The sequence below is a fragment of the Ostrinia furnacalis genome, unplaced genomic scaffold (genome assembly GCF_004193835.3).
Source record: "Ostrinia furnacalis isolate ACB-3 unplaced genomic scaffold, ASM419383v2 OfSCF5444, whole genome shotgun sequence".
In the NCBI taxonomy this organism is placed as follows: domain Eukaryota; kingdom Metazoa; phylum Arthropoda; class Insecta; order Lepidoptera; family Crambidae; genus Ostrinia; species Ostrinia furnacalis.
The window spans coordinates 760-289117 of NW_021135683.1; the positions used below are offsets into that span (position 1 = coordinate 760).

Consider the following 288358-nt stretch of genomic DNA (forward strand, 5'->3'; position numbering starts at 1 on the left):
CATACGCGTTTAGGCGAGATACTAGGAGCCAATACATTGCGTCCACACGACACGTGCGAGTTGACGCAACATACGCTCGTGTTGGAAAACGTAGCGTGGGCAGGCCTCCTACTAGGTGGACCGACGATCTGGTAAAGGTCGCGGGAAGAGCCTGGATGCGGGCAGCGCAGGACCGTTCATTGTGGAAAACCTTGGGGGAGGCCTTTGTCCAGCAGTGGACGTCATATGGCTGAAACGAACGAACGAACGACGCTCGTGTTCGCGCGTAGGATTCGCGGTAAATTCGCCCTCCTGGACAAGGCCTAAGTGGCAGTGCACCACATACTTTGAAAGGAAAAGTTCTCGAGTGACGGTCTGACCAGGGTCTTGGGAAGAACCGGGATGCGGGCAGCGTAAAACCGGTCGTTGCAGAAATCCTCGGTGGACACCTTTGTTCAGGATTGAACGTCCTTTGGAAACTATCGAACGCAAATGCATAATAATCTACATTTTGGATTTGTAAGTGTGCTTATTAATATCCCAGTTGACTGTAAGACTGTCACCCTCTCTTAGCACCAGCTCATAATATGTTGCCCCGAAGTGGTGGTTGGGCAAGCTATTGGGACGTGTATAAGCGCCCTGGAAAGGGTCTAAGTACTGAATCGCACCACCAGCTCGCACTAAGCGTTTCGATTACTCGTTTATGATGCGAACAGCTAGGGACTGGAATTCGCTGCCTGCTGTTGTCTTTCATGAACACTATAATCCGGCCTTTTCAAGGCGAGAGTGAATAAGCACTTACATGGCGGATATCTACCATCGTAGACTGCATCTCACTTACAAGTGCGATTGCGGTCAAATACCTTCCTTGTGTTACATAAAAAAAAAACTTTAACTTTGACTTCTTCAGATGGAATGCTGCGGCATCAACGGCCCCGACAACTACGGCGCTCAAGAGCCCCGCGTCAACCCTCCCTACAGCTGTTGCCCTCCCGACTCGTCCGACCGCGCTGAGGAGATTAAGCGCTCCGACTGCCTCTCTGGAACCAACTACTACAAGGAGGGGTGTGAGGACAAAGTGCTGACCACCATCCATAGCGCGGGGTTGACTGTGATCGTCTGCGGCATTCTCTTCTGCTTCTTGGAGGTTAGTAGTTTGATATTTCCTCGTAGTTTTGGCTTCGTAACTCCAATTTCAGTCTGAAGCGCTTCTCTGGAAGCACTTACTACAAGGAGGGGTGTGAGGACAAAGTGCTGACCACCATCCATAGCGCGGGGTTGACTGTGATCGTCTGTGGCATTCTTTTCTGCTTCTTAGAGGTTAGTAGTTTGACAGTTCCTCGTAATTTTGGCTTCGTATCTCCAATTTAAGTCTTGAAGCGCTTCTCTGGAAGCAACTACTACAAGGAGGGGTGTGAAGACAAAGTGCTGACCACCATCCATAGCGCAGGGTTGACTGTGATCGTCTGCGGCATTCTTTTCTGCTTCTTGGAGGCTAGTACTTTGACAAAATGTTGGTTTACCAGTTCTATTAACTGAATCAAACTCTTCATTCACCTCTCTGGAAGCACCTATTACAAAGAAAGGTGTGAGGACAAAGTGCTGACAACGATCCATAGCACAGAGATGACTGTAATAGTCAATGGAACTCTCTTCTGTTTCTTGGAGGTCGGTACTCTATAGCTTGGCATAGTTTTAGATTCTCAGCTCTACTGACGAACTCAAGTTCTTCAAGTGTTTCTCTGGATGCTAATAATACAAGGGGTATTGAGGACAAAGTTCTGACCACCATCCATAGCGCGGGGTTGACTGTGATCGTCTGTGCTGGCATTATCATTCTGCTTCTTGAAGTCTTTCTCTCTTTAGTTTTACAGTTAAAAGTTTCTTTTGCATTCTTAACTCTGTAAAAGAAATCAAGCTCTTCATTCGGCTCTCTAGAAATACCTACTACAAGGAAGGGTATGAAGAAAAAGAAAAAGGTTCTTAACCGGTGGTCCGCGGACCACTGGTGGTCCCTGGAGGCATTCCAAGTGGTCCGCGAAGACATCGTAATAAACAAGTGACGTGACGTGATGTGTTGAGTCAACACAACGCAAAGGCGCAAAAGTGGTCCCTCACAAGACAGAAATTTGGTAAAATGGTCCCTCGTGACTTAAAAAGGTTAAGAACCACTGCATTACAGTTTTAGCTGTTCTTTAGAGCATTATTTTTATAGGTGTACCAGAATCTCATGGCAAACACAAATATTGGAAAAGTGTGTTTTTCATATGGCAATTGTCTCTGGTTTAACTGTCTCCTGTCAAAGAAAATTATGAAATGTGTCAGCCGCTGCAAAATTTTTGTAATCTCTTCTTGACTATTTGTTATTTTTCTGAAAAAGTCGAAAAAGTTCAAGCAAAGCATATTGTTTTCAATGTGAATTGTAAAATAAGGCATAATTCAAAGTCAATCTTTGATTCTAAAGCGCGTCGTCGAGTTGACAGTAAGTTGGACTGAAATGTTTTGATACATTTAGTTTATTACCCAACTGCGTCAGAAGGAGGGTTGGGTTTTTTTATATTATTCTTACTTAATAGCTGCTTTATCGGGGTTTTCAGGTATATCTCACAAATTGGTGCAGATGTTATGACCATGTAAAGAAAATTGAAAAAGATTTCATCAAAGCAAGATTGAATAATGAAGAAGTTTCCAATTTTTTTCTTTTAAATAAACTTGAAATAAATATAAGTAAAACTAATAATAATTGTAAAATAATCATGAAAATATCTCTACAAATAAATAAGTTACAGGGCCCTAAAGTTGCGCATAACTATTCACGCCATTTTGATCGGTGTATTCACGACAGTCATTCGGAGTACAAACAGTAAATCACCCCTGATCCAGCCAGTGCTGTTGACAGGTTTAATAACTTTTAAACTAAGCGGTATATCCTGATAAAATAAAAACAGTAATAATGATAAATAACGGGCGATACTAAAAAAATACATAAAATACACAAAACAGGCCAACAAATAATAAAAAATGATACTTTTTGAAAAAAATCTGCTTAAAAATTCGTGTTTTTTTGGTTATTTGATAAATTTCTCCAAAAAATGCCCCTATAACCGGTGGTTTTTATTACTTTGTATTGTTCTCTATCGTATTGTCTTTGTAAAACCAAAAATCGCATGTCTCTATCCCTATCACAACATTTGCTATGATCGTTTGAACAAAGGCCTGCCACAACATTATTCTCCGCTGCAGGTAGAGACAATTTTAATTTGAACTAAAATGCTTATTTTACATCGAAATCTTTTGTTTTTATTTGAAATCTAACTTGTCTTTATCAAAATTACAAATCTAGAGCCATTTTCAGTTTTGTTGTTAACAAAGCGTTGAATGGCGCGCCCGGAGAGGCTTAGTTCAAACGATCATTGCAAACGTTGTGATAGGGATAGAGACATGCGATTTTTGGTTTTACGAAGGTAATACGATAGAGAATAATACAAAGAAATAAAAACCAACGGTTATAGGGGCATTTTTTGGAGAAATTTATCAAATAACCAAAAAAACACGAATTTTTAAGCAGATTTTTTTCAAAAAGTATCATTTTTTATTATTTGTTGGCCTGTTTTGTGTATTTTATGTATTTTTTTAGTATCGCCCGTTATTTATCATTATTACTGTTTTTATTTTATCAGGATATACCGCTTAGTTTAAAAGTTATTATGTTTTCTTTACAATAAGTAATTGGAAGAAAAAAAATTCTATAAAAAATTAAAAAAAAAATCTCAAAAAATTTTTGACCTCTTTTTTGTCGATAAAAATAGGTCTAGTTTCATCTTTTTTCATATGTACACTTTAACGTGACTCACACTGTATTTTAATCCCATTCAGAGAAATATAGTGTTTTAACATCAGGAACTTCTCCATTGAAATGCTGGAAGAGCAATTTATTTACAGTACCTCTTTATCTTGATCATCTGTTTATTGAAAAACAAGAAATGCAAGTGGAGTTTTAAGAATCGTTTTCTAGTTCTGAATGAAGTGATAAGTTAGAAGTATGATGCATAATAAAATTAGTTACTTAAAGTAATATACGATTTATTCAATTTCCAAAACATTTACCTATGTTAAAAATCTGATGTCTAACAACATTCTTCATACACATACCCACCTAAAATGTATATTCGTACTTCATGTTCATTAATATTAAAGTAATAAAAGTAAAAAATTAAATAGTATCAAGATCGTTTATTCCAATTTCCCCAGTATTGCTCTCAACAAAGTTTATTTTCCCTATTTGCCATGAGATTCTGGTACACCTATAGTACGAGTACAAAGACAGTCTTTATCTCAATGTAGTTAGTGATTTGCATCTTCAATAATTCAACCTTGAATAATATTTTGAGAACTCTATAGCGTCATTGCTCAGAATACAGATCTGTATTCAGAGCGTCATTATTGAATCTGTAACGTATTTTTAACATCAGCTGAATACCGCATCGATACACATGCATTATTTAATTAGTGGGCCTGTATGTCCACTTCGCTACCACCATCTTACTTAAGCCTGTCGCCGTAACAACAATGTCAACATCATTGTTGTGTTCAGGCAGTTGGAGGAAAGATAGCCAGTTCCTCTGTGTTGAGGATTCTGAGTGAATTTCGCTTCGATTTTCGGAGATCATTACCTACTTAACCTACTTTCCATCGGATCAAGAGCTTATTATTATTATTGGTTTTTTGGGCCTTCATTTGCGCCAGCTCGACCAGGTTTGATCTATTGTGGCAGCCCTTGTCTTTAGAGTTCACTGCTTAGTCCCGTTGAGTCTATAAAAAGCCAAGAGCTTCCTCATTTGTGAAAAAAAGTACACATTTGCGTCTCTTATTTATGCTTCTACAATGGTGACTAAATAACCTGATGATTATGATGGTTTAGGCATGTTGAGGTACAAAAAAAAAATAAAAAAAAAAAAAATAATAAAAAAATAAAAAACTTACCTACTATTTTTTCTTCGTAATCTGATACGGGTTAAATATTCGAGTCGTAAAGCCTAGCTTGGCACGTCTAGCCGTTAAAGATAACGAAATCACGCCACACTTATTTCAGACGTAGGTAGTAAGTTTCATGCCACAGTATCGTTTGGTTCGCGTGAATACCTTTAAACGGACTGCACGAAGGTGTTTGATAGATGGCGCAGTTTGACTGAGTAGGTTTGAACCCCGCTAGAGTAGGATGCGATGTCTTATAGAAATCAAATAAATAATTACAAATTGACCTACCGATACCATGATAATTTCAGAGGATAACACCTGTATACTTATGTATTAATTACGGTGCGTAATTGGCGTAATAACCCCCATGTTGGTACCCGCTGAAAACCAGCTGCGTGACTTGACGACTTGCGTCATGACGATTTTCGCTGAGCGGGCGCCTTTTCAGCATGGCTCAGTACCTCTAGTAGGAAAAACTTTCGAGTTCGTTTCGTTGCGTATTCAAAGTGTCATCGAAAAATTTTGTATGAAAAATTAAACAGCGCCCCCTATATTATAGCCGCCCTAGGGGGCGCTGTTTCATTTTTCATACAAAATTTTTCGATGACACTTTGAATACGCAACGAAACGAACTCGAAAGTTTTTCCTACTAGAGGTACTGTAATGTTAACCTCTGTACATGTATGCACATAAATGTTAATGCTGAATAAAGGTATTCTATTCTATTCTGTATAGAAGAAGTAAGGAGGGACATGTCACACTAAGTAGAAGATATAGAATGAAATTATTGCATAATAAAGATGATGCCCCCCTACCAAAGCAAAACCAACCCTGTTTGTCTTTATTTTCACGCGTATGGACAACTGAATCAATTTTCATGCAGAGATATATTGAAAGTAAAAGAATTAATAGCTTAATACTACCTTTTAATGCAAAAATCAATACTAAAAAGACTGAATCCCATATGGATAGCAATTTGTATAATTAAATAAGTGATATGATTCACAATTTACTACTGCTTCTATTAAGCTTCTGGCAAGGATTTTGACTGTGTAAAGCAATCTCGAGTTCTCGAGAGGCGACCACGGGCTGGAAGACGTAGCGTGGGCACTGGGCAGGCCTCCTACTAGGTGGACCGACGATCTGGTAAAGGTCGCGGGAAGAGCCTGGATGCGGGCAGCGCAGGACCGTGCATTGTGGAAAACCTTGGAGGAGGCCTTTGTCCAGCAGTGGACGTCATTTGGCTGAAACGAACGAACGAACGAAAGCTAGGGGTACTGCTTTCGTTCGTTCGTTCGTTTCAGCCAAATGACGCCAAATTTTCGGATAACACTGCAAGCCGGAGTCAGGTAGTAAAAAACTTAAAAAATCATACTTTTTTTCAGGTCGCCGGTATCGTGCTAGCTCTATGGCTGGCCCACGCCATCAAGACGCAAGGCAAGAGTCGAGAGACAGCCTAGACGCACCAACTCCACCATTCTGCACTAGCTTTAAGGTATTTTTACTTACTGAACTCTGAACCGACGCATTTGTACTTTTATTTTAAGGTCAACTACCTCGACATCAAATAAAGCGCACCTCCCGCGACAAGCACTTTCAAACGTATGCATCCCCATTTCCCACCAATATTGGCACCATTTAAAAGCCCAGTTCTAAACTTCATTTCATTAAAGGAAAGGTTTTTACCCCAAAAATGTGTCTTTAGAAGGATCCAGTCACTTCTTCAAAAAATAGTTACACTTAAAACTGTTAAGTTGGGATTAATCGCTATCTGTTAAAGAGGACACGTGAGGTCATTATTTGGTTTTATAACCATAAAAATTGGTCTAATTAAAACACAATAAAACAGAAGTGAGCCCAAAGTGAGGTCTTTTTTTCAAGTCACATTTTTGGTATATATTAATAATTTATTATGAAATTAAATGTGTTTTTCTATAGGGATATTTATTGGGCTTTTAAATAACACCAGTATTGTTGGGGCACCATGATTGTGTCAGAAGAAAATCTTTAAAGTTCGCGTCGCGGAAGGTGCGGTTTATTTGATGTTGAGTATAGTTTTGCATGCACATTGATTCCAAGGTTGTCTGATGATATACGTTGCAAATATTTAGAACATGAAATCAGACTGTTTTAAGTGCTTTAAAACGGTGGTCATTATTCTGTGTTTATTACCTAACTATTATTACATTGGGATGTAAGATTTGTCATCACGTAAAAAGATGTGATATCAGTGAGACGTCGTGCTTTTCAATGAGTCGTAATTTTCAATTGGTAGTTTTCTAACTAAAAAGATACAAAATTCTTCTGTAAACGTTACTTATTAATATTATTATAAGTAAAATAAATTAATGACTCCATTTGAATGGAGATTATATTGATGATGAAAACGTAATTATTGTAACCTACTTTGCCCAACTTGAAAAAGGGTGATAATGTTTTTTTCTTAAATAAATGAAACGTACTACTTGTACCTGACAATACAAACACGATACATTAATTAATGTATGCTCGACAAAGTTTATCTCCTTACTGAAATACTGAAAAATAATAAGGTTTTATAGTTTATTTTTAAACTTTTTGTGTAATTTTCTGATGTAACAATTCGTAAAAGGTTTCGTCTTTCCTAGTACCTACTTAAGTATTTATTATTAGATATAAAAAAATACGTTGATATAATATTCTCCCACCTCATAAATATAATGACAATACATAAAAACCTTATTTTTAGTTATTTGTTAGTGTAACATGCTACATTTATAATTTGAGTAGTATAAGAATCTCACAGGCTCAAAACCGATAAAATTCATCACATTATCATCATGTTTTTAGCACTAAGACAATAGAAAGAAATTAAAGAACTAGTTAAAAAACATGAATATTATTACAATCACCATCTAATATTTGATTTGTTTTGGTGCTATTATACTTAATTTTATTACGCGCCTTGGCATTAAATTTTTTGCCATATCTAATAATTTATTATGTATTTTGAAGGTTAAGTTTAGTTAATATTTTAATATTAAATAATAAGATTTAGGCTAAGTGATGACAGGGGTGTGGCTAACACATTATGTATGTATGGGGCTGTGCCTTTTCAAGGCGAAAGTAAATAAGTACTTGCAGGGCAGATATGTACCATCCTAGACTGCATCTCACTTAACACCAGGTGCGATTGCGGCCAAATACCTGCCTTGTTATGCATAAAAAAGTAACTTTGAAAAAATACATACACCACACTTAAACAAAGTATTAAATCTCCCTAAACTTTTTCAAAACCAAAAAAGTATTAAAATTTTATAAAAGTTTTAAATGAAAAGCCATGCCGCGGTCAAAAGCTAGTCATAGATTAATTAATATTATTGTGAAGCTTTTAAGTCAACTGTAAGTTTAGACTCATTCCTTTCAAATTAACAAACGTTAATTTATTAATTAAATCGATCAAGTAATGTTAAGTAAGTAATAAGGTTTTCATTGTAAAGTTTAACAGTGTTACATTATAGAAGTTGTAATAGAGTTTCTCAAATAAAATATCTGTGTTCCGTAATGTTTGTTTTATTCACAACTATAGCGGCCAGACAACACATAATTAAAATCTGGAAATCATTGCTGTAACATTAAATCGAGCTTTGCTACATATCATTATACTTAATTAAAGCTCTCTCGCCGTGAACATTACGATACAGTGAACAGCATCGAGCTTTCGTAGTATCGTTTCGTAGTTCCTAGTATACATGCAACAAAATAAAAGCTTTTAAAAGAGCTTTTTCTTGTATTTTATTCAGTAAAAAATAGTAAACTCTAGCTTACCTTGCAGTAGGTATATCTATTCAAAATTCTTGGAATTGTGACTCTTTTGATTGGATTACCTGCCATAACGTTTACATTCTACCTAATTTCACATTTTAAATTTGGTTCATGAAATAAAACATCATATTTTTGAGCAAACTTATTTATTTCTACGAACACATTGACAATAATTAAATATTGAAGTTAAAAATACATTTTATTAACTTAGGTATAGGTAATATTAAACTAAAACCTATCATACGGTAATGTGAATCGCATGTGCTCATTATTTATGAGTAAATTATTTTTATCAAACATCTAAAAGTCAGTAAAATATTTTATTATTATTACTTAATATTTAAAGTGATAATTAGCTTACTTAAATTCAATTTGTATTGGCGTGCTTTTAGAAGTGATAGTATAATATTTTAACTGTAGGTACCTAATTTATAACGATATTGTTAATTTGACTATTTTATATTGTACTTGTCTTCGCTCAATGTTATTGTTTACAATACTTAAAATTAAAATGACCATTATTATGATAAAATGACGTTAGTTTTTGCAATGTGATACGATTTATTGTGTGAACGGATCATGATTGAAATACAATGTGTATCCTTAAAAAACATCACCAAATATCAAGCAAACAAACAAGTCCATCACACATAAATTAGTACATATTCGATAAAAATCTGGCAAGTGTACCTAATAATAGGCTAATATAGAACTTTTTTAGACTTCACATCTTAAGCACACTATATTTTAAATTATTCACACACAAGTGAACTGTCACAATATTCCAAGAGATACAAACTAAATTCTATGAATGTGTAGAGCCTATAAAATTTTTGGTCTAGCATAGTTTAATTGCTCTTTTTACATTTTCACGATTACCAGATTAGAGTGAAATAAACAAAAAAACTTATGCCTATTTCAACTCTGCCATGATGTCAACTAAAACACAATAATTTATGTTTCTCGCGCACAAGCAAATACGTATAGAAAAGTGAATAGAATGTGTATGTCTTTAGCATGCGTAATATTAAGATAGGTGTTTTAAATGATAATTTATAACTTAAATAATAACAAGTGAATGAAATTATAAATAAACTATGGATAAAGACATATATTTCGTCTGTTTCCACCTAAAATATCAGAATTGGTCCCATCCAGCTTCCAGCTGTTTATTTTAGAGCTACGAATTATCACAGGTCAGCTAATGACAAATTCTTAAAATTACAGAATTTATTGAAACATTAATTAAAACCTCAATGTGTTCGAATCTACTGAAAATGGTGTGGGATTAATAAAATCTTAACTAACATTTGAAAAAGTTTAAACACTGTAATTTTCCATAAAGTAGCTTTTGGTAATCAATTTTAAAAGTCCAATAGGTCTAAAATGTTATTTTCTCAAAAATATTTTCCAAAATTGTAGCTATATTATTTTATTATACCCAGTATTTAATTATACTGCTAATTAATTCTATGCATTCCTGTGCGCAATACTGATTTCTATACCGTGAATAAGAAAATATACGTGATTTTTTTATAATTAACTTTCAAAGTGAGCTTGCAAGTTTTGCTGAAGCTTTCGACGTTCCACTCTTATAGTACGAGCCATCCATAACGCCAAAACGATGCAGAGAATCTGAAAAATAAATGAACTAATAATACTGAGTCATAAAAACAAATATCACCTTTTATTTGCAGGTGTTTTTTTTTCAGGATCTCGTTTTGAACATCCCGTTTATAGTGTCCCAAAAATCCGATTCATTCGCAATTGGAATTCTAATTTCAAACACGCACTTTTGTGTTCACACGACAGTCCAGTTTTGCATTACTGGATTGCCGTTCAAAAGGGTCCTTCATAAACGTACCTCGAGTAGCGCAAATATAATGCCGGTCGATATAAAAATGTTGCCTTTCAACGCCTTCTTCTGCCTTAAGGCCTCTTCGCAGCCCCTATCGTAATACGTCTTGTCCGTAAGACAGGCGGCGTGGATCTGACGACGCGCCCCTCCATCGCGCAATGGATATGCGCGGGCGCAGCAAGAGGGAGGGATCTCGCGGTGAAGGATTGAGTAGTCTTGAGGGCCGTCTACGCCGCAGCATTGGTTCTGTAATATGAAGGTAGTTAGATACTGATATTGAAGAAATAATAGTTAAGTATTGATTTTCAGAGAACTCAAATAAAAACTCTGGAAAAGCTTTTACTAGCTTCGCGATTCCGATCAAAAAAAGTGTAATTGATGATGCCCTTCTGATGTAGTAGGGGAGACCGAGGTGAGTTGTAAATCTATAGATGCGCTGATGTGAGGATGCTCAACGTTCTTCCCCACTGTAGAGTTTAACAAAATCCATCCAGTAGTTATTGCGAGAATGAATAACAACCTCTACTCTCTCAAGCTTTCACGATAGCTGAAAATGATTAAACTATACCTCATACAGTGTCTGATGCCCATTTTCATCATCAATCCCTAATTTTTAAGTGTCCCCTATTGTAACACATAACAGGATTTTTTTTTATAGAGGTCACTGAAAAATTAGGGATTTATAGTGTAAAAATTTAGCTCAGATGGAAGAGCAAGAAGCAAGCGAAAGGTCATGAGTTCGATTCCCGCCTTAGGCATTTCAATTTTTTCAAGTTGTTTATTTAAATTTAGTTTGAGAAGCGACTCTAATCGCTAAGAAATTTTAGTAAACTACCTCAGATTGTAATGGATCCCAAAACGCTTGGTGTGTGGACAGCTCATCTTCAATGGTCAGGTTCCTGAAGAACTGGTGCCTCAGCTCGCTGCTTCCCCCCACCCAGGCGCTCAGAACCGCCCCCCCAACCCCCACCACCACTTCGATCGACACCAGGAATATGAAGAAGCAGGCGTGCTGGAACAATCGAGTTTGTGAAGTTAATTTATTAATCATACCTAATTGATAAGTACAAAAGTAATTACAAAGTACTTACTCGCAGTTAAACTTTTAAATCGTTTGATGACATTATGGAAAGTTATGGATGAATCGATACTTGTGTGTTCTGTTGCTATTTTTCTTCTGCGTACCATTTTAAATTGTTATGGTTTAAATAATATTAAAATGCCTTATTTAAAATTGAACGGTGATTTGAATTGCAATTGAACGGTTAACGTTGGCATTTTAATAAGCCTATGTTATGCCTTACCATAGTCAACTTCATCTTGAGTTTGCAAGGTTATGGGTTTAGAAGCCATCTCCCTTAAAAGATAGTAGTGAATTAAAAGCTATAATTTTTTTCTTAGAGGCCACCCTATTGGTAGTAGTGTCCAGTTGAAAAATACTCATACTTTACCATTATCTGAGGGCCATCCAGGCTTCGCACAAGACCCTAATAATCCTTTTCTCTCTTCTTGATAACCCTTATAAATATAACCGAAAGGCACCATCATACAATCGAGCGAACTGCGCACCTCGATGGAATACGACTCTCCCTCCCACTTATCCGCACACCTCCCCGCGTTCGTCTCGCATTCGCCCCGCGTACCAGAGCGTGTCGATGTGACGTCAGAGCTGCTAGGTGCGCAGTCAACTCGACTGGATTGTACAATATGTCCAATACTTACCACGTAAAGTATCCTAACGTGTTCCCTCAATGCTCCGATGCAGCCGAGTATAGCGGTGACCACGAGGCAGAGGCCGAGAGTGAGCAGGAAAGAGAGCACGCCGCGGGAAAGAGCCGACTATAATCTGACAGATTTTTTTCACAATTTTACGGTGACCTAATATCTATGACTTACCACGTAAAGTATCCTGACGTGCTCCCTCAGAGCTCCGATGCAGCCGAGTATAGCGGTGACCACGAGGCAGAGACCAAGAGTGAGCAGGAAAGAGAGCACGCCGCGGGAAAGAGCCGACTATAATCTGACAGATTTTTTTCACAATTTTACGGTGACCTAATATCTAATACTTACCACGTAAAGTATCCTAACGTGTTCCCTCAATGCTCCAATGCAGCCGAGTATAGCTGTGACCACGAGGCAGAGACCAAGAGTGAGCAGGAAAGAGAGCACGCCGCGGGAAAGAGCCGACTGCGGCTCGGGCCGGGACTTGCGCTCGCGCAGGTTCATCACGCAGATCGCCATTAGGACTAGGCCGAAGAGCTGGGTGGAGAAAAAAAGAATAAAAAAAAATAATATAACCTTATTTGAGTGATTTATATTAAAAAACGAAAAAAAATAAAAAGTTAATAATGTTTTTTATGTATGGTACCTACAGTAAATATTGAGTAGCCAGTTATGAATGCTTTAAACTTCTACTATTGACCTATATTGCTCTATAATTTGTTACGATAAGGTCAACAGTAACTCTATTATTGGAAAACATCCACAAGCTCTGTATTTATGACTTTCTTCTTTTCCTAATGATTATGTTATCTTTTTACTTACGAAAAATTAAAAGGAATTATTCAATCGCTAGACAGACTCTTGTAGATTTTTTTGCCTTAACGAACGCTTCTTCTTATAAAAATAAACATATTTAAGTTGGTGGTTAACTACACTTGAATATCGATAAATGAAAGTTAAGGTTAAGAAAATTCGCATCGCATTTTGTTTGTTAACTTTGCGCAAGTTCACTCAGTTTTCCCGCCAACATTTTCCACGGCGCTTTCCAAAGCACCCCTCTAAAACAATTCATAACCTACGCCAATTTACTTGTAAAACCACTAGTTATTACTTGATCTTATCAAGGCCTAACGACGGCAATCAATAAACGTACGTCCAATCCGATCGATCCATTAAAAAGTACTTACTATGCATATTATATTGAAGAGGGTGAGAAAAAACTTCATGCAGCGTATGCTTCTCGGCTTCATCGTCACGGATTGCGTCACAAAGTACTGAAATAGTTTTGTCACAACGTAAATTACTGTTACGCGTGACACAGGTCCGACTGGTCAGAACAAGTCGTCGGAAATGAAGGCTTATGGGCTTGTATCGATCATTGCATTTGACGACCCGATGGTGTTATTAGAGCAGATACCATGGGTATAGGAGGAGCGGGGGCGGTTTTGTGGTGGTACGATTCCTTTGTTTGATTGTAAGAGCCACGTTGTTGGTCATAGAAACACAACGAATATCTTCAGTATATTTTCAGCGTCGTGCTCGTTTCATTCGTAACGTTAACGTTCATTCGTATTCTTATACTACGGTGCTACGAATTCGATTATCGTAGCAAAATTGTAGTGAAATGTTATTAAATGTTTTTATATGCTTTTATCTCTATTTCTTGACCATTCTTAACTCTTTGTTGAATATAGTGTAATACTATTTTTGTGACCTTTTCCATGTTTATTTCTAACAACTCTAATAACATTTTATCACCATAAGTTCTAGAATCTTTACCATGTACAATATTAGCTTGATTTTCATGTAAATAATGCACGAGTGTTATTCAAAAAACGCTTTATAGATTAGACTTGCAAAAATTACCCATTTTACCCCAGCCCGCTGCGCTCGCCCGCGAATCGCATTATTTGGACCGTGGGAAATCATGTGTCCATTTCCCCACAGTCCAGGGACTGTCTTGAGTCTTTGTTTCAGTATCCAATTAACTTTAAATCGATATAGCCTTTACGACGTTCGCAATACGACTTTAATTAATACGTGTGTCCCTTCGGCCCTGTCCACTTTGATATTTACTATTATGTAGGTACAGCAAGCAAAGAAAATTGCAACATGAATTTTTCATAACACTGGTCATAATTTTTTGATTATTTATCATCAATTGATATTGAGAATGGCATAATAAAACAATCAGAAATAGAAGCGTAGGTAGTAAAGTTTTGGAACTTTGATAAAAATATCAATAGACACACAATGGTTCGAATAATGTGATAACTTGGAATAAGTGTTCTTTCGTCCACTGCTGGACAAAGGCCTCCCCCAAGGATTTCCACAAAGACCGGTCCTGGGCCGCCCGCATCCAGGCACCTCTCGCGACCTTCACTAGATCGTCGGTCCACGTAGTGGGAGGCTTCATCATCATCACAATATACAAGGTGCTTTTACTTTGAAAATAAATCTTCTGTTACATGAGAGCCTAGCGATATTCAACGTGGATACTAAATCGCGTTTTTATGTTTGACTGTACTTCTGTTTCATATTACAGCCCTCAAGTTTTAATGCCCCGTAATAAAGGCTACTTTCTATTAAATATAATGAAGGACGAGCGCTGTAGAGAATCAATAGGTTTTGCAAAATTAAACGATAAATGTATGTCACTTTCGTACCTTCGCGATGACCCATTTAACAATCAAAGAACCACTTTAACCCTTTGTTCCGAGTTTATTCTAGATATATATTAAAAAGTAGCCCTTAAAGCAACCCTACTTTAAAAAAAACTGTACTACTGAAAGGCATTCTGAAAAAGATGGTTGGTACTGTGCTCCTGTTCCTAAATGATAATTATTAAAACCTTTTTTTAAATAATGAATAACTTTTAAATCCTTACTACAAAGCTTACCATAAAACTGTTCGTTAATAAAATTGTTTTCCACCCTTGAGCTTATTCTGCTACACAAAAGGGTGAAAGCTAAGTCACTATTTTTAATTACCTGCACACACTTTTCCTACAAAGTGAATATAAAGCAAGGTGTTAAATAGTTTTAAAACAAAACAGTAAGTTCGCTCACAATGAAATGCCAGGATACAGCAAGACGTTAATTTTTCTACCCAAGTAGGTAAAACCAGTTTATTATGTATAAGCATGTCTTAAATATTCATGTACAATAATAATGTCCATAATCTTTTCATGTTAAAAAATCAAGTCAGTCCTTAAATACAGCAGCGCCTATTGTAATAATAATATGTATTGCAAATCCGTCCGCAATCCGTGTCAAAAATTCAAAGTTTATGGAAGAAAATGGAGTAATAATACAAAAATTATCCATACAAAGTTGATTTTGAATTGTTTTATTCTCTTTTCTTCATAATGTGATTATTATTTTTAAATTCATTTTTCAAAAAACACACAAAAATAGTTATGAAAAGGAGTATAGCAGAAAATATGAGAAGTTTGAAGAAACTTTGTATGGATAATTTTCGTATTATTACTCCATTTTCTTCCATAAACTTTGAATTTTTAATAAATTTCAATATCTAATTACTACGTGTGATATATCATTGGAAAGAAGAGAAAGTAGAGATTTTTTTAAGATCATTGGCAATCCATTATCAGTATTAGTTTTTTTTTCAAATCGAATTCGAACTTTAATTTTTTAACGTTGTTTGTACTTTTGTTGAACTTTGGCGGCTCGTAACTAGTTATTCAATCATTATCTGGATCTGAAATTTATTTTATTTGACTAAAGGTTTATTCGATATTAGTGTCAGATTAAAAAAATCGGTTAAAATCATGCGAGAAAAAAAAATTAAGCAGTTTTTAGGTCCAATTTCGGAAAAAACTGAAAAATTTATAAAAATTGACATATCTTCTAAACTATAAAACTTTAGCCATCGAAAGTAAGGTTCAATAAGTAGCAAATGACCTCCTCTATACGCGTATTAGCTATGGCGGGTTCAGTTCCAGTCACCCTGTATAATCGACAACTTCCATCATTTTGTGGTGGGATTTCCCTAATGTATCTTCATAAACCTACTGCATCTACCTACAATATGGTTCCGGTCGTTACTATGAAAAGCGTTATAGTCATTGTCACGCAAACCGGCAAGTGTGTATGTGTAATTAACAGTAAATTGTCGTTTTTTTCAAATCACGCTGAATACTATGTCCATTTATTTATAAAGAAACTACAAATATACGTTACCTACCCGGGGTAAGGGGGTAGTAAGCTACCCCCTTTGTGATTGCGGATAGATAGATAGATAAGACTGGCTTAATATAATCTGACTCCTGTATTTTATTGAGCAACGAAGAATAAGTTCAATTATTATTAAATAAAGTTCTTAAACATCAACTAGGTACTAGTCCAATGAACATCATATTAGTCCAAAAAGAAATGGTGTTTCTCACACACAACACGAAGGAATAGGCTAGCTAGATGACAAAATTTCAATTATTTGTCCGTCAGACAGATAATTAGAAAATATTAGACTCATATTTTTTATTTTCTTTCATAATTAATAATAACAGTCCTACATCGAGTTGAAATGGTGAGGTACGTCACGCTTGAGTAGAATTTTTACTCAAAAGTGACGTCACGCGACATTTCAACTCAATATAATACTGTAATTTATTCGATTATGGAAAAAAATAAAAAATAATATGAGTCTAATCTGACGTAGGTACTAAATAGAATTTCGATTTCATTACCCAGTCATCATCCCCATTGTAGAGATAGACGTCTTAATAATTTTGTAATATGAAATGAAACGAACATAATTATATTAAAATAAATGTATATTTGTGTAATAGAACCAACAAATTAAATGCTATGCGCCCAATGCCTCAGTATCGGACGGTTTCCTTGTAGATGTGCACGGAGTTTTTGATGTTATTCACCAGCCAAGACGTTAGCAGCATTCCTGCACCCTGAAAATAAAAAAAAACTATTTTTAGGAAACTTTCAGTATAGTAGAGAATGACTTACTTCATTCTCTGTGCCTGAATTTGAGGCACCACCACTAGGAAATACAAAACATTTCTAGTTCACCTTTAAAAACTGAATTCCGTAAATAGCGTATCTAAATATTCTTAGTAAAACGTAAAGTAATTATAATAATATGTATGTACGAGTGTCGAGTATAGTCATCATCATCATCATCATTTCAGCCATAGGACGTCCACTGCTGAATATAGGCCTCCCCCAATGATTTCCACAACGGCCGGTTGCCCCTTTCCTACCTATTATGAGGTCGTTGGTCCACCTGTGGTTGGACGTCCTACGCTGCGCTTTCCGGTACGTGACCTTCTAAAACCTTGCTGCCCCATCGACCGTCAGTTCTGCGTCAGTTCAGTTCAATAATATAGAAGCTTGGAAAAGCTGTCTATTTATTTAGGATCTGGGAAGATACAGAATGGATGAGGAATTTTCACATCTCATCTCGTCTCAGAGGCATTGCTGATAGCTTAGTTTAGAGACGCCAAATAAGGTCTCCCTCTGATCGTACCTCAACCCAGAAGCTGAATACTGCAGCCCCGAGCAGCCAGTCAGCGTCAGAGCGGAGGATGTCCAGGATCTCGTCTTCGCAGCCCTGCTTGTAATAGTCACCCGTTCTGGAAAATAACAGAAATATGTTATTAAAAAAACTAAACAATCATCCCAATAGATTTGATTACTGATAACATATTTAAAAGTAAAGCCAAAGTTAATTGTTAGTCTTTTTTACCCAAAAAGCCTGTTTTATGTCTCCATGGAGCCTTCACAAAGGACGATCTCCCATTAATTTAATCTAGTCGCCACCTCGAGTAAGTGTTCATCCTAAACTTTGATGGCGTTTTCCGAATTGTGTGGTCAGATATAGCTGAACTTTTCTTTATTTAACTTTTGGTTTTCTGCGGGATTTCCTCATTTCGTATTTTAACTAATTAAATAAAGAAATGGAAATGACATTGGGAACTTTTTGCCCCACTTTTCGAAAAGTAGCGGACACAAACGAAACCTATCACAGATGATACATACTAATATCCAATGAATTTCCGTGCATTTTTTTTTCTCTCTTATATGGGAATATTGAGAAAATGAAGTTTTAATATTTTATTTTATTTGACATTTAGGTAACATTTTTGACGACCTCCATGGCGGAGAGGCGCACACACCGGTTTTCAAGGTGTGCCGGGCCAATCCTGAGGTCCCGGGTTCGATTCCCGGCCGGGACAATATAGAAAACGATCTTTTCACATTGTCTCTGGTTTGGGTGTGTTGTGNATCTTTGTCCGCCATGGGGCATTTTCTCATATTAAAGTTCCCAATGTCCAGTAGCTAATATTTAGGTAGTAATGGTTGATGGGAATTTTAATAATATCACAGATAATATAATACTATAATATGTAAGTAAGTACTCCTAAATAAAACTTACGCCATGCACACCCGGTACAGCTCTTGCTGCGCGAACGGCGTCCTAGCGCGGAAGGCGCGCGCGCAGCACGACACGCTCACCGGCTTCTTGATGGCTAGGTAGTCTTCGGGGCCGTTCAGGCCACAGCATTTGTACTGGAATTTAAATAAAAACAAATAAAATATTTTTACCCAAAATTGTGCAAAAAAATATTTGAATTTAAATAAATATTCTTACACATTTTACATTATCTAGTCACAAACTTTTTAAACTATAGCTCTCCCAAGGAATCTACTGAAGTCTTTGTAAAGTGCCACAACTTTACTGTTTCAGTAAAGTACCTATCATATTTTTTATCATTCATCTACTTTATTTTAAGGTTTTAATCACGTGAAGGTGAAATCATTGCACTTGGGACTGGCTGAATGTACCGCACGCCATAATCCCAAAAAAAGTAAAAACTTAGTTCCAATTTTGAATAACGCGCCAATGACTTTATTTACTCGTAGTTGAGATTTCAAAACTGTGTTGTTTTGGTTTTGCGCTGCATAAAAATGTAATAAAGTGAGAAATAGTAAGTGGATATTAAGTAATTTGCTGTTAGAACCTAATCTGACTCATAGCCTGACCCATCCTTGTGATAGTAAGGCGCCCCGCCGGTTAGATTTTTTAAATACACATGGATAACGTCAAGACTTAACAAAGGACTGTCTATGTATATGGTAAATTTTTTTTAATGTATTTTTAACTATTTCATTTGGTTTTATGAATTTAAACAAGTAGTCCAGTCAATGAATGCCTTAACGACGGTGTAGAGAGAAATCCGTGGAACACAATTTCTGACCTCGGGACTTTATTTAGCCTAGTTAGGTGGAGAACATAGCAAAAGTCCCCGCCCTTAGCCCTTGAGCCGACGGGGAGAGGGGGGTTTAAAGGTACCACTTTTCGGTTTTTCGCTTAATCCTCGGAAACTATGCGTCCTAGTGACATGACTACTATGAACCAAAAAAAGCCTATTCAATTTGCTACAGGTGAGACCGTCAAGTTTTTCTATATCTTGTATAGTTTTTGCGGCATCTGCTCTAGAAAGTCTGTAAAATTGGAAATTTTATTGTTGTCTTACATGTTCCTTTCAGGAGAAAATCGACTAAATCAACATTGAGCAAACACTATAGACATGCGGGAGCATGTTAAGCCTAGTTCCATGGAGGGGACTGCACCGTGCGTATATTTAGACGAACCAATTAGAGCCATTTTTGACTCCTCATCATTCAAAAACTACTGTGCATTAACACTTTAAATTTGGCTCATGTATTGAGACTTACAAGATGTACATCAGCTTCAAATTTCATAAATATACCTCAAACGGTTATTTAGGTATTGACGTTCAAAAATCGATATTTAGAGCACTACTATCTATCTATCACATGTGAAATGTTAAAATTTACTGGTTTTTTATTTGTTCCTTTGTATTTACATAACTACCTTTCTGGATGCCAAATTTGAACCTTCGAGGTCATCTGGAAGTGGTTAGAATTTGGTCTATAGGTCAGACATGTAGATTTTTGGACGTCAATATCTAAAGAACCGTTTGAGGCATATTTATGAAATTTGAAACTGATGTATATCTTGTAAGTCTCAACACATGAGCCAAATTTGAAGTGTTAATGCACAGTAGTTTTTGAGTGATGAGGATTCAAAAGTGGCTCAAAGTGATTCGTCTAAATATACGCACGGTGTAGTCCCCTCGCTGGAACTAGGCTTAACATGCTCCCGCATGTCTAGAATGATTGCTCAATGTTGATTTAGTCGATTTTCTCCTGATGGGAACATGTAAGACAAAAATAAAATTTCCAATATTACAGACCTTCTAGAGCAGATGCCGCGAAAACTATACAATTTATAGAAAAACTTGTCTATCTCATCTGTAGCAAATTGAATATGCTTTTTTTGGTTCAAAGTAGTCATGTCACTAGGACGCATAGTTTCCGAGGATTAAGCGAAAAACCGAAAAGTGGCACCTTTAAACCCCCCTCTCCCCGCCGGCTCAAGGGCTAAGGGCGGGGACTTTTGCTATGTTCACCTCCTAACTAGTCTTAATAAAGTCCTGAAGTCAGAAATTGTGTTCTACAGTTTTCCATCTATAATGCTTTATTGACTGGACTAAAGTAGATGATAGGTGTTTTAGTTTTATTCAGACAAATGTAGAAATTAGAAAAGTAATTCAGACATGTTCCTTACATTACACATAGTAGGCACAAGCTTTGTTTAGTTTGTAAAATGTCCAAGGATTTATTTTTATTATTTTTATTTATTAAACATATGAAGATTCATTCTTCCATGGGCATATTAGCCTATAATCGATTACAGTAGTAGGTAATTAGATCCATGCAAAATAACATAATAATTAGTTATATTGACGGGATTGCCAACATGTAGGTACCTTAATTTCGAGTTTCCGATATTTAGGCATTGTTTCCGATTATAATTCTAATGACCATGAAGGTTTAATGCCCGTTTTCACCATCAATTCTTCATTTTTAAGTGATCCCTATGGTAACATATAATATGAATTTTGTTTTCATAGGGGTCACTTAAACATTAGGGATTGATGGTGAAAACGGGCAATAATCATTAACATATTCTCACGTTAGTCTGCAGCTCATCCCACAGCGTCTCGTGGTACACCTGGCTGCCCTCGGTGACGTTTCGGAAGAAGTCTTCCCGCATCCACTCCGTGATCCTAAACTGCAGCCCGTACCTCTGCAGCGCTACGAAGATGGAGATCAGCATCTCCAGCAGCACTATGATCATGAGGAGGCCGAGGTACTGTAAGTAAAAAAACATAAGTACATACTTTAAACTTTACGTCTATTTGATCGAAAATACGCATTAAGTATCTATTGATCGAAAGATCTTGGCATGATCTGTTCACCGTGATTCTGGATGTGTTTGTACATTTGATTAGATACTATGATGCCGCTGGCCATAGCAGTTGACATTGTTGTCTTTACTAAGATCTACCAGGTACTTAACTCCTGGTTGATAGTTCTAAAGAAACTAAATAGGTAACTCATGCGATTATTCTTCGCACAATAACTATTTTATTATTCTTTCAGTTATTAATTCTTTATGTAATTTCAATAGCAATTTGATCACCATCGCTAAAATATCTAGTTAACTACTATATCTATTTAAGGTTTCTCATTTACGCCTTTCCCTTTCCATAAAGCTACCATAGACCTACCATATAAAGAGCCTTCAAGTTCTCCTTCACCACTCCGTAGCAACCCACCACGGCCACGGCAACCAGCATCACACTGGCGGTCATGATGACCACGTCGCCCGCAGACGTCCCTGCGGCTTGGTCCTCGCCATATTGCTAGAGCAGACTCCTCATTTCCATAAATCTACAAAGACTTACCATATACAAAGCCTTCAAGTTCTCCTTAACTACTCCGTAGCAGCCGACCAAAGCCACGGCAATCAGCATCACACTGGCCGACATGATGACCACGTCGCCCGCTGATGTCCCTGCTGCCTGGTCTTCACCGTACTGCTTGAGGAGACGGATGTCTACGATGGCGAAGCCGAAGATGCATAGCGCTAGGAACTGTGAGTAGAATATTTGAATTTCTTAATTAACTACTTCATGTAGTAGGTGGATATACCTACTTAGTTTTAAAGAAAATGTTTATTGAATGGCACAAGGCACTGCATTTTTATCTATACAGATAAACAACTTCCTTCGGCTTAGTTGATAGCTTTAAGTATGAATGGTTTACCACCGTTAAAACTTAATACAGTAGATCCTACTCCTATAATCGTACTATAGCCAGGGATTACACTTTTAGAAGACTTCACCTCCTACTAACACATTCTTCTTAAACCCACTCACTACCACTATTTTTGTTAATTCCAAAACAGGCATAGTTCCTAACGAACTGAGGCTGAGTTGCAATAACTTACTATAACCGTAACTATAAAAATAACCGAGGTTTTCGGTATGGAGCTTGACATATCTTTGACAGTTGTTAAAGTAAGATAATGCAACTCAGCCTAAGTGAGATTGTAGGTCTTTTCAGATGCTAAATAAATTCATTCCAAGACTTACACAAAGAAGACTAATTACTTACGATAGATATCCCATTCAGCACCAACAGCAAACTTTTTGCGATTCCCTTGCTCAGCTCCCTCAAATTCAGCATTTTGGTCATTTTACCTATCTTTATCAAGTTCAATGTCTGTTCCGAGTGCTGCTTGTGTCATTAATAGAGCTTTGTTTTGGAAAGCTCCACATGACGTAGGAACTGCCAGCCATCTATGGAATGTTCTACTGGGAACCGCCAGATGCGTCATGCATTGTTAATCGAGGCTTGCTTCAAAGGAAAACGTTAGGACCATCACTGACGAATCACAATAGAAAATAGATTGGGAAGTGTCCTTGCTGCTTACTTTACCTAGGTACTTATGTGTTCATCTCATTATTCGAGAGTCTAATGTGGTGAAGTTACCTAGGTGATGGAAATAACCATCTGCACATAATGAAAAAAATACTGACATCCATCGTTTTCTTCGTATGTCTTGTTTTCCCGAGACCTTTGTCCCATTATTTGAGCTCAGCTCTCCTTGTTCTAAGGCGCCAAGACAGTCTGTCCTAGGTTGTGTCAAAATATTAGTGTGGGAACGCTCTAAGTCCTTGGTCACCGTGGACCGCCACGTGGCCAGTGGGCGTCCTCTACCTTTTTTATTATCTGGCAGTACTAAGGCCTATTTTACGACATGGTCTTCGGAGCGTCTTATGACATGACCGAAGCATCGTTTTCTACATTTTCTTTTAATTGTATACGTCTGGTAATGAGGACTATTATCGCACTGTGTGAAATGCACTATGATGAAATCTCAAAATCCTTATTACAGTTTGGTTTTCAACTAATTAAGTTATCCGTTAATTAAAACTCTAAAGATCCGAATAACAGCCGTCATTGCCTCTTTACTTCACGCCTAGGTAATTTAGATAAGAAATTTTTAAATAATAAACCTACAACGTGAGTGACGACCATTATAAATATTGATCCACACAAACTGCATTATTTTCACAAAACTGATAGCATAGACAACCTAGATATACTTTTGCTAGTATTATAAGTAGGTGTATGAAAGTTAGTACCTAAAGTAATTACTTCATAAAACTTGTGGATAGTCATTAAAGATGTGACGTCATAGCTTTATTTATTAAATAATGTATGAGCACCTATATTACGAATCCTCGCAACAAGTTAGTAGTTGAAACTGATAATAATATTTATTTAGGTGTAGGTTAGTTTTACTAAATAAACTTGTAACTCAAATCATAAAATATTTTGAACAATCACAATGTTAAATATAAAACACTTCTTGAGACTCCAAATTACAATAAAAAACTATTCAATAATTATAGAAAATAAAGCTACACTTATTTCAGTAATAAGAAAAATAAGTAACAATCTAATCTTATTTCAATAGACTTTTAAAGTAGGTACAATACAAATAACTAGTTCAAAAATACAATTTAAGTACAATAAGGCACAATAACACTTAAAGATAGAAAAACTAAAATAAAAATTAGCAGATCTAAATAAATAAAACACTTAATTAAAATATGCACTGGAAAATCCCTCACATTTGAAATTGTTCTTAAAAACTAATAAAATACATTTAAAAGTAAATGCATCAATGTTACAGTCGTAACAACTGCTGTAACACCTTGAATGGTGTTGGCGTTACTGCGTTTCTGGGGGTAGAGCGGTTCCCTGAAAAGGAAAGAGAAAGAGTGTTAGTTTTCTATTTGATTTTGTAGTTTTCGGTCCTGAAATTTGGAAATTGGGATTCCACTTGTTGGTATTACCACAGAATAATAATAAGTACTACGTACAGAAGTTTTACTTCGCGAAGGTATTTAAAAAAATGTATGCTCAATGTCATTAACAATATGGTGTAATTTAGCCTGTCTCAAGAGTCAACCACCATTTTGTTGACAAACGTCAGTGATCGGCACTGCGCCGAAGCTCTACCTATAGATGAGATTCTACCTGTAAGTTATTAAACTCGTAGAGAGATGTGTTCGTTCGTTCGTTCGTTTCAGCCAAATGACATCCACTGCTGGACAAAGGCTTCCCCCAAAAGAAGTATGTGTAATATAGAGTCTAATCCGAGACTAAGCGAATATATATATTATAGTTTTTGATCCCAGAAAAAATAATGAAAGCCGCGAAGTACATGGACTCCATAGAATTTTTAATTTAATAAGGTGCGAAACGCTTGCGCATGTCTAGGGCAATGTAGACTTCTTTCAGTTACTATTTGAGATTAAAAGTGTCAAGCTGTATTTAAATAATATTGCTGCGCAATATAAAATCGAATTGTGGGTGATTTAGAATAATATAAATCAAAATTCGCTCGTCGTCATTTATTTTAAATCATTACATGTGAAATTTTAATTAATAGTTGACAATAAGAGGTGTCAATGTAATTATTATTTTTGTAATTATTTACTTGTTTTTATTTCATGTCATTATATTTCTCTGTTTATTAACTCACTATACCATCTTAAACGTTTACCTTGCCTTCATAAAAACATGCGTAAAAACAATTCGTTTCCTCATTGCAGATGCCTTTTTCGAATTACATGTTTCTATAAAAAGCTTTAGTACTAATTATACGATCACGAGCTCAATGCACTGCGTAATTACCTACTCGAATGAATACAAAAACTATGTATTTATAAATCTAGTATGAGATAAGTATTAATAACTATGTATTTATAAATCTAATATGAGATAAGGATAATAATAAACGGGGATCTTTTTGGAAAGGTTAAACATGAGACTGCATCTTATTTATCGGTTCTTTATTTACATAGAATTTAGAATTAATAGGTGATTATGCCAACGAGAAGCGATACAAAAGGTCGATTCGACTTTCGAATTGACAATCTATTCTGTCTCTTTCCATCTTGTGTATTTGTCGTAACATCTCGTTCTCCCGCCAAAATATGTCAAAGTCAAACCCGTAGGCTGGGTTGCACCATCTTACTTTAACTTTGACAAACGTCAAAAATCTGTCAAATTCCATACAAAAAACACCGGTTATCGTCATAGTTACCGTTAAAGATAGGTGGTGCAACCCACCCCTACTTTTGGTATCGCTTCTCGTTGGCCGTACTTTAGATTCTAAATATTGTAGGTATTTTACAATCACATCCTTAGAATGGACCTAATGTACGAACTTGAGGTCAAGTGAAAAAGAAAATTGTACGTACTTTTATTACATTACATTATCCTTACATTTTCATTACTGTGAGGCTTCTGAAGGATTGGTACATAACTCAGCTCCTTTCCCTAATATGGATCAGTGACCTAACGTGTGTGTAAAGATTTTGGCTGATTCTGGTGTAAAGGGTACTACGATCTGAACTTTGAACTCGTAGTATATCTTATAGTTTCCTGTATTCTAGCCCAGCATAGGTAACCCTCAATATGTTTTATCAATATATTTTCAGTGATTGGATTGGATGGATCGTTGTAATAATTATATTGTACTAAGACCCGAAGATGGTAGACTTTTTATGAAGACATGGATAGTTCATTCTGTACTTAACATGAATATTTTTTGGAACCTTTATTTTATAAGACTTTATTTTCAACCACAAAACAAAAGAAAAACAACTTGTACACAAAACTTTTATTTACTTTGGCGATACAAAACTAGTTCTGATATAAATCATACTAAACAAGACCAACTGGTTACTGGCTCATTGCGAAATCATCACAGTAAACCAGTCAAGTCACTAACATTTGACATCGTCTCTACATTATAAAAACTATGTTTAAATTGTACTCGATTAGGAAGGTACTTACACTAATAATATCATACTGAATCATCCAAAAGAAAAAAAGGTTTATCACATAAATTTTTGACATATTATTTTCTATATTGATTCATTCTAGTGTGTTAGTAATAAAGGAATGTAAAATAAGAAAAAATATACTTTAACACAAGCTTGTGATTAAATATTTTGACGTAAATATCTATTTTATAATCTCGTGTCATGGGTAATAAAAATTAATAATAATAAAAAGCATTTAAGACTAATAAAACTCAATTTGACCACACGGTTAATTTTAAGACTCATCTTGCAGTTGTTCACTTTGAGTTTTCGTGGAATACAGAGTACTACGGGGTTATGTTCTACGAATTTGTAGCTTATTCCACAAAGGACTTAATGCTTTCCAAAAAGGTACTACAGAATAAGGTTAGAATATGGCAAAAGGGTAGGCAGTTCAAATTAAAAATAAAAGAGGGAAGGCTCCTACAAGATTCCGATGACGCCGCACGCCACCCGACCGCCTGCGTTGCCAGTCTTCCTCGAGTCGGGGTGGTCGCTCCTTCCGAAGTCGTCAGCCTTCTCGTGGAGTACCACGGCGCGGCCGATGATGCTGTGTGCCCCTCGGAGGGATATCTGGCTGTCCACGAAGTCGATGTCGGCGACGCCTTGCTCGTTGAACCGCACGTTGCCGAGGTCGCCCACGTGGCGAACTTTGTCGTTGGGGTGGCCGTGGTCAACCTAAAAAGGGTTACATAAAATCATGAGGTTCGTCTTCACTGCTGAAACTTGATGTTTAAGATAACAGAAGTAAGTGGAGGATGATATAATGGCCTATAGCACCACGCTGGGTGTTGTTCACACATAATACTTGTTTATTACTATGAGTTACTGTATAAATTACATTTGGCAATGAAGGTTAATTGAAAAATGAGGAAGTCAATACTGGTCAAAAAGAATAATGAGATTCAAACAGTGATTATATGTACTGGAAGAATTTACTGATGTGTCAATTCCTTGTCATCAGGTTCTGCTGAATAATTCAAGATAATAATAATAATAATAGTTCAGCGGTAGTCGAGGATCGAACTAGCACCCTGGCCGACAGTGTAACACCGAAATGTTGAACTATTACTGCCTCAATTAGGTAAGTTTATGTCTAAATAAAATTACTATAAAACATTATCTGTTGTGAAAGGATAAGAAAGGCTCTTTCCACGCCTTGTTATCCGAAGAATAACGCCCGTATTCACAAACATTACTATGCATATGAGGTCTCACAGTGCGCGTGGACGCATAGTGTGACCTACGAACCACTCACAGAGCTCTATTCAACGCTGTGCGTTCCATTTGCTGCTTCACTTAAGCAAGCATCGTTTGTGAATACGGGCATAAGAGAGCAAAACTTTAATCGTCAAACTGACTCACGCCCTTATTCACAAAAATTACATTGAGGTCTCACAGTGTGCGTGAACGCACAGTAAGATACACGAATAAATCACAGAGCTCTATTCAACGCTGTGCTATGGCTGTGCGTTTGATTTGCTGCGTCACTTAAGCAAGCATCGTTTGTGAATACGGGCGTCAAAATCTAACCTTTAGATGTCAATCAAATCTGTGGGCAACGGTAATCATTCATCATGAGGTGATCCATCAGCTCATTTGCCTCCTGTCCCATGAAAAAGTCAATTCCCTCCTTACCTTCTCGGGGTTAAAGTGCGCTCCAGCGGTTGCACAGCCTCCACTAACATCTCCCTTCTCATGAACATGGAAGCCGTACTCGCCAGCGGGCATGCCGGTGATGGTGCCCTGCACCCTGACTTTCCCACCCTCCACCTCGTTGAAGTTGATGGTCCCGTGCACATCGGTGCCTAACAGGAACACCGTGGCGGAGTGTTTCTCGTCCTGAAAGGTTAGTGCCCAAATTGGAATTTAACATGATTGAAATCCAGTTCTGACACCTATCCCACCACAGACGAAAGCGATCCAAAATTAACACTATACAGAGTGTTGATTTCAATTGCTTATCATATCGGATTGCCTACTGAAGGAAGCCACGTAAAGTAGGTAATGTAAATAGGTATTTTTCTTTAACTAACTAAAGTTAAAGTTCGTTATTTTTTCGAATTCAATTTTTTTACTGATTCGTGATCAGAATAACCTACTTAATCAACTCCCTAAATATGGCGAGGATTGAAATCAACACCCTGTATGTAGGTGATCGCGGAATTCTCACAATGCTGGAGAGAGAGCTAATGGAGAGGCCATTAGCTTGTCACATCGACAATAATGATGGTCAATATTACGCCTAGAGTTTTGCCATCATTCTACTCTACAGTGCCAATTACCCACCGCATTCACATAGCCTACCAAGAGAACTATCAAACCAAAATTACAATAGGTTTTTACTCGGTTTTGTAATCTCTAGCTCTACTCACTTCTCATCAATCGTTAGTCTACTTTTTTAAATTCAATGTGGTTTCAATAATAACTAATTGGGACCGAAAATATAGCAAATACACACGTTGAAAGTTTTTGAATCACAAACTTACCACATCGTGGTGGGCTGCCACGATCGCCACAGACACCAAAGCTACTGCAAGTTTCAACATGTTGAACTGGATAGTCTGAAACATAAAACACTTATTTTACAACAAAAATCCAAGTGGCAAGTTTTTACGGTAACAAATACTTTAAAGATACAGAAAACAAAGGAAAGCTCATGGATGCACGAGTGAACGTTTTTAACTAAGGCCCAGAACAGACGGTGAAACGCAACTGCAACGAAACTGCAACTGCTAGTTACTTTTGAGTTGCATCTAAGTTTCTGCCATAGCGTCCGTTGAGAGATCACACATGACGCGACCAGTTTGAAACTTTCATTCATCAGAATCATCAGAAAGTTGCAGTTTCGTTGCAGTTGCGTTTCACCGTCTGTTCTGGGCCTTAGTCTTATCAATACCTACTTAGTTGCACACGTAATTAAGATAATAAAACACAATCCCAAGCAATAATAAAGGTCACGGGTGAAACACAATGTTTTTCTCGATACGAAAACATGTGACTAATCATTATATTTTTATTACGAGCATGACTTTTCCCGCGGTTTTGTTTACGTGAATTTCGCAGGTGCCTAGGTTTATGTTACCTTTATGTCATCTATCAATTTCCGATCGAGAAACTAGAGTAAAGGCATTTTTTATTTTATTTATCTGCCTGTTTTTCTGAAAGGTTTTCACGCATGCACCGCTGAAGCTACTTTCATGAATTTAGATATAAATTTGAATTAGAAATAGACTATACACTTTCTATTCTTTTCACTGTTCTGTAAATAAACTACTTGAAAAAATTGAGAAGCGGTTCTATTTGCTAAGAAATTTTAATAACTATAGGTACGCTTCATTGCAAAAAGGGGTGAAATAATATAATATACATACATTAATGCTATACAAAATTTAGATGGGGAATCCCTAACAAATGTACCTACACGTAAATCACTAATAATATTAGATGACGATAAGACAATCCACTAATGTCAGTTTAATACTTTGTGGTCACTGAGTTATCGTCAGTTAATAAATAAACTTAATGATAATGACAGTTATTCAATTGTTTACAAACGTTGCGCAACAGGCGTGAAATTATTTAAGAAGAACTACTTATTTTAATAACTTTAAGTTAAAATTAAGACTAGGATAGACTGCTATTACAATATTTTACTGCTATAAAACTTAAGCACTCATGTTTAGTATTATACATACATGTAGTAAGAAATTGATTTACGTAAGTTTTACTGGCTATCTATTTAAATAAAATAAATTCTAGATTAAACTCGATTCAATTCTAATATCTAATAACATTATATATAAAAAGTATCTACTTATAGACTAAAAAATAAACAAAAATTGGAATTGAATAAGTATTATTTGTATGCATCTTTTCTTTAAATATTAACTAGCTGACCCGGCGAACTTTGTTCCGCCTTAATGGCAATAAATAACGGGATAAAAAGTATCCTATGTCCTTCTCCTGGCTCTAAACTACCTCCCTGACAATTTTCAGCTAAATCGGTTCAGCCGTTCTTGAGTTATAAGCGAAGTAACTAACACGACTTTCTTTTATATATATAGATGAATGCATAGCTTTTTTGCATCTTACTTCATCCGACTGACCATGTCCATGATTTAATACCGAATATAATTAAATTGCTTGAGATAACAGGAAAACGAACAAGACAAACAATGAAACAATCAAATAAGCAAATAAACAATGGAAGTTTCTTGTACTTGATGGTCATGATACATCAATCATCATGATCATCATCATCATCACTTGAACTTGAACTTGTCACATTAAATAATGTAAGTATCGATCGAATAAAATACATTGTTTGATTTTCAAATACTACGATCGGAATTTTCTTAGACAATGCAATTCTAAGATTCATACGCCTATTTTTTTGTTTTTGCAAAATAAGAATGTATTTTAGGGGTCCAGAATGCCTAGTTTCAGGCTCTATTTGAGTACGTGTTACATGGATAGGGTGGGTAAAGTGTGTATTTATTATGACATTTATTCAGACTGATAATAAAGTTTATCTCCAGCTGATTATTTCAAAGATCCGCGACAATATCGATTAATCTAGAATTTATGATCCCATTCGCACAAAAAATCTACTGCAACTTGTTTATTGTATTACAATTCAAGATATATTATTTACCTACCTACTTACGAGATTACTAATGTTAAGATGAATTTCAGGAATCATTTACAGTTAGGTAAATATTTATAAAAAATAAATTCAGATTTTAATTTGTGCTTACAAAATAGGCAGGTACTTTGGACTAAATGACCGAACGAAAGACTAAAAACCTACCTCTTATTTTAAACCTGCTTCTTATTTTATTTTATCACCGACTTCTAATATTAAAAAAACAATATACAAAGACGACTCACCTCTCCGGCTTCTTCTAGAGAATGGTTGCGCGCGCATACGATCCGTAATAGTGTTGCAATTACTGGCCACTCTACTCTGACCCCTCACAGCACACAACCAGTTACTATTTTATTCTAAAATCGTTTCAAAGTCGCACTTAGAGGAGGTCTAGCTTTCTGGTCAGAGGGACCGCGACCGGTCCGCCAAGCCGGCTAATCAAAATAAACGAGTACACACCTCGTATAAGGCTAACATAGTACGCTAACACCGTCAGTAATCTCAATCAACATAATGTAATAATAACTTGTTTATGAGGTCTGAAAAATAGCCTTAAAGCCTTTTCACCTGGAAAAACACTGTGAATAACGGCATAACTAGCTCAAATCTACATAGAAGCAAATTGCAAAACATAGTAAATGGTACTACGGGACCATTCCCGCCTCTCGTTACCACCGCTGCAACTCCTGTGTAGCCAGATCACAGTTTGACCGTTAAAAACTAACCAGTGAAGGTCAAGTTTGTCCTAGGGGTAAATGGTACCACGTTAATCTGTGACCATCACCATAATACGTAAGTACTTATGTACTCGTAAGATAGGAGCTAGGAAATGTGTTAAATGGATAATACACTTACACACCAATACTGGATTTAATGTGCCTTGTTAAGCACATGTCGAATTGTGCGTACAATAGTGACGGACAAAAATTAGTTCGTGAGCAGAATTAGTTACACAGTCCGAATACAATGGAATAAAAATGGTTGTACGCATGTGTGAGTACTGAAGCGAGGACTCTATTTGTTAGTAAGTACTCGTGGTAAGTACTTGTCTATTAAAAAAATTGGCCTTTCTACATAGTAAAGTGTGGCATAAGTTTATCAACACAAGTTGCCTGCGTAAAACATGTTAATTAGGTTTACAAATTACTTTTCCTTAATTGATAGTAATCTAGAGTAAACCACAAAGTAAACCGTACCGAGTTTAAACCGTACCGAATACAGAATTTAAAAACCTATATAAAAATGTTCATTTTATTACACTAAACTACCTTGATTGAAGGTTCTTCATCCATCGATAAATTAAAACAGTTTTATTTCAGCCTCTCGTCCTTTTGATCCAATGTCACGATTTATGCATAAACGGTGTCATTTCGTAACCATTACCTACTCGTTTGACTGATCTATAGATCATGCTGTATTATGTGCTCATTCGCAATTGATCAACATCAACATCAACAACGGTTCAGCCGGTCGCACTTGACACAGTTTGGAACACGTACGATTATGTATGTAATATCGATCTACATTCTCTTTCCAGATGATCTACGTGTGTAACAGATTTAATTAATAAATTAATTAAGCAGAGGTAAAAATGGTTTTAATTGTACCAACTCTACTAAATCATTTATGATAATTAATTCTTCGAAAGATCAATAACATCGCTAAAAATATATTTTCCTCTTTCATGACATGACAATGACGAATTAAGGAGGAAAGAAAATTAAATTGGATTTCTTTATAAATCAAAATCACCGAATGAATATGAGATTGGTTATTTATAAATAAAGTTGGTCTTTTTTGTGTTAACATTGGTTTAAGATCAATAAATCATTCGATTATATAAATAACTTGAACCAAACCGGTTTATAGTCATCAATATTCGAGTCAAAATTAGTTAATTCCATACATATGTAAGTAGAGTCTATTTTCGTTTCTCAAAACGTTTAAAAAACCTAAAAAAATATGTCTCAAAATCATCACATAACTATTATTTTGACGCAGACGGGTAAAACATAGCATTATAAACCTCCTCTCTTTCGCTCACCACAACAACGCTGGGTTTGAACAAAAAACTCACGATTGAACTTTCTCAGAAAGAGTCTTTAACTTTTCTTTAATTAAAGAGTTTAAAAAAGCATTCAAAACTTACCAAACACAACCTTTTTGCTCTTAAAATCACAGAAAAATCACGAGTTTTCACTGAAAACTATCACTACCTGCGCGCGCGCCTTCCCAACGTGACTGAGCGCACTGGCGATAGGTGCGACTCAACACAGCATGGGGGTCAACAAACAGCAATCAAGGCGAAGGATGATGGGTGCAGCATCGGTACCACTATTATAGCGTTTCACAGGTTTTTATGGCATAAAACATGTGATCAAAGTTACCATAGTAGGTACTTTTTGCAATATCAAAATCACAGTCGAAAAATTTTGAATATGATAATGTTTTGTAGGCGACCTTTTACTTGCTTTTACTCATTTCTTTCCTCCTTATTCAAGCACAGAGCTGCAGACTAAGATTATTGTAGGCTCTGACGATCTCTACATGAGAAATTATGTCATGTTGTATTATTTTTGAAAAGGATGAATTAATACTCTACCATTATGACTTTAGTGTATTATACTAATTTAGTCCCTTTTTGAACCGACTTCTTACGATGTAGGTAAGATTTCAAGGTATTAGCATAAAAGTAATGGAAGTCGTCAACGATGACTTTTATTATCACTTTTATTGATATTCCACAGAAATCAACCTGCGTCACAAATATAAAGTAAATCGTGACATAATCTTGGGTCGGTTCGAGATGAATAATACATCTACCTGATAAAAATCGAGGGCAAAGTATGATACAGATCATCGTCAAGGTCAAGGATGATAATAATAAGTATTGAAGTGCATTTTTTACTTCAGTTTCCTCATAGTTCTGGGCTCTATACCTACATTAACTGCTGTATGATGAAGATCACTAGTTTAATTTATCAATTAAATACATGGATTGAATTAGGGATATTCGATATACATCGATGTATTGAAAACATCGATGTTTACAATGCGATACATCGAATGGATCCGATGTTTTGAAAAGCTATTGAAATACTCGATGTATCGATGTTTTTTAAGTTTTCAGTGTTAAAACATCGAATCGATGATAACACATTAAAATTTCATAAAACTCAAGTCTAACCACTAAAATTTTACTTTTACGGACAACCCAACTTGTATTTTTAAAATGTTGGCACAACTGCGTACGATTGCAGTGAGTAGTGTCCATGAAGCTAAAGATTAAATGGAGGCCACACTTCAAATACCTACTTGAAGCACAAGCTATGTATCACTATCTCGCTCTCTGTGGGCAGACAATAAGTGTAAATACTGGTAAAACGTTTTAGGAAGAAATTACTGTGAAAATACAAAGAAATAATTATGTTTACAATGATCCAATGTCGGAAATCACGAAATAAACACTTACGCGTGGAATCTTAAGTCACTTCCCGGACACCACGTACTACCGCAACCACGCACTACAAAATTTTGCACCATTTCTTGTGATAAAACAATGATTAGGTCCTGTAAAAAATCTCAAAAGAAATTAACTGCATAGTAAACAAAATAGTAAACAACCGCCACGATGGGCCGGATTGGGCTGATGTTGCCACATGGTACCGATTTCCCAGGAATTGGGATTGTAATTACCTGATTCGCCAACACATTTAGCCTAAACGGCCGACAATTTTGTGATTTTTAATTTAACTAGGTAATCGTAGTTCAAATATTTAATTATTTATTTGTTTAACTTCTGATTTGGTTAGTGAATTGGCTATTTCGAAGAATTTAATAGGACATTTAATTAAGGAGATAGCAATACTACAGTCCACACTAAAAAGAGAGGTCGGCCCACAGAGAGCGAGATAGAGATAAGTAGGTATTTGACTGAAGTTTTTGTTCCAAGTGTGGCCTCCTTTTTTATCTAAGCTTCATGGGTAGTGTCTCTAGTGACAATAAAAAAAAAGTTATGTCAATGTCGCGTCACGCGTGTCGGTTGGCGAGTTTGTTTGTGTCAATCAACAAAGAAATAGGCTGAAAGGCAAACGTTTAAATAAACTGTTGTTTTTGCAAAGTCTTCCAAAAGAACACTGGAAATAGTTACTTAGGATATAACAAACTTATAAAAATAAATGCGGATGTTTTTTTTTTGTTCTTACTTTAATATAATATGAAGGTTTTTCTCATGTATGGCTTTTACTGTTTTTAGGGTTCCGTAGCCAAATGGCAAAAAGTCCGTCCGTCCGTATGTCACAGCCATTTTTTTCCGAAACTATAAGAGCTATACTGTTGAAACTTGGTAAGTAGATGTATTCTGTGAACCGCATTAAGATTTTGATGCAAAAATAAAAAAAAAAAATAAATATTGGGGGCTCCCCATACTTAAAACTGAAACTCAAAAATTTTGGTACATATCTATGGATAGGTCTTCAAAAATGATATCGAGGTTTCTAAAATACTTTTTTTCTAAACCGAATAGTTTGCGTGACAGACGCTTCCAAAGTGGAAAAAAGTTGCCCCCCCCCCCCCTTCTAACTTCTAAAATAGGAAAATGAAAAATCTAAAAAAAAACATTTGATGTACATTACTATAAAAACTACCAACGAAAATGTTTTGAATGAGATCTAGTAAATANAAAATAGGAAAATGAAAAATCTAAAAAAAAACATTTGATGTACATTACTATAAAAACTACCAACGAAAATGTTTTGAATGAGATCTAGTAAATAGTTTTTTTTAATACCTCGTAAATCGTAAACCGCTTATTACCGCGTAATCTGTCATACTAATAACTTAAATTAAAAAAAAAAAAAATTCATAAATCAATGGTACGGAACCCTTTGTGCGTGAGTCCGACACGCACTTGGCCGGTTTTTTAATAATACAATGCTTAAATTAGTGGATTATAAAAAATGTTTAAAAAGTACTCGATTTATACAAAACATCGATGTTTTCTTCCAATACATCGAAAGAAATCGATGTACAGTTTCAATATATCGAATCGAAAAAAACATCGATGTTTTTTCAAAGTGGACACCCCTAGATTGAATTAGAATTTTTGCAATTCATTTGTCAGCATCGCTATTAAAAGTTACGCTACCAATAAGTTGGACTCTACATAAAAAATATTAGATTTGCGCCATCTACCGGGGTGGAGTAGAACTTATTGCGCGCCGCACATTCATTGTATAGAACCAGCTCCCATGACCATCACTAAGCACTAATAGCACCTACTGTGAAATGTTTTTATAACTGAAAAAGCCAGATGTCGTTTATTATAAAAAACCATTTGTTGCCACAAAAAATTTAATGTAAAGTGATTTCACTAACCCTTCATTTAGCGCTGGTTTGTGTACAAAAAAAACAAACAATATTAACATCCTAGCAGGTCAAATACCGTAACCTAGTATTATAACCGGCAGCTTTACCCTACCTGAATACCTACATGAAAAACCTTTATTTCAAATCCTTTTTGGACATCCCCACTTGACACCACAAAAAGTCCTGGCCACGCCGAAAAAAAAACTTTTACTGACAATCGCCGTCACAACTGTCAAATCAGCCACCGCGAATCCACGATGGAGTAGCTGTAATGAATCGCGACTTCGTCTTCAACCACGACCAGGACCGACCGAGCGTGTGGTCGAGGGCTGGGACCACCCTGCATAGGTGGATGTGGGGGGCACTGTGCTGTGGGGTCCCGGGGGTCCCCTGCTACTTCTGCAACTGCTGCGAGAGGCTGGACGATGCTAATGCTGATCGGGACAGGCCTAGGGTCAATCGTGAGTGGCTTTCATGATATTAGTTTCTTAGGCATTGTGCTAACAAAGGTCAGGCTTCGAGATATTATGAAAGCTGATAACCTTTCTTAAGTACACCTTTTTCTAATGTTCCTTAGGCAAATGTGACTTATTTCAAATAAATAGTGATCAAATCTAATATAGCTTCATGGAAATTTCGTAGAAAGCCAAACGAAAAACTTGATGTACCTAGTACTTTGTCAATGTCCACCTGTTGTTGTCAAGGTTGATAAGGAACCAACATAAGTACGAAAAAGTCTACAAATGTTAATTTCGGTAAATAGCGAAAAGCAAGCACCAATGATGAAAGCAAGATTGTCTAGTAGAGACACTTATTCTGACAAGTGTTCCGTTAAGTTAAACGTTGTGAATTACTTACCGTATGGACAGCCTAGGCTTCGTTTTAAAATCCTTTTCACCTCCAACAAGAAAAACGTGGTCTTTTCCAGAAGCTACAGCGACTGCCGAGCGCATATCCCGGCCGCACAGACCTCACGCTCCCAGGGGAAGAAAGTCAACTCCTGAGATGCTGTCAGCCGTCCGCTGCGCCCTCAGCCAGCTCCAAGGAGAGCCAGCACCGCCCCTCCCTCATGCCGCCTCGGTGGGGCCCACGCCTGAACCCGGGTGAGGGGAAAAAAGGTCACGTAACTGTGGATGCGACACCAGAAACGTTTTAGTAGACATAGGATTAACCCGCGCAATCTTATTTGTCCTAGCTAGCCATTTCCCATTATTCGGGGTCGGCATTCCTAGTTCTGTCGCACCAGGACAGTCTTCAAAGTAACCAAAATATTTTAAGCTTTGTTTCCCTGTCTTAGGGGTAAAAACTTAGAAAAGCTTTGGAGCTTTTCTCACACTTATGACATATATTTTAATTGGCGTCTCTACAAAAGACTTCAACGAATCAGTCCTTTGAAATAATTTTGAATTAAAGTTATTATTACCAAATATTTTTAACTAATCATGTTATGTTAGAAAAATATAGCGTGGAATAACATTTGTTTCATAAACGTAAGGAATACTTAGATTTCGTAATTCTAGATGCTTCTAGCTCGTACACGTGAGCAACTTAAATAGTACCTTTAGTTCTGTCTATAGGATACCTCGTGGTGATAATCATTGTACAGTGTTCTTTATTATTTAGACGATGTTATTATTATGTTATTTTAATGCGTACCTTTATGTTTAATTAAAAGCTTTACCGTTAATAGTTTTTGTTCTCTAAATAACTTCCTACTTAATTTCTTATTAACTGGTATTTTTTGTTGGAAGTTGGATCGCGAATAACAATCATTTATGAGGATAAATGATATGGAAATCGTTTTATTACCTGAACTAAATACTTAAGATTAAACACCTACGTGCAAAAACACCAATAACTGATCCACTCCATCACCACACCTTGTACAGTCGGCCTTGGATAAAAGCCTTCACTGATTACAATGAGACATACCCTGTCTTTCAGGGATTCTCTTTCTTGCTGTCACTGCTAAACAATCTTGTATTTTATTGCTTATTGTAAATTAGTACTCATTAATTTTGATGCTGAAACTTTTTCAAAAAAATCTTTAAGATATAACAAGGTTTTTTTTTATAAAATAATTAAATCTTGTTCGACCTCATGCAAAACCATAACATACACAAGTTCAGATGTTCAATTTAAATTCAAATGTTCGATTAATTACAAATATTTTTGATTTATTTGAGCCGACTGTAAATTAAATTGTCTTAATTGAGCAAAAACAATTTAATGCAAACTCACGATTCGATCCGTTCGATGGATCATAACACTAAATAAGGCAGTAAATAATACGAAGGCAAAACATATTTAGGACTGTGGAAAATTCGACAATATATTTTTCAGGGTTCAATGGCCAGCATTTACATAAATCATTTCAAATCAATATTGATATTTTTCGTCATCCGTAAGGTTTTAGTTATGTCTAAATTGATTTAAGTATTTGGGTAACTAAAAAAATTCACATTGACACTAGGAAGGTATTATCTCTGATATTTTTTTCTGTACAATTTTGCATCATACACATTTGAAATTATCCAGTGTTTTTTTAAAATAGCATTGAACACATCTCCGGCCAGTCCTATTCGGAAGTGCGTGACTCTATAATGTGTTGTTTATTGCTTTATCATCGCCGAAACGTGGTGAAACATCTCCTAAACGAAAACCGCCTATTAATCAGCTGGCAGTACACAGCAATTATGCGCTTGAAGGCTGTTAATAACGGCCTGTACACGACAGCTGACTTCCAGCTTCCACCCAATACACTAAACAATGCCGTGTCTAAGTTATCATTACGTCATACGGCTCGATTACAGCCTTCTGCTTCGCGGCATCTCACGAAGAACACATAATCACAACGGCCTGAGCAGACGTCCTAGCACACCCATTAAGAAAAAAACATCCGACCCGATCATTGGATGCCAGTTGCTTGAGAAGTAAACACGCATCACGTTCCATTCTTGAATTTGAACTCGTTCCACACTTTTTCTAGTCGCGCAAAAAGTTTTCCTCATGAACCTCAGGCTGCACGTGTTTTTCGGCCAGTTCTTGTGGCTTGTCTCTGCCCTCAATGGGAAGAGCTTTCAAGGAGTTCCAGGGTACGGTCGCAACCTCGTCATCAAGGCGCTGCCGGCGATTGAAGACTACCAGAGCAATGTCTACGAAGTGTTCATGGAACCGTATCTATATGTAAGTAACTTTTGATTTTATTCATGTTGTGTGCTAAGAATCCTTCGATTTACTGATTGTCAATTGTTACCTTACCTTGTAATGACAATGCGCTCATTATGTGACCCGAGCACGTATTACAAATGTTTGGTTAGACACATTTGGTTTTACTCGTAAATAATGTCTGGGAAAGGTTAACTGCATTATCAACACGTATTCAGATGAGATTAAAAATCTGCTTAAAAATAAGATATTTTAAAATTTACGTTCAAATCATTCAAAAATGCTCAGGTATAAAAACTAACTAAGCAATTAGGCAAAAAAGAAAGAAGATTTACCAGATAGTTTTTAAACTAATTAAAATTCATCGCAAAATTGATGTAATTACCGGTCGCGTTTGAAACCAACGACACGGCCTTGTTAAAAATTCAAAGACTATCCAAGAAAATTCAGATTTATAAAAATCTCCTTATCCTGGGTTAGAAAAAGCTACCAATTAATCAAGGTATACCTACCTACTTACTAATAATTCGTTTAAGATATAATTTCATGTCGCCTTTTTTCTGCAATGTCAATAGCCTAATCCGTATAATATTAATTAATTAATTAGCTATCCGGATTAGCACTGACAACTTTAAGACCTGTAGCTGTCAACTTTTTACCGCTACGGCAGTTTGTTGAACCGCAGTCGCCAATTCGATTCTGTGTTCGAGCAATTACTTTTTTCTTGCTTTCCGGTCCGTGAACTTGAATGGTTCTGCGATTTGACATAAAAAGTTTGCCAAATTAAAGTATTTTAGAGAGAAAATTGCGCGAATGACCGGCAGTCATTGTCAATTTAAAGCAATTTGTAACTACAATAGAAACATACAATAATACTTTCCCTCGACAAAAAAAAAACAAATACAGTTAAATGAATATTCTATGGATTCATTTCATACCATAGCTCTACTTCAAAGCTAAAAAAACTAGATAAAAAATTGGCGGGAAAACTCTACGATAATTATTTTTAATTAATTTTGTAAACTGTATGCTGTCCGAAAACTAAAGGTTACCGACAAACTAGCTTAACTACCCTAAATAGGTTAACTAATTAAAAAAACTGCATACAAATAAAATAAAATATAAAATAAATCCTCCATGTATTGAAATGTCATTGCTCTACTTCAATCACAAAATTGTTGAAAAATTGGCGGGAAAACTCCACCCACGATCAACGATTCTTGCGCTATATTTAATATTATTCTAAAATGCATAACATGACTATTACAATGACAAAGGAATGGTAATTTTATTATCATAGTGAAAAACTGATTTCAGGCTGGAGAAAAGAGAACTAAAGGCGTATTTATTTACAGGACCTTAGCCGACCGGCGTTCCCCCTAACGGGCAGCCGGGCCGAGAAACAAATCGACCTGGCTTTTGTAAGTACTCGATTAAATTAATCGATTAATAATCGATAACCACCCTGCAATCTGGGTGTGTCTCTTACTTCTTTGAGATTTACCTCTTTCTTCCTATTTTACATCTTTTGTGTGAAACGCATGTAAAAACCTACTTTACTTTTTAACTGACGGCATGTAACTTTAAATGAATACTTCAACAAATTAACTCTAGGTCTGCATGAAAACAATTAACTTTCAGTCTTATCTATAATAATGAAATAAATAACAACCTCCTAATGTACATGATACAGTGTGCTGTGCACTTAAATTGCAGCCAAGGAGTTAAATTAATAAGACTAATCCAAAAATCTATTCATGTTCTAGGACTTACCTAGTCCTACCTTATACCTATTCTCTACTAGACGATGAAGGGAAATCAAATTTTCTTGTACTTATAAGATCTATCAAAAGATGTTCTACATTTCTTTATTTTAGTTCTCTTTTCTCTACATACTTACCTTCTTATAACCAAAATTTCTAACATACCTAATAAGTCTTGTTCTTTACATTATTTTTAATCTCTTTTAACGCAAGTCGATAGTAAATAAGAAGTTATGTAAAATTAATTGCATAGCCTTTGAAATAGTTTTTCCTGTAAAACAGAAGTTGATTGAGGTCAGAAATAATTACAACTATGATATTGATTTTATTTTCTTTACAATTCACAATGAAACTAATTACTGTAACCCTTCAAGGTCTTTTGTAACTAAAACTGCTATTAATTTGCGATCATGCTGTGACGTCATTGATTAGTTTTTAATAATCTTACCGTAATTATTATCTTTATTAACTTCCTCCTCATTCATACTAGCTTCCTTGATTCCTATGCATGACAAAATCTCTATGATCGCTATGACAATGGCCAATTTAATGGCAAAATTTTCAAATGCCGTGTTAAATGACCAAGACTTATGAAACAAAACATGAATTTAAATTTTATTAATTGCGTGCTATGAATATCTTTCCCATCGCACTTCATTAATTAAAAATCCGAAGCGTTTTTGTTTTGAACGTTTTTAATTAACGCCGTCATACAGGAAGACCGTTAATTTTTTTTTGTTTTTCAAAACAAATCTATCTAGCCTGTGCCTAACACTGAAGTCACTAAACGTTTTTGTGGGGTCTTTAAAAACTTAGAAAATCTTTCATTAGAGTCCATTTTATTTACGACTGTAGATATAATATGTAACTATCTAGTTTTTAGAGTGTTAACATCGGTAGCCGCATTCATCAGCTTAAATCCTAATCCCTAATCAAATTAAAAGTCTGTTTACCCGCCTGAAGAATCGAACCTAAGGTATTCTGATGAAACACTCACTCTTCGCTAACCACTAGGCATATTGGATCTATAGTTTTGCCATTTATTTTTGTTGTGCCATTTAATATAATTATGCTATTATTTGTTATGCAAGTCGATCCCTACGGCTTATAATGATCACAATAATGTCAATATTAATTTATTATCATTTGAGATGACTAACACCTTGAGCTGATGTGTCTGGGTTATGTCACAGGTCCCGTGTTAATGCCGTTGCGTGCGGGTAAACGCTGATGATAAACCGGCCTGACGAGACCAAGGACGCGTAATTGACGAATCTAATAGACCAAGGGTTATTTTATGGGGAAATAGCACAGATGTTCAATCGTTATTTATAAAGCAAAAAAAACTAATCCGTATATTAGCAAATATCAAGCCCAAAGACAGTTGTAAACCTTATTTTCAAAAGTACAAAATTCTAACCTTGCCTTGTATCTACATTTTAAATATTTGTAAATTTGTCCGCTCCCACTTTGAGTTTTTTACCAAACGCGAAGAATCATGTCCACAATATAATTTGAGAAATAAAAATAAATTAAAAATACCAACCATCCGCCTAAATTTATCTTCTTCAAGCACATACAATATGGCCATAAAAATATATAACAAATTGCCCGATCATTTATTAAAAGAAAATAATAATAGTAAATTCATAACAGGACTAAAAAAGCTACTAACTACAAAATGCTATTACACCATAAAAGAATATTTAGACGATAAAATTCATTAGCGATGTACCTAAACTATAATTTTCTATCTATGATAAAAAGAAGCCTCCTCTCTTATACATTTTTAGTTTGCAGCGCCCAACAGGGTCCTTAATGATCTCCAAATATAACTATGTAACACCTAAATGTACTATTAAGGAAGCAATAAACTTATTGAGTATTGAGTATATACGTCTATAATGTTTATTACTTTAACCTGAAACTCGATAATTGTACTCAAAGCTTAAAACGATGCTCGAAAATTAATACCTATAAACCTTTACAAATTATGGTCAAGTAATCCCTTATCCCGCAGCAATGTGCGATTAGCGAACCCCAATTGGCGATTCGGGCTATCTGCATGTTATACCGGTTTCTCTTTCTTAAAATACAATTTTACCAGTCGTGATTATAGTATTACAGACTAATAAATTGCTCTAGCATGACACTAAACAATCTTCAATGCTAAAATTAAATATCAGAAAAACGCTCAAAAGGTTTTAATACGCAGTAGGTTTACGAAGTTTTTGACGCCTACATAAATATTTATAGCAATCTCTTACACTTTACAGTAATGAGCCATGTTTTACTTTTGACTTAAAAACAAGCATTATTTTGTAATCCAATCATAGTTTAAACATTTTGTAAGTTTAGTTTTAATGTACCTACATTAATTTGCAGATTAAAGATATCAAATAATTATGCACAAACAAAAAAGTTTCGTAATATAATTTTTAAACTTGTAAGTAACTTTGCCGTTGTATAATTTTCAGGCGCCACGCTCGGCTCCTGGGCTACAAGCGATCGTCCACCTGCGCCCTGACGCGGAATCTGGCGTCGAAGGGACTCTCATATTCACTCAAATCGTGCCCAATGGTCCGGTGACCGTGGAAGGCAACGTGACGGGGTTGGCCCCCGGCTTGCATGGGGTCCACGTCCACCAGACTGGCGCCATCGATGATAATTGCAACGATATAGGCCCGCACTTCATTGCTTACTACGTGAGTATGACTTTAAAATACTTGACAGACTGCAGAACAATATGAATCTGGCACAGCCAGCAAATAAGTTTGCTTATTTTACCTAGCTGCCTAAGTAGGTACGTCGTGACCATTATAATATCATTAAGGCCAAAGTAACTGTAACACCCTTAACATCAACAAAAGTAAGTAGGTAGGTAGTTATTCTAAGATTGCTTTAGCTGTTATTTGCACATTTTTCTCCAACTAAAGGGTTTTATTTAATGCTTCTGAAATCACATTTTTATTTACGCCACATTAAGATTTATCAACCTCGCGAGAACATTTAAGATTATACTTAAATTTTTACTTGATTACCAGCAGTACCAGTACTTATCAAGCAATTAAAAACAAATTGCGACGATGGCATATGAAGGTGATCACTGTGGCGCCTTACCTACTTAATTGGTTGCATTTTTGCTAACAAATCTATAGTCTAATGTACTGTTAACTACAGGAACTTTAAAAAAATTTCGTCTCATGAGTGGGTAGGTAGATACCTAATATACGGTTATAAAATGTTAATTACTCATTTTCATCGCCAGGGCCGTCACGGAGGGCCGCGCGACCACATCCGTCATGTCGGAGACCTTGGCAACATAAAAGCCGAGGAAGGCCCAGTCACCGTGAAAATCGTTGACCACCTGATCTCCCTAGCTGGCCCGCGGTCCATCGTGGGCCGGTCGCTGGCCATCTCCAAAGATGAAGACGACTACGGCCGGTCCAGCACTGAAGATAGCACGATGACTGGTACATCAGGCCCTGCTGTGGCTTGTGGGGTCATTGGGTACCTGAACTAGATTAAGTGATGCTGTGTTTGATTGGTGATGATGAATTAAATGACGAATTTGTATTAATTTAATGACTTTGTTAAGAGCCTTCTAATGTTTTGTAGGCAATTCCCAATATAAATGAATTTGCTAATAGTTTTTTCCTTAACATAGAGGAATTCTTCATTCAACTTTTGTTTATTTGACCTCCAAGTACAGTCGCGGAATGAAAAGGTTCGTCAGTTTTCAAATTGATTCCTTCAACGAATCGCGAGCACATATTACCTTTTGAAACTATGTTACTGAATAATCTCGAGTTAGAGAAAATAATCTTTAGCTGTTCGTCAGTAAAGTTCAAAATTATTCAGATCAAAGTTGTTTGACGATTTATCTTGTCAAGGAGATTATTATGATTGATAAACTTAAACCTTCTTGTTGGTTGAAACTGCCATTATTATTTCTATTAAAAAAAAACTACATTTTGTAACATTGCACTGATGGGATAGAAAAATAAACAAGCAAAACCTTATTCGTTAGCAAACGTCATTTATTTATTTAAATGTTAGCAGCACTGTTTCTTGCACGGTTATGTTGGCAAGTTTGACTCTTACAATATCTAGTGCAAGCGAAAACCGACACTAAGGTGACAAACCTTTTCATTCCGCGACTGTACATAATAGGTACATACAGGGTGGAATTTTGTAATGACACCTGGAGGGAAAGTACTCTTAATATTGTAGAAAGAATTTTTTTCTCAAAAAAAACATTCCTTTATTTTTGAAAAGAAATAGAACTGCATACCTCTTTAATTGAACATTTCAGAGATTTGATTTGAAATTCTATTGCAACATCTGTGTATAAAATGTTTCCATAAAGGCAATGGACATAGTGTAGGTACCTAGTAAAGAAAATGAGAGTATTGTTTATAATATGCGATAATTTGGTTACGTATCACATCTAATTAAATTAATTTTGTTCTTGTACTAATTGGACAAAGTGACATGAAAAATACTTGCCCCGAAAACGGCAGTTAATTTATCAATTGCTTTGCAATTTTCCAATTATGAAATAAACGAATTTTATGATTAAAATTTTAATGTGCGTGAAGCTACATGCTAACAATTAATTGTGGACTATTGTATGATACTAAAATGATAATACAATCATCACGCGTAACTAAGTTAGTCCTTTGATAAGATTGATCTTGCAGTTTAATGTGAGTTTAATCATGATTTTATCAGTTATAGGCGCCATTTGGCAGATAACCAATCATTCTAATAATTTATAACTAATAAATCCTTTCGTCCCTATCTACACCAGCCTATAGGCAAGTTAATATAAAATATTATCAAGGACTGCATTAAAATAAAATCATAAAAATAAAGTAAATTGATTTATTTCAAAGAATATACAAAACTGTAACAAAAAATGATAAAAGTTCGACTTTGGAGCACCAAGATTGTGATTTCAAAAAAAGCAATAACAAAAGTTGTCCTTACATAATTATTGTGATTTCGTATAAATAACCTAGTTGTGCCTATACCAGCAATATAATAAATTACTTATTTTAATGAGACGGACGGCCGATTCCAGTTCATAGTATATTTTGACAAACTTGCAAGGCTTTCAGTGTTAACCCCTTGAGGTCCGCCCATTATGAACTAAGGCTAATTTAGTTATTTACTGGAGACCGATGGAAGCGACTAAGCCGTCCACTTTAGCGATGTAGGCCTTCTGGGCATCCTCCTTGCCAGTGCCCTTCTTGTTGGACCACGCCTCGAACTTGGCCTTGCCTTTGAAGTCTAGCATGCCGGGTTTGTCTGGAAAGAAAAACATAATATGAAGTCACGATTCTGTAACGTCAGTTAGCAAAAAACGGAACTAATAACCCAGCATTGATAGTAGCGCCCTCCTGTAAATGTCATAGCTGGGACGGTTCAGTGTTGCCAACACACTGTGTTGGACATCTATGATTATACTCGTACTCTGTGTAGCGATTTGAATAGATTGAGACTGGACAAATATTTCCAGTTTCTTAGAAAGTTATTGTGTAATGGAATAATTGACCAGTTGGACAAAATGTCATTAAAAACACATGCCCCGAAAACTCCACATAATTAGTTATGTATTACATGTGTTATTTGTGAGTAAGTGTCCAGTTACAGTTAAGTAATTTAATGACTAACAATTTTATTGTAACTTATGTTCGTAAAAGCTACATGGTAACAATTTATTTGTTGGACCATTATGATAATTATGATTATGCAATCATCACTGACTGAGTAACTAAGTTTCCTCATTTGATAAGATTGATCTACCTACTCGTAGCATAATCAAGAATTAAAAGATCTCGCTAGTATTAATTACAATTAAATCGTTTCATCTAAATCTACTTCGAATTTCGTACCGCCTAGGTGTGTTCATCAGAAATAATGTAGGATAATAGGATTCTAATGGTTAAAGAATTTTTTATATCGGTCCAGTAGTTTCGGAGCCTATTCGATACAGAAAATCAAATCTTTCCTCCTTATAATATTAGTGTAGAATAGGTGTAGATAAAGGAAACTGCATTAAAATAAAACCATAAAAATAAAGTAAATAATTTATTTCAAAGAATAATACAAAACTGTAACAAAGAAATGCAGAAAGTATGACTTTAAAGCACCAAGATTGTGATTTCAAAAAAAGAAATAACAAAAGTTGTCCTTACATAATTATTGTGATTTCGTATAAATAACTTAATGTGCCTATACCAGCAATATAATAAATTACTTATTTTAATGAGACGGACTTCCAATTCCTGTTCAAAGTTGTTTAAAAATAACAAACTTGCAAGGCTTTAGTGTTAACCCTTTGCGGTCCGCCCATTAAAAACTAAAGCTAATTTTGCACCCGACAAGAATGTTGTGAAACCGGTTATGGGCAGTTAGGTCGCGAAGAACGCCCGGGAAAAGTGTTCCGTCGCAGTTGGCTGGTCCCGTCGAGTCGATTACTAGTGTACGGTTACTGGAGGCCGATGGAAGCGACCAGACTCTCTACTTTCGCGATGTAGGCTTTCTGAGCGTCATCCTTGGAAGTGCCACTCTTCTTCGACCACGCTTCGAACTTGGCCTTGCCCTTCAGGTCGAGGAAACCGGGCTTGTCTGGAAAGACAGATATTCATGAGGATTATAGATAACCTGTGCAACGATTTGAATAGATTGAGACTCGATACTATACTACTGTCTGAGATTGGTAAAAGTTTTAAGACTTGCCAGGCTTTTACCGTTGTTGAGTAGGTTGTACAAATATCACCGGCTATCGTATAGGTAACTGTTACGAAATTCCAATGTGACGCACAGGACATCTGTTTAGTTGCATGTAAATTCAAAAGGCAATTTATGTAAATGTGAAAATTATTTTTAGATATAGACAAAGACAACTTTTTTAGCAAACCAATCAGTTACTTACATCTTTTTCTTATAAATAAAAATTAATTGATATTTGATTGTCTCGCTAAAACTCGTTCGGCTGGACCGATTTGGCAAATTTTTGTCTTGAAATATTTGTGAAAGTTCAGGGAAGGTTATAACAATGAAAAAACACATATTTTCTATATAAAAAAATGAGGCAATACAAAGTTCGCTGGGACAGCTAGTATAAACATATTTTTTATTGAAACGTATTCTTTCATCTATGACAACAATCTGAGTTACAAGTTCATCAGACTGTTCTCAAATTTTCACTGTTACAATCTCAGCAACTTCAGCAATGCCTGACGCTTGGGCATGTTGTCGGAACGGAAACGATACACATTCCACGCGTGATGCAACGCACTGATCGAGATGATCCAGTGAATCGAGTATTTAGTGGTTAATAGACTTTCTTTTCTTCTTTGATCGTTAGCTACGTCACGGTAACGTGGCTACGTGATATGATATGATATTCAAAAGAATATAACTAAATAAACAGTGGAAACACACCACTTATCAATTCAGACTTAGTTTAAGTTAAAAAAGTAAAGACATGCTAATAAAATAATAAGGATGATGTTTGAAATCCAATGTATACCTACCTAGGTCTTTACATTTTGTACCTATACCACATTTTATTTATTCCAATAGTAATATTCCACATTCGTTGATAAGGGGTGACCTAAAAATCATCGATCAATTTATATCACAATCCGATAGCAAAAAATACTTTTCTATCACTTTTAATCGTAATTCTTTTGAAAATACTCGTGATTAGAAACTTAATAGTATTATTAGATAATTTCTGATTAACCCGATATGCTCACTAATTACTTTAATTACTAATAGAAACCGGCGTCTAATATTTTCTTTGAAAACAAATACCTAAATGTAATTAGCTAGAAAATATTACATCAGATTAGGCTAAAATTTTTATCAAAATACGCGCGAGAGAAGCCGCGGGCAAATGCTAGTAAAGTCCGTTATTTCTTTTAATCCTTTCCTATAGTTTTGATTTAATCCTCAAGATAAGCACTACCAACACGTAGGTATTTGCATACGTACAAAAGGAGTGACTTTTCCTGCCAACTTAAAGTGCCACGTTTCCTTGACCTTGCCGGGCGACAATACTCCATTATTAAACGAAACAATGGATGAACTTTTGGCACTGTTATGAAACATTACTCAATAATTTCCAAATATAAATTCGGGTACACGTTTGCGATCAAAGTTCTTCAATTGGTTTTCTATATGCATTTTATTGCTCTGAAAAGGGGAATATTTCTTTAGCTGCTAAAGGAATATTAAACCTACTCAATCTTCATTCATTGGAGGCCAAGCTGTAGATCCTGGATATACAGGAGTTGCAGTGGTGACAAAGTGTGTATAAAGTCTTTTTTTCTATGGGAATATTCCCCCCTTTAGCTAGTATCTAAGCTAGTTCCCTCTACTACAATTAATGCGCCAAGTAGAAATTAGCAACAGTATTTTTAGTATTCCTATGGCTAATGGTTGTACTGTGTACAGCCATTATTGATGACGATTTCGTCATATTGAAAACGATTTTAATGGGCGTTGACTCATATCAAATTAGAGTGTAGTCATCCTGCAGTGCAGATTAAAATGATCTGATGATTATGATGGATAAGGACTTAAATGACGTGGCTACACTGGCTAGTTGGCTACATTGGTGCGGTCTGCGTCACCTGCGTAGTTCCAAGAGTCAGTGTCTCTGAATCTTCAGATCTGGATTGTATCCTTGTCTACTGGTAATAAGGTTTAAAGTAGCGTGAATATTCACTGGCAGGTTTGACGATGGTGGCTTGCTTAAACAGACCATACAGCCCCAAGAGGTCTCAGGTCATCTCTGAACTTCAGATCTGGATTGTATCCTTGTCTACAGGTAATAGGGTAGAAAATGGAGTAGCTTCGCACTGGCTGGGTCAGTGTCGCCGACGGTGGCCTGCTTGAACATTGGGCCAACATGTACCTACAGTTCCAAGAGCTTTGGTCTTTAACTGGAGGTCAATCCCTGTACTGTAACGCTTTGTCTACTGGTGATAAGATCTAAAATGGCGTGGCTACTCACTGGCGGGGTCAGCGTCGCCGACAGTGGCTTGCTTGAACAGAGCATACAGCTCCAAGAGGTCAGCATCACTGGGCAGGGACTTTAGGTTCTTGACCTTGGCGGCGGCGGCATCGAATTGCTGGAATCAGAAATCGTTACGCACTGTTACAAGAAAAACTATAATCTAAGATAAGGTGCTCATAACGACTCTGGTTGTATTGTAAGTACCAGCACTTCCAAATAAAAATTAAGTCTTGATACAGTACAGAATAGGGTTAAAATTTCAAAAAAGTTTACACTGTACCAGGCACAAACTACATAATTTTCATTCGCTGAGCTTTAAGACATCGCTCATCGGATCAAAGGTATACCTACGTATCCTCTGAATCACGGGATTATATTTCTTTTCTAACAATTCTATTGTTTCTTTCTTTCTTTCTTTCTATTGGGACATCTATTCTATTCTACCTCATTGAGGTGAAACTGTCAAAATCTCTAACTACTAGACAACAGAGCTTCCGATATTAATTTCATATGCAAACAACACGCAAACGATTCACAAGAACGTGGCGCTTCAAAACTTATTATAAGACGAATCAACAAACTATCATCATACTCGTATTATGTCATACAAGCTATGACGCGAATGAAACCTCTTAAAGTCTGCATAAAAATACATAATTGCCTTAAGTACTTGAAGGTCAGACAGGTTTATGGTAAATTACAAAAAACGTTTGCTGCCTGCGTACAAAGTTCAAGTTTAGCTGTTTTCTTAGAAGTAAAACACTACTTGTAACTTGTTCCAGCTAACATCCTAATTATGCTACACCTAAATAATATTTCTTTATTCAATTCAAAAGAGAGTAATGGCCGTTTTCACCATCAATCCCTAATTTTTAAGTGATCCCTATGAAAACAAAATTCCTGTTATGTGTTACCATAGGGGCCACTTAAAAAGATCACACGTCTATCAGATCTGGACCAAAAATAAATGTGCCAGTTTTAAATTAATTAATTATGTCATGTTACAATCACATGCTACTTCATCACAGTTTTTATTACCTACAATTTAATAAAACCAATCAGAATTCTGTTATCAATTTTAATTTATCTTTCCTGTTTTATAATAACCACCTTTTGCAACAACAAACTACTTTAGGGAATTTTTTTTAAAGCATTTCATATTAAAACATATTTAAAATTTACGTTTGGTTACTTTTGACTCTTAATTAGTCCCAATACCTGACCAATGTCTAGTGAGAACTACATTTACTATAAAATTACTAATTTAGCTTAAAGATGGAAAATACATATTGATTAATTTGTTGCTATTGCTAAGTCAAAATGTGCAAGTGCACAGTGAAAGTCACTCTTATTTCTTGGGCAATAATAGTGACTTCAAAGTAAATAGTTACACCTGATGAGCAGTGTGAAATTATATTATTTGCTCATAGTGCCTTACCTCGTAAGCAACAGAAAATAACAAAAGTAAAATATTTATATGGCAATAAAATATTTATTGCGCTTAGCATGTTTCATACAAAGATTGGGTAAGTATGAGATTTGAAAACATACATTATTTTGTAAAAGTTAAAAAGTAATCAATTTAAATCATCAATCCTTACTAATGTCTTCTGATAAAGGAATTAATACCTATTATCGTGGGACAAAGGTTGATGTCTGCTTAATTTTTTTCCACCTGGCAGTTATCCTCGTAGCGCCCACGCGCCTTTTGATAACCCAAAATAAACATGGCGACTACAGCCCAGAACTTTTTTCAACTAACTTTCAATTACCGCCCATGCGCCTTTCAGAAGGCCATATTATTAAACTTTGTCTAGATTTTTGAAATTTCGCGGCTTAAAGAAATAATTTAATTCGATTTCTGAACGAAATATTAGGGAACAGTTTCCGGTATGCTACCATTGGCTGTCACAATTGACAGATGGGATTTTTTGAAAAATGGCCGGCGGTATGGACGGCTCACTAACACGTACTTAGTAAATCGCATTTTTTTATGATAATCCGTGGTTGTCGAGTATGTTTTTATGCAAAAAGTTGCTAACGAATAGGTATTACTTAAATAGAGATAATTACTTTGCATTTTTAGGGCAGAAATTCTGCGAAATCTTGGTTTGAAATAATATGTACTTTGTGAAGGCGGTTGGGTCGAAGCAAGTACTAAAAATATCATNGGAATATTACTAATATAAAAATGCAACTTATCTTTCACTAATAATTAATTTAATTAATTAATTATTTGTCGGCCGTTTGGTGTAGTAGTTCTAAAAGGGACTACTATGCCGAGAGGTCCCGGGTTCGATTCCCAGCCGGGCAGAAATTGAAATGATGAATTTTAATTTCTGTGATGGGTCTGGGTGTTACTAGTATAATATGTATGTATTTAAAACGTATATAATGTAGTATATCCGTTAAGCGAGCACCCATAACACAAGCATATTAATTGCTTACTATGGGGCTAGATAGCGTTATGTGTGAAATTGTTTAAAAATATTTATTATATTTATTATTATTATTAATTTAATACTCTTTACACTACTAATTTTTTGTATTATTTAATTTTACATCACTTAATACTTCCTTTTAATCTAGAATTAGTGGCCCAATGGCCTTTGTAAAGAACAAAAGGTAGACAAATAATTGAATTTAAAAACTCATATCATAATTATACCCTGAAAGTTTCACTTCAAACCGGTAACTCTAACACATACGAATTTCAACTCAAAATCTTGGGCTGATAGGACTATAACTATAAGTCCTATAAGAAGGACGGTCGGGTCGTAGTTAAAGAGGATCCAAAAAATCCGTGGGCGCTACGAGGTTATTAGATGAATCATTGAAAGATTCCATGAATTTAGTGCAGTGAGTCACTAATGCTAATAGTTGAACAGATTTTGATACAATACATAACATTAACATACATAATTATTATTAATCTCAAAAATAGAAACTGCAATAAGTAAACACAATGTAATCAGAAATTAAATTGATTGAATAAATAATGTAGGTAAGTATCAAAAGTTACTAACAAATAGATACAAATTCCAGAAATGAAATTTCATTTTTCAAATACACAGCTTTATCAGGTCAATGTCAAATCAATAACTTATCTTATATAAATGACTCATAGAATAATGGCACTGAAACAAAATTTAACAGAAACTAGACATGATAATCTAACCCTGGTAACTTGGTTTCTGTGTTGTTTATAAATAGTTATCAGGTCTAAAAATGATTGATAAAAACTTGTTTTAAACTTATCTGTTTCTTATTATGCAGTTATTTCAATTACTTTTAAAAATATATTTTATTACTCACCTCCTGGAGAGACATGATGTGTGGTCTTGGAAAAGGTGGGGTACCTATAAAATGCAAATTATAACTTTACACAATGTACAGGTCAAACTTTTCGTTGAATTATCTTAGGAGAAAAAACTTTCGCAAAATAACCTCTAAAAAGTGCCGACAACTGATGGCCACATAACACATAAAATCGATTTACAATGACTATGCAAAGGTATTTTAATCAAAGATGAACTATTGTTGAACAGTGAAATACAATTAAAAAGCGATTATGATGAACACGTCACAACTTACTGAAGTAGAAATGAACACGACTGCACGACCCGGTAACCCGTTAGGAACTAAATAAAACTACTTCGCGTCGCGCTGTACAGAGATTATTCAACAAACGGCCTTTATCGTTGCGTTTCATGTAGCACCGTAAAATATAAACGGAGGGTAAAATCGAGCGAATAATTGTAAAACTGGCTTTGTAAAATTTTTTGAGAGACCGTCTCAGACTGAAATATGACGTAAATGACGTTGATGACAGATGACAGAAGTCATTTACAGAACTGTGAAATCGTATTGGTCTCTATTGTACTGAAAATAGATGTCAATATTCATCGATGAATTGGAGGGTTCATGTTTATGAGAAATGTTCTGAAATCGTTTGAAATCCAAAAAAAATCTTTAAAAAAAATTGGAGATAAGTTCAAAAAAGGAGACGAAGTCCAATGTCCATTGTCCTGTCCTACAAGCGGTACCCTGCACAGATGGGTACCTACTTATTTAAAACACTTGAATACTGAAGGGCCATTGCAAATTGCAATGTGTGAAAAAGAAAATACAAAATGAAGAAGACATGCCGTTTTATGGCTAATATGGCTAACTACTTACCCACAGTAACAGGTAAGAATGTGTAAGTACATAATGTGTTTTAACCAAGTACTTAATTAATGATATTGTGATCTGATAGTTTGTCGAAATCTAACTTTATTCTTAGTTATCAGTTCTATTCAAACCATAACTTACTTATTTAAGTAAGTAAGTACCTATTACTTTTATTACCGATTCTGGGCCATAAACCTGTACCATAAGACTGTGAATGAATGCGGTAGAAAGAAAATGCATTTCCTACCTACATCAAGTAAAATTAGCAAGCGAAGACTTTACGGGTAATCAAACTCACCAAGAGACCTCTTGCATCATTGCAGTGACTAAGATTTTGTGAAATGAACATAAATTACAATGAACAATGGATGGATTTCCCTTGATCCTTTGCCCTTGCGTGATTACTTGTTAGTTTGTAAAACTTTCCTCAATAATTACCTGAAAACTCTAAAATCATTGTTTTTAAATATTTAATTACTTACCCTATTCACATAATTGTGAAAAGGTTATTTTTTCATGCGAATCCGGCGATGCACGATGTAACATACCTACTTAGCGTACATAAAGTAGCTTAGGTACTTAAGTAAGCTCAGATCATAGATATGATCTGAGGTACGACGAGTAGGTACCTAGGCACTTGGTAGTTTCTCCAAATTCCTCCTTTCAGAGATATGAGTAGGTATCATTTTTTGCATCCATTTTTATACCTATTAGGCTACCATACTATAAGTACCCTAGGTCTAATATAGGTCTAGGTTTAACTCTCACTACTGAGTTACTGTATTATCGTTGGTCAGATAGTAGAGTCATCATCATCATCACTTCAGCCATAGGACGTCCACTGCTGAACATAGGCCTTCCCCAATGATTTCCATGTGCACAAGGTGGACCGACGACATCATAAAAGTAGCAGGGAAGCGCTGGACGCAGGGCGCTACCAATCGATCAACATGGAAAGATAGGACTCGGACTATAGAGTACCTAAGACTGTTATTTATTTTGTGATAGCAGTTGTATTTTTTTTTCTAGAAAAGTGGCATGGCCCCTGGACAATGTCCCCCCATTGACATCCACAATGTCATAGGAGTTCCAACTAAAGCGCAGCTTACCAAGGTATCGTGAATTTGCTGAGTAGGTAAGTATGTTCTCTCACTTTAAATAAGTTTTGGTCTTCCCGATGTATCAGACTTTTGAGCTACTTACTCTACAACTAAGAAGTTGCTGAACACTAATTTGGATGTTTTTCGAAGCCCACATCATAGTGATCAAAGACTAAAAAATAAGTAAAACAAAGTTTTCGGTGAGAAAGTATTTAATTAATAAATATATTTTTTAGAAAACTTAACAATAAAGTCTAATTTCTAAGTTACTCTTCAGTTGCATTAGATAGAATAACATTTGACAGCCCGAAAAAAGAATTACGTTATGTGCAGCCAAAAGAGCAACTAAGAAATCAGTGGCAGTTTAATAAATAGGTAAAGTTTTATTCTAGAATTTAGGCGTATTTGGACTGCCACTGTTGGGAAAGGTTGATGTACTCCTTCTTGGCGTCTTCCTGGGACATGCCCTTGCGGCCTTTCCATGCGTTGAACTTGGCCTTCTCTACCAGACCGCTGGGCTCGCCTGCAAAAAAAATGTTTTTATTTGAATCTTTCCAGATGATTTATCAGAAGGCTAAGGGAGCTTGTCACTTGTTGTAATGTATTTTTCGAAAATGTTGAGTGAGATGTTACTAAGCCGATTTGGAAAATCTAAGGACATCAATGTAAGTACGATTAAATGTAGCGATCTTGATAGAATAGATGAACTGCTTCCCTTGTGCTGCTTGAAGATCAAGAGCCAAGCTAAGTTAGTTTCTTTAGATTAGCTCGAATAGCTAATTCAGTTTCCATGGTGTATTGAATAGTTTGCAGTCTGCACAATACTATGGGAAACTGCGTTAGCTATAGAATTTGGCTGAACTAACTTAGATTAGTTCTTTGGGCTGCAACTGGCATAAGCCTCGTTGCGAAAATTTTGAGCTTGAATTTCAAGCTTTTCAAGCCTTGTTTGCCCGGTCACTGATGATAGTGAACGCAGCCTGGGACGTCCACCCACAAGGTAGACAATCAGAAATTAACCAATAATATCATAACAAGAGGACATTTAAATTAAAGTACGTCTTTGTTACACTTTTTCTAGTTGCATAAATGTCTAAGAACGTTTGCATAAAATAAAATGTTATTTTATAACCTCAAATTTTTCTTTATACAATACAGTTTCGTAATATTTTATTGATCTTATTAGGTTTTTTTCAAGGCCCTCTTGTTTTCTAACATTACTAGCTTTCCGCCCGCGGCTTCGCCCGCGTGGAATTTTGTCTGTCACAGAAAATTTTTATCGCGCGCGTCCCTGTTTCAAAAACCGGGATAAAAACTATCCTATGTTCTTTCCCGGGACTCAAACTATCTCTATGCCAAATTTCATCAAAATCGGTTGCGAGGTTTAAGCGGGAAAGCGTAACAGACAGACAGACAGACAGACAGACAGACAGACAGACAGACAGACAGAGTTACTTTCGCATTTATAATATTAGTTGGGATCTATTGATTTTACACGAGAAACCACACTGCGTTTTATATTTCTTATGCAAAAATTACATTCAAGGTCTTTTCTAGACATAATATAAATTAGTTATTAAAATAATTTAAACGCCATTTTCATTTACCATTATCTAAAGTTGATTTAGTGTTAAAGATCATAATGTTTTCTAAATTAAGTTCCTCTTTAATAAAAAGTGTCTTACATAGATCTTCATGAAGTTAAATAAACCTTAGCTGTAAAAATAATTATTAGTCTTAAATAAGTAGTCAAGATATCTTCAACTCTATTTCCTTGTCTACAGTCATACTACAAGATATACAGTGTGTCCGGGCTTGTAGTGATCAAACTTTAATGGCGTAATCTATGGACAATTTTATCGATGAAAATACTTCATTAACACTAGAGTACACGCGCGGACTACTATAGTAGACCAGGGTAACATTTTACGCTATAACTTTTTGAAAACTTTCGCCAGAGAGCTGGCATTCCAGGAAAGCCTAGTTTACTAAATTTGTCAGTAAGCCAGTAAAGCTTGGGTTGCTAGAGTCTGCGCACTTTTCTAAAATTGGCCGTCAAAACTGCGGGTCTACTCAAAAGCCCGAAATCACTCGACAAAAAAATTATAAAAGACTTGCAACAAATGGATTTACACCGTGTACCAGGCCGTAGAAAGTCATGAATACTATGACAGATAAAAAACTAATCATATTTTTTCAGTAAATTTTTTTTTGTTAGCATTGGTCTCAGAGTGCAATTTTGGTCCAAAAAATTTACAACTTTTAAATCTGTTTATAATGTTTGATCCCAAATAGTTATATAAAGAAACTTTGATAATAAAATAACTATAATAAACACTTTTATCATTTACATAATTATTCTATTCATAAATTGCTTACAAACTGATTTACAGTGATTTTAAATTGGCTTACCAGAGTAGGCCGCGCGTGTATTCGTGTAAAAAAAGGGGCGCGTGTACTGCAGTGTTAATGTTAAGTTGGGTACGTTTTCACTTGTTTTTGAAGGAAGAGGTGAAAACTAAAAATTAAAAACTTAAATCCTCGTAATTTTGCGAAAAATGGGTCAAGCCCCAAATTTGAAGTATTTTCATCGATAAAATTGTCTATAGATTACGCCATTAAAGTTTGATCACTACAAGCCCGGACACACTGTATTATAGTACTTGTTTAGAAATTCTTAAAACTACACTCTTTATTAGAGTTTAAGTCTGCCTTAAGCGTTGTCTTAACTCTGTCTCAGTGATCTCCAAAGGATTGTGCCCTTTTTTGCTTACCATTGTCTTGGGGCATAACTTCAAGATTTCTTGAGTGCGACTATTGTCTTGGCCAAGACAACGGCTAGAATTAGGCTACTAGTCTTCAAGATATCTTCAATGTCTTATGAAGATAATCTGTTGCTACTTGGGTGAAATGATAATGATGATGATGACGAGTGATCTTACCAATGTTGACGTCACCGACGGTGGCTTGCTTGTACAGAGAGTACAGGGCGAGGTTCTCGTTGTCAGAGGGCTTGGTCTTCCAGTTCCTGACGGAGGTGGCGACGGATTGGAATTGCTGGAATCGAAAGAAATCAGTTATTTAGATGACTGTTACGTAAGTAGCTAGGTAGGTAGGGAAATTTCAAAAGTAACCACAATTAGGTGGCTGTAGAAAGTGAAATTCATGACGCTGATTGTTCTTCATTGATTGATTTACCAGAGTTGTTCATAATTATAGCCAATATTATACCAAATGAGATTTCAGATGGATTTAGTCCGGAATAAGAGTATTTTGGTTAAAATTGCAAAAGTAGATCATTGAAGTAAAAGTAGATTTACTAACCTCATCGAGAGACATTTTGGGTTAGGTTGATGAGATCTGAAACAAATCGAAAATCTAGAATTAGGTAGGTTATGAGACTGAGTTGTACCCTGAGCACGAATAACTCTCGTAATCTCTAATGGGGATGTTGCCTGGGTCAAAAAGCAAGAGTTTTAATTAGTCCGTCAGTTAACTTATCAAAAAATACTCTACGCGTATTTTTCACTTTTTCAAACTAATGAAAATTTAAAGAGATAAAGCGCCCCAAAGTTCATGAGAAGAGGCCCGTGACGTCAACGCTTGCTTAAAAATGCCGCACGTTGTGACGTCGTGCGCAACTTCAACGCACCATAACTATGTAATTATTTGTTAGATTGACAAATAAAAATATATGTGTCCAATATTTTTTGATATTAAACATTACGGACTAAAAAAATTTTTTTAGGCAACTAGCCTATTGTATTCCTTAAACAACAGTAGCGTCGCTGTTTTGTTTAAAAAAAAACGAGAGTAAATTAACGAGCACGATATTTATTCGTGCTCCAGGATTAGGATTAGTTCTAGTTCAATGCTGGTCAAACTATTTTCCCCAATGGCGTGTAGGTAGTCAAAGCATTATGTTCTGTGGTCCAAAGTGACTCTACATTATAGGTAAAACATTTCGCAACGAAATTCGCAAGGTACCCTCGGCCCCCATTCAAAAATCGTTCGTAAATGAACGCGTCCGCTAGTCGCACGCGCATTCCGCGGGGTCAGCGACCGGCGCGCAACTTAACTGGAGTAATAGCTTTCCAACGCGCGCCGCAACTATACTATCCAATTACAGGGGTTCGACTTGGAAAAACAATACCAAATCGTATGACTCTATCCTTTTCCCTCTCCCCAGCAATTCAGATTAAGCAGCAGAGACAGATAGAGCTGAGTTTTAAGAAATCAATCTGCAGAGTAGGACCTCAGGGCAATGCTCTACGATCGGTAGCAATGAATACCATGATTTGGTATAATATGGATTTAAAGTAGGGTAGGTAGAGTCTTGCATTCCCCAGTGTTATTGAGTCGAATGGCCTATTGGTGCCCTCTACCAAAATATAGCACCAATGATTATGCTGAGTAAAAGAGCACCAATGATTGATGCTGATATAAACTGAGAACTATTTACTGTGTCTTGTGGGCAGCAGGCCAACTTATACTTAAAACGACAATGTGCAGAGAAATACGTATGAGAGAAGTTCCTGATTCTTCCTAAATCACACTCCAATTTATGTCAATGAGTATACTTATATGCCCCACCCCCACCAGGAGTATGTCTCTAGAAGCAGAAAATATTAACATATCTCTATGAATTCTAACTCATGCAGAGCTTTACGTAACCAATGTAACGGAAAGCCACAAATAGACATCAAAACCAGTTTCAAAAATTCTTAAAATAAGAGTTCATCTGATTTTATGAGACCGCATAATGACTAATAACTGTTAAAACCGGGAAATGATGCCGTTTCTTCTGACAATCTCGATGCTTAAAGATACAAAGCATCTTCTGTCTTTACGCTTTCATTATTTTGTAAATTGGGACAAACAAACGGGCCTAAAAAGGCCAAATGAAAGATCTCAGACTGCCTAGTTTTTCGTACCTAATTAACTAACTACTAAGGGTAATACCCGTATCAATGATATGCGATTCTCTATCACAATACTACATATCATAAAATAACTTATCCTACACGCCAGTCGAATAAAAATGTTAAAAGAAGATAAGAAAGCGCCAGAGCCACTTCCTAGAGGTCAAAAAATATCCACCACAACACATAGAGTATACAAAATAGTCGCTGTGGGTCAAAGATTTCGACGCATTCTTTATCGAGTTCAAAATTAAGGTCAGCATGTCTGCGCACACGGCGAAATGCTGACCGCAATCATCGTAACCGTGACCTACGCGGTCAAACTAGCTAGCATCAACAAAATTATGTAATAAATTACTAATAACGAAAACAAATAGATGTTATCTTTCATTTCATGACTGATATGATGACAGTGTGTAAAGAGCTTTCACCCTAATTACTTCTTACTTAACTAGCTGACCCGGCGAACTTTGTTCCGCCTTAATGGCAATAAATAAGCAGACTTTTTTTTTTTTAATTTCGAACGGTATAAAAAGTATCCTATGTCCTTCTCCTGGCTCTAAACTACCTCCCTGACAATTTTCAGCTAAATCGGTTCAGCCGTTCTTGAGTTATAAGTGGAGTAACTAACACGACTTTCTTTTATATATACTTATAGATTCATCGACAAGTAAATTGGTACTTCGGTAGAGTCGAATTATTTTCTTCCCGCGTCATCAGATTTCGAATCACCGGTGGTCACAGTGCCATTTCCCTACCATAGAGATTTATATATGTGATCGTGAACTTAAAATTTCAGGATAGATAGACCCACTATCGATAGATGCCAAGTAATACCAATGGAACCTAAGGTTTACCTACATTTTACATCTAATTGTATTTGATTGTGAGGAGAGTTTTTTTAGGGTTTTGTACGAAACCCTAAAGGAATAAGTACCGAAACACATCCGATATTGAATACTTTTACTATCACCACGTGGGGAAAATATCCATCTTAGCTTAAGTATACCTACACTACGAGGAATCAAGCGTATAAGTAACACCAAAAATGTGCACAAAACCACCAGAATATCTGTTTCAAAAGTGGCAAACACTACTGACTTGATTGAGAAGAAACATGCTCACTTTAGTGCAAATTTCAAAAACTCTACATGTGCTAAACTACATTCAAATGCAATACATGCACTTCCACTTCGTGTCACAGAACAAAAACTTGCTTTTCACAAGAAGTATAATATTTTAGGTAAAGTTTGAGGGACTCACCAGGTCACTGAAAGAAGATAGAGATCGCCGGAGTCCGGGAGTGATACTAAATGCTATCGAGCGCGCTCTCGGGTTAAATTTCTGAAGGCACGGGCGGATTTTCAGGTATTATGCTAGGGTTGGCACTACTAAAAATTGGAAAGTGTCTCGATTATAATTAATTTCGCGATGAATTCTAATATTTTTGGACTCTTCTAGCCTATATTGTTTTTCCAAGTCAAATTATTGTACAAAACAATTGATATTTATAGAGTGAATATTCTTACAACTACCAATCCGTGCACAAAACAAGCAGTAGGTATCTGAGTCAACCGGGTTACTTACTCCGAAAAACTTTATCCGAAGTTTTGAATGTTGCCATCCCTCTCACACAAAGCGAGATGCCAATATGAGCGACACGGTGATAGATAGACCCGAAACTACGTAAACAGCGTTTCGTAGTAGCCCTGAAGGTTTCATCATTATAGGGACTGAAGTAGTTTTGACTAAAGCGTCGTATAAGAGTCAAATCACAACACAAAATGTTTTTGAGATGTAAAGAGAGATATCTACCAGTAGACTGTCGTGGTGATCTATTTCCTTTATAATGTAGGTACTATTTTGACTCTACTTATGTGTCCAAATCATTTACTTGCAAACTACAGACAGTATTCCAAAGAGCAAAAATACTAAAATTATATCATACCTACCTCCCGATTTGCCCAACAGATCATGGTCACCGTCAATAGACATCAAAATAATAATTTTAGTAAGAACCGTAAAGAGTCTACTAGAATCTTATTTTTTAAAAGGGATACTCTCATAATATTTATCAATAGAAAAGCGCCAACCCTGTCGCCAATCTTGAAGTAAATAAACTCGATAGCTTAGGCTATAAATTGACCACCTTATCGTGTCTGCTAATCTTATGTTTTCTGATAAAACATAATATAATTTGTTTATGACAAATTATTTAAAAAAATGTACCACAAGGAAGAATCTAGTTAATATTCTAGGAACTAAGTTTGTGCTCTTTACTTACTTGATCCTTCGAAAGTTCTAGGATACCAATTCACATACAAGATGCCATCAAGTATTTCTGGCGATTATTGTTCCTTCAATGTTGGTTAAACAGGTCTACGGTCTACCACTGTATGCTTTTTATGAAACGAATCTATGTAGAGTCTTCCGTAGTTAAAAAAAAAACCGTACATTAAATTTTTTTTTAAATAAGCTAGAATACCTTTCATGCATAATTTTATTTTAATTCTGAAATCTTTCAGGGGCGATTTACTCGCTAACTACCATATAAAACTTAAAATTCTAGTATTAAACTACCTAGTTCTAAATTTTTTAGATATTCACCATCATTTCAGCCACAGGACCTCCACTGCTGAACTTGGGCCTCCCCCAATGACTTCCATAATGACCGGTTGGTAGCGTTTAGATAATAAACAGTGGAAAATTTTACATATCCTGCCTATTCTATATCCTAGTAACACGATTATCAAGTCAACTGTTGCAAAGTAAATCCCTTGACATAAGTAATGAATTACATTTTCGATAAACGGACATGTTGTCTAGAGGTATGTAATGTAATCCTGATGCAAAAGATAAATAAATTAATCAAAAGACCTGTATGTATGTATTGAATCAATACTGTAGTAGCTGTACCTAATAGATTCATAATAAGAACAAACAAGAGCCACGAGTTATGAAGATTTTTGACGACGATTAAGTAATTACGCAACCAAGGAATCGAACCAGCGTAGACCAGCGCTTCGACCGGTCTTTAGATGGGTTGTTTAAAAAATGCAACCAATCTCTAGAAATTTGCAGTTTGATTCCTGAACTTTATCAGGTAAAAGCCTGCGACTTGAGAAATTATGAATGTTTGCTAAAACAGTGTAACCTACTTCTTTATTGTTACCGCCATACCTAAAGCCAAATTCTATCACCAATTATTTTGTTCAGTCTCTCTTATCTTTCGCGAAATAAGTGTGTGACACCTAGATAGATAAGTATAACTATATAGTTAACGTCGCCGCACCGGGGGGCACACCTTTTGCGATAATTTTCGCAACAATTCTATGAAGATTGGAAAATTCCCGACACACCCGCCTAAATATAAGGTCCCTGTCACTTGTAGATTAGCAGGATAAGCTGGACTAGTTGCTGATCAGTCACCACTATCAGTAGATTGTGTTATCAATTAGGTACAGTTGAATTGCACTTTTTGCACACGATAAGAATGTCTTAAGGAATGCATGTTAACAGCATATTATTATCTTACTAGCTTTTGCCCGCGGTTTCACCCGCGTGAAATTTAGTATGTCACAGATCGTCATAAATTATAGCCTATATGTTAATCTGGGTTATAAACAGTAATACTGTAAAGTTTCAACAAAATCCGTTCAGTAGTTTTTGCGTGAAAGAGTAACAAACATCCAGACATCCAAACATCCAGACATCATGATATCCAAACTTTCGCATTTATAATATTAGTAGGATTACAAAGGATGATGTACACCGCATTAAGCACTGTCCTAGCCATTTTGAAAGTTAGATAAACACCTGATACCTACACTCGGCTAAACGTTAATTAATACCATCGTATCAATGATTTGAATCATGTTTATCACATCAATGACGTTAATATAATTTAAAAGCAATTAGAACAGAAAGAAATAAGATAAAATAATTCACTCGATTTCAGAAATAACTCCTTTAGGCCCGATTTCCACCGAGGAGATGAACCGGAGAAATGTTCTGAACAAACAATCAGATGACATTCAGATTTAGGCTGAGTTGCACGACCTAACATTAACCGTAACTGATAACGGGTGCTTTTTGTATAGTTTGACAGATTTTAACATTTGCTAAAGCTAAAGTAAGATGGTGCAACCCAGCCTTATTGAAATTGACAGTATGAAATCTGACTGGTTACTTATCCCAACTAATATTATAAATGCGAAAGTAACTCTGTCTGTCTGTCTGTCTGTCTGTCTGTCTGTCTGTCTGTCTGTCTGTCTGTTACGCTTTCCCGCTTAAACCTCGCAACCGATTTTGATGAAATTTGGCATAGAGATAGTTTGAGTCCCGGGAAAGAACATAGGATAGTTTTTATCCCGGTTTTTGAAACAGGGACGCGCGCGATAAAGTTTTTCTGTGACAGACAAAATTCCACGCGGGCGAAGCCGCGGGCGGAAAGCTAGTTCAAAATATTTCTCCGCTCGCGCTCCGCTCCGCGTTGGTGAAAACCGAAACTTAAGCGATGCCTACTAATAGGCATAAGAAATAAATGTAACTTAGTCACTTCTATGTACCTACGTACGCGTATATACCAGTGCTAATAAGTAGCGCTAAACATTTTTAACACCCGATGCGGACATCCGTGTTTTAAAACCATTGAAGTGAAATCGCTGATGCTTACTAAGCCGACATGGCAACTCGATGCGCAGGCGCCGGTCAGCGACATCAGTATCATGTCTGATCGTAAATCTTCATTCTGTTTATGGAATCATAATATTTTATTTTATTTATTTATTTATTATTCATTATTGAGCAATTACATATTTGATCCAAATAGCGTCCTAAATCCTTTTTAGGTATATGCACGCCTAACTTATCTAACATCATTAAAATGAGGTTTTAGCTCATCTAGAGCTAAAACCGCGTAGCTGATCTTTGAATAAATTTGGAAAATATTAGGAACTTCTGGCCTCTCCCTAGGTTGTCTGGTAGAGATCGCTTCATATGTATTTCTTTTTTTTTCTTGTTTTGTGTGGCGTAATCATTCTCATACTTTTGCATTATCATTATTATCAAACGCTACAAACTAGTAAAGTAGGTATCCGTTATCATTATACTTAAAGTTATTCATACTGCGTGTGCGACCATTTTCCAATGTCAAGATATTGTTTAACCTTTCAGAGTGTCAATGACATAAATGTAATAAGCATACCGTATTTTCTCAACCAAAGTGTTGAAAATTAAAATGAAAATATTTATTGCCAGAATCCAACAATACAATAACTAAAAGACAGACCTCCACACTAGGCATTTGCCTGTCCACTTACTTACCACTTATCAGATAACTTAAAGGAGTGTTTTTCAAAAAACGATTTGCAACAAACATGTAAGTACAGGTAGGTTTTTTTTTAACTTGAAAAAATTGTTTTAGGAGAGATTTTAATCCAGGAGGACCTTTCACTTGTCGGGTATATGCTCATTTCTGGGTTTTGCTGGGTACAATTCACAGATGAGAGTGTTCAATTCTCACTTGAGATACAAGATTATTCAAGTTCTGAAAAATTAGTTTTGCGATACATCACTTGAATGAAAAAATCCTAATATTCGTTATAGTACTTGTGCTGTACCAAGTATTGACTAGGAAAACGTTGTTAGAGACCTTGGCAGGCTCTACAAATAGCAAAAAATAAATACTCTTAGCTTATCCAGGAAAAAATATCTTATTTCTTGCGTTATGCAGGTACATAAGTATCTTCAACTTTAGTGTTGTTCAAATATCAATACCATGCCGCTTTACAGTTTTTCCCTAGGTATTATAGAGTTAAAATTTTTGAAATTCAGTAAATCCTGAATTCATGCTTGACACACCTGTGCGATTGAAACTTGAAGTGACGTTCGTATCGTATCGTAAATGGGCCTTTAATAGCCATGATTCTAAAGGGCTGATCAGCCATGAAACGTCCATGACTGTGGGTGTAAATCGGTCTTAAATGGACCTAAGGTTGGTCAATAGCCAATACATCGGTCTATATCACTTTGATCACCTGGATTTGATCACCTCCAAGCGACACTTTGGTGTCCTTTGATCACCCATGGATAAGAAGTCCACTCTGGGTGATCAAAGTGGAATAGACCAATACATCGCGGCCTCGTGTACATCATATACACGTACTAAAGTTTAATACTTATAACGGCCCGATAAAACAGTCCGGGTACAATCGTAATCTGCCGGCGCGCTATCAGATTAGGATACGGAACATGACTTCGGTTATCGTAGTTTTGCAATTTTAACATTTGGACACGTCAGTTACTTCGAGTGATTATGGTATTTATAATCTAAATTCAAAATCATTTTTTCCAAGTAAGTTTTTTATTTAGGTAGAGTTAAAGTTAACTTGCTATGACATCATCTAACTCTGTACATCTTAACAAAACTTTTATTATTTATCTAATTATATTCTTGAAGGTGGACTTTTTTAATCGTCAGCAAGCATCGGCCACAGACCACACTGTCAAGAGTGAACTACACTTCGCCTTACAAAAGAAGTTTCACTCTTAAGCTGGGTTGCACCACGTAACTTTAACCGTAACTATGACGATAACCAGTGTTTTTGTATGGAGTTTGACAGATTTTTGACGTTTGTTAAAGTTAAAGTAAGATGGTGCAACCCAGCCTTAATGAAGTCCGCCGTAGCTTAACATAAGCCTTTTCACCATATCTTCTATCCAGACTGCAGTTTCTCGTCCCCAAATCCGCTAGACTGCATCTTGTCCACAGGAATCATCATAGGGTCAGTTGGGGGCATCATGACAGTCGCAGCCAAAGCCGGGCTGTGTCTCCCCGCCTTGAGGAGCAGGATTTTCACCAGCGCTCTTTGCCCGCCCTCCCCTGTCACAGTCCGGAAGAGGACATCGGGACTTACGTCATCGTCGAATACCTCCTCCACTTTGGTTGGAAAGTTCAGCTTTCCATTCGGAGGGAGCAAGGGCACCTTTAAAAGAAATGTTTTCACCATAAATTGGCAGCTAATTTATTTATTTAACTGGAATATAGTCGAACGATTCCGAACTGTCAAATGGCAAAAATCGGAACTAATAACCCAGTATTGTTGACAGTACCGCCCTCCTAACAATGTCATAGCTGGGACGGTTGTCTTTTGCCCGTTTTCTAGTGACCTGATTTTTTAGTGACCCTTATGGTAACACATAACAGGCATTTAGTTTTCATAGGGGTCACATAAAAATTAGGGAATGATGGTGAAAGCGGGCATTAGACAACTTTAAATACCTATTATTTTTTCTATTTGTGGTCAATGAGAAATGAATGAAGAATTAAAGATACTTTTACCACATCTTAAAGTGATTTTACACGCTTTCTCAAACCATCTTTGGAATGGACACTACTTAATTTTATGCTATGTTCGATATATTGTTCGATAGCTCAATAGTTTGACCGCATAGGCCTCGCGGCTTGAAATTCCAATGTTGATATTATTTCAAACCCTTGTCTATTTCAAGGTAGACAAATAAATCCGAGTAAATCATGATTTTTTAACGGATTAGGCCTCAGCTATGAATGTTAACGTGTGCTTGTTAGATTTTTTACTGCAATGGAGTTGTGAATAGATATGACGCACATGCACGAAGGTACTATCGGGGACTCTTCCGCCTGACCACTTTGTAGAAATTTTTGCGTAAGCGCATCGCTCCGGTCACGTGCTCACCCCGTCTCTAATTGGTTACGCATTTTACTATATTTTTACTACGACCAATAAGAGACAATCAGGTCTTAGGTTGCAATACGAAATACCATTGTGCACTTTATTGTCATACGGTTAAGGTTTAAAACGAAATGTTTCTTTTTCTTCAATCTTTCTTAGTTTTAGGCTGAGTTGCACCACCTAACTTTGACCGTAGCTATAACGGTAACCGGTGCTTTTTGTATGGAGTTTAACAGATTTTTGACGTTTGTCAAAGTTAAAGTAAGATGGTGCAACTCAGCTTTAGAATTTTAATAATAGAATTTGGTTACAAACAAATAGATAATATGTATTTTTTTAATATTGTATTTTTATACGAGGTCTGTCTGCTTTTTGCTTTGGCGAACTGTCGACATATTCTCTCCGTTGCCAAACGAGCGCTACGGATGCGGGTAAGCTAAGCAATACTCAATCCTAAACGCTTTACATAGAGCTTGGTTTGCTAGGGCAAACATCTACAGTGGTGCGCCGACGCTGCTTAGACCCGAAACATGAATGAATGGGGGCGTAGCTTAATCGAGCGTGTGTGTGCAAACAATTTAGGCCCTTAAGGTGTCAAGGCGTCCGAGTCCCCGATAGTACCTATTTACTGCGCCATAAAAGCCCAGTGGAACGAAAAAATCAAGTATTTCTTAACACAAATGACACAATGAACTGTGCATGACTATGTTTCATAGTGTCTATTAATATTAAAATTAAAATGTTAGGTGTAATAAATTTACCGTCATCATGTTTAATATTAATTGACGCAAGTACATTTTGTTTCTTATTATCATAGAATAGTGGAAGATACGAGAAATTGCAAGTGGTTGTGTTTTTTAAATACATTTCCACAACATTCAAAACACACGAGCATGACGTAAATGCAATATAGGTAAATCAAAAGTTCCAGTTCAAGTAATGTTCGCCTATTTATATGTAAACACAGCGTTCATTGTTATGTGGTTTCAGAGGTGTTAATTTGTGTGTGACAGCGGCACGGGGAGGGTGTTTTTGTGACGGTCAAACGTCAGCGAGACTTCATATCTTCAGATTTGTAAGATCGCGTCATAAATGTCAATGTCACCTCTCGTGCCGCTTCTATACCTCAGGAACTGACTTAGTAAGCACTATACCAGAGTAAATACAAATGAGTAGGTCATCTTCATAGAAATGGTTTGTATGTGAGAGCGCCAATATACGTATGCGGCGCGCACGCACACACTGACAAAATTCGGTGCAACTCACCGCTAATCCACGCTAAATTTTTTATAACTTGGCAGCTAATTTATTTATCCAACTGGAATATAGTAGAACGATTCTGAACTGTCAAGTGGCAAAAATCGGAACTAATAACCCTGTATTGTTGACAGTACCGCCCTCCTGACAATGTCATAGCTGGGACGGTTGTCTTATGCCCGTTTTCACCATCAATCCCTGATTTTTTAGTGACCCTTTTGTGGATTAGCGGTGAGTTGCCCCGAATTTTGTCAGTGTGTGCGTGCGCGCCGCATACGTATATTGGCGCGCTCACATACAAACCGCGCTCGGTGCGTTTCTATGAAGATGACCTACTGATTTGTATTTACTGTGACTATACCTATAGTTTGTATACATACCTTGATATGTGGGTTGGAAACCTTGTAGTTGGTGGTGTGGACGTGAAACAATATGGACAGCCCGATGACGGCTTTATCGGGCGACGTGTTCTCAACTATCAGGCTCACGCAGAACACGGGACCCAGACCTTCCACCTACGGAATAAGGATCAAATTACCCTAGAATCTTTCTACCAAAGCGAAAGAATCAAAGGGATATGGATTCTGAATAACTAAACTGATTTCCAAACCTAGTTGACCCACAAAGTAGACCGACGACCTCATAAAGGTAGCAGGAAGGCGCTGGATGCAAGCCGCTACCAACCGGTCATCATGGAAATCATTGGGGGAGGCCTATATTCAGTAGTGGACGTCCTATGGCTGAGATGATAGTGATGATTGTTTCCTCCCCTTTCCGCTTTAGTGGAAACCGGGTCTTGTAAATCTTTATGCGACTCTTAATTATTAATATTAATAAGTAGATCATGAGGGGTATATTTTTAAGTCCCAACCGGTCATAAATATAAAGATATAGGTATTAGATAAGATAATTTATTAGTTCGTGCGTTAAATACACTTATCATTTTATAGATAAGTTCGCAAAACTCATCCTAATCCCGACTTTGATAAGACAGAATACACGTGGCGCTATCTGTCGTCTTTATTTGAACTGATTGACATCAATCGATTATGATGGAAGATCTCAACAAAAGATGGCGCTAAACGTGAAAAATGAAGACCTATTCTGCGAATTTATCGCACCAGGTGAATCCAATCGTTGTCAGCAGCATACATTTTGTTGAAAATTTTAAACAACTTCTGGGTTTTCTTCTCACTTCCAATATCCAGTGTTCGGTACCAGGCTGTTCTAATCGTAGAACCCATTACTAATGCTGACACTAGATGGCGCTAGATATACCATTGTGCCTCGTCTGCGGACCAATTTATAGACCCAATACACTGAACTGTCCATCAATAGTTATAAGATCTATCAGTGATCAACATACCTCAGCAGACAACCGCACAGACTCCATAGCGCCCACTCCGATGGAGTTATCAGACCTAACGTGAGCATCCAGTAGAGTCTTGGCGGCTTGAAGTCGCAGGCGGTTCAGCTCGTGTTGAAAGTTCTCGTGCATGGCTGGACAGAGAATATAGGACTTTGTATTTAATGTTGTAACGTAGCTTTTACTTCGCTAGATGGCAGCACTTTTATAGTATCGTTATTATTATTTGCCCATACAACTATTCTTGGAACCTTACTCCATATTAATATCATGAATCATCCGACTAGTTGCATAATGGTCTACCCACTGACTTAGGCTGAAATTCAAAAGTCACAAACAAGGAGCTCAAGGCAGAGATAAGGGTCTGAAAAGAAGAGGGAAAAAACTGACTTATTATCTCTAGCCTTCTTATGCTAAAGAGAAATGGGCTCTTGTCCAGATTTAAACTTCTGCTACATCACTTACTTACCAACAGCATTCTCTCGCTCCCTCAGCGACTGCTCCAGAAACAGCTTGGACTTCTTGGGGATGAGCCAGGGCTTCTGTTACATTTGGAACTTTGTCTAGGTTGTGAGAGGAGGGGGGTGGGGGGCAGATATTTGCAAGGGTATGGGGGGGCAAACAGACTAGTGGAAGAACCAAAAGCTTGCTTTTTGAATTCTGCTACGTCACTCACCAATAGCGTTCTCCCGCTCTCTCAGCGACTGTTCCAAAAACAGTTTGGACTTCTTGGGGATGAGCCAGGGCTTCTGTCACGTTTGTAACTTGGTCTAGGCAGATATTTACAAGGGTAGGCGGCTAAACAGGCTAGAGACTAGTGGTAGCCTGATTGTTTCCGCCCTAAGAACCCGAACCCTCCCGAGTTTGCTAAGTCGCTTACCGACAGCATTCTCCCGTTTTCTCAGAGATTGCTCCAGAAACAGCTTGGACTTCTTGAGGATGAGCCAGGGCTTCTGTTACATTTGGAACTTTGTCTAGGTCATGAAAGGAGGGGGGTGGGGGGCAGGGATAGGGAGCCAAACATACTAGTGGTAGGTCAATTGTCTCAAAAGCTTTTTAATTTCTGTTCGTGACTTACCGACAGCATTCTCTCGCTCCCTTAGCGACTGTTCCAGAAACAGTTTGGACTTCTTGGGGATGAGCCAGGGCATCTGCCCCGCGGCCGAATTCACGCCCGCCGACTGTCCCGCGAAGTCCAACATCCAAAGCTCCCTAAGTTTGCTACGTCACTCGTTCGTTTCAGATGACGTCCACTACTAGTCAAAGGCCTCCCCCTAGAATTTCCATAACGAGCGGTTCTGCGCTGCCCGTATCCAGGAACTTCTCACGATCTTTACCAGATCGTCAGTCCACCTAAGGAAGGCCCACACTACGCTACGTCCTCGGCCCGTGATGTTCGCCACTTACACACACAACTTTTTTTACCAACGACCATCACGCCCCGCCCACTACGCTACGTCACTTACCAACAGCATTCTCTCGCTCCCTTAGCGACTGTTCTAGAAACAGCTTGGACTTCTTGGGGATGAGCCAGGGCTTCTGCCCCGTGGCCGGCAGCGCGTCGACACCCGCCGAGTGGCCTGCGAAGTCCGCCGTGCGTTTCAGGATCTTCAGCATGAGGTTACCACCTAAAGGCAATGATTTTAAGAGCTGAATTAGAATGGCAATGCAACACAGTCTTTTATTTACCCTTGGTACTACAAGTGCTGAGTTTAAGAGCTATATCACAATGGTCACGCCCGCCGAGTAACCCGCTAAATTCGCCGATCGCCGTGCGTTTCAGGATCTTCATCATGAGGTTACCACCTAGAGGTGATGATTTTAAAGGCTATAATTACAATGACAATGTGCTAAGAATAGCCTGACTGTAAAATCAGTTTAATTGTAGTTTCATTACTGAGTAAAACAATTTTTAGTAAGTGTCATTCTAACCCTGAAAGTACTCGCTTAGCAAATTTTCTTTTGGAGCATTCGTTGCTGGAATTAGAACACATTATTTGGTAATTTTGCAATATTGCATAACGACTAGTAATTTTGAGTGAAAGATATTTCTGAGATTAAGGGATTTTTTTACTTACCAACAGTAACTATGATGAATACGTGTTCTTCTTGTCCCAACTGTCCAAACTTCATTACAGAAACGACATCTGAAATTAAATATGAAATAAGCACAAGATTTCACCAACATCATTCACTAAAATCAGTGTTGAAACAATTGAAATCAATTAATTAAAATCAAAATAGGTTTCCAGGGCATCAGTACTTTACGAGAAGATGCCCCGGTGTCATTACCTCTGACGAACATGTTGTCTCGCCGCGCCTTCCCATCGTATAGGAGCACGTGACCTGACGCTAGCGCTACGGCTGCGAGAGTCACCCCTAGGTGCAGCACAGGGACTAGTGTCATGGCCACCGGCCGGTGCTCTAGGTTGATTGACCATTGCTTCTTGCCCTAGGAAAGAGAAAGAGTGATTGGGGCGATGATGACTGATATTAAGGCCGGGTAACAGAGAAAATGGCGAAAATGAGGTTTTCATTTTTCATTTTTGAGGTACTAAACAGTAAAATAAAAGGCTAAAATTTTTTTTGGGCATAGTTGAGGATATTTTCTAGGGCTATTAACGGATGGAAACACGATTTGATGAAGTTGACTCGATAGAATAAATTCCCAAAGTTACCTCTATTCGTTGTCTAATTATGGTTTTATTTTTAAAATAAGCGATTTGAGATTCTGAATCTTTTACTAAACTAAAGTTCAGAAATAACTTGAGGGCTTTTAACGGATGAAATTTTTATATTGCGTCTTATTTAGTTACTATGTTAAAAAATGTGGAAAAAATCGCCCATGACGGCTTGGACAATCTCAATCAGTCGCGCGGTGGCGCTTACGGAGGACGGACGCGTGCCAGTTTTTTGGCCGTGACAGTTCTCGATTTGTCAATATTTTTGACAATGATGACTTTGATGAGTCACAGTATAATAATACCAGTGTTACTGGAGAAAGCTAAAATTTTTGATAATTAAGAATTCTGAATTTTGTCTACCTATTGAAATTTAAATCGTTGGCATCCTTTTAAACTAAGACTCTACTCATGATACATTCCTCAAATATGAGACAAAACCAATGAGTTAAAATTACATTTTAATAGTACCTACATACAATCGTCTTCACTCTTTAGAAGAGCACACTGACACAAATAAATAATAAAAAATTAGGTCAGTGGGTCAAATATAGGGGCAGCTGCACGTCACTGAAAGACGATTCTGTTTACTCGGCATCTGGGCTGGAGAACATGAATCCTTGCTTACAGATGCAGATTTAAATAGAGTTATAATTGGACAAATTTTACATGAAATGTTTAACAGAACTCAGTTAAAAGACACATGGAATACCAATAAGGTTGCGGAGGGAAAGCTACCTATTATAAACTAGCGGCCGCCCGCGACTTCGTTCGCGTGGACCTCGTTTTACCCCCGTTAGATAATATGATGTTTTACCTCATTTTACCCATGTTGATAGATGGCGTTTCACGGTTTCCCCCGAATGAATATTTACGAACGTCATACCGTAGTTTGTCCAGTGCTGTAGATTTTAACCAATGACGATAGATGGCGCTTTTAGACACGTCTTATTTATTTATTGAAAGAAGAACGGTCACGCCCCATACAAAAAAAACCCAGATCCGACAGAAACGAGTCATACATCAGTTTTTTTGTCATGTCTCAATTAGTTAAATTATATATTTTTTATATTCGAAATCTATGTATAACACCAAAATATTACCTTTTGTTTTTGTTCAGGCGTTATACAAAAACTAATACAAAATGCCTATTTATCACCAAAATTGGTAAATGTATGTACCTAAATGTCTATTACAGCTGCTAAGGAATGTATCTAGGTGACCTGGAGATACAGCCGGATTATACAGGGTGGTTATACATATGGAACGATAAGTGATCTCACTCGATTATTTCTAAACTATACAAGATATCGAAAAACAAGTTACTGATTTTGAAAGTGCTTCACGAGCTCTTTGAAATGGTACCAATAATAGGTTACAGATTATGGAAGCAGGTAACATTGAATTTTTGGATTTTGTAACTTCTCGTTTCCACCCTGTATAATCCGGCTGTATCTCCAGGTCACCTAGATACATTCCATAGCAGCTGTAATAGACATTTAGGTACATACATTTACCAATTTTGGTGATAAATAAGCATTTTGTATTAGTTTTTGTATAACGCCTGAACAAAAACAAAGGGTAATATTTTGGTGTTATACATAGATTTCGAATATAAATGATATATAATTTAACTAATTAAGATATGACAAAAAAAATTAGGTATGTCTCGTTTCTGTCGGGCCTGGGTCACAGATGACCGTTCTTCTTTATTTGCCACATATCGTCATAATGTTAATCTGGGTTATAAACAATAATACTGTAAAGTTCAAAATCCGTTCAGTAGTTTTTGCGTGAAAGAGTAACAAACATCCAGACATCATGACATCCAGACATCCAAACTTTCGCCTTTATAATATTAGTAGGAAGTAGGATATTTCACAATCCAAACTAATATTTACTATTTAGCATTTACTTACAGTAAATATTAGTTTGGATCGTGAAATATTTAAAATAAAAAAAAGAATAAAACAAAATAGGGTTTCAAATTACCTATTTATAATCTAATATTATAAAGAGGTAAAGTTTGTGTGTTTGTATATTTGTTAGCTCCTTATCAAAAATTGGTGGCACACTGCTGTCTAGACGCTGCTTCTGACAACTGCCCTTGCCCCCAACTTCAAACGGTAACTAAAATTACTTACCTTGGCGTAATAGTCGATGATCAACTTAATTTTCAAGCTCATATCAGCCATTTGACTTCTAGAACCCGAAAATTAATTTACATATTTAGGAATCTTCGCCACATCTTTAATAATAAGGTTTTTAAAGTCACATATGCCGCTCTGTGCCAATCAATTTATTTTTTATTTTTACAAGTGTTTGAAAACTCCATTTCAGATTGTGTTCAATGTCAAGTGAAATCTCAAATTGAAATGTCTCAATCTCAATGAGGAGACTCTGTATTTATTCCTAGAATTCCCCAAACACCGTCAAATTACCCTTTCGAATTCAAGACAGTGCAGTTTCCCATCAGTCTGCTTCGTAATGACTATAAACAAAGCTCAAAGTCAAACTCTAGGGACCTCTGCTAAAACTCCCATGAGTGCACAGAGGTACGCAGGTAACCGCGTGTGATGCTCATAGCAATTTTCGATAGGTACAGAACCCTGTACATACGTCATACATATTATAGAAAGAAAACACCCAGACCAATACAAACAAAATTAAATATGTTTCTGCAATTTTAGTATAATATTTTTATTTATTAATAAACAAAGAGACTGAACAAAATTGATGCGTACCTATACTGATTAATGTTATTAACCACATGCAAAGCTTCGTGAATTGCAACAACTATATGTAATTAAATTTATTATCCAAGCTCTAAATAATCGCTACTAAGAGTAACTTATCATAATAAAAAAATCCAATCGCTCAAGCTTCCAAGGGCCTACCGATAGGTCGGGTGACGTAATCTTGAAATTCTTTAAGCCGGCGCAGAACTTCCAGAAGGTCGGGCGACGCCACGGCCACTTTGAACCGTGTTTACTTCTGCAGTTATATTTTATATTTATTCGATTCTAGAATATATTCCCAAAAAGTCTGAAAGGTGTTTTAATTTGTATCACTTGGATATGATTTCTAGTAGAAAGTGTTGTGAGTGTGACGCTTGAAGGGAAGGAAGTAACCTAACCAACTGCGTATTTCTATACTGTGTAGCTGAAAATTGTGGCGGGAGCTCTTTGACGCGCTGTTTTCGACGAAGAATTGCGCGCGCAGATTGTGACAGCGCGAAATACCTATTTTAGAAGAAATACCAAGCCTTAATGTAGGATATGAGTGCGAAACTGTGTCTTTCAAATATTCGAATCGGTAGGTCCAGGGGGGTTCCAGGGGGTGCCTTTGGACTTATGACGCCACTGGTAAGGATGTGCGAAAGAGAAGGAAGAGTGTGTGAGTGTGACGTACGACGACGTGTAGACGAACGACGATTGTTTTGAATTACATTTGGGGGGAATTGAAATGCGGTTCTAATTCCCACGTATTTATTTGCCCAAAATAGAAAATAATAAAAATATTAATTCAAAACAATCGTCGTTCGTCACACTCACACACTCTTCCTTCTCTTTCACACATCCTTACGTTCCGTTTCGCACTCATATCCTACATTAATGCATGGAATATTGCGTTGGAAAAAAAGGCAGTGATTGTTAGATGTTGGGTGTCTGAATCTGATAAGTTCAAATTCAGACTCCTCCTATGACGGACGATGGTCACAATCTTGGTTTCCCCCACCCCATCATGTGAAATCTTATCGCGAAGGAGTGGCTGAATACCTACAGTAGATGCGACATGATCTGGAAGAAATGCTCCTGGATTGATTCAGGTAGCGCAAGTTCAATTGTTATGGAAATCCGTGGAGAAACGTACCTATGGACGTATTTTAATTAACAAATCATTTGTGAGGTGCCTATGAGGATTATAGTAGCAAAATTACTTTAACGTAAATAATGCCTCACCTTCTTACTGTAAGAAGCGAGCGTATTATCCGCGCAGACGAGCATAATACTGAGGTCTGCCGTGAGCACCTCCATGGCGATGATATGCTCCTCTGTCGCCAGTAACTGCCGGCCCTCGGCCCAGTCCCGCTTTATGACGCAGACGGACTTCTCTCTGAAATAGGATTAAGGTTTATGATGTCAAGAGAGCTGTATACATGTATAACTCGGCCTTCACAGATGAAGTTGAAATAAAAAGCAGTACAACACTTAGGCTTGTATTCACAAACATTACTATGAGGTCTCACAGTGCGCGTGGACTAGGGATTGCAACCCGGTATGTTTCTCAACCCGGCCGGGCCCGGTTGCATTCGTCGCCAACCCGGCCGAGTCCGCCGGGCCCGGCCGGGTTGTGTGTTAGCAGTGAAACCTTTACGCTCGCATTCACAAACATTACTATGAGGTCTCACAGTGCGCGTGGACTCACAGGGTGACACACGAACCAATTACAGAGCTCTATTCAACGCTGTGCGTTCGATTTGCTGCTTCACTTAAGCAAGCATCGTTTGTGAATACCGGCATAAGATGTGCTGAAAGTTAAGGTCTGAAATTACATTTTCTTTTTGTTTTCAGCATTTCAGCAGATTTAATAATCAATCAACTTGTTTGTCTTACTACAGAATTCACAAATTCATAAAATAGATGAAAAATCAGCACTATTTTGCTTTATGTACAAGGTGTGAAAAACATTTTGTTTAAATCATAAAACATAAATGCTGGAACAAGCTGGTGCATGGTGCTCAACATTTAGCAATAATGTGTCCAGACAGTTTGTGTTTCATAATGGTTTCACTGAGCACACCTTGTGGCTACTGTGATTCTGTAGTCTACATTGTACAGTCCAGTTGTCACCATTTGGTACGGAGTCCTTTTAACACTGCACAGCTTAGTCTGAGTAAAAAATGATAAGAGATTTATACTGAATTCCAGTCTATTCTATTTCAGAGGTGTGATTTATTTATTCATAGGTGATCAAAAGAAACTAAAATAATAATTAAACTGGAGTCCACTTTGATCACCTGGGTGATCAAAGCCAGGTGATCAAAGTGGAATAGACCTGAATTTCATGCTGTAACTTACCACTGAAACCTGTGTAAACGTCTGTGGATCTAGGATAACCACTTCACCATCTTCAGTACCAACCACAAGGCAGCTAACGGAGTAACGTTCAACGGAGTGCATCTTCAATGTGGTAATACAAGCAACCTCCGGTTGTTTCCGTGATGGAGCTTCCGGTAGTTGTTCTAAGTATTCCAGCCGCTGCTCTGATGTCAATGCAATGAAGGTACGAGACTGTGAGCTGAGTATCTTGTGTGGTATAGCATTTAAGTTTTCAGACAGTCCTGAAATTGCTTCGATGTTGTGATTAGCAGGATCCATTAACTGAAATAGTTTAGTTATACATTTTAGAGCACAAGAATGTCTATTTTTTTAACATTTAATAGAAATTGTTTCCCAGTATGGGTAATGGCATGTAATAAAGCTATACTTGTACATGTGACATCTTTTAGAAATAAATACTTTTTTACTTTACTTAAGTATAACAATTTGTTCCTCCACTGTGTATAGCTGTAGGTACTTACCTGTTTCCACACTTCAGTCTCGCATACGCTCAGATCAATAGACGGCAGATAATATTTGTAGAATAGCTTCATGTTCTTGTAAATGTAGACACAGGAGCTGAAGGCCACAGCTATCATGGGCGCTGATCGTGGTAGCGACTCGTTTGTGTAGAAGCCAACAACTGCCAGAGGGAGGTCTGGTAGCAGCATGTCTGATACTTGCATGGCACCTTTGAACACCTAGAAAAAATAGCCTTTAGTTTAGTTATTCTTTTAAAAAAACTCATCCGACACAACCTCACAAACATGAATCCTTACAACTTTTAAAACTTTGCTTTAACCATGAACTTAACCAACTCAGTAACGTGGAGGAACACATAAACGTACCTTTAACTTAGGTCCTTCCTCTCCTTTACCTAAATCACCGACAACGAGCTTGAATTCATTATCATTGTTCAGGTCTATCAAAGCCAAGTTTGATGGCAGTGTATTAAGTTCGATGTCATCCGTTCCCACTTCCACATCCAGCCAGCGCGTCATAGTACCCATTTTGATAAATAATTAGTTTTCAAACATTCTAAATAACATCAATTTATAAACATTGCGATCGCAGATCACAGCTAGTGTTGTTTTGTAGTATACAGAAAACCGTTGTCATGACTACCAACTGTCAATGTCAAACTAAATAAGCTGCAAGGAAAACTAATATTAAACTTACCATAAATTGCTTAGATCATGTTGTTTATAGTAAACAGGCTGTATATTTTTTTTTCTTTTCGTCTGTTTCTATAAAAAGAAACTTTCTTGTCAATTTGACAGATGACAGAAAGTTGTTTGTTTTTGTTCGAAGCATCGAAGTTTTCGGAAGTTTTGGTTTTCATTGAAGAAAGTTTTAAAGATTTTCTATTTTCAACTTGAAACTTTTATCAACGAAACTTAATTACCTACCTATTTAGCTTTTCAATTTTGAAATAGTTGTGTTAAGTCATAAACAGATACAGTTCAATTTCGTCCTGCACTGCAACTCAACGGCCCAACAGTATTCTGTATTTCTGTAAGTTCGAATGTTGTAATTATTTTTTCCAATTTGAAACAATACTTACCTACCTACATTGTTGTAATTAGTAAGATGCGTCTGTTTTCTGAATCACGAGTCGACTTTCAGATGAAAACATAAATTCCACTGGCTGCTGATCATCCATGAAAATGAAAATGAATAAAATAAAAGAAAAAATGTTGTATATTAGAAGCTTCAAGAAAAGGAATTGGATAACAACGAAAATAAAGTTGGATAGTAAAGTAAAGAAAAAAGAGAAAAGCATTTAAATAATAAGTTATAACTTTCATCCCCTAGATCAGGTCAAAAAGCAATAGTAGGTACTTACTTACTGCACAGATTTAATACTAGTAAAATATTCTAAATAAGCCTAGTTGTTTTGGTGATATGAATGAAACATATTTTCAACTTATTTTTTAAGTTATTAATCTTCAATCAGGTTTGTGAGTTGTGTGATAATAATTTGTTAATTTTGTAAAATTCCAATTAAAATTTCTATGTTGGTTTAGATCCCATTGTATCTACCATGTATCCAGTGTATTACTTGTTTAATTCTCTTAAATTCAAAGTGAAAATAATTTAATTGAAAAATTATTTTGAAATGGAAACAATAAAATAAATAAATTCATTTTATGTTCATGCCATGATAAAACTCAGTTCTTAGAATTCAAAATAATTATCTAATCTGTTTTAAAGAAATATTTTACCTTGTTTGACAATTCTAGCCAATTTTTTTATATTTAATTCTGTGTTTAATATGCAATCTTTCTTTCAATTTATTACTTTTATTAAATGCTCAAGATGTTACTGAGATCCTAAAAACGGTCAGCGCCATCTATCGGCCACGCAAATGTTTGTACAATCATTCTCGAGTATAGGTAACGATCAATAATAATAATAAATAATATGTGCCTATGCTAAGAATTCGAACGACCGCCGCCAAGCCAAACCTATTAACTTATTGATGTTTAAAATTTAGACAGAATATTGTACTTTACTATATTCAAAACTCGTGCGGACATTCCGAAGCGCGATCATTTTTGCGTGCATCTTTCATTTTTATCTCCTAGCAATAAGTATTCGATAGTGAGTCAGCTACCGGGAAACTGCAGCTCGATTACTCCAGACTTGCTCCACCAGTTCCGAAGCCTCCTGCGCCGCGTGCGACGAAAAGGTGACTCACCAACTGGTTTTACTATTTTTGTAAAATACCAAACATGCGGCGAGCAAACAATCATTATAGATTTGTTCAGAGACCGACCATTTAAAACTTTATATGGCAAATCTACAGAATTATAAAGACGTAGTTACGATTAGAGCGTTAACCTCTACACTCCTAAAAAATTCGAGATAGGCACGTGCCAGTAACTATGAAGTTGTGTCTACGTGATTCGCGTGTTAATGGTCGGGTTTCCTACTGCTACACTTGTCAAGGAAGATCCGATTATGTAGCGTAGGTCTATCTAATGAATCACATTAACATTCTTGGAAGAAGCAAATTATAAAGATTCGTTTCCTCTCATTGATACGCTGCTCAATGAACACGTTCCCTACGTTTTTTGAGCGAGCGCAACATCGATTGGAAACAAAATGCATCGCTGTATCGAAATCCGTAGCACGACATTAGCATGCGATCATACAAAAACAAGTAATCATCAATCAAAAGATAATCTAGAGAGAGTTTCATGTTCACGCATTGGGTTTCCTTTCCTTGCACACCACACCAATCAGCATATCTTCATCTTTTAGCTCGACATCAATCATGCGTGTATGAAAATCCAAAGCCCGGGTCGCGGGGCCAGAGACAATAGGAAAGTGGCCTCGTATCTCTCCCGCGTTGTGCAAACCGACCTTGCCCGTGTTTGTTTTTGTTATTTGCATAGATATACATTTTAATGGGCGATAATTACATGTGCGGGAGCTTGAGGTGTAGGATTGCTTATCAAACAACGATTAAATGTTATTATGAGCCCGAAATTGTGACGTGGTAGACTCACGCCTCCCACTCGTTGTGACATCAACGGTTATAGGTTTAAACATTAAACAAATCGGAAGAAAAATAAATAAAAAGTTAGACCTCTACAATTTCGCAACCTAAAATCTATCTAACAATCACCCCTTTAACCTAAAAGTACCTACCTTAGTTCGCTTTTCATTAGCCAGGTATGTAAGATATAGGAAATGTAAGTAAATTGATCAACTGCAGAAGTTATAGTGAATAGAATATCTACTTGCATAATATTACTTGTTCAATAATCTTATTGTAATCCTTTTGAAACAAAAGCATCGTCGATAAATGTTATTTTTTACTATTTATCTGGTAGGTAATATGATTAACGATGGTTGATAAAAACTTGTTTCGCTACGCATGCCCTTGAAGCAAATAATAATATACTTAAACAGACAGGTTGATTCCTAATTTCCTTGACCGCTAAGTATTAAAATAGGTATTATCTTATCTAATGAACTCTCGTTTCATTACCAAACGTCGCGTCGACCAAATACGGAAACAACTAAAAGAAGACGAGCAATTTTAGGTTGTTTCCGCCTATTTAGTCTGTTCCCAAACCATGAAGGTTGCAGGGGTGCCTTCTCCGAAATTCCGTAACCCTTATCTCTCGGTTGCAATTTACAATCTGTAGAATTTTGGAAACTAGCAATTTTCTCGCTAGATTTCTAAACCCAACAATTTTTCGTGCCTATCATCACCCATTTTCATAGAAAGCGTCTCTATGTGTCCTCTGATGCTGATCTGATAGGCGTCCGAATCGCTTTGGTCACCCATCATGGCTGGTCGCGGTCACGCGTTCCCCATTGGCGTCGGTCACTCAACTGGTGCAGTCGATAATCGAGCACTCACCTGAGTGACTGAAGGTTGACAATCCGCGAATCGGCACTTAGCAACAAAGCTGCCACGGTCATTTGGCGAGATTTGAACTCGATTGTTCTTTGCACGTGCAGCATTTTCTTTTAATCGCGAAGGATGACCGCAGTAGATCAAAGAGTTTCTTGACTAAAAGGATTTTTGTTTGAGAATTTGGGCTAGTGAAATAAGTAATCGCCTGGCGGACTACGTATCTGATAGAGATTGTAGTAGATTGAGGTGTAAAATGAGTTTTATAAAGATCATATTGTACCAACGAATAAAAAGCAAGCGTTTTGCGTGTCGCTTAGCATAAGTATCCATCAGTTTACTAATAGTTCATGTCTTGATGCCTCCGAAAACCGCGCTAGCAGTCACTGAACGACCTCGAAATGAGGTAAAAAGGACGACTACTTCGCTTTGATGATACGGATCAGAAGTCACGCAATACGTGTTTCTAAAAAAGTTGCGCTAATTTTTGGTTATATCGTTAAACAACAGAAGAGTAATCTTATTCAAATAGGCAAAAATGTAGGACATTCAATAATAACTTGCATCAGTGCTGCAGCGAATGGCGTAAATGCGACTTCAAGAACCCATGATCTCAGTAGAAAATTCCACGCGCCCGAAGTAGAAGGCAGAAACTAGTATTAGTAGACATTTTCAAGTGGTTTTAAATGTCAGCTGTTTTATTGTGATTCATCTAAAATAAAAAACCGAAATTAACAGTTACCAGACCGATGAATGGTCGACCACCTGCTGAATCAGTTCTGCAAACATTGCCTAATTAAACTGCCTTCCTAACGGATTAATTAACAACTGTGACGATTGTTTTAGACCGATGCACCGTTACTTGAGAAGGAACTATTGGCAAGGTATCATCATCGGATTCCGTCAAGCCACCGGGATGTGAAGTATCCGGTACTGGCACGAGATGTTTTTACACGTTTTCCTCTCTATGGAATGGTTGCTTGATATCTATAGTTATTTTGTTCTCTTAATTACTTGTATATTGTTTTAAACAACAAAAGATAATGCTATGCGATGAATTTTCTACCCATTAGCGACGTGTCTTCTTAGGTAGATTCTACGCGTCCTATGTGATGATCATTATCTCATGTAAGTGTACTCGGAAGAAAGGCATTTAATTAATTTAATAAAGTTTTATTTCCTGACTTTCCTTTACATTGTTTTGTACATTTCTCAAGTAACAACTTAGTTTTTCTTTTAAAAGTGTGCTTTATAAAAACCTTAGGTACTTAATTTAATTAAGAGTTATTTTGGGCCTATTGTTTAGTTCACTTTTTGTTTTCGTGATACGAAATGTTATCAAAATAAAAGTTCCTGTACATTTGCAAATCAATAAATAAGCAATACCAATATTTGATAAGAGACGGAAGTAATTTCCAATGTAAGGAACAATTTCACTTTGTATGACATGACAATCTAATTAGTGTAAAAAGCGTCTTGAACGAGAAATGACATTCCTTGGCTGCTGCGTGGGCGGTTCTAAATTTATTCCACCTTTTATTAGTTGCATTGAAACTTGGAGAGAGCTACCATACATTGTATTTATTGTTTTGCAAATGAAATAATATAAATAATGTAGCTGTATGTAATGTAATGTTGTAATGCACCTGATCAATCTAATTTTAACTGTAATTTATATTATTTAAAATAAAAATTCTATTTTGGACAATTATCTAAACCGCTTAAGATAGACGCTTGTGACATGCAGGCATGCAGGTACCTTAGTAAACTTAAAGCTTAGTTACAACAGGATATTGCAAAATTCCCACGGGAACGGGAGTTAGCGGGAAAAAACATTTGTATGAAAAAAACTAAACCGCGTAAGATAGATGAAGGGGGTAAAACGGGATCCACGCGTACGAAGTCGCGGGCGGTTACTAAGTTACTCAAAAAATGGCTTAGATGTGTTATTTCGATTCCCTCTGTCCCCCATGAAATCATGGGGACAACGGAAATACAGCAATTGATTGGAACTCTACCATATAAATACACGTAGCTGATGATCAGCCTGACTTTCACAACCTTCGGCTATGTTTTAGGTAAGTTCTTTTCGTCACGATAAAGTTTATGACTTTCAGACTGAAAATAAACACTATAAATACCACACTCTGACTGAAACAAAAGAAACAACCCAAAAAAAGCAATGCGTTCATATTCTCTTCACTACCTACTATCATTCATAACCTAATCAATCAATAAGTAGATAAACATCAAATAGCATACCTACTATAAATAAATTCCTAAAACGTGTTTATTGTTGTTAAACCATAACCAGAAAAATGAGTTCGGCAACGCCCAAAACGGACGAGGAAGCGCGGATAACTCCGATCGGATACACGACTAGGTTACCGTATCCGTCTGTACCAGTTAACATTGATTACACCCAGTCATTATGAGAATTGACTTATGTAGCTCAAGTTTAGAGATTAACACTTGTATTAGGTACCGTGATTAGGCTGATTTGCACCAGCCAAGTTTAACTGTAACATTACGATAACCGGTGTTTTTGTATAGAGTCTGAGAGATTTTTAACGTTTGTTAAAGTTAAAGTAAGATGATGCAACCCATCCTTAATTTGGTATTAGAGTGCGTATTTTTACGTTCCAGTTCCAGAAAGTAAAAAAGTTGATTACGATCGAATCGATATCCTAGTAAGTACACCGGATTTTAACCATCATCATCCTGATTATAATGATTATGGTCAAATACTTATATTCTATGATAGACCTCTCAACTGTGGATGTACCGGTTCCGGGACAAAACCTGGGAAAACCGATATAGAAAAAATCTGCCATAGTTGAGAGGATAGAACAGAGATCACGTTTAGCTATGGTGAGTGACTTGGACTTATAGTTAAACTTGGTCCCTTCCCATTTATCATATGAATCTCTCTATTTTGGTGGCTCGTAAATGTAATCAGAACATTGGAGCATAAATTGGATTAAGCTAAGATTCCGCACCATTCGGCCCTGTTAAGACTTATTGCACAGATTACCTAATAGTTATGGCGCTTATAAAGCATTTATTACGCTAGATTTTAAGCCATGATGAGGTGTTAATTGCATCGTGGTAAGCGGTGACAATAATTTTAAGCTGTACAAATACAGACGTTGTAAAACATGCAAAAATGCTAATTACTAAGTTCAAACTTAGACCGTAATTTTACGCTAGGCGTCTTTTTCTCCCGGCCACCTATAAAAACTTGTATTTTCTGCTCGGCTGGCCTTTCTGCGGCAGGTTCATTGTTTTGTCAAAGTTTTTGCGATAATCTCGGGGTGTATTGCACCTAGATCGTTGTCCTAAGACAAAGCCAGCTGCTTTGAGAGATTAGTTACGGTTGGTAAGCATTATTTGGTGGAAGACATTACTGTTAGTACAAAATTAGATAAAAGACACTAAAAATACGAATCTAAACCTAATAAAAATAGATAAAAGCAGATCGGTTCAAATGTTGAAATTCAATCACATACTGACTGACTTGTATCTTTGCATACCTAAATGGCTAGGCTCTAGCTAGAGCTTAGCTTAGCTGGACACATAACGATCCGAAAAAGTTTACGGAAGTAGGTTTCTTCTTACAAAGCACTGCTACTGAGTAGTAATCACCACAATAAGTATTTAATCGAATTACTCTATTTCTCTGCTTGGCTGGTACAGAATATCCTATTGATATTAAGGCATTTGTATACAACTTTAAGTTTAAAATGTAAATAAATACATTCTAAATTCATGTAATGTAACAAAACATAATATTTTTAAAACCAGTCAAATCTCGGTGGCATTGACTAGCCCACGAGAAGTTGAAATCTTTATTACCTACCTCAGATACGATTGCATCTTCATGGCTTAAAATCTCCATTTACGCTTATGATATTTCAAGATATACAACATGATTTTACCATGTTATTGTAAATTCACGGTTTTTAGCTAAATTTCAATGGAATCATCCTTGACCTGGTTTCCTTGTTTATTATTAATCATTCGATGTGTTATCAACTCTTCCGTTCTTGTTAATTTATGGATTTTTAATATTTGATTTTGCACAGCTAATTAAATATGAAGTAGATATAATAATTAAATTTGAATAGATGTAACATAACGTCTAACTTCAAGGAGATGAGGCAGAGACGTCTTTGTATAATCAGCTTAATAAAAATTATTTAAATTACATTACACGATTTAGTTTCTGAATTGAGATTGTTGAGGATATTAAAAAAAAACATGATTTTAAAGAAATCAAACACCTCACTGATTTTGATTATAAATGAATTTAAATCATGGCCTAAGTGAAATAGAGTTACACCCGTATTCACAAACGATACTTACCTATGCAAAGCAGCAACGCTATGCGAAATGAGACATTTCTCAATGCGTTCCATATGACAAGCCTTTCAATTCATAAACAATACTTAAACGACCCTTGACTATGCAAAATCAGAGTGTTGAATAGAGTTCTGTGATTGGTTCGCTTATGTTACGCACTTCACTCCGCTAACTGACATGACATTCCTGTCATTCAAAAGGTGCAACGGTTTTTATGTGTCGTTATTTTGTGGATTTGTGAATTAAATAAATATGGATAAAACTACAACTATCAGGTTAGTATGAATACTTCGATTAATAATAATAGTGAAAATCATGTTTCAATCATTATTTTTCAGATAAAAAAGCTGCCGTTTTCTTCTTCCGAAAGAGAGCTGCTGATTGTAGCTTATAATAAGAGAAAGGCCTATTATTGAAGACAAGCATAATTATTATTATCCTCTCTAAAATATCGAGTTGACGAAGCAGGCCTGGGAAAGTCAGTGGCTTACAATTCTGAACCATATTTTATGTTTCACAAAGGCTCACACATCAACTGAAATGCTGCTGGAATAATTTAAAGACCCAAAGAAAGAAAGAACTTTCTCAGGAATCAATGAAACGTTCTCAACACCCACTAGTAAGTAATGTTTTTAAAATATATAGTAGGTAGGTAGATTTATGAGGAATAATATCTAAGCAGAGTATACTCAAAGGAATTAAATTCATAATTTGCTTTTCATCAACAGCCCTTTACAGTCCACTGCTGGACTATGAGCCTCCTCCACTATAGTGGAGGGTTTTGCCATAATCTCCACGCTTGGCAGGCGGGTTGGAGATCGCAGTTTAAAAGATTGATGTTTTTCAGGTATCAAGAAATTGAGATTAGTAGTAGCAAGAATGAAGATACAAGAATCAGACGCACCACATTGAATAATATACAACAAGACCAGGCTTTGCACGAGTTGGGGCTACAAAGAGAAAAAATATTGATAGAAAGAGAAAATAATTTGTTAGAACATGAAAAAAAGATTTATGATTTACAAATACATAAAATTAAATTAGACATTGAAGATTGATGAAAATAAAACTTCATTAAAAATTTTATGTTTTATTTGCCACTAGCAACTGATACATTATGTAGATGGCACTGGAATATTGATGTGCCGTTCCCGAGAACGCTCTCCCAACTGAGAATATTCTCGGGAGCGCTCCCGGGAGCGTTCTCCTAAGTGAGAAAGGTTGAGAATCATGTTTATCAAATGGAAATAAACAAACTTTCTTAAGTAAATTAGTATTAAATTAAGTCGACAGATAAGTGTATATTAAACAATACACTCTATTTGCAGTAAAAGGCTATATTCCCAGTGTTCCCGAGAATATTCTCGGGAACTTTCCCGGCAATATTCTCGGCAACTGCACCTTTATTATATTTTATTTTTTTCGTCGTGAAATGTCGTTTTAAAGATATGTAAGATGACAGAAATTTCTTTTTACACGTAATTAAATAATGCAACTGTCCATTTTTTCGTTTTTAACACGCTTTTATTAGGTCGTCGTGTATGTACATAGTTAGTATGTAATGGAATCTTAGAATCTGAATTACACGTACTTCTAAGTCTTGTATCATCATGAAACTTGGCAATTATAATGTAGATTAGATGACAATACAATATTGTGGTACCAGCTGGTCTGATGATGGGACTGGAAGGTGGCCAAAGGAATTCCTAAACGAAACGGCGGAATCACATCGAGTTTGGGGTCATTGGATTTGTCTTTTCGAGATCTTTAAGTTCTAGATAATGTCCAGGGTCCTAATGATGGAGTCAGGAGGTGGCCATAGGAACTCCTAAACGAAACGGTGGAAACTCATCGAGTTGGGTTCGTTGGATTTGTCTTTTTGAGCACTTTAATGCTAGATGATGTCCAGGGTCCTGATGATTTTTGGCCTTTTAGTGCTGTTAGTAATTAAAAGCGTGTTTTTAGTTTTTTAAACTATTCTTATTTGACATTAAGGACATATTTCACAAACGCTTAGTAAGGGCCTGTTTCGCCACTTCTGGATAAGTTGTGGATAGCTCCGTCCGATAGATAGATCCGTCAGACAACGGATCATTTGACACATTTTACGTAAATACGTGCTAGCTAGATTGATCCGACACTTACCGAATATATCCCGGACATTAGTCTGTACGAGATTAGAATGGTTCTCAAACAGCTGAAAAACAGCAAGGCACCGTAATCACGGCTGAGCTTCTGAAAGCAGGCGGAACGCCGGCACTAAAGGCTTTTCAGAAGCTGCTCGATTCCGTCATCCTCGAGGGAATAACGCCTACGGCATGGCAATGAAGTATGGTGATACTCATCTTCAAAAAAGGCGACAAGACCTTGTTGAAAAATTATAGACCCATTTCGCTTCTGAGCCATGTCTACAAGCTGTTTTCGATAGTCATTACGAATTGTCACGTTAGCAGGCTCGACGACTTTCAGCCCCCCAAACAAGCCGGTTTCCGAAAAGGCTTTAGTACCATCATCATCATCAACAGCCCTTTACAGTCCACTGCTGGACTATGAGCCTCCTCCACTATAGTGGAGGGTTTTGCCATAATCTCCACGCTTGGCAAGCGGGTTGGAGATCGCAGTTTAAAAGATTGATGTTTTTCAGAGAGCCGCGACACCCGCGGGATGAGTAGGGGTTGGTGACAAATGTATTCTACTCTGCCGTCACCACACGGCTCTAGTACCATAGATAGACCATAATAATATACACTACGGCATGATGGAAGATGAAGGAGTACAATCAGCTGCTTTGTCATCGTCGACGTCATCACCATCGCCCTGGAAGATGTTTTTAAGCTTCTGGGCTAGATCGGATTCAGCATAAATATCAACGGCGAGCACATCACCCAGACAACAGACGATATCGTAGTCATGGCCGAGATCGTGGACGATCTAGGCACAATGCTCGATGGCCTCAATAGAGTCTCTCAACGAGTGGGTCTCAAAATGAACATGGACAAGATTTAAAAATCATGTCTAAAGACCGTGTTGCACCCACTCCTCTAAAAGCTGGAGACTCTACACTCGAAGTTGTTGACAATAATGTATACCTGGGACAAACAGTCCAGTTAGGTAGGTTCAACTTCGAAAAAAGGTCAATCATCGAATCCAGCTCGGCTGAGCAGCCTTCGGGAAGCTTCACGATAATTTCACGCGGCGTCTCCGTCGCGTTGCCGCTCCGCTTTAAATCCGCTTTGAATCCGCTTGCAATCCGCTAGGGTGGCAAGGGCCTTAAAACTCAGAGGCAGACTGATGTTCAAATACCGTAGCCGAGTCCTAAAGCCGCGGTACGCGTTCGCCAAGAAAAGAGTGAGCAAGACAGCAATATCTCACTCACACGTGTCATGCCTTGTTTATAACGACTAGTCTTAACGCCCAGTTTCAAAACATTACAAATAATATCATATAACCAACAAAATTAAAATTAAAACTAAATGTATTCTATCGAGAACACTGAGAATATTCTCGGGAGCGTTCTTGGTTCTCGAGAATATTCTCACTGGGAATATTGCCGGGAACGAGAACTTTCTCAGCGGCACATCTCTACACTGGAAGGCCTCCTCGCAGTTAATTTCCTCAGGTCTTCTTTTATCAGTGGTAAAAGTATGAAAAGTACCCCATCATTGGAAAACCTAAACTAAATTCGTCTGAATTTTATAATCAAAGGGATTTTGGGAATCCCGTATCACTTTTCTGGTACTTATTCTACTTTGCTCATTGATATACCTAATTATCAAATTCTTCTTCACTACTGTAATCCATTGTAAGATAACATTAGATAATCGAATACAACCATAAATAAAGCAAACAAACCTCAAAAACGACAATAACCTAAAAATTTTGACGTAAATAGACACTATGCGTTGCGTAATACAGCTCCCTGGCTACCTTAGCTTTGCGTTCATTCTAAGGGACGCATAGTGCTTGTCACCACTGAAGTATCGTCTATGAATAGGTTTTTGGGGCCCTGTGCATCCACGCGCACTATGAGGCCTCAAAGTAATGTTTGTGAATACGGGTGTTAGTAATTTTAACACGTTGAAGATTCCGTTTATAGAAAACATAAACAGAATTCATTCAATCGTGTATGCCCGCTTTGAAAATCAATAAGTAGGTAGGCAAACCAATATTACTCGTACTTAAGATTAGATCGGAATTTGATTCCCCATAACAGTGAGTGTTACATTATAATGGAGAACCCCTCTGGCGTAGATCTTCATCGCCTAATCAAGTCATGGATGTAATGATAGATATGCATCTTAATCACCATGTTAGCCAAATGCGGTAGGTGAGCATGCGCATCTGGCCTGGTTATGTAATTGCTGGGAATTCGTACGTAGAGTAGTATACTGTGATCAAAAATCTGTCTTAGAATTTGAAAGAATTGGCTAATCATTGGCTGAATTGAAACTTCTGATCAAGTATGAACTTTTCGGTATTTTGGTGTCCTTTGATCACTCATGGATAAGAAGTCCATTTTGATCACCTAGCTAGGTAATCTTATCCAGGTCCCGGATCCACACTCATATGTGGAATAGACCGAATTTTTCATAATAATTATTCAAACCCCGCGAATCGATAAATCAATTGTTACGCGGTCATTAGCGACCGCTTGGGGTTTGATGGATTAAATTCATCCTTGAGTAAAAGATGATCACTCTCAAGCTGAATACCTCAATTCAGAAACCGAGCCTAGGGTGTAATTCCCAGTTAAGGTTTACAAACGACATGATTATCTTGAATTTGTAACAGTTTGTCTCTTGTCACCTACTCTCTAGAACCCATAGTCTATTCGGTGCTCGTAGGTACGGATTCAGTTCTTGGATGAATAGTTGAACATTTGAATGTGGATTCTATTGTCGAACGTACAAATAGTTACTACTAAAATTGTCTATTATAACTTACTAAACAAACACTAAAGGGCACATTATGATGAAAATCAATCCAGGTCTAACTGTAAAGTAAATCATACCGTCATTACATAGGATCATTATTTTAACATGGATAATATGACAAAGCCATGTAAACCGGATCACGGCGACCTACTCGTAGACTCGCACGCATGATAGCATCGGTCACATCCGAGCCGCAGACGTTTATGGGACTAATCTAATTTTATTGTTTTAGTTGACATATTTCTCAATTATCGTGACATCCGCACTCCTGGGATGTCTTTTTGTTCGTTCGTTCGTTCGTTCGTTTCAGCCGAAAGACGTCCACTGCTGGACAAAGGCCTCCCCCAAGGATTTCCACAAAGACCGGTCCTGCGCCGCTTGCATCCAGGTACTTCCCGCGACCTTCACCAGATCGTCGGTCCACCTAGTGGGAGGCCTGCCCACGCTACGTCTTCCAGCTCGTGGTCGCCACTCAAGAACTTTCCTGCCCCAGCGGCCATCAGCTCTTCGAGCTATGTGCCCCGCCCACTGCCACTTGATTTTAGCGATTCTGCGGGCTATGTCAGTCACTCTGGTTCTCCTACGGATCTCCTCATTTCTGATTCGATCACGCAGGGAAACTCCGAGCATAACACGCTCCATCGCTCTTTGGGTGACCTTGAGCCTTCTTATGAGGCCCATAGTAAGCGACCACGTCTCAGAGCCATACACCATCACTGGCAACACACACTGGTCAAATACTTTTGACTTGAGACACTGCGGTATTTCGGACGTGAGAATTTCGCGAAGCTTCCCGAACGCTGCCCAGCCGAGTTGGATTCGACGATTAACCTCTTTCTCGAAGTTGGACCTACCTAACTGGACTGCCCTGGAAGATGTTTTCAAGCTTCTGGACTGGAGCGGATTCGGCATAAATATCAACGGCGAGTATATCACCCACCTTCGTTTCGCGGACGATATCGTAGTCATGGCTGAGACCGTGGAGGACCTAAACACAATGCTCGATGGCCTCAGTAGAGCCTCTCAACAAGTGGGTCTTAAAATGAACATGGACAAGACAAAAATTATGTCAAATGCCCGTGTTGTACCCACTCCTCTGAAGGTTGGAGACACTATACTCGAAGTTGTTGACAATTATGTCTTTTTGTATCTTACGTAAATTATGTCTCGCGTATTATGTCCACTGCTGCACTGTAAGTCAAGCTTCTTCACTTTCTTGACACAGCAAAGTCAGGAGCTACATTATAAATGTGCCAGTGTCAATTAATCTGTAATGTGTATGCTCTTTTCGCAGAGATTTTGTAAAATAAGTAATCTTTACATTATCGCTGCTTTTGAAGACAACCTGAAGTAATTAAGTTCTCAAAACCTGTCCTGAAAACATTCAAAATGACAACCATCCCCGGATTTCGCTGTAAAAGCAGGTTCCTTGAAACTGCCCGCTTCGTCATAACAACTTGCTAGTTCTTATCAAGAGCTTAACTTTTTACTTTATATTTTTATGAGATCTACTCTCTCTAATTTACATACTGAAGTGTTTTACGATCGACACTCACGTAATGTTATTGCCATGCACTCGGTGTAATGGATCGCCCATGGTTTCTCAATTGGGTCCCTTTCGCACCATGGTGCAATCATGGTATGTAACATGTAATTTACCGGTCTATTTGTTATGTAAAACAATTGCTATATAAATCTGTATCAGCGATTGCAATTTACGAGTAGATTTCACACCAATCAGTCACTGAGATAAAATTATTGATACCAATTACTTCTATTTTGATAGCGAGTACAAATGGAAAGTTTGAAAAACGGGCAATTTACTTTTACAGCGTTTTCAATTCCTCAAAAAACTATGAAACGAGAGATTAAGATTAATAAGGCGCGAGTTTTACGGTACTAATTGTATTTTTTCGTGATTTGCTTAAAAAGTCAGAAGTAAGAAGCGTATTGTTTTTTTAACCATAAGTATAAAAAACAGGCAATTTTTCAACTTACTATGAAGCTATAATAAACGAGGAATCTATATAAATAAAAATGAATTGTTGTTTGTTATTTGTTAGTCTGATTAAAACTCGAGAACGGCTGGGCCGATTGAGCTGATTTTGGTTTTAAAATGTTTGTCGTAGTCCAGGGTAGGTCTAAACGGTGAGCAAATAAGGAAAAATTGCGATGACTTATTTATTGCCTTTAAGGCGGAACAGAGTTCGCGGGGTCAGCTAGTTAAAAGAATAAATAATTCGCTAGCTCTACGGTGCTAGTTGGAACTTTTACGTGTATTGCTGAAAAAGTCAAGTAAAAAGCTTAGCTCTCAAATGCTTCTACGAGCTCTGGAAATATTTCTAATACTCCTCAAGTACTTAGTACCATGCATTATGATCTACAGCAGATCAAAGAGCGCATCTAACGCCTGCGCGCGATCGCCTGCAATCGAGCGTCAAATTGCTTGCGCCCGCGCCGGATGTCTGCGAAGACTGCGTAGATGGCTTGCAGCACAGACAATTATTTTAATCGTATTTTTAATAAGATCAAATAAGTACCAACTATTTATTGTAATGAACCAAAAAAATTTTGGCGGTTGTGTGAAGTTCTGATAACTTAGCCTGAAACACTGTACACACCCCAGGTCCAGTCGAGGGAATGCTAGGCTAAATAAAAGCCAACTTCGCAAACAACGGTATATAATTTAATAATAATAATTNGGTTTAGATGGTGTGTGTGGAGCAAAGGCTATAAATTTAGTTTTGGATACATTAAGCGTGAGAAGATTCGCACAAAGCCACTTGATTACCGCTGATAAAGCACTCTCGGCAACGGCACACACCTCTTGCCAGTTGCGGCCATGGACAAGAAGAACAGTATCATCGGCGTAAGTGATAATCTTACAATTTTGTAAGGAAGAGTTGCACAAGTCGTTGACATAAATTAAGAAGAGGGTTGGCCCAAGAACACTGCCCTGAGGCACACCGAAAGTGACATGCTCCTCTTTACTCTTAAATCCATCAACAACAACATACTGCCTACGATCGCTGAGATGGGCCTGTAGTTAGAGACACTGTCCCCGTCACCACTCTTAAAAATGGGATGAACAATTGCCTTTTTAAAAGCGCTCGGGAAAATGCCTGTAGAAAGAGCGAGGTTAAAAATGAAATTAAGTACAGGAATCAGAACATGTCTAGCAGACTTGACTAATGAAGTAGATATGCCGTCCCAGCCAACTGCACATTTATTCTTAAGATTCAAAATGATACGTTCTATCTCACAGTTATCGACGCTAAAAAGCGCCATTGAATTTATAGCTTGTTTCGTGGTTGTATTTAAACTATTGTGAGCAGTATTTGGGCATTGGCAAGTTACGGATGGGATTTGAGCAGCAAGATTCTTCCCGACGTTAGCAAAGTAGCTGTTTACTAGGTCGACAGATGCAGACTGGTCAGAAGATAGATTCAGCAAGTTTTTCGAGCACGACTGTTTTTTCGGAATATTTGCAATTGTCTTAATAATATTCCAAGTTTCTTTTGGGTTATTTTTAGCATTCTGCAGCTCTTTTTGCTTATATTCACGCTTGACTTTTTTCAACAGGTTGTTGCAAAAATTTCGATAACGTGTATATATAGTTTTATTATTTTCATTATCCAAATTATTTTTATGTATTTTATACAATTTGTCACGATGACGTATACATCTCAAGAGACCTGACGTTATCCACGGCTTAATTATACGCTTTTTACTAGGGACCGAAACAGTGTGAGTATGTTTTTTTATGAGAGAGGAAATTATACCAACAAAAATGTCAGCTGCTAGATTTGGATCCGATGCATTTAGTACAGAAGAAAAATCTGTATCAGTTATGGCAGTTATAGTTGAGGTAAAATCCGTACGCAAACATGACCGTTTAGCTGAGTAATTAATTTTTGTATTGCAGCAGAATAAGACAGGATTGTATTTCAAACAACGAGCCAGAAGACGTAGTGTGGGCAGCCCTCCCACAAGGTGGAACGACGATCTGGTGAAGGTCGCGGGAAGTGCCTTGATGCAGTTAGCGCAGGACGGGTCTTTGTGGAAATCCTAAAGGAAGGCCTTTATCTAGCAGTGGACGTTATTCGGCTGAAACGAACGAACGAACGATATTTCAAACAAAGTTGCATTATTACCTCATCACAACATGTAAAACCCAAATCCTAAGCATCCGTCACAAAAGCATAACTCAAAACTTTCTCGTATTTCAAACGTAACTACAAATCATGTCTCGCACGAGCATCGAACCTGCGTCGCCCAATCCTTCACAAATCAACAAGACGCATGCCTTCCGGCGGGACTCGATCCCGCACTAATGGCCGGCCCGATTTATTAACTAACTAACAAACAGGGTAATGTAAGGGAAAAATAACGGGAATTCTTTTACTCGTACTCGGTGATTTGTGTAGGACTATGGTCACCCAAATGTACTTAGTACAACCGAACTCTACATCAGAAATATTTTGGTTCCAATATAGCATCTAATACCACTGTATTAAGTGCATTATCAAGCTTTATGTGTCGTTTGGTAAGATTGAGTGATAGTTTTTCATGAAAATTTATGAAAAATCCCGTACATGAACATAGCATCTGGTAGATACGAGGACTGACAGTCAGCAACTTAGAGCTATTTTTGAGGGTTTAGCATTATATGTCAGATATAAATCAGATCTGGGTCATTACCATGAGTTTACGTTAGGTGTGCTCGCTAGGGACTGCGTAAAAAAATTACATTAAATGTAATATGACATATTGTGCAGCGTCCCTAGCGGCTACTTTCAAGAATTTTTTGACTTATTCGCTAGCGAGCACACCTAACGTAAACTCATGGTAAGCACACTGACCTCAATAATTTTACATTTCGCAAATAAAATTTACATAAATTCAAATACATATATTTATTTTGCAAGTAGGCTTATAAAACAAATCTTTTACACGGCCCAGTAGTTTTAAACCTACCACTGCTTCGGGACAATAAATAGGCCAGTGCTGAGAAGAAGTAGCGCAAGAAAGTCAGTCACTATCACGTACTTTTGTATCAAAAACGTAACTATATTCATGTAAAAGTACCCACATTAAATCCAGATGCAGCAAACCACTTCTGGCCAGCATTAACCTTCCCACTTAAATTTTCACGCCAATTTGCAATAAACACTAACCTCTAGTTCCAATACGAGTCCAATCTACCCTCAGCCCGGACTACCCTCCGTATCCGTCAATGGCTTTATAAATATGCACGTTCTTCCACATCGCGTCTGATTACAGCTGAATAATAAATTCAATTTTCCCGGGCAGCCATCAAATATTTTCCCGGTGATAACGTTCCTATATTCGGCCGGTGGATGCTGGGAATAATGGCGATATTTAGAGTGTTGCAATATGCTAAGATAGTAGGCTGCGGCATTAACAAGTCAAGAGATGGTTGTGCCCCGGCGTGGATATAGGCGGCGTGGAGACGGGTTTGGTTTAGTTTTTTTGACAAAAGTTATGGTGAGAGTGACAAACAAAATATGCTGTTAAGGTTATAGACATGCGTACATGGTTAGACTCATGAAAAAAGAGTGTCACAGCTAACTATTAATCAATACTAATACATAAGAACCTTTAATCCAACTATGGTGAGGGTGACAAACAAAATATGCAATTAAGGTTATAAACATTCGTATATGGGAAGACTCATAAAAATAGAGTGACATAGTTATCTTTTAATCAATACTTAATTAATGGCGTATTTATTTTTATTGTGTATTAAACTAAATGCAAATCTTTTAGGGAACTTTTCTTCTGACGCACAGAGTTTCTTACATTCTCTGCTTCTTAAAAAAAAAGAGTTTTTCTAAGTTCAACTGACTTTATGGCTGGAAAAATGACGCCGTAAACTACATCACTTGAAGACTTTTGTCAATGACATTTTTAAGACAAAATAATAGGAAAGATTAATTTGTTACAAATCATTTGAAAAACAAAACGACTGTGTCATACATTTTAACTAAAAGTGTAGAGTTCGTTAAGTTTTGTAGTTAGAAACTTGGCTACACATACCTGATCACTTTTTCTGATAACGTTTTCACAATGCGAGCCATAAATTATCTCTTCTTGACATACCTACATGAAAATGTTTTTGGTTAAATAATAATAACTTTATCTAACAATAATAGTCGAAGCGACTCCACAGCTTCTCCAGAACAATTTTTACGGCGCCGCTCAGCGCACGCCTCTTACAGTTCCGCGGGCTTCTGGCGCGCGTTAAAAACACAATGAATAATTATTGCCGTTTGTAGAGCCTTGCTAACTAGACGCGCTGTCGTCTGTTGCTTGAGTGATTCCTTTCAATAACAAGATAATTTGGGGAAATTATGTTATTATGTAGGTATTAATATTATTAGAAAAGAGAAGAGAATACAATACATTTTGCTAGTTTGCATTAGTTCAAATCCAAGAAAATAAAGTTTTTTAAAGATTAGTAGGGTAGACCGAGGTGAGTTGTAACAGAGGAGATTTGTGACATTGTCGATTATTCGGAACTTTTAACTAATAGGGAGCTTGTAACAGTGCGTGTTTTTTTATTCCAAGNAGGTAACTGTGGAACATATCAAGAGCAACACCTCTCACGCCAATGAGTTCAAGTTTTGAAAGAAGAATGGGAACAGAGACCGTGTCAAAAGCCTTACAAAGGTCCAAGAAGATGCCAACAGTTTTAAGTTTTTTGTCATAATTTTTTATTATGTTTTCAGAAAGTTCTAAAACAGCATCATCAGTGGATTTACCACTACGGAAACCAAACTGATTTGCGGAGAGCAAAATTGTTCCAAAGATAGTCGATTTCATACAAACAGATTTTACTATATAAAGGGCCCTCCGAATACTTCACTTGCGAGAGCTAAGTAAGCACAGCGCCATCTATTGGTAGTTTTACGAACTTTGTTCTTGTAAACACTTGTACAAACACTGAAATAAATTACTAAAGTACAAAAATTCCTGAAAGCTGCTAATTTTTGTTGATGGGGTCTAAAATATTCCTACTTCATGTTAAACAAGGTGTCAATTTAGTCACCAGCAATATTTATTATCAATCATTGAGGTAGAGCGGTAATTTATATGAATATTAACTAAAGATATTCGCGAATTCAAAGTTTCCATAGAGAATAAATCACTATTCCTTATGTAGAAGATCGATTAACAATGAAAAGATTTCTTATGATCGATCGTCGATGTATTTAAACTATAATAGGTACCTAGTTATGAAATGTTATTGTTAACTAAAGATTTCCATAATTATATGCGGGATCTGTTCACGCGCATACTCTGCGCGCGCAGGGTTAACGCCCAACATGCCACTGTCATGCAACTTGGAATACAGACAACAATCTTCTATACTATGTCAGTTATGCATCATGCCTGCAGGCCCAGTTTAAGGTATTTTACCTTTTGTTGCAGGTAACGGAGTGCGGACTTTGCGAGCATGACAAACATGTTACGTAGTTGGGCCAGCAATCTCAGGTAAGTTTTTAATCCGAAGATTAGAAGGATTCCGTCAGTTTTTAATCCAGCTGATTTAAGTTTGACTAAATTTCGCACTGATCAAAAAAATATTAACCTATTTTTTATACAAAACTGAGTCACTGACGGAGTCTGAAATGCTTTGTAGATATTAGGTAAATTTTGTAAGAAGTGTATTCCGTTGCTTAAATTTTAAAGTTCTATCTAATATAAGCGCTAATAATAAAATAAATTCTTGAAACTCGCCTTTACATAATGTCCTACATACACCTTCAGCGATAGTTATTCGTAAAAAAAACACCCTGGAATCTTGAAAAACAAAAGGGCTCTACATTGTGCTACAGTTTAGACGTTAACGTATTTCCTCGTAGGTAATTTACGTGAAAAATAAGTAAGTTACGTAGGTACTGCTTACTACTAGTTAATCTTACAGACGTCATATATTTAACCTCTGGTTAGTCGCGGAGTTTAACTCTCATGCATGATTATTTAATTATACCAACAAAGGTTAAGATAGTCAAGGTCGAGCGGCGTAAATATTTTTGTCATTTTAACCTCCACTTCTGCATGATTATAAATAATCATAAACGCATAATTTGTCTTCAGTGATTAAATTACAATAACTATCCATACAGCTTACAAACGGCCTTAATAAAAAAAAGTAAGTCATTGATTGAGTAATATGTATTTTCACTCAGATTCATAATTACTGACTCTCCAATAATGCTTCCTTAATTGGTAGTCACAATAAATTAAAGCGTTTTCAACCGGACTAGTCTGTGTATTATATGACAAGATACCGTAATCTTTTTATGTGTATTTGGATGTAGGTTCTATTACTTTACTACGGTATACTTAAACCCACTTTATGTTATTATGTTGGTACCTAACCTCAAAGTAGTTTGTTTACCCGCGAGTGCCGGACGAATATGGCGCGAGACGTGCCCGCGAAAACATTATGAGGTCAACCACCCTGGCGCATTTGAAAACAACATGGTCCTTGTTAAAGGTTCAGGATAATATGAACCAGCTGTAATCTGTGTCCGTTTTGGAAGAAAAGAAAATGTAGACCACGAAATATCCCTACAATTTATATGTATAGGCGTCACTTGTTTTAATTTCAATATGAATGAGATATACCTAATTGTTCTCCAATAAAGAAAAATCACACTTCGTCACACTTTTTATTATCAATTCTACCTATTTAAAATTTCTTTCAGCAATTCTAAATCCAATTAATTTAGGTACAATATGTAATCAATGTTAGCCGATTTTGCTAAAACAAAAAACTGAAATAACTGGATCTGTAACAACACATTCAGTTATCTTACGCAGACATTGTTCTATTAAATGTTCCAGGGTTGCTCAAGAATCGGCTAATTAATAAATATTTAGTTTACGCTTCAGCGCAACTTGATGATTAATTCAAACGTCTCGCAATCACCATCCATCATTGACACAGTACCGTTTAATGTGTCTTAAAACACTCATAGCTAGAACAAATACGGTATGCGCAGGACATCGGGCGTTACGCGCTACGAGCAAGGTATTAACCGTGTTGCAAAATAAAAGCAAGCATTAGCTTTCGGCTCTCGCGCAAGGACATTGCCGTTCGCGATTACCATTCGCGCCGTGTCGCTATCAACAAGCGACAAGCGCTCGCGCATGCTCCAACGCTATTTGGATTAGGCACTATTTTAACTAGTGACCGACCGAATATTCGTTTTCGTTTTCGTTTTCGGCCATTTTCGGCCAAAAAATGGACATTCGGCCATATTTTCGTTTTCGGCCAAAAACCAGCCGAAGCTTCGGCCAAACCGAATATCAAAAATACGTGAATAAGATGGTGACGTTTATCGTTCCGATATCTTCGGGAGTGCATCTGGTGCACTCATGGTTCCAATCAGACTTGAACGGACGCGGTATTGTCACAGTCTTTTGAAGTTGTGAAGTGAGGTTACGTTGTAAAGGGTGTCCAGCAACAATTTCCCAAGTTCAAAATTGAATACAATAAACCCAAAGAGTTTTCATTAAGTTTAATTGTTTCAAAATAATACGCCATGAGTCACTGGTGCCTACAGAGCGTACGCAGTTGAGCAATAAGTATTTGAAATGTATTGTCGAATGATCGATGAATGTCTGATACCACAACTGCAACTGCATCCCGGTCAACTACGTAACTCTATTTCAGCAAGAAGGTGTTTCACCACACACGGAGAGTACCTCGATGGAGACACTGAGGACTATTTTTTTTTTTCAAATGAATGATCAGCAAGTACAGGGACATACCCTAGGCGCCTCGGTCACCAGATCTCACACCATGCGACTTTTTCTTATGGGGATATCTAAAGTCAAAAGTTTACAGCAAACAATCCTTAAATAATTCGGGTTCTGTAAGAAAATATCCGCCGTGAAGTTGCAGGAAAATTATTAGCGCGATTTGCTCTCGCATAGTTGCGAATGTAAGGGTCCGGCTGTGAGAGTGCCTATAGTAAAACGGGCATCATTTAAAAGACATTGCCTATAAAAAATTTAATCCACATTGTTAAACTCCAGTTTGCATTAGTAATAAATAATAAAAAATCATTAATTTATTTGTATTCATTTTTGAAGTTAAAAAATTCCCACTTGACACCCTTTATTTCTTCTTCACTTCCCAATATTTCAATATACACCGGAAATAATATTCTACTAAGAATTCATAATTAATTTTTTTGTGTTTTAATGCCGGTTTTCTTTAATCAATCCTTATCAAAATCAACTGTCAAACGTCATTATGTTTTTGGTCAAAACATTAACGGTTTTCAAAGTTTTTACATAATTTCAGATTGAAATTTGAGAGTTGAAGGTCATTTTCGTTTTCGTTTTCGGCCGAAAATGAGACTGCAGCCGAAGCTTCGTTTTCGTTTCCGTTTTCGGCTGAAAATCCATATTCGGTCGGACACTAATTTTAACTAACACCTTTCCAGCTACGTCAGCCGCTCGCGAATAGCTAAACAGTCGGCCACTTTCGTTTTTTTCGCCTCTGACATCTTCGCAAGTAAAAGGCATAGAGAGGTTTGTACAAGGGTGGTACAGTGAAAGCAACATTGCATAATATTTAACTCCTTAAAAACTGCTCTTGGCTGTCCCGTTCAAACAATTCTCATTTTTGCGGTGCGTTATCACGGGCTTAGCTTATCAACATTCAGCGTCCGTTTGTGCTGAACACACAATGAAGTCACGACACGGGGCAAAACCAATTTGCCTTGTATATTACTTGAGAAGTGTATTAGGTCATCAGCAGATTCAAAAACATCGACAGTGCACTGAGTGAGGAGTCTCTTTATTTCATTTCCCCATGTCTTCTACACTATGAAATAAAAGATTGCAGTGACAAAAGATCATCTTACGCCAGCCAGTGTTTAATTTTCTATGTATATTTAAACTCACGCGCGGCCGTACCAAGTGGTGCCATGGCCTGACGTGTATAAAAACAAAAAGTACAGCTCCCGATCTTGGCCTCTTTCCCGTTAGAAGTTGAATCATTTCTCACTAAATTCGGAAAAAACTCGACGACAACTTACCGTGTACCATTTATTGAAAAAGAAAAGAATTTGTGTTACAAGCTATAACTATTAGCCCCATTTCCAATTTTTATCGCTTTATTGATATCGCAGTAGTTTGCAATCACATGCAATTCCTCAGCAAAATGGGTTCCGCACCGTTGACATTTTGATAAGTGGTCCGACCGCATTGTTGCAGCGTCGACCTTGAGCGTATGTAGATTAGCGATTGTTTAGCACATCTTTAATTAATGCCTTGAAATCATATCACGAAATGGTTCGGTGCTGCTGTTAATCAAAAATCAATAAATTCCTATAGAGACGAATGGTTTCTAATTGTTTCTTGTCTCAAATTAGACCATTTGTTCATCTTTATTCATTTGTTTGTTAATTTCATTAATAATTCACTACCGCACATAACGCATCCAACTAGTAATTTATTGAAAAGGAACAGATTGTTTGTAAGGCTTTTTTTCAGGGTATTATTTTCTGTTTGAGCTACATCCAAAAGCAAAAACTTCTTATGAATGTTAGTGTGTGTTCTTTCCTTTCTCTTGACACTAGATTCTAACAACTGTCTGTAATATCAGTCCATTATGCAATTTACTTAAAGCATGGCTATAGGGTTTGTTAAATATTATGTTACAGTGAACAGGTTCCGTCTAGACCTCAACGTATCGAGATCAATTTACGCGTTTACTTTCATTGGCTTTCCAATAGAGAGGTGCTGCTGCTTTATTATCATAATTACGTTACTTACCACTATGTTTTAACTATACTTAGATGTTGTTACTCGCTTCATTAGTCGTTTGTTTATTTTTACGACTGTTTGTCTTTTAATGACTTGTGATCAATTTGTGGTCTGATTTATGTATTGTAATTTAGCTATTAATAAGCTTGCAATTATGATTATTAATGCAAATTTCTCAAATGCCAAGGATTGTTTAATTTGGAGCATTCCGCTCGAATAGAGCAGTCATTAACACACTTAATTGTTAGTGTGTCAAATTATACAACATTTTTGCTAGCTTATCTCGATCCCGCTAATCTATACCCCATTCCCAAAGGCATTACGCGAGTGTTACGCAATGTAACACTTTCATTGTTTTACTGCATTAGCCGAAATGAGATAACATTTAATTTGTCACGACGGTGGGAACATTTCCTCTCCACTTTCCATCTTGTTTGTTAACAAAGTGCCTTGTAATGTGCCCCATTGTGCTGTCTCTCGAATTAATAAGAGACACATCACCGGATATATGTTTTATTGTCATCTCGGACATATTTTGTACTCTCTAAACTTTTAAGTTATTACCTTCATCGTAAGTTATTATTTAATCATCCGATACGTCTCCTATCTTTTTTTCTGTCTGTGGTTTCTCAAATTGCTTTGTTACATTAGTTATTTTTATCAGAAATTCTTGTTCCAGTATTTCCAGTACAAAGTATGAACTGAACATGTTTTCATAATTACTCAATAAAATGCCAATATAGAAGAAGTGCACAACAATGTGTTATTAATTGTCGCGTACGACGGAAGTGACTTTCACTCCGTCTATTATTACGTTAAACACAATTCTTGGAAATTTGCTGGTGATTTGAACATAAATCAGCGTCGATTGTTTCTGCTGTAGTAATATGATATTGTAGGCTTTTTAAAGCTACATTAATAAAAGATGTAATCAGGTACTATGCTCTGAAATGGCCGCAGTGCCTCTATCGTTTCAATTCTCTTCCATATTAAACGTCACTTTAAGTTTATTAAAACTAATGTTCAACGTTCATGTAACGCAGATTACATACGTAAGGGGGCATGGACTCTTATGTATTAAAAATTCACATGTAGACAGAAAAGATACAGGTAGAGTCGGGGTCCAACGCATGTCATTCACTATCTCGCAAATTATGAGTCGTTCCATTATTTTGACAGAATTTAGGTTGCATGACCAAATTAGGTTTGAAATGTAACAAATTTTAAAATTGAATAAATGCAAAAATTAATAATTACATCAGATTATGATCAAAACAGGAACCCACATCAATCATTAATAAGTAGCGGCTACAATTAGGTAAATGTCCATCATTAGCATAACTATGTACGAGTTTATCAACAAAGGTTTTTGCGTTGTCCCTAGTCTGTTGGAATTACAAGGATTTTTTTAATAAAAGTAATAATACGATACAAAATTATAAAACTAGGTATTAGGACGACATCGTAAAGGTAGCAGGGAAGCGCTGGACGCAGGCCGCTACCAATCGATCGATCAACATGGAAAGCATTGGGGAAGGCTATATGTTCAGCAGTGGGCGTCCTATGGCTGAAATGATGATGATGATGAAATTATAAAGGTACCAGGAAAGCGCTGGATGCAGGCCGCTGCGACCGGGCGATGTGAAAATCATTGGTGGAGGCATAGGCCCATACATAGGTTCAGCAGAGGACGTCCTGTCATCCTGTGGCTGAAATGATGAAGATGATGATGCAAAATTAACCTCGGCCTTTTAACTATACTCAAATTCAAACTACATTTCTTTTCAAAACTATCGAATTCAGTAGGTATGAATAACCACATTGGAACAAGTAAAGTTTGCACACAGTAACTTAAAACAGGTGGTGCAGATGTTCGGGGTGTTTCGTTGATAACGTCAGCGCTATTTCAAGCTGCCAGCGACGTAATGCTTGATCAATCCGTTTAATATTTGATAATACCGACGGTGAAAGGTCAAAGTATCAGAATCAATAGGTAATTATTGCTAAGCTTAAGTCGAGTAACATTTAGTGTCAATTTTTTAAATATGTGGTACCTAATTTAAATTGAAAACACCCGCAATGTAGAGCCAAATAGTGCAAAGCTATGACGGACACAAGGGCTTAAACAAGCGCTAAGCTACCATCACAGATTTTTTTAAAGGCATACACAACAGGTTACAATAAAGCTGATTAGTGAATTAGTGTATATTTGCACAAATAGGTATTCATCATCATCATTTCGGCTATAGTATGTCCACTACTGATAAACTTCCTCCAATGATATCCAGATTGGCCCTTTGGTAGCGGCCTACAGCCAGTTGCAGTGCTTTCCCGCAAGCTTTACATTACTGCCACAAATATTAGTATATCATACAGTGTGAGTCACGTTAAAGTGTACATATGAAAATAGATGAAACTAGACCTATTTTTATCGACAAAAAAGAGGTCAACATTTTTTTGAGATTTTTTTTAAATATTTTATAGAATTTTTTTTCTTCCAATTACTTATTGTAAAGAAAACATAATAACTTTTAAACTAAGCGGTATATCTTGATAAAATAAAAACAATAATAATGCTAAATAACAGGCAATACTAAAAAAATACATAAAATACACAAGAAAGGCCAACAAATAATAAAAAAAATATACTTTTTGAAAAAAATCCGCTTAAAAATTCNAATTTCGGTCGGACACTACTGTATAGCTACTAAAATTCACTGCACCAGCACAATCACTTCTATTATGATTATAATTACTAATTAAAATGATTATTATTAATTATTATATTTTACTGATAAGGATTTAATTAGAGAACGTTAATACAATCATCAGTTACGTACGATGTCAAATTGGTAGCGATTAGCCCCTCTGGACACGTGGTCCGACTGCTTTGTCCGACTAATCGGACCACGTGAACTTTTTTTTCCTGTTGATTCGATTAAGGAGTCGGACTATCAAGACTTTCTGTTCTTAAGGTTACATGGTCCGACATTTAACCGCCCAACCTATTTGAAAGAAAGAAAGAAAGATACATTTATTATTTCATTAACTCAACACTATTTAATTGCATTTTCTTGATTGAAAAACTATAACAGACCTATTCCTTTTAGTTCAAACCAAAGTTTTACTGAGTTGAACTTTCAGGAAAAAAAATCCATAGATTCAATAATTTTTCTAGAAATTTGAAATAAACGGAATATATTTTCCTAAAAATTCAACTATAATAAATCTATTGAATATTTTTGATAGATTTTTAGGCTAGTTTCCTAAAAAAATTTTTTTCGTCCGTCAATTTTAATATAAAAAAATATTGGACTTGAATTATTTAATTGCCAATCAAACAAATAATTTCAAAGTTATAGTGCGTTGAAGTTCCGCGTGACGTCACAAAGTGCAGCACTTTTACGCACTCACTGACGTCACGGGCCTTTTCCTTAGAACTTTGGCACGCTTTATCTCTTTACATTTTCATTAGTTTTAAAAAGTGAAAAATAGGTATCGAGTATTTTTTGATAAGCTAACTGACGGACTAATTAAAACTCTTGCTTTTTACCCAGGAAACATCCCTATTGAAAATTTGGAAAACAAATGAATACCTACCTACATAACCTACTTATCTATAATAATATAAACATTTAGGAAATGTTTATAAAAAAAATCCGTGTATTTCAACTTCCTTGAAAGATTACTGAAGAAAGTTGACTTTACGGTTTTTTTCCTGAAAGTTCAATTCAGTTGAACTTTGAATTGAACTAAAAGGAGGTCGTTTTACATTGAATGAAACAATCTTTAATTAAAAATATTTATACCTTTACAAATTTGTATTAATTTATTCAAATCAATATTGATTTAAATTTATTATTATAAATTTATTTAATAGTGAACCTTTCCATGCCAAGCCGTTCACGAGGTAGCTCTTGTTATTATTATGACCAAAGAGCATCGCATTGCTAGTTAATATGAAATTGACACGAGAAATAGTTTCCATGGATCGATTTTGTTGCATACCACCCTTAATTTATTTCAAGTCCGATTAGTCGGACGAAGTGGAATTGCGATTCCTTGTAGTCCGATTAATCGAACCAACAGGAAAAAAAAGTTCACGTGGTCCGATTGATCGGACAAAGCAGTCGGACCACGTGTCCAGAGGGTAAGAACGAATGATTATGATCGTATCAATACTGTAGTCATTAAATCTGACAGCATATCAGACAGTAAATTTTTGTTGCAAAATCGCTCATAACACAACCACTTAAGGTGCTAGTATTTAGCTTGATATATCGTCGCCCATACCTACTTGTACATTTCTAATAGACCTTCAGGATCGGAACATTGGAAGACATCGATGAATAAATAAAATTCATAATGTAAAATTGAATAATCAATTTCACTGAGTATTATTAAATTATTTATGATCTTACGACAGTGGGTTAACAATATTCTTGAGTTTAGCAAAGAGAGTCAAATGTATGAATAAAACAAGTATTTGTATCCATTCTCTAGTTTCCATAGTTGGTGCGATAATTCCAATAACTTATTTTCTAGATTATCGTTTTGCCAGTAATTCATTTCTTCAGCAGTGTGGGCTGTAATCATCATGACTCTATCGTCAACACAACCACCCATAGACGTTTGTCATGATGACTCTACCAAAAGTAGAACATAGTTAGAAGTAAAAACATCATGCTCTTTACCACAAAAAAACGCGCGTTGCACGCTAGTTTTAATATGTCATTTTTCTACTAAATGTAGAACTATTGTTCAACGCGTTATTAAGTTAAGTGGCAATGTTTCTTATCAAACAATCCATTATCTTGATAAAAATCTTCAAATTCTTAATCACCCTTTAGCAGCAGCCTGTCTACATTCAGTCTAGCATCTCGTAAAGCTTAATTTTCAGATACCTGTTGAAAGCCACCTCTTGTTTTAGAAAGGGCTTAGTATTTTAAACCGTTAATCGTATTCCGTTAATTCAAAATCCGAGTTCGATTGGTTGCGCAAGCGCGTCCGTCACCTCTCGGCCAGACGGAGGCGTGTCAGTGCGCAGTATGTACTTATATCCTGAACCTTCAAATTTCTTACTGTAAATTCAGTCTAGCACCATGTAAAACTTAATTTTCTAACCAGCTCATAATGCAGATCAAGAGCAAAGCTAGTTTAAATTTGTATAGCTCGCAAAGCTAATGCAGTTTTCCAAAGTCAATGGCGATGTCACGCGTTCCCCATTCATATGGCTCATGGCGTAAATAATCAAGTGTTTTTAGTGGGTACCCTTCTGGTAGGGAGAGCCCCACATATCCCACTAGCAGCCCCCGTGGCTGGTGGGTATGTAATTTCCTGACAGTAAAAAAAAGTTTTCCATGGTGTTTGTATAATTTGCAGTGTGCACACAACCATGAATAACAGCGCCAGCTATGTGAGCTAAGCTACTCCTAAACTTACTAAGCTCTTGGTCTACAACCCGCGTTAAAGTCTAAAAAAGGGCTTAGTATTAAACCGTTAATCGTATTCCGTTAATTCAAAATCCGAGTTCGATTGGTTGCGCAAGCGCGTCCGTCATCTCTCGCCAGACGGAGGCGTGTCCGACTCAGTGCGCAGTGCCCAGCCGTCGGTGCGCCCGCGCCAGCCGCGCGACCCGACCCGCGTAGTGCCGTGTTGTGAAGGAACTAACCTCTCTTTATGCTGGACATTAAAGGGAAGTGTGTGATTAGATCCGATTGTTTTGGGATTTTGGTTTACTCTGTGTGGTAAGTGTCAGTTCACTGTTGATCCGGACTGCGTTCTAAGTTTGTAGTTAGGTTTTACATAGGTTGATGACTTGTTGACATCTTCTTCAAAACGTTCGTTTAGCAAGTCTGGTCTTTTTTTTTCTCTTTATTTGGAACAACAAACTATACTGGGCTTAGCTGCTGCAGCTAAGATATTGAATAACAATGAATTGGTCCTGTCTTATTATTTATTTTGTCATGTTTTTTAAATACACCACGTATTAAATACTCTGAGTCATTACAAAACTAACACAGATCCGTGTGATTATAGAAACAATAATGATTACAACTATTCTGATAAGAAATGATTTAGGAAAGATCATCAAAAAGTCAGTTTGTTGGTAGAATTATCTCACCTGCTAATGGTTCTTTAGATTAAAGTGATCTTAGTGCTGTATCATTCTGAACCCACCTATCAGCTTATACTAATATTAATTCAGCTACATATTGTCTTTAATTTATGTGTTATCAATAGAGTAACCACCACCTGCCATCCTGCAACTTTTCTAGGTTAGATAATAATGAAAATTACAATGTGGTGGGTAACTTAATTTTTTACTTTGCTCTACGTTGTATGGAGATATTTCCCTATAACATTAAATCTCATATTTCTTTAATTTGCAAGAACTATTTCTAATTTTCGCATACATTGGATCTGCTTACTTGATTGAGTCCTACCTACGTCCTCTGAGATATCTTTTAAATGTTGACTACAAAAATAAAGGTGCTCTACATCGAAAATTCGTCTTGGCCACCTTTATGTCAGGGTGTCCCAGCTACCTGTACCTATTTGTTACACATTTCCCACGCCAAGCTTTTCTCGCTAATGAGTGCGGATAAAACTTAATTGGATGTGTGTAACGACATAGATTAAATTAATTATGAAAAACATTTTTGATTGGATTGTTTAATTTACAATTACGGTCCAATTAGAGAGATTATTTGCGAAAAACGTGTTAATTATTAGTTTGAGAACAAAAACGCCTGGAAGCTTGTTAGCTATCAATGGGAAATACCCAATTATTTCGAATTGGATTGGTTTTCTACATTCACATTAGTTTTAAAATCAGTAATTTCTCGTTTTTGTGTTTAAATTTTTTGTTTGTTTTCTGAGTCTTATTGAAAATGCATAAAAACCTATATCCGGTAAGAAAGTAGTACATACTGTAATCGTTCTTGCATTACCTTCTCGTCTTATTATTCGTATTGTTTTTCATCTCTGGTAGGCTTTCGTAGCTATATTTTGTTAATTGTTCAGTTTAGCATTGAACTTAAACTCATGCGAGCTCTTGTAGAGTTCTGGGATTTCTTAGTTAAACCTATTTATAAATGGTTAGGAAGCTTTTCATTATAATTGCCACCATCTTGATAAAGAAGTGATCTTGGAAAAGCCTATTTTATTTCACTATAGAGCGCGTTTGATGTCCTATAAATTGGCTGAATACCTATTGCTTAGTCGAGTCTAGACTGGAAATAAGCCGTTAATCGTATTCCGTTAATACAAAATCCGATAATACCTAACTATCACAGGTCTCTTCAGGCTAGCTACTTAATTAGGGCAGTGGAACCGAATGTTGTTCGGTTAGTACTGGGTTTAAAACTACACCCTCCTAGACATGAAGTCAGATCCGAACATGATTACATGACAGATGTAATCCGAAATCGCTTCGCTCCGGCACTTTAACGGTCGCCAATGTCATTTTGTCTAGGCCCTAGCTTTTTATTCATGCCTGGCTGTACCCTAAGAAGCAATCTCCATCAGTCTGTCTTCGTCATATGTCATGACGTATGTTATAAGGTGCTTGCGCAGACATGCGTCATATAGAGACCGAGCAGTTGGAGGAATGTCACAGATTCGTGTTATTTACTCAAGTGTTTTCTTTTCAGGTCTGCTATAATATTGCCTGACATATCAATAGCACGGTGAGTTGTTTTAACGAAATACTTTTTAGTTTAGTCTCGACTCTACATACGTTCTGGTTGGTCGCTGAAAAAAATCGTTAAAACCTGTTCTTTGATTCTGAGTAACAAAATAGAGATGACACAGAATCAAGTTTCCATCCAATTTGACAGTCTTATTGGACTGCAGTAACTAGGTTCTATTTTGTTCTTTGGATCTTAAAAAAAGATACTCGCGGATCTGTGTTTTACTTTAGCAGTTAAAAATCACTTAATTACTTATACGATTTGTCATAAACTTCTGCTTGTCAGCACTATGTTACAATTATAAACTGTTTTATTGCACTTAGGTCCAAAAATGACAGTAGCCATTTAATTGTTTCTTCATTATCATCATCATCATTTCAGTCATAGGACGTCCACTGCTGAACATAGGCCTCCCCCAATGACTTCCATGATGAATTAACTGTTCACAAAGCAACAAAATGAACTATCAAGCCGGTAATCTGTTGTTTTGATTTTGAAACGTAGTAACTCGTTGGTCAAGAAGATGGAAACATCCATTGACACCTACGCGCTTTGCTTTCGTAACGGTTTTTCGGTATTTTACGATTCTCCGGACTTTCAAGGTTGCATGACTAGCAATTGTTTTTAGTAAAAAGTATGCTTAACTTTGCATATTAGGATATAAATATCACAGTGTTATGATCTGAAAAGAGCCAAAAAAACCAAAGTATGTCTTGCTGCTTCATTTTATATTTACTGCTGTTTAAGATGCATAGACCAGAGGCCAAAACGCAAACATCCTGTCGTACCTTTCATGACTCCTCATGAATAAACATAATTATTACGATTGAAAATAGAAAACTGCAATAATATATAGTTAATAAAAATCATAGCAATCCGCACGCATTGCTGTGGAGAAATCCCGCAGTGTGTCAAACAACCGGTCCCAGGTTCGAAGAAGTCAAAAGGGGGTAATGTTTTTCGACCATTATCGATATCGAGTCTACAATTTTATCGATATGTGTTTGTATGTTTATGGAAGAGGTTGGCTCATGAACGTGACGATTGTAAGGTCCATGTATCGGCTTAGGTATTGCTATCTCAAATCTGCTGATTAAGATAAAGAGTGGACTGGCAGGTTTCGTAATATGTCGACTTATTTTAATAGTGATTAATTACGTGATTGAAAAGAAGAAATTAGTAGCCTCCATAGAATCACCTGCTGAACCTTACTGTCAAAATTCAATTGGTGTCATGGAGTGTCATCGATGTCTGACGTAGGTAAAGCTCATATTCATAGTTTATTTAATTTTTAGCGATAAGAGTTGCATCTCAAACTAATTTAAGCGAAAGGTCGTGGGTTCAATTCCCGCCTTAGGCAGTTCAATTTTTCAAGTTATTTATAACTTTTAAAATAAGCTCATATTCAGATGATAGATCCTTCCGAATAACTCCTGGTATAACTGGCACATTGACAGTTTCATTATGGGAAATATGTGAAAACTGACGATTTACTCTGATATTAATATTTACTCTTGTTTGGTCGAATCCACCCTTCATCGGTGTACTGTATCCAGAATTCCTGACTATGCTCTTTTCTTAGCATATAATTTTTAAAATGACTCTAGATGTTAAATCCTACTTAACATAATAAGAAAACAACTTTTTCTTTAAGGATTTAAAGGTCTTCGAATAATTCCGATAACTACTAATTACTACCACAGTGGGTATGCTTAGCGAGCTTTCTAATCACAAGTTATGGTCCGGTATTGACCAGGACCGCTTTTTACCCCCGCGTTTCCTTATAAATTGAAGGCGCAAAAAAGTGTTATGTCACACACACCTGGGTGGAGTGATATAACGCAACTTTTTAAGTTATTTTTATAATTAAAATTATCGCAGGCAATATTTTGAACGCAAAAACAACCTTCCGGCATCGAACTGTGTTAATATTTAATTTAATTTAAAATAGTGACTACACGGCTTCATATTAATTAGGTTGCTGACACCACCAATACATACTTACTTTACTCTTCATATGCTGTCAAAACTAGAGTCCTGTATCATTTAAGCTTTTTCAAAGAAACTGAGTCATAGTTACAATACACATCCCCTTCCACATATGAGCTGGTGCTGTGAAGAAGTGGTCACCTTTGTCAGCCTCTTTATCCTCCTTCATGCTCCTCCTCCATCCTTCTACCTCCATCTCCCCCTGATCATCATCTCTTTCCAAATCTCAAGTACCTAATAGTTCTATTCTGAAATCTGAAAGAGCATTTTACCCTCACCAAAGCAACATCATTTCACACATAACTCATCCATCGGCCCCACGTGGTACCATTAAGCATCCTCAGCCGATTAATGACCAAATCAAATACGTATGAAGGCTGACGCACCATTTAATAAAGTCGTTATCGTAACTTTAATATAACAATACATCATTTTTATTTCTGGTATTAGGTAAAGTAGGAAATTAAAACTAGAAAGTAATACGCTACAAATTTTTATTTTGTGATGGATGAATAATTCACTCACTAAAAATGCAGGTATTCTACGTTCTAGGTTGGTTCATGTAGAACTAATTTCGCAAAATGTTATTATGTAGGATTCTTCCAGCTCTTTGTCATTGCTGCACGTCCTTACCACCTAACATGCGAAAAAAATAAAAACTGATGCGGTACCCTAAAATTATTTCATCATCATCTTCATCATTTCAGCCATAGGACATCCACTGCTGAACATAGGCCTCCCCTAATGCTTTCCATGTTGATCGATTGGTAAAATTATTTATTAGAACATTATTAAGAGTACTTGGAACATAATAGAGACAAGTGGTTGTTGAAGGTGTATTCGCTTCTGTCAAGATATTTTTGCAACTCATCTTGTAAAATTACTATAACAAAGAATAACTATTTCAACAAGATTCATATACTTGAAGTAGGCACTTAAATAACAGAGGCCTTGCAACTTGAGATCAACCAATATTGACTCGATCAGTTTTTGATTTCTCTTTAATAAACATTGAAGATTCTTGACGTGACTGCTTGCCAGAACTATCGGAGGCCAATAAAACTTTCCCTTTAATTTATTTAAATTATCACACTTAGCAAGTTCCAGTCTCTTATCTATCGCCCTAATAGTCAGTTTATTGTGTTCTTAACTTGTATTGCTGTATTTTATGTGTAATTAATTATGTAATAATGATTCATTCTTCCACCAATCGGATCGTGGACGTTCTTCTATCTTTTAGTTTTCTTTCATGTTCATTATTATGCTCTACCTTACACATACCGCTCTGAACTTTTTGAAATATAAAAAAACAAACTTTGGCCTTTTGTCAACGGAACCCTAAAAGTCATAATCTGATGACTGGCCTACCTTCCCTGCACATGTAGTCATGTAAAAAATAGTTCAGTGCCAATTAACATTCTTCAGTTCTGTCGGTCACGCCGGCCTGCAGTGGAATACCTACATACTTATTAATATGAGTGGGTACATTTTTCATATCCAATGTGACTGTGAAAAAGTTTCTTAGTGACCAGGATTAACCAAGGAGTTTCGTATGTGGCTCGTCACAGCTCGAATCTCTCAATGTGTCCTTTTAGACCTTATTTCATTGACAAAAAAAAACATAAATGCCGTGAAATTCTGTTTCCTTTTCACTCAGGATTCTTAAAATTGAAAACTCTACGACAGTCTCTGGTACTATTTCATCCACAAATTAGTATCGACCGGTGTCCGACTACGTATGAACATTGAACATGTTTCGGATGACTGGATAATAAAAAATAAGCTGAACACTATTTATGTGTACTGGTTCGGTAGCATAGAGGCTAAAAAGTATTTCAAGTTTTGACAAGAAAAAAAGAAAATAGGTTTCAATTCGCGAAACAAAAGAATTTTCTAAATTCAAAAAAGTTGTTGACAACTTGAATCAATAAGTTCTGCAAAAGAACATATAAAAAAAAAGAATTTAATCTGGCCGTCCAGTTTTGACGCGCAGTTTGTAAATTGCGGGCACGCATGGAATCCGTGATCGTTGCACCGTATTGGCATGCCGCCGGCTCTCTCTGAAGGATTTGTCCTCTGCTGCCTTTCCTTGTACTAAGCCTTTATGAGTTTTGTATGGCTACACGTTTTAAGGAATGTGAAAGAGATCGTACAATTTGAATTCGGCCTTGCAGCCTCAACCAAACTGTTATTAACATGAGCATGATGCAACATGTTTTGTTATCATTTTCATGTAGTAGTTATGGTTTTATGGTGTTCAAATATTGATGCTAATTGAATTCAAATAAGAATCTTTCTAAATTATCTCTACACCGCATTTACTTGAACGTCAATTTTGTAGAAATTGTAACTTCCTTATCAATTTGCTATTACTTTTTCCTAAACAAATTAAAAGTGCAATTACAGAAAGAAAGCGCAATATAATGGTGAGAGTTAGGGTTCCATTCCATCGTATTGTTCGGTTGATCGAATCATTGTAAAAACTCTATTATCTATTTCTCTTTCGGTAAAAAAAATTCTATGTTTTTTCACGAGAAGTATGTACGGTAGACAAATCTTCCGTGTATAATCACGGAACCCAAAGTTTCTAATGAGCCTGTCTTTATTGGAAGATCTATGCAAATTCGGTTTCCTGTTAGGATTTCCCAACGGGTTTGATGCCCGACCAGTCCTTCACTAGTCTCTTCCTAGTTGCACCCAGTGCTAGTTTGTATACTGCGGTGAAACTAGTAACTATAATGGATAAGGTAGTTATCGAAGCTTCTATTTCGATTAACAAAAATGGCTTTTCGTTTCGAAAATTAGCCTTTTACAGTGACTTACAATGTTGGTACTTAATTAATTTTGACAGTCACGTACAGTTTTTGTACTGGAACCATCGTGGAAAATTCCGTATCGGAATTGATTTAACAGTGCCACTTAATCCAATTAAAATAATGCAGTAAATTGGATTACCTTTACGAAGCGCGTGACCGACTATTCCAATAGGCTAGTTGCCTAAAAAAATTTTTTTAGTCCGTAATGTTTAATATCAAAAAATATTGGACACGTATAATTTTATTTGTCAATCTAACAAATAATTACATAGTTATGGTGCGTTGAAGTTGCGCACGACGTCACAACGTGCGGCATTTTTAAGCAAGCGTTGACGTCACGGGCCTCTTCTTATGAACTTTGGGGCGCTTTATCTCTTTAAATTTTCATTAGTTTGAAAAAGTGAAAAATACGTGTAGAGTATTTTTTGATAAGTTAACTGACGGACTAATTAAAACTCTTGCTTTTTGACCCAGGCAACATCCCCATTTGGGTCCGAAAGTAATCTTTCGGACTAAAAATCAAGGGTAATCCTTTGTTTTTTTTTTTAAATCCTCGTCTGAAAACATCTAAAATTACATGACAACATTTGTATATACAGCATCTTTGTCGTCAATCGAATCCAATCGGTGATTTTGGGTAATTGTCGCACAACTAAAATGCTTATCTAAACTTGCAAGGAACATGTGACCACACTACCACAGACAAAATGCTGTAACCAAGGACTCCGTTCTGTAAACTAGAAAAGGTATGCACCATCCTAGACTGCATCTCACTCAACATCAGGTGTAATTGCGATCAAATGCCTGCCCTGTTCTACATAAACATTCCATATTATTATGTTACTAAACAAAGTAAACATTCCATAGTCTCATTCGCTCGCGTGGGCAAAAGGGTCCGCGTAGAATGCCGGTCACGAGCGAGAAACGCATCGAACTTGCACATTCCTCGCCCAGCGATGCCAACAAACCCGCCTTACGCGATCACCTGCTTCATAAACGGTCAGGTAAAGCTTAAAAGCTTTCTTCCTTGTACGAAGGTGTCATCGTAAAATGCCAAGAACAAACCCAAACTTATAACATTTAACAAAGCGTCAACTTGCTCAAAATGATTTTGGCCGGTTTCTCAAATGAAATTTTTGGCCTGAGCATGTTCATCTTCTAATCAACTAGTTATAACCGTTTTGTAATTGTAAATTCATCCTTGAGTAGAACATGAGCATGCTTAAGCTGTAATTACCTATTATATTATATTATTTAAAATAAAAATGCCAGTGTTTATGGCGTCCAATGTGACGCTCTTTTAAAAATGGCCTCCGCAGAATAACAGCGTCCTGTTCTGGGGTCTACCTCAGAGCAGGACACAATGCTGAGCGGATGCCATTTTGGTTCAAACATGTACAAATACTTTGAACTGTAAAATTGTGTATAAATTGTTTTGGACCAAATAAAAATTTTTCTTTCTTTCTTTCTTTCTTTCTAATTCTCAATTCAGAAATCGAGTCTTTGTATGTTACATTGGTATAGGTACTCCAACAAAATGTACAAAATGTTTAGTATTCATTGACAGATAGGTATTACTGGTATTTTGTCATTATTTTCTTGTTAAAAATCGTGCAAGACAAACGGTTTTCCATTCAACAATTTGCATGTTTCCTTGACCTGAAGAGTATTGAAAAAAAGTCAAAAGTAGCACATACAGTCAATGTTGGGTTTCCCAAAACAATGCTTTGGTAACTTCTGGTAATAAATAGTTAAGTCATCCATCAATCTTATGCATTTAAATTATTTAAATAAACAAGCTTTTGTTAGTCTTGGACTGTTTGAAATTGAGTTTAAAAATAGCACTGCCTAACGGTTTTACTTTATACTCGTGTTAACTGTCTATCTAGGACAAAACACCGTAAGGATTTTCCGACTATATTATAGTAGGTAGTTATGACATTCTATGATTACGTATTTCCAGTTATATGTTGTGTAGTAAGTACAACTCAAAGTATTATATTACTTATTTTAAAGGAACTATTATTAGTTTTTGACGCAGATTCCGATAATCACAATAAAACTATTTAGAATAATTTTGTGTTGTTCTGCCCTTTACCTAGGTGTACGATTCAGGCTCTATTAAACCTCATATTTTCACCACGACAAATCTTGTGCCCATCTCAGTCCTCTGCTGGACATCCTAACTTGACCTTGGCCTCGAATACTAATAATTTCCTTTTCTTGTAATGTTTTTCATTCACGCGGTCTCAGAACTTAATAAACTCTATTATGTATAATGAATTTATATTATTAACAGTCGTTCGTTCAAAGAACACACGTCATATTAGAAACAAAGTGACCGGCATATCAAACGATCTTTCGTCATAAAATCAATATAACTAGACATCCATCCACTACATTAAGTATAATTTATAACATGGCCCGCCTTTGTTTGTGACGAAAGCACGTCAGACTACACATTTTTATTTAAAAATCGTCTCTATCTACAAGCACACAAGAGACCGCAGTGTTGAGCTTAGTTTGCCGTCGTTTGTAAGCTGTGTGGTGTAGTGTGGTGTTTGCGCCATTGTCTTTTGAATCACATTAGGCACAGGCATGGCATGGCGTAAGCGATGGAAAGTGTATAATACAATTACATTGCCCATTGGTTCGCACATCGTAAAAATATTAAGCTTTTATGGTTGAATCTGGAACTGCATACTGCAAACGATTTAAGTTTCACGAGGCATAATGATATACAAAATAAATACCGGTTTAGTAAAAAACGTTTAAAGAAGAAAGAACATGATTTATGTTCAGTTTCTTCAGTTACAGAAAAGCAAGTTTTTGTATTTTCTACCTTTCGACTCTATTATCAAACCACAATGTTGATTTTATTTATTGTCAATGGAAGATTCCATGAATAGAGACAACAGTCCTTTAATAGAGATTAACATGCAAAATTTCAGCACAGACGGAACAAGTGAAGCTGAATAAATAATAAAATATTAATTAATTTAAATTTTAATCAGTTATTTTGATGAGCATAACAACATTATGGCATGACGCCATATTGTTGTAATATCATCTGTGCCAATAGACATTCATTCAAGTTATTCAATCTGAAAAAGGTCGCTAACTGAAAACCAGCGCAGGATTGATCTAGCGTTGTAGAGCTGATGCTGAACTACATACCTCAAATATCTTGTTACTTACGAGTACCTATCAAATACATATTTATTCGATTTGGATGATAAAGGACTAACGTAGTAAACTTTCGTTGTTCTGATCCAATGACAATTAACTATTCCCCGGGACAAACTTGACCCTCACTGGTTGGATTTTTATTGGCGGTCAAGCTGTAGATCCTTGCTACACAGGAGTTGCAGCGGTGGGAACGAGAGATGGGAATACTCCCCTATCATATTAACTCGTATTAAAATGATAATCGTCTGTATTGAATAAAGCATCATGGAAATGTCTTCCATTGAATCATTCAACCAACAAAGTCATCAGTATATTAATACTCGTGATAAATTTAGCCACAATGGCCCAGCCAGCTATCGGCTGTCGCACTAATGACGATCATTGCAAGAACAATAGTACCGGTTTTCATTCATTGACTGTTGTTCGGTTGGTAAAATGATTATAGTCTTTGAAAGATATTGTAATCGCTACTGAAAAGTTATAAAATGAATGGCATTGTAGTTTTATCGCATCCATTATCATTCATATTCCAAGTATTTTTTTTTACAAATTAATTAACGATTATTTGGCACAATCCAGTATTGTGAAACCTTTTAGGTAGGTATATTCTTAAAAATAAACGTACCAAATCAGGCAGTATAATATTATGCCACTGCACACCGGACGACATGTTTATATTTAGCAGGCACATCAAAAAGATAAGTTTACCTAAATGTATGGTTAAGTGCCTTGACGATAAAAATGGAAAGATTAAAAAAAAAATACAAATGCAAATGAAATGGGAATAAGTGCATTTGCTAAAAGCTGTAAGATAAGCTTCATAAGCTTTTTTCATCACATCTAATTACTACGTGAGTGGGTCAGAAGAAGAAGACTGTCAGACTGACAGATCCATAAGTTTGTCTTTCATTCTAGCCAACTATGAACTACCTTAATATGATACAATAATAGTCTAGACGTCAGACGATCGAACAGGGTAGCGAAACGATGTGTGATTAAGGTTTTTTAGTTGTCTTGTAAATGATAGTTTATTTTCTAACATTATTTCTTGTTAATTTACGCTACCTTATAATATAACATTTATGTTGCAATATCGTCTAGCTAGAATAATAATATAGTTTCGTCATCCTTATTCTGACGTTTAATGTCGGACACACTTGTGTACCGGTTTCGGAGTTCGGACGTCATTGGTGGATTTCAGATGACTAATACTATATCTAATCAGAAAATCCCTTCAGAGTTGTATTAAACGAGTAATACCATTAATGCTATTGCAATAAAATTAATAGAAACAAATTACTTGATCAAAACTTGCATTCAATCCACATAATCGAAAGACAGCTTCGTCACCAAATTCTAAAAAGTGGAATAAACGTGAGAAAAGTTTTCTAATTCATATTATCTTATCATTTTTACATGGAATTCATGTTAATTATACTCAAGTCAATATTAATACTCCTAAAGAACTCGTTCAATAAAATTACATCATTTTAGTATTCAATAAATGCTTTAACGAAGCCACGCCTGGTATTCTAATTAAATAATCTCGCTATTCATTGTCGCTTGCGAATTGAAATATTTTGCGTTTTTTTTATCTACGACATATTTGCAACGGAAGTACGTTCACTTTCTTCGGTTACGCCATCTTTGTTGTGGATTTGTGATTGATGATAAGGCGCGGGCGCAGATCGCATCGCGCTTGAGTTACGGCGGCATGCTGCACATACCATAGTCGGTTCACCGCCGATTTTGAATGTTATCGGACATTCCGTTTATTTGACAGATGGCGATGTGCCAAGTACGGTTTGACTCGAGTCAGACTCGATTCCTACTTTGGACTTCCTCCCACCCAATCTGGGGGCACGGTAGTGCGTGCCCCCACCAAGTCGAGCAAAAAAGCGGCACGGCCGTACCATCCTTTTCTCGAAGCAATTCAGGCCATTTTCGACCGCCTGTAACTTCGTTGTGGATAAAACTAGAAGGCTGAATTTTCATTAGCTATGCAGGCATTGTAAAGACACGGTATATTTAAAATTTCATTCAATTTGAACCAGTAGTTTAAGAATTATAAAGGGTCAAAGTTACTTAATTTTGTCACTCACTGACTGACTCACCGATCATCAAAATTCTAAGGCACTTCTAGCAGACCTAGAAGCTTCAAATTTGGTATGAATCAAGGAAAAACTAAAATATTTGGGGGCACGGTAGTGCAACCGCCAAGTCGAGTAAAATTTTTCAATTTCGGTCCAGTTTTCTAGATACATAACTGCTGTCTACAAAATACAAAAAGAAATGAGATTTGGGGGCACGGTAGTGCAACCGCCTAGTCGAGTAAAATTTTTCAATTTCGGTCCAGTTTTCTAGATACATAACTGCTGTCCTACTTTGGACTTCCTCCCACCCAATTTAGTTTTATTCGAGTAAACCGGGCTCAATTCTGGTACTCGAGTCAGGAAAATTCGATTTTGAATTCTCTAAGTAGACTTCATGAATTCAGCAAAAGTGTATGAAGTTTGCTTTTCGAATTTTCCTTTTTCAGTGTCAAAGTCAGTGGGTTGAATTTCTAGACTAACTTCTCGATTTGAATTTCTAGACTCGAGTCAAATTCGGTCTACATATCTCCAAACATAGAACTCGAGTATTGGGCAAGAAAATCGCAATGGTTAGTGACTCGGCCACATAACTACTACATGCCATAATCGGTCCCCCCGCCGATTTTGAGTGTTATCGGGCATGCCGTTTATTTGACAGGGAAAGTACTTGCTTCAACGTTTTGCCACGGCTTCTGACCTTTGCTAATGAACGATAATCGATGTTGAAGCCAATTCGTCTACGATTGCTCTTGACTAATAGCAGCAGGGAATGTGTGAATATTCTCGAGACTTGTCAAGTCGTGTATCAATCTAAGATCGAAGAATGATGATGATGATCTGTTGAAATTTTTTGGAGAAGTCTCATCAGCTTCTTCTTTGAAGAAGTTTCATCAGCTTCTTTGAAGAAGTTTCATCAGCATCAACTGCCTTGAAGTCCACTGCTGCTGCTAGTGTAACGAATCTCCAAGTGCCTCCATAAGCCAGTGAATTGATGACCTGGGAATGGCTGCGAATGAGCTGCTGATAGAAATCGGCCCAATATTTGTAGGAAATTATAACATTGTCTATCAATTTCAATTCGATAAAGTTGCATAAACGTAAACCATTGTTCTGTACCTCTGGCTTTTGCAGAACTGTAATTAAACATGACATTTGTTAAGTACATATTATTATGTTTATAAAACCAGATCAATGCTCATGTTAAAGTATAATGCACTTATTCTTTACAAGTATATACCTGAGTGATGTCGCAATTAATGAATTGTGTGCTCTTTTAAACTTTGCTACATTTAATACTAATTCGTTTTCAATTTAAAATTCTTGCAATAACTTATATTATTATGTATCTTCTTTATGTAACTGGAGTGACGTATTACCTACAGCTTACGTAAATGATACAATAATTGGCCGAGTACGTTTTTACTACGGGATCTAAGTAATTAACTAGTAATGAGAGAATCTGTACCTACGGTTAGTAATGTAACTTTGCTTACTAGCCTATGAAAATGGCAGTTTAATTAAAATTCAAATACTATAGTTATATATAGACATCGGATTATATGCATTTGCATTATTGCATATGCAAACGCATATAATGCTATTTTTATAGCGTTATTGCATATTTTGGTAGTTTTTCATTGACAGTGCTTATTTTAGTATTTATACGTGTTAGACGTGTTGTACTTCGCGCCGTCCCCACACCAAACATCAACACATCGCCCTCGCACGCACTGCGAGAGCGCATTGAGAGCGATCCGTACCAGTGTTGCCAGTCGGGTCTTGTCAGAAATTACCAGAAATATAAAAAAATTTAACCTTTTTGAATAAAAAGTAACCTTCATACGGGGGGGGGGGGGGGGTTGCGGAGCGAAAATGAATGACCATTCCATGAAGACCGAAAAGTGACCGGTCGTATAAAAACGTTTACTGGATTTGCGTTTTATTATCGAAAAACATTCGCTAAAATTCATTTTTTTTTAAGAAACAATAAATCAAATTCATGTTTAAGTGCAGTTTATGACATAATTTTTAAATTGTCACTATTAATATTTTTTAGTAGATAATTTATATTGTCACAAGAATTAATATATTTATATTGTCACAAGAATTACAACCAATAAGTACCTATTTAATTAATTAATTATGTATTGTGAAAATAAAGTTAATTCTAATAATGTTTTTTTGATTGTGCATATTTTGTGCATATTTCGCCCTTTTTTAGTGCATATTTGCATGCATATTTTGGCATTTTGATAGTGCATATAATCCGATGTCTAGATATATAAGGTGTACAATATGTAACGTATTTATGAGGTATTTATATTATTATGTATCATGATTCATAAGAAATTGTTGTGCTCAGTAGTGCTCTCCCTGTTTTGGGTGTCCACGGAAGACCAGCGTCGCGTGGCATTATCTACTGAGATGCTACGACACCATGCTGAGTGGATACCTTTTCAGTATCATTGTAATTACCTTCTCATTAAGGCCGGGTAGCAGAGAAAATGGCGAAAATGAGGTTTTCATTTTTCATTTTTGAGGTACTAAACAGTAAAATTAAAGGCNAAATTAAACATTTGCGACCTGTAAAACCAAAAGATGTAAGTTTATCTACCAGTAAGTAAGTAAGTGAGTAATCATTTATTTGCTGCATACAGTTACATCAATTCCATATTAATATTCATTCATAATCTAGAAAAGGAAAATGTTAAAGTAATAATCTCATAGTGGTGAATGATCCTTTTAATAACTTAACATACTTTACTTCTATTTTGGTTAATTATTAATCTAATTTTGAAACTTCATCCATAATACATAGCAGTTAAGTAAATATTCCGACTGTCAAAAGTATACATATTACTAAAGTTTCAGAAGAATAGTTATTATTATTCTCGTACCTTTCAAATCCCACGGGCGTAAATCCGAAAGTGTAATTATTGCAATTAATTAACGCGGGATGAAATAGAACTAATTTATCAGCAGTATTAATTAATTTCGGAGTCGTTTGTACTATCCCTATCCCCTTTTACCCGGTTTGTGGTGAGCTCGTATGTACGTGTCAAATATAGCACGGGAAGAACAGCCAGCCTATTAAAAATAAGTTTATTATTTTCATTTTTCCTCAAAAAATACACTGCTACATCCGGTGGGGATTGAAATAACGAGCTTTCGCATGGACTGAGCATCACTGAGCTAAGGCACAACTTGTTGCTTTTGAACAAAATGGGTTTTACTATAGAAATGAGATTAATGCCATGTCAATCGCTCAATTGTTATTAGTGCTATTAATATCTTTGTGTGCCTAACTACTTATAGCACCTTCTCAGACAAAAGACGTCCATTGCTGAACAAATGCCAAAACAATTTCAGCAGCGACCGTTCCTACACTGCTCGCATCCAGGCGCTTCCCGCAACCTTCAATAGTTATCAAATGTGCTGTCTGTACTATTTTGTCTGTACCAAAACTACATATAATAATACTATGCGGTTTCGTTTCACGTAACTCGCCTGTTATTAATATCCCATGAGCTCCCTTTGTGATGCCTTTCTTGCTGTAATATTTCTTTGTGCTCACTCTGTATGTAATGAGATATGTAATTACCACCCTGTATTTTCTCAGTACTTTTTGTAGTTTTATTTGTAAGGTAAAGATATTGGTTATCTTTGGAACTACTAAAATCTATAAGTACTAATATTATAAATGCGAAAGTAACTCTGTCTGCCTGTCTTGCTTAGCCACTGAACCGATTTTGATGAAATTTGGCAGATATAGTTTGAGTCCCGGAAAAGGACATAGGATAGTTTTTGTCCCGGTTTTTGAAACAGGGAAGCGCGCGATAAAGTTTTTCTGTGACAGACAAAATTCATTTCAGAAAGCTACTTCGTAATTATTATATTCAACTGAAACTCAGCTTCTTTTCTTACTTATTTTTTTTAAGTTTCAGTTAATACACTAGTGACTTGAAAAGTATTAAGCAGCGAATTTTTTAAGTGACTTTTAACTTTTGTCTTTACATCTTTGAGAAAAAATTCGAAAAAATCGTCAGGGAAGTTCTAACAGTGCGTAAGTCATTTTTTGACGGTTTCAACATTTTGATGCCATTGGATGAAGAAAGACCGTGTGCTTTTTTCCAACCAATCTCCTGTAAAATGCACATTTTTAACTTACGTACTGTTACAATTTCACTGACGAAATGCAAAACTCCTGATAATTAATTTCAGCAGCTCAATACAGAGCTTACACAACTAATCTGTGTTCCTTTCAGCGATTTCAGAGGTATGTGAGATTCGTAATTTGATACATTATCTAGAAACAATGGCCCTAGGCTTAAGAATCTGAAACCTCCGCAAAGACAAAGCCTTACCTATAATACGTCACAACGTGCGTAATTATATTGGGGTTGATGCCTCCGGCAATGACGTCTCTTCCTCCGCCATTGACAGTGAACGCCTTATCATTTGTGAGACGAAATGCGTCACACGTTTTGATATAAAGCCTAGATATAAACTCTGTGCTGTGTCGCGCATTAAATAAATAATAATAATAAATAAAAAAACGTTTATTGCTTTTTACACATAAAAGGAATTACAAGAAACAAAATTACATTATAAGCTTAAAATAACTTATACGCTAAAAGAAAAAGCAAATGGAGATGGCTCAGCATGTGCCGCCAAGGACTACCTGCCCTAGACAGCGCTGGTATTCAGCCACCACCATTTCTCTTGAGGTGTTGGTCGAGAAAATGGTCACGGGGGCTTACAAAAAAAAATGAGTAAAAAAATAAATAAATGACATTTAAATTCACAAAAAAAAAAACACTTTTTCTGTCTGTGTAGTGTAAGTGTGTAGTGTGTGTGTGGTGTGTGTGTGTTTTTGTGTTTTGTACTGTATGCTACGCGAAATAATCTCTTAGGGGCAGAAGTTTCCAGTAACCACGACGAAGATCGTCTGCATCTATCTGTTTTTTAAGTAAGGCAGCTTTATATTTACTTTTGAAACCCTGAATGCTCATTTTTTGTTTCATTAACCAAAGCAGATATTTGTATTTATATTTGTTCAGGTTTTCAATAATGTAACAGGAAGGCGCTCGATGCAGGCCGCTACCAGCCGGCCTTTGTGGAAATCATTGGGGGAGCCCTTTGTTCAGCAGTGGACGTCCTATGGATGAAATTATCACGATGATGATGTAGGTTCAGGATTGAAAAAAATCGACGTTTCTTTTCCCTCATTCATTTAAGATCTCAATATATTATTTTAATACGTAGAAGTTCTTTTTTGTTGTAAAAAAATTATACTAGTCTCTAGACAAGTTACAAAAGATGACGATTGTAATTACCAAATCGTTCGCTCCGCCGTTTTATTAATAAATGTACTTGTAAACTTGAAGGGATTACGAATAATAACTGTCAAGTAACTTGTCTAGAGGGGCAGAAGTTATAAAATGAATTCCGTGTAGACGTAGAATAGTAACTCTTTACTTTAAAAGAAATTCCAAATTAAACCAAGAATCTCAAACGCATTGCTGCACATGTGAGCCATAAAAACATTTTTTTGTAAAGGTTAATTCTGAATAGACATATTGGCAAGTAGTACAACGTAGTGACGTCAGTTCGCGCTGTGCAATTGAAGGCTAAGTGCCCTGTCATTTGCGGCGGATACACGCTATGACGCGGTCCCGAACCTTACAGGGTTGTCACTATCGCATTCACAAACATTACTATGAAGGCCCCAAAGTGCGCGTGGACGCACAGGGTGACACATGAACCAATCATAGAGCTCTTATTCAGCGTTAGTGCTGCTTCACTTAAGCAAGTATCGTTTGTGAATACGGGTGTAATAAGTGGATGTTATAATGATGACACCGTTTGACTTCGAGGTTTGATTTCCGGAGGGGACAAATGTAGATACTCGTATTATAATGAGTAAGAGCGTACCTATATGATCGGTGTGATGGAGACTGAATGATGTGATAATGATGATCCGGGAGCCCATTTTGTTCTATCAGCAAATTTTGCTTTTGCTTTTTGATTTCCTTTTTACCTAGATAATAGTTGGTTTGGGCCAGCACCAAAACTATAAAGGAATAGGTAATCTGTGAATAATCTATACTTATAATATTATAATGCTGAAGAGTTTGTTTGTTTGTTTACTTGAACGCGCTAATCTCCGGAACTACTGGTCCGATTTGAAAAATTCTTTCAGTGTTAGATAGCCCATTTATCGAGGAAGGCTATAGGCTATACAACATCACGCTACAATCAATAGGAGCAGAGCAACAATGAAAAATGTTGCGAAAACGGGTTTTCACTCGTACGAAGTCGCAGGCACAGCTAGTAACTAAATATTTGTCGGCTCATGAATCGGATTTGCCAAGTCACGCGACCTGTCATAGGGCAGAATAATACTCCAGAACTCCAGATAATATTGAGACAATAATATTTCTACAAATTCATAACCACCTAAAACCTCCTCAAAAGGATATAAGAATATAGGTGTGACATAACGTCTTATTCACAATGTCACATTACACATTCAAAGTGATAAAATATGTATCTATTCAGTGTCACTGAAGAATATCCATCGTCATCGTGCGCTACAGAAACTGTTTTTACGTGTAAAAAGCCCATGTTTTTCCTTAACGTTTTTCGCAAGGAATTTAGTAGCAAAGTCGGAAAGCAATTATGGTAGTGACAGCCCTGGCAGCCTTAAATCACAGGCGCTCGAGCCCATTCGGTGGCAACCATGGGAGTATTATTGTATAGCACACTACAATTTTTGCTAGATATATTTGAACTCAGCGGTGTACGGCTTTAGAGCAATTTCATATAAGTCAATATTTATTATATCTATAAAAGCGAAAGGTCATTGACTTACTCACTCATCACGAAATCTCAGAAACTACAAGTGCTAGGAGTCTCAAATTTTGTATGGGGGTACCTTTTAGAACGTAGGTGCTCACTAAGACGGGATTTTACAAAATTCAACAGCTAAGGGGGTAAGATGGGGTCCTCGCGTAGCACGCGTACGTAGTCGCGGGCAGCCGCTACTAATGTACCTATTTTGTTTTTATTTCATGTGACAGGAGGCAAACGAGCAGACGGATCACCTGATGGTAAGTGATTACAGTCGCCCATAGACACCCGCAGACCCAGGGGCGTTACAGGTGCGTTGCCGGCCTTTAAGGTGAAGATACACTTTCCTCTTGAAAGCTTGCAGATGAATAGAAAGCCTTTTTCATACTTTTCTACTTACTACCTACTTTATTTATTGTCACAAGCATTCACGTCACTATGAGATTCATTGGATTTCCACTAAAACCTCCATCTCCTATTTTACAGTCATTCAATTTTTTTCGTGACAAAAGAGAATCCTTTTATAGAACCTATCTCTACGTAACCAACCTCTGTATGTGTATTTTTACCATAAAAAATCCGTGCAGAGACAGGTGATTGGCGCTGCGCTACGCCGTAGCAAGACTACTTACTACTGTACTCTGCTACGGCGTAGCAACTACGTTACTACGTACCTACTGTAAAAACAAGTGATTTTATTTGTATTTGTGTACCTACTCGTATAGTGTTTTTAGTGTTATTTGTACATAATGAAATTGGATAAACCTTGTTCTACCTAATATAAATAAGCTGTTTTCCATTTGGATGAAGTAAATTGAAATCTATCTAAATGGCAATTTTGAGTTACCTCAATGCCCCCAAGAAAGTTCCATCAGAGTTACTGAGTTACGCAAGATATTTTGCCGAGTTACCCGTCTCTAGTCCTAGAAGTTGATTTAAAAGATCGGCACTACGCTGCGCTGAAGCAAAGTAGAAAAAGAAGATTCATATTTATTAGTAAGTATAATATGCAGCTCCATTTTGATGCAGAAGTAAATAAATACAAATCTAATTGTGTTACACTATATGTAGTACAATTTTGAGTTATAGTTGTTGCAATTCACGAAGGCGAGTGAGCTTTACTTACATGTGTGGTGGCTCGCTACTGTTCATTTTCAAAAGTTTTGATAGACATTACACTATTGTTATGTGCATGTACACGTACACACACAAGTAAAGCTCACTCGCCTTCGTGAGTTGCAAGAACTATACCTGAAAGTTCATCAGAGTTACGCAAGAGTTTTTGCCGAGTTACCCGTCTCTAGTCTCTAGAAAAAAGTTGATTTAAGGCCGGGTAACAGAGAAAATGGCGAAAATGAGGTTTTCATTTTTCATTTTTGAGGTACTAAACAGTAAAATAAAAGGCTAAGATTTTTTTTGGGCATAGTTGAGGATATTTTCTAGGGCTATTAACGGATGGAAACACGATTTGATGAAGTTGACTCGATAGAATAAATTCCCAAAGTTACCTCTATTCGTTTTCTAATTATGATTTTATTTTTAAAATAAGCGATTTGAGATTCTGAATCTTTTACTAAACTAAAGTTCAGAAATAACTTGAGGGCTTTTAACGGATGAAATTTTTATATTGCGTCTTATTTAGTTACTATGTTAAAAAATGTGGAAAAAATCGCCCATGACGGCTTGGACAATCTCAATCAGTCGCGCGGTGGCGCTTACGGAGGACGGACGCGTGCCAGTTTTTTGGCCGTGACAGTTCTCGATTTGTCAATATTTTTGACAATGATGACTTTGATGAGTCACAGTATAATAATACCAGTGTTACTGGAGAAAGCTAAAATTTTTGATAATTAAGAATTCTGAATTTTGTCTACCTATTGGGTCCATCGAGCAGATAAATTCTACACTATGTTTGCAGACACGTGCTGTTCTTTCAGGAACTCTACCATTTTTCGATGAGTCAATAACACATCTTGAGCAGTGAACTGAGTTGAGTGACTGAGAGTTACCGTATGTGCATAGTTGGCGCTACTGTAGAGTAAGGTCACAACCTAATGGCTAAGACAGTGCCGCCAACTGGTGAGCGCTGAAGTGGTAGGAAGACGAAGAGTAAGGTCCTGCCAGTTGCCCCTGGTTAATATAGTGGTGAGCCCTGAAGCGGTTGAAGGACTATCACATATGCACAAACCCGGATGGCAGTGATGGCACCAAAGTACTCGTATATTGACGTGCTATAACTCATCAGTAGTAATAATATTTGTGTATGTATATTTTAAATGCAGTTTCGGTTAGTGTCCGTGATTCCGACTCGGCATGGGGCACACGGAAAACTAGCGTCGTGGCCTTCCTCACCGTGGGCCACGGCATATGCTGAGTGGGGTCCCATTGCGATGGGCATCTGTTACGACAGGATGGCAACTTTTTTGAACTTTTGTAAGTAATGTTCATCGCAATAAATGTTTCTTTCTAGCATCAACTGGTCATTGTGCGGCACAATGCAGTACTATCTCTAGGTCACAAGAAGTATTTAGCCGTCATGAAAACCACCGAAAGGATAGAACCATCGGGACCTCTAGAGGCTTAAAGCACAAATGTTTAGACATTCAAACGTGACCCTTGACGTTGTGAAAGTTTTATGTAATCGCGTGGCGCGTTCGTCCGTATTGTTCAAGTTGACTAATAAATTAGAGACTTGCCCTTGTAGCTTGAGACAATTGAGCAGAATAAGGATTACCTTGTTCATGGTGAACAAAGTCAAAAACTAGTGACTGAGGATTTTTTTACTGTTTTTTTTATAATACATAAGACTATGGCATAGTATCAAGATAAACACGTCATTTTTATTTGTGAGAGGTGCGTTCTTGCTACAAAAATGCATGTGAAATATTGATATAATTACACTACCGTTGACTGTACCTACATTTATATTCGAAATAATTATCTTCAAATCATCTTTATTTAATTACTCGACCTTTGCGCGGACGCAAAAGCGTTTCTATTTATAAAAGTAACTTGAAGATCTGGTTCTACCAGTATGTATATTCTCAGGATAAAATAAAATAATTTGTGATACATAATATTGATGAAAACACTTTTAGAATCTAAAAGTGTTTACCTACTGCCGCGGCCGGCCCGAACTGCTAGTAATAATTTTCGCTCGTTTCAGCCAAATGACGTCCACTGCTAGACAAAGGCCTCCCCAAGGATTTCCATAACAACTGGTACTGGCGCGTTACCCGCATCCAGGTTCTTCCCTCAAACTTCACCAGATCGTCGGTTCACCCAGTGGAGGGCCTGCCCACACTACGTCTTCCGGCCCATGGTCGCTCGCTACTTGAGAACTTTTCTGCCCCAGCGGCCATCAGCTCTACGAGCTATGTGCCCCGTCCACTGCCACTTGATTTTAGCGTTTAGTAATAATTTAATTAAAGTAAAAATTAAGTTAGCTTAACTTTTATCTGTTAGGTAGGTAAGGCTCCATTCTGTTATGGTTTCACAATCGTTTAAATTCTGAATTTGTATTTTCGTCGCAAACTTTACGCAGTTACTTATTAAGTAGGGAACAACAGAAATAAGTCCAACTTTTATAAAAGGGTGCCTATTTATTTTTTTAGTTACGCAGTAAACAAAATGTTACTTTTTAATTAGGTACTTACTTCCATTATAAATGTAAGTACAATAAGAACTGTATAAATAAGAATAATTGCTAATACTATGAGTAGGTAGCCCAACCCACTGATAGTTTACAATCTCACGCGTTATGTTATAAACTGACGGAGTTCACAATTTTACTTAGACACTACAATTTGTTGTGTATTCAAACACAACGAATTTTATATGCATCCGACATAGAATATTCGGAAGCTTCTAAATAACCAAGTAAGTGGCAAAGTAGATTTTTTTGAAGATTTCCATGTTTGGCTTTAAAATACGTTGTTAATTTTTATTATCAAAATGGTTTTTGATATGGTGTAAGTTAGAAAAGACAATTCAAGTCCAAAGCACTACTAAAATGTATGCACATAGCCTAGATATTCCAAAATGGCTCTTAATAAATAACTAGCGAAGAGGTTTGTCCAACTTCATCACACTAACACAATCACGAACATAGTACTCGGTGAAACCATTTAACTTGGTCCGATTGTTTAGCCTCTCCTGAGATTGGCTTAAAAGGTAGGTCGATATCTTTTACGGCGTCAAGCAAAACTTTGTTCACTGCCATATAAATGGCTTGTTTGGACAGACCATGTGGTGCAATAGATGCCGTGTTATATAAAGTGTTCTAATGTATAAGATTAGCATAAACTTAGGCCCGATTCGACAATAACTCCTAGTACAACTGGTACATTGACAGTTTCAGGGAAATATGTCAAAATGACAAGTTTATTCTGAGATTAATATTCACTTTTGTTTGGTCGAATCCAGCCATAGTATAATTACTAAGAAGCCGTTTGTGCCTTAAACCTCTACTCGAATTATCAGATTTTAGGGCATTGTGATTACCTATTGTAAAAGGAAACCAAAGGGAGACTTGTTCAAGTATGTATTTCTACACCACTGATTTACACAATAATAATTTCAACATTACTTCTTACTAATAAGTACATCTTGTTTGAAAGCTCAAATCGAACTGCCTGTCCGGTGGCATGCCAGCAAAAAGGTAGCTTCCCCTTCCATTCGTCAAAGTCAAACGACTTATCGACGGCATGCCCCGGAAGTAGTCAATTGCATTACCTAATTATTAATTTAGTTTATTTTTATTTCTAAAATAGCAAACTGTATACAATAAAAATTCTAAAATTAATGTAAATTAAACAATAATTGAGATAATCGAATACAATACAGAATTAATTAAAAAAAATCGTTCTAATATCTGTAACATGTCCAGGAAGTAATCAAACAAAGTATTTTAATTTAATAATGGGTTTCTAAATTCTACTAAAGTTGTTACAATAACTATTTATAAGCATCCAATCGTACCTATAAAATACAATTTACATTCTAAAATCATTACACATGCAGTAAAAAAATGTTTAATACTATCATAATCTTTTGTACGAAATAAAATAATGTTCTTTTTTTAAAAATATATTGCTACATACCTTTGTTTGTGAGCTGAAGATGTGGATCACATTCCCGCTTCCGATTTATAAAAAAAAAGTTACTTGTTGATCAATTACTTATTTATTCAGGATACTAATTTATACATTTCCAACATTATAACACCTTAAAGTTAGTACTTCTTGCTTTAAATGCTCCAATCCAACTGCCTGTCCGGCGGCATGCCCGCGATAAGGCAACTTCCCCTTCCATTCGTCAAAGTCAACCGGCTCGAAACGACTTATCGACAGCATGCCCCGGAAGTAGTCAAAATCAATACTTAAATAACAATTTATTTCTAAATTACTAAAAATTGTATACAATAAAAATTCTAAAATAATTACATTAAATAATAAACATGAAATATGCAATTGAATATAATACAGAATAAATTCTAAAACCATTCTAATATCTGCAACAATGTCAAGTAAAGTATTTAATTTTAATAATGGGTTTTTTAATTCTACCAAAATTATTACAATAACTATTTATAAGCAACTAATAATCGTATAAAATACAATATTAATTCTAAAATCATTACAAAAGCGTCTAACATTTTCTGAGACAATATTAAACCAAGCTCCTACTCCGTGTCTTTATTCAGACACCTTGATTCAGTCAGCTTCAGTATTATGACTGTGATGATTGAATTTTTATAATCATGCTAAGAAAAAATAACAAAATACTAATTCTCAATTTATACTTCATAGAAAGGGAAGAAAGACTCATTCATTATTATGAGTTTGTGGCAGCGTTATCGATTCGTAAAATAATATCGCATCATTTTTTGGTATTATTAAAAAACTAGCTTTCCGCCCGCGGCTTCGCCCGCGTGGAATTTTGTCTGTCACAGAAAAACTTTATCGCGCGCGTCCCTGTTTCATAAACCGGGATAAAAACTATCCTATGTTCTTTCCCGGGACTCAAACTATCTCTATGCCAAATTTCATCAAAATCGGTTGCGAGGTTTAAGCGGGAAAGCGTAACAGACAGACAGACGCAAAGTTTGTATGGGACAAAGTGATTCCTTGGTTCAATCTACTTCAAATTTGAAAAATGAAAAATGAAAATGAAAAAAGTATTTATTTAAATAGGCACAGGTTACATTTTGCATTACAAAATAATAAAGGCAAGATGTGTTAACAATAACAGCAAGAAAGAGAGCAAGATGTATATCAATAACAGTGGGCCCCAAACTAGGCATAGCCTGTATCTTGGTGGCCCAAACAGTGCAGTTTGCAAAATTAAAGTGACTGGCACAGTGCGGTACAGTTCAGCTATACCTAAGTGTAGTGAAACAGTCTATATAAACAAAAAAAAAAAGGAAAAGTTTAACAATACCTTAATATAATTCATGAAAGACGTGTGGAACGGGTAGAAAGTAATTTTGGCAGTCATTTTCTTCGAAGTTGATATCAATACTACTTAGTGCCTTTGATTTAATTACTTTTTATTTTTACAAGTGTTTGAAAACTCCATTTCAGATTGTGTTCAATGTCAAGTGAAACCTCAAATTGAAATGTCTCAATCTCAATGTGGAGACTCTGTATTTATTCCTAGAATTCCCCAAACACCGTCAAATTACCCTTTCGAATTCAAGACAGTGCAGTTTCCCATCAGTCTGCTTCGTAATGACTATAAACAAAGCTCAAAGTCAAACTCTAGGGACCTCTGCTTAAACTCCCATGAGTGCACAGAGGTACGCAGGTAACCGCGTGTGATGCTCATAGCAATTTTCGATAGGTACAGAACCCCGTACATACGTCATACATATTATAGAAAGAAAACACCCAGACCAATACAAACAAATATGTTTCTGCAATTTTAGTATGATATTTTTATTTATTAATAAACAAAGAGACTGAACAAAATTGATGCGTACCTATACTGATTAATGTTATTAACCACATGCAAAGCTTCGTGAATTGCAACAACTATAATTAAATTTATTATCCAAGCTCTAAATAATCGCTACTAAGAGTAACTTATCATAAAAAAAAATTCCAATCGCTCAAGCTCCCAAGGGCCTACCGATAGGTCGGGTGACGTAATCTTGAAATTCTTTAAGCCGGCGCAGAACTTCCAGAAGGTCGGGCGACGCCACGGCCACTTTGAACAGTGTTTACTTCTGCAGTTATATTTTATATTTATTCGATTCTAGAATATATTCCCAAAAAGTCTGAAAGGTGTTTTAATTTGTATCACTTGGATATGATTTCTATTAGAAAGTGTTGTGAGTGTGACGCTTGAAGGGAAGGAAGTCAACCTAACCTAACCAACTGCGTATTTCTATACTGTGTAGCTGGAAATTGTGGCGGGAGCTCTTTGACGCGCTGTTTTCGGCGAAGAATTGCGCGCGCAGATTTTGACAGCGCGAAATACCTACTTTAGAAGAAATACCAAGCCTTAAATAATGTTAAGTATTGCAAGTGTATTGTCGATGATACTGAATAAACATTTTTTCTTTCTTTCTTTCTTTCTTTCTATATTATTGATTTGATCTTCACATAATTTTGGACAGTATAAACTCTGTCGGTACAACTTTACAGGGCATAGCACGAAAACTGATAAGTATGATAACGGCTCAGGTAGTTCCTGAAAAAGTAAAAATAATAATTACATGTCAAGGTTATTGTTAAAAAATGCAGTGCAATTAACTTCTACTTCTAACCATATCAACGGACGATGTGATAGAAGTTGCTGAAGGCATACCGCTTCTAGCTCTTAAATCTAAAGAGGAGGCGCGTAGGCGTACCTATTCATGTTAAATAATGAACATACAGCTTACGGCTAATTTTATTATAATATCTACTGAATGATAATAATCCTACTAATATTATAAATGCGAAAGTTTGGATGTCTGGATGTTTGTTACTCTTTCACGCAAAAATACTGAGCGTATTTTGATGACACTTTACAGTATTATTGTTTAGAACCCAGAATAACATATAGGCTAACATTTATGACGATCTATGAAAAACTAAATTTCACGCGGGTGAAACCGCGGGCAAATGCTATGTTGAAATAAATGAGAAGATTGAGTTGATCCTGTGCATAATATCGCCCGGGCTATCTCCGCTGGAGGGCGGTATCATGTATGTATTTGCAAAAATATAGAGTTCATTGCAGAGGTATGTTCTTCCTACGCAGTTGTTACAAATCTGTATCTCATATTTCTAATGTAATTAACAATCCATTAACGCGTGGGCAATTCCGTAACCCCATGCAATCGTCTTGAAAAATGGCTGTTAAGTGGTATTATTTACACCCGCCAATTACGATAATCAATCACCGGTGAATGTAGCATATTGCCTAAATTCAAATTGCATAATGGCCATCATCAAATCATTCATGTTACAGATTACGAATCCGACTATGGGCTTATTTATAAACAGATCTCACTTGTATAACGTAAGTTACTGGAAGTAATTTATCAATTTTAATTTAAATGATGAGTATTGGGAAAGGGATGCAAATTGAATAATTTGTAAGTGCCAATAATATGATGTAACAACAATAATTTTAAAGTCTAAAACATCTTCATTTGTATTATAATTAATCACCACTATCTATCTATTCTATGTTAATCTATGATCTATGTTATGTTTATCAACTTAAATTCTCTGTTTTGTCTAATTTTCTGGTTAGCTGGAAGAGAATGCCACATGGCATTAAGCTCGCCTGTTGTACCACTGTTTTTTATGTGTGCAATAAAGATTTTAAATAAATAAATAAATATGTTGGCGCCCAGAAAATGTGTAAACTTTAGTGCTAAAAGCTGTGTTGATGTTATTTTCTAATGACGCCGATTATACCTGCATAGGCACCCCAATAATATCTTTTCAAATGAGTCATATTAGTCTATTAGGTAGACTGATGTAGTAATATGAAACTACGTCACAGCGTTGACCTACAAGTTTTGCGCACTGATTCATGCCCAGGCGCATGTCCGAGAGAAAACTTAGGTCAGCAAAAATTACAGTGAAAGTCGACATTGGAATCTGAAACTTGGTGCGTTGTTTTACAGGTCATTTTCGCAAATGCTATTTCTTTCATTCATGTGGATATTGGAGAAATGAATGAATCATTATTGACTTTAAGTTACGCGTGAGTTCTGCGTCAGAGTTACCCCAACAGAAACGCCTTGTGTTATCTCTTTTTAATGATACTGATAATCAAATATCCTGTTTCATTTAAATTGTGCAAACACTTAGCTCTAATTTCTGTTTACTTTTTTTTAACTTTTTGTAAAAACTTTTAATTGATGTTTTTGTATAAGGATGAATTGGTGAAACACGTACCGGAAAACGCAGCGTGGGACGTCCACCCACAAGGTGGACAGACGACCTGATAAAGGTAGCAGAAAGGCGCTGGATGCAGGCCGCTACCAACCGTGCGATGTGGAAGTCATTGGGGGAGGCCTATGTTCAGAAGTGGACGTCCTGTGGCTGAAATGATGATGATGAATTGGTTTTTGGAACGGGGACACGCAAGCGATAAAGATTTTCAGCGACGAATCGAAATTCACGCGAAGTCACGTGCATAGCTTGTATGTAATAAATATGTGTATGTTTACATGTAAATCACAGGGTTCACAGGATGATAAGATGTTTTTGGTCAAAATATGTCCTATTAATTAACTATTCATTTATGGCTATGCAACCGTGCTACTACGCATCACACGCATTAAAATAATGTTTTAAGTTCATTAAGGCTGGTCATCCTATCATATTATGTGTTGTATATTATATTATCTCATGTATACCACGTAATTAAGCATCATTAGTGTAATGTTTTGCAAGCATAACCGCTCTACACCACGAGATGCGGTTTTCGTAAAGCGTATTGAAAAATTCTGGCATTAGGGTTGGTGTGGTGTAATTTTATTAGGTATTTATAATGTAATCCGCCGTATTTATATTGTAATAATACAGTATTTTAATGCATTCTAATATTTTAAGGAGGAAGAGTCTCTAGGATAGGGGTGACCAAACTTTTGACCTGTGAGGTCTACTTATGCTCGAAAATATTTCTTGCGGTCGACTGTAAGGTACAGTGCCTCTACCATGAGTTGCCATCGAAAACTTGTGTTCGTATACTACAGTCGATAGAGTTTAAACGTGGATCGATGAAGTTTGCATTAAAATCATACCATGAGTTCAATTACCGTATACTTTACTCGTCAGCGATAATTCGATGGTTTTTTGATGTCATGTTGGTGAGCATGTTAACGTATCCAACTTCACACTCTATGAATGGATGAATGAAAGAACGAATGCCGCTCCTTTCTAACTATATAGAAAAGACAGAGTAGGAAATAACGAAAATGTCAAAAATAACACTGCAAAATTCAAGTGTCCTAGAACAGTGCTTAAGCTGAATTAATATGATGATTTTAAATTTGTATTGTTTATTTCTTGTCATTGCGACTTTGACGCAGCTGTTGTCATGACAACAGACAACAAAATATGTTTTGTTTAAGAATTATTGATGAATAATTTTCCACAAAAAATTGGATTTTATCCAGGATAGGAAAATGACCTGCGCCTATCCGTTTAAACCGATTGTAGAATTTATGGAAAGGTAAGTTAAGTAAAAACAAACATACTATGTAGTGGAGTAATCTAGAAATGAAACGAATAATTTTGAGCTGGTTTTTTTGGAGAAATACAACCTTTCCAGCATAACTTCCACGTGCCTAGCTAAAATTCAGTAATATGAGTGCTAGATTTATATTTTCTAGATACAATAAAGTTGTTTTTCTATAGATATGGCGATCTCAGTATGCCCACTAAAGGGCCCCAAGAAAGAGCCAACAATAGTCAACGGTGGGTGGAACTAACGGACACGCGAACGTGAAATGCTGATGCCACCGGCGACACCAAAACTACTGAGAAATTGAGAAAAGTGTGTATAATTACCTACTACTTACTATATTCATTTTGATTGCTTTTATCTTATTTCGTCATTATTATTTGTAATGTTTATTTTTTAAGGTGTGGAGTGACTTTAAACAGCAAGAAGAAGGCAACTCGCATACACAGAGCTGCCAAGGGAACACTGGACTGGTGGCGGTCCAGGTTCTTCCCTGAAGCCATAGGATTTAGAGCAGAGTGCTTACCTACTTGTAAATTAAATCCATAATAAAGACCTAGGGTAACTGGATGGATATACCTACCTTATTATTGTAAAACTTAAGATATTATAATTAATTAAATACATTATATTGTTTAATTCTTTCATGGTCACTAAACATACATGGCAGCAATCTCGTCAGTAATAATAATTAAGTAAATACATATCTTACTAATACCTACCTACCTACTTAATATTAAAAATGCGAAAGTTTGGATGTCATTATGTCCAGATGTTTGTTACTCTTTCACGCAAAAAGTACTGAACGGATTTTGATGAAACTTTACCGTATTATTGTTTATAACCCAGATTAACATATAGGCTATAATTATGACGATCTGTCACAAACTAAATTTCACGCGGACGAAGCCGCGGGCAAAAGCTAGTTGAAAATAAAATGATTAATTTTTATTGACGCTTCATTTACCTCGCCTCGGTCAGCACATCTCTGGTAGAAAAGGCTCAGGCTGTACAACACTAATGAGCATTTTCAAATCTCTGCTACACATCCTCGTACGATACATTTTCCTCGCACAGCTTTGGTGGAAACCCGCACACATTTTCACAGCACAGCTAGACATCTTCGCACGACACAATTCCCTCGCATATCTCTGGGAAACGTAGCATCCTCTCCCTCCCCCAAGGATCTCCACAATGTGCCCGCATCCAGGTTCTTCCCGCGACCTTCACCAGATCGTCGGTCCACCTAGTGGGAGGTCTGCCCACATGCTGATAACATGTTCCATCGTAATAAACTTCTTTCCGACATAATTTAATAAAGAAAACACCTAAAATGACCTAAAACCACAATTTTATTTTGCTTTTCACACGTCAATAAGCCAGTGAGTTACGTTACTGTGACAGCTAAGGTATTTTTCGATGACATCTTTGAAAATTGCAACTCATGGTAAGTTATTTGTAATGAAACTTAATAAAAACTTTAGTCGCTATCGTATTTAATTAGATTAGTTTTTTACCTAACGATTTGAGATGAACTCATGGTAGTGTTTTTAGTTTTGCTGTGGTTCAGCTACTAACCGCTAGAGGCGCTGTACAATTTGCCATACATTTTTTTACGCCCTCGATAGCGAGATGCTCGGTAGGTAAACTTATGGTAGAGGCACAGTTTATAAGAGTGAAATGAAACATTTTTAATTTTCAATCATTCTGTTCAGTTTATTTAACTCTCGCGGGCTATCAAAATCATCTTCGCGGTCGACCTCTTGGCCATCACTGGTCTAGGACTCTAGAATTTGTCCGTATAATGAAGTAATCTCTGAAACTACTGAACCGATTTTGAACATTCTTTTACGTTCAAAAAGCTACATAAGGGTAACATAAAATATCTTCAAGCCCTAAAATGTAAGGCAGCTGGTCTTCAATAAATTGATGTGTAATTTTACACCAAAATCACCTGTCTGTATTTCATAGATAACTATAACCACCGTTTTAAAATTGTACCAACCATGGAGTACTGAAAAAACGCACGTAATAATGAGCCTTATTCAAACTGCATATTGGTACTAATGTAGGACGTTTTTTACGTGCGACTAAATCACAGCTCCACAAATATGGGAACTATGCGACTTCCCACACAGCCCATTGTTATCTAAGCCTATTAAGTATATTATGTAAATACGCATTATGATTTAAAATAAAATTGCGTGGATACGCGTATTAACCTATTAACCTTACGTTACTAATTAAGATAGGTAGTAATTTATAAGTATGATATAAAATACAAAGTTAATGTTTTAGTGTGTGATTCCATACACAATTTTATTATAAGTTGTATTCTATGATAGTAAGTTAGTGAGTAGTGACCTCATTATTATGCGAAATTATTTCGACAGATTTTTTTGTCGATCATGTGAGAAAATCATAAATTCCGTGAGTACCTATTATAATCATATACATAGCATATTTTATGAACAAATAGCCAAATTCCTGTAAATCATAATTTTTTTACACTTTTTTGTTTGTTCAACGCAATAATTCCGCAACGTAATTTATTAATTAATTAGAATTCAGTCAGTATTGGCTTCTACTACAAAAAATGCATAAGATATTTTTTGTACGAAATATAAAAATATTCACGTTCCTTTCATTCGCAGGTATACAGCACATATTATATATACAGGTTGATTAATCTATTTATTTAAATACATTTTATTCCTACAGAAACTGGCAATTTGTAGGAGGTTAATTTTATTTTTATTCTGAAAATTTTTCTACTTCGTCGTTCTCTTGGAAAAATTTGATGCATTTGAACTATCACCAATGTTCAACCCTGTATCTACAGTACAGTCAGTCTATCCCCGAAGGGCCCCACCCAAGTATTTGTTCCATTATTGTACTGTCAGGTTACTAGGATAGATCAGGTTAAATAATATTATGATAGCCCGAACAATAATATTACTCAACGCATACATTCATTGTATCCATCGCCCGAAGCTACTTTATTGATAAAACAATTAAAATAACGCATTAGCACTTAGCAGGAGTTATCTTTTCTCTGGAATTAGTGTTATTTGTTATGACTGGTCATTATTATGGTACGTAATAGGTAAAGATTTTTGTGCGATGTAGAGTCAGTATTTCGTCCACAAAAAACCATAATTGTTTACTTTGGGAAGTTAATTTAAATTCTGTAAAATGTAGAGCCGAGTCAAATATAAAAAAAATCGTGAATATAATGACGCGAGAGTTGTTACTGAAGACTACAAAACTTTTTTTATAAATCTAGAAACTGAAGACTTGAAGTTCTGGAGAGACAAAGATACATTAGTTAATACATAATAGTAGTTTTAATTTGGAAATCGCTTCTCTATAGGCGAAGTAACTTCATACAAAACAAGGACGGAGCGAACCGATCACGCAATTCCAACTGTCACTTACTTTGTCTAGCTCTAGGCCCTAGAGTCTAGGGGTTCTGAGTTTCATTATCACACAATATTGTCATCGAACGTATCCAATCGAACTCTTCAGATCGTCTCTCACAACTCACAATCAACCCTGTTCTCACAAAAATAGCAACAAAATACTCGAACGTGTTGTAACAATGGCGCCCGCGCTTCCTGCACCGCACAAAACATTGGTAATACGCTCCCGTACGTAAATTACGCGGTGTTGTGTGCAGTTACGCGGTTTTTCTCGCTCGTTCAATGTTCACTGCTCTGGCGCTTCCTCATTTGGCTTCCTATCATTTAAATGTATCTGTCATTGGTTGCGTACTTCTTCAACCGCCTGTTACATACATCATTCGAACGCTACCTGTTGTAAACCACCATCTTTGTTTCAATGAAAGCCAAACATAAAACAGAAACATTAGGGTTCTGTTATATCCACTTTGTTAATGTTTTTGTTGATGTAACTTCATTCAATAATATTTTATTGCTTTTTGTTTCAGATTTGAAAGTAAACCAAACACATGCTGGTAAGCAATATTAAATGAAATACTTCGTAGCATGATACAAAATGTAATTTAGTTCCAGCTCAAACAATTTGTGTCCAAAAATTTTGTAGAGCTTTAAACACATTCCAGTATATTTTGATATATTTAATTGTATTCATCTTTCGAGATTCGATCGGCCGTTTATCATTACCGCATAGTGACTAACACAATCTTTTCTCAATCCAATAGCACCTATGATGGAAGTTTTGCCCCTAATTTGGTCATAACAATACTTGTACAGTCGACAGCACATCAGTCTATCAATTTTCGTTGCAAAATAGCTCCTTTTCCAGCCACATAAGATGCAACAGTGTTTAGCTGTTGTTTAGTGTTGAGCTGTCTGTACAGTCAACGTCAAATAGTTCGTAAAACCCAAAGTGGCCAAAAATTGACTGCACAACCTTATTCCAGCGGTAACAAAGACGTGTTGCGAACTTAGGGCTATATTTCACCGGGACACCATGGCGGCGCAACCAGTCGCCGGCTACCGGCTACCGGCTAGCTTTGCGCAACCAAACGGACACCAAGTGAGTAACTCTCTATAGAGCTGTATACATTTTGTTGGTAGCCGGCGACTGGTTGTGCTGCCATGGTGTCCCGGTGAAATATAGCCCTTATTGGCTACTTCGGGTGCCACGAACTATTTGACGCTGACTGTACTCATTATGCATATCGTAGTATGTGTGAGAACCGGCCGGGCCAGTTAGCCTTGCGGATCCGCACCAGACGAGCGTTTCGTCAACAAAAACCTGAATACCGGTCTACCATGCCTGACGAAACGAAACAAATCTTAGGAGATAGCGCTTGCGCAGCAATATAATGGCGCTCGAAGGGCTTGCTTTGCTGTGGCAACTTAGAAACGTGACGTAATATTACGGTAAAACTAATTTGACACAAAAATAAAAGATTGTTCTCTGTCTCCGAGTATAGCAAAACTTCGACGGGTTCAATGTTCACCCAATGTCTTAGTAGGTAGCTCATATGAAGCGAGCAGTCGCCCGGCAAGCGAAAGATCGTTGATTCGATTCCCATCTTAGGCAATCAGATTTTAAAATATGTATATCATCAAGACTTTGCGACACATGTAGAGACATAATGTAGACACATTTGTTAACGATACGGCACGCTAACATAGGAAACCGTAGTTATATATCCTGTCCGGTAACGATTATCGGACACAGTCGATTTTTGTTACGGACAGCGCACCCCTCAAAGGAAACCATAAACATTATGTCCGGCAGTAATGAGTAGCGCCGTACAATTATCGGTTTGTAATGTTGCTTGTGTCTTCAACTGAGAGATTTTATTTAGTTAAAACGAAATATCTAAGTTATTCTTCTACTTTTGCCTTCTGCTTTTAGGTTCAAACGACTCTACCATCAACTCTGACGTCACATTCCATAAAACGCTATGAGGTGTCTCAGACATGATTATTAGATTTTATCAATTTCACCCTGATTCAGGGCCGCGCCGCCCCTGTGTGCGATGTGTGCGGCGCACACAGGCGCCAAGACAATAGGGGCGCCGCGCCGCTTCTGCCATCTAATTTTTTTTAAATGGAGTATAGAGTAAGTAGGTACCTACAGTATGCGCAACATAGGCCTTGTACACAACAAAACAAATATTACGCTTATTAAACAAGTCTCTCAATATTTATATTATGTTTATTATGATTCACGTTTATGGTTTCATTTTACGCTTAGGGTTTTAGTTTGATGTAGTCCCTAAGTCGCCTCTTACGACACCCGCGGGAAGAGTAGGGGTTGGTGACAAATGTATTCTACTCTGCCGTCACCACACGGCATCAAACAGAGAATGGGCAGCAGCGCTCTCTGAAAAACATCAATCTTTTAAACTGCGATCTCCAACCCGCCTGCCAAGCGTGGAGATTATGGCAAAACCCTCCACTATAGTGGAGGAGGCTCATAGTCCAGCAGTGGACTGTAAAGGGCTGTTGATGATGATGATGATGTTTTAGTTTACATTACTAAACGTTAAAAAGCGCGGCAGTTCTTTTGAACCTCAGATAAAGTACTAGTTATTTAGAACCGTAGAGGCGCCGAGTTTGTCATACAATTTTTTTATGACTATGAGTGAGTTTATGAACGCAACCCGATGCGATGCGTGCGACACAAGCGAGATGGGGTCACGGGGATTCCCCGCCACGGGGATTTTAACGAACGAGAAAACGAGATAGCCAAGCCAAAACCACAGTATACAGGGTGTTTGGTGAAAGGTTAGACAAACTTCGTGGGTAAAAAAACTGTAAATTCTTAAAATTACCTTCTTACCTATGGGTAAGAATACAACATAGGATTCGATTTAAAAAAAAATTAAAGGTGATAATGGATTGCTAACTTAAAAACATGTCTAACTTCTCTTCTTTTTTTTAATTAGATATTGAAATTCGTCAAAAATTCAAAGTTTAGGGAAAAAAATGGAATAATAATACAAAAATTATAATTATTATAATAGGGTCAAATGGGCGAACTTGTATTCTTATACACCCACGAAGTTTGTCTAACCTTCCGCCAAACACCCTGTATCATTTGATAGAAGGTGTAAGGTGCGCATTGAATTATTATAATTGAGTTTACTTTTTCGTAGTAGGTCTTAATTGGCAAGCAGAACGAACGGGATTTACCTATTTAGTAAGCTAATTCCTAAGTGGTTTCCAGTTTTAATACACTTATGATAATATTATCTAAGTAGGTACTGTAAATTTAAATTCAAATTCATTTATTTGCACAGGAACATGGTACTGGGTGGCGCAAAAGTACTGGCACTAAAGAAAATACTTTCTTTTTTTTTATATGACATTTTCTGTCATTTTTTTGTTGAAAATTGTGTAGTGAACAAATGTAAAATACACTGAAAATAAACATGGACCGTTTTACTCCCCAAGAACGTGGAATAATTGTGTCAATGTTCTTACGGACGCTTTTCCAGGTCGAGTTATCTCTCGTTTTGGCGATTTGCCTTGGCCTGCAAGATCACCCGATCTGACCAGTCCAGACTTCTTTCTTTGGGGTTTTTTGAAATCTCGGGTGTATGTGAACAAGCCACAGACTCTCGCAGCTCTAAAAGAAAACATTCGTCAAGAAATAACGAACATATCGCAGGAAGTGTTACGGCAAGTAATGCAAAATGTCATAAATAGGGCTCAAATGTGTATCTACTCTGGAGGTCACCATTTAAAAGACATCATCTTTAAATCCTAATGGTACGAAATTTAATGGCACAAATATACATTTAAAAAAACCTAAATCTAGTTTTCTAATTTAGAAAAAATGTTATAGCTGAACCAAATAGGGTCTTTACTTTTGCGCCACCCAGTACAATACAGATGTCAGATAAAAACAATCAGGTTCAACATGTTTCGTCTACAAGACATGCAAAAATTTCATAGTCAATTACTTAATACTTAAAACTGGAGAACATCTATTTTAATCAAAATTAATAATTAAAATATTTTTAAAAAATTTAAATTCGTTTTTTTATGACGATTCATTAGAAAAGAGGCGCTTCATAGGTTCCGCACACAGGCGCTGCCGGCGGTTGGCGCGGCCCTGCCCTGATTATAGTAACCAACTTTGTAATAACCAACCAAGACATGGCCTTCGGATGAACATGGACAAAACGAAGCTTATATCGAACGTCCATGTTGCGCCCTACCCGGTGTCGGTTGGGAGCTCGATTATTGAGATTGTTGACAATTTTATTAATGGTCATATAATTAACACAACAAGGCAATATTTCAGTCACCCAATATGCATTGAACTACCAGTTGAGACAGCGTCTGTGATCTCTATCTTACTTGGAGATAACGATGTCAGTGACAACTTTTCCGCACAAATTGGGTACTCCTTTACATTGCAGCTCATCATAAAATTGTCTGCAAATGTCAAAAATAATCACGCGATGTCACATTACGAGTTGGGAAGAAAACTCGACCAACCTGTCTTGTCCAGTTACGCGACTTTTGGGGGAAACTTTTGACTCAATAACCAATTTTAAAGGGTACTTACGTCTCGTGACGTAACTGCATCAGTTTCATTTTCAATTATTGGTCTGGCAATAAACGCGGGTTCCGATTTCTAATTATTTTGATTATGCGTTTTTTTATTATTTATTATTCAAATTAAAGTGCGTCTCTACATAGGAGTGAATGAATAATTTTACTGTTGCGTAACTTTTTATGATTTGCAACAAAAAATAAGTAGACGTCTAATCACAATAAAACCGTTTGTCATAATAAATACTGGTTCGAAAGTAATAAACTGTTAATAAAGACTTATATTTTTGATTGAGTCTTTCGTAAGCTAAACATTTAAAAAGTTTGATTCCCACTAAGTAATACATTGATTGCGTGCACAACAGTATCGAATCGATTTAGATTACTCTGTGATTTGAAATAGAGCATTTAGTAATTTAGTGACTTCGAATAATAATAGATAGGTAACCAGTCGTAGTGATACTGGGACTTCATAGAACCACTCAACAAACTTCGAACAAGTGCCTGCTACTCGTATGAACAAAAAGTCCTTGACGTATTCTAACGAAGGCACCATATAAGTATACTTATGTCTGATTTCAGTGCGTATGCTATCGCCCGTCCAGGCATGAATGTGCGTCATTCATATCAAGGACGTTGACACCCGTGGGTGCACTCTTCACTCTTGCTTTCAATGCATGCAATTTTACAATGCTAATCAATTCGCAGAAATGCGTTCGGTCGGGCTGCGTACAAAGAAACTTTTCCCAGATATTTTGCAAAATACTGGATTAGTCATTTAGATGCTTTTGTTCATTTAGTTTAATCCTATGGGTGCTTTTGTCCTGTGCTGTGATGTGAAATACCCATTTTTGGAAAGTATTTTTTATGCAGAAAAAGGCAGATATTTTCACCGCAATCACTCCTGATGCTATAATATGCGATTTTCAGCAATGTTTTTTTTTTTCGTTTTATTTTTCTTTGCGAATGTGAATAATAGAGTCATTAACACACTTAGTGCTAAAAATAACATTGTAATTAAAAATAGCAATGTGCCTAAGTGACTGTATGGGTTTAAATGGTTTGACGTCAAACGCTAAGTAACGCACTTAGCTTTTGTAATAACTGACCGAGAGCATCCGTCGGTCGTTAAAACACAGAGCATCTTTCATGCAGCTCTAATTGACGATTTAGACTTGCATTACGCAGGCACTAAAGTTATGGATATTGCCTTGAGTGATTTCTTAATGACTGAAGTTAATGCTTCTATCTTTAGAAGGGGTTATTAGATATTCAGCATTAATGGTAATAAAATCCACATCTAAATGAAGAAATTTTATAGTGATTCCTTTGATTCATACAATCATGTTTAATTGAAGGTTTACATCCAAAAAAAAATTATCAATATATGCTTTTGTTTCATTTCGAATTACATTCGTATCTTGTTCTTGCTCCTTTTCAATTTCATCTCGAACACCATTAACTTTCTCTCAATGCTCAGATTCTGTGATATCAATAACCATTGCAAGATTGATTCCCACGCGTGTGGTAGCGACGTGCGAGCAACCTGACGATTCGATTCGATCGATTTACACGTGCTTGTTTACTGAAGTACTTAGTAACCGATTGAGTTGGAATTCTTGATATGACCAAGAAATGTACCTATTTAGCTACGCCCACGATCATTGTGCTACTTGTTAACAACTTAGATACCTTGACACTCCTTATGTTTTATTAAAATAACGCAAACAGCTTTGTTTTCATTGTCTCTGAAGTTGATTCAATTGATAATAACAATTTTGAAGCTTAAAGCTTCTAATAATTTATCAGATAAAACCAATTCGATTACTCGATTCCACTTATCGATATGGCACATCACTAAAAAGGGTGAAACTGCTCGCTGGGTGGCACCGAACCGGCTGGCAAGTGCGATAAACTCGCCTCATTTGTCATACCGGCCTGTCATATTCCCGATCGGCAACTGCAGCCGAATAATAATCACAACTTTCCAGAGCATTATTTGCTGCGCGCGCGCAGTTTCTAACCATAACACCATTTAAACTTGAAGCCTTTCAGCTAGACTTGGAAGCTTTCAACCCATATAAGACTTCCTAAGACGCTATTTCTCTATGTGCAAGTTGAATTACTGAGGTAATTGTATTCTGTAATTATAGAAACAACAGAATTCCTTTTTTATGATCATGATTCTCATAATTTAGGTACTGTTTTTGCCTTATCTCTATGTAGAATGTAGATGCTATCATAATTAGTAAACATCGTCTTGATACAAGTACCTACATCATTATAATAGATTTAAGTGTCGTTTGTCGGTTGTTTTTAAGCCTACTTTGGCTTCACCTAGGCCAATGTATCAACCAGGTCAAGGTGTCACGCTGGGTGCTAATTTCGGGCCACTTTTTCAAGTATTGCACAGAATTAATAAACTTGTTTATCTTTGCTAAAAAGTTGTTTTATCAAAATAAACTGTAACATTTCGTAACGGAATTAATTGACGACCCAATGCCATTTTTTCGCTGAAGTTTACTTTTGATTACACGAATAACTAACTTCATTCATTCTATTTAGGTAGGTATGTTCTGCTCAATTATAATCGTTCTAAGGTTTATTATCCTTTATAAATGGGTCGTCATGTTTTTTTTTTTTTTCAATAAAATAATTGTAGGTAAAATAATAATTTGATGTTTGTCATTCATTTACTCATCAGGTTGTGATGTAACTCTACCTACAGTATTTTAATTAAGATCCTACAATTCAGTGTCGGCTATTTGCCCTATAATTTCAAAGTTCTTGCTCAATCATATTTCATCTTAATTGAACAACCATCGTCTGCATAGTAGACCCATTAACAAAAGCTATGAAACGGAAAACAGGTGGCGCGTGCGTTGACCCGGGCACTTTCCCCATCCTGCAACCTGAGAGGGCAGACGACTTCACGCAATGCAACCTTTTATAGTTGATTGGCTAGACTGAGGGCTACCCTCAGTCAGAATTTGCCTAAACCTGACGAAACATTAATCGGTCGGTTTCAAACTGATCTTTAATCAGACTCTACCTGACTTTTTACTTTTCTGAAAAACCGCCCAAAAAAGGCGCACTCCTCTCCTTCACTTAGTTTTACATTTCGTAAATATGAACAATATATTTTCTCAAATAGACCACGTATAGGATACCAACCTGCTCAATTGACCGACTAGACGAGCTCAAAAAAGCACAAGCTTTTTTCATTCAACCACTGCCAATGGATTCAGTGGAAAAAGGGATTGTGTTTGTGGTGTGGTGCTTCTTGGGGGATGCTGCTAACACCCAGCAGTAGACTGCTATTATTGGCTAAACTAATAAATGATGATACAATCTTCCTGGCTTTATGTGAACTGCTACCTGATTGGATGGTAACCCTATTTCGTCCTACCCAGGCTATCGATTGGCGCGGTTACCGCCTATGTCCAGTTGCCTTGCATTACCCGTTATTAATTTACATTTTACAATCTAAACACGTAAACATGGCTTGTTACAACTTGCTACTTTCCTTAAGTTCCTTGAGATCCTCCCTCTCGTTCGCCTCTATTTCAGCTTATTTAGTAATAGAATTTTGAGAAAGAATTGTAATTAAATGTTTGCCTCGCTTTACCTTTCTGAGCATTTACGAGTTTGTCATCGCTAAATGGCAAATTGTCTATTGTGCTTAAAATATGAATGTTTTAGAAAACACGAATGTTATCTTTTAAACCTTACGTACTGGTTTTACACAAGTATGTGATAATATGTTCTTTGCAAAATTAAATTATCATTTTATCGACACATTCTTATGTTTGATTGTTTGTCATGAAAATGTATAATATAGTTCTAATAAAAGCGATTTTGCAACAAAATGTACAGCTTGATGTGCCGTCTATCGACTAGTACAGTTTAGTATGTTTGCATTTGGTTTGCTATTGCTAATATTATTCACATGCCGTCAATGTCTTACACAGTAGATTCATTACCCGTCATTTTTTAATTAGATAAATGCAGCTCGCGTAATTAACGGCTTTACGTTTTATGCTCTTTTGTAATGTATGTGCCTATTTCTTGAGTAGAGTGAACAGGTGTTGCCCAACTCGTCGAGCAAATAATATTACACAAGACACCAATTTTCTATAGTTTAGAAGTGAGCTCTGTTTTCTGCGATTGTCTCAAATATTGCCCAATGTTACTCTGGTACGAGTAGGCTCGATTCAATATCGTTTTATATTGGTAGATTTTCTTATAAATTTTTGGTGTTTTGATTTTTTACAAATCTATCGGTATGTTTTTTGACTCTACCATGTCCCTAAAATTATCCTAAACTATTTCATAAACTAATAAAGATTGTAGTCCAATCCACGCACGATTGCTCATCTTAGATCACGTTGTAAATGGTGGTTTCTGTTTACCGTTGTGAAATAAAAAACGATTGATATTACTATTGGCAAATCAAATAGAAACTTCGAAAGTGTTCGAAATAACTTGAGAATGCTGATCGATTTCTGGTGACAAGGCAGGAAACCTTAAGGCGAATCGTGCTTGCTTCCTCGCCGGGCTTCCATAGAATGAGTATGTGAAGTAATCGATATAGTGGTATAGGTTACACACCGAAAATTTACAAAGGAAAAGCTTAAGTTAAAAATAATCACAGAATGTAAATGGATTGACAAGCTCTAAATGAATAAAATAATTGATTTTACAAAGAGTAATAGTAAATCTTATATCCCTTCATATAAGATAACCGAATTAAATAACTAAATTTTATTACATTATACACCGAACAAGGTAAAAAACCTAAGTTAAAAAGACACGCAGAACAGAACCGGATTAGCAAACTGTAAACGAATAAAAGAACTGATTTACAGATAATAAATCTCATCCTTTTTCCACACAAGATAACTAATTCTTATTTAATAACGTAATGCTTAAATAACGTCAAGCATTACTGTAGTTAAGTCATCATTGGTAAAGAAATCTTACCGAAGGTCAGCCGCGCCTGTAGTATTTCAAATGATTTCAATGTTAAAATCGTTACACCTGACATTGAGATCATTATTTGTGTATTGGTCAAGAGTCAGCATAATTATGCCGTCATGATGGCACAGCAAAAACGGTAAACTACCGCACAGGGTTCCGTCAACGTTCGCGTTAGGATATTCAAAATTTTAAGCGTTCAAAGTTTAAAAATAGGTTTGTAGTTGATGTCGTGACTGAACAGTCAAACTTTCACCTTCGAGCTTTTGTCTATGATGATAATAATAATAACTCTGCAAAAGCACCAGCTACTAACGATAATTTGAAAATTATAAATAACTTGAAAAAATCGAACTGCCTAAGGCGGGAATTGAACCCACGAGATGCGACTCTTAACGCTAAAAATTAAATAACTACTAACGATGATGTTCGCAAGAAAGTACTTCTCTATTTACTTTAGAATCACGACGGCTTCCTACTAATTTATCGTACACTTAATACTTTCTTTCCACAGATTTGAGTATTTGGTAATTGTCTTTTTGTTATAATTTGTGATCTTCATTCTCCTCCGTTTCATTTCCAATATCTTTTGAAAACATCAAAGAACCTTTCGAAGTTTTTAATTGAAGGTACACAATCATTATATTTACATCAATTCTTCTTCTAATTTATGAAATTGTGTAACTTGTGTATCACATCTCAAGTCACAACCGTGATGTTAGACTTTATAACCCAATAAAATCTGATACAATACCCAAGAATGACAGCCAACAAAGTATTCTTAAATCCAGCATGGATAAGCAAAAACCACGTGAAACTGTAGATCATCTGCAGTCGACTGCGCAGCTTGATCGTCGCCTCATTACAGAGTTATGTGTTGTCTTCATTTTTTACGGTCGTTAGCATAACTTAGCAGCACGTTTATTGGATTAGCTCATAGACCAGCCATCATTTTAAATGGCCATATAACTGTTATAAATGTTTTTGATTCTGTTGCGGTGTTTGCATATTTAAAGTTTTTCTGCAATATCTATAAAGATTTGATTGCTATAACACAATTGTAATAAGTTAGTTAGTACTATTCCTAACAGGAAATTGAATTCTATGTCTTAATTATCTGTGTTTTAAAGCTCTGAAAATAAACTCACTCTCTCGTCAATCTACTCTGCAAAATGTAGAGCTTTGTTGATCGTTCATGACAGCACAACATCCGATATTCCCAGAGTTAAATATGTATAAAGACTTCATTTTGCTAGACATGGTCGATATTTGCCTTTCCATCATCAACAGAACTTATGCTCCATTCGTTAGTCCACAGGCTTAACTACGCGGCGCATGAGTGACCCACATTCCGCGGTAATTGGATGTATCGGAGTCTACCGCGGCCCGGCACGACACAGCCTGCCATTGTCCATTATTCAACGCTGACATGCTCCTTTACAACACTATTTGATCCAATATGGATTTTTTCGGCTTTCACGTAATCCGTTTTGGGAGACCTTGACCAGTTGTCTTCAAAGGTTTTACTTTTTTCAAATAGTAATGAATTAAGTTGTTGTGTCTGTGACAGCTGAACCTTTTAAGATGATAACGTAACTAAACATTTACTAATAGTCAAATATTGTTAAGGCGCACAAACAAAAAGCAGATTTTACACGCGACAACACAAAAACTACTCTACCGTAAAATTTGTCAAAACACAAAAAAAAAACACGCTCAGTTAGAATTAACTGTTAAACAGATAAAGGTTTCTAAAGAATTTACTCAGGTAGCCCATTCCGCTTCACCCAATTTCCACTAGGTCATGTCGGAGACCAGCGCTCGCCGGCAGAACCGCGGCAAGCCTCCCCGCGCGCGCACGCATCGCTCGCTCCGCGGCGCTCGCCGAACAAACCTCCCGCAGAGAACTCTAATAATACACCAACTATAACAATCATAACATGTGCCCATGTGTGTGCAGTGATCTTGTGATGTGATGTGTCTAAACGGATATTGCTATCCCCATTAAAGGTATGTAAATTACTAATTACAAACCAAACATCGCGCCAACATTAAAACTCATAATTATCGCGTGACGATAGAGCGATACTTACAATTCAACGTCAATAATTCTAGAGAAAGTCTCATCTGTATGTAGCGTTTTATCATTTATGCAAGAAAACTTGGCGGCGTCAATATTTCATCTTTTAGAACTTTCGATTCCGTGTGTGGTCTTTGATTTGGCTACATCTGGTAAATAAAAGTCATCACCATCACGAATTCACTACCTCCTCAATTACTCCTAATAACAAACAGAACAACATTGTATTGTTTATGGCTCTTTCTGATTATTCCAAAGTATATCTTCACTGTATTGGTTTAAGATCAGAATGCAATATACAAAATTTTACTATCAATTACTTATCTCGTTTAAGCGCAATCAATTCTCTAGCATGAATTCAAACGATAGTAAATCTGCTAGGCTCTACCTGAATATCGATTACCTAATCAACGAAAGTGTTTCAATTTATAGCCCCTTAGTTATACTTGTTTGTAGTGGATACAATGTGGTGAAAGTGCAGCTCCTTGCACAAACCCACGATATAGTTTAACGCGCTTGGAATGTCGAAAGGTCAAGTAGAAATGATACGCTTTTCTCTTTAGGGCTCAAGTTAAAAACATGCTCTGTTATAATGAGGTATACAAGTTCGTAAAAACCTTGCAGAAATGCGTCATTTTGTCGTGTCTTTTTAACGACCACAATTTTATTGTATGATGTTATTTTCCTTTTGAGCAAATATTTAGGCACGAATATTGTTACTGATAGCAGCTTTAACAACCAATCGATAGGAATATTTAAATAGTGATTAACTGTAATCGGCTACATTATCTCGACTCGAAATTTTTAAGAGTATCAAACGTCCTTGTTGCGTTTCATCACAATTTTATTTTAACAAATATGTATCATGCTTCCGTAAATAATACTATCATCTTGCAAGGCCATTTTCTTTAAGATGATTCATATTAGACGAAGTCATAATAACTTTTTCGAGCTTATCTGATGTTAAATTATATGTCATTTAAATTAATAACATTGCACCTACTGATAAGAGTCAGCATACAGGTTGCACACGATATTACCTGAAAATAAATGGCATTTAGTCGTTGTATAATTTATTGCGTGTTGAATTGAAAATTTTAGTTTTAAACCTAAGTACCTACTACTACTATCACGTAGTATTACATTTGTTAAACTTCATAGTCTTGATAACTTTTAAAAAGCTATTTCTGTTTTATACGAGTATCCGCGGTTATCATCTAAATCTTTGCATGCATGCCCCATAAAAACACCAGTATCTTTCCCGCCATCGCTCAACTAGATTGAATTGTATTTTTGGTATGCAATGGTTATTAGGGTCAGATGCAGTCACGCGCCACTGCCTCCAATCATTACCTGTGTGAAGTAACGCGTCTGTAATCGATGCAATATCTTTCGGATCTCACATGCCTTTGCGTTGCTCGGTTTCTGATTGAGTTGTTTCCAAATCATTAATAGAAATCTTTAAATCATTATTTATTTGAAATACCTAATTAGCATAACAAATTACAATCCTCTTCCAGATATCTTGCCTAATTTGTCGATCTTGTACAACTCAAATGATCCAATTGCCATGTTTGGGTCAGCGTTTAGTCTCTCTTATAGCGCAGCCAATCTATTAACGATAAGTCCTGTCCACTACAATGAATTGTTATTGTTTAAATTGGCAACATTCACCGTTTAATGTTGCAGTTGTAATTTGAAGGACCTTACAACATATCATTGTTCGTTTGTTTAAACGGACATTGTTTTGTCCATTGTTAAGATATCAGCTGGCCGATTTACAACTATTTCATTGTGTTCTTTAAACGAAGTGTCTTTTGGTAAACTTTTACGAATGTCATCATTAGTCGATGAAATTCTGAGTATATTCCGTTTAGTGATCAATGAACCGACCACATCTGCATCCGATGCAATTGCGGATATTAATAGAACTATTGCTTCACTTCCGTTGGTACAAGGATTTTCTGTAATAAAAGTTTCAAAGGCTACTAACTACTGTTTGATCAATTATCTATTTCCAATTGACCATGCATAGACATTTACAATTCGTTTTTTGGCTCTTTCAAGTAGCGATAAGATGGATTATGATTTGTTTTTTGTAAGATCAACATTTTTTTTATAAAATCCAGAACACTTCTGGAGTATCAGAATCCCAAACAAATGAAATTGCTTTTCTAGAATGTAACTTTTTTGACCTTAGATTCCTAAATGTTTCGATAAACAAATCTTTTCCCTGCTAATTTTGTCCGGCACCCATCGCATTGTTATGGCTAACAATGCGTATTGTACAAAACGCAAACATTATCCGGTCCCAGGCAGTAGGTAACCTTGATTCCTTCCCTGTAGTTTTGGGCTTCTTGTCTTAGTTATAATGGTATTCCTCATAATGGAAAGTAATAACGTGTTCATTCAACAATTTTTTACTCTGTTGGTAGTTGAAATAGGTACAGTTGTCACCTTATTCATTTCTCGCAACCAAAAAGGTATAATTTTCATTCGAATTATGGAACTACATAATTGGCGACACATTCGAAGAATGTGTCGCCTGTACAACGAAATCACAGTTTCTAATCACAATAAAATAGATATATTTAATGATAATTTACCTCGATTCAAAAAGTCAACAATTGGCATACTTTTAGAAAATATTAACTGACTGTAACTTTAATTTAACTATATTTTTAATAAAATTGTAATAGTTTTAGGCTTAGATTCATTTGCATGATTTTTACAACAACTGCTTGGCAATATTCCATGTTGTGTATACATGCTTTGGGATAATGTCTGGTTTTGCTTTTTATTTCATATTGTCATTGTATTGCTTAGGACATTGTCCTTTTTTGTATACGTAATAAAATAAATAAATAAATAAATTACTTGCCTTGTTCTCAAACTTTATACGAATTTAACACTATTAAACCGGAATGTGGAATTCCGGATGTAATGATTTCTTAATCGATATTTCTCTACAGGTTGTTAAAAACGTAGGTCAATCGCATTTTTATGACAAACACTTTTTGTTCGTTTTGCAAAAAATACCATGTGGCTCTATCGTAAGGATTTTGTTTCTCTATCTGTTTGCTTATCTATCATCGCTTGAGAAATGCAAATGACGTAGGTCCTTAATGACGTAAGCAAGCATAAAGTCCCTTTACATGGGATTCTCTGTCCCCATCCTACTCACTAAGCTCGAATGCATCGGTATCCGTGGTACTGCCCTGGACATTTTTGCCAGCTACCTTTCGAACAGAACTCAGTGTGTTAAAATTGGTGCGATTACCAGCGATGAAGAGCCAATCTGTTATGGAGTCCCGCAGGGAAGTATTCTGGGGCCTACACTATTCATTATATACATTAATGAGTTGTGTAGTATGTCAATCAACAACTGTAGCATTTTTACGTACGCTGATGACACGGCACTCCTAGTTTATGGCGATAGCTGGACATCTGCTAAAAGCACTGCTTCCAAGGCTCTGAAACTGGTCAAAAATTGGCTGACACGTAATCTTCTGACCCTTAACTTAGACAAAACCCAGGTAATACGCTATGACATTTCTAAATCTTCTAATAATGACAATCTACCTGATGGCCTCACTTTTCATACTTGTCAGAACGAGGATTACGTTGTCACCAGTCCATGTAAATGTAAGCCACTAAAATTGGTAAGTGCTGTGAGGTACTTGGGAGTCTATCTTGACGAGAGACTTGACTGGCATGTCCATATAAGCACAGTAACTACGAGAGTTCGGGCGCCCCCCTAAAAATGGGAGTGCCCCAAGGCTCAATACTGGGACCATTGCTCTTTCTGATTTATATAAATGATCTACCTTTTTATTCAAAGGACCTTTGTGAGATAGTATTATTTGCTGATGACACTTCTTTAATTTTTAAAACTGACAGGCGTCAGGAAATATTTGACGACGTGAATAATGCTCTTTCCAAAGTATTAGACTGGTTTACAACTAATAATTTGCTATTAAACGCAAAAAAAACCAAATGTTTAAAATTCACTATGCCTAATGTCAAACAAGTTAATACTAATATTACAGTAAATAATGAACGCATTGAACTGATAAACTCTACTGTCTTTCTAGGTATTACCCTAGACTGTAAATTACAATGGGGCCCCCATATTGCTGCCTTGGCGGGAAGACTTAGTTCAGCTGCCTTTGCGGTGAGAAAGATCAGAAACTTGACTGATGTTGAAACAGCAAGGCTTGTATATTTTAGTTATTTTCATAGTATTATGTCTTATGGTCTTTTACTGTGGGGCTCAGCAGCAGACATAGAATCAATTTTCATTTTACAGAAAAGAGCTGTTCGGGCAATATACGGTCTTATATTAAACCACGTGACTCGCTTAGAGAAGTTTTTAAAGAAATCAAATTTACTGTGGCTTCGCAATACATATTTGATAACATTAATATTATGTATGTCCGTAAACATATACATTTATTTACTAAGAAAAGTGATGTCCATTCATTTAACACGAGACATAAGAATAAACTTGCTGTTCCATCATTTATGTTGCATAAAATAGGTAATTCATTCTTGGGGAAATGTATTACCATATTTAACAAAATACTACACAACCTTGTCGAATTGCCAATAAACAAATTTAAGATATATATAAAAAATACCCTTATGTCCAAAGGATACTACAAGGTTCGAGACTATATTGATGACAAGGATGCGTGGTCAGTTGAGTCTGCACATATTAAATGTACTTAAATTTGACTATTCTTACCGTTAGATAATTCCTGGCAATAAGTAGTGACTGAGTTTGTTCCGGCGTTTCTTCTCAGCACTTGCCATAATGTTTGTCTCGAAGCGCTGGTAGGGCCCAAAAGATAAGGAGACATGTAAAGTGTGCCCCATAAGGGCTACCTTTTCTTTTTTTATTATTTTCTATTGACGTTCATAAGTGCCACTTGTGGTCTAAACTGAATAAATATTTTTGATTTGATTTGAAATTATAATTAACAGCACAAGTAACAAATAAATCAAGAAGTTTGGTCAGTGATCGCAGTATACGTCTATGTACATACGACGGCACTGGATTTTGTCGTTTAGAAATATCTTCAAAACTAGTACCTGACTTAGCTTTATGAAAGAAAACGTATCGGCAAAACTACGCATTTTTACAATTATTACAAAATAAAAAGCTTGAGTTAGTCTTTATTTTATGAAACTAGGTCAGATACTAGGATATTTAAAAGTATGAAATTAGGTAGGTATAAATTTTTAACAGAATGGAATAACGATCATTACTTTTATATAAATTAAGCACAATAAAAATATTATTTGCAAATTAATAAGAAAATTAATAATATACAGGGTGTTAGGTAAATGGGTATATGAGCCGACACTTGGGCAGGCCTGGCTCACTCCGCGCGGTACATCCGATAATTACCTACAGCGGAGCGCCCCGCCGGCGGGTATTATATTATATCAGTCAAGTGTCACGCGCGCGCCCGTCAGGACGCTGGCGTGCGTTGTAGTATGGTTATAATTCTATGATCGAAGTATTATTTAAAAATGGACATAAAGAGAAAGAAATATTGTGCGGCGTTCGGGTGTTTAAATTCGAAAAGAAATCTACCGGATTTATCTTTTTTTTTCGCTTCCCAAAGATGCTGAAAGGTATGTTGGCCATGTAGGTAATCAATAATTCTTAGGATAGTATAGGAACCTAACCTGCTATGACTACTGCTCAGAATGCGTTCGTTCGTTTCAGCCAAATGACGTCCACTACTGGACAAAGGCCTCTCCCAAGGTTTTCCATAATGAATGCATACTTACCTACATACGTACCTCATTACAAATAAGTAAGATTAATTATTTTTTCACTAGACAGCAACCCTAACAGCGTAAGAAGAGTTCAGAGGCACGCGATAGAAAGAGACAAAACTTGTAGGTGAATAAAATTGTAGGTACGTAGTGCTGTGCGAGCTGAATTCCACTGTATCGCGTCGTAGCAAGACTCGCATTTATTTAAATCGTCTTGCGGAGTAATCCTTCTGTACCTGTACTATTACTTATTCTGTGCAGTCAATAATTTCCTACTGTGTCTCAATATGGGGTGGAGCCCCAAAGACCACACTTTTAAAATTAGAGAGGGCACAGCGAGCTATTCTCAAAGTTATGATTAGGCAAAAAAGAATTTATCCCACAGATAAATTATACTCCGATTGTAATGTGCTCACAGTCAGGCAATTGGGGATTCTTGGTATGCTCCTGAGACGGCACTCATCCTTACCATTTGAACACCAAAGCTCAACGAAGAGACGGGCAGCACCGATCTGTCCTCGGGTTATTGGTCGAACTGCCTGGGCTCTACGTCAGTTCAAGGCCTTAAGTTCTAAAATTTATAACAAAGTGAATAAACGTTTAAGTATTTACCCACTTACCAGATATGAATTCAGGAGAGCAGTTAAATTATTTCTTCTTTCGTTAGACTATAATGAAACCGAATCGCTTCTTACATAGGATCAGGTTATGCAGATGCCACCTTACCACTCAGCACAGACTTGCACACCTCACTCACTTACACACTGATAATTTCACTCACTCACTCTCACTCACTCACTCACTCTCACACACTCACTCTCACACAATAACACGTTCATTCGTTAGTACTCTAATTGTTATGTAACCCTGTTTTACTAAATTTAAGTCTTCTTTTTCTTGTTTTAAAAGTTTTGGTTTTGTTTTAAAAGACTAACCAATCGGACCAAGTCATTGTATTTAAATCTTAGTTGAGGAATCACTGGCTACTAAGATACAGGTTGTAACCTAGTTTAGTAGTCATGGGACCCCCGATTATCATGCCACTTTTTGTAACTTTTGCATAGTAATACATGCATAATGTAACTTTTGGTTCAAATAAACGTTTTTATTTATTTTTATTTTTTTTTTTTATTCACTTTTTACGTTTTGAGTTCTCATGATAGTTTGGTGAACAACAAATTATGATCAGAGATTATTTTGAAGGAAATTGGGTTGTATTGCATTAATTGATCATTTTTATACAGTTGATTAAAATTCTCTATTTTAATCATTGAAAAAAATATTGGATATGTTTCCCAAATAAACACGTTATGATAAAATCTGGCACTATTTTCACTATTCCAAACCTAGTCAATGTCAAAACTTCATCTTTCATTAATGTCGGCTACCATGTTACCCTTTACTCGTATATCAACTGTATTTTTTTTTACAAAGAACATAACTGCTGTTGATATTCTAGCAACTAGTGGTTAATTAGATATTAAAGATGTAAGTAGTTTATGTTTATTATACACTGTACGTTAGCTATTATAGATCGTTACGAACACCTGCCTTATACAACCACCCTATTCAAGCAATACACAAGCATGGTAAAAAATAATATGTATATTAGCAAGTTGTTATGTTAGCTGACGTTACAAGGTTAAGTTTTAACTGACATTTATGTTAATATGCCTGTTTACCCATGTTACTCTTACACTTAATTATTACTCCTATGTAGTTTGCTGTTAGCAGGTTATTCACTCACTAGTAGTATTTTTCAATGTCTTTACAAAAACCTAGTTAAATAGCTCATACCAACACCAAAATTTATCAATCTATAACAAAACACAAGGAAATCTACAGGCCAAGTCAAGTTACTTAAAATTATAATTATGTACTTACGAGTATAATACTTATTTTTGCAAAACCACATGGATGAAGTACCGCCGACTAAACTGAATGAAATAAAGAGTTCATTGGCCTTTTTACCTCCATACATATTTTAAGGATAATAGTTACTAATAACAAAAACTTAACATTCACGTTGGAAAGGTTGTAGCAAATTCTTGATTAGTTAATAAAATTACCTACTTAGATAACACCTTATACATATACCATACCTAAACTAATACAGAAGGTTCTGCATTATAACCATTGTTTACTGTATAACCCATACATGCAGGTGTCAGATTTTTGTGTAATTTGGCATATTTACAGTTTCTTTTATTGGCTCTGTGCACGATTACAGCGCCAACTAGCGTCCACAACTTTGTGGGCTCTGTCACATTGACATTTAGGTCGTATATTTGTGAAAAAATATCGAAATGAAAAAATAACAAATATTTTCAACTAATAAATTGTTGTGATACCACGATTTGGGTGGAAAAAAGGTTTTGAAATAATTTTGGTCATTCAAATCAAATGAGGTAAGTCCAAAAAGTGTGTTTAATTTTGATTGTGTCAGGGTTTGTTTACTTTATTTATAGTTGTAGTTTTACAGTAAAACAAAAAGAAAAAGCTACTTTAACGGTTTCATTATATAACAGTAAATATATTTAAATGTTCCTGTATCACTAGTAATAAATTAAATATCGTTTTCAGATCGAAATGAGTATTGTTTTGAAGACCGGGTTTGTGAGTTTTACAATATCAAATTCCAACCACAAACCGTATTTAAAGGAAAGTTGTTGGTATTGGCTGGACAAGTCCGAGATGTAGAAGAATTAAGAACAAAACAAGGGCAGAGTTCAATAATTTACGCTCTCATCATAAGACAAACATCTGTGCACAACAACTACTGTGACTCATTTTTGTACTACCACGTTGTATAATCTAGTTATTTCCAAATTGTAAACGGCTATTAAACCAACCCTATCGAAAAACAGTCTACTCTTTTATTTAAGTTCCCAGTAGGACCCTATTCATGCGATTAATTAATGATATTAAAATGTATTAAGTAGAATCGCTTTGCCATTGACAGATACATCTGATGACAGAGCTTACATTATTTCTACTTTTGACCACCATGAGCGCTGCGATCGATTATGTTACCCCCACCTAGTACTTCGCACCCAGCGAATAGGCATCGCAAGAGAACATGGGGTTAAGTTGTTTTCGTACCTCTGGGCATATATGGGATAATATACTTTTTTACTAACTATAAGTACTAGGTAATTTCATTTTGATAATTTTATAATTCAAACCATTTAACTCCATAACTACCAGAAACTGTTAGGCTTAAATCGCTGCAGATAAAAAGTAAAACAAAGTAAACAGAAAGCTACTTGTTTCCTGAATATTACTTTGTGCGTTTCGCAGTAATTTTATCATTCCGCGCTGCGCCTGCGCTCTTTGTACGCGCGTTAAAAATAGCGGCGATAACAAAAACTTGATTAAACATCTGCTGCACTTTACTCGCTCCAAGTACCACTATAATAACATGTGGGTTGACCATGTCGGATATTATATTGGTACTTCTACACTGATACATATTAGTGCCCGAATTAGGCTCGATTCGACCAAACTTTTATCTGAGAATAACTCCGGGTATAACTGGTACATTGACGGTTTCAGTATGGGAAATATGTCAAAACTGACGATTTATTCTGAGATTAATATTTACCTTGGACGAATAAACCACTGGACGCGTAACGAGTGACGTTTTCGTCTTTACCCCGCTAGCACTTACCATGGCTAAATTAGCCATGGTAAATGTTGTCAGGTTGTCACTTTGTCAGTATGACGCCAGCTCTCGAAGAGTAAAAATATCACGAAAAATGGGTAAATGCGCCGTACTTTATTGCAAAAATTATTCCTGTCACACAAGAAATGTTTCTTATCACGCGTAAGTACATTTTAAATCTATTATAGTAGCTATTTTTTCGTAAAATAAATAAAATTTGATATGTAAACAAAATATGATTACGTCATTTTAAAAAGTACTCATTGTACATGTAAATGCTTAAAACATGTAGCATATTTAATTTGGTTGGATTATAGGTTTCATTCATTCATTCACATCTCATTTTTTATGACGTAAAGGGCTTGAAAAATGTCGATAAGTTTATCGATATACCAAACAAACTGAAACTGAAATTATTCAAATTAATTTTAGATTTTGATAGATTTTTTTGTTTTGATAATTTTAGTCACATGAAACAAAAGATTATGAGATAGACATAGATGGAACATACAAAACAAGCACACCAGTAAATGTAAGTAATAATTACATTTATCGAATTTTTTTTCTTCCAATTACTTATTGTAAAGAAAACGTAATAACTTTTAAACTAAGCGGTATATCCTGATAAAATAAAAACAGTAATAATGCTAAATAACAGGCGATACTAAAAAAATACATAAAATACACAAAAAAGGCCAACAAATAATAAAAAATGATACTTTTTGAAAAAAATCTGCTTTTAAATTCGTGTTTTTTTGGTTATTTGATAAATTTCTCCAAAAAATGCCCCTATAACCGGTGGTTTTTACTACTTTGTATTATTCTCTATCGTATTACCTTCGTAAAACCAAAAATCGCATGTCTCTATCCCTATCACAACATTTGCAATGATCGTTTGAACTAAGCCTCTCCGGGCGCGCTATTCAACGCTTCGTTAACAACGAAACTGAAAATGGCTCTAGATTTGTAATTTAAATAAAGACAAGTTAAATTTCAAATAAAAACAAAAGATTTCGAAGTAAAATAAGCATTTTAGTTAAAATTAAAATTTTCTCTACCTGCAGCGGAGAATAATGTTGTGGCAGGCATTTGTTCGGACGCTCATAGCAAATGTTGTGATAGGGATAGAGACATGCGATTTTTGGTTTTACAAAGATAATACGATAGAGAATAATACAAAGTAATAAAAATTACCGGTTATAGGGTCATTTTTTGGAGAAATTTATCAAATAACCAAAAAAACACGAATTTAAAAGCAGATTTTTTTCCAAAAGTATAATTTTTTATTATTTGTTGGCATTTTTGGGGTATTTTATGTATTTTTTTAGTATCGCCTGTTATTTAGAATTATTACTGTTTTTATTTTATCAGGATATACCGCTTAGTTTAAAAGTTATTACGTTTTCTTTACAATAAGTAATTGGAAGAAAAAAAATTCGATAAAAAATTAAAAAAAAATCTCAAAAATTTTTTGACCTCTTTTTTGTCGATAAAAATAAGTCTAGTTTCATCTATTTTCATATGTACACTTTAACGTGACTCACACTGTATAATAAAACTTGAGTCTCGTACATTGACTAGAAAACATAATAAAACAATGTAGAGTTTATTTTAGACCCCCACTGGCTATAAATAAAGTTTCTAGAGATTATGTCAGTACGTACTTGTTATCTAACTGCCAAGTGCAGTTTATTTTATTTTCATTCACTGTAAGATTACCTAACTGAAGTCTGGGGCACATTCGTAGATCTTGAGATATAACTTGACCCGTCTACGGGACTTGTCACAGTTGTCACATATTAATATGTCTTATTTAATTAGAAAGGAATGCTATCGTGAATACCAAGTCAGAATCTGATATAAGAATTCCACATGTAAAAATTCGTAGATAAATAAGCCAAGACTATTAACTAATTATAGTTAACATTCCTTTCTAATTAAATAAGACATATTAATATATGACAACTTATTATACTTATTAAAGTACATTATAAAAAGCTGATGTTATTTAACCTTACCAAAAACCGATTTTACGCGATAGGCCTATACATTTGTCGCCATCGATAAGATCATAAGATTTTATCACGGCCCGCACTGAACTCTACATCTCAACAAGTTTGTCTGAGGATAATGTAAATGAAATAACTTGGCAGTAACTTGCCTCAAAGCCACGGGTGTAGTTAACTGCTATCTGGAATGTAAAAAAACAAGAATCCAGGCGAAATAAACTACGCGGTGCAGTTTTATAAGGAAAATCATGCTCTCAACTGAGATCGCATATATCGCAGTATTGTTATATTTACTTACATTGTTTTATTTGATCAACAACATGTGTCATATTTTCGTCATATAGGTACCTATTTCATTGTTTTGCCAATACCAACAACTTGATGTTATAAAAGTTATAAAACCGTACTTATTAAACCCGTATTACCAATTGAAATGACACTCAATATTATAGAGTCGACTATAGATAAGCAATTTTATGGCACACAGCACAAAAAGTATCATCGTCATTATTTTAGCCACAGGACGTCCACTGCTGAACATAAAGCTCCCCCAATGATAATAAACAATAAGTTTAATTTTATCCAATACAAACTATCTCTTTCTCTACATAACAGCTGATAATCCAAATTAATATTCCACATGCAATAACCGAAAATACCACGCCGCCCATATAACGATGGGAAAAGCCCTTATTAGGGTTTTATTTGTTACATAACTGATTGACAACGTTATCAAGGTTTTCCAAGAGAAAGCCAACCTTTCCAAAATGGCCGATCATTTGCATAGTCGAACAGCTGTTTTCCACGCATCTCTATTATTATGGCCCTTTGTATTTGTTGATTTCACTTTAGGAAATTAACTAAGTCTAAAGCAACAGAAACCACGGAAATGTATGTTTACTTGCGTTAATGGTTAAATCTTCCACGGTCTCTTTAAGTTAACAAATATCCTTAATTGTTTGTCGCTAGTCGCCAATTCTCAAGTATCTCAAGACACAAGTATTTGAACAGTGTGTTGCCAGTGATGGTAAATAATTATAATGGATCTGAAAGTTGGTCGCTTTCGCTTACTATGGGGCTCATAGAAGCTTGGCTGAAACGAGCGAGCGACTTGCCAAATTCACTTATAGATTTTTTTAAGATTAGTGAACAAGTTTAAGTTTTATGCTACCAATTCTTGATGCTTGTCGCCATGCTTTACTTACTGAAAGCTTTAGATCTTGGAATGCTAACATTAAAAGAGTTCAGCTTCAAGTAGAGCCTGACTGTATCGACTTATCCGAAAGATTAACTTATTAAACGACATTACATATTTTTATATTTTCTCATAATACGCTGACTTCACTATTACGAAGGGTCTACAATACTAAACTTCAATTTTCTCACAGTAAAAAACAAACAAAGTATGAACAAAACGCTCATTACGACTACTGTATATGTATTGCCTACGTGACAATTCCTAATGACTACACGACTCGTAGAAAGTTATATTTAAAGAAGTTAATGTGTTAATAAATAAAAAAATACACCATAAACCTGAACTATTAACTTTAATTTAGTTATATCAAAATATCTAACGACATATGCCTTAAATAAATATCATTAAATAATGTCAGTTTAATTGATTTAGATATCAAATCGATAAATTGGTTTCATACAATCAATGAAAACCTTTCACTGCGGAGCATTTGCGTCGAATGATTTCATAGTGTAATAAGTTATGTCAGCTATCAAATGTATAGTTTATTGGCTTATTACATGTCGAACGACCATTGCAATAGTTTTATGAAACATGAAATATTATACTTAATTGATTTTATTGTGGAGCTCTCCCATTTGACTTTCTAATGCATGAGAATTGATTATGATTTTAAGCTTAAATTCATCAATATTGTGACAACGAAAGAACCGGTTTGCTAAAATTGTATCTAATAAAAATCATATTTAGCACTCACAGATGAATTTATTGATCATAAAATATCTGATTTTTATTTTTAATCGGAATAATATGTAGATAATATTTAATGCACAATAATCTATCTTTTCTTGGGTTTCAAATTACTGTCTCGGCTAAAATATCATCTAAATCAATTTATTATTTTTAGCATGAAATGTTAACAGACAGACAGCGTTTCTCTTGTATTAGTATGGCTGGAAATGGATTCAGTGTAACGCTTCAGTGGCGATGTGATGGCCCCCTGTGCGCTAATGGCGCTATCTATGCGCATTCCTGAAGTGTTGCGGCATTTCAGCCGTTATGACACACTTCATGAATTCCAAATTTATACCTCCTTTGAACTCGGTTGTAAAACTGACAGTTGGATAGAGTTCTTTTTTTAAAGATTATTAGCAATTTGTATTGCACAAATTACTAATAGTCCCGTTAGCCCCTCGTGTTAAGCTAAATAAGCTTGTGTTACGAGTGGGCTCACCACAATAGTCGAGCGGCGGTGGGATTCGAACCCGCGTTCCTCGGATCTCGAGTCGGCCACTCCGACCCCTTCACCGTTCGGCTATCGTGGCTATAAAGTTATGTGACTTAACCTTAATCCGTGCTGTGAACACGTGACGCTGCAAGCCTGGTAGTTGGTACATGACGGAGTAGGTTGTTGAGCTGTTGTTTCGGGTTTGAATCCCGTGAAGGACAACATTTTAGTGTGATGAGCTCTAGCATCTATGAAAACAGAGTAATGACAGGGAGTTATGGACGGTGTAATAAGGTCGTTAAGAGTACAAGCCATCCTTAATTTTAGAGCTAGATTGTTTAAAGGTCTAATATTTATTTGAATTAATACCTACTACCTACTTAGTTAAATATTAAGAAATACAGTGAATTTTAAACTCTATGTCCAGAAGTTAACTTTGTAACAGTATCTTAATAAATTCAGAAGCAACACATCCTCGTATTACACGACTAATTTACATTCGTCGCACGCCAGATGAGATTATTGTACTTCCTACGTCCTAGTTTCTGTCCAGACAATCACTTAAGTACCATGTTGTTCCCAGCATTAGAAACTATACTGCCTACTAAACGGCTTAGCTTTTCGCTACTGAAAACGATCCATTTTGCAAATGACAAAATTAACATAGGCCGTTTTCATTGTATAGTGAGAAAAACTATTCTACCACTCGATTTCCAATCTCCTTTAGTCTACTAAAATCCCATCAAAAACAATACTTGTCAAAAAAACCAAGTCAATATATTTATGTAAAACGTTAAAGATTTCGTGGCCTGGACTTGGTATTACATGGATCTCACAACTTTTTACCGTAGAACAACTGAGTTGCGAGACTTGGTTTTTTTGACAAGTATTGTTTTTGATGGGATCTCATTTCTTTTTGTATTTTGTAGACAGCAGTTATGTATCTAGAAAACTGGACCGAAATTGAAAAATTTTACTCGACTTGGCGGTTGCACTACCGTGCCCCCAAATATTTTAGTTTTTCCTTGATTCATACACCAAACACTACTTATATTCCAAATTTGAAGCTTCTAGGTCTGCTAGAAGTGCCTTAGAGTTTTGATGATCGGTGAGTCAGTGAGTGAGTCAGTGAGTGAGTCAGTGAGTGACAAAATTAAGTAACTTTGACCCGTTATAATTCTTAAACTACTGGTTCAAATTGAATGAAATTTTAAATATACCGTGTCTTTACAATGCCTGCATAGCTAATGAAAATTCAGCCTTCTAGTTTTATCCACAACGAAGTTACAGGCGGTCGAAAATGGCCTGAATTGCTTCGAGAAAAGGATAGTACGGCCGTGCCGCTTTTTTGCTCGACTTGGTGGGGGCACTGCCGTGCCCCCAGATGTAGTACCTATGAGTAGTTTGTGCCTTATGTTAGCGCCTACAGCTTGTATATCGCAAACTGATCCGGCTGGTTAACATTGACATCGAATTGTCTATGACCCTTGTCATGAGTTTAAAACTAGTTTTGAAGGCGAAGTAAATTATTACTTACTTTATTCATAAATTAACTTAGTATATTATGTTATTTTGGTTGACTAGCAGAATACCTATGTCACTAGGCAGTTTTTGTAATAATAAACCGAATTAAAAAAAGCTTATCTTACCATAGACATGCATTTACAAAAAGTTAGTTTTTAAAAGGTTAAATACGCGTCTTTTATCATGTTAATTTATAATTGCAACAACACTAATTAATTCTAATTAATAATGTTGTTCGTATTAATGATGTCTTTGTAATAATAAACCGAATTAAAAAAAGCTTATCTTACCATAGACATGCATTTACAAAAAGTTAGTTTTTAAAAGGTTAAATACGCGTCTTTTATCATGTTAATTTATAATTGCAACAACACTAATTAATTCTAATTAATAATGTTGTTCGTATTAATGATGTCTACAGATTAGCCTGACTAATTGGCGAATCAATGTAATACTGATTATGAAATTATGTTTAGCCATTGTTTCCCATTTATCAATTAATTAATGGTGAAACCTTCTCAAATAAATTAGTTTCTTCAAACATTCAGTGAGTAAAAACTATTTTATTTGAGACAGATGACGCGCGTCTAACTAGTTTTTTTTCTGTCTGAAAACTATTTACGATATTCTCTAAATGAGATGAATGATGTAGTTATTCTTTAGAAACCGCTTATTTTAGTCATTTCCGATTCATCGAGCACATGTGCCGTTAGCTACAGTTATCCAAACTGGCCGCGAGACTCGTGGGCAAACGAAAAACGTTGCGTTCGCGCGCGTTCGATTTTCAATAATGTGTTCTTTTGTTGCTCAAATAGGTTTCTATGTTACCAGTGTTTATTTTTCTCGTTTTCTTTTTAAAGTTGTGGTTTAAACGAAAGTGTAGCCACTTTTGTTTCGTATTCGCTGGGTGCGAAGTACTAGGTGGGGGTAACATAATCTATCGTAGCGCTCATGGTGGTCAAAAGTAGAAATAATGTAAGCTCTGTCATCAGATGTATCTGTCAATGGCAAAGCTATTCTACATAATACATTTTAATATCATTAATTAATCGCATGAAAAGGGTCCTACTGGGAACTTAAATAAAAGAGTGGACTGTATTTCCATAGGGCTGGTTTAATAGCCGTTTACAATTTGGAAATAACTAGACTATACAATGTGGTAGTTCAAAAATGAGTCACAGTAGTTGTTGTGCACAGATGTTTGCCTTAAGATGAGAGCGTGAAATTATTAACTCTGCCCTTGTTTTGTTCTTAATTCTTCTACATCTCGGACTTGTCCAGCCAATACCAACAACTTTCCTTTTAATACGGTTTGTGGTTGGAATTTGATATTGTAATACTCACAAACCCGGTCTTCAAAACAATCCTCATTTCGATCTGAAAACGATATTTAATTTATTACTAGCGATACAGGAACATTTAAATATATTTACTGTTATATAATGAAACCGTTAAAGTAGCTTTTTCTTTTTGTTTTACTGTAAAACTACAACTATAAATGAAGTAAACAAACCCTGACACAGTCAAAATTAAACACACTTTTTGGACTTACCTCATTTGATTTGAATGACCAAAATGATTTCAAAACCTTTTTTCCATCCAAATCGTTGTATCACAACAATTTATTAGTCGAAAATATTTGTTATTTTTTCATTTCGATATTTTTCCACAAATATACGACCTAAATGTCAATGTGACAGAGCCCACAAAGTTGTGGACGCTAGTTGGCGCTGTAATCGTGCACAGAGCCAATTGAGCCCTACTTTTAAAATTACTTGTGTCCGAAATTGAAACCTCCTTGAAGGAAGTCTCAGACTGGGATCCACGTAAATTGGTCCAAGTCACAGTTTGTGCGTTTACCGCAAAAATGATGACTTTGTTTCGAAAAAAAAATTACTTAACTTGAATGTCTATCTTGTTTTTAAAAAATCTATTTTGTTTTTATGTGTTTTAGAAATCGCTTTTAAAATGACACAACTCTTTAGTGGAAAACGTGCGCCATTTTCCCATCCTGTAGATATCACAGTAAAATGTTTGCACCCAACAAATTACACACTATCGGCATTCGAAAACCGGCCAATAAGCAGCTCTACAGCAACTCTATCATCATAACTTAACCAGGCTCTCGTCTGATAATTAGTTATGGATTATAGAAACTGCATTTCTAGTGTAAACACACAGCTTAGTTAAATAACCACAGTGTTTGGTATGGTGTTGCCGGCGCGTCTTAATATAATCCTTGCAGGGTTGCCAACTTAGTTTTCTGAGAAATGGAAAGGCTAAATTACAGTTATTCATTTGACATACACAGACAACCAGCAAACATGATTTTTTCAATATGAGTATGTTACTTCGCTTGCAATATGAGTATGTTCACTTGCTTGACGATGCTATGTATTTTTACCAATTGAAAAGACTGCTCTTTTGGAGATGATATTGTTGTCTAGGAGTAGAATTCATTTAATACGGACTGGTAGAGACGGAAAACTTTTATTTCTTAAAGAATTTGGGGCTTTAATTATTGATGAATTTTTTTTACCGTCTCAATTTAAAGTCCCGAGTAAAAGAAAATTCCTACTCTTAATTCATAACTGGCAACCCTATCCTTGCCTGAATGGATTTCCGTCACGTATCTGCTTTCTAGAGCTTTGCATGCGCACGCGCCGCGAACACCGAAACAACGCGAGACATTGTGCAACCAACAGCCGTGGCCCATCGGGTAATGGCCGTGGCTGAAAAAATGATGATGTGTGATTGTTAATAGCCTTTTATTCGCCACTCAACATTTAAAGAAAAAAAACATTTGCACGCTAAGGAGATTATAGAGTAGGTAAAGTAGGTATTATAATTACCTAAAACATTTCAGATTGCGTGTCAAAATAGTTTTGATTCTTGCAAGCTTTATTACTCTTAATTTATTAAATAGTGTAATAATCAACAATGTTTTTGAAAAATAATGATCATCGAAGTCATCATATACGTCGTCGCTCTGAAACCCGTCTAGTTTTACGGTGTTTTATGGCTGTAAAAGTAGCCGTTCTTAGCTATAAAATGATCAACATAATGTTGTCATTTTATTATTCACTTTTTCCCTTTGAAGTTAACTCCGTTTTCCCAGAAGTGAGGCAATATTTTCCTCTTCCCAATTTATTTGCTGATAAATCATACTTATTTTAACTGAAAAAGATACCAATAACTCAGCTTCATAATTTTAAAAAATCAAAATATCCCTATCTATGGGCACGAGACGTTACGCAACGTGCGCTTGCTCAATACAACCGTATCCCATCAGATGATGTACCGTGTCTGAGAAGAATCGATGATGTGTCTTTTCTTCGGTAATTAAGAAGATGTAAGTAATGTAATGACTAACCCCTTTTACTTTGTTACGTGTAACTGTCGGTTAGATCATCACCATCTCATGTTCTGTCAACATCCAGCTACTGATGGATGTGAAAATACAAGGTATTGATTTCATTGTGTGCAAAGCCAATAAAAGCAAATGCGTGACGTGAAGACTCTACCCATACACGAACAAATTATTTCTATGGTGATGTAGAAAGAGAAACCATCGGTAATCACTTACCATCAGGTGATCCGTCTGTTCGTTTGCCTCCTGTCACATAAAAAAAAATTGGTCCTTTTGCCTTCCTTTAAGGACATGTGAAATTGGACATTTTGGCGTATTTGTATTATTGATTATTTTATTACTTTATCTTTCTATTCATATTTATTACAACCCACCACGTTGGGCGTCATTAATTTTGCTGTAAAATGCAAAATTTATGATAAAGATTTATCATCTAACTAATAGATGTGCAAGGATATTATAAGGAAATTAATTAATCTTAGCATTAAACCTTTTCACGGTATAGCCATCGCGGATATGATTGGAAATCGTTATATTGGTAAATAGACTTAACTAGACGTTTCTCATTCTGGAATATTTTAGAAACCACTGAAATTCCACACGATTTGACCTTTATTTTACTGCTGTATAAATAATAATTTAGTGGATAGGCACTAACGATTATTGCTGATTGGTTCCGATGTAGTGTTAACCTTTAACGGTTCAGCTTTATTAGAGGTCAATACGTCTTATTGTATCCATATGTATGGTTATTTATGAAACACAGGGTTGTATCGGTTAAACTAAATTTTATTTTTGTAACATAACAGCAATAATAAGTATGCCACATCATCTATCCTATCAAATAAAAATTCGTTCAGAGAAGAAAAATTGCGTGAAACCGAATATACCACGAACGTCTCTCATGAGTTCTCTACTTATAATATCAGCCCTATCTAATGGGCAAGGTAAACCTAGCTATATAATTTTTGTGATTCACAAAGTTTATCCAAACTACCATTATAGAGCTACTGCTGTACTGGTTACATTGCCTACCATCAATTCATGGGAAAACTTAATACATTAGTTTATGTGGTTCATAAATAAACCTTTTGTGCGATATGAACCCCACGTAGCATTTTCCCATGGCGAAAGCACACGACCTGACCTGCTAAGTGTAATCCTGATCGACGCGTACGCACCGCCCTCCGCCATTACAATTGCAATCTGTGAAACTCATCTGAAAACTAATACATAAGTAAGGTCTTAATACCAATTTCATTCATGTCTTCAGAAGTTATGCAAACGCCTTGAAACACTGAGTAAATTCTTAAGAACTTTTCCGAGTATCCATTAAAATTTGAAGCCTCTCGTACTATTGTAACTTATAATGGATATACTCGTAGAACTATCAGCCTTATTTGAATGCTTATTTTATTGATTTTATTTTACTCTTTTAAGAAAATACAATAATAAAACGGTTAAGTATTTGGACGTGTGGTGGAAACAACATAAATTAGGCACCTACTTGTGGATAGATAATAAGGCCTCTAGCGTCATGACAGCGGTCATGCCCCGATTTAGGAAATCGCCAGCGATTTGTTTTGGTTTTCCTTAATTATTTCGCATATTAAACGCAAATATCTAGCAGACGACATCCACTTCTAACATGGCAGGACAATGGCTGCTTTTGTCACCTAAATACCAAGTTATCGGCCGCATTATTGTCTGGCCGCGTAAACTCCATTGTGATTGTAATATGCTGCGAAATTGCACGTCATATTGTTGCAGACAACATCACATCAAGCTAAGCACTTTAGCATCTTATTTACTTGTAATAGGTGCTATATTGCAACAAGAATAGTCTGACGTGCTGTCTACTGAACAACAAGCAGTGTTTAGAGCCGGTGTACACAATGTAAAGGCGCGACCAACGCAACGATTGCGGTTAAATCCCTACACTGACAAATGACATTCGAGGATAAATCATAAGCATAATATGACGTCAGTTACTATTGACTATCGAATCACGAACGACTAATGTAAACGAGTCGATAATAAAGGCAAACAAATGACTTGGTTTTTACTATTGGGTTTTCTCTAATTACATCGCCTTTACAAACCTTTAATTTATTGGGTAAAATGGTGTAAAAATCGTGATTTTTCAAGGCTGAGGAATACGCTCTACATAATACCTATAGACAACCGAAGGTCGAAAAGCACTCCCGAGTCCCGAGAAACTAATCAGTCGTTAGTAAATATGTACTGTGCTTTATGTAGACAATTTGTATGCAATACACGTGGAGCGCTCTCTTTGGCCAGAACAATCGCCATCGTGTCCATACTCAGACGGACGACGTGGGCTTACCCCAAAAGGCCGTGTTTTGGCAAGCTCTTTTAGAATGCAGTGACATAATTTAGTAAAAACCAATTGACAATCGTTTAACATGTATGATAATTAATATTTTATAACAAAAGTATCGCCAAGTTAATAATGCCTATTTATTAACCTGAATGCAATAGTAACACTGGACACATATTAATGACTTGAAAATTACACCATGTCTTGATGTCTTACCGTGCTATATCGTTAGTGCAATCTCATGGGAACGTATTTAGAACCACAATAATACCATTCAATCTAGCAACACGGGAAAATACTGGAAATATAAGGACAATAGAAAACAAGCGCACTTTCGCTGCCTACGCGGTCCACTTCTCAAAGCGAACCAGGTTTATTGATGTAGCAATTAGTTTTTCATTGCTACGTGCTGTAATTTCGTGACGCAATCTTTATAGATTAATTCACTAACCAAAACCCACATTATCTAAGATCAGTTTCGAACATTGCGTAGGTAATAACTTCCTACAATTACTTTAATTTCCGCTTTTGATTGTTACAGATGGCGTAGAAAAACGATCCGAGGTATCCATCACAAATGTTATTAAACAAGCTAATGGAAGGAGAACCGATAACTACGAACAACTTGATTTCATCCATAAAGAGTTTCAACAGTGACGGGAAGGAACACGGTACTTCTATAAAGGCGCTGTTGAAAAACTTTATCTTGCCAGAGGACGAAAAAATGGCAATAAAAGAAAACAAAACTGACAGCAATAATTATGTATACACAATACCCGTAAAACCTCCTACACCAACTCAAAATGATAGGATGAAATCAATAAATGAAGCGAAACTAGCATTTCTGAACTCCACTGTCAGTTCTGTTATGACCTCTCCAAAACAAAACGTAAAAGAACAAGAATCCCAAATACACTACGCTCAAATAGCAATTACTACAGAGAGTGAAGATACGAGAAGTACAGGTGGAGGGAAAAATGTGAAACCACCAGTCACTCCCACAAAACATAAAATATCCGTGAGCAATCTCGTAGATAATAAGAAGAAAATTGAACAACCGCAACATAGAAAAGTAAGCTTTAAAATAAAAAATGCGTCAACTTCATACAGACGACCTCCGCTAGCGACCAAAACTATGACAATAACAAGCAGCAAAGTGTCAGAATTAACGAAAAAGTTCAACAATCTTGTCACTGAATCTCATAACGGATCAATAAAACAATCTAAACTTGCAAAAACTATTGAGGATTTACAAACAGCGACGCGATGTTCCGCAAGCAATAGTTCTACTCCTTCATCAACTCTTAGTTCAAGCCCTAATATCAAAATAGTTCTTCGTCATAAACGAAATTCCAAAAAACGAAACCATAGAAAACGATGTTCAAGTATGGATTCCATAGACAAATTAATTATAACAGATAATACTTCAGCAAAAATTCGTGTCATCCGCTCTAAATCAGATGGTACGAAAATCCCAAAATCTCCAAAGAAGCGTTTAAAATATCAAGATTCTAGTGAACACCAAAGTGGGTCGGACTCAGTGGACGGTACCCCTGTCAAATCAATGGAGGCTGAGAAACCCGAGGAAAAAGCAAAGGCACAGAATGTTGTAAAGAACGTTATTAAAAAGTTTGAATGTGAAATAGCTCAATCAACTTCAAATAATACAATAAAAAGACAAGTAGAGAAAATTAATAAAAGTACAACACCTGTAAAAGAAAAACCTAAAGTACCTGAAAAGAAATCATCATTAGTTTTAACCAAAAATATTGTAGTGAAGGATGGCGTTCCGAAAATTAAAACTATCAGACCGCCTCCTCCCGTAGAAGCACTGCCAAAACCAGATAAAATTACTATCATCGAGCCTAAAAGAAAAGAACCTCTGTATGATAAGAAAAAATATAAAACAAACTACATTCATTCGGAAAAACTGCCTTTAAAGGTAGTCGAAATAATTCAAGAAGATGCAAATGAAGTAACGGTAATGCCAGTCATAACAGAACCGGTACAACCACCCGCGGACATAACAATATCTCAAGGAGAAGAAAAGACATATCAAGACATTAGTTCTAATATTACTCCTAATGACTCATTTCTATGGCGAAGAAAGAGTAGCACTCAGATATACTCAGACAGTGAGAAATCTATTTCGGACAGTCCGTATAGTTTTATTAGTGTCACTATGAATGAAGTAACAATAACTTGCACGGGAAACTCTACAGAAGTAACTGGCTTAGAAGAATCTCAAACTCCTGAAAAGATAGAATCTCAAGCTAATCAAAGTAAAGGCGATACTGACTCTGATTTTGAAAGTAATCTAGTCGAGGCTTACAATAAAGAGGTTTTAGCTGGTTACACGTCTAAACCCAAAAAGGAGCCAGTTATTGAAGATGACTACGAGCCCTTAGAACCAAGAGATGTCGATAACGTTGTGATAATACCCATCAAGCCGATTGATAGGTCATCTAAAATAAATTGCCCGTTACCAGAAATTCCCAAGGAAAACCCTACGCAGACTCCAGAGTCCCCAGTCACTGACCCTAAAGACAATATTTACCAGTGTCTGATGGAAACAAGATCACATCCCGAAGGTGACGAAAGCAGTTTGCATAATTACGAACTATGCGATGAACAGTTAGAGGAGAGAACCCGTGGAGATGGCGACAGTGACGATGGTTATGAGTACTGCAAGTCTCCCATTAAACCCTACTGCTTAACATCGAGCTCGGGCATTCAAATCGCCGAAGACTATCGACCGTACTCTGATAACAATCACAAGAATTACGCGATCTCAAAATCGGTCAGTGGAACCTCCACTGTGAGTTACGAAAAGATTGGTTCCGAAAGGATCTACGAGAAGATTCCACTGCGACCTCCTAAATCCAAAGACAGTAGTCCCAACTACAGTGACAGGCATTCCTTCGTATCGTCCGATTATACAGGATACAATGATACGGAGAATATTTATGATACAATCAAACACAGCGATGGAGCATCATTGTCGCATTGCTATGAAAGCATACCTAACAGCCCAAGTATGGTGAAGCTGAGGAATAATCTGAAGAAACAGTTGGCCTCTGCTGTCCAGAAGCGCCTGTCGTTTGACACTGTGTCAAATATAAGCCAATCGACGATGTCGAGCGAGCAAAAGACTAATAGCATTTACGGGCAGCGATCAGTGCTGAGTTATAATGGGCAGGAGATAGCGTTTCAAGTGCCCAGCAGTGAGACGAGCGTCAGCGATAGAAGCGACAGAAGTGACGACTGGGTCGACGTTTCTGACGAGGAAAAGACTGAAGAACAGAAGATTATCATGTAAGTAATCATACTAGTTAGTATTATTATAATGGCATGCCGTAACTTCTATGTGGTAAAGATCAATATCATTATCTATCACTTTGCATGACCTAATAAATTAGGTGATCCCACATAACTTGTAATAACAGTTTCCTAAGCGAAATGTAAACAGCGTTATCTGTTGAACCCGATATAAATTGTTTGGTTGGAGCTCAGTGCTGAAAATGTGCAGGGTTACGTTAAACGTGTTTTCCTATCTGAATTCAGTTACACTTTTATCATAGTTGTATTATTATGAATATTTTCAATTACAGTGTCCGTGAAAGAAGTAGGGGAAAGAAAAGTCCGGTCAGCTGGTCGCAGAAAGTGAGGCATCAATGGCACAAATCTCCAAAGCAAAAACCAGAGGACAAAGGTTAGTGGCTAGTTAATTATTTGTTTAAATAGACCTATAAAAATCGTCCAAAATCGTGTAATACCAGTGTGAGTCCACCTTTACTCGAGTTGTCAACAACAGCGCCATCTATGAGTGACTGTGGTGCACCGACGCCTACGCAATTCATTGACTCGCGTCGCAGAGGCGATAGTTACCATAGATCACTATAGGTGGCGCTCCATGCGACACTTTGTAAAATAGTAAATAGATTTTTATTTCAAAACTACTATAAATACATACATGATATTAGGTAACTATTTTAATTCAAAAGGTGGGCTAAAAACTTAGGAATGCGGACTCCTAAAATGCAGGATGTAACATAAACTTGGCAAAAACTAGTAACATTCAATTCAGATCACCAAGTTTTTCCAGTATCCAGAATTTAATAAAATATCATATTAAGTAGACCATTATTATTACACTGTCGCAACCCCCATGATTTTCAAGTAAGGAACATGGTCTAATAGACCGCCAATTTTATTTGACCTGTGCCATGGTGCCTATATTCATGTCACGTCTTTGAAATAATTTCTAAATACATTGATATCTTGAAGCTGAAACACAGAATGCTCTTATTTGTAAACGAGCAGCATTAGCATAAAGGCGGTTTGTTGCGATTATTCGCGGGTTGCGCAAGCGCCGGTGACAGGCGTCGTACGCTTGCATTCCGCACCATTAACATTCTAGTACCATTAAAAAGCTATAACGTCTCTTTAATTCTGATTTATTCATTTATTTATTAGTAATAAATCTTGGAAGACCGTAAATCCGAACATGCACCTCTCAGCGCCTCTAGCGGTTACTTAACGAACTACAATCGAATAAAAAAACTACTGTACCTCTAGTAGGAAAAACTTTCGAGTTCGTTTCGTTGCGTATTCAAAGTGTCATCGAAAAATTTTGTATGAAAAATTAAACAGCGCCCCCTATATTATAGCCGCCCTAGGGGGCGCTGTTTAATTTTTCATACAAAATTTTTCGATGACACTTTGAATACGCAACGAAACGAACTCGAAAGTTTTTCGTACTAGAGGTACTGTTTATCTAATGTTGAATCAGTTTCAGTTATTTAATAATACGCATTATTTAATATTATTAAACAACGTTTTTGACCAAATGCACCAAGACAATAATTGACCTGCACAATGAGTTTATCTCATAAAATACAATAATACTGTAGGTCAAGAATGCAACACAGATAAAAGTCATAAAAATGCTTTATTGACGTTTAGATAGGTACATAAATTACGTTATCGCCATAACTTATCGTAGGCCACAATCATAAAACGGCCTATGCACACCTCATAAAGAAAGCTAATGCGTATTATTTTACGAATCCTACGCAACGCAATAAAGCTCACTAACGCCACGACCAAAACTGCCCACAATAGACCTAAGAACAGTACTATAACACGAATCTTTTAGAATTTTCGGAAGTTCATCATCATCATCATTTCAGCCATAGGACGTCCACTGCTGAACATAGGCCTCCCCTAATGCTATCCATGTTGATCGATTGGTAGCGGCCTGCGTCCAGCGCTTCCCTGATACCTTTACGATTTTCGGAAGTTGGCTAGTATTATTTATGGGGTTTATACATATAGTAACATTTAAGGAAACATTTCAGGCTTCGCAAATGTCTGCTCCCGCGTAGAAGCTGGTTCTCAAAGCACTCCGCTTATATGCCACCTCCATAACTTCTCAATAGCTAGGATCAGCATCCTACCAGTAGAGACTGAGCTGTCTATTGTCTTCAGATCTGCAAAAACAAAAACAATAAGAGCACTACTAATCTACCAACATAAAAAAAACTCACTAAGTCCGTCGTCTATGCATGCCAACTCTCGGACGATGCCGATATAGGTTGACCGTGAAGACGTAGCGTGGGCAGGCCTCTTACTAGGTGGACCGACGATCTAGTGAAGGTCGCGGGAAGAGCCTGGATGCGGGCAGCGCAGGACCGTTCATTATGGAAAACCTTGGGGGAGGCTTTTGTACAGCAGTGGACGTCATTTGGCTGAAACGACGACGACGACGACTACTTATTCTGGAAATGCTTCGAGAAATGAGCTGCATCTCCGATCCTCTCTAAGCCTGCTGCACTTACCCACACTACAGTAATGTCGCAACAAGTTCACGGACCTGGCTCAGGCTGCGCCCGAGCCTCTAGCCTGTAGGTGCCCGCTAATTAATTCTAGATTCTTGTACTGCTTTACATAACTTCAAGTCTGAGATAGTTATAAATTTCGTATACCAAAATATTCAGATTCCAATGACCTTTCAATTAAGCTGCAGCTGACAGCAGTTGGCTTATCAAGTTGTAGACCTATAGAGCATTATCTTGTATTGAATACTTATCCCCTAACTTAGGTTTTACTTTGATTCGTTAATTTAACTCATTGCCTTTAATTGTTTTGCATTTCGAACTAGAACACTAGCTACCTAATTATCTAATTGTAATACAAGTTTACTTTGGACATAGACAGTTAGTGTGATAGTTGGAACAATAAGCTAAATATGATTAAAATGGTTATGTTGCAACAAGTTCACGGACCGCGCTGCGCCCGCGCACTTGGTGTAGGCGTTCGCTAATCGCTGCCGGATTCCAGATCGGGTTACGACTTGAGATATGTAATTAAATTAGGAGAATTAAAACATGTTATTTTTTTAATAACTTGCCTAAAGTATGAAACTAATAACTATGTTTTGTACATTCAATTTGTTGCGTTTAATTACAATAACAATAGAAAAAGTGCACTAAATACTTTTTACGTTTAGTTTTAAGAAAATTAACTGGCAATAGCAAAATATCCCTAAAGGACTACCAGCAAAGTTGATTTTATTATAATCCACACTACGCTCAATGTCTTTGACGATGAGGAAAACAATCATGCATGCATGATGTAAGTCTAAGGCTGAGTTGCACCACCTAACTTTGACCGTAACTATAACGATAACCGGTGCTTTTTGTATGGAGTTTGACAGATTTTTGACGTTTGTCAAAATTAAAGTAAGATGGTGCAACCCAGCCTAAGAATAGGTATTACTGCAATCTCAGGACAATCTGAAAAATATAAAAAATAGATAAGTTAACTTTTGAGTGAGTAGAGGACGCTTCTTTTGCATTACGATAAGTAAAAAAGAGTCTGAACAAATTTGATTAATTGAATAATAAACTGGCCTTAGTACGACCTCCAAAGTAAATTGACATTAATGATAGCGCAGATAGTGCCTACTTTTGTATTAATGTTGTTATTTTCAGCGTCACAATAACAGTCGGCCCTCATTCAATGACAATCTACCCTTACACGACTTATCGATTTGCGGGCTGTGAGATCTTTACGATAACGTGACCCACATAGATATTACATTGACTGAAGTATAAGTAAATACGTCGATCAGTCCAATCTTACACCTAGAAGAACAATCATATCCTCAGATTTTTTATTGGAAGAGTTATTTAGAAAATACGCAAAGTTTCAGTGCCAAGAAATGAAACTCTGACGGTCGTTTTGTCGTTGATGACTCGAAAAGAATGGAAGACAGGCCCCTTTGTGTGGTCTAGACTAAGTCTGAATGAAAATAGACTCCAAATAAAAAGTGAAGTGACAAAAGTATCCAGTGGACTGTGAATCTTTTTTGCTGCAATTACTGGTCATTATTACTGTGAGTAGTAGAGAATAGAGTAAAAGGCACTTTCAAAGTTCGCTGTAAGTAATGACATCTGTTTTTATTTTATTTTACCACCTTGTGGTCGTAGTTGTACGGTACTCATACTGTCGAAATTTCGAAAATACTAAATTTTTAGTTTTAGTCCACCATTTCTTTCTAAATATTTTGCAACATAAAATTGCATCGTGTTCGTTTCATTTTCATCATCATTGATCATCTAAATTCTAATGGTAGATAATTTGAGGAAGTGGTTTTCATTTGGATTTGGTGTCAGTTTTAAGTGCAAGATTCCTCTATAGATACGTGAATAGACCAATGTTTTAAGCAAGATTTTCGATTCAAAAGAACTTGCCGGCTTAATCTAGAGACTGCTAAAGTGTTATGGTGGTGACCAACTCCTAAAACAAGCATATTTAGCTTACTTGGGGAAGTTATCCTGAAAAGGATCTTCCAGTTCAAGACACTCTAACTCCAATTGCTAGAACATCATGCAAGTATTGCTGAACCACTCGTCACCTAAATTGTTCTTATACGTTATGGTAACCCAGTTCTAACAGAAGCATATTTTGAGCTTCTTCTTCTTATTTTCCCTTGCTCTTTTCCCATTATTTGGGGTCGGCTCTCCTTTTTCTGAGGCGCCGGGACGGTCTCTCCTGGGTTGTCGAAATACTTGTCTGGTGACCAGTGAGTGTCCTCTACCTCTCTTATTATCTGGCAGTGCTAAGGCCCGTTTAACGACATGGTCTTTGAGGCGTCTCATGACATTATAATTTTAGCTTACCTGTGCCAATGACAGTTTAACTTTCCCCCGGGACAAATTTGACCTTCATTGGTTGGGTTTTTGTGGCGGTCAAGCTGTAGATCCTGGCTACACAGGAGTTGCAGTGGTGGGAACGAGAGGTGGGAACAGTCCCGTTTTAGCTTACCTGGAGATATTAACCTGAAAAGGACCTTTCAGTTCAAGACACACTCTCCAACTGATATAACATAAGCCACATATTGCTGAGCCTTTCCACACCTAAATTGTTCCTGGTAATTTGTCAAGCACACAATGCCATTACTTGTAACAAGGCATTGTGCTCGGCCAGCCGAGTGGACTTCCTCGTTGGGCCCGCGCGCAGCTGACGCCCTGCGCTAGGCACGCGGCGTGACAGCCCAAACACTCCGTAGTATCGATCCATTTCACTGGTCATATCGATCAGTTGAGTTTTTATTGATTTATTTACTCCGAAAAACGAATGAACCAGAAACAGCCTAAAGGTAGCCTTTCGAACTAAGCGTCACAGACGCAGCGTCTTTAGCTTTGGTCTTGTGCCACCAACGCCGCGTCACTAACTCGCTTCGAAAGGCTACCTTTAAAGACCAAAGCTAAATACGCTGCGTCTGTGACGCTTAGTTCGAAAGGCTACCTTAACATAGCTCTATCATTTTCAACCGACTTCAAAAAAGGAGGAGGTTCTCAATTTGACCCGTATGTTTTTTTTTTTCTATGTTTGTTACGCGATAACTCCGCCAATTATGAACCGATTTGAACAAATCTTTTTTCTGCGTATAGGTAATACCTCAAGGGTGGTCCCATTTAAATTTAATAATAGAAAAAACAATCCCCAAGGGTGGAAAATTGGGGATGAACTTTTTTATACGCAATATCTCCGCCGATTATAAATCAATTTGAACGATTATTTTTTTGTTGAATAGGTATTATCAAAAGGGTGGTTTCATGCGAATTTGAAGAAAATATTTCACCCCCAAGGGTGGAAAATTGGGGATGAACTTTTTTATACGCAATATTTTCAATTTTTAGTTTTTTTTGTGTTCACGCATTTGAAGTCGGTTTTATTTTTTTAAAAAGTTAATTATCATATCATTGATGGAGCCTATGAATACGGTTTTGTCAATAGCCGCTAACTCCAAAAACTATTTTAAACATTCATTTCTCCGTGGATACTGAAATAAAGACTTAATAATTCGAGAAAACTTCTACATGTGCCTCTACCAAGTTTTTTATGAAAACGTGCTCAGATTTATAGATCTCGTGGGTATCTCGCGGATCTTACCAATTCCCTTTATCCTCGTATTTCACGTTCTTGCGATAGCTTCGTGTGATAGGTAGATACGGGTAAATACCTGAATTATTTACCAGATTCGCGCTTACGTCATCCATGTCTAGGTCGTGCGTTTCACCGACAAGCCAGATCACACGGTCGCTGTCGAACAAGTACTTAACTTTTAAAGTAGGTACCTACACAGTTTCATTATTGTAAAAAAGTGTTTCGTTAGTTCACCGAGTTACCTCCAGGTGGCGCCACAACGGATTACATACAAATCTGCCTTACGCAGTCTAGCAGTAAAAACTAGCATTAAGCTCTTTAAGACTTCAAGGCCATAAGACTTGTCCAAACATCGATTACTCCATCAACCGTGTAACTACTTACATTTGTAGCTTTGTCTTCTAATTATTGTACATTGCAGTTGGTGTTATTTCATATTTTTAATAATTAACATGAGGAAATTGTTAATGATGAAGTACTGGAGCATTCTGTTTGTGCAGATTCTGCTTCAGATGGGTTCGATAAATTATATTATTTTCTATTTAATTACTCTACTAATAAATTATGCTTTCCAGATCTGTATCTACATAAACTTATTATGCGAGAAATATTGATTTATGAAACATAATTTTCACGCTTTTTAATTTTATATCTTGCATTTATAATATTGCATAATGTAGATCGCCCCGTTCATAGGCATAAGCAAGTAGATACAGCTTTTATAAGACTAATTGCTACTGTTGTCAAAGTGTCTTTCTTTACCATAACGATGCTGCGGGGCTACTCCGAAAAACGTTATCTGAAGCTTCGAAATCGTCAAAAAGGTCGTGCTATAAAATGCTAAGCGAATTCATTACTAATTTAACCTGAAGGTCAAAACTTCTGTGAGAACCTGGCGTATCACCGCTCATTTCGCACGTTTATCTGTAGATATCAGTGGCTAATTATACTTATATCTTAAATATTTACATAACAACTCCACTTTCAAATAAGCTGCACTGCTGCATTCAAGTACGCCTATAAATAAACTGTTAATTTATATGCAATCGCACTGGCAACTTTCAATTTTCAGTTTGTCTTACTAAACTATTATACTGGCATTAAAAAGTTTGGTCAGATTTTGATTTTGGTCAATTCAGTAGTGACCTAATAAGGAAAAGTAAGGCCGTAATAAACAGTAGTGTTCTTGTAGCTTGACATTATTGCACCTTCCCTAGTCCCTTAGTTTGTTTTCATGAAATTACTCAATTTTAGGAACTCTACACGGGTCAGTGACATTTATTTACGGCTCCAATTTGAATAATCCACGGAGATTCTCTGAATTCTTCTATCAATATTGTTTAGTAATATTTTAACAACCTTAAAAATGTCTGCAGTATTTTTCGCTGTGTGGTTAATTACTGCTTTGTATTCAGCTGCAGCTCTTAAACCCGTCTATAGATTAGAATTGAGCGATTTCGTCACGTCATTAAGCAAGGCACAATGTTTCCAATGAGTCACAATCGAATCTATAAAACAAGCGGCCATAATGAGTCCGGCAAGTGCACCAATTCCGGTTCGCCTTCGTGCGTTACGCGGTTTTTCTCTTCCTGCTCTGGCGCAGACATTTCATTTGCAACGAACGCGATTTGCTTGTCTGCTTTTGTTTTCTTTGCGGAAACTAATATTAATTTTCACCTGACTGTTCTAAGTTTTTCTGACTTAAAATTATAATCCGATTAGTTTATTGTTAGTCGAATGTACTAAATTGATTTAGTACCATGTTAGAATCAATAATTTAATCAATACTTTCTAATGTTGATGCCAATTTACAATCAATCAATCAGCAGCAATGTAATATTCAGCACAATATTCCTACTTAATTGTTGATATTCACTCCTCCATTGTCACTATAAGCGTAAACATTTACAATCACAATGTTTACAATCCGTTGAAAACAAAGGAAATCGAATCGAAAATACCTCAACAATAGAATTCCTTCGCACATATCTTCGAGGAGCAAAACATGTCTTCACACGGTGCCTCCGCAACGTTGGTGCTACTCATCCTTGACCGTAAAAGAGTATGGGCTTGCCATTAAAAATATGAGGCGGACCATTAAAAATGAGCTCTTGCGTCAAGCTCTACCGTCGGTATTTCCTTGGCAAACTTCAGAGTAAATGGTGCAACGAAACCACTCGGATCATTAGCGATATGCACATTTGTAAAAATAATGGTTATTATTTTTATCACTGCTTTTGGGAATGTTGTTGATCCATCTTGTAATATTGATCCCATCAAAAACAATACTTGTCAAAAAAACCAAGTTTCGCAACTCAGTTGTTCTACGGTAAAAAGTTGTGAGATCCATGTAATACCAAGTCCAGGCCAGGAAATCTTTAACGTTTTACATNTTAGTTATTAATCATGGAATATGTAGGTATAACCGATGTCCGTTTATGTTCAAGATATAATCAATCTCTATGTATAACATGTTACATCACTAATATTTTCATACAAAATAGTATGTTTATACAATTATCATAGTTAACATACAATATGTAAACGATAAACGATTTCACAAATTAGTTAAAAATTATATATTAATGTCGTTTTTCCACTGGAAAAAAAATATATCAAAACATTCTGTTTCAGAAAATTTAACAAAAGTAGGTAGTTCGAAGCCGTGGCTCGCAGTCGCACGACGCGCGCATTGCTCGATCCCAAAACCGGTTTGCTAAGCGGTCTCGCCCGTGCCGTGCGTCAGTGCAACTATACCTATCGTGCTGTTTTGCATGCGATGTTGTTTATAAATGACTAGCAGCGAAGATAACGCAGTGGACAGCGAGATCTTTGATGTGAATACATATACACAAGAATATAGTGAGATGACATGTAGCAGGGAGTTAATGAGTACGAACATGGAACAAGACGAGGATAGATCGTTAAAGAGAAATCGAGAAATGGATAGAAATGAAAGGGACAATATTATTTGATCCTCTAAAAACTAATTGATCTTTTTTGTATGTGCACTTTTAAAAATAAATGATGTATTTTATTATATTTTATCTTTATATTAATTATTGGGTCTATATTAGTTGATCTACGGATAAATTATGAATGATCTTCATTTAAGGTAACGTAATATTTATGTTTAACATACTCTTTTAATATTTGGTAAGACTTGGCGGTTGCACTACCGTGCCCCCAAATATTTTAGTTTTTCCTTGATTCATACACCAAACACTACTTATATTCCAAATTTGAAGCTTCTAGGTCTGCTAGAAGTGCCTTAGAATTTTGATGATCGGTGAGTCAGTCAGTGAGTGACAAAATTAAGTAACTTTGACCCGTTATAATTCTTAAACTACTGGTTCAAATTGAATGAAATTTTAAATATACCGTGTCTTTACAATGCCTGCATAGCTAATGAAAATTCAGCCTTCTAGTTTTATCCACAACGAAGTTACAGGCGGTCGAAAATGGCCTGAATTGCTTCGAGAAAAGGATGGTACGGCCGTGCCGCTTTTTTGCTCGACTTGGTGGGGGCACTGCCGTGCCCCCAGATATAGTGTCCAAATTGTCCAACCTTTATGATTAATATGAGCTTAAGTCTTAAAGTCTGATATCTCAACTGTGGCAATAATGATTGTTCTATGGATAAAACATAAAATAAATGTCGTACAAAACTTTCTCCGATAGATAAATTAAAGACAATACAGAACATGTTTCTAAAACAAGAGTCTTCGTGAACAATGTAGAGGCAAAAACTATAAATGGCATACAGAAGGCGGGAAATCCATCTCTCGGAGGAAAGCCAGTGCTAATTACCTTCATGCGATAGATATCACACTAACACAATATTGTTCCATGAAAGAAAATATTGTAAAACATAAGAACGCATTTAGAGTAGTTATGAAAATACATAATTGGTAGGAAAAACGAAAATTATTTGACTTTCGCTAAGTAATTTTTATAAATGGCGGATAAAGACATAATTATGAGAAGCCTTTGTAAGGTCCAGCAACAATAGTCAGATTACGTCGACGGCTCTAGGAAGGCTGTTCTTGTCATTGTCTACTCGTGATTGGACTACGATTTAGATATCAAAAACATTTATTTTTGGACGTAATATACGTGCGTAATCATTATAATGCTCTTTAAAATTTTCGATTTCTTTTCCCCAAAAAATTGCTAAACGTGTAAGTATTTGTTTTTAATTAGTCCATCAGGAAGCTGATGCTATCACAGGTTCGGTAACCTTCACTGAAGCAACTCACGGAAGGCCTGCAATTAAACCGGAGCATTAAACCTGAACCAACCAATCTCGATTCAGGAACAGACTGCACTAAATCTCGATAACTTAAATCGCTTGCGCAACTAACGCAGTCAAATTCTAGCCGAAGTCGAACGTGGGATCAATTATTAAGCGACGCTGTCGATCTTATGTCACTGGTCTCGAACGAGAGCACCGCTCCAGATCTCCGGTGCATTACAATTAGCAGGCGTTTAACTCACGTTGTTTATACCGTCGGAATTTTCGCCTTATCCGCCATCTTTATTGCCCCTTCTACTATCTTGTTTTCTGTAATTTACAGCTTAATTGATTACATTTCGGCCTAAATTCCCTGTTGTCTCGCTGGACCAGTTTTGCAAAATGTGGAACTGGTCAAATTGGTTTGTTTCAGAATATCGAGCGTTTCGACATTTGTGATAAGCAAAATCAAAGGCTCAAATTGTTAGCCTCACCTAATTAGTTTTGCTTAATTGACGCAGTATAGTTATGAGTGAGTTAAGTCATCATTTGATTGAGTTAAGCCTAATCCAATTTGTGCTAATCAACCGTTGCAATGTTGATCAAAGATTGTGATATCTAGATGACGTCTGACTATGACGACGTCTCATACCAAACGTGCTAATCTTGCCTTCAGGGGTGATGCCTAAAAGGCAATTCTGGGTGCGCCCACGCGTTCGGAACAGTTGTCGCAAAAGGCTTGGCCCGGAGAGGGAGGCGCGGGCAGCGCGCGCGCGAGTTTGCCCTGCGCCCGCGCACGCGGACGGACGCCTCCGCGCGCGCTCAGTGAAAGTGGCCATCGTGCTAGCTCACTATCTGAACAAAACAATCATGAAAAACCCATCGAAACAATATTCAGTGCTCATTCAGATCGTTCCCAAATGAAATCAACAGCAACTCTCACGAAACGGATATACATTCGTATTGTTGAATTTCGCAAGTGTTTTGACGTTCTTTGTGGTTTGACCGGCCGGTTGCGTTGTGTCCCCCTATCATCTTAACGAAAACTTGCAACTGCTGACTCGTCCATGAAGATATTTGTTTACAGTTACATAAAGTGCTTCAGTTTACTTTCTAACTAGGAGTTTTTATTCACATTATCTTTCGTCACGCTACGCTTCGGTCCATCGAAGTTGGCGATGTATAGTCTTGCTCTGTATACATATATTTTCATTTATTGCTGCTAAAAAGTGTTAATGTGTTTTACAAAAGTGAGCTAAGATGGAAGTAAGATTGGTGTAATTTGTATCTCTGGTTTACATTTTCGCTGACTCTATCATAGCAATTAAAAGTCTTTGTGAAACTATTGTTACGGTGCCTAATTCTGGCACTATTATTAGCCACTACCTAAGTAATGTTTGTGTTGGTTTTGATGACGTAACACACTTCATCAATGTGTTGTGTATCCTACGGTTCAGAGGGTCATTCAGCCGTTACATACCACGACAGCACCGTCTCTTGAAATTTACGATACTACCAATGGTTCCGTCGTGTGATCAAAACACAATCGTGCATTACACGCACCTCGTACTCGAATGCATAAGGCAGCATCTAATATTAGTTGTTCAACCAGTTTGTCTCTCGGCTTATTCAAAATCTGCTTGTTATCTGTATCTACCTACCTGTCATGGCCTCTCAATTATTTACTTACCTTGGACGTTTTCTTGTTGAATTCTAAATAATATCTATTCTAGACACTTAAAATATTTCAATTAAGCCATTGTTGTTTTTCCAATTCGCATCTGCTTTTTTATCATTTGATATATTATTTTCATAACTAATTAAAACTATTTTTATATACGCAATTATTGTTTCCATACTAATAAATGATTCAAAGGTGTTTTTAAACACGCTATTTCTATGGCCATTGTTAAAAATAATTAATGTAAACATTTCTAGTAGTAATCAGCTAATGACATCATTGCCCAATCACGTAAACACTGGTACAATAGCGATTGCACAAAGAGAAAGCCCGCATTTGTCATTTCCAATCAGAATATGAACTAGTTTATTATTGATGTTAACAATAACATCGTTATTGTCGTTGAAAACATCTGCATAGGCCGAGAAATGTTGTGGTAGCCGTTAACTTATCACGTTAACGGGATCGTTTCTTGTCGCAGTCTGATCACCACCACTAGCTTCAATACGGTCTAGTCAATATCATGTACTCACTTTTATTATGGCCATATAAAGATATATAATAAACAGTTACCCCGGAAGATATTTAGTATTTAAAATGAACTGGTGAACGGATACCAGTTTATCTGATCTTTCCGTGATTTGTAATTGAAACGATTTATTGACGGTTTCTAAAAAAAGTTAATAGTAACGCCATTTTTCAGCGATTGGATTTGGATTTTCTGATAAGACATGGTATCGATTGAAAAAGTATTGTTAACATTTTCTAATTTGCTTGGTGCTCTACATCTTTTTGTATCTTAATTTATTTAATGTTAAACAAATTACAATTTCAAGCTACAAGTTTATAGGCAAGTAAATTGATTGTGCAGGCCTCCTTCCGCGGAACAAATTATTCGCTACGCGTTCATTGTTTCGCAAGGCGCATGCTCTGATTGCAACCACACACAAACGCTATCTCGCGTTTTGCAACTCCACCACTGCACCATAAACGATTCCATGCAAACCGTTCTGTTGCACCAAACGGTTATCCACTCTATATCCCATAAAAAAGACACTGAACTAAAAAGTTTCCACAAAGCCTAACTGGTTTCATTGCACAACTTCAGCTAATTGCTATTTGCTGTAATTATTTAATGACAATGTTTTCATTTCATTTGGTCACCTTATATAAGAATGCTGAAGCTATCAGTCATTATTAATATCCAATTACTCAACTTTAGCACATCGTTTCTATAAATTATTACTGGCTCTACTAATCCTTCTGTTGCGAAACGCTAGAAATATCGAACTGCGTTAGCGGAGCATAACTATCTGAAACGTAAACCAGAGTGCATTAACCACAACCAATGTCAACATAATTCTTCGAATTGTGATTATTCGGTACGATTGCAATAACTCGGTTAGCATTGAAACTGTGAAAAATAAGCGCGCACCGGTCGACCCTGAGCCGTCCAGTCTCGCAGCTGCCGGCGACTTCGTTCGTTTTTTTCTGTAACTCGACCGCGTAACTGGCCAAGATTTAATAAGGAAACTGATATCAGATGCCAACGCATCTTGCTGACATTCAACAATACGAAACATATCACTGTGTCTACAGATGGAAGCGAATCCTCGAGTGACGTGCAATCGTGCGAGTGAAGTGAAGTGACAAAGTGAAAATAAGTGATGATGAAAAATGGTATCGGAAAGGCCCCCGGTGAACGGAGGAGTCGGCCCGCCGACGAGGCCGCGGACTATTCGGAGGAATTGTGGCGATCAAGGTAGACCAGGCTTTAGACACCTCACCATCCAAATATGTCACCAAAACTGAGCCAATGTCATATGTCATTATTACGCAAGTTACGTAGCATAATTTTTGTATCAATTCTTTAAAATATGTAGATTTATCTAACTAGGTTAAAAGCTTGTATTCAACAAAATGGCATGCTAATTCGCCGTTGCACAAGTTCTGTTAAAGTTCTTGGTGTAGCGATTTGACGATATTCTTTATGCGAAACTGTAACTTGTCACGCATGGCTCAGAATTGTGAGGTATTTGTGCGACCCGAAGGTCGTGAGAGAGATGGAGTTGTCTTCAGTCTGGATTACCCTGATCGTTTGTTGTAGTGTTCATAACGTCCCCGTCTACTGTGTACATCGACACGAGCGTCAAGTCCTCGTACTACAGCCAGAACGACGAAGATGCGCAGCGCCTCACTCCGAAGAGCAACTTGGAAGATAGGGTGAGGCTGATCGAGGTCCTGGAGCACAAATGCTGGCTCAGCTTCAGGACTGTCCTGCGCGATGGAGAAATCGAAATCCAAGATCTCATTGCATTTATCGGTAATTCTAAAACTCTTTTTACGTAACAGAAAATTGGCAATCAGGGGCGAAATCATCAATCTATCTATATATATAAAAGAAAGTCGTGTTAGTTACTCCACTTATAACTCAAGAACGGCTGAAGTAAGACCCATAGCACTGCTCTCATGCCCTTGTAAGATCCTTCATACTATTATCAATCGAAGACTAGAATGGTTTCTTGAGAGGAATCATTGCTTTTCTGATGAAACAACAGGATTCAGGAAATCGCGTTCATGTGCAGATAATTTATCACGATTAGTTACTCGCATTCAAATGGGATTTACTAAAGGGATGTCAACAATTGGATGTTTTGTAGATATTGATAGTGCATACAATAATGTAAACATAAGTGGCTTGTTACAAAAACTGGACANCCGAACCCTTACATTCGCAACTATGCGAGAGCAAATCGCGCTAATAATTTTCCTGCAACTTCACGGCGGATATTTTCTTACAGAACCTGAATTATTTAAGGATTGTTTGCTGTAAACTTTTGACTTGAGATATCCCCACAAGAAAAAGTCGCATGGTGTGAGATCTGGTGACCGAGGCAGCTAGGGTATGTCCCTGTAGTTGCTGATCATTTATTAAAAAAAAATAGTCCTCAGTGTCTCCATCGAGGTACTCTCCGTCTGTGGTGAGACACCTTCTTGCTGAAATAGAGTTACGTAGTTGACCGGGATGCAGTTGCAGTTGTGGTATCAGACATTCATCGATCATTCGACAATACATTTCAAATACTGCGAACGCTCTGTAGGCTCCCGAGCAGTGACTCATGGCGTATTTCAAATCCGCATTAGACTCTATTTTGAAACAATTAAACTTAATGAAAACTCTTTGGTTTTATTTGTATTCAATTTTGAACTTGGAAAATTCTCGCTGGACACCCTTTACAACGTAACCTCACTTCACAACTTCAAAAGAGTGTGACAATACCGCGTCCGTTTAAGTCTGATTGGAATCATGAGTGCACCAGATTCACTCCCGAAGATATCGGAACGATAAACGTCACCATCTTATTCACGTATTTCTGATATTCGGTTTGGCCGAAGCTTCTGCTGGTTTTTGGCCGAAAACGAAAATATGGCCGAATGTCCATTTTTTGGCCGAAAATGGCCGAAAACGAAAACGAAAACGAATATTCGGTCGGTCACTAATAATATTCATCAATAATCAAATTCAGAACTTGAATATTCAACTGCAATGTCTGCTCATGAACGCTTCAAACTCGGTACTTCTTTCCCAATTCCATAAAATTCAAAACTTAGAAAGTGACTAAAAACTTTAAAATAGGTAGTTGAAAGAGACTACAGCTAATTTTCATAGTGGACTGTACTATACGATAAACATGTCAGTCAATTTGACAACCTTTGTCGGAAACATTATTCAATGAAAATATTGTCCGAACCCTTAGTATTTCTCTTTGACAAATACATTAACACATCGTGAACCACTTTTCTTTCACGACTATAAAAATATTTTAGCAATTTAATTCACAAAATCAATTGCGCACATTTAAAATAAAGTTTGTTTACACTTTGACAACAATAGACTGACATGCAAGGTGACATGTCAATGAAGTTTTCAGTTACTGTTGCCATTAAAAGAAATTAGTACCATTAGTTTTCCGCAACATGGCGAGGGTTTTTATGTTCCTGGTCAGGCTATACCTAACTCTAAACTTAAAGGACATTCCTTTTTAATGTAGGAAGTGAATAATCTGGTAATTTTGTGTAGAAAATACTCCCGCCGTCGCGGTAGGTAGTGGCGGAAAGNACCGAATATATCCATCCCGCACCAACGCATCCAGCACCTAAGGTCAATTCGACCCGATAACGCAGTGTGAACGTGTTAAGTATGCTTTTTTAATAAAAAATAAATCTTTGAACATCAAGTGCCTTTATATAGTTTCCATCCTTTGACTACAAATTAATAAAAATAAGTACCATAACATAATTATTTTGAAGATTATTTGATATAGACAAAAAACAATTTATACAAATCGAATTATTTAAAAAAGTATCACTATATTGAATATTTGGTGCTCATTTCTTTTATTTTTGAGGTCCAACAAGTAACGATCAGATATAATTTTTACATCTCAAAATTTTTTTGCGTAGTTCAAAAGAGGTTAAAATATCGATCGATTTCATTTATTTTATGTCTCAAAGAAAGAGGATCAATCATTAAAATAGATGACCATTTAGATTTTTTTACTTGCCGTTTTTGCTAATTTAAAAAGATCATTTAAATACATGCCGAAATGAAATATGGACGACAGTTATGAGAAAAGGCAAACGCTTTGCACGCGTAGCAGGTGACAATGACTTAGATCGGGTCCCAGAAGATATTATTGAGGTATGCGTCAGTTCTGCCACCGAAAATTTACCGAGACAGTTCAAGTTGGCTAAAATGCTTAAATCAAATAATATACAGGATGTTATCAAAATAAAGTACATACATTAATTTATTCAAGGTATTAATACAATTTAGTAACGAAGATAGTTGCGAAAAGCTGATGAATTGTCAATTACTTAAAGAAAAAGGTTATAAATGCTTTAAAACCTTGGAAATAAATCAGTCTTATGGAGTCATAAAAGATATTGATATGGATTTAACTGAAGAGGAAATTCTGGAAGGTTTGAGCAGTGAAACACAAATTATCGACGTAAGAAGACTTAAACGCCGTAATACTATTACTGGCCAACGAGAACCGTGCGAGGCAATACGTGTATGCTTCAAAGGATCATCTTTACCTAGTTATATACATATGTTTGATACTAGGGTGAATGTTAATCCATATGTATATCCCGTAACTCAATGCTCCCGCTGCTGGCGATTTGGACACAGCTTAAAGATGTGCCCCTCAAGTAGGGTGGTCTGCCCTAAATGCGGTCGCGATCATCCTAATTGCGAAACACTGACTTATAAATGTAACAATTGCTCCGGCAATCATATGGCACTAGCTAGAATCTGTCCAGTCTACAAGAAAGAAAAAAGGATAAGAGAACTAATGGCCGAATTTAATTGTTCCTATAAGAGAGCACTATCTATATACATTCCTCCGGAGCCCCATACACCTAAAGAATCTCCAAAAACCTTAAACCATCCTAGCGCAGACATGTATGACAATAATATGGACAAAAGCACAACACAAACTACTTATGCCGATATAGTTAAGACTAATAATGAACCCTCAACACCTAAAACTACAAAAAAGAAAACAAAGAATCGAAAAAGTAACCAACAAAAAAACAAAACGCAAGATAGTGATTGGTTTGAGCTAACGTCCGAAAGTGAAGAATTAAGTAAACAACCGAGGCAAGTTCAAACTGGGGAAAATTTTAAGAATAAAAAATCATGGAAAGAGTTGCTGAAAATAATGAAGGATAAATTACTAGATAGAGAGATGACATGGCAGGAGAAAGTTAAGGACTGTATTAATATTATTATGGATTGGATTATATCATCGGTCTGTGCATACGCGTCTAATTTTCCTTGTTTTGATGTAATTTCATCATGGTTGAAGACTTCCTAAATATACTCCAATGGAATGCACAAAGCGTTCGCCCTAAGACCGCGGAATTTGAACTTTTATTAAATCAAGAAAAAATTCACATTGCCATTGTCAACGAAACGTGGCTTGATCCAGACAGCAATTTCAGAATAAGTGGATATAACATATACAGAGCCGATCGAGACGACGGATATGGGGGAGTTGCAGTGCTAACACACACTTCAATAAAGTCTCAACAACTCAACATTCAGATTTCGAACTCTTTGATTCAAATACGTTCAAATAATTTGATAAAAATTCTAATGTGAATTAGAATTTTTAATTGCAACAATATCGAAAATATTATATCTATTTACTGCCCGCCTTCAGTCAACACTTATAAAAGGGATTGGGATCAAATATTCTCCATATGCCAACGGAAAACTCTTGTAGCCGGAGACCTTAACGGACACCATACCAACTGGTCTACTAGAACAGACACCAGGGGAGTACAAATCTTTGATTCTGCTTTGGAAAACGATTTTGTTACCCTAAATGATGGTACCTCTACTCGAGTCAAACTTGTTAACGGTGCGTTACAGGAGACAAGTCCAGACTTAACGCTGGCTTCGATAGATGTGGCTTTTATGTTTAAATGGAGAGTCTTGAATGAAAATCTAGGCAGCGACCACCTCGTTATGAAGATTTGCACAGAGAGCTACAGCAATAACACTACAAACAGCAAAAGAAGGAATTTTAAAAAAGCTAAATGGCAAGAATATAAAGAAGAACTAGAAAGGACATTGTTGGATTGGAGAATGGATGAAGACCAGCAACAATCTTATGATAGTTTTATAAATTTAGTGAATCAAGCAGCTGACAAGTTCATCCCTGTTATTATCCCCTGTGTAAATCCTTTAAGACTACAAAAATTCAAGCCCAAACCATATTGGGATCAATCGCTTTCGCGTGTAATAGCTGAAAGACGTTTGGCACTAGCTCAATTTCGAAGAAACCCCACACCCCAGAATCTTATTGTATTGCAAAACAAAACTAAAGCAGCACAAACTTCAATTCGTGCAGCTAAAACTAAGTCTTGGCAAACCTTTTGTGATAGTATAGGGGAAGCTACATCCTCAAGCGATATGTGGGCACGAATGAGATGGTTAAGGGGTTATAATGGATCTAGAACCACGGTAGATTTAGAAAGTGCTAAGTCGTTATTACACAGTCTGACCCCAGATTCTGTCACTCCGCAGTCTCCTGCTTTTTCATCGGAAAACGTGAGTCTTTCCAGACCAGTCACATTACAGGAATTGTCAAACACTATTAAATTTAAAGATACTACTCCAGGGGATGATGGTCCTATTCTATGATTAACAATCTCCCGGAAATAGGTAAGTCCATACTCGTAACACTATATAACAGATTTTTGTTCTCTGGTTTCGTCCCACATCAATGGAAAAATATTAAGATCGTTCCGATTCCAAAACCAGGCCGTGAAGTTCAATCTACGTCAGGAGTAAGACCCATAGCACTGCTCTCATGCCCTTGTAAGATCCTTCATACTATTATCAATCGAAGACTAGAATGGTTTCTTGAGAGGAATCATTGCTTTTCTGATGAAACAACAGGATTCAGGAAATCGCGTTCATGTCACGATTAGTTACTCGCATTCAAATAAGATTTACTAAAGGGATGTCAACAATTGGATGTTTTGTAGATATTGATAGTGCATACAATAATGTAAACATAAGTGGCTTGTTACAAAAACTGGACAAGCTTGGAATAGGTTCAATTTTATGTAAATATTTGTGGGAATTCTTGCATAGTAGACGTTTATTTATTAGATCTGCTGAGAATGACACTGTGATATGCAGGAATACAGGACTAGGTATCCCCCAAGGAGACCCCTTATCACCACTTCTTTTTAATGCAGCTACTTCAGACGTTTGCAAGAATTTATCTGATATTTTTGTTTCGCAATATGCAGACGATTTTATTTTATACACGACGAAAAAATCTATTTCAGATGGCTGTAATGACATACAAAGATCACTAAACATGTTTAAAACTTTAATCAGTGAGATAGGCCTATCTTTATCATATAGAAAAACTAAAATTTGCTTATTTAGTAAAGGATTCAATAGAAATAGTGTTAATATAAATATCGATGACAATAATATTGAGCAGGTAGATACCGTCAAATATTTAGGAGTTTGGTTAGATAGGTCGTTAAGATGGGGTAGACATGTTAAGGAAGTTAGGGAAAAGACAATGCGATTCCTAAATGTTTTTAAGGTTCTTGCTGGGTCGAAATGGGGTGTACATCCTCAACATCTTAGACGTTTATATATTGCTATCATAAGAAGTAGGTTAGAATATTGTAGTTTTTTGTTCCATAATAGTGCTATTAGTCATTTAAGTAAGTTGGATGTAATTCAGAATTTGTCAATGAGAATTATTGGTGGATTTGTTAAAACCACTCCGATTCACGTAATGGAAAATGAGCTGTGCCTACAACCACTACACATTAGGAGACGATATCTTGCTGGCAAATTTTGGCTTAGATCTAAGGCCATTAATAATAATATTAACATTGATGTCATTGATGAATTATCTGGCCTAAGTCAAAATCATCATTACTGGGTAAGGAAAAAAGTCCCACTGTTAGTAGATATACACATTACCTACAAAATGATTCCTATTCAAACTTCCTCGCTAAATATGTTTTCTTTAGACATTTGGCTTAGTAACATAGATTTGTCCAAAACAATAATTAGCAAAATAGATGGAATNTACTCGATTAGTCGATTCAAATTCAAGCGCAGATACAAGTCTGGAGACTGAATAAAGACCCTTTTTGTAATGAAAAAATAAATGTAGGTAATCTTAATAAATATTATATTTTTTCAGAATGGTGAAGCGTATGAAGTGATTCTCCTCGACTACCAGCACGCGTTCTACGGCTGCTCGATAATCGACTTTATCTACTTCATAATAGCTGGCACCGACCAGGACTTCCGAAGGAACCACTTGGAGCACCTCAAAGACGTGTACCACAACACCATGGCGAAGTTCTTGAGTTATTTTGGGATTGATATTGAAAAACACTATCCTAGAAAAGAATTCGAGAGGCTTTTCAAGGAGAGGCTCGACTATGGCTTAATGGTAGCCCTATGGTTGCTGCCACACTTGCTAACATAGGGGAAATTCCCGACGTCACTAAGGTCGATTTGAGCACCTGTGAATTCCAGCTGAGTGACCTGATCAAGAAGAGGGTCAGAGGTATTGTGGACGACTACGTGGAGTGGGGCTACATCAAATAATGCAATGGTAGAAAAAGTATCTATTAGTGCATGTTATTTTCTATTTATTTTAACTTGTCATACCCGTAAAAGTACAAATCTAATTTAAGTAAAGGTACGTATTACTTATCTTAAATTAAAAATGGATTGTGTTCCGCCTTCCGAAATTAATAACCATCTTACCTCATAGGTAATAAGTTTATCTGTGTGACATCCATAATTTACAAAACTATTATTATTAAATTCAAAATGTATTGTTTATGTATTACAACTATACTATATTTATATGTACNTTTGTAAGCTGCAGTCTTTAAATAAATCTGTGAAACTTCAATGGATACCATCTCACGTCGGAATCATGGGTAATGAGAGGGCGGATCTGGCAGCGCGTGAAGCAGCAAGCGACGGCGTAGTATACACGTGTTTACCACTATACACAGACATAATAAGTAAACTCAAGGATGACTGTATTACCAAATGGCGTGAACGATTTCATGAACAATCACAATCAAAAGGGATTTGGTACAGAACGCTTCGAGCAGAGCCCTCACACTACCCATGGTTCGACGGAGTTGACAGGAGTAGACAGGAAATAGTGGCTTTGTTACGATTACGTTCTGGACACATACCGTTAGGCAAATTTGCCCATTTAATGAAGAAAAGAGACTCGCCAAACTGTTCTGAATGTGACGTAGTCGAGGACGTTCAGCATGTCTTAGCGGAGTGTGTCCGGAACGAGTCTCTCCGTCAACAATATTTCGGTAGAACCACGCTTGATATTGGTTTCTACAACAGTATCCTAGCTGTACCTATAAGCGAGGAAGCCCGAAAATTATGCAAATTGTTAACTTCCCTATGTGGAAGAAATAGTTGAATTAGGCACATAACCATAATTATTGTAATAGATTCTAAGAAGGTGATTACGGGGGTGACATAGTCACTTTGACAAAACCCCCTATAAACAATAAAGATTTAAAAAAAAAAAAAAATCAACCATAGAGCGCCTAAACGTTAAAGTCCTACATAACGTCGTCGCCAATATACAATGGCTACATTTTTAACTCCACCAATCAATTGAAGTTAAATTTTGTGTAGCAAAACAAGTAATAAGTAAGTAAGTATTTACCCAACTCTGTTGACTTATTAATTTCAAAGCCAAAAAACTAGCAGTTGATTGTTTAGACACGGTCTATAAAATATGTAGAATGCCAGTGTTTACCTGTGGTTTGTCTGTCCAAGTAAAGTTACTCGACAAATAATAACTCAATACATCTAAGCCGAACAAGAAGTTCCGTTATCGTTTCACAGGAATCCCGGGAAAAACCGACCGCTCCGTCCGGGTCCAATTAGAAAACAAACTTTTTAAAACTCTTCGGGGACGGGTTGTTCTGGTGACTTTCCCAGTTATTCCGGCTGGAATGAGCGAAGGCACATTCTTCCTTTTCGATGGGATTTCATTTTCTATCCCTTAGAATAATGAGGTGGGTAGTTTTTATAGATACGGGAGTATCAGTTAATAAGCAAACTAGATGGGCGCCTGATTTTTATCACTTTTTTGCAACTACACTTAATAACAATAACACTCAACCATTTAATAAAATAATAAGACTTTTTGATCTTTTTGATATAAGAATGTATAGCCTGACCAGGAACATAAAAACCCTGGCATAGAGGCGCGTCAATTGCATTTGATAGTGCAACACTGAGTACAGTCGTACCTGTGTTAAATTAATAGGCTAACTTTATGTATCAGGACTTAGAATTACAGGCTAATTTGATATTTTCATAAATTAACGAAAAAATATTATTATAGGTAAACTGGTTTAAATAAATTAAATGAAACCATCAATGAGCTAGTAGGGTTTATTTTATTATTCATCAATAATCAAATTCAGAACTTGAATATTCAACTGCAATGTCTGCTCATGAACGCTTCAAACTCGGTACTTCTTTCCAAATTCCATAGAATTCAACACTTAGAAAGTGACAAAAAAAAATTAAAAAAGGTAGTTGAAACAAACCACAGCTAATTTTCATAGTGGACTGTATAAACGATAAACATGTCAGTCAATTTGACAACCTTTGTCGGAAACATTGTTTAATGAAAATATTGTCCGAACCCTTAGTATTTCTCTTCGACAAATACTTTAACACATTGTGAACCACTTTTCTTTCACGACTATAAAAAGATATTAGCAATTTAATTCACAAAATCAATTGCGCACATTTAAAATAAAGTTTGTTTACACTTTGACAGCAATAGACTGACATGCAAGGTGACATGTCAATGAAGTTTTCAGTTATTGTTGCCATTAAAAGAAATTAGTACCATTAGTTTTCCGCAACATGGCGAGGTTTTTTATGTTCCTGTGTGCCTACCATGAGTTTACGTTAGGTGAGCTCGCTAGCGAATACGTCAAAAAATTATATGAAGATTTTATTTCTTGAAAGTAGCCGCTAGGGGCGCTGCACAATATGTCATACATTTAAATGTCATTTTTTTACGCAGTCGCTAGCGAGCACACCTAACGTAAACTCATGGTAGGCACACTGGTCAGGCTTTACGCGCGTCGTCGCCCGACCATCTGAACTTATTCGCAAATCAACGTCAAAAACGCTTTATTGAACAAAAATTATCGAGTATAATCAGTAATGAACCTCATTCAACAGATCCTAAAAATCTTTCTACATTCCAGCAAAGTATCGATCAGCGGTTGTTTACGATTTCCAATCGATTTCAAATCGAGTTGAAACTCCATCGATAAAACTTCAGTGCCAGCTGCTAGATGGTTATTTAACGATTTTTGGGCGAAACGGAGCATTGACCCACATTCGCCCAACCAAAGTGTTGTTCTTACGGTTGTTATACAAAATTAGGGGAACATTCTGAAAGTATTTTGTCACGTCCACAATACATAACTGTCGGTGTTCGTTAATAGGTAGGTAATAACTTAATTTGCCCAATAAATGTTGACCTACATGTGTATTTTGTAAATGTGTCTAAGAGTTCATATCATCAATAGAGAAATAGTGGTAAAAAATGTGTGATAATATGAACATTTCCCAGCTCCAATGTATTTTTATTAACCATTGGAAAAGTAGAAAAATGGACGACAGTGACTTGAGTTTCATGCGCTGCTTTTTCAAATGATCACATTTGTATGGTTAAAGACTATTAGCGGAAAATACATTCTTAGGATATTGTGTTCTTTATTCTAGAGGAGGCCTAGATGTTCAAAGGCGAACCCCAAAGGCTACTATAAGAGTTCTTTAGCGTCATAAGTATTTATAAGTACTAAGTTTGTTGGACTTAAAAGAAAAGTAATAAAGTTCATCTGAAAATAAAAAATGCTTTCCTAATTCTGTAAAATATAGGTAACGATGGCGCTTACTTAAGTAATAATTTCGTTCACACGACGCCAAGAAGTAGGTGATTTTCAAACATATCATTACTCAAATCTAATTAGTAGTTGTGACAGATATATTAACTAATAATTAACACGAAATGCTGTAATTTCGTCAGTTCGTTTTTTCACATTTTCCCTTACACATGTAACTTAACTATTAAATATTGTGTACTTATTACTAAACCGTCATTTGTCGAGTAAATAATTGTCAGAAAAAGATTTGATAACATTGTGGCTGACGAAAAAAATGCGTGAAAGTTACTTAATTTAATTGAAATAATTATGATTTTTATTGAAGCTGTAAATTGTCAATTGATATAATCCATTACCGGATAGCTAACATGAATTTTAATTTATTCTTGTTTTAGGAGCAGGAACTAAGAAAACCCAAGTGGTGAAAAATCAACAGTTGCAAATATAATCGCAAACTATCTGTTAGAAGCCACCCAATTAACTATCTCGTCTAGTCGGTAAATAGCAGACTAATTCGGCGAACTAACAATGTAGCTCGCTATGACGGAGTTACTGTTTGCGTCTTGTGAACCACTCCGCTCATTATACTTGACGGGTATTTGATATCTTTGTTGATTTAGTGTGGTTCGAGCTACGTGGGTTAACTATTTTATTCAAATTTAGTTTAAACTCTACTTTTTAGCTCTACAAGTCTATTTCAGTTGTATAGATTATGAGCGTAAAATGATTGACATGAAATTTTAGGTCGTTAACAGCTTTCATTGTAATTCTAGTGACGTCACTAACGCAAACCACAAAGTCTCAAGTATTCAACAAACGACTGCGACTTGTCTGTCACCGTAAAACAAATGACTAACGATCGCGCCGCCGCGAGGCTCGAGTCGAGTATGTAAAACGAATGACGATCAATTTCGGGGCAGCGCAATCAGTGTAAAAACACGTGACAGACGAGCCGCAGGAACAAATGACAGTCTAGCTGCGTGCAAAATAAGGGCGATCACTCACCGGAGGCGTCGACGTGCGAGTTGAGGAACAGGATGCAGGCGATCATCAATGCGGTGCGATGGAGCGCGCGGCGGCTCTCTCGCATCTTACCGGCGCCGCGCCGCGCCTGCGCCAAAAACCACGTGACAACGCACCGCTCGCTGCCCCATCACCGCGCGGCCGCCCGCGCATCCAACCACCACTACTTACGATACAACTTACAGACTATACACATCACAACCCAGTTTTTTGCCACTTAACATTAGCTTAAAAGATTATCACAAAAATACGACAACCGCTTCGATGCTTTAAATTTTCAAAAACTTTTAAAAACACGTAGACGACAGCGACGAGGATTTTTAATTAAATTTAACTATTTATTTACAATAATTTGATTTATTTATTTATAGGAAAGTTAGCGTTTAGTTTTGTTTTTGTTTTATTTAGGCGTTTTCACTGCGCGAGCAAGTTGGGAAGCACAGTTCGTTAGGGACATGTGTTCAACCATATTCCATTGTTCTATGGCGTTGGTGTCTTCTCAACTTTGTAAAGAAACACTACACTGGTGCGTTCTTCCGACTTCACGATACACACAGGTCTTATTCTCGATCAAACACATTTTTTATATTTGACGCCAGTGTCACTGGTATTGTTCGACCTGAAATCAAGGAAACTCGAAGTCAGCATGATCTTCGACCATGCTAATATTCACTGTGCCATTTTAAAACAAGTAATTACATTTCATCTAAGTATTTAGTTGGTTATGTCTAAATACACAAAAGGTTAGTCTAAATGTAATAACTTTTATTACATAGATGCGATGTAATAATAAAATGGCGCAGTGAAATCAAATGTAGAGGTTTTATTCGAACGGAATAGGAATGCGCATTCGAAAGCCGTACGTTCACAAAATATCGCACAGATGTCCATAACGTAGTGGAAACCACATCAAAATAACTGTTCGCATTTTGATGTGGTATCCGGAACGTGGCAGACATTCTTTGCCAAATTACAGAGATTACTCGGTTCACGTATAGAAGCTTCTGGACTATGGTTACTTGATTTGCATCATACATTTTGGTAGTTATTGGCTAATGTAGTTTATATTTCTTTAAACTAAAAATATGTAAGTTGAAGCATAAAAGACATCCCTGGGGTAGCCCTTTGTCCAGCAGTGGACGTCATTTGGCTGAAACGATCTAACGAACAATATTATAAACGCAGAATTCAATCGAATTTTGACATGGCACTGGCCACTTTTATACAAGCCATATTGTAAATAAACAATAACTACATTCGAATATAAATCAACCGCAAAACTCAAATCAACTTTCAGCATGACACTGGCCACTTTTCTACAAGTCATATTACAAAAAAAAACCAATACCAATATCCGAAATTCGAAATTCGAAACTTTCAAAATTCGAACAAATCAAACTAAGAAATTCGCCGACCAGCAAAGGGACGGAACATCGGAACTAAATATTCAATGATAGAGACGCGAAGCCCCGCCAGCAGTTTGCACAACTTATAACTTCAATAAGACCGGACCAGGTGTGGCCGAGATGGAGATATTTGCATGAGCCGGTGCTATTGCGCGGTTGTAAACTCGCCTTTATATTGTCAGGGCTGACTTGTTCTGAAATATTGGATTCGTGTGTGTAGACGTTAGTTTACAATTAGGCAACATTCAAAGTAAATATGATAGTAAACTTTTATTATTAAGTATCATAAAGATTTTAGGTTTACATTTAAGAATACAGATCACATTCTACTTTAAGACCGATTCTCAAGCAGATGTTAGAATATTTTTTAATAATATTTTACCGCTATTTATTTTTGGTTGGTCAACTCCGACCTTAATTGACGTAGAGGGGAAACTTTCTAAAGTCAAAAGTACAATTACAATTGCTTAATTGGTTAAATGGGTTTAAAAATAGAACGTTAATTCGGCTTTAAATTAATGCGTACAAATCACGGAATATACGAATAATTACTTAGACCAGTTCATAATGTCATTTAATGGCAGAGAGCGTGTCACACAACAATAGAGCTTCAAAATTCAGAATTCATCAATGGGAAAACATTTTAAATCATGAATGTCCTTTGTTTAAATAACACAACTAGTTCATAAAGCATGCACCATCAATTGTTAGAAAACTAGTTGGCAGGTTGCATAATTGTTTATTAAATATTTATATTAATTTTGTTAAGTGGCTTTCTCAATAATTTCATTACTTATGTAACTAGTTACTCAGAATATTTGGTAACTAGCCGCCACATCAACTTTAGTAACTGTGTAAACTAAGTACTTGGCTCACAATAGTGAGTTTCTTGCGCTACTTCTTCTCAGCACTGGTCCATTTATGGTCCTGAAGCAGTGGTAGGGTTAATACTGGGACGTGTAAAAGTGCTTTAGTAAAGCCTACTTGCCTTAATTTTATCATCCTGAATAATTAACTATGTACTAATGTAACTAGTTACTCGTATTTGGTACTAGTCGCCAAAAGCGTTTGGAAAACACACCCCGTTTAAAAATTCAACATACGAAGGTGCAATTATACTGGCATCCAGTAACTCAACTTTGCATCGTATAAATATGGTAATCTAGCATTAGCATGACACCAGATGCTGTGAAGTAGGAACTGGAGTCATCAACAGCAATAATCATCTATCACGTCGCATCTCGGAAACGTTTAATCAAGATCTTAATTAAGTTACTAACGATCTCACTGAGACTATTTTTAACTTAAACATGAAAGTTTTAATGCTCAAAATTTATGATGAATTTAATTTGGTTGATTATGAGGCCGATAGCGCAGGGCTTAAAATGAACTTGGGTAACTTATTTAATATGTAATTAAGCGAGGGCTCTTTAAGTTCAACCAAATCGTGGAATCGATTTTGCACGATTTTCTCGTATCGGTGGATATTTTTACAAACGATTACACTCTGTTAAATTTGTAGGATTTAAATGGCTCTCATTTTTGTTTCATTCATAACTATAAATATGTATAGTTAAACTTTTCATACATGACTCCAAAATATTCATCTAGGAAAAACTGTTATTTTTCTATCATATGTTTTGTTTTTTGACTGCATAGTCAAATCAATTATGGCTGAAAGGTTAGTTGTTATGGACAATTTGTTCGTTAAAAATAGTGCTTTTTGAAGATCCGTTTTTAGTTTTTTTTATCATATCAGGTGAAGGCGGCTTTAAGGTGTTGACTTGTGACCTACAATAGCCTTTACCTCGTTTCTATTTCTAATCCAGAAATGCGGGATCCGGTCATGCAGGATCCTACAAAACTTGACCGTCGTGTGACATGCTTCTGTTTGAAATTTGTTTGAAAAAATAATCGAATTATTTTAGTAATCTTTCTAAGTTGCCGAAAATGAGTTTAGATAGAGTGTGGAACAAAAAGTTATTATAGCATATGATTCCATATACACTCGCGAGCAAAAATATGGATTCATTCTATTTGATTCGAACGATCCTAAAAACTAAATAACTAATAGAAGATAATAAAAGTGGTACTATTTTAAAGGTAATATTCCAAACTTTAAATTGATACCATAGAAACTAACATAGTCATTCAGTTCATAAGATCGCTCGAAACAAAACTCAACGAGGTGATTCCATACTTTTGCTCGTTAATATAGATTCAATAAGAGCTTTACACTTTACAAAAAAAATAGACAGGTATATTCTGGTGCCATTGACTGTATAGTGTGTCACTTTGATGCTCCAAAAACACCACCTGCAAAACGCTGTCAGCAGCTTTATCTAAAGTCGCTACGTGTGCATAGCGCATGAAAGCGCTTTTCATTTACACGCCCAATTCGAACGCAATCCGTGTTCCTCTCAATGCCGCGTCATCGAATCATCGCTGCAGGATTGCAACAACGAACTTGTTACGGTACGTTTTATTTCCTTTGCCTTTTGGCGCGAAATTTCATGAAAAACTTGCATTCGTAGCAAGAGAACGATAGTTGCGCATTTGATTAAAAAAAGTTTGGATTATTTTGATAGTACGAACTTAATAACCATTACCATTATTCAAAGCCTCTATCGATCACTATTGTATTTTTAGAGTTGGTGCCGGTAAATTTTGTACGTTCCTTGAGCTAGCATTTGGCAGGCTGGAAACGACACTCCAAGAAAATCAATCATGGTATTTATTTGTCCTACCTAACCTAATTATTTTTCTACATTTTAATAACTTTTTATTTTCTCTAAAAAATCTAATACCTTGTTTCAAACACTAAATTCCATACTTAAAACTTGTCTTTATAATATAGACCACCAAAAAATCTCTACATCTCTACGCTACCAGCATCTCAATATACTTCACTAGTACATTGAATTTGTGCCATCACATCGCTAAACAGGCAGAAACTCAATTCCAGGAGCATCTCGACGAAATGTATTATGTAATAACGTGGACGTGGCCGTGGCTTGGCAATTTTTCATAACTAGCTTAAGACGGTCCAGGTAACTAGTCGAATATTGCACGACTAGTTTTAAAGCCTCAAGAACTACACTGGTCATCATAAAAATCGACCCACCCGCGACAAGCACTTTCAAACGTATGCATCCCCACTTCCCACTAATATTACTATACTATATTACCCTTTAAAAGCTTAGTTCTAAACTTCATTTCATTAAAGGAAAGGTTTTTACCCCAAAAATGTGTCTGTAGAAGAATCCAGAGTCACTTCTTCAAAAAATAGGTAGTTACGCTTGAGCCAACTTTTATGGCTATAAAACTGTTAAGTTGGGATTAATCGCTATCCATCTGTTAAAGAGGACACGTGAGATCATTATTTGGTTTTATAACCATACAAATTGGTCTAATTGATCCCAGAGGTGAGCCCAAAGTGAGGTCTTTTTTCAAGTTTTTCAAGTCACATTTATTGTATATGTTAATCGTTTATTAGGAAATTAAATGTGTTTTTCTTTAGGGATATTTATTGGGCTTTCAAATAACACCAATATTGTTGGGGCACCATGATTGTGTCAGTAGAAAAGAGTTTTCCTGTAAAACGTAGGTGGGCCGATTTTTGTGATGACCAGTGTATATTCGACTGTTATATGTACAATTAGACAAGGCGCAGACCGAGACCGGCTACCCGCCCGATTCTAATTTGTATGAAGAATCGGCCGATACCAAATCGGTGTAATGTGCACACTTTCATACATCTCTATACTGATTAACAGCCCGACCCAACTATCGGCCAACTAAAAGTCGGTGGTCTGCGTCTTAGCTTAGTTGTACACTGAAGATCACATAGATTTAAGATACCTATGTAATCTTCACTTCAAGTACCTACAGGATGAAATTTGTATAAGTAAAGTACGTTCAGTAAAAAGGTAAGCTTAAAAAGGTCTTGAGAGCTATGAGGTACTTTTACTTTATTGTAAAAATATTTCAAGAGACAAATTTTCAAGGAGGGTTTGCAGAAAAAAATATATGAAAAGATTGGACTCTTTTTAGTACCTTTTTTCGATATTTTCTTTAGAGATGTTTGTTCAAACGTAATTTCGTTCATACACTACGTCCATAGGAATTGCAAAACTAGCATTTCTTCGCAATTTCCTACAACATAGTCGCATAATGAACTCGTACAATATTCTTAATGACAAGCTTAGCTTTACAGCAAAATGGCGCCAATAAACTGACTGCCTCAAACTGGCCATTACGGGTAACGACTAAAATCACTAATAGCTTATTACCCTCATGACAAAACGTAACCGTTATAGTTTCAAACAATTAGCGTGGCTAACGACCTCACAGATCACGCGCTGTCTCTATCACACGTAAAGCAAATTAGGTATAAGAGCGAGAGGGGTGAGGTAAAATACCAAGTCATTGGTACAGGAATTTCGGTGTGTTTGCAGCTTGATAGGAGTGACAGGCAAGCCCGGGATTATCCTGGCCCGGTGACAATATACCAACATTTGTTTTGGTACAGTTAACCACATCAGATTTACGTTTTTGTTGCAATATAGCTCGTATTGCAACTGCATAAGATGCTAGTGTTTAGCTTGATGTGACGCTGTACAATGCGGGGATGATAAAATATCGGCGTGTAACATTTCGACGGTATTTGCAGGATTACTAAAAGTCGTAACCAAACCCGTCAACGAAGTATTTATTCCAAAGATATTACAATCAATAGCATAATATCAGAACTATACCTACATTTTTGTAGGAAAAAACTTTTTTGACGCACTACCTAACCTTTTTATGAAAAATGTCTAACCTATCAAATTTGTAAAAATCTATGTCTAATTTGAAGGCTTGTATGCAATAAATTCATTTTTTATTTATTTAAAAGGCGATTAGGTAATTGGCATGTTGATTTTAGTAAAGTTAAATCTAACACACGATTTATAATTAACAGAGTTCAAAATTAGGTATTAAACTCGAGACATAGATTGCCTATTAACAGAATATGCGCGCTAAGTTTCCCCCGCTTCGAAAGTTTGGGGTATAGAGTATACGAGAATTCGGGGAAACGAGTCTAGTGGAAAACTGCGGCTGTTTTAAACAAATACGTTAAAATTTATTCGTAATTAAGTTAAAAAGTAACTCATTAATTATGATCGTGATTTTTATGTCAAGGAAGTTTCTATCCCCTAGGCCAGAGACATCGGAATAATATTCGGGTAACAGCGGAGTTAATATACAAAAATCACCGAAGTATACGCGAATACTTGGCTACACACATCGTGATGTGTATGGCCCCAGGGGTATATGAGATGGTAAAAATATGATGACACCTTCTTGTCAAAAAGTAGCGACATGTCATTTTGGCTACAGCCATCCATCAATGTAGACTTGGACTTGATTTATTAGAAAAAACAGTTACTTCCAGCTAATTAATTTTCAATTTATCGACATTTTGTCTCAATTTCAAACTCGTCATAACCCAAACATAAAAGTATCAAGATTTGTTACCAGGATAAACCAGCGAGTCCCACGGCGAACGAACATATTTCATTGCATTGACAACGAACGCGGCAATATTTTAACGAAGCAAAAGAATGCCGAATCGTGCGAGTGCTTCAAACAATGCTTGCTCAGATTAAAAGTAGATGCATGCAGTAAAGTTTTACAGCTGACTATAAAACTTTACTGTTTCCCGATAACGTTTCGCATTGGTGTTAATTCGAATACCTGCATTAGAGAGAATGTGGTTGGATTTAATACATAGCTTCATTCACATTCTGTGTGGGTTAGTGTTGCCAGATGTTCCGCTTTTTGCGGGATGTCCCGCGTTTTAGCTCTCAGGGTTTGTCCCTCCAACACTAAGAGCGGGACGCAAAAATCCTGCTTTTTAATCTATTTAAAACTTTAACTTTACTGTATAACATGGTATGAAAGGCATTATCTCTTATCAATATTTGACCCGAACAGAATTTAGAGTAGATCCATTAGGTACTTATAAAGTGTTAAATTTCCATTATTGTAGGCATACGGTATGCCTCATACCCCCGGTTTCTTTATTGAGCTTGAAAGTGCTAAAAGGACTAGAATTTTTTTCATCCAATTTTTTTAATGTCCCGACTTTTAGATAACCGCTTCTGGCAACACTAAAGGATAGCTGGCAAGCCTGGTTATTGCATTGGAGCGAATGCTATCTGACACCTCGGTAAGCTCAGATGGAGATACATAATTTGAATAGGTACCAGGTCATTTACCTCTCACTACTTTACTAATTCGCACAACTACATAAAGATACAAGCAAATAAGAATATTTTTTTTTACAAAATAGTGCTAGATTTTATTAACATTAATTTAATGGTTTAATTACAAATTAAAATAGAATTAGGCCACACAAGTTAGTTTCTGACGGTCAATAGAGCACCTCTTCCTTTTACCTAATCAAATTATAAAATGTAAAGCATTGGTAAATCCGTATGTGCCTAAACCAAAAAATGCTCTATCACTTGTTAAAAACTAGTTTCAATTAAAGCCTATAAAGTAGAGCCTTTTTCAAATTCGAATTATCAAATATATTTTAGAGACATTACATACAGCCGGGATATTAAGCTCCAGTCAAAAAAGTCAATGGGGCTGGGTGCTTTGTTCACCATAGACCGAAATGACGAACGATGACGATTGAATCCCAACCTTACAGTTCGTTAATTCAAATTGAATCGGTGCATTAATTTCCTGTCAACAACCGTTTAAAATGTACGACAAATAAAAACGAACTTGCAATAACAAACGAACGCTATGAAAATTCAATATCCGTTCAAGGACTAGGCTATTGCAGTGAAAATCAGTGAATTGAGATGTATTTGCGAATCGGTTCAAGTCGTATTACGGTTTTATATGCGTGCCTGGAGGTTTATAATGCAATTATTGTACTACAGTAATTGTGGTATTGGAAAATATGGAAAATGTTTTTTTTTATCCACAACGAGGAAGCTCTTGTCCTATATCTCACCTGATGGTAAGTGATGATCAGGCCGAAGGTGGAAGCGAGCTTCACCCGGAATCCTCAACCACGGAGGAACTGGCTATCTTACCTCTAACTGCCGGAACACAACAATGCTGTTAACATTGTTGTTATGGCGACAGACTTAGGTAAGATGGTGGTAGCTAGCGAGGCGGACTTAGAACAAGCCCTACCACCAACCAAACCGAACAGAAAAATCTGCCCCCACTGGGAATCGAACCCGGGACCTCAGCGTCTGAAGCAGGTGATCTTACCACTAGACCACAGAGGCGGTTAAATGTTAAATGTTTGGCAACCTATAATAGGTATGACTGTAATGGGAGTTGAAAAAAAAGATTGATAAAATCATGTGAGAATATAAACTTATGCTAAACTTTTTTGATTACTTTGACGAATATTATGGTCTACTCGGCTTTCTATTCCTTTCACTCTGTTTAGAAGGCCCGGGTTTGTACCGCGTCTTACTCACAAACATTACTACTATGAGGTCTCACAGTGCGCGTGGACACACAGGGCCACATACGAATCAATCACAGAGCTCTATTCAACGCTGTGCGTTCGATTTGCTGTTTCATTTAAGCAAGCATCGTTTGTGAATACGGGTGTTGTTAGTCTATACAAATTCTCATTATAATACTTCTCATTTTTGAAAATATTGTTTGAAGACATTTCTATAACCTGTGAAGTGTTAAAACATAATATTTCTTTGTTATTTCATAATTAATTTTCAAGGCTTTTATTCTGAATTTCTTCTTCACATGCAAATCACGAGGCACGGAGCTAGCCTTCGATAGTTTCATTTACCCCTACTTTGGGTTTCTATGGATTTTTCCAGCAACAAAATATAAGCCCTATTTCATAATCATACGACCTACATTTCCTTAACCTAAATCTCCATCGCAGTGACCGAGCAGTCAACTTTGATCACTATATCAATGACCACGTGGCCTAAAATCCCTCAAACTCAACTTCGTCGCAAAGTTGAGTTTTTTGGGAGCTTTAATTGATGATCAACTTCGGTTTAAACTGAGACTTATCTTCGTACCCATCTAAAGCGATTATGTACTAATTAACCGTTAAATGAGTTTAGGAACTAGAACATTTCTTTTTATGGCGTTTTTAGACCTTTAGTTAATTTTTTTATAAGTGCAGAAACAAGACTTATTATATTTATATTCCGTTACTGAAAAAAACCTTTTTTGTTTCAAAGTGTTGGGTCTTATTTTCTATATCTACTTATTTAAGTCAGTTACTTAAAACGTCGCACTCTCAGAAAGATAGATTTAAATAATAGAAAATTATCTAAAAGACAAGACAAGTTATCAATTAAGATTGGGTCTAGATCCGTTCAAAGGCACTTTGAGATTTAGCTACGAGTAGATTGGGCTTAACTCAGATATTATCAAACCTTTAAGCTAACAAAGCTGGTTACTTGTGTCAAAGGCTTAGGCTTAATTATACCGACGTACGATAGAGTCATATCATACACCAATCATCATCATTATTTCAGCCATTGACAGTGACGTTTGAAATGATGAAGAGATTAACAATTTTCTCCCAAAGATGGCTCGAAATTTTTTCATTCATGCACTGTACCTATAGTATCTCCTCGACGTGGTCAGTCTATCAAGTAGGTGACCGTCCTATCCTACGTTTGCTGAGACATGACATCTGTTCAAGAACCCGTTCAAACTACTTTTCGTCACTTCTAAGATAAGATATGAGGTCTCCGATATTCGCCCGTATCTAGACCAGACCATGCGAGTAACTATGATTAAAAAGACTTCTGAAAACGGCGCCAAGTTCAATATCTTTCGGATATGAGAAAAATAAGGTGGACCGACGACCTCATAAAGGTAGGAAGGCGCTGGATGCAGGCCACCACCAACCGGCCATCACCAATCATTGGGGGAGGCCTATGTTCAGCAGTGGACGTACTATGGCTGAAAGATGATGATGACGACAAAAAAATTAAAAAGCTACTCATCGGGACTTCACTGGTTTTGTTTCATTTTCAAAACTGCAGATTCTGGCACAGGAGTTGCATTGGAGGGAAAGCGAGGTGGTATTAGTGCCAGAACACATAAAATGCATTACGTTGTGTGTTGAGCAGCACTCCGAATTCTTGTCGCTAGCAAGTGCATATACTCCTTTGGAATAAAGAAAGGTCATGTTAAAGACTGCAGTAGCTGTAAGTGGAACGGTTACGGACACAAGGATATCTGGTTGCAAGTCGCAACGGGCGATCTTAAGAAATTTTAGAGGAACACGTTTTCTATATACCAGAGCAGAGAGGTGTGTAGAATATGCTGACAAATATTCCCATCTTGTTATGTTCTATCGTAAATGACTCTATTCATTTTTGTTATGAAGAGAAAATTCTTTAGCTTGATTATAAACAAGACGACGGACTTTTTTATGTTGTAATTTAAATTCAAACGACTTTCAGTTTTGTAACAAAAAATCTTATGTACAATCTTGCGTACAAATGGTATAACCATATCATCTAAGTACGCGCATTACCATCTTGTGGAAGCCTCAACCCACCTCACTACGAGAACTCTTTGGAATAATTTAACACTAGAAAGGCCGCCGTCCCATTTTTGTCCCACTCGCGAGTTTGATCATTTCTAAATTTTTTATTTTTCAACGAAAGTCCATGAAACTTTTTGACTTTTTCTGATTTATTGAATTTTATCATGTTTTAATGTTTTTGATAATATAACATTATTAGAAAAAAATTTAAAATCGGTTTTACCTAGAAGCGCCACTGGGTCAATTTTGTCCCACCCTGGTATTTGCCACAATAATTCGATGAAGAGTCCTTTTTTCGAGGAGATACGAAAGTGGAGAGGTGAGGAGAGTTTAGGTGACTCGTGACAATGCAGAAATGTAAATATATTGTACTAGTTTTTGCCTGTGACTTCACCCGTGAGAAATTAAGTTTATCATAGAAAGACCTAATTTCTTGACACTTATCGTTGCTTTTTGACCAAATAACTGAACATTACTCTAAATTATAGCCTATATTATGTTATTCTGAAGTATTAACAGTAAAATTGCAAAGTTTTATTAAGATCGGCTTAGTATTTTATGCGTAAAAGAGTGAAAAAACATCAATCGATCTAACCATGAATCCATACTCACTTAGTTCAAGTTCCAGGCATATATCCACCTATTCATCCATCCTATCCATTCATCAGTCCATCCATCCTTCATCAATATTTATTAACTTTTACATTTATAATATTAGTAGGAAGATGGCCTCTAGACATAAGCCAGTTCATACATTGTATGATTTGATACATTTTTAAAATGTGTGACTTATAAAATTTTGAAGATTAAACGTACATAATTTTCATTGTAATTGGTCAAAAACTTCATTGTTTGTGTACAGATAACAGAAAAATAACCATACCTATAGAAATTCCTAAACACATAGTACACCAGATAGACAAAAAACCATACAAAAAAACTTTGTGCAAAATGTGCACTATTATTTTTAAGATATTTATTTTTTCTTTAAAAATAATAATGACTAGTTAAAGTAGTAATTTCATGATTTTAATACAGTATACCACCACGTAATATGTGACTATTTTTAAATGAAACCAAAAATATCTAAATTTTAATAATTCCAAATTAAAATTGAATACATTCATATTTTAAAAGAAATAAGTACATATTGTTTTAACCACATAGATAAACCTTTTTTTAAGGATACTACAAATAGTTTTATTACTTTAACATTGACATCAAAATTTTGGATGTCAAAAATCTGTCTAACATAAAACACCGGTTATTGTCAGTTAGGGTCAAAGTTAGGTGGTGCATCTCAGCCTTAGTGTATTTTAATTAAATTTAATACAAATAAGGATGACGAAAATAATCGATAAGTGATCTCACTCGAATATCTCTTATAGTAGGTATACAAGATGTCGAACAAATGGTTACTTACTGAAAAAGTGCTTCATGAGACCTAGCAAACGGCATCAATAATAATGTTTAAGAACGAACTGAATCTATTCAAAAAACCTATATTTCCAGCTTTCATACATTTAATACAGTTACAAACAAACACGAAATCAATGGTTTCTGAGAATTCTGAGTGCCTTAATGCCGTCCCCTTTATCTGTTTATTTAGTATTTATAAATTAGTATCTCTTGATGATATTGTAGCAAGTTAAACCTAAAATCATGTTTTCCGTAAATAATTTAAATAAGAATGCAATTTACGAGTTTGTTGTTTGATTATTATAATTACTCAATTATTGATATTTTTGGAGTCGGTGCCAGCCTGCTCAGTGCCAAGCTCAAGAAATGTTGTAAATTTACAGGCACCGACTTCAAAAATATCAATCATGGTATACATTTGTCCTAATAAATAAATAATGTAATTATTTTTACTTTTTAGTGCAGGTTTTTTGGAGTCGGTTTTAATTTTTTTGTTAAAATTAATTTATTTCATGCTTTTTAGTTACTAATTATTACCTTGATATTACCACTGAAGGTAGGCAGTACATTAAGACCATATTCTTCATGTCAAGTGTAAAATAATATTCCCTACAAAATACAGGTTACCATATCGGCAACCTAAAAAAATCCTTAAACCGTCAGCCCACTTTAAAACCATGAAAGAATACAACTGTTGGTCTATTTGTACCTATAATATGTAAAGAATTATCCTCCAACTCCTAAGCGTTAAGGAGTTGTACCTACCATGACCAGTTCATCATGATGAGATGATGACTATCTGATGCAAACACTTGAATAAGTTTAGAAACTATAGATATCTATAAAATTAAAAGAATTATCTTCCAACTCTTAAGCATTAAGGATTTGTACCTTCTATCATCAGCTCATCAATATGAGATGATGATTTCCAGGAGCAAATACTTGAATTACTTAAGAAAAAGTTTGAAAAACGATATACGTGCCTATAAAATTTGAGGGTTGCCCTCGATTTCCCTAGGATTCCATCATCAGATCCTGACTTGGTGACAATGGGACCACCTCAGAAGTGTACCCTTTCGAACAAAAAAAGAATTTTGAAAATCGGTCCACAATTGACGGAGTAATCGGTGAACATACATAGAAAAAAAAAAATACATCATACAGCCGAACATAGAACCTCCTCCTTTTTTGAAGTCGGTTAAAAAATTAACACTTCTAATATGGTAGGTATGGCTGGCGGCATACATTTAGTATGAAATTTATTTATTTATTTATTTATTTAGTTTATTCAGAAACTCAACAGCTATATTACATTTTTAGAATATTTTTTTCTTACAATGGTGGCACTTAAGCTAAAAAAGAGTTCCATGACATGCAATAATGTTCGTACATTATAATATCTATTGTTATTTATTCATTTATACATTTATTACTTTTTATTTACATTATACTTACGCAGGGTGAAACCGAAAGGCACCGCCAAGCTTTAGGAGCGACTAAGGATTAGTAACTTTAATTTAATTTATAGATGTTATTTTAAAACTCGGCAACGCCCTGAAATCCCACCCCGCGCGTTGAAATATTTTTATTGTAATTATTATTTATATTTATTTAAACTAGGTATAGTTACTAAAGCAAAAAGAAGCCCTCATCGAGAAACTGAGGGTTAGTTGATATTTCGTAAATACTCAATTGACCTAAATGTTCAATATGTGATTCTGCAATTGTTTCTTCAATGCACTTTTACTCACGTTAAGAATATCTACGTCTTTATATTTAACATTATAGGTTTTAGGCAAACGAGCCAACACTGCATGTTGGGCATAATTGGTACTGTGCTTAGGTATGCTGAATAACGGTGTGTGTCTAGTGCGGTATCTGGGAGTGCAGAAATTAATCCCCGAAAGAAGGTTAGGTACATCCAAATTACCNACTTCATTGTTTGTGTACAGATAACAGAAAAATAACCATACCTATAGAAATTCCTAAACACATAGTACACCAGATAGACAAAAAACCATACAAAAAAACTTTGTGCAAAATGTGCACTATTATTTTTAAGATATTTATTTTTTCTTTAAAAATAATAATGACTAGTTAAAGTAGTAATTTCATGATTTTAATACAGTATACCACCACGTAATATGTGACTATTTTTAAATGAAACCAAAAATATCTAAATTTTAATAATTCCAAATTAAAATTGAATACATTCATATTTTAAAAGAAATAAGTACATATTGTTTTAACCACATAGATAAACCTTTTTTTAAGGATACTACAAATAGTTTTACCCATAATATTCATGCCTGAAACTTAAAAAATGTTACAAAATACATGCTGGGACAAAATTGACCCAGCGGCGCTTTTAGGGGGGTCGTAATCTTCGGCACTTCTAGTGTTAACTATTCCATCACGATGTAAATTCGCTAACCAAGTAAGTTGTTTGAATGGTGGATGTTAATCAGTAAACACAATGATGAATTAAGTCCGTGGGATCTTTGTCATTATAATGAGACGGATTTGAATGCGAACTTCTTGAGCCGCTAAATGAAAGCGATTCCTGTGACTTAGTGGAGTTCGCGTGTGTTTAAGTGTGGGGTAATGTGGGCGGTATGCTATGGGTGGGTATGGCGAGTTTTGTTTACATTTACGCAGAAGATGGTTCTGTGACTTTACGCTTTTGATTTTTAGTAATAAGGTGATACACATAAACACTCACGTATGTCTTAAAGGAGTATGATCATCACCTTGAAATCACCATGAAACGAAACGAAAAATAAATTTAAAAACGCCAAATTTAAGAATAATGTTCATTAAAGACAATTTAAAGGATGAAGCCTACCACTTAATGAAATGTCTTAAAAGCCTGAGTTCTCTATTTTCAACCGACTTCAAAAAAGGAGGAGGTTCTCAATTCGACCCGTATGTTTTTTTTTTTTTTTTCTATGTTTGTTACGCGATAACTCCGCCAATTATGAACCGATTTGAACAAATTTTTTTTCGGCGTATAGGTAATACCTCAAGGGTGGTCCCATTTAAATTTAATAATAGAAAAAACAACCCCCAAGGGTGGAAAATTGAGGATGAACTTTTTTATACGCAATATCTCCGCTGATTATAAATCAATTTGAACGATTATTTTTTTGTTGAATAGGTATTATCAAAAGGGTGGTTTCATGCGAATTCGAAGAAAATATTTTACCCCCAAGGGTGGAAAATTGGGGATGAACTTTTTTATACGCAATATTTTTAATTTTTAGTTTTTTTTTTGTGTTCACGCATTTGAAGTCGGTTTTATTTTTTTAAAAAGTTAATTATTCTGTATTATATTGTCCATAAAATCTTTACGCAAAAATATACAATGTATCTATTATGTGCAATAATTAAATAAATACGTAGTGTGAGCAACAGACCGCCCAGGCCTTTTAACACAAGCCTTTAAAACTTCAAAACCCTTCTATATTTAGTTATTTAATCACACACGTACACCTGGTTCATGGTTACCAAGTGTGGATCACGCAAACTAATCAAGTAATCCGGTAGCGTGCACAGGCTACACCGAACGAGGTTTGTTGGAAATATAGAATTAGGTTAGTTAAAATAGGCTTCAATTTCTTTTGTAGCTCATAAAAGTAGATAAGGTTTAGTGCAGTTTATTTGTGCACTTGTACAGCGACATCTAGTTTTCAGAATTTGAATTAACTTATACTCTTTAATAGATTCAGGTGTAAGTTCAATACTACTTATACCTACTCCAGAATAGGTTCAGGTGTAAGTTTGGTCTCAATACTAAAATTAAGCAGGCTTGAATTTTTGCTTGACTTCGAACGCAACTTATAGCTCTTTTCAGAATACGAGCATGAATGTGTCTATCAAGCCACATACCATTTGTAAATGCCACCCAAAAATGAGTTTTATTAACTTCAAGATAATGATTAAACTCTTTATCACAATAAAATTAAAACTGCCAATAATTCTTTGAATTTAAAAGGTTTTTTCTGCATTCACAATTATGCCCGAATTTACCTGAATTCAGTCTAGCACTAGCAATGAAAACTTAACTAATCAACGCTTTTGACCGAACGTGTTCTAGCACATAACTTTTCCGTTCAAACTTTTAACTAAATCTCAATAGTTAAACCTGAGCTAATACAAAAGTTTTATCTGGTACGAACTAACGGTGACTAAAAACTTCCCTTATCCGGTTATTTGGAATATATTAGCGTTGTTTGTAACGGTTTCCAATACGAAGTAGTGTGGGACAAGCGATAATTCTGTAAAGTTAATAACACATGGAGATACCGCGGCGGCCCGGGGCACATACGGAACTTCACAATTAATGGGCTAACTGCCGTAAGTTTGACTCGGAATTAGCTATTTGGGCGATTCTTGCTGCAGAGTTAAGAGGTGCTATATTCGACAGGTTTTCTTGAACGATAATGCTAAAACTATATGGCAGAATTCATTCATTTGTTTCTTTTTATTTTGAATGTAGACTCACAATTGCCACACTAAGGTAGATGCGGCGTCTAAATAGACATAGTATTACTAATTTCAGAGTTTTCTGTACGAAAAAGAATCTTGAATAAGCTGGAGACAATTCGAATACTAGAATTCATATTGTAAAAAAAATGTATAACCTTAAGATAAGGTAGGTAAATAACTTGTTGATAAATACTGGAACATTAAAAATGAGTACAAACAAGTGCCATAAATCCAATTTGGCGATTTAAGACTAAAATGACTGAGGAAAAATACTACTCACACATTTCGCGCCCTTGATAAAAATAGGTAAAATAACCCTTAATCGGATAAAAAAGATCATTTCATAAAGTGGTCTGACTGAGGGTTAATAAAGCTTAAGAAACTCACTAGATGAAAATCGAGTTCTTTCAATGGAAAAATGTGCAAGCAATTACGAATTCTAACCGCAGACACATAGAATTTAATATAAATCACCCAAATTGCTCTCTATCATACCACCCGGGCCATATGAATCAAGAACTGCAGATTGCACATACGTGCTTCCCTCAGGGTGCTCAACTTATAGCGAATACGTGTATAAGTGTGAATGAAGTCAGCGTTTCTGTTTATTTAGAACTGCGATATTTTATAGTTGAGGATTGTTTCTATTCTCAACTCTAGGGTTGGGTTGCACCATCTTACTTTGACTGTAACAAACGTCAAAAATCTGTCAAACTCCATACAATAAACACCGGTTATCGTTATAGTTACGGTCAAAGTTAGGTGGTACAACTCAGCCTAGGAGTTTCTGCTTGTAAGGACTTGGGAGGTAGGGACTAGATCTTATTCGATTTTAATCGTTTATAGTTCTTACAACTCCGAAGGCGAGTGAGCTTACAACAACTAAGTAGGTATACTAATGTCAGTATAACTTGATGAAAAGAAAGACATTGCATTCTTGAAATTACTCTTTTCTATCTCGTTTTAGAGAGAAGTGAACAAAGTGTCAAACATAATTAGCATAAATTGCATTAGCATATTTTATGCAATAAGCATTGTAAACGTTAGACTGGAAACATTCCTATTATTCGAAAAGTTCATTAATTATTGATTCAACATATCGTAAATAAAATTATCCTAGCCCTATCCCGTTCTAATTACGTACTAAAAATAGAAATTCAATCCGCTTAAAACATCTTCACGATAATATTACGTGTTACTTAATTATATATCATCTTTAATAATTTAAGTTCCAAAATACACGTCAATCGATATGATCCATTGGAATTTGGATTAACCGTCCCCCACTTTTCGACAGAGTAACGGCTTATTCATATGGTTGTAATTAAACTCATAGAGGTAAGGCCAAAAGGGTAAGTAAAATCGGCAGTGGGAGACGGCTTATGTGACTGCACCAGACAGTCTGCCAACAGAGAGAGATGGCGGGAGATCGTGCGGAGAGTTGTATCCGCCTCTACAACCGATGTGAACAACGCTCCAACGTGACCACGACCGCTCTGCCAAGTGCGAGCACACCTAATGTAAACTGGTAAGCACACTGATTATTTTATTCGATAAAACGTTCGAATCTACACTTAATGCTAAAAAAACAAAAAAAGACCGCAGCCGTACCTGCCATTTTATGGATATCGTAAGTTTTATTGACTCTTACAACTGCATTTAGGTATAAAATAACAGTCAAATTAATAAAAACGATATAATGAGTAGATGCAACACAATATTATCGCTGCAAATGGTAGTATTCGTATGCAACCGGCCTAAAGGTTTCAATCAATCAAAAGTTTGGCTAGTTGGCCAAAATCAAAGTCATGCTACAAAGCAAAAGTGAGCAGAAATTCCTGGCCATGAATTTATGTGGTATATTTACATAATTATTTTGATACACCTACATGTACAAAGGTAACATGAAAAGTATGTAGAGATTAATAAGTAGATACGTCAATTTCTAGCGATTAATCCCAATTTAACAGTCTTATAGCCATAAAAGTTGGCTCAAGCGTAACTACCTGTCGCTTTAAGAAGAGACTCTGGATCCTTCTAATGTCACATTTTTGGGGTAAAAACCTTTCCTATAATAAAATGAAGTTCAGAACTAGGCTTTCAAATGGTACCAATATTGGTGGGAAGTGGGGATGCATACATTTGAAAAGTGCTTGTCGCGGGAGGTGCGATTTATTTGACGCCGAGTGTATAATGTCGACACTGACTTACTGCGACACTCTACACTGTGCCAGTATGTTCCGAACAAAAAGTAATTAAAACAATGATCCCCCGACCCTTATTCAGCAAAATTCAATACCTGTTAACAAACAAGGGGCAACTATAATTGAATTATAAGTTTTTGCACGGACAGAATATTAAGCGTCTCGTTTTAAAGGTACTAAATTAATTTTAGGGATTACAGCTTGTTCTGTGACTGTTGTTCCTGGTTTTTGGCCGGCTGGTTCGAAACGGACTAGTATGTCAAAGGTCGCAAGTTCGATTCCCGCACAGTACAAACATTTGTTTTTAGGTTTACAGTATGATTACAGTTACAGTAGGTATACATACAGTTGTATGAATTCGGGATTCATGTAATTAATGAGCACACATGACAGGTATCATTACTGCTGTAATGACAGTAGATTAGTAGTCCTTTTGACAGTTAATATTAGCTTACTGGAACAATACACAATTAGGAATCTAAACATTCGTTCGTGGGTAATGGGGTCATCATAGGGAACGCCATACTCGTTTGTAAAGACGGCACATCGACTTCAACACTAAGGAATCTTAACAAGTGGTAATAAGAGCGATTTTGAAACAAAAATGTACTGTCTGATGTGCTGTCGATAGTAGGAAAGGGGGAACCAATTATTTATAGGTAAGTATTGCCTTAAAACTTGTTTAAATTGCTAAACTAGAAATATGACGTTTATTCTTTCTTTCTAGCAAAGACTTGTCTTGTTGATGAAGTTTTTTGTATCCATCTGACGTAGGTACTTTCAACTTTCAAGTTAAGCCTTGATAACAGCGAGCTTTACGAGCTTTATACAACTATTAAAAAAACAAGGCATCACTCGAAATAACAAAATTATAGTTCAAGATTTATAGTTTGTCTACGTGACATTGTGAACTCCGTCAGTTTTTAATATAACGCGTGAGATTGTGAGCTAACAATGGGTTAGGTTAGATTAGAAATACGTCACATTATAATCTGACGGAGTTCACAATTTTACGGCCTTGAGAACAGCGAGCTTTAGGTTCAGCTAGCAAAGAAGAAAGTATCCAGGGAAATTGAATTCTGATGTATTGGATAGGCCCACAGACCATCCTAGCACATCTATACTTATAATAAATCTGTAGAGAGGTCAATTCTGTACATGAAATATATTTTCAAAATAACTATCAGGGGGTGATTAGTGATCGATACTGATGCCAAAAAATGCTATCAGTAAAATTTTTGTCTGTCTGTCTGTCTGTCTGTCTGCATGTTCCTTATAGAAACAAAAACTACTTGACGGATTTTAACGAAACTTGGTACAATTATTCTTCATACTCCTGGGCAGGTTATAGTGTACTTAGAAATTCCCACGGAAACGGGAAATAGCGGGAAAATCCTTTTGTATGAAAAATCTAAACCGCTTAAGTTAGACGCTTGAAATTTGGCATGCAGGTACCTTAGTAAACTTAAAGCTTAGTTACAACAAGATATTGCAAAATTCCGACGGGAACGGGAGTTAGCGGGAAAAAACATTTGTATGAAAAAATCTAAACCGCGTAAGATAGATGAAGGGGGTAAAACGGGATCCACGCGTACGAAGTCGCGGGCGGCCGCTAGTCTGAAATATCTAAAATGCTATCCAGTCTGGAAAACCTGGCTCACCGCCATCCCTGACTTCCATTGTGGGTATTGTTAATGAGCACCTGAAGACGCGAAATCCATTTAATATTCCGCCTTTAAAAATCTTCAAAGTATGACTTGAATAAGTTTTTCAACAATGCCTCCCTTGTGAATCTTTGAGTTCGTCTTTTCATAGAAATTTCAGGATTCTCGTTTATATTTTTGAAATTTTGAATGTATTATGATATTGTAGTGGATCTGATTAAATCAGGGTGAGCATGTTTTGTTTTGGAATTGCTGTCGTCGTTTGGTTTAATATAAAGAACTGTGAGAACAGGTAAGCAAATTCAGTTTTTGTCTCCAAACATATTTACTCAATATTATTGTAAAAAATAATATTCCAAAATGTAGGACCTATTTTACTTTTGTTTGTATACATAATTCAGTCTACACATCAAACCCGCCGTCATGAGTCGTCTTGACATAATTATGTTTTTAAAATCATAGAAAGTGCGAGTCTTCGACATGATTCTTTTGAAATAAAACCACCGACACCAAGCCGCCGGGCTTGGTGTGTAGTCCTTTAATTAATCATACATAGGGTATACTAAAACTATTACATAATCACATCAAAGGGAGTAGTTATAATTAGAAAGCTTATTACATTTAGAAGCGAGATGGTAAGTTGGATCGCATAATTCACGAATGAAATAGACCGGACGGTAGAAACGATACCGTATTAAAACTTGTCGTAAAAGTTATCCAGCTGAGATTGTTATTTAGGGTAATGCAGTGAAACATTTGAATACCTACTACACTTTAACCATTTAATTATGATTAGTTAGGAACGCTAGTTGGTCAATTTAGGAACCATATCTACAATTTATTTATTTTTTTAGTGGTTTTTATAAGTGAAAGTGGTTTATTTACCTCGTAAGATTCACATATTTTTCAGGCTCTTGTGCCAAACCATTGCTGTATTGCTTTATTTCGTTTGATTAAATTCTCTGAAACTGTTGCCCACAGTTATTTTACTCATAATATTTTGCGGAAAGACCACAACACTAAGTATTACATATGCATTTCATTAACAATTCAAAATACACGGGAAAAACTATTTTATAAAAAAAAAACATTTATTACAAAACACATTCCGTATCTTTATTGGGACCTAAAACATTAGGTTCTAGTATTTTACTTTAAGTTAAATGAACACCGACATTTATAGTTCGTATAAAATTAGATTTTATTGCGACTTCTTCGCGTATGGCCGAATGTGCTTTTTTTTAGAGCGGGTATTGTTGCTAAGGGCTTACGAATTTATCGATACTTTGAGATATCGAAAAGTCAAGGCGAGAGTGAATAGGCACTTACAGGGCAGATATGTACCATCCCAGACTGCATCTCACTTAACACCAGGTGCGATTGCGGTCAAATACCTGCCTTCTTGCATAAAAAATAATAGTAATAATTAAGTACCTACTAAGTATTGTAAAATCGAATTTCATGAAAAAGGGTTACTGTAAAGTAGAACAAAATGTATAATTATAACTCCACAACATCCCTATTTATAAATATTGTAATCTTTTAAAAAAGGTCGTCAAACAATGAATAAGACTGAATGAATGAATTTGGCGCTACTTCTTTTTTTTCTTTGTTTTCTGCTCTCATTATTGTCATGTCNTGCACAATGTCATTCAAACAATTCAAAGAACTGAACATTGATAAGAAAATATTCAAGACTGACATAAAAATGCGAACTTATATAGGCGAAATTATCAGACCAATTGGAGTTGTTTACGTAAAATGTACATACAAACACCAGATTTTCTACAACAAGTTATACATAATTAGAGAAAACGTAGACTCAATTTTTGGTCGAAGTTGGATGAAGGATATTAAATTGGAACTGGCTGATATTAAACACATACAAACCGACTGCTACCCGAAACTTGATAAATTGTTAGAAAAATATTCAACTACAGTTTTTAGAAATGATTTAGGAAAAATTCCAAATTATCAAGCCCATCTGAACTTACATGAAAATACACAACCGATATTCGTAAAACCTCGAAGAGTACCTTATGCCCTCAAGAGTAAAGTTGACGAAGAAATTGACAGACTTTGTGCCCAAGGGGTAATCACAAAGATAGAACAATCAGAATGGGGAACACCTATTGTACCGGTCGTAAAACCTAATGGAAGTATTCGATTATGTGCCGATTACAAGGTTACACTTAATAAAGTGATCAAAGATGAACAATACCCAATTCCTATTATCGAGGATATATTTGCTGAAATGAATGGCGGTGAACTATTCTGCACGCTTGACATAAGCCAAGCATACCTGCACATGGAGATGGATAATGAAAGCGCTCTTCTTCAGACCCTCAGTACACACAAGGGAACTTTCAAAGTAAACAGACTCATGTTTGGTGTCAAGGTGGCACCAAACCTTTGGCAAAAGTTTATGGACAGAACGCTACAAGGCATCGAGGGAGTAAAATGCTTCTTCGATGATATAATAATACAAGGTTCATGCGAAGAACAGGTACTACAACGCCTACAAGTAGTTTTGGATAGACTTCAAACAAATAGAATCCATATAGACTTTGCTGGCCCTATCCATGGACAACAACTTTTTATTCTTGTGGACTCTTTCTCGAAATGGGTTGAAGTTATACCAACAACAACAACTACAAGTACATGGTGTGTAAATAAGCTAAAAGATATTTTTACTACATTTGGACATCCCAACATTTTGATATCCGATAATGGACGACAGTTTACATCATTGGAATTTGAGAATTTTTTAAAGGAATCTGGAGTAACACACCGAACGTCAGCTCCATACCATCCGGCAACAAATGGACAGGCTGAAAGATTTGTTCAAACTATCAAGAAATCTCTTAGGAGCATGCAAAATAATGGTGGAAATTTACAAGATAAATTGAGAATAATAAAGACACAACTAAGACAAACTCCCAACAGTTCCGGTCAAACCCCGTATAAAATGATGTTTGGGAGAGAGATCCGTACCAAACTACATGTTATGTTTAAAAAAAATACATCACGTGGTCTGCGAGCAGATGAACCCATAATGAAAACCTTTGAACCAGGGGACAAAGTGCAAGTTCGTTCATATGGTACAAATAAATGGGAATTCGGAAGAATATTAAGTCGCATCGGGAGGCTGCACTATGAAGTAGCCACAGAGAATGGAGGGGTGGTGCGGCGTCACGTGGACCAAATGCTCCAGGCACGAGCAGTCACCATTAACTGAAGAATTAACGGGGGAGGACACTGTCATGTCTATGGCCGTGTCGTATGACGTTTCCATGGAAACTGATGGTGTTGACTGTTGACTAATAAAATGATAGAATATCAAAGTACTTTATTATTTAATAATTATTATCCTGTTGCAGAAGCATAGCTGTTGTATTTAATAAACTACGAATACGAATAAACCCCATTGAATGCATTATTTGAAAAAATTACCTAAGTGGATATATTTTATATCCTAGAAGGTGTAAATTCTAATGTGTCTGATTCCGTAGATAGGCTGTGTTATCGATATGTTACCTTCAGTACAACACTACAGTTTTTACGATCTCGTGCTAACATAAAACACAGTACAAGTTCGGTGTCTTCGCCCAACGCTCCAAGGGCCTGCGGTGGATTGACCGCCTGCCGTTAATTATACTGTTCTAGTTACTGACTTCTGATATAATAGTTTTGTAGGTCTATGGGAGAGTCTTGAAAATGAAGGCACTTTGTATGGAGATTGGGACACAAAGTTATTAATAAAAACCCGAGGTTTGAAGAAACACAAAAAAAAAACGTAAAGTAAAGGTTGCAGGAAGGCACTGGACGCAAGCCGCTACCAACCGGTCAACATGGAAAGCATTGGGGGAGGCCTATGTTCAGCAGTGGACGTCCTATGGCTGATATGATGATGATGAAAAAAAAGCCACCTTCCTACCTAGCGTATTATGGCGTGCATTGGAAAAAAGTACACCCGTAGTGGTGAAATATAAACGTTCAATATGTCACAATTATGTTAATTATAAATAAGCCTTGTGTTTTACAAAAACTGAACACTAACAAACTTTACTACAAGTTTCTATGTCACGGTTAGGTTTATGTGGTCGTATTCTGAATCTTCGGATACGTGCTTTGCAAAAGAGGTTCAGTTGCTCATTGCAATAAGTTTCAAAATTCAGAATTCAAGTGACTAAGTTTCCGGGGCATAAACACCAGGGATTATAATGCATAGTCCTGAAAGTGACTAACATTAAGTCATATTACTTAGATTGTCATATTAAGCGGCAGCTGAGCTGAACTTTAGACTTAATTAGTGTTTGGAACTAAAATTGTAGAGATAATTCTACAATATTACCCTGGGAACAAACATTTGCTGTGGTTTTGTGTCGGAATCCAGCCGAAGATATCAACAGAATTAGGCCTTCTTCTTACAGTTGTTGATGATCATCATTATTAAATCATTTAACCTCCAATGCAGGAGAATAGCCTACACTCCCCACTCTGGCCAGTCGGGTTGGGCAGGCGCTGGACTAATGTGGGAAACATTAGTCCAGCGCCCATGTATTTCTCCCTTAGTTGCCTCTTCCGACTTCCACGGGAAGATTGATTGTAGTAAGGGAGGCCTAATATTCGCATATTTGTCCCTTAGTCGCCTCTTACGATATCCACGGTAAGGTTGATTGGAGTAGGAGGCCCGATGTTTGCTTATTTGTCCCTTAGTCACCTCTTACGATATCCACGAGAAGATTGAAGTAGGGGAGGCCAGATGCATATTTCTCCCACAGACGCTTCTTACGACTACCACGGGAAGGTTGGAGTAGGGGAGGCCAAATGCATATTTCTCCCACAGACGCTTCTTACGACTACCACGAGAAGATTGGAGTAAGGGACGCCTGAAGTTTGCTTATTTCTCCCACAGTCGCTTCTTACGATCGCCACGAAACCACAGGGCTAACTGTTGTTGGTACGCCATAAACCCACCATCCTAAACTCCATCAACTAAGTAGATTCAAAATTGATAAACCTAATCCTTATTCCACCAAACCCCGAACAGATCGTGACGATAAATAATAAACTTTGCCAATTTGAGTCCCCGGGACGCCCCGGGCGAAATTATAAACGTCTTAATAATTAAATTAAAATATAAGTTATGGAGTTTAAAAGAAATTGCGATTCGAGCTTAGTGAGCAAGGGGCGTGTCATGGTTCTTGAAGGGGATTTAATTATGGCACACTGCTGACGTTTTAGTATACAAAGCATTTTAGTTGACAATTGACAGCTCGCAAAATCTTACACCGGGCTTTTTGACGGGCATAGAAATTCGCGAAATAATTACGATGTTCTCATAACCTCTCAAGTGTCAATTATATTCATCGCTAGCTTTAGCCCGAGGTTTCGTCCGCGTGAAATTTTGTCTGTCTCAGAAAAAACTTATCGCGCGCGTCCCTGTTTAAAAAATCGTAATAAAAACTATCCTATGTCCTTTCCCGGGACTCAAACCATCTCTATAACAAATTTCATCAAAATTGCTTCAGTGGTTTAGGCGTGAAAGCGTAACAGACATAGTTACTTTTGCATTTATAATATTAAGAATAAACAAATATATGTATTACTTAGTAGGGAAGTAGGGATTAGTAAATAGAAAAGTTGAGTGAATTATTAACGGATTTGCCAATTCCATGAAATCAGTAATACTCGTTGCTTTCGTTGTTATTGGAAAATCTTAACTCAAAGCCAAAGCCTCTGGGCTTTAACTTGGTTAAAAATTCAAATAACGACTGCTGAAAAAGATTGACAATTCCCATGAAATTACAAAATACCTAAGCGTATAAATAGTAGAATTTTAAGATTAAGTCTGGTTTGCACCATCTTACTTTAACTTTGACAAAGGTCAAAAATCTGTCAAACTTCATACAAAAACACCAGTTATGTTAAATTAGGTGGTGCAACTCATTCTTAAAGTAACAAAGTTAATAATATTGTATAAAAAAAGAGTTAGAGGTGGGAACGAAAGACAGGATTAGTCCCTGCCTGTATGCACATATGATGCTTGCTTAAGTGAAGTAGTAAATCGAACGCACAGCGTTGAATAGAGCTCTGTGATTGGTTCGTGTGTCACCCTGTGTGTCAACGTGCACTGTGAGACCTCATAGTAATGTTTGTGAATACGGGCGAAAGAGTTGCAGAGGTGGGAACGAAAGGTGGAATTAGTCCCTGTAAGACTTCTTTATACTAACAAAGTAAGATCTGATGAAAGTAAAATACCTACAGTACAAGATTATTACACTAAAAATATAACTTATATTTTTTACGAAGACTGGATTTTAAGCCTCGAAAAACAAAATATAGCGAAAAACAGAACTAAGTTGTGTTTATTAAAACATTGTCTAATGTTCCACGTGGATGAGCTTATAAAAGCTGGCGGAAAGCTCGGCTAAATTAAAACGTCTACAAACTTTAACTTGCTAATTAAAGAAACATAGGTTTTTGGGTTCCGTATCCAAGCAACGAGAGCTTTACTAAGGCTGATGTTTATCTTTCTATTTGTGACAAGGCCGTATCCCTACCAAAAATACCTACATAGATAGAATATACATACATAAAACATACCACACTACCGTAGTGTACCGTACACTACAGTAGGTGTGGGGACACATATGTGTTATCTACTTCACACTCACCACCACCACACAAAATGTGTGTGTGTAATAGTGATAAAATAAATACTAAATAGGAAAGGCTCAATTTAGGCAATCCTAGAGACCTCTTCCATAATACCCAGGGAGAGAACTTAGCTTTAAACAAAGCACTTAAATTGTTCACAGCGTAAATTTTCAAAAAGTTACAAGAATAAGATGGTCTCCTCAATAAATTATTTTCAAGTATTGTGCAGCGGTACGGAACCCTTAGGTAAAGAGTCTGACTCGTACTTGGCTTGATTATAAACCTTAGACAAAGTAAGCTAGGGCTGTCTTTATTAAAACTAGCTGGTATTTAACAAGAATAACCAGCGCAGTTTATAGAAATAAACTTTCATAATAAGCATTTCAAACAAGTAACTATTCCATAATAAATATTAAAACGTATATAACTATAAAAAAGAAAGAAACAATTTTATTAAAAAAGAATAACTTTAAATTTAGTCATCATGATACGATTTTGAAATCGATTTAGATAGCTGATTTATATCGTGTTAATGACGGTAAGGAAGAGTCATATATTATTATGCTAGCTTTAAGGTGAGTAAGGACTAGAGCATTTACTTCTAACAGAACAACGAGCCACTCTATGAAATTTTCTAGTGTCAGAGTCACACTTTTAAAAGATTCAAACACCGTAAATCTTACATGTATTATATCATTAGTAAGAACGTTACATTACATATAAATGCTCACCTTTCTTCAGCGCGTGTTTTGCCCTACACAATCAACATATCAACATTCATTCAACAAACAGTTGATCTCGACTCGGCCCTAGTTAAACAGACAGACCCGTAAAATGTTGATTCTACAACACATTACAGAGAAAGCCCTCTAAATTACGTCAACAAGGACAGTAGATTTCCCCATTAATTAGGTAAGCGAAAATCTTTTTAGATCCCCAACCTTACTTCAACCAACAGAATCCCTAAAACAAAAGATACGTTTTAACATAAAAGGTACAGAATAAAGGAATATATTAAAGAAGCTCAAACTAAATGTTTTCAGGAACATTTTATTAATCCAATTTCAGTCCCTAATAATAGGTTTAATTATTCACGATTGAAAAGGCTTTTACCGGAGTCTATGCAAAGTTTTCATGGACCTCGTAATGAAAACGAGTAATGCTTAGGTCCGGTCTATAGAAGAGAGAGATAGCAGTAGCCTCGAGTAGTTTTGAAGACATTTTGGAACATGATGATGATGGTGAAGAGTCTAATGTAGAGTTCAGAATGTTATTTTTGATGATGATATCACTTAACATAGGTAGGGTAGACCAAGGAGAATTCAAACAGAAGAATTTGTAACAAAGTAAATATCTGAATATGCGGGAAGAGCCTGGATGCAGGCAGCGCAGGACCGTTCATTGTGGAAAACCTTGGGGAGGCCTTTGTCTAGCAGTGGACGACATTTGGCTGAAACGAACGAACGAAATATCTGTACCTATAACAGTTAGCTAAAATAAAATCTAAAAATTTTACGCAAAATGTGGAGTGTCGAAAGAGCAACGAATTTTCCAAGTCGCTAGCTCAATAAACTGTCATAGAACCTGAGAAATTGTCTTTGTTACAACTCACCCCTGTTACATGTCTTCTCGGCCTCGCCTACGTAAGAAAACTTTCTGAACACTTGGTATGTGACAATAACATAGGGATGTAACGCAGCGTTATGCGTCATAGTGGCCAGTGTCATAGTAACTCATCCATGCTAATATAAATCCAAAAGGTAAAAGCTTTTCGAGGTTATGTAATCAATTTAGTGATGAATAAAATAGTAGTTTGAAGTTTGAAGAAATAGTTCTACTGTGTATATTTTCACTGTAGTTAGGGTCCGGCTCGTGCTAGGGGTATCTCCGACATTACTCATAATACATTTACCGAGCTGTTCCAAGTTTAGCTTAATTATGGATGCAGCTAATGGATTTATTATGATAGGAAGTGATTCGTTTGGAAACGTAATGTTGTAGAAACAAACGGATTACTTGAGAACGCTTATTTAACCTTTGTTAACTTGGATTCGTTGCCGTTTTTAATCAATTGTGACTTGAATTTCTTTACTACTGTTACTTGTGAAAAATCTTAACGTTAAGAGTTAAGTAATGTCAATGTCACTCTAGAAACGTCAAATTAGAGGGACGTGTGCGGACGTCTACACGCACTATTTTCCTAAATAAATACAGAGTATTAAGTTTGAGCACAGTAAGCGAATACCTCTCTATGTATGTTGCTTCCTCCAACTTTAAATTTTAATAAAACAATTCTAAACAAAAGCAAGCGTTTCAGAAATATTTTCCGAGAAAGCGTAAATAACTTAAAATCTCAGTATAAACACCAGACAGACTTACATCCGTACTTCGTGTATGTTACGAAGCAGCGTGTAGAATAAGGATAGTTATGTTCCTGGGAATAGTTGAAATTTTTACTCTATTACACTAGTAATAGAATCTCTTATTACGTGCAAAGTGTATAAAGCTGAAGATTTTAAAAAGTACCAGAATTAAGGCGAGCGATATTAAAATAAGTTTTTGTTAAATTCAATTTAAGAAGTTGTCAAATGAAGCGTACGCTAAGCTATGAACGAAGTTAATTATGTATTCTATTAGGCTGGGTTGCACCATCTTACTTTTATTTTAACAAACGTCAAAAATCTGTCAAATACCATACAAAAACACCGGTTACGGTTATAGTTCCCGCTAAAGTTAGGTGGTGCAATTTTATAGTGGAACAGTGGCTGGGCTTGTTATTTGCGACTATGGGGGTATAGATTCAATGTAAGTCGGGCTCTTCGAGATACGATAATGTCAACTAATATGTTGATTGTTGATAAAATCTTTTCTTTCAATTTTCAGGATACATAATACCCGGTAAGTGAAAGGGTTGTTGCAGAGATCGGGATACTAATCCGGATCTACTAGTTTCAGTGTATTTTTATACATACTTTTACGAGCCTTTCAATTCTATTAGCAACTAGCGGCTGCCCACGACTTCGTATGCGTGAATCCCGTTTTAACCCCTTAGAGGTTGAATTTTGTAAAATTAGGTCTTACCTACGTTCTAAAAGGAACCCCCATGCAAAATTTGAGACTTCTAGCACTTGTAGTTTCTGAGATTTCGTGATGAGTGAGTCAGTGACCTTTTGTTTTTACAGATATAGATGACGACCCAGTTGTTAAAACCGTTCTATTTCAACTCTAGCTAGGTACATTATCTGTTTAACATCGTTAGCGTCATTCCGACTAAACGCGAAAGCTCGTAAAGGCAGTACACGACAAAAGCGCCCCGATAAAGGTTCTTTCAATTGACGCAGCTGCCTCTCCATAGCATATGGACCAAAGCATCTGTTCGCAACTCGCCGACAGATGTTGCATTAGGAGATTAGTCGATGGATATGGCTTGTTTGCTCAAACTGACTAGTCGTGTAGGATAAATAGGCAGTTTTGGCTATGGAAGTTCAAGTGTCAAATCAAATCCAAATGTTTATTTAATTTTGACCAATAGCACTTATGAACGTAGGTGAAAGGCAAGTTTGTAGACGACAAATGTATGGGCTTATCGCGTAAAATCTATAAAAGCTTATTGCGGCGCGCATCCTAGGCTTACTGGTGGAGTTGTATAATTACCTGTAAGTGGCATATTATAGACTAGCTCCCTTAGACAAGTGGCAAAACGTGACAGTTGTAATTTTGCTCCGGCGTTTTTTTGTATGCGATTTTGAAATTACAACTGACACTTTTTGCTACTAGTCTAGGGACATCTGTTCGCAACTCGCCGACAGATGTCGTATTAGGAGATTAGTCGATAGGAGTATTTGCAAAGCAAGCAAACGGACTAGTCATGTGTAGAACAAATAGGTAAGCAGTTTTGGTTATGGAAGTTCAAGAGCGTAGGAATAACGGGACTATTCCAACCTTACCTAAGTCTGTCGCCATAACAACAATGTTAACAGCATTGTTGTGTTCCGGCAGTTAGAGGTAAGATAGCCAGTTCCTCCGTGATTGAGGATTCCGGGTGAAGCTCGCTTCCACCTTCGCGCTTCGGCCTGATCATCACTTACCATCAGGTGAGATACAGGCCAAGAGCTTCCTCGTTGTGGATAAAAAAAGAACTATCTTCCCCATCGTTGCAACTGCTGTGTAGCCAGGATCTACAGCTTGGCTGCTAATAAAAACCCAACCAGTGAAGGTCAAGTTTGTCCCCGGGGAAAGTTGAAAGAAGTGAGAAGGGCGTAGGAATGAAAGATTTGTTTGTATGCAATGGCGCTAGGTAAGATTCATGGTAGATCGAAATTCGAAAATTCTCTCAACGTGGCATAAAGACCAGACAAGATCTATTTAGGTTGATAAATATATTATTAGAGTAAATAATTAAATAAATGTCAAGATTTTTAAAGCATTTTCACCGTAAAAATATACCTCCTAATGTTGACAGCGCTTAATAAGTTATGTGTAAATATTTTATTAAAAGATCTTTAACAGTTCTTTGTTGATTACACATTCATTTACTTACTTATTCCTATGAATGTGATTGCCGTTAAATCGCGAAAACTTTTCTGAAATACAGTAAAACAGAGGTAAAAAGTCAAGTTATACACTTTTCTTAATATACTGGAAAACGTGAATCCCTTGAAAGCACCTAATAAAGGAGAACTTTGAATACGGAAGCTACGAAAAAGCTTTAAGCTTTGCTTTTTCCATACAAAGTTGACTTCTTCTACTATTAAAATCCTTACGAAGAGGCTCCATAACTTTGAGGTTAGACTTACTTTGACGAAGTCAAAGTTGTTTGTTTTTTATCGTTACATCTACTTTCCTATGTTTCAGAATAAAAATTCCATTTGTTTGTTTTTTCCTTTTCATGTATAATGTATTTGAACTACATACAGGGCACTGCGTAAAATGTTCAAGAATTTTTATTTACATAAAATTGGGTATTTTCAATAACCTAATGCAAAATCCCAACTAATATTATAAATGCGAAAGTAACTCTGTCTGTCTGTCTGTCTGTTACGCTTTCCCGCTTAAACCTCGCAACCGATTTTGATGAAATTTGGCATAGAGATAGTTTGAGTCCCGGGAAAGAACATAGGATAGTTTTTATCCCGGTTTTTGAAACAGGGACGCGCGCGATAAAGTTTTTCTGTGACAGACAAAATTCCACGCGGGCGAAGCCGCGGGCGGAAAGCTAGTCTATTATATTTCACAAAGTTTTACTTAAGGCCTTGAGGACAATGGGCGTTTTAGAAATAAAATACTAAAATACCAGTACTTGTCCGAATTCACTCGGGCGTACCAAAGCCCTTTGACGCTGAAGCATCAGATCAGAAGTTTTGATTGTGATGCCTTTTAAACCGAGGGTCCTTTGATATTTTGAATTTGAACTAGGCTTTGCCCGTGGCGTTTATTTTATTTGTGACAGACTTTGTTATGTCATGTATGCAGACCGTCATTCATTTGTTTGGCGAACTTCTCTGACAGTCAACTATTGGTCAAGCAGAGAAAATAAGACCAATAAAGCACAATTATTAACCCTAGAGAATTTTTGGAGCATAAACTGGCTTGCTAATCAGCACACATCTTATTCATCTATCGATTTCATAATACTATAAAGTATTTGGAATAAGTTACCATAATGTGTACCAACTTTACATAAACTTTCCAAAGAAACTTATTCCATATCAATGACACTATGAAATAAAAACAGACTATATACTAAACCAAAAAACAGTGTCACCTTTTTTCAGCCTCCTTTTGATCTCAAAATCCCAATTTGCATGGCATTCTGGAAACGCGGAGACAAAGGGGAAGGGCCAGGAAACGATGTTCAGATGTTCACTCAAAACGCAGAGAGTGTTTTGTTTTAATAATGACGTTGATTGGACAACGGTTTGTTTGGCGGTTTTTTTGGAAATGCTTGAATTTAGAACGCTTTGTGTTGGATTTAGTACTTACGAAGTTATTCTGTTGGGATTTTTGTTCTTATTAGCGTACTCGTAATTCGAAAATGGAATATGGCTTTGGTTTCGTATGTTTGTGTAAGTTTTATTTCTCATGGTGTGCTTGCTAAGGCATAATTTTATTCCAAGTCTAGTAAATTGCGACCTGGACTACAATGCCAGCAAAAGCTGTTAGTTTAAATTCCACTAGGGGAGAATTATAGTGTGATGAGTGCTGTAGTTATGTTTACTAATATGTAACCATTTAATTTGTCCACTACCACTAGTCACATAGTCCAGTCACTACATTTCAAGCTAAACTTTTACTTAGGCTGAGTTGCACCACCTAACTTTGACCGAAACTTTAACCGATGTTTTTTGTATGGAGTTTGACAGATATTTGACGTTTTTCATAATTAAAGTAAGATGGTGCAACCCAGCCTTAATCATTAGTGTCGTTGTTGGAAAATTGCGATTATTTTACGAAAACCCTTTAAGCTGTTTTACACGTTCTATCAAAAATACAAGAGCGCTATAAAACGTTTATAAGAGAAAAACTAACATCTCCGAATCCCCACTTGGCACGGGTTACACAGGCTGACTCCAATAATATAATTGATATCTTCTATTCGAATTCAGTTTATGTTCTCGCTCGCGGCCGAGGGTAGCATGAGGTATTTAAGGAATGCCCACAAAGACCAATTCAATTGGCCTGTGTGTTACGGCCAAGACATGTGAGCAAATGTTGGCCAAGATATGTGAGCAAACGTTGGCCAAACAATAGTTTGTTGGTTTATTACTTAACAGGAGAACACCTACACACTAAGGGCTTTATCCCACGGCAATCCAGTTTTGCAGGATCCAGTAATGCAGGCCATAATGAGTTTGAAATTCGAATTACGAATTCAAACGGATCGATTTTTTGCGGGACTCCCACTCGGCATGGGGGCACACTGAAAACCAGCGTCGTGGCCTTCCTCACCGGGGGCCACGGCATATGCTGAGTGGGGTCCCATTGCGATGGGCATCGCTGTGCGACAGGGTGACTGCTCTTTACTTTCTTTTCCATTGTTTGTTTTATGTCACCTCTGTCTTATTTGCTTTTTTTTGTCTTCTGTCATTTGTGATGTCCATAACAATAAATGTTACTTTCTTTCTTTCTTTCAAACGGGATGTTCGTGTGAACGTCATTATTGAAACACGTATATTCCTAAACGGGAACCTTCAAAAAACGGGATGTCACCGTGGGAACAAGCCCTAATAGTTCCCTTTGCATAGAATAATGCAGTATTGAATTAGCTTAGACCTACATTCTGAGCTGCAAAAAGGACACGTTGAACCGATTGAGTTACGTCAGACGCTTATCACAGCGGCTCATTTACGTCTGACACCATAGTTCTAACCCAAAACGATAGAAAAAGACGAAAACTACCTATAAAATTATAGAATCACACTATGAAATTTATATTAACATTCTTTTGTTTTAAAATATACGATAGCTTAATTTACAAAACAATTTATTGCCAGCATAAAACTTTAGCAGGTACGAATACACTTTATGCCTTTGCCTAAATTTTGACAATATCTCACCGAAAAAAGTTTAAAAGAAATCGCAACTTTCCCACGGTACAAGGTGACCGATCATTTCGGACCGACAAAAGCGGAGTTTCGTGTTTCGAACACAAAAATCATTCTTCAAACGATAACATCGCATCACGGTGACGGGGCGCTCAACAATTTTCCGCCTGCTTTAATTGAAAATAAAACAATGCTTCCAATTTTAAGGTGGTGAATTAATTTTTCCATAGATGGTTTGACATAGATAATGTAAATTAAGTTAAGGAATAGGTAATTATAGTTTCAAAAATTAGTGCTTCAAACCGGTCAAGTAAATTTTCCATTCGAATACAGAATAAAACTACAAGTTATTTCTTTTACTCCCGATTATTTACGGCGTTTTCAACAACTCAAATGGAGTGTTGCTTAATAGGTAAATAGTTGGTACATTTTTACTCATTACCCTTTTTTAGCGTCAGTCAATGCTTTTTTGATATTTTATTTTTTTATATTGTCATCTTTCCATGATTTCTACTGGTCGAATTCAAAATACGAACAGGCTCTATTGAATTCACGGAATGACGTTTTCAAAAATATCGTTTTTAAAAGTCGAATGCGATTTGGAAGTCGCATGTTCCAAAAATACGTTGCCAGAGTTTTTCAGCTAACGCATGAAAAAAGAATAAAAGACGGTTCATACAATATTTTAAATGCAAAACTAACTCTGTCCGTAACGTTCTCACGCTTTGTTCACTGAATAAATACTGTTAAAGTTTTAAGAATTGAAATAAAGGACGTGTCTATTTGTCAACATCATCCTTATCAGGTCTTCATTGCAGGACAACGACCTCTTCTGAAAGACTCAACCGGCCAATCGAGTGTGGGCCAAATCCTCCATTTGCCTCTTGTGCCTAACAGTTTTTTATGCTTTTGATTAATTAGAGATTATTGTATAATCAGAAGACCTCACGGTGCTACATATTTTTTCTAAAACACAGAACACCGGGCAAAGAGAAAAAGCTAGTTTATGATAAACACTCCCATATCAATTTACTTTAACGGTTAACCGGGGGAGATGTGAATAAATCCGACCTTCCCAGTTTAAGTGGTAATTCCGTTAACTACGGCTCCTCGGCGAATTGTACTTTGGTTTCTTTATTTAGGTTTCGTTAGGATACAAATAAATTAGACTACCCGCAGTTTCACCTGGACCGATTTGCGAGAATTTTACCGATGTGTGATTTTCAGAGATTTTATTTAAATAAAATAACTGTATCTCGCAGTTCCCATTCCTCTTTAAAGTCCAAATTTCATTTAATTAAACATTACAACCTAATTTCAGATTACTAGAGACTAAAAGTAGATACGTAATAAAATTAGTTAAGCAAAATGATATGCTAAGTAGATATTTCTAATTAAGAACAACTTGTTACTTTGCTATACAAAAGCATATACCTACACTATTTTAGACTGTATTGTATTGCAATGTTTATTTCATCATTTCTCACCAAAATTATCAACAATTTCAGTCATTTCTTATCTCAACCAGAACATCTATTATAAATTCCAAAACAAAAAAAGTAGCTTGAAATATTAAAAAGGTTGTAAGACCCGAAAGCAGCTTTTTCATAGTCCGTAAGAACAGCGGATTGCTATTAATATTGCAAATCGCTATCCCACTAATCCCTGGGGATCAAGTCAGTGTCTATTTATTTATTTCGACCGCGATTGCAGCGATCCGGGATCCCCGGCGGTCAATTTAGAAAACTGACTTTAGTATTGGTTCGTTTGTTTTATGAGTTTTGGAATGGCTCGGCAAGGAATGGCTGGGAATTTTAGATCGTTTGCTATAATCTGAAGTTTTAGTGTAAATTATGGGCATTTATTTCTATATCTAGATAGATAAAATTTATTGATTTTCTTACTTCAAAAAAATACTTGAAATTATTTGAAACTGGCATTCAGAATTAGTTACTTCTAAATGTAGAAGTTAGAGGGCTGGATGCTCTGAGTCCGGAGGTGCTGAGTAAGATAAAGTTGCACACAAATTGAAAAATATTATTAACCGTTACATTTTACTCATCGCACTGGATCTAATGAGCATCGTCAGACACTTCGTTCGTTTCAGCCAAATGACGTCCACTGCTGGACAAAGGCCTCCCCCAAGACCAGGAACTTTATTTTCAATTTGCTACTGACATAAAGAAACAGAAAGAGGAAGATATTTCTGTAGGTACTTTGATCTTGATTAAGAGTTACATCAAAAACTTCCATAATTACTTTTACTGTCCAACTAAATAATTAAATAGTTCGGAAATTCCCCGGCCATCTGCCAGGACATAAGTCCCCAGTTCCCACATTCAACGCCGAAAGCGCGCGTTCTGATAAAAAGCGCGATAGTCAGCTATTTAGCATATTTGCTTAACCCTTCCCGCGCCGCGGAGTTAAACGGTTCGTTACAACAACGCACACAAAAGAACGGTTTATGCAATATTCATACAGTTATTATTCATGGTATGCACCAAGATAGTGCGGTATTAATGTGTGGGGCAGTCCACTTTGTACGGAGGCTCTTTGAACATGTCTAATTAAGCAGATGCGAGCAATTCGAGTAATTGCGATGGAACAAAATTATATTTACTTTAACCTTTACCTACAGCAAACGTCAAGTCTGTCAAACTCCATACTAAAACACCGGTTATAGTTGTCGCCCGTGGTAGCCTCAAGCAAATTTGGCGGCGCACTGTGGCAGACGAGGCGAAGAAGATCGGCAAGACTTGGAGCGAGATCAAACGCGAAGCTCAAGACCGAACACGATGGAGGACTGTTGTGGACGCCCTCTGCCCCATCTAGGGGACATAGGACCTTAAGTCAATGGTTATAGTTACAGTTAGGGTTAATATGGTGCCACTGTTCTTATTGTTAAAGATTGCAGTAGCAAATGTTAAATAAGAGCATTTTACAAAACCTAGCAAGGAATTAAAGTCTTGACACATAGAGCGATTACTCACTACCTAGCAAGGAATTAAAGTCTTGACACATAGAGCGAATACTCACTCTGTGAAAACCCTATAGAATAATGACACCTACCCAATCTTTTGGAAGTCGTAAAAGGTGACTAGGGACAAAAGAAGGAACATCAGGACATCCCAAACCGTCTGGCTAGCGTGGGAAGTGTAGGAAAAATCCTCCATTTGCCTCTGGTAAATTAGGGAGAGTGGTCCTGCAGCAGTAGACTAAAGATCTGATGATGATGTACATAATCTATCGCTCTTACCGTACAAAGATAGACGTGTCCTTATCAAAATCATTTATACTTTAGTAATTAATAGAAGTTCATTTTAGTATCAAAATCCTGCGAATAGACTATTTGACACCATTTCCCAATAATTCATAACTTTTTGAAAAGACACTTCATTCTGGTCTTTTAAAACTTAATTAATGTTAAATTCCTTGTAAATTAAGATTTTTGGTTGCTATGTAATTGAAAAAAGGAGTTTAATAGAGTTGACAAAATACCTAGTGACGTCACTTGCTTGTATTGCCATACAAAATCTATGGGAGAGTCTCGTTATGACAGTTTTAAAAATAGTGGTGTCAGCATGTCTATTGCTATACAGGTTTATGTCACCATCTGTTGTCTGCCCCTTCAGGCTACCAATTCGGTCGGCGTAGCTCGCAAAGCAATTACTGAATTATAATCAATCGTGCCCACGCATATTGCATCAAAATTAACGCATTGCATCACGTTGCGTGACGTTATCACGCTTAATGTCAGTCAGAATGACATATAGAATTTCGTTATTGCTATAACTGTCATGAGATCAGTTTGGGGTTGAAGTGATAAAAATGTCTGATTAAATAAAGATTAATAAAGGAGAATCGAAAAAAAAAACATAGAAAAAAAACTGTTGTTACCTACTTACGTTCATAAAGCGTGCTTTGCTGAAAAGTGCTTTCAGTACACAAACGCAAAGAAAACGCACAGTATCAATCTCTAACATTGTCATAGTAAAAAAATAGTAGTAAGTTATGTTTGCAGGTGATAGAAACTATAGTACGTACACTCATGGCATCTCACTTCCATTCAGTCAAGCTGCATGGAGCTTTGCATTTTATTTTTTCACAATAATGTGCCAGTGTCATATTATTATTCGGTTTGGTTGGCGGTAGGGCTTGATCTAAGTCCGCCTGGCTAGCTACCACCATCTTACCTAAGTCTGTCTCCATAACAACAATGTTAACAGCATTGTTGTGTTCCGGCAGATAGAGGTAAGATAGCGAGTTCCTCCGTGGTTGAGGACTCCGGGTGAAGCTCGCTTTCACCTTCGGCCTGATCGTCACTTACCATCAGGTCAGGCCAAGAGCTTCTATGTTGTGGATAAAAAAAAATCCGGTCTTTGGTTGCATTGGCTACAATGCAACATTCGATATGAGCTGAGATTCGATGAGAGCTTGAGAGTTTTGTTGCGTTCTTACCTAAATTACCTGATTATGCTTTTTTATGCAGCACAATGCAGGTATTTGATCGCAATCACACCTGATGTTAAGAGTAGGCGCACACCGTTGATTTTTCGTCGGCCGATAGTTTAGTCGGGCAGTTGATCAATATGGGCATGTATGGGAGTGCGCACACTACGCCGATCCGATTTGGCCGATTCTTCATACAATTTTAAATCGGGCACAACTATCGGCCAACTAAAAATCAACGGTGTGCGTCTACTCTAAGCGAGATGCAGTCTAGCTAGGATCATGATTTTCATTTAATATGGTTCGTACTGGTAAACGATCGGAATGTATTACTAGTTGCTTTCCACTATGGCCTCGCCGTGTGCGCGCATAATATTGCACTACATCACATCGTGCGCGTTATCGCTACCTCCGATATATCAACGACAAAGTATTCACAAAGTCACATCATTCCGATTGGATTTCCATATTTTTTGATTAGCGATCGCATGTGATTTATCGACTACGCTTTTAGGTGGGTGTTGTTAATGTTTTGTTTGCGCGAGTTTTTGAATGGGAATTGAGAGGGTTATAGCTTGAATTTGGAACATTGGAACAATTGTTCGAATTTCGTTCATTGCATTGTTGATTGCTGGCTGTATTATGAATTTTGTAAATGGTTTGCTGACGTACGGGTATTTAGAATGAATAGTGAAACCATACTTAGGATTTTGAAAAGGCGAGACACTATCATTCCAAAAATTGAGGACTATGTACTTTATTAAGAACTAGCTTTCGTTTTTGTCTGTCACAGAAAAGCTTTATGTTTCAAAAACCGGGACAAAAACTACCCTATGTCCTTTCCCGGGACTCAAACTATCTCTATGCCAAATTTCATCAAAATCGGTTTAGTGGTTTAGGCGTAATATATTTCATGTACAGAATTGACATCTCTACAGATTTATGATAAGTATAAATGTGTAATTACAATATTTTTCTCTATTCTATTTAAAAAAAAAGTTAGAAGCGCAAATACAGTTGGCTATCTATTTCTATGTAGGTATAGATTCTGTCCGGAACTATATTTTACACCAAATGTTTTTCCGGAATTCATTAAGCAACTCCGGAACCAATTTGCAAACCGTTCCGTAGTCCGCTGTATAAATGACAGCTTTTGCAGACTTTTCATACGAATATAGAGATTTTTGTAGAGTATTCGCCCGGTTATTTGACCAAATGATATTGATAATTATATTTGATGTTATTTTTATACTAATGTCTATTATAACGTCCCGTTATCTAGCCGACGCAGTCAAGCTAGGTTTAGCAATTAGATATTATTATGACATTTTTAATAACACGAAATTGAATTTTAATTTTTATAAAGGACTAATAAATGGTGTCGAAAAATCCTCTAAATGAAATATCTACCTGCCAACGAAAATATTTAATACTAGCTGACCCGGCGAACTTCGTACCGCCTTAGCGTAGAGATTTTCTTAATATTTTTTTCCGTAAGAACCATCCTTGGACTTCCACAAACATTTAAAAAAAAGAATTATCGAAATCGGTTCAGCCGTTCACACGTGATGCCGTGACAACGCGAAACGGGTTTCATTTTTATATATATAGATGTATAAAAGTACAGTCATTAACAAAAATCTATTCTAAAATAAACAGCATTTTTCGCCCTCCAATATTTCACATCCAATGTTTTTCCGTAGTTGCATTCCGGAACTAATTTGCAATACAATGCGGCGTTCCGTCCACAGCGCTAAACGCTCGCTTAGCACGCTCAGCTCCAATCTAACTTCGACGCTGGAGCGCACTCGAGGATGTAGTTTATGTGTGCGACTGTACTTTGAGATGACTTGAGTATGCGGTAACCAAGCATATTTCAATTTAAGACAGAACACGTTATATTACTTACTTTTATTATAATTGACACAAAAGGATGTTTGTGTTAATTTTATTTTGTGAATGATATCCGACTGAAGAACCAACTATGCTTTTTTTAATAGAAGAGAAATTCCTACGCGTCCCTAAATAAATACGAGTAAATTATTGGAATGGAGGCCGCGTACCGGAAAACGCAGCGTGGGACGTCCACCCACAAGGTGGACCGACGACCTGATAAACCGTGCGATGTGGAAATCATTGGAGGAGGCCTATGTTCAGCAGTGGACGTCCTATGGCTGAAATGATGATAAATACGAGTAAAATCTATATAACATAAATCCTAAATAGGATTAATTATAATTTAAGATTATACAAAATCAGTTCCCAAAAAGTATCGAAATCTTAATGAAAAAACAAAACACTGAAATACTTTTCCATCTTAAAAGAAGTTCTGAAATGTAACTCCGAACTAATTAATTAACAAAGTTAAAGCCGCGTTAACGATGATCTAAGCAATACCCGGGTCGGGGCAAGAAAGTTATTAACCTTACTTTATTCTAAAAAAGTTTAAAGTTTACCCCGCAGAATAATAATTATTAAATTACTATTCATAGACTAAAGAGACTATAAGTTTTTAAGTAAAATTTTAGAAGCTTTACATTTAAAGTACAGCTGAAGTAGGGGTTTGGTGGTAACAGTACTTTTAGTAAATCGATTAAATAAGGTTAGACTAAAAGCTAGTTTCATTTGAGTCATAAAATCATACTTATAACCCTTTTTTGAACTTCTTCATTCGTTCTTTACGTAAAGCTCTTTAATAAGTATCTGCTCATGTATAGAATACATTTTATCAACATCAGCTAATAAGTAGGCCGTATTCCATTAATATTTTTAGTAAACAAAATATTATAATAGAAAATAATTACAAGTATTGTACAACTCAACACTTAAGTATTCTGTTCCAAAATAATAACAAGTACATAAAATGCACCACCGTTTAGCTTGTGTCGTCGTGGGTAGGTGCACAATATTTTAAATAAATTTTACACAGACAAAACCGCGTGCGAATGCTTGCAAATTTCATGACAACGTTAGTTAAAATTTTCAGCGTGCAATTTTAGTAAATGTTCTCTTTTGAAAGAAAGAAAGAAAAGCATTTATTTGGTTCCGACTTAAAAAATATAACACACAGAATCAGATAACAAAAAACAAGTATAAGTTAGAACCAAAATTGGCCACCGCTCAGCATGTGTCATGCTCTGGTGTGGTAAATAAAACCAGAAAACGACGCTGTTATTCTCTTATTAATTAACCGACCTTAACCGACCCTTGCTGAAAGAGGTGGAGAGCATTAATAACTGCATGAATTTTTAAAATCCACGTCATCACTGGGTAGTGTATAACATGATTAAGATCGGTATACCCGCTCTCATATTATTTTTACACGTATTTTCTACACAATGATTTTCTACACGATGACTCTTTTATAATGCGAACAGCTAGGGACTGGAATTCGTTGCCTGCTGCTGTCTTTCCCGAAAACTATAATCCGGGCCTCTTCAAGGCGAGAGTGGATAGGCACTAACAGGGCAGATACCATCCTAGACTGCATCCCACTTAACATCAGGTGCGATTGTGGTCAAATACCTGCCTTGTAATGCATAAAAAAAAAAATTTAAACCAACGCGTGCAGATCGCGTTGGCGATGGATATTACTGCGCGTGCATAGGCCAATGACAGGACGCGCGTCCTCTGCACGCGTTGGTTTGGCTGAAGCTTAAGGCGAATAAACGAGGTTTGATTCTATTATTCAAATGAAAAACTTTTTCTTCAAAACATTACGTTCAATAACTAGATAGCCTGTTGCGGTTTAAAATTGTTGTTTTTCTCTAATGTTGCCTGCACTGGCACTGTAATAGACAAATAAGATAATTATAGAGAAAGTCTCTACAATTTTTGTACTTATCTATACAGGGTGTTTCTTGTAAGGTGTCAAGCCGAAGGCAGGTGATAGGTGAGGACTAGACCTATCGATTTCACCCCCATGTATGTTCTACGATTTTTCTTAGTTTAGAAGTTATCGTTAATTTTGTGATTTTTTCAAATTTCAGGACCTAGTGGCTTAATTTTTTTTATCTTTTTTTTGGGTTGACTTTTCTCAGATTTCTTTTTTTTTGACAGATTCCCTATTAAGTGCAGATATTTGAAAAAAATAATCACCTTCCTATCTTTGATGCAAGATACAAAATTTTTGCTAGAAACATAAAAAATATGCTTTTAGCAGAACATTCAAAAATTTTCAATTGAAATGTATGAGAAAAAAAAAGAATTTCCATAGGTCCAAAATAATTTTAAAAACTGCGCAGTTTTCTAAACTTTCATAATAACACAAAAAAACATGTACTTAATAGGCCATTATTTTCTGTAATCGCTCCACTAAAGTGGTAAGTCGGAGATTCCGTTACATGTTTTTGACTTTCTTAGGGCTAAGTAATATTTGCAATCCCCTAAGTTTACGTTATGTAGAACACATTTAGAGACAGTAACTAAAAATATTTTTTTTATCCACAACGTGGAAGCTCTTGCTCTTCATGTGGTATACAAAAGGGAATATGAAAATTTTGATGATAAACCACATTAGAATGCAAGAAGCTTTTGTAAATTTACGAATAATTGTTTTGCGTCGTTGTCGAATGTGCATTCAGGTCAGCGACGGACATTTTGAACATTCACTTTAAATTAAATCATTACACCCTTTTTTGCTCTCTCTCTCTCTCTCTCTCTCACACACACACAGACACACACACACACACACACTTGAAAATTTTAGAATGTTCTGCTAAAAGCATATTTTTTATGTTTCTAGCAAAAATTTTGTATCTTGCATCAAAGATAGGAAGGTGATTATTTTTTTCAAATATCTGCAACTAATAGGGAATCTGTAAAAAAAAAGAAATCTGAGAAAAGTCAACCCAAAAAAAAGATTAAAAAAAAAATAAGCCACTAGGTCATGAAATTTGAAAAAATCACAAAATTAACGATAACTTCTAAACTACGAAAAATCGTAGAACATACATGGGGGTGAAATCGATAGGTCTAACAAACACCCTGTATATACAGGGTGTTTCTTGTAAGGTGTCAAGCCGAAGGCAGGTGATAGGTGAGGACTAGACCTATCGATTTCACCCCCATGTATGTTCTACGATTTTTCATAGTTTAGAAGTTATCGTTAATTTTGTGATTTTTTCAAATTGTATGACCTAGTAGGCTTTAATTTTTTTTATCATAGGGACATGCGATTTTTGGTTTTACGAAGGTAATACGATGGAGAATAATACAAAGTAATAAAAACCATCGGTTATAGGGGCATTTTTTGGAGAAATTTATCAAATAACAAAAAAAACACGAATTTTTAAGCAGTTTTTTTTTCAAAAAGTATCATTTTTTATTATTTCATGGCCTTTTTTGTGTATTTTATGTATTTTTTTAGTATCGCCTGTTATTTAGCATTATGATTGTTTTTATTTTATCAGGATATACCGCTTAGTTTAAAAGTTATTACGTTTTCTTTACAATAGGTAATTGGAAGAAAAAAAATTCGATAAAAAATTTTAAAAAAATCTCAAAAAAAATTTGACCTCTTTTTTGTCGATAAAAATAGGTCTAGTTTCATCTATTTTCATATGTACACTTTAACGTGACTCACACTGTATAAAAATGAAACCCGTTTCGCGTTGTCACGGCATCACGTGTGAACGGCTGAACCGATTTCGATAATTCTTTTTTTTAAATGTTTGTGGAAGTCCAAGGATGGTTCTTACGGAAAAAAATTTTAAGAAAATCTCTACGCTAAGGCGGTACGAAGTTCGCCGGGTCAGCTAGTTCTAGAATAAAAATAAACTGATATCAAAAATTTTACATAGCGTAAAGAATAATAAGTATTTTTTTTTTGTATTTGTGGTACATATTTAGTATCATAGGCCCAGTTAACACCTCTAGTCTAGCAAAGCTAAATATACCTATGCTCTTGTATCTGTAGTGGATTACACCAAAATAGAAGGTACCAGGCTCTCGAATTGAAACCGCTGAACATCAAATTGTTGACTCAAAATATTTCCTATTTAGTTCCCACAGCGCACATAAACGAACTCTCTGCTTTCCTGCCTCGCGCATGCACTGTCCGTAATCAAAAATTTCTTTCCTGAAACTTCCGAACTCAGATGCCCATGAATAACTTACTACGCCTCACTTGTTATGTTTGAAACTTTTTTTATTTTCTTCTCCATTAAAACGCGGGCTGACGATTTAGCGACGGCCCCAATGAATAATTAGGGTGTATTTCTTGCCTGTCACGCCTCTAATGAATATTAGAACAGACTTGTACTTTGGAAATTTCGTGAGAAAAAAGGAAATCTGTGGTTGCTCCCGTGAAAGAATTCCGTTAATTACAAACGCTTGAGGGATAAATAAGTCACTAAGAACGAATTTGTCCATCCGTCCTGTTTTTGCGGGCTCCTTGGAGCTGGTTGGTTATTGGGTAATTTTTTTCTTGGGCCTCGGCCGAGTGAGTTATATTACTCGTTTGTGTGCGTGAATAAAGCCGAAATGGCCTGTTTTGTGCCCTTTGTAGGTACGGCAGCGAAATAAACAAGTTAGTTTTTTCTAGGCTTGATAAATCGAAGCTGTTGGCTCTCATTCTGAGCTATATTTGGACACTAAAAGCAAAAGTCTCGCTCTTTTTTGGTGGAAAATCTCTCTGACACATAATAGCGAGTATAGTCCAACCAAAGTGAGTTGAGGCTAAAATTCGATACATATTATAATTAATCGATTCAAGTGATTAAAACGTCACAGTATCTTCAACATGACTCCACTGTGCAATCAAAGATGGGTTCGCTCAAATCACTAGAGACACAGACAGTTTGGTATCAATGTTAATTACCTTAATGTGTCTGCAAGATTGCTTTCTATTGGCTATTTCCATAATAATCCTTGCATGGAGCAACCACACAAGTAAGTAGGTACATTATAGGTAATCTTACGGTTGACGTATGAAAATTTCGTTTTTACATTAAGTTTTTTACTGTAGACGAAATCTGCCCTAGTTTTAAGCAATAGAGAATGCAATTGAGTTTTCAACACTTCATTGCCTCTGTCAAAGCCGGTGCAAAAAAGGGTCATGTGGGTACAAAAGTACCCATATTTACTCGTCAGGCCTCAACGAACAGACACATTTTGTCGAAAACACAAATTCCCTGTTTATTGTGCTTATAGAAATAAGGGTCACAATAAATTTTCTAATTGTAACAGTTTATTATATTATTAATTGAAAATTGAATCTTAATGCTAAAGAAATAAAAGCTTACGACTGCGACTGCACCTGTCACAAATAAACCTGAGTGGCATTGAATGAGAAAACAAATGAAGGGGTTGTATTGTATGCGTGGAAGGATATATTATATATATATATTGTAATGACATTGTCGTTGTTATTTGCTTGGGGTTAGGGAAATATTTTGTTTGAATAATAGGAACGTTTAACCCTAAGCGTTAGCACCGGTTTTGAAGTCAGTGATAAAAGAAATGAAATTATAAAAGGACCATCAAGAGTGATGAAGAGACTTGTCAACAAAATAAAGATAGATGGCAAGTTATAAATATCAATTACCTATATTAAAACCTTTTAAAGTAACTGAACATATTATGATGCATCGCATTTTAAACAAGGTTGATCAAGCGTCATTAAAGTATTTTTAGTTACTAAAAAATCTTTCCAACATTTTATTTTAAAAGGTTACGGGCATAACTATGCAAAATGGCTTCTGTCCCCCATATATTACTATTACAACGCGGCAATAAAGTGCAACATCCCATGTAATAGGAAAAAAATGCGCTCCACTAAATATAAAAAGCTTAACGGTTAAAAAGGAACGCAGCCATGGCTTGAATAACGAAACAAGTAACGTTATTTTTTTTTGTCATAACGTTATTTTCAGTAAAATTTTTAGAAACTTAATCATATTTAATTGTACCCGAATAGATCCATTCGATTTCATAGAATATTTATTTGTAAACAAGTTCGAATTTTGATGTTATATACTTATTGGTTTTCATTCCAATTCATAATAGAGTGAAAATATACATACGATTCCTGGTAAATGGAATAAAAATTCCGATTTTAAAATTCCCATAAAATATGTTTTGAACGCATATGCGAATGTAAAAATTAATACACAACCAATATTTTACCCTATACAAAGGTCCGTAAAGTTGAAAACCGTCGAGAAATTTGGTTCTGTACGTTAGTAAAGCCCGCAATATCCCTGAAAATTCTAGAAAAATCCCAACCCGGGAACATCGTTTGGATTGGCTTAGTACACTTTAACCCTTCCTGCACTCACCGTTGGCAACCGGTACGTAAGTAGCGGGGTGCACGCGACCGTTAACTTTCAACTAGATGTGACATCCGAAATGTACCAAAATTGTACCGGTAGGTACACCAATAAAAATGCGCGAAACATAACCCTCCCGATTCCAAACGTGCATCGTGTGTCGAATGCAAATTACGTATCGTGAATAGCAACAATAATGGTGGGACGTCGCGGTTCAAAAACGACTGAAAATGAGGTCCAAAATCAAAAGTAAAATTGACAAAAGACAAATGAATTTTTATCACACTGTGAGCAGCTTACAACGTACTGGATCATGTCAATATCGTAAAACTTTTGCGAATGTCCATTAATGTGATTTTCAAAGAATGATATCTCGGGGCGTTTTTATCTTACCGAAGTGATTCTTTCATCAATGTTTCTATTTTAAACAGGTCTTTATTTGAAACGCCAAAATCAATTCAGTTACTAAAGATTTTTGTAACATGTTGACTTGTATTTTTAAGATGCCATATCTAGTACTTTTACTAGGTTTCCGTATTCGCTAATAGAACATAACTATCCCTGAAGATGGAGTATCGGTTGAACCATGTAAGGATTTGCTAAATAACTAAAAGGAAAAAATAAGCTTTTAAAAGCTTTCTAGCAAAGATCAGATTCGGGCACGTGTATGGATTGGGGATCCACAGGGATTTGATTGGAAATTCTAAAATTCTATTTGGATATGGATCTGTTACTTTGTTTTAGTTTTCTGAATTCTGTTTATTTAAATACATATTTTATTTCAATCAATCAGATTCTCTACTGAACAAATACACTTATCGTAGTTAAGTAATGTAAAAATTAAAACAATTTCTACAAACTAATTGCACATCACATAATTTACGTATCCATTGTTGATAAAAACATTCTTAGTAAGTCTTACCATTCACAATAAAGTACGTATGTCGCTCATTCTTTTCGAATTCTAATATTTCAAAGCAATAAAACTTATAATAATCTTTAGCGATCTAGAACTGCGGATAAAGCAAGAACCTATTGCAGTTTCAATTCATCAAAGGAATCAAGACGTAGTTCGAGAATTGACTTCAAAGTGCAAGGATATCAAAGGACTTTAAGGAACGGAGTTCAAGGATCAAATACTACAGAATACTTTATGCATTTGTAACTTCTTTTTGGTGAATGGAAATAATAAAAAAGCACGCTAAAAAGATAAAGGTACGGATAAAATTTTCAGGACAGGTTAGACCAAACATTGAAATTTTAGGGTTGAAAATGAAACGCACAATAATAAAAAATATTATGACAGAGGTTTAACAAATTGTATTACCATAATACGCCATGCATATTTAGCCGTTAAAAATACACGAGTAAAGTGAAAAGAAAACTCTCTGGATTTTGCAATTTGAATTTATAGGCATTGTTTTAGGAATTCCATTGTTCTGTAATTCCTAATTTTGGTGAGAATTTAGTATTATTTTTCTACTACGGCCTTTTATGGCGTTGGAATTTTCTGGAAACAATTTTCATTAATGTTTGGAATTTCAGAGCTTCCAATATCGACACCTAATATTTGATCAAGAATTCCTAGGGCTGATTATGGAAGTTCTCATAAACACTCGAGTTCAAGGTTATCACTATCTCCTTCGTAATTGAGAGAATCTACACGTTCTATCAAGGTTATCTTTAATAGTATCATTATTATCCTTCTTAATTGAAAGTAGATCCCTACAAATACTAATGGAGCTTTCCAGCCTTACACAGAGTATGGAATAATAAACACACAGTTGGAATTTGTTTCCATACTCGGGAACGTATGAAGGATATTCTTTTCTTTGTAAACCGCAGGCTCTTCATAGCAATTGGAATTTTCGCTACTATAATGGAATTTTATACTTACCTAAGTATTAAATTTCAATTAAATTTTTACATCATAATTTCTTAGCCTAATATACCAGTTATTATAGGTAGTGGAATATTCCATAGTATCATATTACATTGGACCGCAAGTAATCTTCGAATACTAACCATTAAGTGACCACATTAAACGATTAACTATAATTGTTATTGTTGTAATTATCATTACGGATAATTGCTGCGACGCCGCCCAATATTTTATAGAGGGTGTTGCTACAATTTGTCAAAAACTGGGACATTTCATTTCAGTTCCATTTTCGTTCCAGGAATGACTATGTAGATATTCGCAAAAGGGAAAAAACCCGTCTCCCCTACACGTCCACTGTTGCGTATAGTGCCGATAGTGGAAAACATCGTATTAGCTAAGCTATTGACTCAGTAATTTGTACCTCTGAAAGCCCTATTCAAACGTGTCATTACTTCTCCAATTACGAAATGTCTTTGAAAACGGGATTACTCTTTGAGTGGTACGAACTGTATAGTAACATCGATACGGTTTACAATCGGATTTTTCCAGTAATTGCGTCGTCGAGGCGAAGTACGAGTAAGTCGCGAGATTGTGTGCCCAATTGCAATGGAAATAGGTTGCCATGGGGCGTTATTATTGAAACGATATTTCCCTGTTGATTTGGAATGAAATACGAGGTACTTACTCATATTTGTAAAACCGAAAAAACATCTAGTGTTCACTTTATGTTCAAATCGTTTTTGTCTTACCAAGAGATAGGCGTCCCTTGATGTCCATAAAACAATATACTCGTAGATATTATCCACTTTAATACTGTTCTTTGACTGGATTAACGAAATACCAAAATCCCAAAATAAAAAGATAAGTCATTAGAAAATCGTGTGCCTTGAATAGGTTCAATCACATGCCATGCAACCCTTCATTAGAAGCGCGGGTCTTTTAATCCCGAGCCCAATTGAAAAGCGTTCTTGAGACGGATCTCATTTGTTTCTCTTCGAGCACTGCCTCGTTACGCTCCTCAGCTGATTGCGTTCGGTTTTATTTTTCGCTCATCCAACTGTAGTGTCCTTGTCTAAATTGTCCAGGTAGAAGGTTCGATTATGTTTCCCGTAGACCTTGTTTCGCCAATTTGTGGCTTCATCATTTTCGCTTGACCGAAAACAGGCATTTGGGTAATCTTGTTTGTTGTAGAGGGCGCTGTTAAAATCTCATTAAAAAGGCAAAGCGGCTTTATTACTTTGCTATTCTGTGTGTAGCGCGTCTTCACGGCACATGATGGCGGACTCGGCGGTAAATGTGGAGGGCTTTGTTCGTGAAAATACATTTAACGAGGTGGCTCTTAGCTCATCACGCGAGAGCGTCTGTTACGCCGTCTAGTCACTGTTGGGAACTAATTCTAAACTGACGCTTGGAATTATTTACAACGGGCAGCGAGCGTGTTACTGAGTGAGTGGGTCATAAGTGTAGATGGATTTTTTACTAAAGGTTAGATACATAAATTTAAATTTTGATTACGTGACCCAAATACGTCAGGATCGTAAAAGCAAATTAAGCGTTTACCTTAAGACAGCTAAGTGCGACATTTGATAACACCAGTTGATAGTAAAAAAGCCATAAAACTGCCATTATTGTCTTCATAGGAACCATTACGGTTCGTGTGTTGTTACATTTTGTGGGCGGGACTATAAATCGTTTTTATAAGTACATTAATAAAAAGATAATGTTGACGATTATGAGAGACGCGTGGCTTTACTGCCTATATCTTGAAAGTATTAACAGATATCGCAGTATATTGTATTATTGTCAAATAAGCACTTGAAAGTGAATTGAATCACTCTGAAACTCCTATTATTTTAAATTTATTTACTTGATTACAACTCAGAGAATTACTACTATATCTTCGATGGAAAGATTGTGTGGGTACTTCAATATTCCTTTATTACCTTAGTGCACTTATACATTTTCCAAGACGATTTTTACTAGACATAAATTTTATGTTTGAAATCCACTTCACGCCTCTCCAAATGACCCTAACTTCAGATGACTGCGATAAAATATTTTACACGAAGGCACTAAGGTTTATTAGACCAGAATATGTAATTGGAGGGTTAATGAACATTGCCGTTTTAGTTCGCGTCATAGTGTTCGGTGCTTAGAGATTAGTGCTTTCTAGCTAAACTTAAGTGCAACGTCATTATACTAGGGCTGCTACTCAAAATTAGAAGTCAACTTGTTTTTTTAACATTGTATTTCTTAAAAATTGTCAGGGACTTTTTAACTGCGCAATATTCGAGGAAGTTAAGAGTGTTTTAATTTAAGGAAGTATTTTCCTCTTAAATATTTTTCGCTGCTGCGACGCCCTAAAATTAAAATGGCATTTTTAAGTGGAAAGCGAAAAGACATTTTAAAGACGAGCATTTTTTATTAAACATCCTCTTAGTAGTAGTTCCGTTTTTTGAGTAGAGATTGTTGCATTATGTGATTTATCTGATATGTACGATTAATATAAATAAGTTATTTATAATAATTATTGATTATGCTGTAATGTAAGAATAGGTATATTAAAACTATAAGTGTCATGTTAAAACCTAAAACCACTGGAAGTTTATTGTTAAAATATAAAAAATATTAATGAATAGCCATGTCGATATTTACAAGTACTTAGATAATTAAACGACATGTTATTTTTAATATGCTATCTTTTCACACTAAGCCCTAACCTTTTTGGCTTTTTAATTAATTATTAATAAAGATATCGCGATAAGTTTCTAATGACTGTTTTCACCATCAGTCCCAAATTTTTAAGTGACCCCTATGGTAACAATTAACAGGAATTTTGTTTATATAAAGGTACATATATGAACTTAAAAATTTGGGATTGATGGTGAAAACGGGCATAAGTAAATCAAATATAACTAAGATTTTTTGCGCGTTATACATACACGTGTGCCTCATTTAAAGTAGATCTGTAAACCTATTTTGGCAGCCCTAAGGGGCGGCTATTACAGCGTACTACTTGTTCTCATGTTGGCTACTAATTACTACAATTCCAGGGATTTTCTTACTTGTTTCCCTTAAGGCGGAATTAGGAAAAGTTCCAGCAATGATTTATGCCATACTTTGGTGGAACTAAGGTTCGACTATCTAAAACTAAGTTTGCGTACAAGTTTCTTGCTCCTAAGTTCGTAATTGTTTTAAGGCGGGCATTTCCATTGGGTACAGTTGGTGTCATATTGGGGATGAGGCATTAAGTATGGACGAGATGATGTAAGTTTTGTATAAAAAATGTTGTTAGAATAGCAGTAAATAAGGCTGAAAGATATTTATGTAACTATGTAAAGGTAATAAGTATTTTAATACAATGAGCCTATTGACGATTTTTTTTCCATATTTCGGCACTTCTTCTCAACACCAGCCGAAATTTATTATTAAATACTAGTGTAGACCTCTTTCAGGGTGCATATAATTCTAAATTAAATTGGAATTAACATAGATATTTGAGTCTAAAATTAGTATAAAACATTTCCTTATCTAATAACGATTAATAATTATAAAATTAGTGAATCTCTATTCCAGTCAGGAAGTTATAATTTATTTCGTAACCAAGTACTTATTCTCTTCATAAATTGCAGCCGCATATGTAGACACTAGCTTTTGCCCGCGGCTTCACCCGTGTGGAATTTAGTTTGTCACAGATCCTCATAAATTATAGCCTATATGTTATTCTGGGTTATAAACAATAATACTGTAAAGTTTCATGAAAATCCGTTCTGTAGTTTTTGCGTGAAAGAGTAACAAACATCCACACAAACTTTCACTTTTATAATATTAGTAGGATATTATATTACTAGGATGTATACCTTCTGTTTTCAGCCACATGAAGGCAGACATTACTTCTTAAATTGTGTACCTTTTTAAAGTAAAAAATCAAACTAATGTTCGTTAATTTAATCGGTTAGAACCAAAAAGATCTAGGAACCACAAACTCATTTAATATAAAGTAATAGCCCTTTTAGATATACCCGTAAAGTCCATTACGGAAATGAACAAACTGAGTGGGAAACTTTTTTTATACTTCACTCCATTTTAAAGCTGCTCAAAGTCACTTAGTTCATCTTTAACATTTACTGAGTTTATATAAAACGAGGGTTCGCTTTTAAGATGTAACGATTTGTTGGAATATAAAGTTTGTTGTATTTATTTAGAGATAGATAGATATCTATATCAAACATGAAAATGTATTTTGAAATATACTATGACATTTAATTTTATTCAAAGTAAGGAATGGTTGAGGTAATTTGTCAAACAACATCTAAGTATTAAAAATCTAACAGCATATCGCACCTACACGGTGCAATAACGTCACTTATGCTTTTTTTTTTTCAAAACTTAACTGATTATGAGAAAATAATCTACTACTAAACTCCAATCTATAGTCTGGTCCGTGAGCACGTAGAATTTTGTCCAATGACCCCAAGCTACCCATCCTTATTTCTCGTGCGTAATTATGTTGCTATCGCGCTCGCACACTCACGGACCGGGCTTTACCTCTTTACTTGGTTTACTTTGATTCAGTTAAGTTTTGAAAAAAATGCATAAGTTACGCTATTGCACCGTAGGTGCGATATGTGTGTTGAACAATAGTGACTGAGTTTCTTGTATTACTTCTTCTCAGCACTGACTCATTCATAGCCCCGAAGCAGTGGTAGGGTTAAAGTAACACTGGAACATCTTGTTTCTTAACAGCCTACTTGTAAAATGAGATTTTTATGAGCTTATAATATGTTTTTCATTTGGTAAGGGGGCGTCCATAAATTACGTGAGACTTTTAGGGGGGGGAGGGGGTCAACAAAAACCTCACTAAATCTCACGTGGGGGAGAGGGATTACTAATGTTTGGCCAAAAAACGTTTCCCAAATTATCACATCGCAAACAACGTTTCGCAAATTTTCATTTGGCAAATTCTCATTTGGCAAAACAACTTATTGCAAACTTTTAATTCGCAAATGTCGTTTTTGGCATATTATTGTTTAGCAAATTATTGTTTGGCAAAGTATGTTTTGCCAAATGTTTCATTTGGCAAAAATATTTCACGATAAACTATTTACAAAATAATTTGATTGTCGCATAGAATGGACTACAAATTAGCTTGTGGTTATTATTTTGTTTAGTGGGTAGATAATATAAAATTTGTTCTAAATTAATTTTCATATTTCATTCTTTTTATCGAAATTTCCAAATGATTCATTAAACAATAGAGGTGATTCTAGCGCTCGGCGGCCGCTGCCGCGGCACGCTTCGCTCGCCTTCGCGCGTTAAGGGTCACTGTTCTAACCTAACCTAACCTACTATTTTCTGCGATACCTACTTTCTGCAACCATACTATTTTCTGCAATCTCTTTGTTTTACATNCCGGGGGAGAGGGGGGGTCTCAGGAAATATCACGTAATTTTTTCCGCAAGAAATAGAGAAATAGAGTTTGCCAGAAAACTGGGTTTAAATCTTAAGTAAAAAAATTGGCCAAGTGCGTGTCGTGCCACCCGCAGTGTAGGGTTCCGTAGTTGTCCGTCGTTAACAAAATATATTTCAGAAGCAAGCAATTACTTCATCTAAAGTCGCTTTTAATATTTTCTTCTAAGGAACTTTTACTAGATATGAAATTTTATAATACATGAGTTAAATGACTATTACTCTTAAACTAACTGACCTACCCAAACCGTTATAGTTTTCTTGAAAGTTCATAAAAAGCAGTATTATTATGAATTTTTCCAGATTTTTCAAGCCAACAGTCTAGTTTTTAGAGGGGGGGACCGCCCTGCTCGAACAAAAATTGGCACTATAAACTTTAATAGTTTGCAAACGGATCCCTAAATCGAAAAATAGTCTTTGAAACCCCCCAGTCATCCAACGATATCCTACAAGATGGTGTAGAAGATGAACAAAAATTCATCCCCACTTTACATGTTGGGGAGCTACCCTAAAAAAACGTTTTTTCAAAATTTTATTCTACCGTTTTGTCTAGTGCCAATAGTTTCCAAGCAAAACCTCGGACAGACAGACATATCGAAACTATAACTACGGGACCCTAAAAAATTATATTTTCTATTGATGATAATGACATTTTATTCTAAACCGTCTAAACAAAAAAATCATAACCCTCCTTTTGCTTTGCCGTAGTCGGGTAATAAAACAAACAATGCTTCCGTCTGCATTTGCGAATACTAAAATGCAAAATAAATGACGAAATTAAGAAAATTATAAAACAAGTTTTTTTTATGAAAATCGATTTTGCTAGATTATGTAGAAAGGAACAATAATTAGACTAGGTACTCCTGTAAAAAAAAACAATGAGACCCTAGTACTAACCGCTGTCACTACACGTGTTTTTCTGGATCTATTCGTAATCAGTGGGCTTAGTGCAACTTTATATGGACGATCGTCATCCGCTAGTGACTGCGTAAAAAATGACATGCATTAAATGTATGATGATTGTACAGCGTCCCTAGCAGATACTTTCAAGAACTAAAATCTTAGCGACAACGGTAAATGAAAACTTTCTCAGTTAAATTACTCCAAAACTATTAAATTTCGGATTTTTTTAAAATATCACGTGAGATTAGGGGGTGGGGGAGGGGGTCAGGCAAAATCTCACCAAATCTCACCAAGGGGGGCGGGGGGGTTAAAAAATAGCCAAAATTGTCTCACGTAATTTATGGACGCCCCCTAATCTATCATTTTTCTAGCCACTATATTCTTTTTCTGATTATATCTGGTAGACTCTTGTTCAAAAAACTAAAACATTGAAACCTTTAATTTAGTCTTACTACGAACAATATTTGCCCCTAAAATGCCAGATTTAAATTAACCTTTTAAACGCCAACTTGCTCCTTTATATTCGTTGTAACTCGAAACACTTGGGGAGCGCCTTGAAATAATTTATTCTTTTAAAAGACATTAGAAAACCAAACAGCTGGGGTGGGTCGCTAATTTGGTGTTAATTATTCCATGGGGCCCTATTGGGCCATTATGGGTTAGTGTTGTCGTAAATTAGGATTGTATCGACATGTCGATATCGATAACTGTTAAAAGTTTATGGTTGAATGACATTTCGCCCCCAACGGGATTTGAATGAGTTACCTGACGTCGTGGTTTATATTAATTACTCAGCTACTAGTTTTAAAGAAGAGTGTGCTATGTACAATTGAATTTATTAATTTTCTTATTAAAGTCTGTCATGGGATTTATACTCAATCCTAACGATATAACAATTCTATAACTGTACCTTTTACTTACATGCGATTTAGAATTTAAGTACAGTTATGAATGATGTCTACCATCAGTTTCTCACTCAGCAACATTTAGCTTTCATCGACAAAATAGATGACGCAATTTGTCAGGTTCTATCGACATCAAAAGCATCGAGCTCAGCACTATGAGGAAGTCTTTGGGACCGGAAATCGATTAGGCTTCATACACAATTCCGACAATTTGCGTGTGTGCCCAATTGATTATGTGTGTGTAATCTCATTATGGATGTGCAAAATTGATTCTGGATCGGTGAGTCTGTGATTTTACGGTTGGTACAGCCAAAACTGTGGCTTATGTGATTTTGATAAAGTTCCATTTTGCAATCAAAAAATGTTTTCGTTCGTCGTTCGTTTCAGTCAAATGACATCCACTGCTGGACAAAGGCCTCCCCCAAGAATTTCCACAATAACCGGTTCTGCGTTGCCCGCATCCAGGCACTTACCACAACCTTCACCAGATTATCGGTCCACCTAGTAGGGGGCCTGTCCACACTACGTCTTCCGACCCATGGTCGTCACTTGAGAACTTTACGGACGACTGTAGACAAAACCCAAAACTGGCATTTAATGTGGTTGCAATAAGGTGCCATTTTACAAAATAAATAATAGTATGGTGATTGTACAAAGTTGGAAATAAATGTTACTGACCATCGCGTGACAATTAATTTCATTGCGTTCGTTTACGCGAATGTTAAAATGATAATTAAATTTTTATGACTTACTTAATTGATAAAAATATACTGTACTTATAATAATTACTTCAATAATATAAAGCGATAACATGCAGTTTCATATTAAGTAGAATTTGGAAAACGTTAAAAACTGGGAGCAGCATTCCAATTCTCATAATTATAAAAAACGTGAACAGGATCGAATGAATTTTTAATTGCGTATGGAATAAAAAGAAAAAGTACAAAGTCTGAAAATACTGATATATGAATTCGGGACATAAAATAAAGAAATAGTATAAAGAAAAATCAATCTTCTGAATTGAAAATGTACACGTCAGAAATTGTTAGAAAAATCACAAGTTAAATGGAAAACCGTTGTAAAGTTAGACAGGGCTTGAAATAACTTCCAAAGAGTATGTACTTTAAGTGCTTAGTTCATGACTTATTGGCTATGCCGTGAGGAAATTACAGTAGCACTGCTCAAAGTCAAAGAAAATTACAAGAAATATTGAAAATTATGTAACATTTCTTTTGTAACTTTTTCAGAACGTACCAAATAAGTTACAAAAGTCCAAAAGTCATACAAATTATGGTTTCGCTTCAATATTTGAGGGAAAATAGGTCTTATGTCCTTTTAAAGAGCTTTACATCTTAAATACTGGCAAGCAAAAAGATGAATATGTCGGCGCCGGACACAGATGCTGCAAATTATTATTTAAAAATATAAATAAATGAAAGAAGATGAAGACACCGTTTTAAATTTGAAAGAGTTTTGTTTTAATGCTGGCTGATTTACGTACATAGTTTTTGCCCACACATTAAAAAAAAGTATAATTTTAAAACTCTAAAACCATTCCTTTTTCAAATTGCGCTTGAACGTCAAACTGATAGACATTGTGAGTAATCGTTTGTCGTTAAAGGAAAGCATTTGCACAACATTGCCGATGCTCTGTCTGCACTTAACAAATGTTACCAAAACGTTGAACTTTGGACTCTAAGGCTGAGTTGCACCACCTAACTTTGACCGTAACTATAACGATAACCGGCGTTTTTTGTATGGAGTTTGACAGATTTTTGACGTTTGTCAAAGTTAAAGTAAGATGGTGCAACCCAGCCAAGTTTATTGGAAAGTGCAGTGCAAAACAAATATTTTATATGCCCTTTAAAATATAGATACCTTAATAAAGACAGACTACATCCATACTATCTATACTTCTATACTTAATATTGTCTGTCTTGCTTTCACGCCTAATCCACTGAACTGATTTTGATGAAATTTGGCACAGAGATAGTTTAAGTCCCGGGAAAGGACATAGGATAGTTTTTATCCCGGTTTTTGAAACAGGGACGCGCACGATAAAGTTTTTCTGTGGCAGACAAAATAATACGCGGGCGAAGCCGCGGGCGGAAAGCTAGTATTTGTTTGTGTAGTTAGTAATAAATAGTGTTATTGTGGATGGACATTTAGGTATACATTTGATAGAAGTGTTTCACTTACCTAATACCTACATTCCATTTGCATTCCATTTAAATATTGAACGCGGTCAACATTTTTCGATACGTGTATAGGAATAGTCGAAAATGGAAATTTATTTTCAAACCAAAATTTTGCGCCGCAAAAATCTATTCAGGTACCAGATTTGTGGATTTTTCAGGGGATTTTCGTGTTTTGTACGGATCGTGTAGTGTTGATTAGCGAACAATGTTGGGTAGACAATGAAACACTGGATAAAGCTACGTCAAAACCATTACTAGGAATACACTGTGTGTGGAGAAAAATCAACCAACTCTGTTCAGGATTTCAGAGAAGTTAAAAATGCGGATGTTTTTATAATTTACAGACTTGTAGATCTTAGAAACTTCAATAGAATAAGTTGGTAAAACTTTTAAAGTTTCAGCGAAAAAAGTGTTTACGTATCTTTAAGTAAATAAATACCTATTTGACCAGTGGAGATTTGTAAGACTTATTTACGATTTTTTTATTGAGTAACTACCTATTAAATCGTTTATATGTGTCAGATTAATTTATAATACACGTTAGAGTTGATAACATCTGTTTGTATCTAAACGATCACATTTTTAATCTTATTCCATTGATGTGAGGTCCAAAACTAAATAAACCTTTTTCTTTATAAATTCTTATTGAAAATGAGTGCAATCTTTTCCTTTGATTGTGCAAAATCGCATCCTGCGACGACGATTCGACATTTTAAACCGTATTTTCACTACACACAGTCCCAATTCCCTTGCCAGTCTACCCTCAACCATTACCTGCCTCTTATTGACTTCACAATAGTCGAATGCACACGGCTGAGGGCAAACTAACATTACCCTGGGCCTGGGGCACTAGACCTCAGTTACGCCCAGACAAACGCATATAATAAACCTCGTTTCTCTCACCAGGCAATGACCACAGTGCAGGTGAATGCAGTAGATCCCTTTATTCATCATTTTTGCTCGGTCTTTCTTTAAGAGATCGAATCAGAAATGAGGAGATCCGTAAACGAACTAAAGTCGCTGACATAGTCCGACGGATTAGCAAGCTGAAGTGGCAATGGGCAAGGCACATAGTACGCAGAACTGACGGCTGATGGGGCAGCAAGGTTCTGTAATGGAAGCCGGGTACCAGAAAACGCAGCGTGGGACCGCCCACCCACAAGGTGGACCGACGACCTGATAAAGGTAGCGCTGGATGCAGGCCGCTACCAACCGTGCGATGTGGAAGTCATTAGGGGAGGCCTATGTTCAACAGTGGACGTCCTATGGCTGAAATGATGATGATGATGATCCTCATCATCAGCAAGATATTTAGTCTACACTGCAGGAGCACGACTTCCTCTCTTTTGCTAGGAGAAAAATATGGATGGATGACAGCCTACTTATACTATTCATTTGGCCTAGCCTATCGTACTATTTTAATTCCCCAAGAGTGACGTGCTATTGCCTGATTTAAAAAGAACCTCCCCATTCAAATTAGTTATTGCTTACTAAATTTTAATATACTTAGAAGTCTTATGTACTTCTGATAGAGGCGGTTTTCATAAAAAAAATATAGTCTGACGTTCTTTTGTTTTTGTACATTACGAGTTTTTTTTTTAATATTATGTATATTTAAGCAGTCAGTAAGAATTTATCTCACTGCACTATATCTGCACTGTGGGGATGCACAGTTCGGTCAGCCACACCTAAATATAGCCTCAGGGCTTCCAGTTTCAGCTCTAATTTGCAAGGCTGAATATGATAGTTAGAAGTTCTTAAGCTACCAAAAGTTTACTAATGTAAACGAGGCTACACAATCGACAGAATTACACACAGTTTGTGAGGGAATTCCCACTGCGAAGCTACAAAAAGCATAATAACACAAGTTTGTGGACTCATTCTCCAGGAAATGGTCCACAAAACTCCTTAAACGTTACATTTGTTCCAAAAAAAATACTACAGCAGTAAATTGTTTTCACATTTTAACCTCAGCGTCTCAAAAACCAAATTCCTTTAATTAAATTCGTCCTTAATCTTTGCCACTAAATAGGATTTCCTCCTTCCCACGACGACCTTTTCTGTAATAACAATAGAGTCCACGATAATCCTTCAGGTCCAGATTTAAAAAGATTACCCAATTTTATTTCGAGAGCGGTCGCGTTTCAGTAATTGCTGTCTAATAACATCTTGCCCAAATAAATCCGTAAAACTCATCAGGGTAACACATCAAACTTTGGGGGACAAACAAATTAAACATGTCCAAACGATTTTTCCCACGGGCCCAACCTGGAACAGATAGGCAATATCCCGGTTCTCCCGAGGCCCACAAATGCCACTGTCAATCAAACGCCGGTCGTCGCTTAGCGCGACAAACTGAGTCTAAACACAGCTCGTTTGGAGCCGGGGCACGTGCGATCATCTGTAACCAACAAAGGGGACAAAGCCAGTGAGTAGGGTTGCCAGGTGTTTAAGCAATTGCTTAGGGCATCACGTGTTGGGGGGCACCAAAAAGTTTGCTACAACTAAAAAAATTTTTTCGCGAATTCCAGAGCGTATAATGCTCATGAATTTCCGGCTTATAGAGTAAAATGCCCGGCCAAATTAAGCACCGAGTCTTGCTTTTGTGTTTTTGGACCTGGCAACCCTGAACCCGAGGCCTGAGGGATGAGCGGGAAGCGTCTCGAACATGCCGAAAGCTTTGCGATCGTTGTGCCATGATTGGGACGGAATTATCGAACGTTTTCATTCTAGTGCTTGCGGAATTTTCATAGGATTCTTTTCACGTTGGATCGGTTTTTCCTATACCTCCATAGACGGTTAGATTCTGTCGACTCGGGAATCTAGATTAAAAGTGAATCACAAAGTAAATTTGATGTATTTTAGGATTATTGGCGACAGTTTTGGTAACACCGGTGCTAGTCATAGTCTTTGGACTCTAGCCTAGCTACGGTGTTAGCCATGCCTAGCAATGGTATTGGAAGATCTGTCACCAACAAGGATTGTCCGAATAAAAATATGTTCATAATGCTTTCAGACGGCATGTTCAGCCTTTCGCTATAGTGACTCATACATTTTCTTCATAAGATGACTTTAAATATCTGATTCCTTCAAATAGCTATGTAAATACATACACGTAGTAAACAATATTCAACATCATGTGATAAAGGTCCTCACTGTCAATACTGACCCTTTATGATGGCATTTTAAGGTAACTTTTAAGTTTAATTTGTTCCTATCGTAAATATTACATTACATAATGGTTTAAACTCGTATTGATGTCGAATTGAGTCCAAAACCAAAGACAAGAGTTCGATTCAAACACAAACAATGGATAATAGATCCTAATAGTGTACTTCGGTTCAAGTCTAACGTACCGGAGCCGAGACATTCATGGGTGATCAATCGTAACAACAATGGTAACAAAAGGCGATCAAGAAATCGGTAAACGACAAGCGATTCAAAGGCTTTTCATCTGAATAAAGCCCATAACAGTGTGTATTTAGCGCCGAAAATCTTTTATCAATCGAATGCTTACACATTTTACGATAGTGCCGACAGTTGAATGTAGTAATGACTGAGGTTTGCAGTAACGAAACAATGACATGCAAATGTGTAAACGTGGTGGGTTAACCACAACCAAAAATTGAACAAACATTGGCCACACAAGCCAAATGCATTTTCATTGAAATTTATTTCACAGTTAAACTCCGTATTTAGTTTTTCATTAGGAAAGATAATCGTGGTGTCATAAGCCCGATTTCTTTGAATGGAGACTTCTTATATCAAATTCATTCGAGTAGAAGATGGCTGGAAATCTCAAATCAGAAATCTTAATTAGAAGTACCAGGTATAGAGGCACTTCTGACATGACTATCAGACAGAACCAATTATCTGAGGAATGACTAATCAAAATCATCTCTCTCTTAGAAATACCTACCAGTCTCTCAAACACTTCAATCAAGAATCTAGGAACGTTTCCAATGTCTAAGCTCTACCCACGCCCTATTATACAGGTTGGAAACGATAAGTGATCTCATTCGATTATTTCTAAACTATACAAACTCTTTCAAACGATATCAGGTTACAGAAAATTCAATGTTTTCAAGATGAACTATCTTCATACCCTCAACGTCTCAACACTCTCAATTCTGTGTTACAACATACCCGCTTGTAACAGTAAAACAGTATGTATTGTTCTAAGCCTACACGCCTGATCTTTCATATTAAACCCTATCTTCATACGTTCAACGTCTCACACTCTTAATTCTGTGTTACAATATACCCGGCTGTAACAGTAACACAGCCAATGGAACGCTAAACAGCGTGAAACAACGATGGTTACGGCTAGTAGCCCGCGCGATCATCCGTAACCCACTAAGTATGGGACAAAAGCTGTCCGTGTGTGGTGCTAGTTATGAGCGCTGCGATTTTTAATAGAATATTAATACACATTTTTAATCAGACTCTAGATCAAAAGGATTTGTGGAGAGATATTGTATATTCACGTGGCTTCCAATGCATTTGCCATACGAGTATGTTAACAAGGTAAGTATAAAGATGACAGACTTTGTCTAAGAAGACAATACATCGACAATTTTTCTTTTTATTACGCAGAACAAGGCGGTTTTTGACCGCAATCACACCTGATAGTGTTCTCATAACATTTTCTAAATGAAGACTCATCATACATCAAATAATTATTTCGATATTTTTCCTCTGACAGTTTATGCCTTATCCACGCAATCCCAGCATTTTTCACATATTGTCCCAAATAAATGTGTTCGTTCTGTAGGACTTGTTAATATTTTAGTCCTTGACTGAACAGGTTCTAATTTTTTCACTAAAAACCTAATACGAGTAGTAAATGATTTTTCGAGATGTACCCCACACGAAAAGAACCCAGCCCCTCTAGACAAGTGCCAAAATGTGACAGTTGTAACGTCGAAAGATGGTCGAAAGGCCCTTTTTTGTATGGACACAACGGATTCGATTTTCAATTCGATCAAAAAGTGACACTTGTCTAGACCTACTGGACCTGTTTAGATCTCAACCAAGTATTTGAGCACTAAATCACACAGACAGAGCTTTATTTTGAGCATTCCAAGCGAAACTCATCCCCACTTAGAAAAGTTTCAGCGCCTATAAATAAGTAATTGCACTGAGAAAATAGAATAACATTTTCGCTTCCAAGAATGGTAAACTAACCTTTTGAGTGTTAATTAAGTCTGTGACAACTACTATTGTATTAGCGCTAAGCAACGCTTTGATGATTATAATACTCAGTTCCCCCTTTGAGGGTCATTGTAAATAGTGTTTCTACAGATTAATTACAAAACAATACGGGCTGATTTAGGGAAAGGAAAGGAAATGTATGAGATGGTACAGCGCCCCTAGCGGCAACTATCAAGAACTAACATTTTCATATACTTTTTTGATTAAAACGTTAACCCCCTTATTAATAAAAGTTACACCCTAGTTGAACTATGGTACAAATTAGCCCTTATTTGTTTATTTATTATAAGTACAATGGAGAAACAACTAAATGTTTTTGATGCATTACGAATTAGGCAAACAATCAATAGTTACAAATGTTACAATGGTCATAATTTAAATTGCATTATTAACTCTAATATGTTATTTAATATTTCCCAAAAGAGAATACAATTCTATGGAATTCATTCACCACAATCACGCAATTATTTTGAAATTGGTTTCTCGTTAGAAGTATTTTAGCTCGTTTATTAGTCATTTTTGAACAGTTATTTACATTTTAGTTACATTGAAATTGCCCTATTTGAACATAAATACTTAGTAATGTGAAAACATACTCCTGTATGCTACATTCAATCGTGATGAAAATTGAAAGATTTTCATGTGAGTGAATACAACAAGACTTTTATAACTTTAGATGGACAGCTGAATGCGAAATATGTCTGAATAAGACTTGGGCATCTTATAGATATCTTAGCGATAATTTTCATAAGTGTATAGTAATATGATCGAACGTATCGATTCTTAAGAGAGACAAAATCGCTATTGAATCGATACAAACGCTTAATATCACATAATGATATGTAGTAACTATTTAAGACACAATCCCAAAAATACTTTCAACATATAAACACTCACAGTACAATCTAACAAAGCACTAAGTATCTATTTCACAGGTACCTACGCAAGACACACCTCTACAGTTTAGTACCCAAGTACTTACAAGGCATGCATATAATGTATTGTCTAAGAGGATCCGACGTACCGTGAGATTTTGCTAAGTAAATGTAAATACATAATATATGAACCACATATACTTGTCTGTAATACGCGGCGCTTTCAGATTATGTAAATACATACAAGCCATCGAGATTCTCATCTCGAAAATATTGATTCACTAGCATTATACCGCGTCTTCGCTCTTGTGGATGATCACGGAAATGTAATCCATTCCTTGAAGGTTTTCTAAGTATTTTCAGGTTTTGGAAAAGCTAGCTATATCACTCGGGAATTGTACAGTCCAGATTTGTATCAGTGAAACACTTTTCAGCATTAGATTTTCTCTAGAGGATTCAGAAACATTATTCTGCCAGGAAAACATTTAGTAGAAACATCGTTTTGTATGCCTTAGCTCAAGATGATTTCAGTGAAACACATTATCATTGTTATGTAAAAGAAGTAAGGGACAGGTTTGCTTGGCTTATTGACTACAGAATAACGCATGTTTGATTGGATTTATTTTTATTGGAAAAGGAATTAAAGCTCTCGAAAAATTCGGTTGAATTTGACTTTTCCAACTCAACCACTGAACGCATGTTTGATTGAGGTTCTTTTTATTGGAAAACGGAATCAAATCTATCATGATTGAGTTGAAATTCGTTTGCTTCTCTTGCAATTGTCTCAGCTGCCCAAAGAAGTGTTCTCTCTAATCTTGAAGCAGGTAAGCCAAGTCAAATCGTTACGTTGGGCCGTTCAAAATAAGTAGTTCCACCATTGAGTTGCGGGGAACGTCGCTAGCAATTCTATTGAAAGGCCGAATGAAGATAAATGGTAGACTTGGGTACATAACGAGCCGGAGTCGACTGTTTTCAATTTGTTCCTGCTCGTTCTGAGCTCGATTTGCTGTAAAATCTTTGGAATGTATTTTTGGATGTCGAAGGTCTGTGAAAGATTTACTTTCAATGTGTGCTTGAATAAATTATTAATTACTAGAGACCGCCCGCGACTTGGTAGGCGTGGATCCCGTTTTATCCCCTTAGGGGTTGAATTTTGCAAAATCCAATCTTAGTGAGCACCTACGTTCTAAAAGAAACTCCCATGCAGAGACTCCTAGCACTTGTAGTTTCTGAGATTTCGTTATGAGTGAGTCAGTCAGTGACCTTTCGCTTTTACGATATGTTCAAATATGAAGTTCAAGTAACGGCTAAAGCCACCCCTCTCACTGTCACTGCTATTACCCATTTCATACGAGTAACACCTGAAGTCTTACTACTACGACTAGGACCCGTTTCATAAGGATATGAACAGATCACAGCTATGGGAAAATTTTCTACTGATCAATCTTCCTTTCTCAGTAGGCTGAAAAGTTGTTACTTAACATCTATATTTAAATTAATTACCTACTAAAACAAATCCCTATTTAAAGTCTTTTAGCCCTATTTTTTCAGGCGGAGTATAATCGACTGCTAAGTGTCATTTAATAAAGTCGATACGAATGTGTAAAGTGGAAAATTATACTTAATACAAGGACTGTGACCTTTCCGAATGACCTGTTGCTTAAAGCGAAGGTCAGCGCGACTTAATTTTAGTGTGGCTAAGATGTCGATATATCGATATAACGCCTAAATTGTTTATCGATACTAAATAAAGTACTACTATAAGTCACTTCTTATATACTATGTTTTATTCGTTTCTATGCATTTTACTACACAAGCATCAGCACCAGCATCTATTTAATAAACAGACTCTTAGACAAAGACTCTTAGAAAAGACTTATGTTGTTGAGTAGTTTCATAGTTGCTCCGTAAAGCAATTTTGAAATAAAAACTATGTATTATGAATATAACGTTGACTAGTTAGTTTGATCCACGTTTACCGATATCGAGAACTTTAAAATCGACTGTTCATCAACCCTAGTGGACGTTTTGTTCGCGAGTGTGGGCTCCATTATGAGATAGTGGGCTCAGTAATAATAACGACAGGCCTTTGATGTGGAAAAGTCAGTCCCTCGTTTGTATTTTACGTGAGTGCTGTGGACAATTTCCTCCGTTCGAGATTTATTTATGTGACCTATAGTCCTGGATACTGCTATTTAGCATACATTATCAGATTGGGTGCAGCCTACGCCCAGAATTGGAGATGAGAGCGTAATGGTGAAATAGTTAAACATTGTTTTTTCACTTTTTGACATTCGACAGGAAAGGACAATGTTTAGTCTCCTTCAATAATATTTTTAGTGACTATAATCTTGATTTATAAATAAAATAATAACTGTATTTTGAAGGATATAAACGGATTTTTTTTTACATAAGTGTTGTAATCGTAGGCACTACGAGTAAATTTAGGCAGGATTATTAATTCCAAGTTAAAAATAAACCTATCCTAAGTACCGAACGCCCTTTGTGCCTTAAATGTATAATCCACAATAAAGTTGGAAACAAATAAATACTGCGGACTACTTAATTAATAAACTATGTACATTGCCAGTTCAAAGGACCCAAGTAAGTGCAGAAGACATAACAAAGAACTGGCCAAACATCCTCATCAAACAGCCTGGTCAAATATATCTGTCCGGCGACCGAAACAAGTGGGTTAGTGCATGGAAATCTTTGTAGTTTTAGTGATGGGACATCTCACTTGTCGATATCGATACACAGTCGACAAAAACAATATCTCTTTTAAAAAGAGATCTAAATAATAAAAATAAGTATGAGAAGATAAAATCAAATCAAAACAATGATAGGAATTATTGCAAGGTTAGTCATCAAGGGAGTGTTACATTTATTGTTTTACCTACACGAGAGCGTAATTTTATCTTTCATAATAAAAAAAAACAAGAGATAAAAGACATCATGTCAATTTAAGAGTCGAAGGCAAGAATTATCTAGATTTCAAGAAATTCTTAAGCAGGTACTCACGGCAAAACATTAATCACCTTCGTAGCTCAGAGAGAAGAAATATAAAAAAACCGTTTTTTAACTAACACGCCAGTAAATCGATGCATGATAGATAGATAAAACGTTTACGTGACGACAAAGATACTTTTCAAACAATTCCCATCACTATTCCGTAAGACAGAAAGGACAAAAACACGTCGCAAGTGGACGAACGAGTAACGGACAGCGCCGGAGTTTTTCTTATGAGCACTCCGCAACGACTGCAAATATATCCTCGGTTATTTGGATAGGACTAGTACCTGTTTAAACAACTGCTGGCTACTCCGATTATTCAGAGGGTAAGTGATTATTAACTGTCTTCCCCCAGGATTAAATAACAGGGATTAAGCAAGGTCCGCTTAAGACAATTTGTTTAAGGTAAATTGATAGCTAAACACGGTAAGCTAATGATTATAATATATAATAGTTACTGAAAAATTCAGCAAATTTTTTTACGGACTTTTTGTTGAAAATACGAGGGAATAAATTATTGAGACTAATAAAAACATTCATTACTTTATGATAAACAGGTATTTTTAAGGATATTTCGTAGTATCCCCCTCTTCGATGAACAGGGAATAGGAAATTCTAAAAGATATTGCGTAAATGAGATCTTATTTCTAAGAAAAGTAAACTCGGTTCGGTGTGGCGATGGCGGTGCTCATTGGATTTTCATGATAATGAAAAGAAACAAGGAAAGAAACTCGAGATCTGTCGCGAATGTTATTTCAACTCAAGTTGGTGCTTTCGTCAACTTCATGAGAAGTTCCATTTATCCACATTTCATGGATGTACAGCGCGCTTCAAACTCTACATTTTTTATGAAAAATAGCCTGTATTAGAAAGAGATAAGACGCCACTTTGTTTAGCTAGATGTGCTATCGTACCATTTGAAAATGTATAGCAAGTCTCCCGAGGTTCAGTAATGAAATGGGTGTCTGGCGAAAAACATTCTGCTGTCAAAAACTTGGATATTGTAGGCTGGAAACGTAATAAAAGCTATCAAATAGCCTTCAAACCCTAGACTAGAAGACGTCACAAAAAAGGTGCCTATCCTTTATATTTCTTGTCCAAAAACTAAGCACATTTCTAAGATACATGTAACAATCATTTGTAGTTTATCGTTATTTCTAAGTATATCAAATCTTTTGTATATTTCTAAAGCTAGGTATAGATTGAATGACACTTTCCGGTATCATTAAGAATTGACGAACATTTTCCTTTTCGTTTCTACTTTCGTTCCAGTGACACGACCAAGTATACCATTTGCGATTAAATATGTACACACGTAGAGGAAACACTAGCTCCTTTTTATATCAAAACTAGCTGACCCGGCGAACTTTGTTCCGCCTTAATGGCAATAAATAAGCAGACTTTTTTTTTATTTCGAACGGGATAAAAAGTATCCTATGTCCTTCTCCTGGCTCTAAACTACCTCAGACTGACAATTTTCAGCTAAATCGGTTCAGCCGTTCTTGAGTTATAAGCGAAGTAACTAACACGACTTTCTTTTATATATAGATCAAGTCACTTAAATGAAATAAGTAAAGTTTATTTTTGAAACGAAAAAAGGTTGTTAATTCAGGCAAATGGAAAATCTTGTAGTAATCCCATGATATTTCGCCGAAATGTTTTAACCAAAAAGGCAATTTCATGATTAAGATTTTTATTGGATTGGTTCTTAAAATAAACTTTTTAGGACAAGTTTGATTATTCTAATGACAGATAGATATCATAGAACTAATTTAATAACTAACGTATAATGTCTGTCCCAACTGTGTTCATTCTAAACCAGCCGCAGACTACCTACTTTTTGTCGGCCGATAGTTGGGTCAGGCTGTTAAGCAGTATGGACATGTATGAAAGAGCGCACATTGGACCTGCCGATTCTTCATACAATTTAGAACCGGGCCCAACTATCAGCCAACTAAAAGTATATAGTTTGCGGGGAGTCTAAGAAAACTGTTCAAAACTTTTTACCGGAGTTCCATCATCAGCAAAAATCAATAGCAAAAGAATTCAAAGCACAGATACGCTAGGCGAAGGCTTTCCGTGTTTCTCCCAACTAGGGAAGTAGGTTATCCAAGGACATCGATATTTTTATACGCCCTCGCGTGATCCATTTTTATTGAGACATAAAGACATTACTGAATATTGTTAGTTACCTATCAATCGTACGCATTTACATCATAGTACACTTTACCTACATACCTACTAATATTATATGAGAAATTAATTTTGTCTGTTTGTCTGTTACACTTTCACGCCTAAACCACTGAACCGATTTTAATGAAATTTGGTGTAGAGATAGTTTAAGTCTCGGGAAAGGACATAGCATAGTTTTTGTCCCGGTTTTTGGAATGGGAATGGGAATTGTGGCGCGATAGTCTTTCTGTGACAGAGAGAATTTGACGCGAGCAAAAGCTAGGTTATTCAAAAACATATTTTTAACGTATTTAACTATGTAAACACAGGAATTATTGATAGTAGTAAGTTCATAAAACCTTTTTGATTGCTCATGACAGGCGTTAGAAAGTTTGTGTAACAATGTCAGGAACTTAGATAATGTTATTATTAGGGAAGTTCGAACGCCCATTATTATGTGGTAATAGTCTGAATAATTATGACATAGGTGTATTCATAACAATTTTAGCTGAACCAACATCTGAAGCCGCTAAACATTTGGCAGATATAATTTTCTATAATTGATTCCCCTGTCCCGCTGGCGTGACATCCATTAAATTGTAAATTTAGTTTAAGGTTCGATGGGGCTGTCGTGTCTTAATAGACAAAAGCCTCCAAATAAATAAAGATTAAAAAAAAAAAAAAAATTATTATGTGGTAAGTAGTTTTCAAAAGAACTTGTTATTGATGGAATGTTTTATTTCGATTTCTATCTACTCGGGGTGTTGCCTAAGTTATTTAATATATACGGTAGGTAGGTACCTACCGTGTGAGTTGAAGGTGGAAAACATAAAAGTTCTAAGCTCGCAGATTTGTACTACGTGTTTCAGGTATAAAGAAATTCGAAGCCACGTATTTTCAGTATTCAAGGAAAATTTTGGGCATTTGAGCCAAGGATTAAGACAGACAAAAGATACAGCACATGAAACCGGTTTAAGTCGCAATTTTGCATCGCCCGCCTCGTATCCAGCTCGGATTTCTGTCTAGCAAAGTCTACTAGATTAATTCAAACATGCTTCGCAAAAACCAGTTTAGTGTATTTATATAGCCACATGCAGAATAGTTACTGAGGAAATACAGCCAACATTTCACGCGTTAGAATTGCGACAGTCGTGGTGCGTGCGTGGTGGAGGCGCAAACAAACACTAAATATATAACGAGGTACATGGGCAATAAAAGCGCATTCCATTTTGAACTCAACTGCTCTGAATACAGAACCTAATATCGAGAGCAAACTGGGAAACCAGTTAAATTTAAACAATCTGAAACGCAGACACGTATTCTTCATTAAATTAAACTAACACTGCGAAAAAGACACGATTGAAACTATCAAAATAATGAAAACATTTGTTTTAGGAAAACAGTACTCGTAGCTTCATGTTAGATACTAAATCTTTATAGCGCATGCACTGTACTCGTAGCGAGTCTGTACGTTCGTAGCGAGGAGCAAACGTCGTAGCATTTTCCGTAGCAGCGATAATCTGACAGTTTACACGCTCGATCGTACATGTAATCCTGGTCGTGCAATGTAAATACCTTTTCGTGTACACGACATAATTCGTATAATGCCATCGTAAAAAATACGGCGCTATTGGGATGGGGTCAATGGTAGGGTGATAACACCGGCACGAAAGTATTGGACCACACGCCATATTAGCTGTAAGGCATGCATGTTGTTTGTGGGCATGCAAAAGGCATTTATTTTCTAATTTATTTCGTGTTTGCGTTCTTAAGAAAGGCTTGCGAAACTTGACGTAAATTATTTGTTGGATGAAGTTTATTAATCTCAAACTCATTCATAACAGTAATCAATGACAGCAATAATTAATTAAATTGTGGCCTTTCGGTATTGTTGTTTAAAGCCTCACAAAAATACAATAAGATTATTTTAAGAAAAAAGCTTAAGCACATGTCTTATTGAATTTCAGAACAGAAAGTTTCGGGTGAGTCCAAAAGGTCAAACCAGACCTCTAAAAGTAAACAGCAAATGAGATGGCCCACAAAGTAATAGACCACAAACAAACTCATAAATCAACTGCAGGTAAATTTATTCAATTCAAAAGCGTAATTCCGAAATCAATGTGGTATTTATGAGCTGACAGTTTATATGAAAAAATCTTGAGATACTTAGGACTACTTGCGACTTCGGCTAGTTTTTGTGGGGTAAATTTTGCGTTATAATGAAACTAATGATACCCATTATTTTAGTCCCAGTCCCAATCCAATAATGAAACTAATGATACCTATTATTTTAATCCAAATCTTCAAAAAAAATTTTGAAGCATCTGTTACATTTCTTATTTTGAAGCCTAATTTAATTAAGACTTAGCTATGACTAAATACAAAGGTAGGGATTATTCAATCAGCGTAGTTCGCGCGGTTGCGGTCAAGTTGGGACGCGCCCTTAGCAAATAATAATTAATGTTTAGCTTGATAATTAACTCACAGGCGGCACGTTGGCAGCCAATAATGTCCTTTTTGGAAATAACTGCGTCAAAGCATTCTCTTTTATTAACACAGTTCTGGGAAATTCAACTTTATTCATACCTTTTTTGTTTGACAGATTCTTATTTGGTTTAATATAGGTAAAATTTGTTATTCAATTTTTGATCCTGATGATCTCATTATACTACATTAAGTGTTTTATTCAGTTTTGTCAATACCTCTTATGAGAATAGTTAAATTAATAAGACAACTGTTGCTAGAAATAGAAAATAAATAGTGATTCTTATTTAAGGAAAGGGAGGTCAAGGTTTTAGCTATAGGTCACATTAATAACTATGTCACTGTGTACTGTTACATCACATGATAATTAAAACTAATTACAGTATAGAGAAAACATAAATACTTCAAGTATTTACAATAACAACGACGTTGCGTGTTCAAGTATCGACCCATTACTAGCCGCTCGCTCATTTCATGTTTCGAAATCAGCCCGTCCTTATCGAATGTCATCGGCTAGAAAAGGACAAACACTCGACCCCGATATCTAAGATGTGATCTGTATTAGTTGTTGTTTTGTAAACGAAAGTTTTTCAATAATACTTTATTATGAACACTCTAAGCTCTATCATACACTGAACAATAAGACTGTTGAAACGCACTTCTCAAGTTAAATTGCTGAAGTTTGTTATTATAGTTACATCGCTCGATACAATACTTTATACTTAAAAGAACCAACATATAATACACGAGCGAGTATCAAACATTTTACAAGAAACGTAGCAAGTTTTAATGATAATTTGAAAGTACATTTAAGGGCAACCATTTTTGTAACTCAAACACAAACAATCCTGGGAGATTGTTTTTGTACAACCGCCAAGTGTTGAAAGCCTTATTAAAAGTTTTGAAGCATGTTCGAAGCAAGCGCCGTAAGACACGATAACTGAATGTAACGAGTAACGTATACTATTCCACGAAATTACGAGGCAGTATAATCGATTCCGTAAAAGAGAGCTCATTAGTAAAAATGGAACTTTATGTTCTACTTTTTACCTTATTTTTTCGTAGCACTGGCATGTTTCGTAGCACTGGTATTTTTCGTAGCACTGCAGTTTTACGACATTGCTCAAAACAGAGTTGTCGAAATAATATTTCAGCTCTTGTCACGCATAAATACTGAAAGTATCATCATGCTTCTAATACTTTTTTTAATTATGATTTGTTTAAAAATAAATCGTTCGGTCTTTCGTTTCAGTCAAATGACTTCGACTGCTGGACAAATAATAAATAAAGATAGACGTAATTACTTCCTTGTAATAAGGATTGTTTCATTATTTCCCAACAATTATAATACAGTTTCGCCGAACCGTCCTGATATTTGCTCGTTACATTGTTTGAGTTAGGACAGTTAATTGAGTCGCATGAATATTCCATACTTCAGTTTCAGATGCCGGGTCTATTTTCCCAGCGATATTGCCCCAAAATGAGATTCGCTTGGGTACATCAATTGAATATGCAGCCATGTCCAATCGGGCACACTCAGAAAGCAATTGTGGTACATATGTGCATTATTAACGGCCTCGACGGTAGATATGGTTTCTGCGCATTGTAAATAAAATTAACATACTTGTACATGAAATGATTATTATTGAAAATCTGGAACGCTTGCCTTTGAAATTGCATATTAATTTTCATTTTACTCAATACACTTTTAAGTATAAATTAAGCAGGAACTTTATAAAGAGATTTCACTATGGACGTTTCTTGTGGTGACGACGGAGAAAACATTTTTCATTCGTACTACATGTCTAACTTAAAATATTTTTGAAAATATTATCCAATTCAATTAAGAAATTATTTTATTAATGAATTCCACTTGATAATTTCGATCCACCAAAATACCTAGCGAAACACACGTTTAAACGAGTAGCACCCACACTGGAAAACTCCATAAACCAATAAAGCATGAAGCTAGTTAAATATGCAAAATAAATAAAACTGGCTGGCGGACTACAAACCTAATCTGGTCGAACGGCTAATTGGTTAGGCCTTGATGTTGATCAACAATTATTATTGGAAATGTTTTTATACTAAACGACGAGACGGAATATTTTCAATTAAATTAACAACTGGTCGGTGAAATCGATGTAATACGTACTCGTATGTTCTGGGTATGTTTATGTATTAATATGAAAGTCAAACTAAGTTCCTAAGCATATTAGAAATGACAGAGAAAAAATTTAATACAAATCTTACTTTTCACTGCGTTTACGACATCATTCCATTTTCGTTTGAAATATTTCATTAACTGGCTCTACCGATATCGTGTTTTGGATTTTGAAACCACAGCCTTCAATGCCAATGGCATGAATATACGTAGAGGTTCTAGTACACTTGGCGAATAGTGTCCCATATACCAACATCAGTAGGATCAAAAATATCTAGGAGTCAATTAACTGCTCTACACGTTTTTAAACCTGCCAATAGGCTAGTTGTCTAAAAAAATTTTTTTAGTCCGTAATGTTTAATATTGGACACATATATTTTTATTTGTCAATCTAACAAATAATCACATAGTTTTGGTGCGTTGAAGTTGCGCACGACGTCACAACGTGCGGCATTTTTAAGCAAGCGTTGACGTCACGGGCCTCTTCTTATGAACTTTGGGGGGCTTTATCTCTTTAAATTTTCATTAGTTTGAAAAAGTGAAAAATACGTGTAGAGTATTTTTTGATAAGTTAACTGACGGACTAATTAAAACTCTTGCTTTTTGACCCAGGCAACATCCCCATTCTTTGAAACAGAAACTGTATATAGCTGAAACTGTATATGGCTGAACGTCTTTGCTATAGATTACCAGGAAAAATATCAGCCATTGCATGGTCTAACATAATACCTTGCAACCAACTAAATTACATTCTAGGACATTTAAAGTAGAGTGCATAAAAAGTTTTTAATGGTACACAGAGTAAAAAGGTTTTTTGGTTAAAAATAGCACAAATTTTTGACATGACATTGACAGATATGTCAAAATCCACCAATAATGCACCATTTGGACCCCGCGTCTACGAATTGCCATCTGGCGGATTTTTCAATCGCAAAAACCCTCATTGTATAAAAGAAAATAAATCTTGTATAATAACAGCGTAACTTTTAATAGTTAGGTCGTTATTTGTTACAGTTATCGATTTTTTTTGTAACACTCATCTCCGAGGTCACTTTTATGTAACCAGTAACTTCAAGTTGGGTAAGCACAAAAAAGTCACTTCTTCACTTCATTTAATTTCGGGAGGGCCTATATTCAGCTCAGCAGTCCTATGGCTGAAATGAAGATGATAATGAACCACCTTTCATTTATTACATTTGACCACAAACACAGTTCGTAGCCTGTGTGCGCCTTTATATTTATTTCTTTTTAAATAATAATAATAAATAAATATCCTTGAACATTTTACCCTGCGCTTATAGTCCCAAACTAAGCAAAGCTCGTACTATGGGTACTAGACAACGGATATAAACATACTTAAATACTTTGTTTTTTTAATCGCTAAATAAAAAGCAGGTCTACTCCTATGTAGCCATACTATACTAATATGAATGAGTGTTGACGTGTAGGGACATCGAGACTTTTTATTGCGGGTAGACACGTAATTCCCAAAGTTTCATTTCGGTTATGTGTGTGAAACTGCCGAAAAATACGGTATCATAACCAAGTGAGTCAGTAAGTGGTAGGGCTGGCAGGATGAACTTTTTTCATACATTTAAATCACAGATCTCACAAACTTGGCATCTTTTTGCCAAGTTGTCAATGCTTTAAACCACAGATTTAAACAATAAGTATTAGCTGTGACATTTTCAAAATCTTATAACTATTTTAAATATTCAGTATTTATGTTCTAGCTAGCTTTTTTGAAAACTTATTGACTCTGTTTTACCGTAGCGGACAAACGGTACGATTTGGTGACAAAATTATCTTGACACAAAATCAGTGAAGGTGAAAATATCGAACAACAAAATCTTCTTATGAAGAGTCAAAACCAAAATATTATCTACGCCATTAAAATTTCAAGCTTTTTCGCGTATGAATAAACATTAAATTTAATATTGGTTCGTCAAACAATCGAAATTTCTGTGAATTCGTTGAAAGCAACTGGGTATGTTTTCCATTAAATACCTAATGGTGAAATCAATAATACATATTACAATGCAATAAGAATACAAATTCAATTAATTATCTTGGATAAACATAATTGAATTGAATTTAAAATTGTTATTGATTATATATCTTCATTTTATTAAAAGTTGATTTATTAAAAGTAGTAAGGTATAATAATAATGTCACCATATCTCCCACAATAATAAAATTTATACTAAAACACATGTAAAAATTTACTAGAATAGACCTCGTGTAATCCTGAAATAACAATGTACGAATAGAGAATTCACGTAACAAAATATTCGTTGTTAAGATTTCGACCTAATTTTGCTCAAATTCAATATGAGGAACAGCTTTCCTGGTAATAAATACATGAAACCCTACAAGCTTTGATTGAACTAGGGCGATGGGTAGGTATATAGGAAACCAGTTTAAAGTATCAAATGACCATAATCATCGATAATTTGTGAACGTATAAATAATTTACTTTTAAGGTTTCCTTTACAACGAAAATGATTGCATTGCTACAACTATGGCTCACGGAAAACGGTTTGGAAACGTTGATTTTTCATAGCTCCGGTTTTCCACACTCGATTCCATAGCGAGCACAAATCTGAAAAAGCGACACCGTCACAAAAATGCGCATTCCAACTCCGTCACACAACACAAACACAGAATTTCACGTTACACTACGCTACGAGATGCGACTACGGCGTAGCGCGCGTGCGGTCTACGCGACCGGCGTCGTAGCACTGGCAGCGGGGCGGCAAACAGCGCGCGCTCAGCGCTCATTTCAATTAACTGCTTTGTTGCTTGTGTCGTAGTCTACGATTTTTTGACGTGTGTCAGATGAGTCTGTGTCGTGTTTGTGACGTGACACAACTCTAGTGCAGGGCAGTCATTTAAATCAACGCCGTAGCATGTTCGTAGCAGTTTTATTACAGTGTATAAATTCTCTTCCGGACTGACTGAATGTAAAACTTTGGGAATGTGATTCGTAGAATATTATAGGTGCTGAATGATTGTTTCACTTTGAATATGCAGCAGTTATACTTTATTTCTACATGTAAACTTGTAATGTAAAGCTTGTTTAAATATTTATTTTAAAAATTATCTATGTTTAATAAAGTTTTTATAAGAGATATTTACTACAAGAGGTTGTTAAACGCTTTCACTGTAAATGGAGGTTACTGTCCCGAACTAGATTTTTGAAAATGTGAGAAAGTCATCAATTTTCCTGAATGAAATCCCACAAGTTAACCTAAGGGAAGTTTTATTTTTGAGGTAATTTCTCTGTTTGAGTTAGTAGTAGTATCTTTACATTACGAATAGTGTCATACCTACTGGGCAATGCTAAATGACTAGTTGGCTCAAAAAAATATTTTCTGATTTTCCGCGACAATTTAAAATTGCGAAGTCACTTTGACATTTTTATAGTTGTTCCACGTGTTATGGGAGCGTGTTTGTGTACACTACGGAATCACAAAGAGCATGATGCACTTACATTTTCGATACAAGAGTGAAACCTCGCGTATAAATATTAGAAGAGCGCAGTTTTCGTATGAGACTCGCGGCGATGCAATATTTATTTTGCAGCCACAGTGTAATTGTGATCAGTAACTTGTAAATTTGATTTCCAGTATTTATTCTCAGCTTTGATGGACTTTGTAGATTTGAGGCAAGGTGATTTACCCAATAAAACGTATGATTTAGAGGGCACATCAAGCTGTGTTAATGAACTCAGACGACTGTGACTGTTCCTTACTTTTAACACTCGAGTTGGGACCTAATGAGTTGGGAATATAGGATAAGATAGAAGAAAGACTTATTACAAATACATTCATGTGTTTTGCTTATTGACTCTAGAACCAAGATGGACGAACATGTAGTTACAACAGTACAGAAATAAGCAACAATCTAATCTTTAATTATTAAGTATACTACATCTATCTGCATTATGTTCCTCCAACCCTTCACAGAGATTACTTGCATTGCAAATAATTTAAAGCATTTTTCCACGTTCCACTAAGCGTATAATAATTATATGAAATGCCACGACTTCGTTATCACTAAGTAGATTTAAAAACAAAGTAAATAATTAAGAAAAGGAAACGTAAAACAGATAGCCCACTCAAAAATATCACTGACGCAGTCGTCAATAACAAAAATGATAATTATGATAAACATCCAATAATAATATAAGTACTATTGGAAACGGAGAAAGCAAAACAATTATCGGAGGAAACAACAGGCCCGTAATCTAAATATCAATACAGCTGAGCCAGCTATTTACGCCGTCAAACCTCCAATCAGCCGATAGGAAAAATAAAACAATAAACGATTTAGCAGTCACGCAGAAAAGATCCGATGCTTAAATTGTCCGAAATGAAATATCTACGCCGTGACAAGTTAAGATCCGAGGAAGGAACGCCACGACACAGTATGGCGAGTTCAGCCAGTCTACTTATTTAGATTTCTATAGATAGCCTTAAAAGTTGTTCGAATGATATTTTTTTAGAAATACTAATGTTGTAGGTTTTCAATAAAACACGTTTTTAAACATACTACGGTTGCAGGTTACTCCTACAAAATATAAAAAGTTACTGTTCGATTATAGAAAAATAAAAAACGATTTGTCAAAAACTATGATAAAAACAAAATATAAGACAAAATCTTCACACAAATTTTTTGTTCCATTTTGAACTAACAAGTTTGATTTGATGATTGACATGATTTCAAGAATTTTTATTTAGCAACGATATTATTTGCTATGAAACCTCATCATTTGTGATTTGTTTGATGAGCGCATATTCATCTACTTCTAACAAGCGATCTTAAACAAGCTCAAAAATGGACTGGCGTTTTTATTTAGCTCGTGTTGTAAGGAAACGCCGAGTCGCTGGGAGCGATAAATTAAAAACCCAATTTGAACGTGGCTGGACCCTTTTTGTGACCGATTGCTTAATCTCAGTGTCAATTAAATACGGATATTGTGGCATATTCTTTGGAATCGAATAAAAAGTGTACGCACTCGATTACACCATCAATCGGTTGACAGAAACTCGACTGATTCGATTTGTTATGGGACTGTTGGAGTGAAAAACCGTTTGGGTTACTTATTTTTGTTATTTTGGTCTTGTAATGCCAGTTCAAAATGTCTCATCAAGCTGAAAGCTCTAGCATCTTACGCAGTTTTAATAAATGCTATTTTTCAACAACTAACATTTAGTGCGCTTTGGACTGTTGTTTTTTTGTCTTATAATTATAGCACAGTAAAAAAGTCAACAATAAACTTGTGGACTTTCTTTTTTAAGTTATATTCCATGTTCAATATCGAACATACTTTCACATTTTAGGTAAGTCTGAAGTCTGTTTTTAGTTATACCAAAAGTTTATCCAGCCATAACCTTTAACTCCCACGCGTTTTTAATACAACTGTTTTACATGCAATTTTACATTTTTCAGCTAAGTATTTCTACGAATGTAGTTTAAAGCAAAAACTTTAATATTCAGAGCAACGACCAGATTTCTTAATTCAAGGCTGTCTGGTTCAATATTAAAGACGGCATTGCACGACATGTAAACATTATATTTAAATTAATGAACTGATTTGGTGATAAAATGCGAAACATATTAATATAGTGGTTTAGGTGAAAATTCCCCGTAGCGATTTTAACCAATCGAGTAAATTAGTACGATTAAAATGAATTTAAAATCACGAACCGTGCGTTTAATTCATCCATGCCAATGTAAACGTTTCGGCCAAACAATTTTTCCGTGTTCTAGCAAACACGCTCATGCCGTGAATTTTATTTTATCCCATGAGGTGTGAAACCCCATATTTTTCCTTTTTTTATAGCACAGATAAACCAAACACGTTCCATTACACAGTGTGTACGCAAACAAACGTAACGAGCTCCCGAAACCGCGAGACTGTACGTCTCGCGAAATCTGATCCGGTCGATTTGAATAATGCTGTTTGTAAAAGAGTTTTTAAGTCATCGATTTAAAGCTGCTTTTGGGAAGGAGCGCTCGGGAAAACAATTGAAACTCGTTTTTTAAGCCATCAAACGGCTCGTTATTATTACGGACTTTTCATCAAGATCGATCTCAAATTAGCTGTGAATTGTGGAGGCATAAGCCGTGAATCGAGATTGAGGTCAACGGGATTGGTGGGTAAATTACTAAGGCAGATCACGGGTTTAGAGACGATATTGTATCGCTATTCGATTGTTAACTCGATTGTATAATAATACTGTATTTTGGAAGTCTAATATGCATTCATTACGGGTAATGTTTGGAAGAGATGGAGCAGTATTGATACAAATTATTTATCGATTTTATGTTTTAAACACAAAAGTTATTAATGTACACACACGGACATTTACTGAAATTATTTTGATACGATAATCCTCTCATAGAAAAGAGTTCGAAAAAATGAATTAACGGAATATTTTACTCATTAATAGAGCATGAGTGAGGATGGATGAATTAGGTATTGATAAGTACTATTTCACGAACACACCACAGAACGATGAAACTTAACAGTCTTTTAACATCAAAAGTACATTTATAATATAAACAACTGAAATACTGGCCAAAGTGATAACCCGATCCGAACTTTGCATTCCCATCAAACGTTGTCGACATTAACCTTACACTCGCGAAGATTTGGCTACTTGCCACATCACTATACCGAATAGGATTCTGATCTATGCGAATAAACTGTTGGGGGAGTTCAGCAGAAAAATATTTATCATTCAAAAGGTGGAGAAATGGCGCGGCTGGAATGAAATTTTCTGCCGTCAATGATATCGGAATGGCATCACCTTACATCCACTGCTTTCTGGGACTTTCTGCGCCTATTTATTATTATTCTATTTAAATTATTACCAATAACGATACTTACATAGATGCCAAAGAATAGCACAATACTTAAGATGAGATGCTTTGATTCTTGAGCAATGACCCGTGCCATCGAAGAATTTCTAAGAACCGGAGAAGTTACTTTTTCCACAATCTACCTATTAAACTACCATTTCTTGGTGAAGGCCGACTTCTAATATAAATAAATAAATAAAAATTACATTCAAAAATTTAAATAATTATACTTCTGGTTCGTTTAAATCACATATTACCAGGTATTCTACAATACCGTTACAAGCTGTTGTAATTTGACAATTTAATTACCGGCATGGAAGCATGACACAAATGTAGGGAGACAAATTATATGCCTCGTTTATAACTACGCCCCATTATTTGGTAAAAGTTACAGTCGACGAAATATTAGGTTGAGTTCAATTTTAAGAAGGTACTTTATTTTACTTTATACATAGGTAACACCTTGGTAAAACGTAAGTATGCGAATAAAACAACTTAGGGATTATTTATTTTCAGTACGATTTAATAATGACTTAATTTAGTAGGATATGAAATAATAAGACACCCAAGAAGTAGTGATTATTTAGATTTTTAATCTGATAGTCACAATTTTCCGTGTTACTTGGTTCGTCGATATTTTTAGTGTTTTCAGATATGATTCCAAAAAGATATTAAGTACTTACATCACCTACAAAATACACCTTCTCTCAAAGAGGAACAAACTCCTTCAGTGTTCTAAAAAAAACTAAACGAGGCATACGAATATTAGCTAATTTTATAATTTGTGAACCATGTTTTGCTCCCGTTTACAAATGAGCTGGACTTTGCACGATTAATTCGATTCAGGTGTACGAGAGGTGTACCTGATGACTTCTCATGACTGACGGGGCCGGTGTAATAACTGCGTAGGCGCGCGTTTCAGCGGCCATTTTGAACGGCATTAGTGACGTCACTCGTTAATCTAGCCTTATAATTGGAGGAAAACAAATTGGAGCCTATATTTTATTGCTCACAGAGAATCAATATGACTGTTTCTTTAACAGAAAAGTTCACTTAATGTCAGATAAATCGAAGTCATATTTTATTTTGAATATTATGTCATGAACCGTAAAATTTATCGTCGTAACCTAACCCACTGTTTTTTACAATCTCACGCGTTATACCTATTATAAACTGACGGAGTTCACAATTTTACGTCAACGTAAAATTGTGACGATTATCTTACTACCTGAATAGAGAATTTAATTTACAAACAAAAGAAATCGTGTCCTACGATATCCGTTTAAACAAAGTCGTTGATTGTTAAATAATACTAGCGAATAAGCCTTGAATAAGATACCAAAATGAAATGAAATACTGTAGGTCAGTCGCCTTCTAAAGAAGCTTCATTTTCAAGAGGCAATTAGCAACGAAATACATCTTGATGAACTACACAAAACAAAAACGAGAAATAAGTTGAAGGACAGGCAGATAAATTAAAACGTCTAAAGTAAACAGCCTTTAGTTTTCACTTGTTAGGCATTACTATAATTATTGCTAAAGGTAAACCATTAAGTAGTCAGTCTTGTACACCCATGGGACTTCATCTTGATGTCTTCTTGACCATACCTATGAACAGACCTATGTTCAACAGTGGACGTCCTATGGCTGAAATGAT

The 288358-nt window shown here is 36.2% G+C and overlaps 14 protein-coding genes across 25 annotated transcripts in view; 8 read left to right on the forward strand and 6 right to left on the reverse strand.

Moving 5' to 3' along the window:
• LOC114361196 (leukocyte surface antigen CD53) overlaps positions 1–6513 on the forward strand; it is a gene marked incomplete at its 5' end in the record, with an annotated part of 7005 nt that extends 492 nt beyond the window's left edge. The window contains 2 exons of the mRNA XM_028316173.1: positions 890–1126; positions 6342–6513. Of these exons, the coding sequence (XP_028171974.1) occupies positions 890–1126; positions 6342–6416 (312 nt within the window). The remainder of the gene's footprint in view (positions 1–889; positions 1127–6341) is intronic.
• A 2612-nt stretch (positions 6514–9125) lies between these two features.
• Positions 9126–13700, reverse strand: LOC114361197 (23 kDa integral membrane protein). Its single transcript, XM_028316174.1, has 5 exons — positions 13528–13700; positions 12689–12877; positions 11454–11630; positions 10625–10864; positions 9126–10395 (listed from the first exon to the last, which is right to left on the reverse strand). Exons 1-5 carry the CDS (start codon positions 13588–13590, stop codon positions 10300–10302), a joined length of 765 nt encoding a protein of 254 aa, XP_028171975.1. The 5' UTR covers positions 13591–13700; the 3' UTR covers positions 9126–10299.
• Positions 13701–17164: 3464 nt separating this feature from the next.
• LOC114361181 (23 kDa integral membrane protein) lies at positions 17165–23048 on the reverse strand. Of its 2 annotated transcripts, XM_028316147.1 has the most exons (6): positions 22870–23048; positions 22158–22346; positions 21383–21562; positions 18755–18888; positions 17846–17951; positions 17165–17267 (listed from the first exon to the last, which is right to left on the reverse strand). In XM_028316147.1, the coding sequence occupies exons 1-6, from the start codon at positions 22948–22950 to the stop codon at positions 17184–17186; spliced, it is 774 nt and encodes a 257-aa protein (XP_028171948.1). In that variant the 5' UTR covers positions 22951–23048; the 3' UTR covers positions 17165–17183. The 2 variants fall into 2 exon arrangements, with proteins under 2 accessions (XP_028171948.1, XP_028171949.1); XM_028316148.1 differs by lacking the exons at positions 22158–22346; positions 22870–23048 and adding an exon at positions 21981–22079.
• Positions 23049–26440: 3392 nt separating this feature from the next.
• On the reverse strand, positions 26441–33546 carry Time (time interval measuring enzyme-esterase A4). The gene is made up of 4 exons (XM_028316172.1): positions 33461–33546; positions 29150–29224; positions 28299–28502; positions 26441–27338 (listed from the first exon to the last, which is right to left on the reverse strand). The coding sequence occupies exons 2-4, from the start codon at positions 29207–29209 to the stop codon at positions 27084–27086; spliced, it is 519 nt and encodes a 172-aa protein (XP_028171973.1). The 5' UTR covers positions 29210–29224; positions 33461–33546; the 3' UTR covers positions 26441–27083.
• Positions 33547–36869: 3323 nt separating this feature from the next.
• LOC114361198 (uncharacterized) lies at positions 36870–38159 on the forward strand. Its single transcript, XM_028316175.1, has 2 exons — positions 36870–37139; positions 37607–38159. Exons 1-2 carry the CDS (start codon positions 36950–36952, stop codon positions 37783–37785), a joined length of 369 nt encoding a protein of 122 aa, XP_028171976.1. The 5' UTR covers positions 36870–36949; the 3' UTR covers positions 37786–38159.
• A 1117-nt stretch (positions 38160–39276) lies between these two features.
• LOC114361201 (superoxide dismutase [Cu-Zn]) lies at positions 39277–45189 on the forward strand. 2 transcript variants are annotated; one of them, XM_028316177.1, is made up of 4 exons: positions 39452–39864; positions 41202–41267; positions 44087–44314; positions 44878–45189. In XM_028316177.1, the coding sequence occupies exons 1-4, from the start codon at positions 39688–39690 to the stop codon at positions 45130–45132; spliced, it is 726 nt and encodes a 241-aa protein (XP_028171978.1). In that variant the 5' UTR covers positions 39452–39687; the 3' UTR covers positions 45133–45189. The 2 variants fall into 2 exon arrangements, with proteins under 2 accessions (XP_028171979.1, XP_028171978.1); XM_028316178.1 differs by lacking the exon at positions 41202–41267 and having other exon boundaries at positions 39277–39864.
• A 1412-nt stretch (positions 45190–46601) lies between these two features.
• On the reverse strand, positions 46602–54449 carry ACBP (acyl-CoA binding protein). Of its 2 annotated transcripts, none has more exons than XM_028316159.1 (4): positions 54241–54449; positions 53962–54005; positions 50644–50761; positions 46602–46922 (listed from the first exon to the last, which is right to left on the reverse strand). In XM_028316159.1, the coding sequence occupies exons 2-4, from the start codon at positions 53974–53976 to the stop codon at positions 46783–46785; spliced, it is 273 nt and encodes a 90-aa protein (XP_028171960.1). In that variant the 5' UTR covers positions 53977–54005; positions 54241–54449; the 3' UTR covers positions 46602–46782. The 2 variants fall into 2 exon arrangements, with proteins under 2 accessions (XP_028171960.1, XP_028171958.1); XM_028316157.1 differs by lacking the exon at positions 46602–46922 and adding an exon at positions 47835–48245 and having other exon boundaries at positions 54241–54448.
• Positions 54450–56113: 1664 nt separating this feature from the next.
• On the reverse strand, positions 56114–62232 carry ACBP-like (acyl-CoA binding protein-like). The gene is made up of 4 exons (XM_028316160.1): positions 62105–62232; positions 59244–59279; positions 58862–58976; positions 56114–56442 (listed from the first exon to the last, which is right to left on the reverse strand). Exons 2-4 carry the CDS (start codon positions 59256–59258, stop codon positions 56315–56317), a joined length of 258 nt encoding a protein of 85 aa, XP_028171961.1. The 5' UTR covers positions 59259–59279; positions 62105–62232; the 3' UTR covers positions 56114–56314.
• Positions 62233–67006: 4774 nt separating this feature from the next.
• Positions 67007–80037, reverse strand: BBS1 (Bardet-Biedl syndrome 1). The gene is made up of 11 exons (XM_028316180.1): positions 79811–80037; positions 79445–79663; positions 78942–79244; positions 78664–78752; positions 77823–77976; positions 73472–73631; positions 73258–73326; positions 72646–72807; positions 71180–71313; positions 70194–70328; positions 67007–67827 (listed from the first exon to the last, which is right to left on the reverse strand). Exons 1-11 carry the CDS (start codon positions 79970–79972, stop codon positions 67558–67560), a joined length of 1857 nt encoding a protein of 618 aa, XP_028171981.1. The 5' UTR covers positions 79973–80037; the 3' UTR covers positions 67007–67557.
• Positions 80038–80359: 322 nt separating this feature from the next.
• Positions 80360–179700, forward strand: LOC114361190 (uncharacterized). Of its 6 annotated transcripts, XM_028316163.1 has the most exons (6): positions 80360–80469; positions 100086–100148; positions 112100–112135; positions 143722–143748; positions 176504–179277; positions 179574–179700. In XM_028316163.1, the coding sequence occupies exons 5-6, from the start codon at positions 176540–176542 to the stop codon at positions 179677–179679; spliced, it is 2844 nt and encodes a 947-aa protein (XP_028171964.1). In that variant the 5' UTR covers positions 80360–80469; positions 100086–100148; positions 112100–112135; positions 143722–143748; positions 176504–176539; the 3' UTR covers positions 179680–179700. The 6 variants fall into 6 exon arrangements, with proteins under 6 accessions (XP_028171964.1, XP_028171966.1, XP_028171962.1 ...); XM_028316165.1 differs by lacking the exon at positions 112100–112135; XM_028316161.1 differs by lacking the exons at positions 80360–80469; positions 100086–100148 and adding an exon at positions 110022–110191.
• An 8394-nt stretch (positions 179701–188094) lies between these two features.
• On the forward strand, positions 188095–196147 carry LOC114361203 (uncharacterized). Its single transcript, XM_028316181.1, has 2 exons — positions 188095–188370; positions 195941–196147. The coding sequence occupies exons 1-2, from the start codon at positions 188211–188213 to the stop codon at positions 196141–196143; spliced, it is 363 nt and encodes a 120-aa protein (XP_028171982.1). The 5' UTR covers positions 188095–188210; the 3' UTR covers positions 196144–196147.
• On the forward strand, positions 190411–193693 carry LOC114361204 (uncharacterized). 4 transcript variants are annotated; one of them, XM_028316185.1, is made up of 3 exons: positions 190411–190549; positions 192933–193095; positions 193441–193693. In XM_028316185.1, exons 2-3 carry the CDS (start codon positions 193011–193013, stop codon positions 193680–193682), a joined length of 327 nt encoding a protein of 108 aa, XP_028171986.1. In that variant the 5' UTR covers positions 190411–190549; positions 192933–193010; the 3' UTR covers positions 193683–193693. The 4 variants fall into 4 exon arrangements, with proteins under 4 accessions (XP_028171986.1, XP_028171984.1, XP_028171983.1 ...); XM_028316183.1 differs by having other exon boundaries at positions 190412–190612; XM_028316182.1 differs by having other exon boundaries at positions 190413–190627.
• A 122-nt stretch (positions 196148–196269) lies between the features above and the next one.
• On the forward strand, positions 196270–197472 carry LOC114361200 (uncharacterized). The gene has a single exon (XM_028316176.1). The coding sequence runs from the start codon at positions 196286–196288 to the stop codon at positions 197213–197215; it is 930 nt and encodes a 309-aa protein (XP_028171977.1). The 5' UTR covers positions 196270–196285; the 3' UTR covers positions 197216–197472.
• A 2207-nt stretch (positions 197473–199679) lies between these two features.
• On the forward strand, positions 199680–200502 carry LOC114361184 (uncharacterized). The gene is made up of 3 exons (XM_028316152.1): positions 199680–199727; positions 200090–200344; positions 200431–200502. The coding sequence occupies exons 1-3, from the start codon at positions 199680–199682 to the stop codon at positions 200500–200502; spliced, it is 375 nt and encodes a 124-aa protein (XP_028171953.1).
• Positions 200503–288358: the final 87856 nt, after the last annotated feature.

What these genes read in the sequence shown, in the direction of transcription:
- LOC114361197 (XM_028316174.1), bottom strand. Translation starts at nt 13,590, where the DNA reads ATGAAGCCGAGAAGCATACGCTGCATGAAGTTTTTTCTCACCCTCTTC. An exon ending in ACGTTAGGATACTTTACGTG is followed by an intron (nt 11,631 to 12,688) that starts GTAAGTATTAGA and finishes CGATTGTTCCAG; the next exon opens with CACGCCTGCTTCTTCATATT. An exon ending in GGGATCCATTACAATCTGAG is followed by an intron (nt 10,865 to 11,453) that starts GTAGTTTACTAA and finishes TTCATATTACAG; the next exon opens with AACCAATGCTGCGGCGTAGA.
- LOC114361181 (XM_028316147.1), bottom strand. Translation starts at nt 22,950, where the DNA reads ATGACCAAAATGCTGAATTTGAGGGAGCTGAGCAAGGGAATCGCAAAA. An exon ending in TGCTGAATGGGATATCTATC is followed by an intron (nt 22,347 to 22,869) that starts GTAAGTAATTAG and finishes TTCTACTCACAG; the next exon opens with TTCCTAGCGCTATGCATCTT. An exon ending in CTGTACCGGGTGTGCATGGC is followed by an intron (nt 17,952 to 18,754) that starts GTAAGTTTTATT and finishes GTTATTTTCCAG; the next exon opens with AACGGGTGACTATTACAAGC.
- Time (XM_028316172.1), bottom strand. Translation starts at nt 29,209, where the DNA reads ATGTTGAAACTTGCAGTAGCTTTGGTGTCTGTGGCGATCGTGGCAGCC. An exon ending in TGGCAGCCCACCACGATGTG is followed by an intron (nt 28,503 to 29,149) that starts GTAAGTTTGTGA and finishes CTAACCTTTCAG; the next exon opens with GACGAGAAACACTCCGCCAC. An exon ending in CGCACTTTAACCCCGAGAAG is followed by an intron (nt 27,339 to 28,298) that starts GTAAGGAGGGAA and finishes AACCCTTTTTAG; the next exon opens with GTTGACCACGGCCACCCCAA.
- LOC114361198 (XM_028316175.1), top strand. Translation starts at nt 36,950, where the DNA reads ATGAATCGCGACTTCGTCTTCAACCACGACCAGGACCGACCGAGCGTG. An exon ending in GGACAGGCCTAGGGTCAATC is followed by an intron (nt 37,140 to 37,606) that starts GTGAGTGGCTTT and finishes GGTCTTTTCCAG; the next exon opens with AAGCTACAGCGACTGCCGAG.
- LOC114361201 (XM_028316177.1), top strand. Translation starts at nt 39,688, where the DNA reads ATGAACCTCAGGCTGCACGTGTTTTTCGGCCAGTTCTTGTGGCTTGTC. An exon ending in AACAAATCGACCTGGCTTTT is followed by an intron (nt 41,268 to 44,086) that starts GTAAGTACTCGA and finishes TATAATTTTCAG; the next exon opens with GCGCCACGCTCGGCTCCTGG. An exon ending in CGCACTTCATTGCTTACTAC is followed by an intron (nt 44,315 to 44,877) that starts GTGAGTATGACT and finishes TTTCATCGCCAG; the next exon opens with GGCCGTCACGGAGGGCCGCG.
- ACBP (XM_028316159.1), bottom strand. An exon ending in CGGCGACGCTGACCCCGCCA is followed by an intron (nt 46,923 to 50,643) that starts GTGAGTAGCCAC and finishes TTTTCTTTCCAG; the next exon opens with ACAAACCCGGCATGCTAGAC.
- ACBP-like (XM_028316160.1), bottom strand. An exon ending in CGTCGGTGACGTCAACATTG is followed by an intron (nt 56,443 to 58,861) that starts GTAAGATCACTC and finishes TTTTTTTTGCAG; the next exon opens with GCGAGCCCAGCGGTCTGGTA.
- BBS1 (XM_028316180.1), bottom strand. Translation starts at nt 79,972, where the DNA reads ATGGGTACTATGACGCGCTGGCTGGATGTGGAAGTGGGAACGGATGAC. An exon ending in ATTCATCATAGTTACTGTTG is followed by an intron (nt 72,808 to 73,257) that starts GTAAGTAAAAAA and finishes CATTGCCTTTAG; the next exon opens with GTGGTAACCTCATGCTGAAG. An exon ending in GGAGCGAGAGAATGCTGTTG is followed by an intron (nt 71,314 to 72,645) that starts GTAAGTGACGTA and finishes TTCTCTGTCCAG; the next exon opens with CCATGCACGAGAACTTTCAA.
- LOC114361190 (XM_028316163.1), top strand. Translation starts at nt 176,540, where the DNA reads ATGTTATTAAACAAGCTAATGGAAGGAGAACCGATAACTACGAACAAC. An exon ending in GAAGAACAGAAGATTATCAT is followed by an intron (nt 179,278 to 179,573) that starts GTAAGTAATCAT and finishes TTTCAATTACAG; the next exon opens with TGTCCGTGAAAGAAGTAGGG.
- LOC114361203 (XM_028316181.1), top strand. Translation starts at nt 188,211, where the DNA reads ATGACTAGCAGCGAAGATAACGCAGTGGACAGCGAGATCTTTGATGTG. An exon ending in AAATCGAGAAATGGATAGAA is followed by an intron (nt 188,371 to 195,940) that starts ATGAAAGGGACA and finishes ATACATGCCGAA; the next exon opens with ATGAAATATGGACGACAGTT.
- LOC114361204 (XM_028316185.1), top strand. Translation starts at nt 193,011, where the DNA reads ATGGTATCGGAAAGGCCCCCGGTGAACGGAGGAGTCGGCCCGCCGACG. An exon ending in GAGGAATTGTGGCGATCAAG is followed by an intron (nt 193,096 to 193,440) that starts GTAGACCAGGCT and finishes CGTTTGTTGTAG; the next exon opens with TGTTCATAACGTCCCCGTCT.
- LOC114361200 (XM_028316176.1), top strand. Translation starts at nt 196,286, where the DNA reads ATGGATTTAACTGAAGAGGAAATTCTGGAAGGTTTGAGCAGTGAAACA.
- LOC114361184 (XM_028316152.1), top strand. Translation starts at nt 199,680, where the DNA reads ATGAGCTGTGCCTACAACCACTACACATTAGGAGACGATATCTTGCTG. An exon ending in TAGGAGACGATATCTTGCTG is followed by an intron (nt 199,728 to 200,089) that starts GCAAATTTTGGC and finishes ATATTTTTTCAG; the next exon opens with AATGGTGAAGCGTATGAAGT. An exon ending in GGCTCGACTATGGCTTAATG is followed by an intron (nt 200,345 to 200,430) that starts GTAGCCCTATGG and finishes TGTGAATTCCAG; the next exon opens with CTGAGTGACCTGATCAAGAA.